The 288,358-nt window shown below is 35.3% G+C and overlaps 12 protein-coding genes, 1 long non-coding RNA gene and 1 pseudogene across 16 annotated transcripts; 8 read left to right on the top strand and 6 right to left on the bottom strand.

Moving 5' to 3' along the window:
• Positions 1-16,707: 16,707 nt before the first annotated feature.
• LOC144344984 (uncharacterized) lies at positions 16,708-17,724 on the bottom strand. The gene has a single exon (XM_078006723.2). The coding sequence runs from the start codon at positions 17,722-17,724 to the stop codon at positions 16,708-16,710; it is 1,017 nt and encodes a 338-aa protein (XP_077862849.2).
• A 15,847-nt stretch (positions 17,725-33,571) lies between these two features.
• On the top strand, positions 33,572-44,942 carry LOC100378047 (carbohydrate sulfotransferase 1-like). The gene is made up of 4 exons (XM_002741991.2): positions 33,572-33,710; positions 42,494-42,608; positions 42,747-42,875; positions 43,613-44,942. Exons 3-4 carry the CDS (start codon positions 42,752-42,754, stop codon positions 44,644-44,646), a joined length of 1,158 nt encoding a protein of 385 aa, XP_002742037.1. The 5' UTR covers positions 33,572-33,710; positions 42,494-42,608; positions 42,747-42,751; the 3' UTR covers positions 44,647-44,942.
• Positions 44,943-45,381: 439 nt separating this feature from the next.
• On the bottom strand, positions 45,382-55,996 carry LOC100376907 (1-acyl-sn-glycerol-3-phosphate acyltransferase alpha-like). 2 transcript variants are annotated; one of them, XM_002741982.3, is made up of 6 exons: positions 55,397-55,996; positions 50,479-50,618; positions 50,163-50,338; positions 48,595-48,696; positions 46,283-46,355; positions 45,382-45,896 (listed from the first exon to the last, which is right to left on the bottom strand). In XM_002741982.3, the coding sequence occupies exons 1-6, from the start codon at positions 55,606-55,608 to the stop codon at positions 45,751-45,753; spliced, it is 849 nt and encodes a 282-aa protein (XP_002742028.3). In that variant the 5' UTR covers positions 55,609-55,996; the 3' UTR covers positions 45,382-45,750. The 2 variants fall into 2 exon arrangements, with proteins under 2 accessions (XP_002742028.3, XP_077862293.1); XM_078006167.2 differs by lacking the exon at positions 55,397-55,996 and adding an exon at positions 51,851-52,246.
• A 4,732-nt stretch (positions 55,997-60,728) lies between these two features.
• On the bottom strand, positions 60,729-63,075 carry LOC100378196 (actin, cytoplasmic-like; annotated as a pseudogene).
• Positions 63,076-68,102: 5,027 nt separating this feature from the next.
• LOC100378347 (1-acyl-sn-glycerol-3-phosphate acyltransferase alpha-like) lies at positions 68,103-73,567 on the bottom strand. Its single transcript, XM_002741992.3, has 6 exons — positions 73,214-73,567; positions 70,932-71,071; positions 70,324-70,499; positions 69,805-69,906; positions 68,923-68,995; positions 68,103-68,607 (listed from the first exon to the last, which is right to left on the bottom strand). Exons 1-6 carry the CDS (start codon positions 73,510-73,512, stop codon positions 68,453-68,455), a joined length of 945 nt encoding a protein of 314 aa, XP_002742038.1. The 5' UTR covers positions 73,513-73,567; the 3' UTR covers positions 68,103-68,452.
• A 13,325-nt stretch (positions 73,568-86,892) lies between these two features.
• On the top strand, positions 86,893-89,431 carry LOC102803182 (actin, cytoplasmic-like). Its single transcript, XM_085502438.1, has 6 exons — positions 86,893-86,982; positions 87,098-87,273; positions 87,441-87,680; positions 87,785-88,031; positions 88,323-88,514; positions 88,711-89,431. The coding sequence occupies exons 2-6, from the start codon at positions 87,142-87,144 to the stop codon at positions 89,034-89,036; spliced, it is 1,137 nt and encodes a 378-aa protein (XP_085358564.1). The 5' UTR covers positions 86,893-86,982; positions 87,098-87,141; the 3' UTR covers positions 89,037-89,431.
• Positions 89,432-90,244: 813 nt separating this feature from the next.
• LOC146739501 (uncharacterized) lies at positions 90,245-91,170 on the top strand. The gene is made up of 2 exons (XR_014930206.1): positions 90,245-90,522; positions 90,997-91,170. It is a non-coding gene; the product is annotated as an uncharacterized LOC146739501 (long non-coding RNA).
• A 2,609-nt stretch (positions 91,171-93,779) lies between these two features.
• On the top strand, positions 93,780-98,146 carry LOC100377057 (actin, cytoplasmic-like). The gene is made up of 5 exons (XM_002741987.2): positions 93,780-93,908; positions 94,445-94,684; positions 95,364-95,610; positions 97,029-97,220; positions 97,821-98,146. Exons 1-5 carry the CDS (start codon positions 93,780-93,782, stop codon positions 98,144-98,146), a joined length of 1,134 nt encoding a protein of 377 aa, XP_002742033.2.
• A 3,423-nt stretch (positions 98,147-101,569) lies between these two features.
• On the top strand, positions 101,570-105,045 carry LOC102803405 (actin, cytoplasmic). The gene is made up of 6 exons (XM_085502979.1): positions 101,570-101,701; positions 101,834-102,008; positions 102,297-102,578; positions 102,791-103,037; positions 103,193-103,384; positions 104,610-105,045. The coding sequence occupies exons 2-6, from the start codon at positions 101,883-101,885 to the stop codon at positions 104,933-104,935; spliced, it is 1,173 nt and encodes a 390-aa protein (XP_085359105.1). The 5' UTR covers positions 101,570-101,701; positions 101,834-101,882; the 3' UTR covers positions 104,936-105,045.
• A 24,656-nt stretch (positions 105,046-129,701) lies between these two features.
• Positions 129,702-135,334, top strand: LOC100378496 (uncharacterized). Its single transcript, XM_002741993.4, has 4 exons — positions 129,702-129,787; positions 130,042-130,134; positions 133,825-133,885; positions 134,938-135,334. Exons 1-4 carry the CDS (start codon positions 129,768-129,770, stop codon positions 135,205-135,207), a joined length of 444 nt encoding a protein of 147 aa, XP_002742039.1. The 5' UTR covers positions 129,702-129,767; the 3' UTR covers positions 135,208-135,334.
• Positions 135,335-139,925: 4,591 nt separating this feature from the next.
• Positions 139,926-143,043, top strand: LOC100376145 (ATP synthase F(0) complex subunit f, mitochondrial-like). Its single transcript, XM_002741977.3, has 4 exons — positions 139,926-140,083; positions 140,524-140,622; positions 141,869-141,985; positions 142,841-143,043. The coding sequence occupies exons 1-4, from the start codon at positions 140,014-140,016 to the stop codon at positions 142,870-142,872; spliced, it is 318 nt and encodes a 105-aa protein (XP_002742023.2). The 5' UTR covers positions 139,926-140,013; the 3' UTR covers positions 142,873-143,043.
• A 1,417-nt stretch (positions 143,044-144,460) lies between these two features.
• Positions 144,461-160,537, bottom strand: LOC102803755 (AP-4 complex accessory subunit tepsin-like). Its single transcript, XM_006825527.3, has 14 exons — positions 160,470-160,537; positions 159,256-159,328; positions 158,648-158,739; positions 157,908-158,001; positions 157,607-157,674; positions 156,870-156,936; positions 156,404-156,478; positions 155,897-156,154; positions 150,014-150,128; positions 148,627-148,746; positions 148,454-148,532; positions 147,775-147,909; positions 145,973-146,707; positions 144,461-145,450 (listed from the first exon to the last, which is right to left on the bottom strand). The coding sequence occupies exons 1-14, from the start codon at positions 160,527-160,529 to the stop codon at positions 145,280-145,282; spliced, it is 2,142 nt and encodes a 713-aa protein (XP_006825590.1). The 5' UTR covers positions 160,530-160,537; the 3' UTR covers positions 144,461-145,279.
• Positions 160,538-163,143: 2,606 nt separating this feature from the next.
• On the top strand, positions 163,144-200,379 carry LOC100376300 (septin-9-like). Of its 3 annotated transcripts, XM_002741978.4 has the most exons (11): positions 163,144-163,322; positions 163,516-163,546; positions 182,356-182,511; positions 191,111-191,284; positions 193,320-193,454; positions 194,770-194,851; positions 196,758-196,895; positions 197,543-197,660; positions 198,311-198,406; positions 199,297-199,393; positions 199,498-200,379. In XM_002741978.4, exons 1-11 carry the CDS (start codon positions 163,311-163,313, stop codon positions 199,665-199,667), a joined length of 1,209 nt encoding a protein of 402 aa, XP_002742024.1. In that variant the 5' UTR covers positions 163,144-163,310; the 3' UTR covers positions 199,668-200,379. The 3 variants fall into 3 exon arrangements, with proteins under 3 accessions (XP_002742024.1, XP_085358562.1, XP_085358563.1); XM_085502436.1 differs by lacking the exons at positions 163,144-163,322; positions 163,516-163,546 and adding an exon at positions 178,130-178,281; XM_085502437.1 differs by lacking the exons at positions 163,144-163,322; positions 163,516-163,546; positions 182,356-182,511 and adding an exon at positions 190,877-190,948.
• Positions 200,380-205,696: 5,317 nt separating this feature from the next.
• Positions 205,697-269,997, bottom strand: LOC100328988 (fork-head box K transcription factor). The gene is made up of 7 exons (XM_002741988.4): positions 269,560-269,997; positions 233,924-234,115; positions 218,513-218,807; positions 217,929-218,125; positions 215,998-216,250; positions 214,950-215,154; positions 205,697-210,282 (listed from the first exon to the last, which is right to left on the bottom strand). Exons 1-7 carry the CDS (start codon positions 269,919-269,921, stop codon positions 209,978-209,980), a joined length of 1,809 nt encoding a protein of 602 aa, XP_002742034.1. The 5' UTR covers positions 269,922-269,997; the 3' UTR covers positions 205,697-209,977.
• Positions 269,998-288,358: the final 18,361 nt, after the last annotated feature.

The raw sequence follows: 288,358 nt of genomic DNA, 5'->3' as shown, positions 1-288,358 counted from the left end.
AGCAGCCAATGAGCATTAGAGACGTCGAATTGGTGTAATAATTATAATATTCTATTGTTCCCATGTATTATGGCCAAATGTACATCATAATTATTAATTCTTTTTGTGTATTCAATAAGAGCGTGTCATATCTCATTTGCATAAAGGAGTGTCAATACTTGACCGCAGTTCGACGTTTTGTTCTTCTGTTATTGGTTTGTCAATTGTTGTTAACCATTTGCTTTGTGTTCTTGGACTTACAGATCTATGGTTAAGGATGTCCACATTTCAAATACATTTGATCAGCCAGATACCAACAAATTTTACCGATTGTTCTGAAATTGTATTTATGTGTGTATTGTCAAACAATTTAACATGTTATAATGATGAGAAAAAATAATTTAAAACAATGTTATCAACAAGTAAATAATACCATGACACAGCTTCGTGAGTTATCAACTTTAAAGAATCAATCCATAGACAACTTATCCAATGAGTGACCCAACTTATAAACCAGTGTAGTATTATATATCACAGATATATTACAAACTTATAAACACGCGACACGGGATTCAAAATTACAACCACGAGTAATGCAGAAAACTGTAAGTAGACGCCCCCCCCCTCACTTGTTACATAGGTTATATAGGTTCCAAACTTTATTATGATGTCACGGGTTATGAATGTTGATGTGAATATATCATGCGTTTTGCAGCTATTTTTGTCAACGTAACGTTACCGTAAAAGTGTATTAGAACTTATTATATGGGGTGGGAATACGTTTCTCCTGGACTGTTTGTCATAGCAAATTTATAACATAAAATAACGCTGCAAAATATAAATTAACCGTATATTCGACAATTGATAAACAGCTATCATGTCCGTTACATGTAAATCTAAGTACTTCGTATCATATACAGCTATCATGTCCCTTACATGTAAATCTTAATACTTCGTGTCATATACAGCTATCATGTTCCTTACATGTAAATCTAAGTACTTCGTCTCATATACAGCTATCATGTTCCTTACATGTAAATCTTAATACTTCGTGTCATATACAGCTATCATGTCCCTTACATGTAAATCTTGGTACATCGTGTCATTTACAGCTATCATGTCCGTTACATGTAAATCTTAATACTTCGTGTCATATACAGCTATCATGTCCCTTACATGTAAATCTTGGTGCATCGTGTCATATACAGCTATCATGTCCGTTACATGTAAATCTTAATACTTCGTGTCATGTACAGCTATCATGTCCCTTACATGTAAATCTTGGTACATCGTGTCATATACAGCTATAATGTCCCTTACTTGTAAATCCAAGTACTTCGTGTCATATACAGCTATCATGTCCCATACATGTAAATCTTAGTACTTCGTGTCATATACAGCTATCATGTCCGTTACATGTAATTTTTAATACTTCGTGTCATATACAGCTATCATGTCCCTTACATGTAAATCTTAATACTTCGTGTCATATACAGCTATCATGTCCCTTACATGTAAATCTTAATACTTCGTGTCATATACAGCTATCGTGTCCCTTACATGTAAATCTTATTACTTCGTGTCATATACAGCTATCATGTCCCTTACATGTAAATCTTAATACTTCGTGTCATATACAGCTATCATGTCCCTTACATGTAAATCTTAATACTTCGTGTCATATACAGCTATCATGTCCCTTACATGTAAATCTTATTACTTCGTGTCATATACAGCTATCATGTCCCTTACATGTAAATCTTAATACTTCGTCTCATATACAGCTACTAGTATTATGTCCCTTACATATAAATCTTGGTACATCGTGTCATATACAGCTATCATGTCCGTTATATGTAAATCTTAATAATTCGTGTCATGTACAGCTATCATGTCCCCTACATGTAAATCTTGGTACATCGTGTCATATACAGCTATCATGTCCGTTACATGTAAATCTTAATACTTCATGTCATGTACAGCTATCATGTCCCTTACATGTAAATCTTAGTACTTCGTGTCATATACAGCTATTATCTCCCTTACATGTAAATACAAGTACTTCGTGTCATATACAGCTATCATGTCCCGTACATGTAAATCTTAACACTTCGTGTCATATACAGCTATCATGTCTCTTACATGAAAATCTTAATACTTCGTGTCATATACAGCTATCAAGTCCGTTACATGTAATTTTTAATACTTCGTGTCATATACAGCTATCATGTCCCTTACATGTAAATCTTAATACTTCGTGTCATATACAGCTATCATGTCCCTTACATGTAAATCTAAATACTTCGTGTCATATACAGCTATCATGTCCCTTACATGTAAATCTTATTACTTCGTGTCATATACAGCTATCATGTCCCTTACATGTAAATCTTAATACTTCGTGTCATGTACAGCTATCATGTCCCTTACATGTAAATCTTAATATTTCGTGTCATATACAGCTATCATGTCCCTTACATGTAAATCTTGGTACATCGTGTCATATACAGCTATCATGTCCCTTACATGTAAATCTTATTACTTCGTGTCATATACAGCTATCATGTCCCTTACATGTAAATCTTAATACTTCGTGTCATATACAGCTATCATGTCCCTTACATGTAAATCTTGGTACATCGTGTCATATACAGCTATCATGTCCCTTACATGTAAATCTTATTACTTCGTGTCATATACAGCTATCATGTCCCTTACATGTAAATCTTAATACTTCGTGTCATATACAGCTACTAGTATTATGTCCCTTACATATAAATCTTGGTACATCGTGTCATATACAGCTATCATATCCGTTACATGTAAATCTTAATAATTCGTGTCATGTACAGCTATCATGTCCCTTACATGTAAATCTCGGTACATCGTGTCATATACAGCTATCATGTCCGTTACATGTAAATCTTAATACTTCGTGTCATGTACAGCTATCATGTCCGTTACATGTAAATCTTAATACTTCGTATCATATACAACTATCATGTCCGTTACATGTACATCTAAGTACTTCGTGTCATATACAGCTATCATGTCCCTTACATGTAAATCTTAATACTTCGTGTCATATACAGCTATCATGTCCGTTACATGTAAATCTTAATACTTCGTGTCATGTACAGCTATCATGTCTGTTACATGTAAATCTTAATACTTCGTATCATATACAACTATCATGTCCGTTACATGTACATCTAAGTACTTCGTGTCATATACAGCTATCATATCCCTTACATGTAAATCTTAATACTTCGTGTCATATACAGCTATTATGTCTCTTACATGTAGATCTTGGTACATCGTGTCATATACAGCTATCATCTCCCTTACATGTAAATCTTAGTACTTCGTGTCATATACAGCTATCATGTCCCTTACATGTAAATCTTAGTACTTCGTGTCATATACAGCTATCATGTCCCTTACATGTAAATCTATTTGTAAGTACTTCGTGTCATATACAGCTATCATGTCCCTCACATGTAAATCGTAATACTTCGTGTCATATACAGCTATCATGTCCCTTACATGTAAATCGTAATACTTCGTGTCATATACAGCTATCATGTCTCTTACATGTAAATCTTAATACTTCGTGTCATATACAGCTATCATGTCCCTTACATGTAAATCTTAATACTTCGTGTCGTATACAGCTATTATCTCCCTTACATGTAAATACAAGTACTTCGTGTCATATACAGCTATCATGTCCCGTACATGTAAATCTTAACACTTCGTGTCATATACAGCTATCATGTCTCTTACATGTAAATCTTAATACTTCGTGTCATATACAGCTATCATGTCCCTTACATGTAAATCTTAATACTTCGTGTCGTATACAGCTATCATGTCCCTTACATGTAAATCTTAATACTTCGTGTCATATACAGCTATTATCTCCCTTATATGTAAATACAAGTACTTCGTGTCATATACAGCTATCATGTCCCGTACATGTAAATCTTAACACTTCGTGTCATATACAGCTATCATGTCTCTTACATGTAAATCTTAATACTTCGTGTCATATACAGCTATCATGTCCCTTACATGTAAATCTTAATACTTCGTGTCATATACAGCTATCATGTCTCTTACATGTAAATCTTAATACTTCGTGTCATATACAGATATTATGTCCGTTACATGTAAATCTTAGTACTTCGTGTCATATACAGCTATTATGTCCCTTACAAGTAAATCTAAGTACTTCGTGTCATGTACAGCTATCATGTCCCTTACATGTAAATCTTAATACTTTGTGTCATATACAGCTATCATGTCCGTTACATGTAATTTTTAATACTTCGTGTCATATACAGCTATCATGTCCCTTACATGTAAATCTTATTACTTCGTGTCATATACAGCTATCATGTCCCTTACATGTAAATCTTAATACTTCGTGTCATATACAGCTATCATGTCCCTTACATGTAAATCTTAATACTTCGTGTCATATACAGCTATCATGTCCCTTACATGTAAATCTTATTACTTCGTGTCATATACAGCTATCATGTCCCTTACATGTAAATCTTAATACTTCGTCTCATATACAGCTACTAGTATTATGTCCCTTACATATAAATCTTGGTACATCGTGTCATATACAGCTATCATGTCCGTTATATGTAAATCTTAATAATTCGTGTCATGTACAGCTATCATGTCCCCTACATGTAAATCTTGGTACATCGTGTCATATACAGCTATCATGTCCGTTACATGTAAATCTTAATACTTCATGTCATGTACAGCTATCATGTCCCTTACATGTAAATCTTAGTACTTCGTGTCATATACAGCTATTATCTCCCTTACATGTAAATACAAGTACTTCGTGTCATATACAGCTATCATGTCCCGTACATGTAAATCTTAACACTTCGTGTCATATACAGCTATCATGTCTCTTACATGAAAATCTTAATACTTCGTGTCATATACAGCTATCAAGTCCGTTACATGTAATTTTTAATACTTCGTGTCATATACAGCTATCATGTCCCTTACATGTAAATCTTAATACTTCGTGTCATATACAGCTATCATGTCCCTTACATGTAAATCTAAATACTTCGTGTCATATACAGCTATCATGTCCCTTACATGTAAATCTTATTACTTCGTGTCATATACAGCTATCATGTCCCTTACATGTAAATCTTAATACTTCGTGTCATGTACAGCTATCATGTCCCTTACATGTAAATCTTAATATTTCGTGTCATATACAGCTATCATGTCCCTTACATGTAAATCTTGGTACATCGTGTCATATACAGCTATCATGTCCCTTACATGTAAATCTTATTACTTCGTGTCATATACAGCTATCATGTCCCTTACATGTAAATCTTAATACTTCGTGTCATATACAGCTATCATGTCCCTTACATGTAAATCTTGGTACATCGTGTCATATACAGCTATCATGTCCCTTACATGTAAATCTTATTACTTCGTGTCATATACAGCTATCATGTCCCTTACATGTAAATCTTAATACTTCGTGTCATATACAGCTACTAGTATTATGTCCCTTACATATAAATCTTGGTACATCGTGTCATATACAGCTATCATATCCGTTACATGTAAATCTTAATAATTCGTGTCATGTACAGCTATCATGTCCCTTACATGTAAATCTCGGTACATCGTGTCATATACAGCTATCATGTCCGTTACATGTAAATCTTAATACTTCGTGTCATGTACAGCTATCATGTCCGTTACATGTAAATCTTAATACTTCGTATCATATACAACTATCATGTCCGTTACATGTACATCTAAGTACTTCGTGTCATATACAGCTATCATGTCCCTTACATGTAAATCTTAATACTTCGTGTCATATACAGCTATCATGTCCGTTACATGTAAATCTTAATACTTCGTGTCATGTACAGCTATCATGTCTGTTACATGTAAATCTTAATACTTCGTATCATATACAACTATCATGTCCGTTACATGTACATCTAAGTACTTCGTGTCATATACAGCTATCATATCCCTTACATGTAAATCTTAATACTTCGTGTCATATACAGCTATTATGTCTCTTACATGTAGATCTTGGTACATCGTGTCATATACAGCTATCATGTCCCTTACATGTAAATCTTAATACTTCGTGTCATATACAGCTACTAGTATTATGTCCCTTACATATAAATCTTGGTACATCGTGTCATATACAGCTATCATATCCGTTACATGTAAATCTTAATAATTCGTGTCATGTACAGCTATCATGTCCCTTACATGTAAATCTCGGTACATCGTGTCATATACAGCTATCATGTCCGTTACATGTAAATCTTAATACTTCGTGTCATGTACAGCTATCATGTCCGTTACATGTAAATCTTAATACTTCGTATCATATACAACTATCATGTCCGTTACATGTACATCTAAGTACTTCGTGTCATATACAGCTATCATGTCCCTTACATGTAAATCTTAATACTTCGTGTCATATACAGCTATCATGTCCGTTACATGTAAATCATAATACTTCGTGTCATGTACAGCTATCATGTCTGTTACATGTAAATCTTAATACTTCGTATCATATACAACTATCATGTCCGTTACATGTACATCTAAGTACTTCGTGTCATATAAAGCTATCATATCCCTTACATGTAAATCTTAATACTTCGTGTCATATACAGCTATTATGTCTCTTACATGTAGATCTTGGTACATCGTGTCATATACAGCTATCATCTCCCTTACATGTAAATCTTAGTACTTCGTGTCATATACAGCTATCATGTCCCTTACATGTAAATCTTAGTACTTCGTGTCATATACAGCTATCATGTCCCTTACATGTAAATCTATTTGTAAGTACTTCGTGTCATATACAGCTATCATGTCCCTCACATGTAAATCGTAATACTTCGTGTCATATACAGCTATCATGTCCCTTACATGTAAATCGTAATACTTCGTGTCATATACAGCTATCATGTCTCTTACATGTAAATCTTAATACTTCGTGTCATATACAGCTATCATGTCCCTTACATGTAAATCTTAATACTTCGTGTCGTATACAGCTATTATCTCCCTTACATGTAAATACAAGTACTTCGTGTCATATACAGCTATCATGTCCCGTACATGTAAATCTTAACACTTCGTGTCATATACAGCTATCATGTCTCTTACATGTAAATCTTAATACTTCGTGTCATATACAGCTATCATGTCCCTTACATGTAAATCTTAATACTTCGTGTCGTATACAGCTATCATGTCCCTTACATGTAAATCTTAATACTTCGTGTCATATACAGCTATTATCTCCCTTATATGTAAATACAAGTACTTCGTGTCATATACAGCTATCATGTCCCGTACATGTAAATCTTAACACTTCGTGTCATATACAGCTATCATGTCTCTTACATGTAAATCTTAATACTTCGTGTCATATACAGCTATCATGTCCCTTACATGTAAATCTTAATACTTCGTGTCATATACAGCTATCATGTCTCTTACATGTAAATCTTAATACTTCGTGTCATATACAGATATTATGTCCGTTACATGTAAATCTTAGTACTTCGTGTCATATACAGCTATTATGTCCCTTACAAGTAAATCTAAGTACTTCGTGTCATGTACAGCTATCATGTCCCTTACATGTAAATCTTAATACTTTGTGTCATATACAGCTATCATGTCCGTTACATGTAATTTTTAATACTTCGTGTCATATACAGCTATCATGTCCCTTACATGTAAATCTTAATACTTCGTGTCATATACAGCTATCATGTCCCTTACATGTAAATCTAAATACTTCGTGTCATATACAGCTATCATGTCCCTTACATGTAAATCTTATTACTTCGTGTCATATACAGCTATCATGTCCCTTACATGTAAATCTTAATACTTCGTGTCATGTACAGCTATCATGTCCCTTACATGTAAATCTTAATATTTCGTGTCATATACAGCTATCATGTCCCTTACATGTAAATCTTGGTACATCGTGTCATATACAGCTATCATGTCCCTTACATGTAAATCTTATTACTTCGTGTCATATACAGCTATCATGTCCCTTACATGTAAATCTTAATACTTCGTGTCATATACAGCTATCATGTCCCTTACATGTAAATCTTGGTACATCGTGTCATATACAGCTATCATGTCCCTTACATGTAAATCTTATTACTTCGTGTCATATACAGCTATCATGTCCCTTACATGTAAATCTTAATACTTCGTGTCATATACAGCTACTAGTATTATGTCCCTTACATATAAATCTTGGTACATCGTGTCATATACAGCTATCATATCCGTTACATGTAAATCTTAATAATTCGTGTCATGTACAGCTATCATGTCCCTTACATGTAAATCTCGGTACATCGTGTCATATACAGCTATCATGTCCGTTACATGTAAATCTTAATACTTCGTGTCATGTACAGCTATCATGTCCGTTACATGTAAATCTTAATACTTCGTATCATATACAACTATCATGTCCGTTACATGTACATCTAAGTACTTCGTGTCATATACAGCTATCATGTCCCTTACATGTAAATCTTAATACTTCGTGTCATATACAGCTATCATGTCCGTTACATGTAAATCTTAATACTTCGTGTCATGTACAGCTATCATGTCCGTTACATGTAAATCTTAATACTTCGTATCATATACAACTATCATGTCCGTTACATGTACATCTAAGTACTTCGTGTCATATACAGCTATAATGTCCCTTACTTGTAAATCCAAGTACTTCGTGTCATATACAGCTATCATGTCCGTTACATGTAAATCTTAATACTGTGTATCATATACAGCTATCATGTCCGTTACATGTACATCTAAGTACTTCGTGTCATATACAGCTATCATGTCCCTTACATGTTAATCTTAATATATCGTGTCATATACAGCTATCATGTCCCTTACATGTAAATCTTAGTAATTCGTGTCATATACAGCTATCATGTCCCTTACATGTAAATCTTAATACTTCGTGTCATATACAGCTATCATGTCCCATACATGTAAATCTTAATACTTCGTGTCATATACAGCTATCATGTTCCTTACATGTAAATCTTATTACTTCGTGTCATATACAGCTATCATGTCCCTTACATGTAAATCTTAATACTTCGTGTCATATACAGCTATCATGTTCCTTACATGTAAATCTTATTACTTCGTGTCATATGCAGCTATCATGTCCCTTACATGTAAATCTTAATACTTCGTGTCATATACAGCTATCATGTCCCTTACATGTAAATCTTAATACATCGTGTCATATACAGCTATCATGTCCCTTACATGTAAATCTTATTACTTCGTGTCATATACAGCTATCATGTTCCTTACATGTAAATCTTATTACTTCGTGTCATATACAGCTATCATGTCCCTTACATGTAAATTTTAATACTTCGTGTCATATACAGCTATCATGTCCCTTACATGTAAATCTTAATAATTCGTGTCATATACAGCTATCATGTTCCTTACATGTAAATCTTATTACTTCGTGTTATATACAGCTATCATGTCCCTTACATGTAAATCTAAGTACTTCGTGTCATATACAGCTATCATGTCCCTTACATGTAAATCTTAACACGTCGTGTCATAAACAGCTATTATGTCCCTTACATGTAAATCTTAGTAATTCGTGTCATATACAGCTATCATGTACCTTACATGTAAATCTAAGTACTTCGTGTCATATACAGCTACCATGTCCCTTACAAGTCATGTAAATCTTAGTACATCGTGTCATATACAGCTATCATGTCCCTTACATGTAAATCTTAATACTTCGTGTCATATACAGCTATCATGTTCCTTACATGTAAATCTTAGTACTTCGTACTAAGTACTAAGTACTTAGTACTTCCCTTACATGTAAATCTTAAGGTAGAGATGCAGTTCATTTGGCTTGCTTTTTAATTGAGTAATTAGACAATGAAAATAGTATTACATATCCAACGTGTTATATATTTTCTGAAAGCTTATTATACAAACTTTGTAAAACTTGTCTTTATTTTAAATATCTAGAATGCTTTTTTGATTTTGGGTCAATAATATGATTTTTTTGGGCAAAAGTGGTTTAAACAAATTAGCTTGAAAACTTCAAGTCCGTTTGTGGGTAAAATTACTTCACTGGATATCTTGGTATACTTCTAATTCAAATGCGTCCACTCATCTCTCTAACGGCTTTCAAAGTCGCACAGCATGACCTCAAAGTTCACTCTTTTCTATTTTTGCATAATTTATATATCCATGTCAATTGCGGACTTGTTATTTTTGTTCCACTCGCCGTAATAAACTGTCCGGACGCATTTTGATGGGGAAACACCTTGTCAATAATGTGTGAAAATTTCGAGGCAAATGGCCAAAGCGTCTATCAGCTATTTTAATTTAAAACCCAAGAATTCACCAAAAATAGAAGACGAGAAAAAGGCTAATTTGCCTATTGGCACGTTAAACCGGTATTTACTGCTTTGTCATACTTTGTCATACTTTCTAGACTATTGAAATTGAAAGTTAACGTATAGACATAGACTTTTGATGTAAAATCGTTGGTCCAGAACAACTGTTCTTGAATATATAAATCAGAAACACGTCATTCATACCAGTGTTTTGATGGGGTCGGTAAAAACACGTGGCAATGCCCAGTAAATATGACGTCATTTCATGAATTATTAAACAGGAGCGGTCCTAGGAAGGTGACCTTTTTACACGATCAAAACATCGTGGCTTCTCTTCAGTGTATTTTCAATAAAAAATCTACGAGTATTTCAGAGCCTGTGGTTTACCGTGATGAGTACAAAGAGGGATATTAAATTATTTATCCTCGATGATTACCAAACGCTTCAGCGTGGTATTAAGAATTTGTTTTCAGGGTTGGGTGATACCAAGGTGGAAAATGGTTGCACATATGGGGGTAATTCCTGGAATTGCAATAGAGAGGGTTCAGGCCAAAATAGAATATATAGTGTTTCCATGTTTCGTCTGATATTTCTGTGGTATTCTGCTGCTGTAACTAATGCAAGATTTGTTCTGAAATTCAGTGTATTGTGTGCACTCAAGGGTTATTCGTTTTTTGCTGAAAAGACCCCTATATTTTTAATGGCAGATTCGAACTAGGTTCACTCCCACTGGGAAATATGCTTTGTCGCTTGAATGAGAGCTAATTAAACACTTTTTCCAGACCGGCGAAAGAGTATGTAACAGCCAATTGTAACAGCCTATCACGAATCTCAACATTGAAAGAGGCTATTCCAATTTACGCAGGAATAATTGGGGGTAGAATATGTGAAGGATTGTATAAACAGAGATGTGTAGACTGAAAAGTAATATATATCCTTCTTTTGCATCGCTGAGCATTTCTTTTTTAGTATACTTGTTTAAAAATGCTATATTTGCATGATTTGCGATGTTTTTTTTATTAAAACGCCCCTAATGGTTGAATCCCGGGTTTGAAGGAGAATGTAACAGCACACCACGTGGTTCGTTTGAATACAATGGTGAAGGGTTGGCACGATAGGGCACCGTCCGATCTCGATAGAATGTTTCGAATCAGTCATACGTAGTTTAAATTAAGTTAAAAGTTCCTCCACAGAATTGTGCATTGGCAAATATGCCGTCACAACTGCGGTACTCTACTGACGAAATGACTTTCGTCGACAGCGGTCGTTGATGAGCTGCACGCTACAACTTCGCTTGTGATGTTGCTTGTTAGCCGTGGATTGAATGAATCTTGATTTCCGGTAAAAATGTCGCTCATTTGGCGTTGGTATCTTTATTTGGAACTGCGTAACGCCGCAACTTCGCCAGCAAAAACCTCCTGGTACTTTGATTTTGATGGTCTATGATAAAGCTCATTCAACATACATCAAGTTCTCCCAATCGTAGTATTCCATGTGGTGTACAGCTAATATTGGGGATTTCAGTCACTTGGTTAATGACATCGGAAGAAGTGGGTGTGGGCAGCTACCCTTTCAAAAACTACAAAATACGTGAGCAAAACTAAAAGCAAAAAAAAAATTACCATGAATTCTAGCTCTATATCTTATGGAAATTTTCTGAAAATTGCAACCCATTGCGAGTAGCCGTTTTGACAACACGGGAGAATAAAAATTGAAACATTTGAACATCCTGGCAAGCGCCGTGAACGTGAGCGTGACCTCCAAATTTAACCCGGTGTTCTAAATCCAGAGAAGTTTGCTGCGTTTTCCCCGCGTTGGAATGGACCGTACGAAACGGCAATAAAAACAAAGGTTAAACGGCAATTTTCGTATCGACTTTCTGGCATATCTATCACTCATAATTTGAAAAAAAAATATATTTTAATAGACACAAATCTAGATTTTGTGAGTTTGACATCAATTTAAAGAGTGCGACAAGCCCATTTTAAAAGTGGTACCTCCAACCCGGTACTTTGTTTACATGGATTCCATTTTCATGTACGAAGAGAATGTTTCACTTTTATATACGGCAAAATACGTTTATTTTGTTTTTAACATGTCGAAAATGCAGCGTGAATGCAAATTAAAACGAATTGTACATGTTAGAGCACTCACAGCTGTAGAATTGAGATGATTCATTGGTTATTTTGGCACAAAAATGGATCGATCAGGCACAGAGATTTTTAAAATTTTCCGGGCAGCTCCCAGTTATGTTTTCCATGCATACTTCTTTTCTAAGTTGCCAAAACATAAGCTGTATATTATGCTATAATGTTATATCTTAGATTTGTTTATTCGTGTCAATGCTTTTTGTTTCATAAGTATTATTATAGCGTAAAAATAAGCAAAGCTTGGTAGAACGCATAGCCGGTCGATGAGGGCGTTTTCAATGCATTTGTATAAGAATACAAACGAAGGCAACATAAACGAAAGTAAAACTTGTTTATCTTTATTGACTCTGACAGATGATTTAAAATGAAATTTGAATATGCCTGTTTCCATGGTAACAGATGGTCTATATATTGCCCTCTAATGACATTAGATAAACATTGATATAAAGTTCATTTGGTGAAAATTCAATAAACAAGAGGAAAGATATGGCAGTTTAAATTCAGCTCCAATTAAATAATTAGTGCTTATTTATCCAAAATGGTGCCGTTGTCTTTACTATTCAGTAGTGCTTTGTTGACATCCTTTGTCCAAAATTAGGAGATGCTGATTGAAGCTACAAATTACCTTATCTCGAGAACGGTTACCCTGATTTTCATCAAATAAGGTGCATTGTATTGCTCTAGTAGAGATCTGTCCAATGCCACTATGATATGCCACCACTATGATATGTGTATAATTTCCCCCTGAAATTCCTATTGATACAGTGTAACAATGTCGGCGCCGGTGATATCTTACAAGTGCGCAACGTAGCCAAAATAAAAGGCATGATTATTGTGGTGTCGGGCCCAATAAACACGCAGACAACAGGTTCGGAATACAAGCAAGGTTTACTTGTGTGTAATAAGTAACAGAACTCACAAAGATGGCAGCCCTGTCCCAGAATCCCATCTGTTGCTAAGCAACCCAACTGATGGCGGGAATATGGCCATGCAAAGTACGGTATATGTTTATACTATTAATGCTCAGACACAACATAATTCCCCCTCACGGAAAGGATGCATAATCCTAAGTATAAACATACAATGAATGAAAGAACGATATTAAAGTTCGATAAGAGTTCAAAATCTCAAACATGCAACAGTTTAAATCCTTTTAACTGCATTAACAAACTAATGTTCTATAGATACAGTTCTAATGCTTATGAAAGTACATAGTCTCTCAAATATGCTGGCATACGTGTTATTCGTACTGGACGACTTTCGCGTGTAGGTACGATATTAGCATTTGTAACTACTGGATGATGTTCTTGGTTTATCATTAAGTGTTCGTTAGGGAGTTCAGGTGGGAGTTCAGGTGGGAGTACAGATGAATCATGTCTATGCGAACATACACATCTTCAGGCACTCCATGCTGTACCGTCGTCAAGTCTAAACGAAGACTTACCAAGCTTCTTAACAATGTGATGCGACTCAGAAAATGTAGGGGAGATCATATGGCTGCGATTTGGACGTTTAACTCTCACCCAGTCTCCTACATTCAGATTGGTGGATCTAGCGTGCTGTCGTAGATCTGTGTATGACTTGATTCTGGCTTGACGTTGTTCTATTTCTGACTTCATAGCTGGAATGTATATTTGTGCATTACCGACGCTGGTAGTAGGTGGTTTTAGTTTATCAAGTGGTAGACGCATTTGACGATTGAGCATAAGTTGTGAAGGTGACTTTTGAGTAAGAGCATGTGGTGTAGTTCTATAGTTCTGTAGTATTGTACGAAATGAATCTGCGAATGTCTTTCCCTCAGACAAATTCGTTTTCAAACCCTCTTTCAGGCATTTATTGAATCGTTCCACCCCACCGTTGCTTTGGGGGTTATATAATGATGTTAGATTATGTTTGATACCATGTGATTGTAGATAATTTTCAAACTCGTCTGAGGTAAACTGAGGTCCGTTGTCAGTAGTGATGACTTCTGGAAATCCCCATCGAGTGAAAAGTTCTTCAAGAATCTTAATAACTGCTGTAGATGTGACCGTTCCTGTTGTTGCCACTTCAGGCCATTTGGAGTGTAGGTCGTGTACTACAACTAAGAAACGTTGACCATGTGGTGCTATGGCTATCTCACCAAATATGTCCATTTGTATAGAGTTCCATGGTTCTGTCGGCCATGGCGTTGGTTGAAGTGGTGGTTGTTTTGGTCTAGCTGACTTGCCACTGATAGCGCAAGGCTTACAATTGCGGACGTAATCTTCGATCTGAGAGTCCATACCTGGCCACCATACTGTTTCACGACATCGCTGTTTCATACGAACTGTACCTGGATGTCCGTCATGGGCTATTCGTAGGACTCGTTCCTGCAGGGCTTCAGGAATAACTGTACGTGAACTACGGGCAATAGAGTATTCATTCCATACTGTAAGCTCATCGCGGAGGTTGGCGAATACTTTGAGATTTGGTGGCACACTTTTGGCCAACCATTTTGAACATATGTAGCAACTCGTTGAAGCAGCGGATCATCACGAGACTGTGTTTGGAGTTCGCTAGCTGTGACTAACCCATCTAAGTTAATTTCAAGAATGTCATTTTCAGTTTCTGTGTTATCCTTAGTGCGTACAAGACGACTTAGCATATCTGCGACAAAGTTCTTACTACCTTGCATGTGCTCGACATCAAAGTTGTAATGCAAAAGACGATCAGTCCATCTATAGATACGTAGTGGTTTATGACCGGAGCCTACTGTTGACAGAATTGATTTGAGCGCTTCATGGTCAGTGCGTAGTGTGTATTTCCTACCATAGAGTACAATATGCCAATGTTCTGAAGCATACACACACGCTAAAGCTTCACGTTCGCTTGTTGAGTATTTACGCTTGGTTGGAGACAATGTTCGAGAAGTGAATGCAACTGGCTTCTCTTCATCATTAACTATTTGCGACAAAACTGCTCCGATTGCATATCCCGAGGCATCTGTAGTAACATATGTTTTAGCATCAGGGTTGAAGTGTGCGAGAACCGGTGGTGACGAAATCTGGTTCTTGAGTTTGTCGAATGCACACTGCTGATCCTTAGTCCATTCCCATGGCTCATCTTTGCGTAACAGTTTACGTAGGGGTTCAGCTATGTCTGTGTAATATGGTACAAACTTTAAATAGAAGTTTGTCGTACCAAGAAATGATTGCAATTTCTTGACATTGGCAGGCTCGGGGAGATCCATAATTGCTTTCGTATTGGACTGTAATGGTAACACATCAGATGCGGATACTCTGTAGCCAACAAAATCAATCTCATCTTTCGAAGACTAACACTTATCTCTATTGAGTGTTAAATTATACTTTCTCAGTTTGTTTAGCACTGTGTTAAGACGCTGGTCATGTTCTGCTTGGTTTGCACCATGGATTGCAACATCGTCAATCAGGTGTACAGCTCCCTCACAGTCGCTAAGAACAGAAGCAAGTATCTTTTGGAAGGCGCTTGGTGCTGATGAAAGTCCATATGGCATGCGCTTATACTGGAAGACACCCTCATGTGTTATGAATGCTGTGAGATTCCGACTGTCTTCCGCAAGTGGTACTTGTAGGTAGCTGCGACGCTAATCCAATTTCGTGAATACTCTGGATCCATGAAATTCGGAGGTGAGTTCACCAAGGTCAGGTAGGGAATACTTATCAGGTATAATGGCTTTGTTTACATCTCGCAAGTCTACACAAAGTCTAATATCGCCGGTCTTTCTGCGTGCAACAACTAAATTTGAAATCCACGGAGAATTATCAATGCGTTCAATAATGTCCAAATTCTCAAGACGACTCAATTCCTTTGAAACTTCCTCGCGTACTGTTAGCGGCAATCGTCGAAGTTTCTGTGACACTGGGGAAATGCTTGGATCAACCCGTGGTCGGTGCGCAAAAGTAGTAATTTTCTTAAATCCAGAAAATAATTCAGGAAAGTTGTCAACAGCATCCACTGAGTTGACAATTGTACCATGTCTACTTATCTGAAATCCAAGTTGGTTGAATAAATCAATTCCCATGAGATTACTACCATTTTTTGTGACATAAAACTTAAAGTTCTGCACAGTCTGTTCATCATACTGCACTGGAAGACGTACTACCCCCAATAACCAGAATGTTACCTCCATTGTAGCTGGTTAACATTTGTCTAGTTGGTAGCAGTGGTATAGCTTTGAAATGTTGTTTGTACAATTCCTCATTCAAGATGGAAACCTTAGCACCAAGGTCTAGTACTAGGTTGAGTCTAATCCCATTTATTGTCACAGCACAACTTTTGAAACTATTGTCAATTGAGTTAACTTCGGAAACAGTATATATTAACACTTGTTCAATGTCTGAGTCCTTATTGGGTGTATTCACTTGTTTGACCTTTGTAGTTGCAGAGCTTCTACACATTCGTGCAAAGTGACCAATTTTATGACAGTTTCTGCACTCTTGTCTGTTGGCTGGGCAGTCTGAGTGACGTGTATCATGGTTATTGGAACCACAGTTGCGACAACCTGAAAGTTTATTTTGTGTGGCCCGATTTCTATTACGGTAGTTGTTTTGAGTACGATTTCTGTTGTACTGTCTCTTGTTGATACCTTGTATTTTGGGTTTTACTTCCAGTTTTACTTTTACTGGGTTTGGTTCGAGTGACATCGTGTCAGACGCAATCACATGTGAATCAGATAAAGCATTTTCAATTTGTTCAGCTAAAGTTGTGGCTTTATGCAAAGTTAACGTGTCTGGCTCCATTTGTAATCTTTCTCTAATACGTGGAGTATGCGTTTTCTCAATCAGCTGATCACTGATCATTTCATCTGTGAGTGTACCAAAATTACATTTGGCAGCATGTTTGTTCAAAGTAGCAAAATAACTCGATATTGACTCACCAGGACGCTGTCCGCGCTGACGAAATCGATGCCTTTCCAGGATAACAGATTTTCGAGGACCAAAGTGCGACTCGAGTTTATCCACAACATCCTTATACGTAGGGCAATCGCCAAGAGACTGGAAGATTCGTTGTCCCTCGATCCCTAAACAATGTAGTAGTACTGCACGTTTTCTGCCGACAGCAACGTCATCACTGTCTAGATTGGTGGCAGTCATATAAGTTTTAAACCCGGAATACCACCTCAGCCATGAAATCGCTGGCTCACCTGGACTAGCTAAGAAAGGTGTTGGTGGTGGTGGTGGGAGATGAAATTCATCCCATCCTCGTCGCCAAAATGTGGTGTCGGGCCCAATAAACACGCAGACAACAGGTTCGGAATACAAGCAAGGTTTACTTGTGTGTAATAACTAACAGAACTCACAAAGATGGCAGCCCTGTCCCAGAATCCCATCTGTTGCTAAGCAACCCAACTGATGGCGGGAATATGGCCATGCAAAGTACGGTATATGTTTATACTATTAATGCTCATACACAACAATTATTTGAACACTGCTATTACAAGACTGGTAGGAAGTACTAAATTTGGGACGAAAGTATTAAAAAAACAGATTTTGGCTGTTGCCATGGTAGTGATGGGTCAGGATTGTTTTTCCAATTAGTGATGGTACTACCTACCTGTCAAATATGAACAAAATCAGCCAAGCCAAGAAAAACATCACAGAAGAGTTAGTTAAAAAGCCATACCTGGTAAACAGTTACTCTAAATTTGGGGTCAACTTTCTCATTGATGAAAAAAGATATCAAAAATTCAAATAGTATCATTGTGCCCACTCAAGCCGAGTACAATGAGCTATGTCTGAGGTGTTGTATCCTAAATTTGTAGGAGATACATTTAGCTCGAAGCTATCCAAAAATCATTTTTTTACTGTTGCTTTGGCAACGATGGACCAACATGCAGATTTTTCCTAATAACTAGAGTGGAGGTGTGACCCACCTGCCATGTTTGAGCGAAATCGGCCAAGCCAAAAAAATCACAGAAGAACTAATACGTGAAAACACTGAAAATCACACACACAAATGATTTGAGGGGCAATCCTAGTGGAGCGGATCGCCAATACCATGTGCATTAGCATATTGACCTTGCAAATACCGAAAACATTATTGCATGGGTGATATGCAAATCAGTTTTAGTCAAAATAAGTGACTGCCATTACTATTGTTCAAATTTCATTTCACTCGGCAAGTATATTCATGTACCCCAAGGGTAAAATATCGCACTTCTAAATATTGTTTATTTCTGCTATGTTTCGAAAACGCTACTCTTGAAAGGACTACTTTATTTGCATATGGGGTGTGGAAATGCCGATTTCATAGACGAATCAAAATAAACTGCAGTACATATGTAATAATGTGGTATACTTCATTTTTACTGAAAACGTTTTCTCCCTGAAATAAATTCCAGTGAAAATGCCATTTACCTCATACTCTATTGAGACACGGCACAGGGAAAATCGGATTCACATGTAATGCTTGAAAACGTTTCAGCGAAAATAAATTAAGTGAAATTCTATGTGACTTCATAAGAGTTGGAAATGAACAAATTACACCCGACCCTACCACTATATACACAATGTAAACTACACCCCAAAACATCCTTTCACCCACGGTTACTACCGTGTTTCACCAGTGTATTCTATTTGACTTCAGAAGAAATTGAAATAAACAAATTATATGACAACGCACTTAATTATAATTTCAGCCTCTAGTTCAGCACTGATTAAATAAGCTACCTCGTCTCCATGCCAACTTGAAGTTACCATTCATTGCCTACATCAGTGACTTCAAAATACATGTTTCAATCCCAGGAATTTCACTTGCTATTAATTGCATGGGACTGCCAGTCTTTCGTGATTTTCTATTGTAATATCAATTTTGCGATTACTCGGAACATGAAGCTGTAACCACAGACCGTCTTGGTGCTGTAACTAAATCCTGGTATAAGCACCGGTTAGGCAGTCTTGAACTATGCATGTGAAGCCAGCCGAGAGGTATATCCAATCCTATAGATTTCTCATTGTTTGGTAACTATTTGCTGCAAATGCAACAAAAATCAATATAAAAATATTACCCACAGAGCATTCTACAGGTTACTTGTTTTTATGTAGTATTGAGAACCAACTCCAGGAAGCGAACGCACAATAATGAAAAATCGCGTAATCCTAGAATCGAAACGCGAGGCACAGAAGTTTTGTTCAGCGTTTCCAATCCCATTTTCCCACTGCAACATATTTGTTAAAAGAAATATTTGAATTCTGTTCGTTTTTTAAGGAGGCATTTTTTTATTTTTTCCGATTTTGGTAACGCCTTATTCAGGGATTTTCTAAGACAGTCGCAGACAATCAGCGCACGGTACGTACGTAAGTAAGTAAGTACAAAACATGCTGTTGTACTACCGTCGATGGTCGCCTGCACGAAGAGAGCTCCAGCTCCTAACGTAAAAGTTTTAAAATTTCAACCGTTTTTTAAATAATTAGTGTTGGAAATCTGACATGTTTTAAAAGTGCAAAATTAAGGTGAATATTCGAGCGGTCGAATTTTTCTGAATAGAAATCAGCAAATGTCGGATTGAAAAAAATAGGAGTGCTAAACAGTGTGCTTCGTTAGTTTAAAAAAAACGTCAAATTGGCGTAAACTTCCCCATTTTTCACGGAAAAAGAAAAGGTCGTGGCCGAGTTGCAGGCTAAAAAACTCAAAAATCAAAAAAAAATCATCAATCAGTAAGTATTATGACAAAGAAAACAAAACATCAGACGCGGAGAAGCGGTCAGCGCGTCAAAAGAGTTGTTAATGTATCAAGTTACCTCTCTCTGTGATTTATTTTTCATTGAAATTATTTGGTTGTTTTCAATTAATTTTAGCGTACCTCTGCAATTTATTTTAGCATTGTCAGTTGTTTGCTTCATTGAATTAAACGGAGTTCGCCCGGTTGCATACAAAGCTGTCTCGCACCACCTAGCAACACTTGCGAATGATTGAAGTACAGGTACCCATTGGACAAAAGATACACGAAAGTTTGTATCTCCCCGACCCAGTGCAATATATCCGGTTAGAATCAAAGCTCACGTGTCCCTTATTTGAGGGACCAGATTCTGCCGTAAATTCGGATGGGATTTAGAAAAAAATAAAATGGGACTTTTAAGGTGTATTTTGGCGTCATTTTCGGACATTTCAATCATTCCTGATGCCTAAAATTTTCTAAGTTTTACCGTAGTCATTGACGCCTATTCAAGAGTATGATGTTTATTGTAACTAGCGTAAATGGGTAAGCTTCGTTTTGACAATGAGCTGTTATCACTGTAAACAATGTTAAATTATTCTTCACATGCTCAGTTTATTTTTTGAGAACAATTATTTAAAAATAATATCTCTCAGTCAATCAGAAACTCGGATTCACGCCTTCAGGGAAAGTCACGTTTGGACGCTCACATCGATTTTGTTTTTCGTTCAGCGGGCTGATGCCTTCAGTGTAGCTTTTGCCTCTTCCGACATAAAAATCATCTGAATCTTCTTTCTACCTCTCTTTCTTTTCACACCACGCATAATGTAATGATAAACATTAGGAAAAAACGCTGAGGAAATATAATGTTTGGTTTGCTAGCGAGCGAGAACTGATTTGGGAATAATTGCACATGCGCGTGAATTGACCCGTACAATCTCGATTTGCATATTGTCAATCAATTATTTGATTGCTCATGCAAAGTAGGCAATTGGACATAAACATTGCCACGCGTGAGTTTTTTTTTATTTTTAACCAGAAAATAAACAGCAATTTTAACGGTGTTCCAATAAGAATACATTGGTCACATTTTAGCAGAATGTTCTTTAGATAAAAATCTATATAAAAAACGAAAAAAAACTATTTTTGATTGAAATTCACAAATAAACTGCATCTCTACCTTAATACTTCGTGTCATATACAGCTATCATGTCCCTTACATGTAAATCTTAATACTTCGTGTCATATACAGCTATCATGTTCCTTACATGTAAATCTTAATACTTCGTGTCATATACAGCTATTATGTCCCTTATATGTAAATCTTAATACTTCGTGTCATATACAGCTATCATGTCCCTTACATGTAAATCTTAATACTTCGTGTCATATACAGCTATCATGTCCCTTACATGTAAATCTTAATACTTCGTGTCATATACAGCTATCATATCCCATACATGTAATTTTTAATACTTCGTATCATATACAGCTATCATGTCCCTTACATGTAAATCTTAATACTTCGTGTCATGTACAGCTATCATGTCCCTTACATGTAAATCTTAATACTTCGTGTCATAAACAGCTATCATGTCCCTTACATTTAAATCTAAGTACTTCGTGTCATATACAGCTATCATGTCCCTTACATGTAAATCTTAATACTTCGTGTCATGTACAGCTATCATGTCCCTTACATGTAAATCTTAATACTTCGTGTCATAAACAGCTATCATGTCCCTTACATTTAAATCTAAGTACTTCGTGTCATATACAGCTATCATGTCCCTTACATGTAAATCTTAGTACATCGTGTCATATACAGCTATCATGTCCCTTACATGTAAATCTTAGTACATCGTGTCATATACAGCTATCATGTCCCTTACATGTAAATCTTAATACCTCGTGTCATATACAGCTATCATGTCCCTTACATGTAAATCTTGGTACATCGTGTCATATACAGCTATCATGTCCCTTACATGTAAATCTTAATACTTCGTGTCATATACAGATATTATGTCCCTTACATGTAAATCTTAATACTTCGTGTCATATACAGCTATCATGTCCCTTACATGTAAATCTTAATACCTCGTGTCATATACAGCTATCATGTCCCTTACATGTAAATCTTAATACTTCGTGTCATGTACAGCTATCATGTCCCTTACATGTAAATCTTAATACTTCGTATCATATACAGCTATCATGTCCCTTACATGTAAATCTTAATACTTCGTGTCATATACAGCTATTATGTCCCTTACATGTAAATCTTAATACTTCGTGGAATATACAGCTATCATGTCCCTTATATGTAAATCGTAATACTTCGTGTCATGTACAGCTATCATGTCCCTTACATGTAAATCTAAGTACTTCGTGTCATATACAGCTATCATGTCCCTTATATGTAAATCTTAATACTTCGTGTCATATACAGCTATCATGTCCCTTACATGTAAATCTTAATACTTCGTGTCATATACAGATATTATGTCCCTTATATGTAAATCTTAATACTTCGTGTCATATACAGCTATCATGTCCCTTACATGTAAATCTTGGTACATCGTGTCATATACAGCTATCATGTCCCTTACATGTAAATCTTAATACTTCGTGTCATATACAGCTATCATGTCCCTTACATGTAAATCTTAATACGTCGTGTCATATACAGCTATCATGTCCCTTACATGAAAATCTTGGTACATCGTGTCATATACAGCTATCATGTCCCTTACATGTAAATCTTAATACTTCGTGTCATATACAGCTATCATGTCCCTTATATGTAAATCTTAATACTTCGTGTCATATACAGCTATCATGTCCCTTACATGTAAATCTTAATACTTCGTGTCATATACAGCTATCATGTCCCTTACATGTAAATCTTGGTACATCGTGTCATATACAGCTATCACGTCCCTTATATGTAAATCTTAACACGTCGTGTCATATACAGCTATCATGTCCCTTACATATAAATCTTAATACTTCGTGTCATATACAGCTATCATGTCCCTTACATGTAAATCTTAATACTTCGTGTCATATACAGCTATCATGTCCCTTACATGTAAATCTTAATACTTCGTGTCATATACAGCTATCATGTTCCTTACATGTAAATCTTAATACTTCGTGTCATATACAGCTATCATGTCCCTTACATGTAAATCTTAATACTTCGTGTCATATACAGCTATCATGTTCCTTATATGTAAATCTTAATACTTCGTGTCATATACAGCTATCATGTCCCTTACATGTAAATCTTAATACTTCGTGTCATATACAGCTATCATGTCTCTTACATGTAAATCTTAACACGTCGTGTCATATACAGCTATCATGTCCCTTACATGTAAATCTTAATACTTCGTGTCATATACAGCTATCATGTCTCTTACATGTAAATCTTAATACTTCGTATCATATACAGCTATCATGTCCCTTACATGTAAATCTTAATACTTCGTGTCATATACAGCTATCATGTTCCTTACATGTAAATCTTAATACTTCGTGTCAAATACAGCTATCATGTCTCTTACATGTAAATCTTAATACTTCGTGTCATATACAGCTATCATGTCCCTTACATGTAAATCTTAATATTTCGTGTCATATACAGCTATCATGTCTCTTACATGTAAATCTTAACACGTCGTATCATATACAGCTATCATGTCCCTTACATGTAAATCTTAATACTTCGTGTCATATACAGCTATCATGTCTCTTACATGTAAATCTTAATACTTCGTATCATATACAGCTATCATGTCCCTTACATGTAAATCTTAATACTTCGTATCATATACAGCTATCATGTCCCTTACATGTAAATCTTAATACTTCGTGTCAAATACAGCTATCATGTCTCTTACATGTAAATCTTAATACTTCGTGTCATATACAGCTATCATGTCCCTTACATGTAAATCTTAATACTTCGTGTCATGTACAGTTATCATGTCCCTTACATGTAAATCTTAATACTTCGTATCATATACAGCTATCATGTCCCTTACATGTAAATCTTAATACTTCGTATCATATACAGCTATCATGTCCCTTACATGTAAATCTTAATACTTCGTATCATATACAGCTATCATGTTCCTTACATGTAAATCTTAGTACTTCGTGTCATGTACAGCTATCATGTCCCTTACATGTAAATCTTAATACTTCGTGTCATGTACAGCTATCATGTCCCTTACATGTAAATCTTAATACTTCGTGTCATATACAGCTATCATGTCCTCTTATATGTAAATCTTAATACTTCGTGTCATATACAGCTATCATGTCCCTTATATGTAAATCTTAATACTTCGTGTCAAATACAGCTATCATGTCCCTTACATGTAAATCTTAATACTTCGTGTCATATACAGCTATTATGTCCCTTACATGTAAATCTTAATACTTCGTGTCATATACAGCTATCATGTCCCTTACATGTAAATCTTAGTACTTCGTGTCATGTACAGCTATCATGTCCCTTATATGTAAATCTTAATACTTCGTGTCATATACAGCTATCATGTCCCTTACATGTAAATCTTGGTACATCGTGTCATGTACAGCTATCATGTCCCTTACATGTAAATCTTAATACTTCGTGTCATATACAGCTATAATGTTCCTAACATGTAAATCTTAATACTTCGTGTCATATACAGCTATCATGTCCCTTATATGTAAATCTTAATACTTCGTGTCATATACAGCTATCATGTCCCTTACATGTAAATCTTAATACTTCGTGTCATGTACAGCTATCATGTTCCTTACATGTAAATCTTAATACTTCGTGTCATATATAGCTATCATGTCCCTTACATGTAAATCTTAGTACTTCGTGTCATGTACAGCTATCATGTCTCTTACATGTAAATCTTAATACTTCGTGTCATATATAGCTATCATGTCCCTTACATGTAAATCTTAGTACTTCGTGTCATGTACAGCTATCATGTCTCTTACATGTAAATCTTAATACTTCGTGTCATGTACAGCTATCATGTTCCTTACATGTAAATCTTAATACTTCGTGTCATGTACAGCTATCATGTTCCTTACAAGTAAATCTTAATACTTCGTGTCATATACAGCTATCATGTCCCTTACATGTAAATCTAAGTACTTCGTGTCATATACAGCTATCATGTCCCTTACATGTAAATCTAAGTACTTCGTGTCATATACAGCTATAATGTCCCTTACATGTAAATCTTAATACGTCGTGTCATATACAGCTATCATGTCCCTTACATGTAAATCTTGGTACATCGTTTCATATACAGCTATCATGTCCCTTATATGTAAATCTTAATACTTCGTGTCATATACAGCTATCATGTCCCTTACATGTAAATCTTAATACTTCGTGTCATATACAGCTATCATGTCCCTTACATGTAAATCTTAATACTTCGTGTCATATACAGCTATCATGTCCCTTACATGTAAATCTTAGTACTTCGTGTCATGTACAGCTATCATGTCCCTTACATGTAAATCTAAGTACTTCGTGTCATATACAGCTATCATGTCCCTTACATGTAAATCTAAGTACTTCGTGTCATATACAGCTATCATGTCCCTTACATGTAAATCTTAATACTTCGTGTCATATACAGCTATCATGTCTCTTACATGTAAATCTTAGTACTTCGTGTCATATACAGCTATCATGTCTCTTACATGTAAATCTTAGTACTTCGTGTCATATACAGCTATCATGTCTCTTACATGTAAATCTTAGTACTTCGTGTCATATACAGCTATCATGTGCCTTACATGTAAATCTTAATACTTCGTGTCATATACAGCTATCATGTCCCTTACATGTAAATCTTAATACTTCGTGTCATATACAGCTATCATGTCTCTTACATGTAAATCTTAGTACTTCGTGTCATATACAGCTATCATGTCCCTTACATGTAAATCTTAATACTTCGTGTCATATACAGCTATCATGTCTCTTACATGTAAATCTTAGTACTTCGTGTCATATACAGCTATTATGTCCCTTACATGTAAATCTTAATACTTCGTGTCATATACAGCTATCATGTCCCTTACATGTAAATCTTAATATTTCGTGTCATGTTTTGATATTTTTTATAATATGGCAATCAGCACGTATAACATCAAAGTAGTGACTCTGCACAATAAGAATTTTTTTTTTATTAATATGTATAGCTACTGAATTTGTAACGTACATTTCAAAGATAAAGTTCAATAATACCTTTCGATTTTGTAAAACACTGTACCATAGGCATGTCCATCATACTAACACTTAAATACACATTTGATTCTGAATTCTGCTATTAAACAAATTTAATTGCATAGTTTTATATGCGTGTTTTAATCTGTTTATTTCTTTCAACTGGCTTTACACACCTAAAGAAGGGGTGTAGTATTTTCGTCTTTTTTTGCTTTGTTAGAACTCATATATTAAAATGTCAGCTCAATATCAAAGTGACATATCCATGCACAGAAAATGGTCTAGAGCAGAATAAATGTAACTAAAAAGCACATGTACGAGTCAGTCAAAAATTCACACAATACATATATTATATATTATATTATATTGAGTTGAACTATGCGTAATCAAAAACTTGTCGAATCGATTCATAGTTGAGTGTAAAACATGGCCATTCTGAGACGTTCATTCGAGAATAGTCACTATCAATTATTTTGAAAGCAATATTACGTTGATTAAATATGTCTTGAGTAGTGTACATTTCTGCAAAATCAAGTGCATCTTCAAAAGACCTGTAAAACATATAAAAGTTGTATACCAAATTATTAGAACGTGCGCTTATCGCTTTCTTACAAACAAGACATTTCCATCAGCAAGTACAAGAACACAGCAGTTAAACGTAACGACATATTACACATATTACAACTCAAACCTAACTAATATCATTAAGTTTTTTTTTTAATAAAATGGCTTCATGGTTGCATTCGTTAAATTTCAGACGACAGAACAAATTTAATTCCCAGTTCACGATAACGTACATTTTAGTAACGTACATCGTTTTCGACCACATATATTGCAACATTGGCATAGTTATAATTATAAAAAACGTATTCTATCAGTGTATCGTTTAAGTGTACGGTAACTCACAGTTAACTTGACCCGGGACGGTGGCATTTCTTATTATTAAAAAAATATTGTGCAATATCGTAGTAAATTGTCTTCATAGATTAGAAGTTAATGTAATCGTGATTGTATAAAAATGACATATTTAGCTTTCTCTGAAATTTGAAATTCTTTTTTAGAACAAAATTTGTTTAACTTATTTCAGCATTGGGACAGTATTGTACATTTCATTTTTAGGATATTACGTAACACATGGCTAACTTAATGGAATATAAGATTGATGAAACTTTTGTTTTTTGTACTTTTAATGTAGGATTCGTATATGGGATCACGCGATCACCATAAAATAAAAAGAAAATTCAATATTAAAATTACAGAAAAGGCTTGCAGGTTCCTACCGGAAATAACATTTCCTTGACAGAGAGTTAGTTCGTCTAATCTGACGACTCCTGGGTTTGATTCGGTCACTCAGAAAAAGTGATTTACTGTACGATAGTCTATCGTACAATGACGTTCTCGGAAATCATGCGGCCCTCATTTTTCACTTGCAAGGGATTTAATGTCAACGTCAGTATACTGTTGTATAGCGTATATGCGAAGCTTTCAGTGTCCACATTTCGGCGGCAGGAAATGTTTTATTGAAAATAAAAAGAAAGAAAAATTATGTGAATATATTGAATAGAGAAAACACGGAGTGGGTTACTGACGTACTCGTGGTGTCTGTCAGAGGTATACTGTGGAATACTTTATTTTCGCTGGAATTAATATTCGCTGAAAAGGCATTTTTAGATTTTTGTATGAAATTTATTTTCACTAATTTTTGATGAATTTAATGTGAAATATAGGGAAAAGGTATATTCGCTGGATTTTATTCTCACAGAATCATCCTTCAGCTGAAATAGCAAAAATAAATTCCAAGCGAAAATAAAGTATTCTACAGTATTTATAGTACTTTCTTCATTCTGCATCTTCCACAGAGGTCTGTCTCTTGAATAAATTGATGTTAACCCAATGGAAACAGGCTCCCAAACATACTTTCTTCTCTCGTATCAATTGAAATAAAATATATATTGCATCATTTAAATAATGCAGTACAACCAACATGATTTTCATAATGATTATGGGCTTCGAATAAAATTGTCTTCTGAACAGCTGTAATACAACGTATGTGCGCGTGGTTGAAAAGGTTACCATTATATCCTTTGAGTATACAGGCTATATGGTTTACACACATGTTTGACTCACTCAATAGCGCGGCTTTACAGATATGAACACAGAGTTTTTAGATAATTTACAAGACACTTACCAAACCTACCTACGAGTGTTTCAGTATTATATTACCAAAAAAGCAGTTGGAATGTTGGATGTACAGCGCTGGGCTGAGTTTGATTTACATTAAGAAAACGTCTATTGTACTCTTTGTGGTTTGCTGGTGGATAATGCAATACATACAACGTGCACGTGACATCACAGATAAATAATGTCGTTTTCCTCTCATTTGTCTACCAGAATAAGCCCGGCAGTAGCGTGGTTTTGCCAGCTTAAACACCGGCTGCTTCAATTTAATTAATACACGTCAACACGAATTCCTCATCGTCAAAACATCTGACCACTAAGTCAGTACCACGCGCTCCCTGTGACTTCATTGTATAAAAAAACACCATCTTCCAAATAAAAGCATTGAAATCGTATACTTTTAATGGATGTTTTTTTTATTACGAACATCTTATTGCATATTACAAAATACGTGAAAGCCACGAATCGAACGTTTAAAGCGGGGGAGTCGTCACCAGATGGCCATAGCGTGCCATTGTTTACAATCAAGCGTCTACCCATGACCTTTTGCGTTATAGCGTGTGTTGCTTGGGGTCACGGTTACTAAAAAAGATTAGTAACCGTGTTGGGGTCCTCGCGCGTGCGAAGGTGACGACCCTCCCGCTTTAATATCGGATGCTTTTGTTTTGAGCTTGAATTTATTTTTTGTGGTTTAATGTCGAAATGGAATTGTGGCGTTGAGAAACCCCTTTCTCATCACGATTGAGCAACATGAAATGTGTATACTCAGTTATTATGCGTGAAAATGCGTTTGTCGAATTCCTCGCGATGTTTTGACGCGACTGTGACGCTTTGTTTGTTTGTTTTCAAAACGCGGAATCTCGCATTGAAACCACCGTTGTGTAGTAAATTGTGCACCAACATCGTTATTAGCTACCAAAAAAGTGAATGCAATATCTGTTTTAAAAAATACTCAACCTTTTAACCGCCGGACTTTCTCACCCACATTCTGTATTTTTACTTATATCTTCAAAATTTTTCTGGAATTGAACTCTAATTTTGAAGCCAATAGACAAAATCTGTATCAATTTTCAGTTTTTACTCAAAGAATGACTATTTTTGTCCCAATTTTCTGAAGGAAAGTGCAGACTATATTTTGTGAACTTGTGATGAAAAGAGGGAACTTGTGGTGAAAAGGTTAAATTTGAAAAAACGTATTTCCGAAATTAGATGAGTAATTTGAATAATGAAACGTATTTAATCTCGCTCAGTGTGTTACCACAGTTGTAGATATAGTGCGTGATACAAGTATAGAGCCCGCTATGCGAAATATTTTATTTTGTTTATGATCTCATTGAAAAACCTAAATTGCCACATGATTGGTCGATTAACAGCAATACCTCCCTCTTTTGACATTGCACCTTTCCTGTGTATGGGATATACATGCTGCAGACTGAGTAACTAAATACATGAAACACTGTATTTCCGAAATTAAAAAAAAAAAACAATGTAATGTAGATATTACCTGTCTAAACACGTTTATTCCCTGTCATAAAAATAACAGCACAAAAACAACCTTTTGTATTTTTACAAATAGGTTTAAATATAGATTTTTTTATTTGAAATTGTAATTTGTTTTCAATTTTTTACCATATCAATTAACTCATTCATCTGCACAAGTAATGTCATATTATTCCAAAAATATGGTTCGTGACCTCATTTGTTTTTCACATATGCCTTGTATAGTAATAAACGAAATATTCGTAAAATATCAAAAACGAACATTCATGAAACTGTACAAAGGCGGCGGCCGCGGCACGAAATGTTGCATGGGCGCGAGATCTGCTCACCAAACTTGCGCCGAAGTCTCATCCTTACTAGTATGCCCGGGAGCATGTTCCCCCTTAAAAACTTGAAATATAGCCCCTCTGCCACCACTGCTGTATTGATCACCACTAAGACCATGTTACACGGAACGATTCACGAGGTAACACGCCGAGTAACGCATAAAGCAACGCATAGCGTGCAGACAACTAGGCAACCGGAGGCGCGAATCGTCGCCGAATCATTAGTTTTCCTCGTGGACAGAATACTATCGTATTGCCCGTTCTTTGCCGGCCGATTTCAATCGTTGAAACCCCGACCGGATATTATATGTGAATGGTGGTTGCTTGTACTATAATAACAGTAATTTTGATAAGTCAATCTGATTAGCGTTCCTACCTATTTTTAATTGAACACTAAATTACAAACTCTAATTGCGATTGGAGTACTGGTGCTCATAATTAATTTATTATCCACGCATTCGAAAATGACGATAATGTTTTCAGTTCAATTTAATAGAGAACTAGATTAGCTGTTTAAGGTATAGATGCTGGTTCGTGGGCGCTCGAGATTTTTTTTTTTTTTTTTTGCCACGCAAACTACAAAAACAGACAAGGCATCGACGCTTCAAGCATGTCGACAACTTCTAGCCTGGTAGCTTTCATTAGTGCATCTTGGGCGAAACTAACAAGGCATTTTAACACTGAAGTAAACAATCTTCGTTTCGCTGTAACGATCCCCATGCTGATAGCATTGTGATGCAATGAATACACACCACTGTTATTGCTATCATCGATAACTTTTCAAAATACACAAATGTAAAATAAAATACCCTGGGAATTGCAGATGAGGTGGCGTGGTACCTAAACAGGTGCAGCTTATCCTTGGATTAAGATGATAAAAATACATAGTTACATTCAATCAATCGAGATATAATATAATACATAGTGACGTACCAGGTACAATGAATTTTTATAAATCATAAGCAAAAATGGTTACTTTTAAAATTACTCAATTATTTAATTTAGTTCTTGAAAAAGCATTTAGACTGCAAAAGTAATATTTGTAGTGTAGCATAATATTAAATTTTCATATAAATTGATTTAAAATAATTGGCTTCATACCCCTGTTCTGGTAACTTTTAATACAAATATATTTAAATAAGTTTTTGATTTGATTTTAAGAGAGGTAGAAAATATAATAGCAACAGAAAAATATGTCAACCTTCAAAAATATGCACACCTAATTACTAATAACAATTTACTCGCCTCAAAATTGGCAATTATTTACGATTGTCTCGAAATAAAGTGACCCATCAACCTTAAATCACACTTCGGTGAATTACATGGCTAAACATATAATGAGATGTTGAAAAAAAATGTGCGGCGAGTGTCAATTCTGTACAAATCAAATTGATGCCTGAAAAACCAATATGAACATTTTTCGGGCGATGTAGCTTGACCAATCCTGACGACGCATTTACATCATAACTCAATAACTGCACCGTGTAATACGGACTTTATATACACAAATGACGAATATGAATATTTTTTTTCAAGCTGGAAAGCACTACATATTTTTAATTGAGTAAAAATTTAATAATTTATAGATGCATTTAGTGTAGATGCCAACCAACAAAATAAAATAGGTTGTATTTGCTACATATTATATGTAATCCGCGGTTATTAAATCATACTATATGCAAAACAAGACGGGATTGTCATTATGATAAAATAATATTTAAGAAGTGTACTTTCTTCATTATTTTAACTTGTATTTCATGAGAGTGAGAAACAAGTTACATTTTTGACATCAGCTGTCGTATATATAACAGTCGTCGTTTTATTAACAGTTTGAAATTAGCACATTGCCAAAAAATGACCGTCGTTTATTTTTTGGTGGGCTAATCCAAAATAAAATTCAACATATTGACCCGCCGACTTCCTCAATTAGAAATCAGACTGTTTTTTATAGCTTCTGTTCATTTGATATCATATTATGATGTACACGATTCTACCCCTCTATCAGGGGTTCAGTATTGTGACCTATATGGAGATGTCTCGTGTGAATGTATGGGAAAATATTCATAGAGTTAAGTAGACTAAATTCAATATTTGTTTTGCAGTCCTGCCTTTCCCGTCATAATTACTCGGTCCGATTTAGCTTTATCTTTTCTATAGTGTTTAGTCGATGTTCTTTGTTTTCACTATAAATACAACTGTATTCAGACAAGCTCACTGCACTACATGTCGATACGTGTTGAAAAAAAAAATTCCAATTTTATTTTAGCAGTCGTTGTGTGTATTACAAATGTATATGACGGTAAGGTCATCGTGGTAGCTTTCATAAATTTTCGCCCATTCTAAATATGCGCAAAAAACATTAAATATAAGCGTTAACTGTTAGCACCACCTGCGTGCAATGAGCACCGTGACGATGATAATAACATCCACATCGATACCACATTGACCTCAATTATACAAGTACGAGGAAATGTACTGTTAATAGAATAATTATTTTTATGGGCGGTGTTACTGTTGCTTGAAATTATTACTAGATTTGAGTTACATTCAGTGGTAAAATAAATATAACATGACCAAAGCGAAGAAATATATTAATATTTGGAATTTAATTTGTATGTATATGTATATACAGATTAGTCCCTGTAACTAGCATTGAGTAATTGGAGATAATCTAAATGGCGACATAAACTCTAGCCATTCTGCATTTGTCGTCATATTGGTTTTTGGATTTTCTATTTTGCGGCTAAATGAATAGTGATCGGCTTATTTTTCTGAGACATCTGGCATCGCACAGATCCATACAAACTCTCACTAGTGAGCCGAAACTAGAAACTGCATTGGAATTTGGCCCGGTAAACAAAACATAGGACACGGGATTGTTTTTTGGTATTGAACGTAGTTAATGTTGTTGAAACATGCGCTGAGCATGGCATAATACTGCTACGTACGCATTCCATAAGGGAGCAACCTAACGCCCACGATGTAAGTAGTATCTGATTAACATGCAAATGTGGTTGTATGTTTATGATATGCAAATGATAATAACCAAATTATTTTTTTAGGATTGGAAGCGAATGGCATGTATTCCCAGTAAGACAAGGATTGTTGACTGATCATTTTGACATTATTTTGGTATACTCGTCATCAGGCGTATATAAGGTAAATATTACATCCTGGTAATCACTATGTTCATTTGCTTTCAATATTACACGATGTTGATTGTTGATGAATAAAAAAACTGCCGGTTAAATATGTTCGCATGTATGTTTTTGTACCTAACGAGTACACAATCTCCGGGCGATGTGAAACAACATATGTCATACTACGCGGCAAAATAAATATGTTTACAATGTTGTTTAGTACAGTGTTACATCGAAATTGCAGTCGATAGTTATTCTAAAAGGTAAATTAATTTTCGCAGATGTTTCATGTTCAACGAATCGAATAGGTAAGTAAGTACATTACATTACATTACAAGGACCCAGTCACGTCAATCCGTGACCGGTCTGCCACAGGAGGGAGAATGGTGAACATTAAATATTGCGTAGCAATGTCAAAGGCTAAAGGGTGTATTCTACGATTTTTATCGAGAGCATTTTAAATATATATTTTGGTTTTTAATTTGACGCTCGAGGTAACATACGAATTATATTAAAATTTGAGCCAGTTTATTCACCAAAAAACGTTGCTACCCTGAGTGCTTTAAAGCGCTAGAAGTTTCGACCCAATATAACTTGATTTTGCATATCAATTTGTATGTAAAAGTTATGAAAATATATAAATACAAAACACGTGATTCGAACGCCAGCTTCGCTACACCACACTACCTGTTTCAAAAGGGCGACTCAAAATAGCTTATAATGGCGGCTGACCTACATTGACTCGATAATAATGTGCTAGTTGAGTCCCAGAAACAAAATAAAGAATATATTTTCTGCGCACATGTAATTGTTTTATTTCATTATGACCCTAGTAGTTGATCTGGTGACGTGTATAGTAGTCAAGTAATGACGCGTAAACACAAGCAAATTTACCAGACATGCTATAATACAAAACGTGTCAGTGAAAAATACATGTGGGAATTGCGAAAAAGTATTTGTTTTCCCATTTATATTTTTACTCACGTTGAAGAAGAATCAACATTTCTGATTACGATTTTGAACAATTCATTGACTTAGTGAAAACTGCCTCATCTATCAAGCCACTATTTTAGTAGTTGGTACTATTTTGGTACCTTGCCAATAACGAGTGGCCTAAGAGATACTAGGATTTTGAGCATAAAATATAGTCGACAATTATGGCTGCCAATATTATATTATATCAACCTAATTACTTGCAACATTCTTGGACTAGGATGGATATATAATTGTAAAGTTTTAGTATAATTATTGAATGAAATTCAACAGTTACAAATAACATGTTAATTACATAATATTTATACATTACAGTTATGAAGAAAATATTAATTGATTAGTTCGAATGAACTGTTAATAATCAATATAAAATGTTGAAAAAATAGTAGAATGTATTACATATTTGTCGGGGGTAGTTAATATTTGGTTAAGGTATGGTACCAAAATAATAGCATGCATGCAGGAAATGTGTGATCTGCCGGGGTTTTCAATAACAAAAATTGATGATGTAAATCCAGCAACCACTCTTAGAATAATATTGATAATTTTACCTTGAAGGTCTGAGTCAAAGGAAAATCACTCACTGGTAATGACTGGCCTCGTTTAACAAAAAACTAGAAACTGGGTTCTATCACATGACTAATAGTACCAATAAGCAGGGGAAACACAAAATTATGCCTCTCTGAATAATAAGCTTCATATCAAAAATGCTAGTTTTGCATATTCATGTGCTATGTCTACCTCTCCAAACTGTCTACCTATCACTAGCCATTATCCATTGAGTCCAGTCGGCTTAAACTTCAACTGATAAATAATTGACAATCAAGATGTTTGGTATTTGCCAAAATCACAGGTGGGGGTCAAGAAAAATTATTTGTGGGTGTTACCTTGTATGCTTGGGTATCTGTTTTCTTTACCCAAAATGTTCGTGGAGGATATATATGGCAGTGTGTTGCTTTCCCACTACATAGCAGACAATCTGCTTATATCACCCCTAATCTCACATGTTTAAAAATAAAACCTGCGTAGGCCTCTGACTGAAAAAATAAACAGTAATTTGAACTAATATTTGGAGAATGGCTTATTGGTACTACTATAATTATTATCACTACCCCAGTGGTTTATAAGAAGGCTTATGTAGACTTATGTTCAAATTCACGGGCTCTTTAGATTGGCTGCTGTTTTGAATAGAATTGTACAATGATACGATGTTGGATTGGTTCCCAAGTCTAACACTGGAGATGCGCGAACTACTGGCTTTAAACTAGCCTTATATACTCTAAACACTAAAACTTCAACATTCGCCCTCAAGTGTTGCATATATGTAATCGACCAGGTGAAATGACACGTGCCACTTGAAGACCAGTGCACCTTCTTGGGGCTAACATATCCATGTTCATGTGCAGGGTCCACCCTCGATCTACACCCTCGATCTTATTTTGGACAAGTCTGTCCAACAATCGAGGAAGTTACACTTTGTAAGGTCCATGCAGAGTGTGTTCCCAGCAGCGACTCACAATTGGGCTTACATTGGGATGAGACCCCACATGGAAGAATTCATTCCCACAAGATTCATGAGAACTCTTAACTGCATGATTGATCTTGGTGCACCGCTCCGACAACCGTCCAAATCTATCCCTGCAAGGTTTTTAGGTTGGAAATGGTAACAACGTCTCTGCATTATTATAAAAAAATTGCAGAATCCTAATTGTCTGGAGGAAAGTTTATTACTTACTTCTATGGTAAGATCAAATGTATACACTTTCCAAGTTGTTTAAATCTAAAAAAATGTCCCGCCAGTTTTTATTTCTGATCGATTGATTGACCTTGTTTGCTAATTCACCTGCCCCATCAGCCATGGAATTGTGGCTGATTTGAAAGTGAGTTTTGACAATGATTGTCAATGATGTTCGTTTCATATACAAACAATTATATTATACGTAAGCCAGGATGGGGAAATTATAGAAAATAATTATATTGGTTTTTATTTCACGAGTACAAAAATAGTAGTAAATACTAAATCAGTGAATTAAGCTGGTATCTGCTACTATTTTGGTATCCGAAATAATAAAACTAAATATAAAACGTGGCTAAATACAGGAGATTATAAAAATTTGTGATTACTCATTCGCAATAACAAAGTGGAATTCTAATAATATAACATATTTGGTGGCAAGCCTGTAATAAAATTGAGAGTCGATTAATGAGCTCCATTTTTTGCAGAAAAAATATCCACCCTGGAAAAAACATAGCAAAATATTCTAGGGCCGAATTATTTGTCCACTTAGTCTTTGCTGCTCCAATAAAATAATATTTGGTATAGTACGTATGAAGTTTAACGGCATTGATGTATATCTCACTCTGTCACGGGTGTCAACTTTTCAAGGAAAGTCGTAGAATATTCCCGTTCGACCCCTATACAATTTTACTTCCGCCTACTTATTTTCAATATTCATATGAACTTTGCACTGACCTCGATAGCCATTCACATTCAACTGCAAACGTAACTCACGACATACAACTGAATAAATGATATACTATATTTTGGAATATAGCGGGTAAATTCAATATTGTTGATTTGGTACGATTTGGGGGAAGCATTGTGTTAGCGGGGGGTAGTTATCAATATGTTGTTACATTCACGTTTGCCTGCCTGCCTGCCCGACGTCTAAATTTTAAAAGAAAATTCGATATCATTCTCGGATGACATTTGCGAGACTTTCCACATGTACTCGGCAAAATTACTGATTAATGTTTGGGGCGACGTTTGCGTTAAATTTAGACTAACTCATAATCTGCGATTTCGACTAAAAAAATCGATAAATTGTTGCAAAACAGAATGTCAAGTTGGGCGAGAAATTGCACCGGTGCTTTTCTCAATGATGGCGACACCGTGAAACATTGTGTCATGGTGCAGTCGTGCTTCAGTATACCGAAGAAGTACAGACATGCGGTTGCTGATGATTATTCCCAAAGCTTTTGCTTTTTGGGAAATACATAATTTTCGGAATTATATAGTAATTGTTCTGAAAACCGCCCCTTGATGACAGACACCATCTGCTAGTTACGGGGATGTTATTTCATGCAACCAACAGCATGCAGCATGGATGACCAGATTTCATTGCAATTGTGTAATCAGACTGTCATATTTCATTGTGTATGTATATCTAAGGATGCACTTTTCGTAAAAGTATCTACAACGACTACAGATCGCTGGGAGACATGCCCTAGCTGCACCCCTCATCAGCATAATGTTGAATCCAGTGACTAAAAAGCATTTCACGCACGCTCAGACGTCATTGACACGTGATTTTTCCGAATTGTTTTTGTTTTGTACCCGGCACCCACAGTTCTTGGTCAAGTCGAGTCCGGAACTCGGTCGCCGCTTGGTGTAAACACCACGTGTCAAAAACACGGCCGAATATTCGTCCTGCTGCTGAGACAATGCTCAATCATCACGTGCCTTAAGCCTGATAGAAGTGATGATATCGCACGCAGTGCCATTATGACTTGACTGGTTTCGCTAAACGTGTTCATCTGTTTATTTGGTAAACCATATTTTCAGAACTTTGTTCATTTTCACGGTGAGTATTTGTTTCATGAATAGATTTTCTCTCACATTCCAAATACGACTAGTTTGGGGATAACATTTTGCAGGGTTTTTAATGACCTAATTATCTAATGACGTCTAATATCCAATGAATGGCGGAGCTGTGGATCGGAATTGCTTTGAATTAAGAAAAGTGTTTGTGGTTCATTAAAACAAATAACAATAAGTTTCATGAAAAGATAACGGGTGGGCCATTACAAAATCTGTAAATAACATCGAATAAACGGCATGGTAAATATTATGTCAAAGCGAAGTAACCGTGCACTGCGTGTGTGATTCGAACCGACGCTAGCATACTGCATCTAATTGTTTTTCCTTGTAGTACATTTTTTGATAAACTTGATGAAAGTTTTTATTTACACGGTGGGAACTATTTTTTCCTAAGATTTAGTCCTGCAGATTTTTTTGACTGGTTGATATAATTGTCTAATTTTGAAAAATCTGGAATGTGCAAAGAATCCCTATTTTTCGTATACTCTGGTAGTAAATCTTTTCATCCTATCATTTTGATGATTCTAGTAAAACCTTTTCTGACATTACGCTCACAATATCTGTGGTGCTTTGATATCGCATAATATATTTGTCAATGCTCAACGAGAATTTAAAATACAGAACATACACATGTTTTATTTCAGTAATGATTGTCTAGAATAAGTGTGCTTGGTTTGATATACAATGCAAATTCAAAGATGATAATGTACGGTGATTTTGCCAAACTATGATGATATGGCATTCAACTGGGATAACGATTTTCGGGATTAACGATTATGGAGCGAATTACAAACACATATTTGATGCTTCCAGTTGTGTTTGTTGTATTACAATGTTGTTTACTATTTTACTTTTTTTCAGAACATCATCTGCATTTGTGAACAGTTTTGGATTGAAATAAGAAAGGTAAAGAATGTCTAATAAATTTCATCTCCATTTGACAATATTCTGTTGTATATCAGCGAATAGTCATGCATTGACCAAACCATGTTGTTGCAGCTTGTGCTCCATATCAAGTAATTGTCACATGTAATGTTCAAAAGGGGTTAATGTCAAACTTTTATTTATGGAATATGAATAAGCGTATTCTGCAGATTTAGTTTTTAAAGATAATTGTGTGATGTTGCAGTCACAACAATTGAAACTTATTCTGACACCATGTAAATTTATTCTTTGACAGTTTCTTGCAAATGCGAAACACTCACTCCATGATGTCACTGAAAGGGCAAGAATTGACAAAATGATCCTAATATAATGGAAGAGCTCCCAAAGACATGAACCCAAGCAATATTCTGAAGTACGACAGCTGTAAAACTAAAAAGCTGAAATCAAATCATGTAAAATTGAATAAATTATGAATCTTGAACAGAAACTTACGCACTGTAACTTAGATGACTCATGTAGTAGCAGGACAATTGTTTATTTGTTTAGTGCAATAAAATATAGTGTTAAGTGAAATACTTGTACAGCATCTTCACTTCTTTAGCAGTACATATAATAAAACAATTCCCAACTAAGTGGCTTTTAAAGATCTATGGAGGTGGAGAGTGTCAGCAAAGTTCTGTAAATGGAGTTGGGGTGGCGAGGGCTAGCAAGGTACTATATATGTTAATGGAGAGTGCTAGCAAGGAACCGTATATGGAAGTCTTTGTGTTTGACGCAAAAGAAAGTGATGGTGATGATGAACCAGGCATATAAATAATGGAAACCCTCTTTATTAACGGCAAGAAATATAAGCATCCTTGAATAACATTTTAATGTTGGGATAAAATCCACCAGCAAGATAATATTTTGGGGGGATTTTGGGGCCGCCTCTTAAATCATTTTTTGATAATGACTTGACCTGCCCACTCGCTGAACTCCGTGATCTTTCTATGCAATCCTTCTGAACAATTTTATATCATCAGGACTATAATTACTATATATAATATATATAGTAAACCAAATTACAGGTCAAGCCTTGTATCTAATTTTACTGTAGAAGAATTATTTCAAACTTTGACTTGAAGCATGTAATCAAATACAATACTCAATACAGGAAACATTGAACATGGAAGACATAATCTGTTTATTGTATTATTGCATACCGTAATTCTCGTGACAATCTGTATGGTTATTTATATTTATTGGCGACCATGATTGTTGACTTTATTCAATATCAGCTTGCTCATTACCAGTATCATATAGCCTATCTAGGCACCCCTAGGTCGCTTGTTATTGGCACGGCACATAAATAGTAACAAACGCCAATTTTGTAGTTTAACAGGCATAATGAGATATCTGCGATTCAGGCGAATGGCATAAACTGTGCGGGTGATTCTACACAACAGCTATATTGAATGCAATTGCTTTCAATTGAATGAAAGTATCATTTATACACATATCTGTCATTAAGATAAATAGCAACGTAAAAGTTCATCCTAACGCAGTTAGAATAGACAGAATATACACTGGTGAATTACTGATAATTATAATATTATAACATTCCCACGCTTTCTTCCATATGGTTTATTTTAACAATATATACACCTAATATACCAATGTGCTCCGTGACAACCTATTTGTTCATCAAGCGAGGATATCAGTGTTTTCAAATGCTATATCAGTTGAACAAATATTCAATTTTCACATATGGTGTGATATATTTTATCCTATTTATATCTGTTGATTATCTGCTTCATTATATATGTTATCATTGGTGATAAATTAATACACTTTATAAACGCGTAAATGTATCTACATATTGTTCATATTGTCCGAGATTCGACTTTGGCATTTCCAACTAGTCACTTTTAAGGGCAGTGCTCACTACACACTATTTTTAAGGCAGTCAGTGGGTTCGGTGTTATAGCGTGACTGCCTGTAGCGGCGAGGCGCTTGCCACGATCGTAATCTCCCATCCCGTATAGCATGTCCAATGTTAATTTTTGTCCATAGAAAAATTAAATCAAAGAAAGCTTAGAAAGAACTCCCATGTGCTGAGAGTATTGGAGACACATTAAATATAATTCAAAATTACTTGTACTTGATTGAGATAGTAATGGAAAAACTGAAAACTTATAATGCAAATCAGAAAATTAATATGAACAGATTTGAGTGTAAAACTAATGAGGCCTGCGCAATGTAACATCTATGTACCAAGTTTTATTGAAATGTGATTGGAACCAACAACATTTATGAATTATTATGCAAATTAGGGAATTAATATAAACAGATTTTAACCTCGAACTAATCAGGTTTGTACATTGTCATGGAGCATCTTTGTACTAAGTTTCATTGAAATGGAATAATTAGTACTTTAGATATCAGTGTGATGGCTTAAAAATGGTTAATTATGCAAATTAGTAATTAATATGTACAGATTTTAACCCACAATTATCCAGGTCTGTCTATTGTCCTATAGCATCCATGTACAAAGTTTCATTGAAATGTGATGATTAGTACTTGAGAAATCAGTGTGAAAGCTGCAAATTAATTTAATTATGCAATTTATGTAATTAATATGCACAATTATTTATCCTAAAACTAATCAGGTCTCTGGGTAGTCCTAAAGGATCTATGTACCAAGTTTCATTGAAATGTGATGATTAGTACTTGAGATATCTGTGGAATAGCTGAAAATGTATCAATTATGCAAATTAGGTGATTAATATGCACAAATATTTATCCAAAAACAATACATCTCTGCACATGGAAGTAAAAAAAAAATGTGCTTGTTGTAGATACTAAACTGTTCTTTTATTCCATTGTTACAATGAAATTAAATATTGGTGAAACGTAATATTTATGAAATAAAAAATAGATCGGTACACAATAGCGAAATTAACCATCACGTAATTTCTTAGACAAACGCTGGTAAGACATACGCACTATCGTAGTCATCTATATCTTCAGCTTAAATACGTGACCAATTCTATAACCACGCCCTCCAGTGACGGAAGCTTCGGAGACGTCAACATGACGGAAATGGATGAAGTGTGTTTTGGAGCGTGTTTGTTTTTTTCATCAACAATTTGAATGTTCAATAACATGAAAGACCACAGATTAAACCGATATCGACGCTTTAACATAACCACTAGAGGGCGTGATTTGGGGGCATGGGGATTGGTTATAGTAGGAATGTGCTACCCAATTGACGCTTGTTCGCGTAATGTTCAGTAATGCAACTGTTTCAAATAACACTCAGATTTTATTATTGTTCTCAACAGATTAGATGGTTCACCCTGAAACAAACTGTGATACGTGCTATTTTACATTTGTGAACGTAGTGGAATCGCCTCGCCCGCTGGCCTCGGAACATCTTACCTAGAACGATCAGTTTTGGTAATTATACTTTACTTAATTTATTTTCGCTTTCGAAACATTTTCTCAGAATAAGTAGATATTACGAATATTCTAGAAACCCATTATCATCATTTTATATAATACTATTTCATATATATTAACTTCGTCTCATGCTAGCCACGATGACGGGCAGTTGTAAAGAATCACTGTGGAAGACGTCACTGCCCAGGTCTTCTGTTTTATACGCATGCGTGTTTATAAATACTGTTTTCATAGCAGTCATGATTCTGCGTCACGACGTAAGAGGTACGTAATAAAAATGCATGCTCATAACCATTGATGTTTTTGTATCACAACGTAGCGGGCGAATGGAAACATGAATATTGTCCGAGAATGAAGGATCCACGTTCATGTACAATAATACGTTACAAGTTTTTATAGGCGCATATCGATTTAAATGATCCTAGTGTTAAAATACAAACACACGGAAAAGGATAGATAGTGTTTATAAGTTCCTACAAATGTATTTTGATCTGACATGAAGCACTGAGTAGATTCTAAAAAAATAAATCAAAGTTACAAGTTTCTGTATTGTTATAACAATTATTTGTTTGTAACGATTGTTTATTTATACATGTGGGTCTACAACGCCTCTTGGGTCGGTCTGTAGTCTTTGTGATGATATTTTAGTAATTTCTCGAATATTTGAATCCTTCGAATCAGTTTTGAAACGGTTTATTGTGAGTGTTAAATGAACATATTATCGATTTGTGATATTTTCGTTAGTTTATGTGCGATACCATCTAGCGTCGAGCATTTGTGTTACGCAAGTCTGTGGAAGAAATCATAGCTTTTCTGTGTCGACAAAATACTGATATCCGAAAATAAGAACACCGAATTATCAGAAATGACTGAAATAGAATCACAACGACTTAAGACAGACACAAGATGAGATATAATGGTGGTGAGCTGATGCACTTTCTTGTTATTTTTTGTTTTACTTCATTATCTTAATTTTCATTTTTCTGCATAATATTTTTCAGACATATTGACTGTTGGTATAAAACAGCAGAGGGTCGATTACACTCGGATACCGGGAAATACTGAAATGCATTCTACTAGTAAGAAGGTGAAAAGTGAAAAACATATCATCATATTGGCGGGCAAACGAACAGGGTCTTCGTTCCTTGGAGAAATTTTAAACCAAAATACCAAGGTCATGTACATGTTTGAGCCTCTGTTCCACTTTACGGAAAAGGTGCTTAAGGGTGACATGAATCCCGATATATTTGATGCAGAATCTGTCGAATTGGTTGACAGTATATTTAAATGCGATTTTAATAATAGTCGTTTTATGACACGCCTGCACCCATTGTTTTGTTCCACTAGTAATGCGCTCTCTAAGTCGGCGTTGTGTGGGAAACATAAGGTGCCAACAGACGATATTGTAGTTGAAAACTTTACAAATGTCTGTCGCACGTATTTGTACAAGGCTCTAAAAACGATACGTATATATGATATCGAACTCCTGCGGTCGCTGGCAGTAGATCCAGCATTGAACTTGAAAATTATACATTTAGTGCGCGATCCAAGGGGAATAATGAACTCACGAGAAAATTTAAATAGTAAAAACTTGGATTTTGAAAGAAAAGACGTCGAGTGGGACGAAGTTACGGATTTATGCAAGGATATAAAGAAGAATTTAAATATCGTTTCTACGTCTGCGTCTTGGCTAAAAGGTCGTTATATGCGAATTAGATACGAGGACGTAGCGAAACACCCTCACTCCAAGGCTGAAGACATTTATGATTTTATTGGTTTAGAAATGCCAACAGAAGTCAAGCAGTGGATTTCAGAAAACACAAATCAAACAAAAGGAAACCAGTTTAGTAGATCTCGCAACTCTTCTGTTGTAGCAACAAAATGGCGAAACGAGATGCCGTTTTCGGATATTCTCAGCATACAGAAGAAATGCTCTATCAGTATGGCGTTGCTAGGATACAAAGAGGTTAAATCTCCGACAGATTTAAATGAAGAGACGAACGTGCTGGGACCATTACCCGATTATTTGAGTTAAACATCGCCTTACGTTGGGTATTATCGATTTGAACAAGAACATTCGTAACATAAAGGTGAATAATTGTTTCATATGCCAAACGTTATCACAACATTTTTCCCCGAGACCTCTAGCCAATCTGTAATTCCATATATTTTTCCACAATTAACACAGAACGGATAAAAAAAATACATACAAATTAAAAATGTGGCGCTGAATGGTTAGAATAACCCGGAGCCGACGCCATATTATTATGTGGAAGAAAGTAGTTTCTGTTTCATGCTTATCACAAAGCGAAAATAAAGCATGTAAATACATTCTTCACGTATGATTGTATCTAGTTATACTAAATTGGAAATCGTTAAAAAACGGGATACAATTCCACTATTACGTGTTTTACGGTTGTCATCATGGATAACCACACTGTAGTCAAGAATGGGTGGGTGAGTCATGCTCATATTCCTCACGGATCTCTCGAACGGTTTCATTTATTGAATGGCTTCAGCATGGTAATATCGTGGTTATAAGCCGGTAGTTACGTAACACTGTCACAAAGTACTGCGTAATGCTCGTAAAAGGTAACGTGAAAGACGTTGTATTATTTGATTCACCCATAATTGGCCTCTAGAGGGCGAATGCTACAAGGATAGAAATGTGACTAGTCATACTGTGACATTCCATGATGAATAGTGCATAAATGCAAAGTATGCTTTTGTTTTATTTAAGTAAGAGCTCTGATTAAGCATGAGCAAACTATAAAGTACAGATAAGTTTTTAATTGTAAACTTGCAAAAAAAAAACATTGATAAAATAGAATAGATTCAATTTGAATGTAGTGTTCGGGAATAGGGTAAAAAATAAAGTTGTTTACTTGGACTTGAGTCACAATGTATTTGACTAAACATGCAACACGCTACACAAACGGTAGAATGACGCGATGTCGGTAAACGGTACCGAATTATAATTTTACAACTTTCCAGGTGCTATCTCAAGCACTGGTGCCGTATATACGGTATTCGGTTCTGTACTTTTGGGGGCGCTATACCTACAGGATTGGTTGTTCTAGGAAGCTGACAAACGACCATTAGATGTTATTCCATGCAGTTACGTGACGGTGTAAATTTCTCAGTCTTTCTTCGTGGCCTTTTTTGGTGACGTTTCTCTATATGTTTTTAACATGACTTCCCTCACTTCGTCTGAGAGTTCCTGGACATCAGAAAGTTTTCTGCCTTTGGTACTTATTGGAGGTAGAATAGTCATTGTAAATTCAACTGAAAAAAATATATGATGACAATGCGTGCATTACATTTGTGATGAGTTGTGTTTTTCGAGTTCACATGAAAAACTAGTTTTCACTTCAATCACCAGGACTTGAGCTGTGGTGTCATTAGGCTCAGTCATACAACAACATTAACGATAAGCAGCGAGGATCTGTGGAAAGTGTTGAATATTCATGAGGGTCAGAAAAATCCCAGCATGCAGAGCGTTATGCAGATTTGCGTTTTGGTGTAACCAACGAACTAGGACTAACAAGATCTCGAGCCAATTTGCGACTATCATTCAGTTCGTGATTCAAACAAATATTTTCAACCAGAAATGGTAATCATAGTTTCACACTGATGACCAATCACGTTACTATGACCACGTGATATCTTACCTGGTTGAAATAGATATTCCTTGGGATTGTAACTGTCTTTGTAGTTGGAAAACACCACAGGTACAATAGGAATCTGAGTAGCAAAGTAAATACACAATGATGCGTTATATATCGATTGTGTTATTTCGAAATACCATGGTATCATTACAATTCTTACTGTGACAATATTTAGATCCCAAGGCGATAATTCAAAACTATCGTCTAGGAGAATGATTGTCAGTTACCTCTAGCTCAGTTATTCACGAGTACTGGTAACCAATCACATTGTTGCGGGATCGTAAACCTTCGCACATTATCCTAGAGTGGTCAACTTACTGTTCTGGGCGAAATCAAAGAACATACTAGCCACAGTCAAATTACCGACCTGAATGACATGTATATTTTATCACGAACATCAGAACTTTCAAATGAGAATAATTTAAAGGACGGTAGTCGTCGCGCCACGCATTCGCGAGATATATGGGTCTCATATAAACGAGTACAAACTGAGACGTTACCAAGCTTCAATTAGGTATTCTTTTAGGTGATTGGAAGGTGTGAAGGAGCCTCCGGCGGTAATTAGTGCAGTCGCGCCCTGGTCAAACCTCATACTTGTGATTCCATTAAAAGAGCGCGTTGGATTGTGGGAAAATCAATGTTTATCAACACAAATGTCGCACATGCGCAGCGCGACGACTGTCACCCTAAAAGCTGATTTTGTCCATTTCACCGGGGTACAGGATAATACGAGAACTAGGCTTGATTAGTCACGGTGTGTTTTCACCTTTTTACAATGTGTTTAACAGTCTTGCGATTCCAATACAGAGACGTAGTTTCTCTGATTATCATGTCAGTATACACGGTATATATTCTGCTTCTACTGGCACGCGGTAGTCGACATAAACTCACTCCGTGGTAGAAACGAATTCAAGCGGTGGTCGAAATAATTCACTCGGTTGTAGAAACGAACTCAATCGGTAGTAGACACGAACTTACTCGGAATATAGAAACGAATTCAATCAGTAGTAGAAAATAATTCACTCGGTCGTAGAAACGAACTCAAATTTGCAGTAGACACAAAATTAATCGGTAGTAGGCACGAACTCACTCGGTTGTAGACACGATCTTACTCGGGATTAGGATAAGCACTCACTCGGTAGTAGACACAAACTCACTCGGAACGAAGACACGAATTCACTCGGTAGTAGAAAAGAATTCACTCGGTTGTAGAAACGAACTCAATCGGCAGTACTCGGGATTAGAACACAGGCTCACTCGGTAGGCATGCACTCACTCGGTAATAGATATAAATTCACTCTGTAGTAGAAACGAACTCACTGGTAATAGACACGAAATTACTCGGGATTAGACACGAGCTAACTCGGTAGGCACGTACTCACTCGGTAGTAGACACGAAATTACTCGGGATTAGACACGAGCTAACTCGGTAGGCACGTACTCACTCGGTAGTAGACACGAAATTACTCGGGATTAGACACGAGCTAACTCGGTAGGCACGTACTCACTCGGTAATAGACACGACATTTACTCGGTATTAGACACGAGCTAACTCGGTAGGCACGTACTCACTCGGTAATAGACACGAAATTTACTGGAGATTAGACACGAGCTAACTCGGTAGGCACGTACTCACTCGGTAGTAGACACGACATTTACTCGGTATTAGACACGAGCTAACTTGGTAGGCACGTACTCACTCGGTAGTAGACACGACATTTACTCGGTATTAGACACGAGCTAACTTGGTAGGCACGTACTCACTCGGTAATAGACACGAAATTTACTGGAGATTAGACACGAGCTAACTCGGTAGGCACGTACTCACTCGGTAGTAGACACGACATTTACTCGGTATTAGACACGAGCTAACTTGGTAGGCACGTACTCACTCGGTAGTAGACACGACATTTACTCGGTATTAGACACGAGCTAACTTGGTAGGCACGTACTCACTCGGTAGTAGACACGAAATTTACTCGGTATTAGACACGAGCTAACTCGGTAGGCACGTACTCACTCGGTAGTAGACACGACATTTACTCGGTATTAGACACGAGCTAACTTGGTAGGCACGTACTCACTCGGTAGTAGACACGACATTTACTCGGTATTAGACACGAGCTAACTCGGTAGGCACGTACTCACTCGGTAATAGACACGAAATTTACTCGGGATTAAACACGAGCTAACTCGGTAGGCACGTACTCACTCGGTAGTAGACACGAAATTACTTGGTACTTAGTAATAGGTGGAATGATATAGTATGGCGTTAAAATTAAACTTTGATCATGAAAAATAGAACAGACACGTACCTGGGCTTGTATTGCAACATAGAACGCTCCTTTCTTGAATGGCAGCATATCCAGGTCTGTACTAGTACTACGTGTGCCTTCAGGGTACATCCATACACTGGTCTGAATACAATAACAATGAAAATGCGACGACTAGTGAAATCTGGATCAGTTTGACGGATGTGTCGTTCATTTGCATATATTATACGTCATTTTGTATGTAATGCCATAAAACTGACAAGAAAAAAGTCGGATGGACCGTCGCTTTAATGAAGATAACGTTTGCAAATTAATAAATATACGAAATGTAATAAAGCCATTATCAATAGTGTTTGATATGAGATTGGGTGTTATATTGTTTATATTTATATTATTAGTTACTCTGGTCCTTTTTTAAAGTGGGGTAATTTTAGTCAAGAAAAACTTCTTGTCACGTGTCATTGAACAGTTGATTATGTGTTCCTGGGAACAGGAAAGTTGAGTGGGTGACTAATATTATTTAGGTGGTCATATTCAGCAGACTTAATAACATTAAATGATCTTATCGCATTTATATATATATATATATATTGTGCCAGGCGACAGTTCCGGACATTGAGTGTCACTGTTGTCTCTCCTGACTTTTTTTCTGTAAATGCAAATTGCAAGTGCTAGTGACGACACATAGATTTTATCGCATTTACGATATCGTTATCACAACCAGATTTAAAAAATGAAGTGGGGTAGTTTCCCACGAGATACTGTGTGAAGTCTGAAGATTTGCGCCGTGGGGCGGGTCGCGGTCATGTCTTCGATACAGAAAATGTGATACCAATTTTACCTTTGCTTACATATCAGATCACTCGGTCCCGATATCAAAAGTTATACTATTATGGCAATGTGAAGGACTTAGTTACACGGAGATTTTTTTAATTTCGGCTTATCCGTACTATTCTCACTAGCAAAATGTCCGAATATTGGGCAGTCGGGTGGGACTTCCTAGTACTAGTAATTGCCGTTGTCTCTCGCGAAGGGTGATAACATACCCCATAGTGCTCACTAGTAAAATCATACATCATTGGGTTACCTCTGTTGCGTGAATAAAAACTACAACATTATTCTTGATATTGCTACAGCCAGTAGTTGATGTAATTTAGTCCATGACATCATTGCACTTAAAAAAAACGGTTATTTTACTTAATCTTTCCTTTAATATAGCTTATGACATATACAATACATACGAGCCCGCGTACAAATGTATTACAGATTTCACGTAATTTTATGTCAACATTTGGGGACCTAATAATTACTGTCATAATTGCTGTAGTTTGTAATGAGAGCGAGGCTGGGATTTCAGAAGTACACGCAGACTAAGTGAAGCGCTACAGCCGTTGTGTCCGAAATAGGTCCCATGTGATGATGCTTAAAGGAAATTCAAACGCCGCGCTGTGACGAAGCTTAAAAAATGCTTTCAGTTTTGTCGCTGAGGGCAGTCTAATTCGGCATGAAATAGAGCTACATCACGGTAAGTAAGTACATGTACAATCATAGACCCTACTGGAGGGTCTATGGTACAATGTATGTATAATAAATAAATTCTGTAACGTTACCTTTTTCTTTTTAATAATGTTCACAATGTTGTCTGTAGTTTCTTTGGCGTTGGTGGCGTTGCGCCGGTCAACGAAAATGGTTCCACATAACCACGCCGCAATACCAAAAGTACCTGCGTATAATAACGACTTTTTCGCCACCATTGCGCACCGCTGTGGCCATATCTCCATAGCTCCTGTGAAAGAAAGCGTGGTCATGACAACCTGGTTCCCTTGAGATGCAAAAGGCGAATAAAAACAAATAACATAGAATTCTATACTTATGGTGACAATTATTGATCAGATCAGAATAGTTATATTTGGGAGAGACACTCACCAATTTGGTCCATAGTACTTTGATGATTTCCCACCAGTAGACGTGGTTCGTCTGCGTCCAAATAGTGTAGATTTTTTACGTTGGTTTTTACATCAAATATTTCCTTTGTACACAATGTCCTGATCCAAAAAGTAAACCATCTGGAAATAAAGTAAAAAGTAAAGACCGTCGGATCCTGAAATTTGGTAATCGGGGAGCCGAGGAAATGTTTTTGTCAGCCGAACGGGCCGGCGCGCGTCTGTCACGCCTCTCCCTAAATCCGCGCATGGTAATGATAAGTCCCTTCCTTAATTTATTTCCTTCGTTCCACCTCCAGTCCCGCCATCCTTCCCTCCCTCTTCTTCAAAAATAATTTGCCGTTCTTTCGCAACTTGACCTGTTGTTTTGTCTATACTCGTTCCTTCTGTTTTAAGCAAATAGTTGCCAACTTAATAAAACAAATGTATTATCATGATATACACATTGCCCCCATGCCCTTCATACATACGGGTAGTTGTCGGCGTAAACAGACCTCCATCGGTGTGCCCATGGTGAATGCTATCTTTTTGTGTAAACGTCCTATCGAACAGGGTTCCAAGGTACAAGTGTCACATGACTTGTCAATAAAAGATATTACAGACCAGGGTTTGTTAACAATAAGTTCAGTAAAAATATCTGTTGACCTATATTTTAATAATAGGATGAGGTAAACAGTATCGCCCACAATGTCACGTGTTTTATATTTCGCTATTTGATGGAAATAACAGTCAATGAGTGTCATTGGTTAATTTCTTCTCGTAAAGACGTCAGTATCGGGTCGTCAGTCTCCATCGTTGATTGCCAATATACAGTAATTGGTTATCTTCATCTCTGCTCGTCGCACTCATCGTGTATGCAAATTTTACTTAATTTCAGAGTAGCGTACAGGTGCAAAAATCTAACCAATCATAAGACGACTTTATAGAATTCAGGTGAGAAGGTCTTATTAAATTGGACTTTGTCGCACAAGAGATTATAACGCCCTTTTGCTGCCAATTGACAACGTTGGGATTTCGCCATTTCATGCGCGCCTGTGGGAGGGACGAATTGCAAATGATTTTCGTGCTTGCACTTCCGTTTCTACCATTGAAATGCGCTACATTACATGTATGGATTACTAGTATTGTGAGTGTACAATGAACATGACGGTTAGTAGGGTCACTAACCAATCACCGAACATTCTCGACGTGGGACGAGCGCTAGTCGGTAATCGTTCTCGTCTTGTTCGTCTTTAATGTTCGCTGTAATGTCCGGGTTCAATGCAGTTTAGTGTGACTGCTAAAGAGACACGTTGGTCGTATACTCAGGCCATGATAGGTTAAGTGTGTACACGGAGTGAGCGTTATATACTCACCTTGTATTAGCTGGATGGAATGGTTTCCACACGGCGCAAGGTATAACAAAAACACCCAATACTGCATACCATAAATTTATCAAGACGTTTTTGACGTGGTAATGTATTACCCGGCTCAATTGGCAAAGTATATACAATAAGAACACACTGCCAGCAATTAGACCGGCAATCCATTGTAGACAATTCATGTGTACCGCCAGTGGTTATACGTAGCGTTACCAACAACGTCCCCTATACGTGTGATCGCAAAACAACTGAGTAACGTCGAAAGGTTCACAGTCCACGGATGTATGGTTTAAGGTATTACGTTTGACCCATATTAACCGACAGACTCGTATAATATATCTCGTATGATGTGACGTCACACACGTATTTCCTGCGGCCATAAATGCGTGTAAGTTAAGGTGACCACATGCAGGAAGTGTGTAACTCGGGCCCCCTTGCAAACCGTCGCTTGTAACGTAGGCACGCTCCAGTTGAGTCGAAGCATATATACAAGGCAGAATTTGATTCGTCGAAAAAAAACCTGCCAGCAAACAAGCTGTTCTCTGACTGGTCTGACTGCTATGTGTTAAGGTTCAGTAGCCAATCAGGAACAATCTTCTGTGAAGATTTGCATTGCAGTAAGTATCTCTGGCGTAATAGAACCTGCCATTAAACATATGTAAATTGCTAGAAATCACCAGCGGCTCACTATAGTGGTAGTCACGGTTGTCGGCGGGGGCCATAGCGTGTCATTGTCTACAAACATGCTTCCATGAGCCTTTGCGTTTTTAGCGTGTGTTGCTATCGTCGCTTGGGACTCACTGACCGAGGCGCTCAGATCCAAATTTTAAAAAATGAGCCAAAGCGCGTATTATAGAATGTACTGTAAAATACTTTATTTTAGCTGGAATTAATTTTCGCTGAAAAAAAAAAAACTATTTTCAATCTGTGGTACATCGTGGCCATTCCAGGATGTAAACTCGTTCTTACAAATAAATAAATACAACATCAGTATATTAGACCCATTTTATATGATATTTCAATCGTGTGCATGCGACGCAAAACTTAATATATCGCCAAATATTTTGATTTTAATTATTTCCATGAGATAGCAAATTTAGTATTTTTTGGCAAATTTTTAATTCATTATCAGGTTCAGTGTGTTTACATTTCCGCGAATTATCATTATGGCATTTTACGTCTGTCAAATAACGGCCAAATAAATACGTGGAATCATTAATTACTAAGGACCTGGCGTAGAATTGGAAATTACTCCAAATAAACAAATGTCAAATTCGGGAATAGGATAATAGTATATTTGGTTATTGATGAAATAGTAGGTTCATCGTGACCAATAATAAAATGATTGGTTGTCCAACTGTGGGCGAATCTTTTATTTCTGTGCTAAATGTGCAACACCAAAGTCCCGCTATTTATTATCATGGTTGTTCAACCATAGTCGTCTGCACTAGTATCGCGAGTACTAAGTTTGGTTTACTCAGTGTTTACTATGTTGGTAAAACCGCGCAAATTCATTTTACCGCCACTTTACAGCGGTTTTCACACAGACACCAGTCAATTCCGTTTCCCAATGACTGAAGCAATTTCACATCGACCAGACACGCCCCAAAACAGATGACGAGATTTGACAGGATCGGCCTATGCGCGTGCGTATAAAACAGCTGGTACTAATATCCTAATTTCCTAATAACTTCTTTTGCACTCGTACAATGCAAAATACATATTTAATTAGGTTGGTTGGCCATCAAGTATCATCCTATGGCACCCAATTCATATATCACCAATACCATAGTACAGAGTTATGTTAACAACGAGTCAAAAATAAGACTAATATACTAAATTTTTATTTAATTAATTGTAAGGATGAGATTACATTGTGAAATGGCCACGATGTGCCACGGATCATTTTCACTGAATCATTTCTTCAGCAAAAATAGCGAAAATTAATTCCAAGTGAAAATAAAGCATTTATAGTAAGTTGTTAATTTCAACCAGCGTTATTCAAACCGGTAAGGATGCAACATTAATTACATGTGTTACCCCTGCAATGGTTAGCGTGTCCACCCACCGTCCGGGAGATTGTGGGTTACAGTAAAGGGATTTCAAATTGATTAATCACCCGCGAGTAGCAACGAGTGAGACCTAATATTGGTACACGTGTCATTGATAGTGTAACGCCAGTGGACCCAGATGGTACGCCTGAATGGGTGTCCACTCAGAGTATGCATTCTCTATGGCAGCGTGCATTATTGTGTTTACTAGTATTATGAAGATACGATGTGAGCGATTTAGGGATATTTTCGTGGATATCATATTACTGTAATGGGAAGATAAAATAGCCATCGAAGCGTTATAAAACATGTGTATAGTAGTTTACGGACAGTCTGGCTATTTTAACTTCATTAGTCACGGTAGCAGTTACAACTGAGAAATGTGTATTAATTTAATATTCTAATACAAGGTATAATAAATAGCTATATATAAAACACCTAGACAATAATGTGTAGATAATTAAACTACCGACTTCTTGTGTGAAGCATTGAAATGATACGTTCCCTAAACACTTTGTACCATCATAGATTCTTAAAGTATGCTGGGGGTCTATGGTACTGTCAACTAAAGACACGAAACACTGCGTTTACTATACTGCATTACAACAATGGTATTTTGAAAACAGATTGACCTTAGATAATTGATTGGCCAATCTTGAATGTAGGTTAGACACCACGTGACTTTGTGAACTACCATGCTATATAAAGATAGCCTGGTAGTCATCACCGATCGTGAGGGGTCGTCATACTCTCTCGTACTGGCAATGGTTCTATGCGTAGCAATAAGGCTATGACCTATCAACCTACCAGTCACTTCAACTAATTGTATTATGATCTACTGTCTGAAGTTATCCACAATAAATAGTATGTAATATAACAACTATACCGCTGAGATCGTACTTTCCGAACACTTTTTATTGGTAATACAGTGCCGTGGCAAAAAAAAACCTCTCTAACGTCGAGCGTGGAATTTGTTATTTATTTATTTAATTATTTATTTATTTATTCTTGCAATGTACCTATAATTAAAAGCAATAAATCAAATATATTTATATTTGCCTCCATCTATGTTATGCATACAGGTCGTCAATGTCGTGGTCCCATCAATTTTTCTAGGGTGCAAGTTTGTTGATACCTCAACATGTCAAACTATTATCAAAATGGGTTCCAAGGTACAAGATTACATGCATTTAACGGATCGATAAGTTTAACAACATTTTAACAGATCAGGCTTTGTTACATTATTGACATTATGAATAGAAAAACAAATGTTTAAGAACTGTTGACCTATATTTAAGTAGACCTTATGCTGACGTAAACAAAATCGCCCACAATGAATGACACGTGCGTGGTGTGTGTTCATTTCTTGCATGGCGGTCAACAGTCACCGTAACATAATGGCACCTCGCCGCAGTTTATTTAAACCTGTGGGTCCTGAAACGCGATGACTGTATATAGACTACCGCCTCACAGCGTGGAGCATACTCACCTTGTATTAGCAGGATCGAACGGGTTCCAAACGGTGAACGGTATAACAAAAACGCCCAATAGTGCATACCATAAGTTTGAAGAGACGTTTTTGACGTGATAATGTACTACCCGGTTAAATTGGCAAAGTATATACAATAAGAATACACCGCCAGCAATTAGACCGGCAATCCACTGTAGACAATTCATGTACATCGCCATTGGTCGTATCATCCGTTCTCATCCGGGTCTCCCACGGATACACTGAATCATTGAAAGATATCGACGTACAAGTACTAGCCGGGGATGTCTGTGGTACAGTTCGTAAACAGCAAGAACCAAAACAACAGTGTAACGTATACGAGTTCACACTTCACGCAAGCTATCGTATTACGATTGGCCCCACATTAACCGCCAGTCTCGTATATTATATGACGTTACTTATGTTAATATATACGTACTTACACGTCGCATCAGAAATAGTCATGTAAAATAGATTCTCGATCGAGGCCGAGCCAGACAGCGACACAACTTTGGCATAACTCGGTGGTTAGACCAGATTTGCAGAAAAATTTCTTTCTTTTTCTGACAGTGACGAGGGAGAAAATATAATGTATGTCTCGACGATATGAATAAACTAGTATAATATTAATTATTTATCAGTACTTTATCTCGTTATTATTTGACCATCTGCTGCACGCTAACAGCCTCGCATGTAGATGTAAATTGCTTTAATTTGTCGGAGCTGGTATAATCGGCGAACAAATTTGCAATTGTCTGGATATAATGAACGTTTATCACGGTGACGTAACAAACACTCTCACCCTCAGTGTACACTTCCTCCCATAATGCATTGCATGGTACCAATATCTTTCACTTCGTCAGTATCTGGCTGCATCAAATTTGGAGGATCATCGCGTGATTGGTATGGTTTTTACAAATGTATTTTTTTACACAATGGTTCCTGCAAGTGCAATGTGACTGTCAAGTTCACTGGCAGATATGATAAGCACCACCAATTTATCTGATATGTTAAAATTGGAATTATTTGATTTTATTACGGCTTGCCCATTTGAGGTGTTGCTGCTGGTGGCATATTTTTATGTTTTATTCCTTCATATGTTTTATTTGTTTTCACATGTTCCCCATTAGGCAGTCGTTGTGCAATTATTTGTTTTCTTCTCACCCACAACAATATTTGTTCATAAAAACTTAAAGAACTTTCCCCCATTTTTTTTCAAATAGGGAACCCTTAAAAGGTTTGAGATTCGGTTTTCATTATTTTTCATTTCATTTATTACTGTGTCGAAATAACTCTCTGCTGTACCAAATAAACACACGAATTTTGATTTGCATCTTCTAACATAAATGTAATTCATGTTTCATGAAATATCACCATGTGTTATTTGGCACCCAAAGTAATTTTGGATCAGTGTTAGACAGGTTAATAAATAAAATAAAAATGACAAGAAAATACAGCTCACTCCCTCCAAGGTGTATCTGTAATAAATTCATAATACAACTGCTTCTGGAGAGAAAAAAAACGATACTCTCGATGTCCTGAACTCAGTCACTTTACTTTTCAAATTCAGATTTAAAATGCAAGCCAAATTAAAAGAATTTCGAATTATACAGAAACAAATCTGTTCATAATAGTTTGATAAGACTGTTTGGTTCATTAATTTATTGCACATCCGCCCTATGCTATTTGCGATAGCTAATTCAATAACGTTCATCGCAACTTTTGACACGGAAGTAACAAGAAATAACTTGAACCGAATCATGTTTAGCCACCCTATTATAATTTTGCGAACACAATATTTCTTAGAATGTGCTATACGAGTTAGAAATCTGTTGTTTCAAACCAACTCACTGACAAATATTATATTTCAATAGTTGTGGAAGAACTCATCATTGTCAACTCCAACCGTCGCGCGTTGAATAAAGCTGCACAGTCTTAGCCATTGTAATAGCCGAAGTACAAGGTCTGATTTATAATAGCGGTTCACAAGATACGTATAGTAATGTAGCTAATAAAATACATGCTGGTCTAAAACTTATCCGTGGTTGGGAGAATGTCGGTTTACACTCTATGAATAATGAAAGGGACTGTGAATAAACGAATAATGTTGCTGGATTACAACTATCATAATAGGTTTATAGAAATGAACGCAGTGGTTGAACAATGCCTCACCATCACGTGACCAATAGAGGCACTAATTCTTGTTGAAGGGGGCACTTCCAGTTAAGCCTAATCTCACAACAAACTTACTTTCTGGATTAAAATTACAATGGATAACAAAAGATAGTTTAATCATGGAACTATGGGTTTATAGTTTATAGTTCCATGGTTTAAACCATTTACTAATGTTTAATGTACTTCCACTTTCAATACTGCTTTATGAAGCTGTACACATTGTCGTTAAAGTGTAACTGAATTGGGACAATTGACTTTCTTTGTGTGCAAAATTTATTTATAAACAACATTATGAAAAAAAAACAAGTGAAAAATGTACATAAATTAAATAAACGATCAATAATAATGTTCTGGATAAGGAAACGCCCACGTCCAATTTCTTGGCCGACTCAGAACGAGGCTTCAGCTAGAGAACCTAATTAGCATGCAAGGGTGATTTGTGACGTCACGGGGGGAACTTGTCATCGTTTCACAATGGCCGCTATACGCATGCAGTGCTCGGAAAGCGACACGGAATCTATCTTATCATCGTCTGACGAAAGTTAGGAGATCGAGGAATATGATGACAACGAGAGATGTCACGATTTTGTTTGACAGTGCCAGGGACAAAGTGGCCCATACAGGTTTGAACCTGCGAGAAAATACGCGATGTGGGTGATCGTGTACCTCCCCAAAATGACCATGACGATTCAGGCACCCGGTTAAGGCACAGGCACAGAGTTTGAACATCGTGACCGAAAATCTTAACGTTGTTATTTTTATTAAACTCCACCTGAACAATGTATCAATAATGTTAGAAAATCTGCACTCTAAAATGTAAATTTGTGTGTGTCCGGTAGGACGCGAATACCTACAACTGCAAGATCGAAACAAATGAAATTGTACTGATAAATGGATTCGGGCGTAAATGATACGTACTGATAAATGATTCGGGCACTGCAGATAACGTTATGAGGAGAAGGTCCATTCCAATATTTCCTGGTGTTCTTGACGGCTTTGGTCCACTGATGCCGTAAATTCGAATTATTGTTGTTTCCCCCCCCCCCCAAGGAGAAGACAAGCCGAAGGACCATAAAAGCATAATATTACACGTCTTTGTGTATTTGTCAATTTTGCATATATTTGGTATATATATGTTCGTATATATCTAGAAAAATCTCGTCTTTCGTTAATAATTTCATTTGTTTGAAAGGTCCACCGACCGTGTCCCAATAATTTGTTTGGAATATCGATCCCCGTTGGTTTCTCCAAACGGTCCCGACGTCCGCCATTCAAAACAATCAGCATTTATTTATAGCAATTCACCTGGATCATGTTCCGTAATTTGCTGTAAAACCATCCAATCTCCGGCGTCGATTCACTAAGTTTTTTTGCGCTGTGACAGCTTCACAATTATTCACTGAAAAAACATCGGCATATTTTGACCATGGAGCTCCATGTTTTGACAAACGGATGGGATTTGACCTCAGTTCAAAAAAAGAAAAAAAACAGGGCTGAGATACAAATCAGTTTTGTGAGTTGGGAAATAAGATAAACCAGACTAGGCTGGGGTCGACGATTTTCAGTATCGAAGGACTTCCGTGTGAATCATAATTTTCAAATTGTTCATCGGCTGGTCACCAAATACGTCCATGCTGATCGTGACTTAATTTTGAAAATTGGATGTCAAATTTTATCAAAGACCGACGCCATCACAACCATCCAATCATAGGTGGGAATGTACGCACTTGTTTTGGAACTTTGTATCAAGATGACTGGCGACAACGCCGACGCACCAGGCAGCGTACGTGGGTTTTGCATGTATTAATAGTCCGGGCATGGGATCGGTTCTCTTACCAGCAAATAAAATGAGTGAAAAAAGGTAATTTTATAACAAGAACAGTTTCATTTCGTATATAGCAAATTTTGTTGTATCCGAACGACGATTGCATCGTGTGATTTAAATTTATCACAATTTTCCTTGCAGCCAATACGACACTCGTCACCTTGCCGATTGTAATTTACTTCACAAAGTTGTTGGTGCCCAATACTCGCAACACTAAAATAATTCAACAAGATATCTTTTTAGTAAAATGTCATTTTACTCTTGATTATTTTATTTTATTATTTTATTCCCTTTACCGCCTTGAATTTCAAATCGATTATATATCGAACTTCTTTACATGTGTTTTCCTTTACTGTGTGCAAATAATGAGGTCATACTCATGTCACAATACTTTGAAGCTGATGCCATGTTGATGCCATGAGACTGCGAACCTGAGGCCACGATGATGCCACAAAATAAGAGAGGCGAACACAGCTTCAATTTTCAATGACGCGAAGCTGATGCCACAATGATGCGATGCTGGGGCGACAATGAAGCCATGCGTAGGCGACAATGATGCCACAAAGGCCAAAGCTTTCGCAAGAACTGTACTGTATGCTGGTTTACTAAACGCTTGCGTATGGAAAATGGTTAACAATCTTGTCTGCTAGCAATCTCCTGCTTTATGGTCCCGTTGGTGGCGCCATTTCGGCAACACTCGTAATGCCGAAAAAACTCGAAGGTGACGGGAGAGGGGGGCGTGGCCCGGTTTTGGAATATCATTGACTGTTTACCCAATTTATATACCATTTTCACTTGATTTTTTTTCATAATGTTGTTTATAAATATTTTTTGCACACAAAAAAGTCAATTGGCCCAATTCAGTTACACTTTAATGTTACTGGTCCATAACGGCTACGTCACATCAGCGCAGTGCCGCTAGAAAATCATATCTACAACAATATGTCTAGTTTACTTATATCAGTTTAATAATTATATACCCGGACAGAATTACAATAATCTGTATTGCACAAACCGTTTTTATGTACACCTAAAATTAAAAAAAAACGCTAATGCGAATAATGACAAATACAATAATTTTATTTTCTGACCTGCGGAATTCAGGTCAACTGAACGTTTAAATAAATAAAAAATGCTGGTAAAAAACTTTTATATTATGCAAATGCTCACTTTCTAATATCTCAATGTATGTCTGGGCATGTGTTTGGTGACGATCATTGTCTAGTCAAACTACAAACACGCGATGTACGTATACACTGTATATGTAAATATTGAATTAGGTAATAGTTGACATTGAAACCAATACTACACAGTCTGCTTGTGTCGATGCATTTACAAACATTTTCGGTGGACGATACTTGGACCGGACTCGTCGTACTCCTGTTTGCTGACCCAGCTCTGTTGAAAGGTTGAGAGAGAAGCCAAGATGGAGCCACCGATCCACCCTGAGTATTTCCTCTCTGGAGGGGCAATGACTTTGATCTTCATAGTATTTGGCGCCAAATTTGTAAATTCTTTCTGCAGTCTGTCGGCGATACCGGGAAACATGCTGGAACCACCAGAGAGCACCGTGTTGCCATAGAGATGTCGACGTATGTCAATGTAACATTTCTGGATACTATTGTAAAGAGTCTCGTGAACTCCGACATTTTCCATTCCTGGAATGATAATAAATAAATCGACATTAGTCTCAATAAATATATATTATATATAATGATTTCAGGTTATACGTGTTTTTAATTTTTCACTTGTATCGATATGTATTTATCGATATTGTCAATATTATGTATCATAGAGAGTTACGGGTACATGACAACTGCCCTTACCTAATAATGCTGGTTGGAACAAACACTCTGAAGCTCGGAATCTCTCGTTGCCAATGGTAATGACTGTACCGTCTGGTAGTTCGTAACTTTTTTCCAACGCAGAACTTTTGGCAGCACATTGCATTTCCTGCTCGAAGTCTAAAGCGACGTAGCAAAGTTTTTCTTTGATGTCACGAACGATTTCTCTTTCGGCTGTAAATGAGTAAAATATGAATTTTTCAGGAGAAAAACAAAATGAAACTATTTGAGGTCAATTTGGATCGTTAATTTGCATGGAAATTAAAATAACTGACCAGCCTTCGAAAAAAATTTGACGTGTCTATCGTATGTACATTCCTTCACATCGTGTATAAGAGCACTACTATGAAATTTCGGGCTATATCGATACACTTCGGTCTTTATCGTGATACTTCGCGCTTTATCGTGACACTTCGCGTATTACTGCGACACTTCGGACTTTATCGTGACACTCACCTGTAGTTGTGAAGGAGTATCCCCTTTCAGACAGTATTCTGACTAAACAATCCGTGAGATCACGTCCTGCCAAGTCCACCCTCTCTATGGCGTGTGGCAACACATAGCCTTCGTAAATAGGCACTACTAGTATATGTGATACTCCGTCGCCGCTGTCAAGTACAACACCAGTTGTACGACCAGATGCATACAGCGACAACACCGCCTGGATACTCACATACATGGCTGTATGTCTCAAACATAATCTGAAAGTCCAAAATACATTTAAAGGTTTTTGTAACAAGTCAACTTTCACGCCTATACTAATGCAATTTTGGCGGAATGAAACAGACGGTTTCGTGATTTGAATATACATGTAGTAAATTTCACATACCTGTGTAATTTTCTCTCTGTTCTGTTTCGGATTCAGTGGCGCTTCTATTAAAATAACTGGATGATCTTCTGGGGCCACTCACATCTCATTGCAGAAAGTATGGTGCCAAATCTTTTCCATATCGTCCCAGTTTGTCACCACTCCGTGTTTAATAGGATATCGGATGTTTAAAATACGTCTTTTGCTTTGTGCTTCGTCTCCAATAAAACTGTCTTTCTTACCCATTCCTTGCATTGCGACCTGGGACAGAATTGAGACACGTTATGAACAAGATACGTACCGTGATGCCAATTCGAAATACATATCATATGTATACCATTGTCATGATAACAACCGAAGTCCACACATGTAAACCCCAAACATTGCTTTGTGCTTCGTCTCCAATAAAACTGTCCTTTTTGCCCATTCCTTGCATTATGTGGGAAACTGTTTTTGTTTATTTTTCCCGTCGGGCGGACAGCGTCACTCTGTATGTTTATTTTTATGTTCATAGTTACTTTATACTCTATTTATGTTTGATCTTAATTATTGTAATCCTGTTAATTGATTTAATTAATCCCTGACACCTGGTCAGCGCAATGTATTGTTTTGGCGGCACCTCTCATGTGCGCTATATAATGCGTGACCATTTCCAGAATAAATCAGAGTTTTTTCAACCATCAATCGAACGTCTCTCCGTGATATCGTCTTTCCCGACCGAAGGGAAGGAAAAACGCCATGAAGAAACCTACTCGTATCTTTATAAGAGTCAAGATGCCATTATAAAAGACATAACACTTATATAATATTGTCATAATAAAATCCGAAGTCCATACATTTACACCTATAAACATATTGTTTGTAGTAAATGTTAGCGGTGGCACAACGTTTCTGCTTACCTGATACCGTGGTCTTCCAACGACGGAGGGGAAGACGGCACGTGGTGCGTCATCGCCAGCAAATCCAGCTTTCAGTTACACATGCCGGAACCATTGTCCACTACCAAGGCGGCAACTTCATCGTCCATGGCGAATATTTTGCGTAATCACAAGTCACTAATAGGGTAAACAGAACGAAGAATTTCATACGCGAGATTATACAATATCCAGCAACGTGTCCGATAAACAAATTGGATTTATTAAAGATAACATTCCATTTTACCTGACTTAATCTGGTAAGGTTATCCCGTCTTCGCAAGTGAATACTTCTTTGCTCGGCTGTTATCGGAGTATGTCTGCCGAAGCCTCAGTAGCGATTCTTTATAGCCGTTGAGGGCCTTGTTGTTACACCGTGATGTTAGTCTGAAGGTATGCACATTGATGACTCATCGTTGGTCTCTCCGCTGGCGATGACTGTTATGAGCCCCAAACTGCAAACTCTGACCATATGCGTGTCGTAACGTTATTTTTCTATCGATTCAGCAATTATTTAAAAAATAAAGAGCTGTATGCCGATTTTCATATTTTCTCAACAGAAAAAACTTCGAGATAATCTAAAAACATATAATTACGCCAAGTATCCAACACACATGTTTATTATTTCTGTGTATTAATTTTAATCCCAGTTTATTACTACTTTCATAGATAACATAATTCGTTATTTATTTTTTTACGAACTGAAATATAAAGTAATAGTTTGTGGCATTATGCCCAAATATGGAGAATCATGTATTTCATAACGAGATATTCCTATCTCCCAGCGATAATGCAATAGTGAGCGGGTCTGTAATCTAATAAATTTCACGGTTGTTAGTTGTTGTTGTTTTTGACCAATTAAGGAAAACACGTGCACAAATCCCCGGTTTTGTTGTTTACAGGTTTCAGCAACAGGTGGTCATATGCTATATGGTCATAAGCCGATCATAATGTACACTCAGTTTGATGAGTCATTTGATGTCTGCTTGAAACGAGGCCAAAGGTCAAACAACTGCGCTGTGCTGAGCAACACAATACAATACATACATGTGGTCTCGATCGGGACTTATTTACTCAGATTATAACAAACCTTGATTAAGAATGGGATTCCGCCATATTCCATTTTGCTTGGCATCCCTATATGCTCGCGTACGGACTCAATACAACAGTGAATGCAATATATTATTATTATTATTATTATTATTATTATTATTATTATTATTATTATTATTATTATTATTATTATTATTATTATTATTATTATTATTATTATTTTATTTCCATTTCTCTAAAGAAATATACCCCACTAACCTAGAGGAACAGGTTACAATGCATATAAAAAAAAGGTTAAAGCGCGACTTTAATCGCCTCAATAAAATAAAATATTATAACTCATCTATTGAAGAACTCACACTAACAAATTATATCTAATCTGAAAAGCTGTGTATACAAATCTTGCAAGAATTTGGATGATTTCATTGTTATCCTGAGAAAAAATATATATAAGTTTACTGATAGGCGAAAGGAGCTCAAATTGCGGTTCAATGCAGTTAATTCGATCAAAAAGTGGTTTTCGAATATGGTTATATGTTGGACAAACTACCAGAAAATGAGTCTCATCTTCATCAGCGTCTGTACATATTTGACAGGTTCTATTTTCCACTGGAGTTCCATAATATCTACCGGTCTCAATGTGTAACTTATGATTAGTGCACCGGAGTTTAGTTAAAGCTTGTCTGTACAGGGGAACACGAACGATATCCAAATAATTCTCATAAAAAATATTTGTTTGAAATTTGCGAAACGTTCGTAACTTATTTCTACTGTTTGGGGATCTACGAACATCGTCAAATAAAGCATCTTTCCAAATTTTCAATAATAATCTCTTTCTTTCCAATTAACAACGTTGTTTCATCAGTAATTTGGGAGATACATCTATTCTCCCAAATAGTATGCATATTGTGTTTAATTAATAATTTCTTAATAGCTAAAGCAAAAGATATACATGTGCGCATGCGCATAATTTTATATTTAAATATGTAATAATGACGAGAATGTTTTTTTTGTAACACTCCTGAGAAATCTTCTAATGGGCATGTGCACTGGTTGTTTCGATACGTAGAATCCGATTTGAGCTACATTATGGAAAATCAAACAACAAATATTAAACAATATATTTGTTCGTCCATGTCACAACTTGAAACCGACAGTTAGTATTCTATTCACGAGTTTATTACGTGGAGAACAATGTGTATATGTGGGTCTTTGGGAATAAGGGAAGGAATTGTATTTGCACATAGTTCAAACACTCTATGGTTACATCGTGCGTCTGGTGTGAGGTAATGGTGTCACCGTACTGAACAAATTGACTTGCTGTCACGTTAGTAACAACTACTTATCACAACAAATTATTTGGTCTGCTCATAATCAACGGAGAGCACACACCGCTGGTGGCGTACGAACGTTCCCAGTGACGTTATACATTTCAAAACCCAGCCAAGCAGACTTTACGATTAGATTAAGTAATTCAGAATATACATTTATACAAACATAAATTAACTCTGCATTTTAATGTCAAAACAAACATTACGATTAAGACTTTCCGTTTTCGACATTGTGAAATTATTTTGTTTTTAAGCAGGAAAATACGGAGCAAAATTAATTAAAGTTATTGCTCATACACGAGTTGTTGGACACATTGCATCATAGCTTGTAATTTGTATTCAGCTTTTTAATGAGTTATAATTTAAAACATATGAAATGCAAAAATAATGCAAATTATATTTTTCCGTAATATCCTTTTGTAAAGTATGAAATTATCATTAGTGTGCATATAAAATACATTTCCTTATGAATTATTTTCAATATTTTTTTAATTATCTTGTTATAATCATTATCGCTGTGTTATACAGTTCGTCTTTAGCCTGTTAACGTTTAGATAATGCCCCCGAAATGGGTAATACTGTAAATTCAAGACCGTGACAACAAAAGGACCGAGGTGAGCCATATAAATATTACCGATTTAAGAATCACATTTTAACACGAAACACATTGTTTCAAAATATCTGGATGCATTAATTGGGAATATATTTATTCTGTGTCATTTACATAATTAGTAAGAAAAATTAACACTAAAACAATCTTTCGTGCACGGACAAGGCGAAGTAGAGATAATTGAAGTACATGCGGATCGTATGTCTGATTACGTTATATATCACATTCACGTATTAATTCATGTATTAATGAATGACGTCACTAGTATACTACTGGTATATTTGCAAATAATACAACTATAAATTGCGTCCCCTATCGTCGAAATGTTTCTGTCCAAATGACGCAAACATCTCAAAATGTTTCTGGTTTGACACTATGCTTATTTTAAAGATAGTTAGAAAATATATAAATTCGAATAACGCGAGAGTTATTAAGCCGCATATACAAAAGGTACTATGACAAATTCATGCAACCTCACCTTGCCGGTATGCAAATGTTTGTTTCACTCAAGTTCAGTGTACATTTCTTAAGAATTGTTTAAAGGTCACTGATTGCTTCGACTCGAAAATTATGAAAAGTAATGTTGTTAGCAATGCTCCCTGAAACGTAAATATATCGATGACTTTGGTGTAAACGTGCCCCTTGCTTTAGTTTTTGGCACTGCTAATTTATGTAATTGAGACAAAAACACCATGGTATCTTCAACAGATTGTTATTAAATTATCTTTCCGTTAATTCCGTCTCTCATGGCAATTGAGTCCAGGTATATACAAAGCAGAATTAGTAGATACGTCGAAAAAACCAACCAACAAACAAACTGCTGACTGTTCTTCAGTTACGCAGTGGCAGATTTCACGTTAGATGTGGACCATTAGAAACTCGGGACGATAGCAGAATTGAAAACAAAAACTGCTGGGATTAATAACAGAAAAACAAATTCTCCAAGTCTAAATCTGCATGGGGGGGTCACACATTAGGAAAAACAAAATACAGCGAATTCATCATAGAAAAAATTTAGCATAAAGACACACATGACTGCCCTGAACATGCTAACCCAGGAACACCAGTGTACAACGTTAGTACCAATATTCATTAGGGAAGAAGCCTACTCATGAATTCAAATACCCAGAATTTATCTATTTTTTTTAATAAATTGTACTTCTGGGCAATATAAGAATATTGACTTAAAAGAAGTTGGGGGTCACCAGCTTAATTTTCGAGAAAATGATGGTTTTATTTTAGTGGATAGTGGCTATTTTGACAGTATTGTAGTACTTTTACCATAGGTTCCTATGGCAGAGATATTATGCCATATTTCAAATTGTAGGTTGGTGACATGATGGGTTACTTTTTGTTTTTCTGAATTATTTCAAAAATCTGGGTTTAAAGAAGTGTCAAAAAATGCAATTTTTGTTCAACATTGTGCTCAATGGAATTGTTCTAAAAATGGCGATTTTAGAAAAATATAAGAACAAGTTTCTCAAAATTCGTCACCGTAACACACAATAGAATGTTATTTCATGGTGTCATTGGACAATAGCTTCATGATTTTTCATAGTAAACTAATGAACATTGTCATGCGAATTATGACCAATTTTTTCAAAAATGATGGGTAGACTTCTACCTTAAACTGGTACCTCCGGAAGACCCATTGTCGCTGTCACAAATTATAGAAAATCATCTCTCTTCAGTCTGTCCTTTGTTGAGTCTCTGCTATCACACATAAGAGATACTACGGATTACCTTGCCTATCTAGCAGCAATCTAACACATTCTACCACCAGATACTAGCAACCCTGATTGAGGGGTTGAAGGCATACATACAGTATTGCCTAAATTGCTGATACACAAATGTACCATGCATTAAAAAATACATAAAATAGCAGGCATCATACTAAACTGTCTTTCAACAACATGTATTACATTCAGACACGTAGAGTCACGATGGGCACCACCCCGTCCAATATGCTAACATATTAGATCAGATGAAACGCTACTCAACACCTAGGCACCAAACCACTTTGTTGAAAAACGTTTCATCCATCGACGACATCTTCGCCATCTGGGGTCACGGGGAAGGCCAGCTTATTATATTCTTGAGTTTATTTAACTAACAAAATTTTTATGAAATATAAGAGAGACGTAAATAGAATGTAAGAAATACGTAGGCTTTATTTCGAAGTTAAACACGTTATCAGAGTATTCAAAGCTTATTTATAAAAACATCAATTCGTATGTATGTTGATCGTTGAAATTAACAACTGGTGTACTCAACCTATATTTTATCCCTGGTTTGATCAACGCCAGACATGAAGCATTGTAGTCCACCAATACCACCTCAGAATCACACGGAACTTGAAGCAGAAAGTTTTCAGGAAGAGGCGTTACGTGTTCTACGTGAATATTCAGACGTGCATTGGCTATTATATTGGTGGTCATGGGACATGAACCAAACAAACGAATAGTAGTGGATTATTTTCTCTCAGCATTTAAATTATCACTCCTTTTTAAGATCAGTTTTCATTGTTTTGCTCGGCGATTTCCTGTATGCCTCCAGCATGCATTCTCTCACTTCGTCTGACAGCGCTTGCACGTCATTCACGGTTCTACCCTTGGTGCTGATTGGTGGCAGAATTGTTATCGTAATTTCAACTGAAATGGGAATAACAACAATTATATATTAACTATATTGATGACTATATAACGATAATCTATGTCAATTTATATACTGGGTCATCATTAAACATTGTTCATTTAACACATCCACAAGATAAACAAAGTAAGAAGAAATATTTTGTGAAAGATCGTGACAAAAGTTGACCTTGTTCAAAAAAGATTAATAAGAAATAGTTGTTTTTTTAATAATTTGTCAGCATAATTCTGCCTATGTAGGAGAGATTTATTTGAATCGTACTAGAATGTGGACCACAGTTATCAGGACTCATTCTTAGCCTTGTTTCCCCTCACCTGGATCAAACCGGTGCTCTATTGCATTAACATGGTCCCTGTAATTGGAGAAAACAACTGGAACAATTGGTGCCTGGAATAAAAATAAATGACGTCATCATTAGCAAAACGGTACTTCTTCACAAAACGTGTCCATGAATAAATTGTGCCCATGAAATTGTATGCTGTTTGTTGGTGGGTCTAAGTGTGTATGGCCAGAAAAGAAACAAAAATGTGCTTTGGCCTAATATATTTGTTTATAGAACGGTCAAGACAAGCGACAAATATACTATTCTATAATTGATTTGTCAAGTACAATATGTAAACTCTTCACTAACTACCCTCCCAAGGAACACTGATCGATGATCCGACACAAATATCTAAATACGTCCCCGCCCACCATTTTAGATTGTCAAATGACCACATGCCGGGAAGAGGGTAAATAATGAGACTCGTGTGCTGGAACCAGGAAATTACAAACTACAGGGGATTTAGAAAATCTCCGCATAGTTCTACAAATTAGATATTTTTTTCTCGATTCTCGTATTTTAAAGCATCAACATATTTTTAAAAAACCGTGACATTGGGTGATAAAATTATTTTTTTTTTAATGGATATTGAATAATCATGATATGTACCCCAATTATCTTGTAATTAAAGCGGGAGAGATTGCCATAGCGTGTTTACAAACAAACGTCTACCCATGAGCCTTTGCGTTTTAGCGTGCGCAAATGACGACCCCTCCGCTTTAAAAGAACGACGATGATAAGACGAAATGACTGTACCACAATATTCAGTTAGAATAATATACAAATGCGGTTTAATGTGGAAATCCAGTTTCGTACGGTCAAATTATCTCCCAGAAAACTGGACTACATATTAGAAAAAATAGATTAGATAAACCTGAGCTTCGATGGCTGCGTAGAAAGCACCTTTCTTGAATGGTAGCATGTCAACAGACTTGTCGTAATTACGTGTACCTTCAGCGAACATCCAAACGCTTGTCTAGTAAAAAAAATTACATTGATACAAAATGTGTATAAAGAACTAACGCCAATATAACTATTATTTTTTTTTGTGTCTTCTGCGTAAAATCTTTGGCAGAAACCTCTTTGGTGTTGTAATTGTAATATCACATGATCTCGCCAAAAAATCAATTACTGGTATTTAATTGTGTGGTAATAAAATGTGACCCTATCACAATATTGTTCGTTTCAGTTGTTGTGATCTCGTTAAACTAGAAAATTTGTTCTCGTCTATGTTACATTTTGAACACTTATTCATTCCCATTGTAGTCATTGCAACGCGCCGTGTTGCATCATTGGTGGGTCCCATGTGACGTGTACACCACGTGTAAAATAAAAAAAAACTCTCTCCACTCCCCTTTTCGCCACGTTTCCTAAGATTAATTAAATGACTAACCCTCTTCCTTTTCATGACGTTCGCGATTTTTCTTGTCGTCTCTTTGGCTTTAGCGGCATTGAACCTGTCCACAAAAATAGTTCCACACAACCACGATGCGAAACCAAATGTACCCGCAAATAAAACAGATTTTTTCGCCACCATCACGCATCGCTGTGGCCAAATTTCCATAGCTCCTGTGGAGATAAACGAAACTTACAGTTATGTGATTTTCTTGTCATGATAACTTAAAGGGTGGCAGTCGTCGTGCCGCGTCCTGTTCGATATGGGATTCATAGCGACGTATACAACGCGTGTAAAATATATTGAAGATAATATTTGGTAATCGTAGTCCTAAATAACTATTAAAAATAGCTACAAAAAAAAATTGCGTGTAAAATACATTGTTTATGAAATTCGAACACGCGCTGCGCGACGACCACCGCGCTTTAACACTAGTGTCCTCGTGTATTGTGTCTATCATGCATTTCTTCCATGGCGAAAATCGCGAACCAGACTGGTCTCACGCTTCTTGATACTTTCACATCATATACTGAAGTGCGTACACACACATATAATTCCATCCACAGTAACATTCAAGCCTCATCGTGTAAATTGAAAACTCTTACCTAAGTTATCTATTATGCTTTGGTGATTGGCTACAAGTACTTGCGGTTCTTCTGTATCAAAATAGTGCAGATTCTTGGGTATTATTTTCGCTTGAAACAGTGGCATGGTGAAGAACAGTCTCTCCCAAAAAGTGTACCACCTATTAACGGAGAGCAGGCAAATGCCAAGAGGATATCTAATGATGCAGAACAGTATAGATAGGGAGGCACGTCCAGCTTCACAGTCTAGGTGGCCCGGGATGCTTAATTACTCATTGACAATGGCGCGGTTCGGCTATAAGTATATATGTGTTGTGGTTAAAGCGCGGTAGTCGTCGCGCTGCGCATGTGCGAGATATATGGGTCTCATATAAACAAAGATGGCGACTTTGACTGTTGCGCAGAACAACGAGTACGAACTTAGACGTTTCCAAGCTTTAATTAAGTAATTTTCATGTTATTGGAAGGCATCGAAGAAGTCACCGGCGGTAATCAGTGCAAGTCGTGCCCAGGTCAAACCTCATACTTGTGATTTCCATTTGAAAAGCGCATTGGATTGTAGGAAAATCAATGTTTATCAACGCAAATGTGGCACATGCGCAGCGCGACAACTACCGCGCTTTAAGTATAAGTTGTACCAAACCGAACGGTCGTCGCGCCGCATCACATGCAACGTATATAACGCGTGCGATCTTTTCATCAATATTTCAATTCATTATAGCTTTCATACAATGGTCAGGATACAAGAAAAAAAACGAAACACATCCATCCAAACCCAACAGCCCGCCACCCGTTAACATGGCGAATAATCCGGGTAAATAAGTGGCACTGTCTGGGCTGAATTTGGGCTATGTTGTTTGGCTTTGAGAGTACCTACTAGGAATCGCATAGGTGATATTTGAACTGCTCAATAATATTTACATTACGCAAGTCACTGCGTGTCGTTTTCGTCATTTCTAATATTACACACACCCAGGGTTGCACGTTCCGAGGCCTAATTGTACATCAACGCAATGTTGAGGCATGCCGATCCGATCTGTCGTTCACTCAACCTTCGACCCAACTCTGCCGTTGTCAATCTCGTGGTCCCCACTCTGACCGCCTACTCTAACTGTCCCACTGAAATACCTCGTAAAGTTGCGTTGTGGGATGTAACGTGTTACCGTAAGATCAGTACGTGGTCGTGCGAAATGGAATGCGCCCGCAGCGACCGAGTAAAATACAATCCGGAGAGCAATCAACTATGTGATTGCTCGTCACATCTGGAGGGATTGTGTATAGCCATAGACCCTCTAAAAGATGGTATAGCCAAAAGGGACACTTTCATATACTTCTAGGCGTATCTCAGACTGGTGACAGCTAGGTCATTCGTGTTCATAGTCGAGCTAACGTGTTTGAACCAGTTGATTCATGAAATATATTACGATTACGATATATGATTACGCAGTAGAACAAAATAGACGAAACAGGACCAGGTTCCGGATCCATATACTACATTTTACAAGTGAATAGCTCCAGAACACACGCCAAAATCACGGTAGAACGAAGTCCCAAAAAGACAATATCAAGGTGCTAACAGTCACCTAGACTGTCGGCTGTCCTCAGCCCTAATTTGTTCGTATGCTAATTTAAATCAAAAGGCATTTCAACGAAGACCAGAGGCATTTCTTGCCTGAGGGTTGTCGACAATCTAACAGTCATCGTACCAACATTTTATAGTTGTTGTTTTTTTTACCGACACTATGAAAACAATATTAATGTTGTAGAATATGTAGAAATGGAGACTTTCTATTCGTAGTTGGACCACATAATGTCTGTAGATATATTTTTTAAGATTTATAAAGTCCAAATATTAATATCTACACGGTAGATGTGCGTATTCTAATGTTACATATTTCATCACAGTGTGCTGTTTACAGTCCCGTTTTAAATTTAAAAATATGAAATATCAAAACACGCATATTAATACCAGGATTTTTTCCGCCCGGATTTTCTTATCTTGAATTTTGTCAGCCAAGATTGAATCATAATACCACACCACCACAACTACTACCCTCCGACTATGTATTTGCAGGGTTAATAAATTGGTAGGATGGTGGACTTACTCTTCGATTACCAAAATCTAGGGTGTATGCCGAAACCATTGCATACAAATCCCTGTCAACGATAGCTTTTGTGGATTAAATACAAATGCTCGTTATACTACGTAGAATTATAGACAGAACTGATAGACAGTTGTTTGAATAAATATCAGTGTGGGTGTGGCAGCGTCTACACATACCAAACAATCATGGTGACCGTACCTTGTATTAGTGGGGTCCATAGGACGTAACAGCGCACACGGTATTACAAAGGCCGCCAGAAATCCACTCCATATAAATGCCGCGATATGTTTGACATGGTAGTGCACGAACCGACTCCACTGACACAGCACGTACAACGTGAACACAACGCCAGCCAGCACACCGACCGATTGAAGGAGGTTTGATTGTAGCACCATGTTTCCGATTACATACGATGTCAGTGGGTGAAGACCAATGCTGAGAGGCGTTAATGGCCCGACCTTGACTAGCGATATACAGCGCGAGACCTCTGCTATCATGGGCCTACAGTATGCTGCACTGAAGTCGTTCTAGATTGGGGTCACTCCCAATTTGCGTGGCGTGTGGTCACGTGACATGCTATTCCTCGACAAAACCTAGCTATATTTCAGTAATTGTTTACAGGTGAATACTGACTGCATACACAGATAATAACGGAGGTTAATGCACTGCGTTCTAATGAACTACTTTTTTTCAAGTCAGTCTATTTTTAACTGAGATTTTTATTTATTAGTTTGACGATAACAACAAGTTGTAAATCAGTGAAAATTGAACTCGAACCTTTCGTCTATGGAGGGCGACATCACAGGACGCGTGTGTGAAATGTATTAAAATCGCTATAGACTAAACATGCCCGGAGAACTGTATTTTTCGATGAATATAAATAACAGAAAAAAATAAATCAATATCAGCCCTGAGTAATACAACAATACGTGTCAACACGTGATCACGTACTAATTTGCATAGGGGACAGACGTTTATGTACATGTAACGTTAGTACCTTCCATGATTTAAATGACCCCTACATTCCGTCACAAATAATCAAACAAACAAACAACTGAATTAGTTAATTAATTACTTTCTCTCTCTCTCCCAACTCTAAACCTGTCTTTGGAGATTGTTATATGACCCCAATCACAGAGAAAGACGGCGACCTCAATTGGCGCATGCTCCACGGCGCCTACCCAACTGGCGGGTTTCTTTTAAAAACCAAAGCCCAGACCACTGATACTTGTCCCTTCTGTGACGAAAGGGACGACCTTACCCACATTTTATTGAATGCTCAAGACTCGCTCCACTTTTCAGCTTGCTGAAATTAATTGCCAATAAACTTATAAATATTGACACTATACCACTTTCTTGGTACATACTCGCCCACCAAGCAAATGAACCGCTACACATCGTTTGCTCTGTCACATAATTACAACCATGAAAGTGGCAACTCACGTAACACGATATAAAGAGTTAAACGATCGGGTACAAACAAATGTGTTACAGTGTTTTAAATCCAAAATTAGGTATCGGGTAACTAACGAATACAACTATCACCTGCTCACAAAGTCTCTAGATGTATTTGAAACACAGTGGTGCATTAATGACGCCATTGCAATCCTGGATGACAACTCACTGATAATCCCCGATATCTTAGACAATGGCTGAATAATATCCTTTTTAATTGTACAAACCCGCCTTTTCAGTTGCTTTTTATTAGATTTATTGTACTTTTAAGTATTTTTCGAATTGTAATTATTTGAGTGTTGTGGCTGTCTATCGCACACATTCGATCAGGTCCAAAAAAACTGTGAGCACTGTGATTGTGTAATGGTAACACAAAAAACTATGGTAGACTGTAATACGTCGTTTATTTCGGAAGACAAGTCTGGCATCAAAGTACAATTAGAACAATCCACACTAAACATGCACTAAAACACCTTTTATATAGGGTTAATAGGATTACATCGCGGATTTTAAAATTGGAGGAAAAACGCTATGATTGGTGTGCCATGTGAGAAGGTCACTATAGAATAAACATTTCGGCTTAATCCGCTACAAAGTTGCGACTTCTCTCGAATGTGTGACAAAGGCATGTTTGTGGACATTACGTAAATGGCTTACAATAAATTGATTTGTGCTTCTTTGTCATAGGAATACATGTATTGTGAGGTGAAATGAAGCATGAAACGGCTTCTAACAGACATAACTCAGAGAATAATGCTTGGAATCGAATGAAACCAAAACGAACAAATACAGAAAATGGTTGTCTATCGATACAAAGTAAATACGAATGAAAAATAATAACTATAATTAAACAACAACAAATATAATTGAATCGAGAAACACACACGTGGATAAGCATCCACGATAAGTGTAGAACCATTTGTTATTTTTATCGTTCAATGTCGTACATGTCTCTAACTCACCTCTCGTCACTTGTTCATTGTTTATCTGTTTGTAACCTCCGCTAATCACTTGTAATCGTTAAATCGTTTTATTTTGAACCGAGAAATGTGTCAAACGGATGACTGTTATCCCGATGGCACCGGGCAGGGGGGTTCGATTCCCCCATTGTCCGTGCCACTTGGTGTTGGCCTGCCCGCAGGATTTCTCGGTTTTATTTCTCACTGTCCAGTCGTTATTGATATATTATTTACCCGTAGAATAAAAAAGGAACTAATTAATCAGTTAATTAATTAGTTAATTAATTAATTAATTACCTAATTAACTAATTAATTAATTAATTAATTAATTAATTCTCGTACTTACCCGACAAGAGATGATATGTGTGTGTGTGATCACGTAGAACTACAGTAAATGTTCGTTTGTCGATGATTGCACTGAGATTGGTTCGTTCGATTTCGGCTCGACTGAGTTGCAGTTTGCTAAATAAAACAGACTGAGTAATTGTCAATATATTCAGTCGGTTTTAGTTCAAAGTTAAATTCATTGTTTTTTTTAAATTTGTACGTGGGCTTCCAGAGAAGATAATGTTCGAGCTAACGGAATGTGCGGAAATTCCAGTCTAGGTCAAGGATTACGGTAAAAAGGTGATTTATAACTCATTGCAATACTTCCGTGACTTATCTGTTCTCTGTGGTCTAGAGCGTATTAAAATCTACAAAGAAATAAATTTCCTTTAAGGAATACTAGTATTTGAAGTGAAATATTCTAACAGGGTAAAAGACAGAAAAATAAATAAATTTACAAACACCCACACCCACACACAAACACATGGGATAATGAACGCAGATTACAGCATTAGCCTGACACGTAGACGTGAGTGGCGCTCGACCTTAAGCTCAAAGTAGGGAGCCAGTCTTGCTACTGTGCAGTTTTCAATTGGTTGTTTTGTAAGTGTATTAATGTTTGTTGTATAATACAGGGCGATATCCGCCACCTTCCCCTAGGCATGTTTGACAGTGCAACGGGTACAGGTTTCCAGGGATTTTTTGTCCCCAAGGTTTTTTTTTTTTATTATTCCTGGTTTTTCCTGGGCAGTCGGTGTGCCAGTAACGGGGGTTGTTATTTTTGTCGATGTTTTTTGTCAGTTATTTTAAATGTTTCTTTGACAGAGTAAAGTTAGTGGCATTTGCCGAGCATCAATATATATTTTTTTTCGCATTTTATATAGTTGTTTTCAATCTGTACACTTCACCTGCAATGTAATGGCAGCCGTTTTTAGTCAGCTTTATTACTGTGTTTTGTTAAATAAATGATTCGCCGGACCGACTGCACATACGTGGTCGCACTTGGCAAGTGCAAGTGTGTGTTGTACATTGTCGGATGTGAGGAGTCTAGTAAAGACATAATAGGAATTCCATCAGAGTCGTAATCGATGCGTTCTAAGTCGGTTTTTACCAAACGCTTCAGCGTGGTATTAAGAGTTTGTTTTCAGGGGTGGGTGATACCAAGGTAGGAAATGGATGCACATAAGGGGTTAATTCCTTGAATTGCAATATAGAGGGTTCAGGCCGAAATACAATATATAGTGTTTTCATGTTTCGTCTGATATTTCTGTGGTATTCTGCTGCTGTAAGTAATGCACGATTTGTTCCGAAATTCAGTATTTTGTGTGCATTCCAGGGTTATTCGTTTTTTGCTGAAAACACCCCTATTTTTAATGGCAGAGTCGAATAGTTTCACTCCCACTGGGGAATCTGCATTGTTGCTTGAATGAGAGCTAATTAAACACATTTCCCAGACCGGCGAAAGAGTATGCAACAGCCAATTTTAACAGCCTGTCACATGATTTTAGTCTGAATGTCAACATGAAAAGAGGCTAGTCCATTATACGCAGGAGTAATTGGGAGTAGAATATGTGAGGGATAGTATTAACAGAGATGTGTATACTGGAAAGTAATAACTATCATACTTTTGCACTCTGAGCATTCCTGTTTTAGTATATTGGTTTGAAAATGTTGAACTTGCATGATTTGCAATGTGTTTTTGTGGTACTCCACTGACGGGATGACTTACTAGTACTGCATGCTACAACTTCGCTTCTGATGTTGCTTGCTAGCCGTGGATTGAATGAATCTTGATTACCGGTTAAAATGTTGCTCATTTGGCGTTGGTAATCTTTATTTGGAACTGGGTAACGCCGCAACGTCGCCAGCAGAAACCTCCTGGTACTTCGTACTATGATAAAACTCAGTAAAAAATGTTGCTAAACTGGATAAAAATAGCAGACGAACATTTATTTACAAAATAACAAGACATGAAATGTCACAGTCCCCGTTATTTGATTATAAAGTTGTACAAGGAACATCTGCAAACAGGTGAATAAATATGTACTCTTTGTGGTTACAACTCATCATAAAGTGATTTCCGATGATCTAGTTTTGTATTGACAACTAAAAACTTCCACTGACCCATGTTCAGAATCTCAGAGTACACAAGTGCAACAAAACTATTTGTCATACATGTATACTTGCTCAAGAAACTGCATTCATAAATCTGAGTGAACCTTGATGTACCGGTACATGACTTCTTTGTTAATCAGATCTTAGTATATTACCAAGACCTGGGTTTGTTTCAACATCACCACTGGTCATCAGAATCATTCTCATGTTGTCAAATACAATTTGTTATTAACACAGTAAGGTTTATTATTTAAAATGTATTCATTGTACATAGAACAACATCTGTTAATTTAAACAATTGTAAAAGCTATGTTTTCAGAGCAAGTACATGTAATAATTAAGAAAGCCAGTTGCGATAAAGGTTGGTCTGCTCATTCCCTTCAATGGAGAAGAAACAAATAATTGTTTGAAGTCTTTTTAGTGCAGTGATATTATTGCATTTCAATCATTATTAATGGGTATAAAATAATGTAAACCATTTAATTTTCACTTCTAGATATATTCATGATTTTGTGAAATTTGTGTACAACATTTCAATAAAGTCCCTGACACTCCATGTTGTAGGAACCCAGAAAAAATTGCCTTGCGAAATTGAAGCAGTTCACAGCACCACTGTAAAAAAAAAAAAAAAAAAAAAAATAGGTTAAAATAAGTATAGTCAAAGACATACACATGTGGGTTCATAAGACATATGTCCCAATCTGAGCGGTTCTAGAGATTAGTATCACAAGATTTTACTCTCCGTGATTCAATATCAGCCCTATGTATAACGCTGTGTTGATCAATGGCCCTACAGGTATCGCTATGAAATCACAGTAGTTTTGTATTCTTCTAGCATTTCGACTATGGAAAAATATTTGTTTTTGAAAGTGGACGAATTATTAGAAGAAAAACAGAAACTATTTTTTTAGTATGAATTCTAGTAACTGAAATGCGGGATTGAAAAAGAACAAGACAATACGCAGGATTGATAAACCTTCCACGAGCACTCCTGAAATTTCAGATCATTGGTACCATGTTTTTGGATACATTCAATGACCTAATACATAAAATCATATTTGTTATTGCTCAATCACTTGACCCTGTATGGCACAAGATTGCAAGCTTCTATCATAAAATTGGGTTATTTATTTGATGCAACGAAACATGCATTCACAGCAGACGGAAATTCGTTTGAGATATTACTGGATTTTTGTATTCAGTTTTTCATTTCAACCACAATCATCACTTAGTGAGCTGTGATCGCGCATTGGGATACTGACTGTGCATAAATGCGCAGTGTAGTGTCATCAGAAGACTGATTGTTTGAGAATATTTTGCACCATTACGCCATTTCAAATATTATATTAATTCACAGACAACAAAATAAAGATTTTCAATAACATAAGTTTTCCCACAGTTGATGATTGTATGGCAATTACAATTACAATTACTGTAACATCCATTATTTTTTTTATAATCTTGTTGATAACGAAAAGTAAAGTATGTTCTAAAAGAAGTTTCGAATAAATACAAACACGAATACATTGCTTAGTGGTTAGTACCGGTAGCGAATGATCACGGTAGCACAATCTGGTCATTCTGTGTTTCGCAAGTGAATAACTTACTTATTTTCGAAGTATTGCAATTGTTGATTATTATTCAGTAATGATTATAATAACGCACAAAAATTTAATTCGTTGAATTTTTATAAATTGGAAGTAATATTCAACTTAGTTTCATCGTAAACGAATGATTTCGGTCGAATGTAAATGCGCGAAGCGATAGATATCCGCCTTGTTCTCATTTACACGTGGCTCATATAAATATGTTAATGACGGTTCAGTGACCTCGTGGTGAACGCAACGCGGTAGTAGATTTACCGATGTTCTGGCAAGATCTTTATGCTTTGATTTTGACAGGGAAAACGGCATGATTTTTTTTTAATCAAAAAATTAGTTGTTTTCAAAATATAAACTGAGCATTCAAAGAATAATTTAACATTGTTCGCAGAAATAACAGCTCATTGTCGAAACGAAGCTTACCCATTCGGGCTATTCACAATAGGTGTCAATGACTACGGTAAAATATAAATTAGACTCTTTTAGGCGCCAGGAGTGAATGAAATATCTAAAATATTTTTAAAAAAAACTATAAAAAAAATGCCGAAAAAACGCCGGGCGATTTCATGGTCCGTTGCAGACTACTCAGACCGAACGTCCATACACGTGTTGTCACTGCACATCGGCCATGTTGAATGTACGAGATCGAGATCGGCAAAATCTTCATAATATTTACAACTAACAGTTTAATGCTCACAACATAAAAATACGAATATAATCATATGCAACCTACTATTATATAATGAATAAATTGATCGACACAGGGACATTCTCCCCCCCCCCCCCCGAGTTGTGGATATTTCAGAAATCGCGTCACAAGCAAAAGACCAGATAACGATTTACTAACTTGAAACTATGTCCCCATGAATTAATCGTCCGTGTACAATAATTTGACAGGGTATACAATTTACAAACTAGTTTCGTAGATTGGAGACAATTGTTTGCTTTTTTGGCTTTTCACAAGAATATAAAGCTGGCAATCATCATAATATTCACGTCTGTACGTCACGGAATGTACACCAATCGTACCCCAAAATACATTCAATTTTGTAGAAACTGGAGAACTTACCTTTGCAAACACGTCTCTTATGCCGCCTTCTTGAAGTTCTTGAAATCAAATAAGGTTACTAGTTCTTCTAGTAACTAGTGAATGAGACCACTGAGCCGAACAGAATACATGTATAAACAGTACTATAATAAATTGCACGCAATGGAGAAATCACGTGCTGTAGAGTTACTCACAGATCTAATCTACTGTAAAATATTTTATTTCAGCTGGAATTATCATTCGCTGAAAAGACTTTCTGGCTTTTTTTGTATTGGATTTATTTTCATTGATTTTTGACAAGTTTGACTGTAAAATATAGGAAAAAGGGAATATTCGCTGGATTTTATTTTAACTGAAACATTCCTTCAGCGAAAATAGCAAAAAAAATGTTGCAAGCAAAAATAAAGTATTTTACAGTAATTAATTTATTCGGAGCATGCGCAGACGTTCTGTCAATGTTGCCGGGAGAGGTAATTTTTGATAAAAATCGTGAAAAAGACCCATTTGGGATTTTCAGATCAGGAAAAAAATTACGTGCATACTCGGAAGATACTTGTTCATCAACCTGCCAAGTTTCACTGATACCTGCTGTAGAATTTCTGAGAAAATGTTGGAGACGGAAAAAGGACAAAACCTGAATTATAAGTCCCCTTTTCAGGCTGCGCCTGAACGGGGACTAAAAATACTTCGGTTGCCAATGAAAACAAGCCGGTAAAAAACAAGCAATATGTTTTCGGGTGTTACCATGGTTACCGTAGGACATGAACGTGAAGCTAACGTTGGTTTATAACTAAAACCAGGCACCTTATACGAGGTTCGCAAAATAACATTCAGTCTTTAGAAGTCGCTTTATTTTATTGCTAGGACGTATTCAGCCGTTAAATGTATTATTTCCAACCGTTTTGCGATAGTATTTTCTAGATTGGAGGCAGCATTTAGATTTTATTCAAAGTTCAATTGGGATTACGTTGACAGTGTAACAATGTCGGCGCCAGTGATCTCTTACCAGTGCGCAACGTAGCCAGAATAAAAGGCATGATCATTTGGCCACTGCTATTACAAGACTGGTAGGAGGTAATAAATTTGGGGCGAAAGTATTCAAAAAACAGATTTTGGCTGTTGCCATGGTAGCGGTGGGTCAGGATTGTTTTTCCAATTAGTGATGGTACGATCTGCCTATCAAGTTTGAACAAAATCAGCCAAGCCAAAAAAATCACAGAAGAGTTAAAAAGCCATTCCTGGTGAACAGTTACTCTAACTTTGGGGTCAAATTTCTCATTAATGAAAAAAGATATAAAAAATTCAAATAGTAACTTTGTACCCACACTCAAACCGAGTACAATGAGCTATGTCTGAGGTGTTGTATCACAGGGAATTGGACAAACTTATGTATTTTAATAAATTATTGAATAATAAAATGTTATATAACTTTTCTTTTACCCCCCTCCCCTTCCTGGTATCTATTTCAAGTAATCACTATTTTATTTTGTAAACACATTTCCGTCTGCTATTTTTGTCAGGTTCAAATCGTTCACCAATCGTTCATTTTTGGCTGTTAGATGTACATCACATAGAATACTAGGATTGGGAGAACTTAATGTATGTTGACCACCTGGAAACTGAGTTTTATCAATCTTGAAGGGCTCTCTGAACATCCACCCGCAGCCTGGACCCGAAGTAAAATCAGCCTTTTCACTTTGGCGCGTAGATGTTTTGACTTGACAAGTTGTTTGACAGCTAGCAAAAAGATTGTGCGACGCGCATCGTCGGCGGCGTCTTTTTTATGACGTTTTGAACACTTAGTCAATTTGAGCAGTATTTATTCGGACAATGACTCGAGTTTAGACGTCTGATTATTTTATTTTCACACGTACAGTGACACGCGTTCTACACTGACACGCGTTGCTAGGTCGCAGCACTGTCTTGGAGCATATTAATGGGCAATTGGGTTCCCCGACCTAAATTTCTATCCCGATTTGTTGCACGTTCTGAAATAATAAAATATGGGACATATGTAATAATAACAGAACCCCACACCCTCCCAGTGGCTTCGCTCGTGAAAGTACGGCAGCAGGATACACCGCATCACTCGTGAAAATAACTTCCATACGCAATGAAAGCCACGGGGAGGGTACGGGGTTCTGTCATAATACTTCATTATCACTGAAAACATTTTCCCCCTGAAATAAATTCCAGTGAAAATGCCATTTCCCTCACACTCTATTGAGACACAGCATAGTGAAAATTGGATTCACATGTAATGCTTGAAAACATGTCAGCAAAAATAAATTAAGTGAAATTCCACGTGACTTCATAAGAGTTGGAAATGAACAAATTACACCCGACCCTGCCACTCCATACACAATGTAAACTACACCCCAAAACATCCTTTCGCCCATGGGTACTATCGTGTTTCACCAGTGTATTCTATTTGACTTCAGGAGAAATTGAAATAAACAAATTAATTATAATTTCAGCCTCTAGTTGAGCACTGATTAAATCATAAACTACCTCGTCTTTATGTCAACTTTAAGTTATTCATTGCCTACATCAGTGACTTCAAAATATATGTTTCAATCCCAAGAATTTAACTCGCTGTTAATTGCATGGGTGTGCCAGTCTTTCATGAATTTCTATTGTCATGTCAATTTCTTGTGATTACTGGGAACATGAAGCTGTAACTAAATCCTGGTATAAGCACCGGTTAGGCAGGCTTGAACTATGCATGTGAAGCCACCTGAGAGGTATATTCAATCCAATAGATTTCTCATTGTTTGGTAACTATTTGCTGCAAATGCAGCAAAAATCAATATAAAAATATTACCCACACAGCATTCTACAGGTTACTTGTATAATATATGTCTGCGTGTTGGGGGTCACAGTTCAACAATTGTCTATTCGTTATAAAAATAGATTCGTCATTTTCATTGTGTATTGATATCACGCTTCGTGGAATCTGCGGATTTCCAAAATTCCGAGTGAATACTAGAACTCCGCTGTGTTGCGACTGCCATTAGGCAATATAATTGACAGTAACCAACGAGAGAGCGCTGCCGCCGAAGGTAGCACCCCATACACGTGATCGAACTTGATGATGGGTTCGTCATGCTGCTACAGCTACTAGTACTAGAAAACGTGGTAATTCGCAGTTGAGTCAAACTCAAAGCATATATATATACAAGGCATAATGTGTATGTATGTAAGGTGGTTACTAAACAATTGTATTGGAGCCTGGATTCGCAGTTGGAATAAACCAAATACTATATAAGGCATAATTTGCCACGTCGAAAAAAAAAACCTGTCAACAAAGTTGTTCACTGATTGGTCTGGCCGTTGTGTGTTAGGAAGCCGACCAAGCATATTGTGAAAACCAATCAATATTTCATTTACATACATTATGTTAATTTATCTTGAGATAATAACTTTGAATCTTTCAAAAGAATGTCTGCTATTGGTGGGGTGCAGCCGGCTTAATATGTTTTGATATTGTGTTGACACTTTAAACGAACACGCGATATCAGTTTAGACTACTTTCTCTGGTACTTCTTAAGCGGTAATGTGGAATGCGATACCTGCCTATCAAACGTGTTTGAAGTTGCTTCCTATTATTGTCAAACCATTTAATTTCACTATTTTGAGAATATACACTGGGATTCACGTTGAAGAATTTGGCAGGGGAACAAAAATTCATTCCATATATTCACGTGGATTTAATTTAGATAATTTGACTTATCAATGAAAAAAGTGAAACTAAAATCCTGTGAATAATTAATGCTTTTAAAGTATTGTTTTAGTTATTATCTTCTTCTACGGTTTAGGATGTGATACCATTACGTAAGTAGAGTGTATTCGGCCACAGTTCCTCCTGTGATTCGGCATACGTTGGTATGTCGTTCGTAACGATAAATAATCCAATTATCCACCGGCCAAATGATTGACGGCGCAAGTAGCCAATCAGCGACTGCTGGTGATCTCTTTCATTCATGAGTGGCGGTTTTACTGGCCATAATTCCCGGCTGTAAAGTTAAAAGCAGCTGGCCTGAATCTTCCAATGAGTTTTTGTAAGTGTATTTTAGGCAGTAAAGTCGACAACAGGTGTGGTTCTGGCTTCTGCATGGTCAGTGTGGAAATAGGAGAAAGAATTGTTGATAAGGAAATTATTTTTACCTTGCCTGGTACTTCAAATTAAATTAAAGCAGCCAGTGTGTCAGTAGCTAACACAGCGAAGGAGACATCGGGGAGATGTTTCGGGCTATGCTCCCACAATGCCCCTCTGTTCCATGGTGTTTCCAATACATCTGAGCAGACAATCCAAGCCATTCACTGCTAAGCCAGTTAGTTGAAATAATTCCCAAAACAACTAACTGAACCAACCAACACCGCTTTGTATACATGCAGTAGTATTCTTCGACATTTAAAATCAATCAATCAATATTCATATTTCTAGTTAACTGTTGCAAACTCCAAAATGATGAGTGACTTATATTCACTTTATAACATTCTCTTCCATTCACTCTTCAACATAAACTTTCACAATTTACACACATAAGTCACGTATAAAAGGTTATACTTTGAGTGTATTGTATACTCGATTTCCAGTTTCTGTCGCGCGAATACAGTATAGTTTGCTATGCCGCCCTCAGCGGTATTTGTTTTCATACTAAGGAAAGCAAGCTAGCGCCTTGCAAGTCACCATAACGAAGAGGGACGAAGTCGGACCGAGTACTTATATGTTATATTTGTATTTTGAGACTGATTGAAAGTTCAATGAATGACTTGTTTGTGTGTTCAGAGTATTAGCAGCATGCTGAATACTACATTGTTGTTAATAATGGCGTATGTTTAATCTACGCAAGACGAAAATACACAGTGTCTCCCGTGTGTTTCGGTAAAATGGGCTTGAACTCAAAACAGCGCAATATCCACATTCCTTCAGATAGTGTGTTAATGGAAATAATTTGTATAAATTCGTATATTCTTAGTAGTATAGAACATTTGAGCTGTCTCACATTTAAAAATGAAGTCTGTCAGGCTGTTATTAATATTCATACACGTGTTTTAACTCGAGGAACGTGCATGCACAGTGCTTATGCTTGCGCTCACCAGCGGCGTACTCCGTCAAACCATCCTTTTTTTTTACCTCCATGGTCAAACCAACTGATTTGTCATATTATGTATTAGTTGTTACTAACGTGGTAACGTGTTTGATCAGTACTATTACTGATATTACCCTGACCTCGCAGCGACACCAAGTTAACTTCCACGGAACTGACCAGTGTACGATGTATATGAAACCTCATGGTGCTGCACGTAAACGACTTGCCAGTAGCAAATAACTTGAAGACTGCACTTTCCAACTTGCCGTGCTAATTCTCACCAAATCGACTGAAATTAGCCACTATCTTCCCGCACAACGCGTTCGTTTTCTCTCAACAGGGACTGTCGGTGCATTGACGCACATACCCCCTTTTCTATTGTTTAATGAACAATGAGAATGAGTATTGTGTGCCTCGGTTGTTTGACCTTTGACCTAGTTACAAGTACATACTACCGATGACTCAGTGTATGATATGATCGTGTTAACCAAATATAGCGTATGACCACCTGTTAATAAAACGTGTGTAATCAACAAAATCGGTGAATTCTTTAGCGTGCATGTTTTTTTTTCCTTAATTGGTTAAAATAATGTAATGGCCGGAATATTTATCATCTGTCTACGTAGTATTATTGCTGGGAGAAAGAACTTGAAGTCTTCCTCATGAAATATGTTATTCTCCATATTTGGACATATTGCCGCCAACTCTTACCTTATTTGGCAACGTGTGTAACAGTAATAAATTGATAAACACAAATATTAAATTATACGCGACAAATTCATGCTCAATAAATGTATTACTGTTTCAGATATTTCCAAAATGCAATACTTCACACCATACGATAATTGTTTTGAAAATACCAGAACTGATAACACTGATAACTCTGATTTTTAAAATTTATTAGTCCTGTCGATTACTGGTCAACAGACAAAAATAAATCTTATTATATTCTTCAAGTAATTATTTGGATACTGTTCAGTTAAAGTTCAGATAATATAATATATGCCATAAACATAAACTATTTAATTATTTTTCAATTATGGTTAATTGTGGAAATCAATTTCAGAATAATGTAACCTACAGCGTTCTCTGTTTTGTAAATAATTGCTGAATCGATGAAAATATAACGTTACGACACGCACATGGTCATCGTTTGTGGTTCATAAGAGTCATCGCCAGTGGAGAGACCAGCGATGAATCATCAATGTGCATACCTTCACACTAACATCATGATATAACAACAAAGCCCTTGACGGCTATATAATGAATCGCTACTGAGGATTCGGCAGACATACTCCGACCACAGCCGAGCAAAGAAGTATTCATCTTACGAAGACGCCGGAATAACCTTACCAGATTAAGTCAGGTAAAATCGTTTTTTTTTTTTTATTTACACCCAAGTAAGTTCATTTATTTATCGGTTGCGCACGTTGTCTACTCCGCGTGGATTCAATAACAATTTCTTCGTTCTTATTTTTCAGAAATCATTCAGCTTCTTAGTGACTTGAGATATAATTAAAACAAGATGTTCGCCATGGACGATGAAGTTGCCGCCTTGGTAGTGGACAATGGTTCCGGCATGTGTAAAGCTGGATTTGCTGGCGATGACGCACCACGTGCCGTCTTCCCCTCCGTCGTTGGAAGACCACGGTATCAGGTAAGCAGAAATGTCATGCCACCGCTAACATTTCATTACATATTATGTTTGGGGTTTACATGTGTGGACTTCGGTTGTTATCATGACAATGGTATACATATGATATGTATTTCGAATTGGCATCACGGTACGCATGTTGTTCATGACGTGTCTCAATTCTGTCCCAGGTCGCAATGCAAGGAATGGGTAAGAAAGACAGTTTTATTGGAGACGAAGCACAAAGCAAAAGAGGTATTTTAAACATCCGATATCCTATTGAACACGGAGTGGTAACAAACTGGGACGATATGGAAAAGATTTGGCACCATACTTTCTACAATGAGATGCGAGTCGCCCCAGAAGAACATCCAGTACTTTTAACGGAAGCGCCACTGAATCCGAAACAGAACAGAGAAAAAATGACACAGGTAAGTTAAATTAAATATCTTTGTATAAAGTCGTCATCTTGTTGAATCCCGCCAAAATTACGGAAAACACATGATGTCATTATAAATCGATTTTGTACTTTCAGATTATGTTTGAGACATTCAACGTACCAGCCATGTATGTGAGTATCCAGGCGGTGTTGTCGTTGTATGCATCTGGTCGTACAACTGGTGTTGTACTTGACAGCGGCGATGGAGTATCACACATAGTGCCTATTTACGAAGGTTACTCATTGCCACACGCCATAGAGAGGGTTGACTTGGCAGGACGTGATCTCACGGATTGTTTAGTCAGAATACTTTCAGAAAGGGGATACTCCTTCACAACCACAGGTGAGAGTCTCGACAAAACACGAAGTGTCTCGGTAATGCACGAAGCGTCTCGGGAAAGCACACAATTTTTCGATAAAACCCGACGTTTCACGCAATGTTCGTATCAGGTATCGTGTGTTGAATGCACATACGATAGACACGCCTTATTTTTTCGAAAGCTAGTTTCCAATTCCGGGAAAACTAATGGCCCAAATTGACCTGTTGAATTGAAGTGTTATTCCAAACCGGTCAATGGTGATTATTATGACACACTCAGATATTTCCTGACTGGAATATTTTACTCATTTACAGCCGAAAGAGAAATCGTTCGTGACATCAAAGAAAAGCTTTGCTACGTCGCTTTGGACTTCGAACAGGAAATGCAATGTGCTGCCAAAAGTTCTTCATTGGAGAAAAGTTACGAACTACCAGACGGTGCAGTCATCACCATTGGCAACGAGAGGTTCCGAGCTTCAGAGTGTTTGTTCCAACCAGCATTATTAGGTAAGGCACACTTGTCATGTACCCGTCACTCTCTATGACACATAATATTGAACATACCGATGAATACATGAACGATATAACTGAAAAGACATACGTCATTCTGAAATACGTGACATACGTCCCTCTAAAATAATAATGAAAGATATAATAATATTTATTAATTAAGACTAATATCGATTTAATATTATTTTTTCAGGAATGGAAAATGCTGGAGTTCACGAGACTCTTTACAATAGTATCCAGAAATGTGACATTGACATACGTCGAGATCTCTATGGCAACACGGTGCTCTCTGGTGGTTCCAGCATGTTCCCCGGTATTACCGACAGACTGCAGAAAGAAATTACGAATTTGGCGCCAAGTACGATGAAGATCAAAATCATTGCTCCTCCAGAGAGGAAATACTCAGTCTGGATCGGTGGCTCCATATTGGCTTCTCTCTCAACCTTCCAACAGAGTTGGGTCAGCAAACAGGAGTACGACGAGTCCGGTCCAAGTATAATTCACCGAAAATGCTTCTAAATGCGAATTGTCGGGACATCGGCACAAGCAGACTGTGTAGTGTTGGTTTCACCGCCAACATGATTATTTGTTTACTCCAGTCTGCACATATTACAGTATATACGTAAATCATGTGTTTGTAGTTTGACCAATCAATCGTCACCACCACCGTGACCCCACCATGGCCGTGCCCCGGAAGTACATTGCGATATGGTTTATTTAATAACCAGCATTTATTTATATTTATTGACAAATATTTGACATTTTAACTGTAGTCAGTTGACCTGAATTCCGCAGGTCGGATTTTTCAATTATTGTATTTTTTCATTATTCGAAATTTGTATTTAAATAATTCAAGGTGTAAATATAATTAGTTTGTCAGGTGAAATAAAGGTTATAGTTTTTTATCCCTGGAACTACTGTAGTTATTATTATTATCAAAAACGTGCACAAACAACGCATCTTTCCAACAAATATCGTCGTATAGGAACACTGCAATACCGTGGCGTTGATGTGAAATCAATGTAATACACCTGTGTAGTTTATCAAACGCTTATCAGGTGCTAGGTGGCCATATAATAAATCAATGTCGATGTTGCCAACTTGAATGCAACCGTTTAAAGATGCATTATGAACGAAAACATTTTTAAAAATTGTTGTACGACATTACATATTATATCTCAAATCGGATTTTGATTCATCATTAACGAAAAGTTTGCGTTTGCAGAACACGCAACAGTGTTTGTTAGATGAAAATGGGGAGTACTAATACGCGTGCGCAGTGATTGTTATTATACGTATCGAAAAAAACAGTGCACATGCGTAATAAAGCAGTTCATTTTTTCATGGAACGAATGCTCAGATGTGCTACAAGAACAGAGTTTTCAGTTCATAATAAATGACAGTCCATTGTAGCTGTCAATATACAAAATCAAACAACAATACTAAAAATTACATGTTCTCGCCATATTCCATTTCCACTCGTCTACGAGTAACGTGCAACTAGAGGGCACAATTTATTAAAAAGGTGTTTTCGGAAGTGAGTGTCTGGCGTGTCGAGTGTACATACTCTGAGACAATATAACCAGCAAGCCACATATGCAGACATGCGGCTAATAGACCATCGCTTTTCATTTTAACATTCAGTATAAGTCAATCTGATTAAAATCTGATGTAGTGTACGGGCTTTAATTATTTTGGCTATAAACTTATTTTAATTTAATTTTTTATTACTTTTGTTATTAATGCCCTTTTATTTTATTTTATTTTATTATTTTACTTTGATTTTGATTTTGTGATTTTTTTAATTCCGCCCTACCTACATCTGAGCCGATGCCTATGTAACGAGATTTCAACGAGACCCACTATCGACGATTTTAGTCAACGAATCACAGACCTCCTTCTATAGCGCACATGATGACGTCACCGGGCGGAGTCGGGTGGCAAACACTCAAATAAAATGGCGGATTATACCGACGTTAGCGACCGAGAATAACACAGCTTTACGGTAAGTTTATCATTGTCAAATGCAACGAAAGTCATTTTTATGTTAATATTGTGGCTCGAATGGTTCGACTTTAGATCGTTATTTTGCATAGTTATTCTGGGAGTGACGATTTTGTTTCCACCGTTTCGACCGAACACCAGTGTCTTTTTCCAGTCGCCTGCCCTGGAGACGGGCCAACATCGTCTACGGTATTGAAGCCGTAGCTGTAAATATTCATCAAATTGTATCAACATTTTGTACATTATACAATAACTCTTTATTAAAGTAATTGAGCTGATTTGGACTGGAATAAAATATTTTTTATTTGGAACACATCGCAATTGATCAGGAAATATTTGTTTGCTCCAATTTTCTGCGTCGATGCCGTGGGCCGGTGACCGTTATACAATTTAAAATCAGTTTGCATTGTTTACTATAGCTGTTTACAGTGTTCTAATCATTACGATTTACTTATCTTTTTTGCTTCCATTCTAGATAATTATGCTCAGTGATGTAAAATTGAAGCGATGACTGAATGAACGAACCTTGGCTGGCGAAGATGTATCTGGAAGTGTACACATTTGTTGGAAGTGAAAAAAATGTTCAATGTAATGACAAAAATTGTAAAATGCTGAGGAATTTCTTTTGCAAATAAAAATATACTAGGAATTTTCTATTAATGGTTTATTCAAGTGGGCAAAATATAATGTACAGAAAGATTGCCCGTAGAGTATCGCTACACTGAAAAGTAAGCAACCGACAGCCTGTATAAAAGGGGGGCTATAATTGGCTGTTACTTACGCGAGATTTGAACGGGACTTACATAGACGTCGGATCAGATGTAGGTAGGGCAGAATTAAAAAAAATCACAAAATCAAAATCAAAGTAAAATAATAAAATAAAAGGGCATTAATAACAAAAGTAATAAAAAATGAAATTAAAAAAAGTTTATAGCCAAAATAATTAAAGCCCGTACACTACATCAGATTTTAATCAGATTGAGTATAAGTAAAAGTATCTTGATATGTTTTCGCTAAATTGTGTATAACTAGCCATCCGTTCTCGATTGTTCTCAATTTTGAGTGTCTGGTACTATACAATAAGTGTGCAATGAGACGTGCTCAGGTAGTGTGCTTCCTTTCTATCTTCATTATATACCCATCGAAAACCCCCGGATGTAAAGATATTGACAGTTCCAAATATAGAAACTAGTAATCACCTGCCCGATAAAAAACATCCACATGGCCAACAACGGGAAAAGTTTGGTACCTAATATGGTATTGCTTCCACAGTCTTAATTCCTAATTTGGCAACGATTAATCAGACGGGTGATCAGAAGCCGACAAAGTGGCTTAAAATTAATCGAACAATTTAATTCAGCATCGAATTTACCGGATTTCCCGCTAATTGATCGTACACAATAGTTATTAACATGAGCGTACATCTGCTGCTCGGCAATGCTAATTAATGAGAACAGAAAGGACAGCGCTGTAACGCCTTCAAATAGGCTATATAGGTCATTTTCGTGATGCATCTCGAAACTCATAACATGTGGCCCGAGAAAGATCTTTCCCACGATGCTGCTACCGGGTGTAACTCGGTTGTTTTCCGCGTTTACCTATTCAAATGTGATGATGTCATCAAACTAGATGATATCATTTTGCGGAAAAGTAATTTTAGTAAAATAACATTAAAATAAAATTTTGCTCAGATGTTTTGATTCGCCAAATAATTACCTTATATATGTCATACAATTTTCATATATTCGTCTCGGGAATAATTTATCCCTCTCTGTGACATAACTGCCCGAGCTCCATAAATACTGTTGTCATCAGTGACATATGAATGGCTTCTGTGGATACTCAGCTCCTCCCAGCAGTCATCGACGATCGTTTCCCGACATACATGACGTTGACACGTAATAATTCATTTCTCATTTGATTATTCGTATGTTAATGTATTCTACTTTAATATCTTTCATTGTTAACGGTATAACAAGCAGCGTTAAGAGCTGTACAGTGGCCGCGGTAAGACACTTTCAATTATTCATTTTCTTTCGTTAATCATTTTGTTCAAGCTGCTTAATACGACGTTCATTCTGCCTGTCTAAATATATATCTATATATCTATATATTTACTTTTCAAAGCCACGGTCAACAAGAAAAACACCCATAATATATTTGCAAGCTCCGCTGCATTCAAAGTGCAAGTGAGTACTTATTATATAACTAACACCGTATTGAAACATGTCAAATTGAATGTTTGTTACCATCGTTTCGTCATCAATGAACGATCGTAAATAATTTGGGCACATCAAATACCGAGGTGTGATGTGTTGTGATCAAATACCGAGGTGTGATGTGTTGTGATCAAATAAGAAAGTCAACACGAGCAGATTGACAACGTGCTACCATACAGTGTAATCTTTATTTGGTTATTTATCTATTTATTTATTCAATAATAAGGATGCAATATTAGGGATGGCTTTGAGTATTTCAAAACAAATATGTCTTAAGGTGCATATGATATTACAGTATTATGATTCATCGTAAAATAATAACATTTTTAACAATAAATGTACAGAAGCAGTATTAATTTGATGAAATTATGAAAAACGCGAATAGGCGGGTATCCGGAATTACCTATAGACCGTCGCACTGTGACGTCATATGTTTACTTTTTCCCAGCCAAAATGCGAATGTCTCAAGCTGATAACAAAATTCGCTTACTGATCACCGCACAGTCAGCTGGCGTACAAGTAATATTAAAATGAATGCGATTAGTTTACCGATACTTACTCTATGGGGGGGGCATCATCTTGAAAACGACATGGAATTAAATAAAGAGAAACGCGTGTTTCAGATTCTTACAAGTCAGGGAAGAAATACCAATCTTTCACAGCCGAATGATTTGTTTGGCCAACATTAGGCAAACCGCTAACACAATTCGGCCGAATCCGTCGTTTTTGTGTGGAAAAAGTCTCTTGCATACGTGCACGCGCAAAACGTTTATAAGTGCGACGGCCTACACGCACATGAATACGTAGTGATTTTGAGCGCATGCGCATTTGTGTGTTCGTTTCGTTTTTTTTAATTTTACAATAATCATATCCTAATAAATTATCAAAATGTAATATAAAACAAATTATTTAAACATGATGAAAAATACATAAACTTATTCACACTGTCTCTCCGCTAATGCAAACATTTCCTATTTTGTCATATTTAGAACATTTTCTTCATTGAATCGGTGTTCTCCGTACACGCACGCTGGTCAGAATGTTGATGGACGAAGACGTAGCCCCCTTGGTCGTTGACAATGGTTCCGGTATGTGTAAAGCTGGTTTTGCCGGCGAAGACGAACCACGTGCCGTGTTTCCGTCCATCGTCGGCAAACCTCGTCATCAGGTACCGTTTATTTCAGCGTTTAAGTTGTCGCACTTCGCTATGTTCGATATGGGTCCCATACGACGTATACAACGTGTGGGAAATACACTGTTTACAGTAAATTAGAACGCCTGTCTCTAGGCTGTCTGTCTGTCTGTTTAATCATGCGTCTGCCGGTGACACATCCGAAGAAGATGTGTACGAGGATGGTGTCACGGAGTCTTGTCGGCGAAGTAAATTTCTAAAGATCGCAAGGTTTTTCGAATGTTGAGACTACATTTCGACATTTTGTATTTATGTTGTTGGAACATAATCGACCGGGACGAACTACTCATCCCTGCCGAATGCCTCATTTTGACATATTTAAAGGGCGGTTGTCGTCGCGCCGCGTCCTGTTCGATATGGGACTCATAGCGACGTACACAACGCATGTAAAATACATTGTTTGTTTACTTGAAACACGCGCTGCGCGACGACCACCGCCCTTTAATATATGCCGTACGTACAAACTACTGTTTAGAACACGTACTTCTATATTTTTTGTGTTTCCAATAAAGATTATTATGACTGGAATGGGAAGCAAAGACAGCTACGTTGGAGACGAGGCTCAGAATAAACGTGGTATCCTGACACTAAAATATCCAATCGAACACGGCATCGTTACAAACTGGGACGACATGGAAAAGATTTGGCACCATACATTCTATAATGAATTAAACGTCGACCCCACAGAGCATCCAGTACTTCTCACGGAAGCGCCAAGAAACCCGAAACAGAACAGAGAAAAAATGACACAGGTATGAAATTTGGCACTTTCGTCATATGCGTTCCGTCATTTTGAATGGCTGTCGTTTCATGAACATCTTTAGCAAGTGCTGATTCTTTGTAATTAGATTTCGGATTGCTTAGTGATATACAATAATGTTTACATTGGTTATCGGACCTGTTTGTAAAGATACGACGTTTTCGGTAGTTTGCCCTGTGATAGTACATAGGGCTAGAACGACGCGTTTTCCCGTGAAAAGTACTGCGTTTTAAAATCCTATGTTTTGGGTAATTTTTATTTATTTAATTTTTATTTTGTTCGTTCGACCAAATAATGAATTGTATGCACGTTAAATTAATAGTTTGCATTTTCGGGGAGCGAATTAAGAGATATTCAGCGTTTATTGTTTAAAGCCATGGCTGGAAACTTGAACAAGCCCGTGGTTTTTGAAGGCAAATGGCCTAAGTGTGTCCGGCTTGCAATTCGTTTGTTTGTTTGTTTGTTTGTTTTAATAATTCTTTTAAAAAAAAGAAAGATGAAAATCAGTTGACATAGTGAGCGGAAGCGGGATTTTGGAATTGAAATCACTCATGAAAACTTGGTGCAATCTCCGGGATAAACATGCACTACCGAACACAAAAATTAAAACACATATATTATAAAATCTAAAATTCGTATGTCATTTTTTTCTCGACGCCTGTATTTTTCAGATTATGTTTGAGACATTCAACGTACCGGCAATGTACGCAAACATACAGGCCGTATTGTCATTGTATGCCTCTGGTCGTACCACTGGGGCAGTGTTGGACACCGGTGATGGCGTGAGTCATGTCGTTCCCATCTACGAAGGCTACTCTCTGCCGCATGCTATCGAGAGACTTGACTTGGCTGGCCGTGATATCACTGACTATTTAATCAGAATTTTCTCAGAAAGAGGATATTCATTTACAACTACTGGTAGGTATAGTAGTTTCTGTGAACGATTAATTCGAGTGTTCTTAAACATTCACGTCAGAGGTATCAAGTTCGGGGAATTCTCCACCTTTCTATCGAACAAAGACACACAGAGAATCGAATCGTGTCACATTTGGTCTCAGCTGCGTTGTTACTCTCCCACGGCCGTATCAAGACTGCCTCGTCGAGAGCTTGCCACAACTAACTGAGATCGGCTTTATTCACACTACAACTGTTAACCAATTACAAGCGAGTTTAAGAGCTCGAGACGTGGCCTCCACACATATAGCCAATCACGCAAAGTAATCAACACGCCATAATGTCTAATTAATTGCCCTGATGTCGGGACATAACTCTCTTACTTATCGGTGCCTCGTTGACTTCCATAGTCGACCATTATATCAGCCAGTTGTTCCAATCACTAATTCCCTAACATACGAATGAACCTGATCATGACAAGTTACGAGGAGGTGTGGATCATCCAGGGGTCACCAGTGAATGTCGCTATAACTGCGAAAAGCGGCCTCACCAAAATACATGAAAATATAAATCATGACATTTCCACCAAAATGTGTAACAGTTTCTGCTGTGTGATCCTTTGATTTATAGACGTCAGATGATTCATTGTCTCATTCAGTCTTCGCGGAGATTTTTTATCAAAATAGGTTCAAGCGCAACAGTCCACGCGGTGCATTTCACACACGCTGTATACCTTGCATGGAACTCATATTGTACATAGTGCGGCGCAGGGGAGTTGCATGGAACGTTGGGTTGAAAAACTCGTCTTTTTAGTAAAATTGTGCCAAAATGCTTCCCGGTAGCACACATGATGGTTCTAAATTGACTGATTCTATCGCTACGAGCTGAAAAAAATAATCGAAAAACTGATGACTTCAGAAAACTGTTGAAAGTAACCACAGATTTTTCCTTTACCATGATCATACGAAATTCACGGAGAATGCAAAGGCACGTTGATATTTCACTCTAGTACTATTGCTAAAAAAAATTAAAAATGTTTTCAGTAACTTTTATCAGTGACAAGTTACCTAATTAGTATGCATTTCGAGAAACCACTGTGTGTGTGCATGTGCAGTTTGAAATGGAACATTTTTTAACGCAATAAAATCACGCGTAGAACTCAGGCTCCAGCAACTTCGCCTTCGCCTTCGAGTTTCATCACGTGATCTACTGGGCCAATCAGTACCATTGTTTTGATTCAGGATTGGTGGAGTTTTGTTTTGTTTTTTGGAGAATCGCTATCCAATAAACTAAGTACGCTCCACGACCCATATTTCCTTTTATCCAGCGTACTGTCCGATGTGGGACCCATGCTACATGTACAACGCACGTATAATAGCGTTGGTTTTCACATTACAAAAAGGATAATAATAATAATAATATTCTTCATATATCTCACTCAGCTGAAAGAGAGACTGTTCGTGACATCAAAGAACAATTATGTTACGTGGCTAAGGATTTCGAAGAGGAATTACAACTTGCAGCAAGTTCGTCTTCATTGGACAAAAGTTACGTCCTACCAGACGGTGTCACTATAACTATGGGCGACGAGCGATTCAGAGCTCCTGAGTGTCTATTTCAACCAGCGTTTCTAGGTGAGATCATAATACTATGAGGATACTACGAGGATATCGAAAAGTATGCACGAAGACAGTACAGCGGGAGTATCGACCGACGCGCAGCGGAGGTCGATGCGACGGCGCACTGTCTGAGTGCATACTTTTCGGTATCCTCGTAATAACCTTATTATTATATATCTTTTCCTCCCAATGATACATCATGGGAATGACGAAATCCAAAAAGTTTCGAACAGAATCAGCGAACTTCTTTGTGTGGAGCTCCACGTCAGGTGTGTTCACGCCGAATCGGCAATGTGGTATTCAATAGAAGATAACTAACTGTTATATAATATATAACGTGAAAATTGTCGTACTTTTTAAGTTCGATAGCACCAGTGCGGGAAATCATTTCGTGTGGTAATTGATTTTTTATGTTGGTTTAGCTTTCCCCATTTGTACACAGTGAGTATACTTATGCTGATCATGCCTCTCCCTAATGTGGTCGTTGACCACCATGTCAACACTCTGTTCTGTATTTAGATGAGATATTCTGCAAATCATTATTAAAATTGAATTTCAGTGGTGTCTTTAAAAACGAAAGAATCACAGTTCCGCCTTCTGTTGCGTGTTCTGTAGGTATGGACATTGGCGGCATTCATCAAATGCTTTATCGAAGCATTATGAAATGTGACATCGACATACGCAAAGACCTCTACGCCAACACGGTGTTGTCCGGTGGTACCAGCATGTACCCGGGCACCGCTGACAGACTGCACAGAGAAATGACTGCCCTGGCGCCTAGCACTATGAAGATTAAAATCGTCGCACCACCGGGGAGGAAATATTCCGTATGGACCGGTGGCTCCATTCTAGCATCGCTTACTACCTTTCAACAGATGTGGGTCAGTCGACAGGAATACGACGAGTCGGGTCCTAGTGTCGTGCACCGGAAGTGTTTCTAGCAAATGTGTCCATGCTTTTAATTCTGAAAGGTGTCTAGTTGCTTCTTTCGAAAAGGAATCATTTGGAATTGTTACATTTCTCTTACATTTGAAATAGTAATTTCGTAATAATTTTACTTGAGATTCTCTTACAAGGCGCCCTCAGCGACACGGCTAAACTAACATTTATTAATGTATAGCCATATAATGACAAGATCTTCATCGCGAATATCTGTACGTTACCGTGGTAACGTTGGCATAATGTGTGTATCATTCACCCATAATCAGCTGGCGCACGCGTGACTGTGCATTCACCCTACTTAGTGAATACCATATAAATAATAATATATAATGAATATTTATATTATTAAATATATAATGAATATTATATAAATATCATATGAATAATAATAGTTACGTGTTAAATTATTTGATGGCCAATAATTGTATACTAAAATGGTATCAGTGAAGCAACATTATGCGAGGTTTCCTAGTATTTTTTTAATCATTAATCATATATATTGTTAGTTGCACTGCCACATTCGACTGTATATTATTCATTTCTATATTGGGCAGAAGACTTGACTAGCACAACTTGTGTTAATTTCTATTTTCCTGTCATTTTACATTTACATTTTACACTTACATTTTCTGCCACTTGAATTGTATAAAGTGTATTTATTTTCGTTGTATTTTTGATTTTGTTTTTGTATTTATAAATTAATAATGTACTTTGGAAAATAAAGAAAGAATATTAAAATCAATCTCGTGACTGTTCAGACTGGTGTGCGGATTATATAATGTAACATTTAAATAAAAATTCTTAAAAAGATTTAACTTTGTCTTTGTTTATTAAATCGTGTATTTATTTTTAAGCAAAATAAATTATTTCGCAATAGCCAACATCGTAGTGTATACTAATTATTGCAATATATGGAATACTCACTGTATAATAGATGTGTTGAATTCAACGTGCTTGGAAATGTCTGAGATAGGTCGAAGATTAAAGTATTTACCAGTTTTCGAAGATTATAAGTACAAATCGCATAACACGTCACAACATCAAGTAGAATATATATGTATCCTGACAGATAGTTTGTAGGTTTATCAGAATTTAGTTACACCATTACACATGAAAGTAACTATTTGTCGCGTTAATCCAAGTAGCATCGGTAAATAGATGGATACTATATTTAGCAATAAAAACAAAGGCATTGTTATGTATCACAAAGAGGGCAATATATACGTAAACAAATGAATTCAGTTCGGCGCAAAAAATACAAATTGAAAATATGCCCTGTCGACTATCATCTATATTTTGCATACATTAGTTGTAATGAATAACCACATTAACAATTAACGGGGGAAATGTCAATTTTGTAATGCTTTTCTTCTGATTCTCATAAAAAAATTAACTTTTCTGTAGCTCTGTAAATATAACTGCCACGTGTGATTGCGTCAGGTTTTTTTGGGGGGGGGCACACTGTAGGTATGCAATTGTGGTATAGTATATAAAGAAAGGCACACCATAAAATACCAAACTTTACATTATATCACAGAACAATTATTTATTATTTATGTATTGACATTTAACATATATTGTGAATGTGAAAAAAAAACAATTCCAAAAGATCCATTTCTCCTCATAGCAAGACATGGTGCGTGAAGGCTAGGGGGGTAGATATAACCGATATTGACCGAGCGAGAGTCGGTTGGGTGTAGTATATAGACCGCTGCGCAGTTTGTGACACAACCAAGCTAGAAACTCTACTGAATTACCCACTTACTATCATTGAGGTACTAAATCCCGTAAAATTGCCGTTGTCCGACTCTCTGCGTAATGTTAAAGAAACATTAACTGTCGACCCCCACTACAGGTTGCTCCTCGAATTCACGCTGACGGGCGGTTTTATGAAATTCTTAAACCATAAACTTGAATAAGAACATTTTCTCACAACTGTAACATCCACATTCTCCGCCGAAACATTTACATACTAAATGTATTACTTATGCGCTCAATTTCATAACACTATCAATGTCCGACTTTGTACAACATGTTAAAGCACTACAAATTGTAAACTGTCGATCCTGGTATACACTGTTTACATTAGCCACGAATACACAAAACACTGTAAAATTTCCCACACCTGTAACTACCACGTTCTTCAATGGAATGTTTTCATCAGCGAGTCGTACATTTGCTATTCGGATAAATAACTACAGCAACCTCGTCAGTTTTAACACCTTTATATCGATAATTGCAGTGCACGCAGTTGGAGTACTAGTACCTGGATTGACCTCTGACTCTTTATTATATGATGACTCGTCAAGGTCAGTAGTACGCCATTCTAAAAATAGAATATAGTCACCTGATATATATCAAAACAAACTGCATTTTGTGTTTCCATATAAGGCAATTATACCGACTCATGCCATATTTGGACAAATTTACAAATCTGACAACCAAACAATAACACCGTAGCGACCCACTTTAGTCTTGCAACATGCAAGCACCAAGCGAAAACGTTCAATCCAAAAATGGCATGTTTTCCCCGTAGTAATTCCTTATTTGGCAATGATTGGCCAGATCCACAAAATAAGGCTCAGTAATTGTCAGTCTATATTATCGAAAATCACGTGTTCAGTCATCCACCCAAAAACCAATACTAACATTCAAAACCATCGTCATAGGAAAAACGATCTAGCCTTGTATGGTCAGATAACAGTAGCGAGGGAATACCCAACACACACAATAAACTCCAAAATAATATATTGGTAAACCACGTACTTAGCTAATATTTATTTTTATAAGGGTACACAATTATTTCAAAGAGGGGGGGTCGTCAGAAAACTAAATATCGCATGAATAAAGATACTTTTATAGGTTATGTACACAAACCAATATAACGAGCATATAATAACACAATTGTAAGCGAAAACAATAATCTGCCGGACAAACACAACCCACGGAAGCATTAATGGCTACCAGTTAAGGTATAGATGCAGGTTCGTGGGCACTTGTGATTTTTTTTCCTTGTTCTTACCAAAACAGTCTTGGCTATAGACTGTTAAAATTTCGGAGCTCTGCGTCAATGGTTGAACATACTAAAAAACGATTTAAAAATATAGGGAACCGAGGCTATTAACACGAAGTCATGATTATTAACAACACTGAAAACGTAGTTAGATTGCCTCCTACCCCCACATCCCCAGTCACCTTCCGTCAACAAGTTACAGGTGTCCTCGATTTTGTTAAGAGCGCCCTCAATATACTAATATTCAGTTTGGAAGGTGGACACCATATACGGCAATATATGCCGATGTTCGAATATCCCAATTTACAACAATTTCCTTATATGGAGAAAATATTGATTATCAGAGAGCTAAGTATATGTCAACATCTATTGTTTACTTCGTAAAATTCACCCTTTACGATACTCCATGCAGGTAAACGCCTTGTCAACAATCCCAGTGTCTGCGTTCTGGTATATAAATGATAGAACCATAAACTAATCGCATACATCCATCTACATGTATCTACAGTAAAACAGCAACAGTGAGAGACCGCATATCTTGGTAAGTTTCTCGTCAGCTTCCAACAAATATGCGTTCACCAATCTATGCGCATGTGGTTAACAATTTCAATGGAGACATTATGGGCAATACGTATACATTATTATTTATTTTTTGTAATTTTTATACTTTCAGAGTTATACTATTTGCGTATATATTTATATTTATACTACAAATACTAAATATGGTGGAAGACGAACCCGCTGCCTTGGTAGTGGACAATGGCTCCGGCATGTGTAAGGCTGGTTTCGGTGGTGACGACGCTCCTCGAGCAGTCTTCCCGTCCATCGTTGGAAGGCCACGTCATCAGGTAGAGTTTCAATACATCGAATGGAGTCTCACTTTGTTTACTCAATTGGCCTAGAGGTATTATTTCTGTTATCCCGTGACGGGGATACGTTAGAATATTGCAGCTCAGTTCTCACTTACTAGCTGAAGTGTTATGTTGTTATCAGGATGTGTTCATGAAGATTAGTTTGATTTTAATGTGATGTCGCCCCCTACTGAATAATATTAACGTTCCCCTAACACAATGGATTACATTATACATGGGTAACCATATACAGTTTCAATAAAATAATGATATTTTCCATCAAAGATCGTTATGTCCGGAATGGGTCACAAAGACAGCTACGTCGGAGACGAAGCTCAGAGTAAACGTGGAATTCTGACACTAAAATATCCAATCGAGCACGGTATCGTAACAAACTGGGACGATATGGAAAAGATTTGGCACCATACTTTCTACAATGAGATGCGAGTCGCCCCAGAAGAACATCCGGTACTTTTAACGGAAGCGCCACTGAATCCGAAACAGAACAGAGAAAAAATGACACAGGTATGTGAAATAGGAACTTATTTTACTATAAAAGTTAATCAGGTAATTTAATGGTATGACATCACTTGAATTTGGTAGCAGCCTCCGAGGCCGATGTGCTCGTATCATTACAGAATGACAATGCTCTCAATTCAGTCACTATTACGGGACAGCCTGGTACACTGAATATAAATCCCTGTTTAGAACGACGTCTGTCAGAAACATATCGTATTTATGCAGCAACTAATTCAGACTAAAATTATCCATTTTTTCAGATTATGTTTGAGACATTCAACGTGCCAGCCATGTATGTGAGTATTCAGGCGGTGTTGTCGTTGTATGCGTCTGGTCGAACAACTGGTGTTGTATTTGACAGCGGTGATGGCGTGAGTCATATCGTTCCCATCTACGAAGGCTATTCTCTGCCACATGCTATCGAGAGACTTGACTTGGCTGGTCGTGATATCACCGACTATTTAGTCAGAATATTGTTAGAAAGAGGATATTCCTTCAATACCACAGGTCCGTGTTTGTGTTGTTCTGAGTGATTCGATTATTCGGCTGAAACGAATTTGACCACTACACTGTTTTTGTCACAACCATGACAACTGCCTAAGTATCGGGCAATTGTATGATTACACGAGATCACATTTTATCATTTCATTCTTTCATTTTAGCTGAGAAAGAAATCGTTCGTGACATCAAAGAAAAACTTTGCTACGTCGCTATGGACTTCGAGCAGGAAATGCAAAGTGCTGCCAGAAGTTCTGCGTTGGAGAAAAGTTACGAACTACCAGACGGTGCAGTCATCACCATTGGCAACGAGAGATTCCGAGCTCCTGAAAGTCTGTTTCAGCCAGCATTTCTAGGTAAGGGAAAACATTTTATTATTAGGAATTGCATAAAGTCGAGTGAATTGCAAAAAAAATCCACGTCCCTACTCTGCTAGTAAAGAGTTAATGTAAAGGGGGTAATTATTCACTGTGTTTTAATTTTGCTTATTTCGCTGACTGAAAAATGCGCTGAATTAAAACCCAGTGAATATGTAAAATTTAGCATAGAACAAATGATCTAAATCATGAAACCGTGAATTTAAAACCCACTGAATATGCCTGAAATGGTAAATCAGTGAAATTTAAACCCAGTGAAAATTAGTCATTTTACAGTATAGTCGGATATTGTTTAGTTTTGTACCATTTGACATATAAAGTAGTATATACCAAATGCAACAATGACAGTATTTGAAGATATATGAGTCAGAAATTGTTACCAAATTTGTGAAGATTCGGCTGTGATCGAATTTTCAACAGCTTAGGGCATCAACAAGTCCATCGAATCGCAAGCGAAACTGACGTCTCTTCAATGCGGCCTATTTAATTAAAGAAAACTCGCAAGTCGGAGGATTTGTTTGATGGACGCCAACTTTTCTTTCTAAATTTATACATTTTATATGATATTTCATAGCATTCGTTGCCACCTAGATTCAAACAAAATTAAATTTGCATGTCGAGATTGTATGTATTACAGCCAGGTTCTGACACGTTTGACTCGCGAACGTCTTAACATGTATCAGGGGAGTGCCTCTCTCTACTGCGTCTATCGTGGAGTATTCGCCAAGACCAACTCAAACTCTCTTTATTCATTTTCACAACTCTAACCAATTACAAAGCAGTAAAAAGACTCTAGGGCGTAACCTTCAATCATAAAGCCAATCACACTAAGTACTGAACACGTCATATCTTTTGATTAATCGTTCACTACATTAATAACTACGGATGTCAGAATAGCGACGGTATCTTGTAATTAGTTCCAAATCACTGAGCCAAGTTCCGTCCAAAACTTCAAATAGGCCTAAACGATGACAGACATAACACAGCAATTCGCTAATAATCAGCTAATTAAGTCGATTAACAGATACGCAAAAACAAATTCATGACACATGTCATATGTAATGCAGCTTTAAGTTGACTATTATTATTTTACTTTAAATACTCTTCATTATTTTATTATTATTTTATTGTATTCACATCGGCAAATGTATGCGATAATCAAATTATTGTTTTAATCGATTTGTTTTCACTGTATATTCTCTAGGTATGGAAAGTGCGGGAATTCACGAAACACTTTACAACAGTATCTTGAAATGTGACATAGATATACGTCGAGATCTCTATGGCAACACGGTGTTGTCAGGCGGTAGCAGCATGTATCCAGGAATCGCTGACAGAATGCAGAAGGAAGTGACGTCCTTAGCACCCAGCACCATGAAAATTAAAATTATCGCTCCGCCTGAGAGAAAGTATTCCGTGTGGATCGGTGGTTCCATCTTGTCTTCTCTCTCAACCTTCCAACAGATGTGGGTCAGTAAACAGGAGTACGACGAGTCCGGTCCTGGTATCATTCACCGAAAATGTTTTTAGTTTAACAAACCATTTGGGTAAATTAATTGTTTTAAAGCCACGATCAACTGCGTGACTTTACGTACTAGTATATGATATTTATTGTCATCATATGCATATGTGAGTAAACTGACGGGATTAAATAAGTCAAAAGTCGACTTGCGTGTGCGGGGAATCATTGGCAACTATTGGCAATGTGTGTACACTCGGAATTTGATGCGACATAAATAATACCAATGTTTTGTGTTTTGTTTTTGTTTTTTATGAAATTTCGTATAAATTATGAAACGAAAACAAATTTATGTTTTATCATTGTATTCAGACAAATTACGCTACACGTTTGCTGACGTAATTGTCAGTAGAACCAAACACACGTTGTTTTCTACACACGTGTTCTTAATATTTACATATTAGAAAGCATTGGGCTGAACATATTTAATTCATGCATTAATTTTCCATTCTCGAGTCTTAAATATTTTATCATCATTTTATCAATATTATTTTTCCAATGTTAAGCGACAATGTAGTACTTTACTTGCAATACAGTATAATATATGTATAAAAATAATTCAACTTTAACATGTGTTTGTCTTTATTCGAAATGTCCAATGTATATACGCATCGCACTCTTCGAAATAAATGTGAGACATGAGTTTGGAGAGCACATGATATCTCGTTATATCGATGCAATCTCATTCTTCAAAACTAACTACCTGCTGAAATGTAATACTCAGTGGCGGTGGTACAGGGGGCGCAAAGGGGGCGGTCGCCCCATGGAAAAAATTTTCGGCCCCTCCAAAATCAAGCTGAACTCCTTTGTGTCAGCAAAATTTGCCCCTCAAAATACAGGAAATAGCGATTCAGAGGGTCTAGATTTCAATTTTTTAAGAGGAGCATGCACCGGACTCCCCTAGTAAGGTTGGTGAGCAGATTTCGCCCCATGCAAAATGTCGTGCCGCCGCCTCTGACCATTAAACATCGATCTAATTTACTTTACAATTTTCTTCAGCCACAGCTTTAAGTTTCATTTCACCAGCACATCAGCGCAAATAAAAAGATTTTGGAAACTCATCTGATTAAAAACCAAGAGGTCTAACTAAGTCTAACATCATCATACAACCCAAACTACAAAGTGGTCGTGATACTTATTCTGACGTTTGAGTCGTGAGTGTAACGTGGATCAGACGATGACGACGCGACGTCGGTTCAGACTAATTGTTTAATATAATTAATATAAATTATAACTTGAACTAATTTATCACCATGAATCAGTAAAGGTCTGCAAATTTGAAATGCATAGATTTGAATAAATTCTGATTTGTGGGGCGTAGATAGTCAGTTTATTCTTCGCAGGCGTCTATTGTGTAGTAGTTACGTAACATAATGGGAATATTTAGTAAATTGACCTCAAAACAATTTTGTTTCCAAGTTGATAACAGAATGTCATTTGCATACGAGTTATGTCTACAACAACAACAACAACAACAACAGCATGTGATGTAACGAATGAGAACATCGTTCTCTATGGGTAAATGTTTATCTGTAATACATCTTGTCTCTGTACACCATTGACTCGAATCCAAATTCGTTAAGGATAGCTTCAAGAATTTCGACCCTGAACAAGCGTGAATTGCCAAAAATCACTGGCTTTCCCTTTGACCATAAACAACGTCTTACAAAAGCAGATTTTGTTTTTTTTAAATCTACGTCAATGTTTGTAATGGTCAAACCGAGTGACCAGTTACGTCTTTCAAATAGATAGAATATGTTAAGAATTGACTACTATTTATAATGTATGTCAATTGGTATTGCATAGTACTAGTATTTACTTCTGCCATTTCATATTCTACATTTATGCGCAGTGGTACATTGTCGTCGGAACAATCATATCATCTATTGACAAAAAATGGCAATATTCCTACCATGAATTACTCGACTTAAGCCCTAGATATACCGATTTAAATGTGTAGTTCCAATTGATATTTCCATCATTCCACAAAAAAGTTGTATGTTGTAGAGGTAAAGCATGTTAATTTGACAATGAATTGTATTCAAGAAATTATCAAGATGTACTATCGAACACAATTATATACAAACGCTTATGAAATATTCAAAGAGGTGGATATCCTGAAAGAGGACCCAGACTACACACTGCTACCCAGTAAGCAATGTCTAGCCGAACAACTGAACAATATTTGGTAATGTAACACTCGGAAAAATTGCAGATACATGCGTGAAACCAATGCTATAATAAGCTATTTGACGACATGCCACGGAGAAGCAGTACATCAAGTGAAAAAAACAACAAATACTTGGTATAACCTTCAACGCCAATGGCACGATTCAACTATCATTAAATAGTCAATGAAAGACGAGCAGAAAAAACACAATCATCAATCTTCAGGGTCTGTGTACAAATAATGGAATGCAACTTGTATTGAAAAATCTCATCTCACATTTTTAGACACATCTTGAATACCTGCAAGGGTGCAAATTTGTAATACAATTCATTTACATATTACAGGTTTTTAATAACATCGAAGGAAAACAATATAACATACAATGATTGAAACGCAATGATCAATGGCTTTCAAAACAAAAATAATTAAAAATGAATACAGTAGATACAGAATAGTACAGCAGATTCAAAACTTATTACATATCAGCTTTTAAAAAAAGAGTAGAGCAGTTGAATTATAAACAGGCGATTAATTTTCTAAATACTTTCAGATTGAGTAGCCACAAATCAAACACTGAAACTGGTGGAAATACATAACACTACAACAAATGCTAAAAACTGAAAAGCATCAAATGCCATGACGAGCACAGATACATTTATATGCATTACAAATGCCTACAGTCTATACAATAATAGAGCTGATGATGACATAATAGTTTTGTGTTTTGTGAAAAAGCTTTTTTTATTCTATGTATGTGAAAACTATTTTTTTAAATGTGTTTAAAGGTGTAAAAATCATATTCTATTCTATTCTATTCTATTCTATTCTATTCTATTCTATTCTATTCTATTCTATTCTATTCTATTCTATTCTATTCTATTCTATTCCATTCCATTCCATTCCATTCCATTCCATTCCATTCTATTCTATTCTATTCTATTCTATTCTATTCTATTCTATTCTATTCTATTCTATTCTATTCTATAAAGATTATAAAATGGGACGATCAGTACATGTGCAAATATCTAGTATTAAGCGCATTTAAGTAAGCAGCAGTAACTCATTTGCAATTCTAATCATGTCGACTGTTGTTGGTCTCATATAATCACAGTTGAGTAAGCAGCTCCAGGAGCAGATCATCTAAACAATATATATAAATGCTAACCCGGAGGTAGCTGTATTGTCATCATTATATTAACATTACAGTGTTACTATATTCTACCTCAGGTGAGTACAAATGAATAAACGTACGTGATAATATGGCACTATCGTAATATTAAATTATGTTCATATTGTGGACCGATTAAGTGAAGTTGGTTTCGGTTTCTCCTTGCTCATCAATTTCGGATTGTCAATTCAACTTACGATTGTTTTTCCATGATCATTATTTCAAGGGTTAGCATAATTACATATTCGGAAGGAAGGTTTTTGTGAGGTCATCATCAAAACAGTTTCGTTATCAAACTAGCTTGTTTATATTAAAATATTATAAATGATATTTTCATTGTTTTTGATTTTGACTAAATTGAGATTTCGATGATTAATTTCACTTTAAATTATTTTCAAAACATCCCTTATTTTTATTTAGGGTACAATGAAAACAAAATGCTTCAGTAGATAAGTTCGCACAACTGTGGTTCGGATTATGAATCGAATGAATAGTACTTATGCAAATATTTGTTATTAACTCATTTGTAATTCTAATAATGTTGACTAATTTGACCTCATATTGATATGATCTCGGTTGGACAAGCAGCTCCAGAAGCAGATCATCCAAACAATATATTATATAACTGCTGACTCGGAGGTAGCTGTATTGTCATCATTACATTAACATTACAGTGTTACTATATTCTACCTCAGGTGAGTACAAATAAGTACTGCAAAGGGGTTAATTATTCACTGGGTTTTAATTTTGTTTATTTCGCTGACTGGAAAATGCGCTAAATTAAAACCCAGTGAATATGTAAAAATGAGCATAGAACACATTATCTAAATGATAAAACCGTGAATTTAAAACCCACTGAATATGCCTGAAATGGTAAATCAGCGAAATTTAAACCCAGTGAAAATTCACAGTAATTATATAGTATACATTATAATATGGCGCTATCGTAATATTAAACTATGTGCATGTTAGTATAGTTACATAGCAGTTTCGTTATCCATATCCATAATATCCGTTATATATCCAATATTAATCTACCTAACGGAAATACTGTGAGCGATAATTCTATGAAAACAAAATGTTTCCGTAGATAGTTTCGTACAACTGTGGTTCGGATTATGAATCGAGTGAATACCGTAGTACTTATGCAAATATCGGTTATTAACTCATTTGTTATTCTAATAATGTTGACTAATTTGACCTCATATTGATATGATCGTGGCTGGGCAAGCAGCTCCAGAAGCAGATCATGCAAACGATGTATGTATTTAGAGTGTTAGTGCCATGTAGTGGTGATTTTGTAAACTTTGTTGAGGTAAAAAGTCAGACGACATCATTAGATCTGCATCAAAATAGGTAAGTTTTGCTTATCAAAAATTAACCATTTGCCACTAAATGCGGTCCCCTAATACATTGCGGTATCCTGACGTCATAAGTAAGAAGCTCCCTGATTGGTTCCCCCTTTTCAAGAAGGAAAGGCACTCTGATTAGCCAGTCATTACCATCAAAAATCCGCATGACTCTACCAAGTCCACCACGGTTTTTAGAGGATGGGACAGTTAGGAGTCGCTGCAAGAGGGCGGAGTAAACAATGATGGATCATGTGATGGTTATCAGGTTGTTCATTCCAATGTAAACGTAGCAAAGAACAGTTCGAATGTGACGTCAATATTCTTGAATGCGTCAATGTTGAATTTATTTGAATAAATGCTTGAAACGTGTTGGGATGAATGCTAATACGGTAAATTACGCGTAATAACAATACGCATTTGGTAAAATACGCACAAATGCCCGTCATCACAAAAAAATCATCTTGAGTGATTTGTTTATATATTAACATGTAATATGTTGTTATTGTCATTAATCATCAGACTTGATTGAATATCATTGTGAGTGGTAAACGACAAATGACAAACACAGTATTATATATACCAATGAAGACAATGTACATGCGATGGTTCTTGGTCATATTTTGCTTTGGGGTTACTGGATGCATCATAGTAAGTAAATACGCTACAGGACTACACTACACTACACTACACTACACTACACTACACTACACTACACTACACTACACTACACTACACTACACTACACTACACTACACTACACTACACTACACTACACTACACTACACTACACTTCACTTCACTTCACTACACTACACTACATTACACTACACTGCACTGCAGTGCACTGCACTGCACTGCACTGCACTGCACCGCACTGCACTGAACTATTGTGACATTACACTATACTACACTGCACTGCTCTACACTGCACTATACTACACTGCTCTACACTGCACTGCACTGCACCGCACTGCACTGAACTATTGTGACATTACACTATACTACACTGCACTGCTCTACACTGCACTGCACTGCACCGCACTGCACTGAACTATTGTGACATTACACTATACTACACTGCACTGCTCTACACTACACTATACTACACTGCTCTACACTGCACTGCACTGCACCGCACTGCACCGAACTACTGTGACACTACACTACACTACACTACACTACACTACACTACCCTGCACTGCTCTACAGTACACTGCTCTACACTACAATACAATACCACATCTATTGCCATTTAACTTCGTCTGCATTATATATTCTAATTACTGTTCATCATTTGTTTCAGATTGGAATGAACCCGTTTAGGAGTATGATCGGTTACCAAGTAAAAGACGCGTTCGCATTGCTTCGTCCCAGTGCGTGGATTTCTAAGCGGCGTAACGTTAGCAGCAGTGTTGATACGACAGATACCCAACATTCTGCGATTGTCATGATTTCTGAGCTATCAGATATCAATACCGGAGATATCATTCACTTGAACATTTATGCCAAAGACATGAACGGTGGTGAGCATTGGGAGGCGTTGTTAGTGCACAGAAACGGTGCTGAGAAAACACTGGGCCATGTCGTAGACTATAACAATGGTTCTTATAAAATTCAATTCAATGCAAAATGGTCTGGTGATGCGTACATTGAATTGACGCTCCTTCATACATGTGATAATGCAACCTATTTGAAACAAGAATACCACGGAATGAATGTGTTTAAATGGATACCAGTATATCCAAAAGATAACTTCAACAACATAGCCATATGTTTTATAAAGCGGGACGGAAGTTGGCAGAACTTTTGCGAGGTAGGGAGACACTCGGGAAGAAGAACCCTTGTAGTGTTGAATGTACCTGGCAAGTTTTCGTATAGTAATCTACGGTATATTCACTCAGGGAGCATTATCTACGACGGTTCTATTTTCAACCAAAATGACACGGAAGTACAAGATGTGTAAGTACGCGTAATATGACATCATCACGTATAAGTGTATTCGTTTCAATTATTTCATTCAAATTTTGCGTTCTTTTGACGATAATGATATACAGTGACAATATAACTGTGGTATATATAAACTGTCATGTATTGCATTGCGTCTCTTTCCAGATCGTACCCACGAGCCAGTAAATCAAAGTTTACAATTAAAGGTGAGAGTGTTGCCCAACCAAATTACTGAGTGACTCGTGTTACAAAAAAACTGCATTAAACTCAGTGTTAACTATTGCCTTTAGTGGTGTCAAGCAATATGCACTAACATAGTTTTTGGGATAGAACTATTTAGTGTGGAGATGGTGAAACAAAAATAAACTACAGCTCGTTGTTAGCAGCTTGGACTAACTATAGTTTGACTGGTATGAGCAGCTTGAATGTATTATTAATGTTACTGTGTGGTTAGCTTTTGTGGAACAATTACAAATGATGTAGGACATTGCTTGTCTTATAAATGTGCCGATCAAGGCATAACAATCACTGTCAACATTATATCCACCATTGTGTTATAATAATTGTCCTTACTTTACAGAAAATATTGTATGTTTCATGTCTTACCTTGGATTATATTTGTACATATTAATGATAATAATTAATTCCGATACTGTGATAATTCAATATGCCTTATATAGCGGGACAATCGCCCTTTTCCATGATGTACTGTAAAATTACCAAAATATTCTTAAAAAGTAGAAAATATAATCAAATTCTGAAACAAACAATGTAACTCAATGTGATGCTCCGAGTTTGACTGAAATCTGTCATTGTACTTTCATGAAATCAACAATGCATCTGACAATATATATCTGACTTAATGACATTTATAAGAAGTTGAATTGTAAAGAAAAGGATGTATCACATTACCCTGTGCTATGTGCAATCAACGTTCTTCATAAGTTAGATTAAAGCGTCCATTTCATAACTACAAAATGATATATTGTTTGCTCCATAAAGATCTACTATACCTGTAATCGCAAAATCAAGGTTTTGTAAGGCTAATGCTGACATTAGAACAATGAGCAAAAATGTTGTAGGTTCTGCACAGTTCCATTTTTAAATCAATTAATCGGCTTCTTATTTTAACACAGTTTGGAAACAAAATCAGTCATCAATTGCTGGAAGAGAGTCTGTGAAAACAGTAAGTACCGCTTTTATGTGATGTATACGTATTTATAGTGTATTAAAGCGGGAGGGTCGTCACCTGCGCACGCGCGGGAATTGAGTCCCAAAGCGACGATAACAACACACGCCAAAAACGCAAAGGTTCATGGGTAGACGCTTGTTTGTAAATAATGACACGCTACGGCCATCTGACGCATGCACAGGTGACGACTCCCCCGCTTTAAGTGCACATAATCAGTGTGTTTGTTTGCGCATGTCTATCTGGTCATTATAAGAGCGTATTCGCTGCACGATATTTCATACTGTCTTTTTTGGGGTATCAGTGCGACGAGGCATAACGGGGAGAGCGTCTGCAAACAGTGAGGAGGCGCGTTTGCCGAGATGCGAGTCCGAATCTCGTTGTTTTTTAAGTCAGTTACTAAACCCAATGGCACAATATCATACCATGTATTGTCATTAGGATTTGTAATCAGTCAACATTACCGTGCAGTTTAGGATAATGGACTAACATATATAGACTGTCCGGTTCCGTCTTTGAGTTACGGCAACAACGACACACATGTCTCTGAAATTGAAATGAATTGATGTATGGTTCAGGCATATATAGCGGTAGTTAGCAGTTGTGAATGAGATGAACGTTTAGTAATTAATTCTAAATCTTGAAATATTTACAATTATCAATTTACTTTTCATACGTTGCAAGCTTTCAGTTTTGTTTGTTATTAAACAATATGGTCTTTATGTGTTTTTTTTTATAACAATAAAGGACAACACATATCGACATATTCAATATTTTGCCTAGTTAGAGATTAATTATTAGATTATCATGCGATATTATGTCCACATGCCATATTTTAATAATTACCTAATTAAGTATATCGTTCATTACAGAACACCAGGAAAGAGCACACCGTCGAAACGTATAACCCACTACGATCGAACAATGAACGCATACAGCGAGCAAAAATTGCGTGCGTTAATAGCAATATTACATCTGGGCGAGGAAGGCGAACTCTTGTGTCAACAAAATATAAGTTTATGTTCCAATGCATACCTAAAGTGGGGTCTAGATTCTGGACACATCTTTTCAAAAAGATTACTAAAACGTCCAAGAGCATAAACAAGTTCAATGATACACAGAACCAATATAAACGCGTAGTTTTTGTCCGCCATCCATTGGAGAGAATGGTTTCTTGTTATTATGATAAATTTCACATCTCGTCGCATTCATCTTTATTATTTGAAAACATATTTAGAGATGCTATTACAACAATCAGAAACAATGGTTCAGAAAAAAAACATTCACAGATTGAACCTGGAAGACTTAATGTTACTTTCATAGAGTTTGCACAGTTAGTTATCTCTTATAGTTCAAACTCAATTGGAAAAAATGAACACTGGTTGCCACAGTATTTGATTACTAATATATGTACAGAGAATGTCAACTTTATTGGACACATGGAACACTTGGATCAGGATGGACCATTTGCTCTTCAGTTACTTGGTGTTGACAACTTTCTAAAATGTCCAGCTGTGCATCAGCGAAAGGGTAATGACAGATTGGATGACATGATTAAAGCATTGCCTAAATATTTGTTGGAACAAATAGTCGAATACTACCGCATAGATTACGATATACTTGGATATAATAAACCCTAAATGCAATGGTTTACTAATAACGGTTTACCTTAATGACAGCTATTACTTGTATTTCTTCTTAGAATTAATCTCAGTATATATTATGTACAATTATGAGTCTCATCCGTTTAGACTTGCTCAGTCGAAAATGATAAATGATTGAACATGAATATTATATATTTATCTGTATATTAAGCATAAAAGAAATAGAACGGTGCAAACAAATGCGACTGCTACAAACGTGTACAACGATTGATACAATTTACTACACAAGTTAATATATTATTATTATTATTATTTGCGATTTGCGATAACGTGAAGTTTTGATCGGATATAATGAGTTGCATTGACTTATTATTTGAACTCGTTTATTAGTTTATGATGTGGATTATGCATATTAAAACTTGAAAGTATATTTGACATGGTAAAGTTTTCTATTATTTCAGTATCTATGTTTTTCTTATTATAGAATTATTTCGGCCTTTGTCCTGAATCGTTGATTTTCGTAGTTTGGTATTATAACAACATTATTAATCCTCGGCCGATAGTATATTTCGATCAAAAGAACCCTCTGCTACTAATTAGGTCACAGTCAACAAACATCATCGATATGTTTTGCTTGATGTAGGTGATCCGAAAATAAAGCCATCTCTTAGATTATCTGTTGACGAGCCTTGTTTTAACAGCCTCCGCTAGGTGACCAGAGGTGGTAATCTAAAAACCCGATTCGTTACACTAATAAAAGCAGTAAAGATTCAAACTAGTAGTAATAAATTATTCCAACGACACTAAAGGTTACAATACCAGCTTGCTTATGGCTTATTGAACTGGAAACCTGTATAGATGTTAGGCTTAGTTTTTTCCACGATACGAAACGAAACGTAAACCAAAATTGTGAACTAATTTAAACATCACCACGCACAGATATAAATTTGTCGAGAATATTTAGTTTCCCCCTCGTCCTCTTTTCCGCCTACTTTGCAGCTCGATTCACATGGTGAGTGTGTAAATATTTCTCTAAAAAAATAAGCAGCGAGGAAGACAAGGAAGAAGTATGTTGAAGAATGTGAAGAGAGTGAGTGATCTTACAGAAGTGCATAAAAAATCACTTTTATGCAATATTCAAGAATTAAGTATGATGAGGTGAAGAGTTATATAGGGGTAACAAACAAATGTTGATAATTAAAGCGGGAGGGTCGTCACCTGCGCACGCGCGGAAATTGAGTCGCAAGCGACGATAACAACACACACTAAAAACGCAAAGGCTCATGGGTGGACGCTTGTTTGTGAACAATAACACGCTATGGCTATTTGACGTATGCTCAGGTGACGACTCCCCTCTTTAATCTATATCGTGCAAATTGATACCCCCATAACAAGAAAAAGTTCTTTTCTCCATTAACAAATCTCAACAATTATAATACTTTGTAGTTCCGAGCCTCTTTTAAATACACTACAATCGGCACCCTCTACTCAATACACGCAACCCGGAACTAGAAATCGGTGAAGAAAGTTTACCGAAATATACATAGATTGTTTAATACCTATTGAGGATCGTTTTTGAGGGTCGGGGGGAATTGTAGCTTGGTGTTGATGATGGCGACAGTACAATATAATGTAAAACTGTCAGTGGAATGAAGCAATGGATTTCAATTACTTGAAACTTGAAAGTGTACAATATATTTCTTATGGAAAGAACTTCGGGATCGAAGGTCAACCAATGACCATTTATTGCCGACGGTTTAGCTATGTTTGGTACACCGGACATAAGCGCAAGTTTTAGGCATGGCGTTCAATTCTACATTGTGGCACAGTCACACTACTAGTAGAGTGGATGTGATTGTGGTAATCAGAAGACTGTACGCGCTTTCTATCATACAAAACTAGTCACTAGTTCGTTTGCTTTTCATACTAGTAGAATATCAGTGTCAGCTTACAAAGACTTTGACATGCTATACGCCACCATTGGTGGCTGTTCCCGGCTCTATGCGCCCTCGTTTTTTAGGCGAAGTTACACTCATGACTCATCCTGTAAATTGCAGAATAATCAATATCACGGCCACTTTCTCACCGAGTCTGATCTATGACGTTATCATCGCCACATAAAAGTCGTACACGTCCGTTATATTTAATAAGGTCCGGAGGAGTTGGGTTATCACAAAGCTCTTGTTTCCATTCCCATTCCAGCATTTGAACTTTTGTTTTCGTCTACTCTGTGTTTAGATATGATTGCATTTGTATGCAAACAGTTTTAATTGAATTATCATGATTTATATTTCAGTCAGTTTGACAGTGGTTGCCATGACATATACTGATAAAGGTTAATGACAAGACCAGATGGCGAGCTGGTCGAAATCAACCAAAAACATCTTATGACTCTGCAGTTTTTAAGATACAATACAGTAGCTGTAATTCTAAACCAATGTTGTTTGCGATTTTAACTAAGGTGGTATCTTTGTGGAATGTTAGTGCGAGACTATTACCCCATCAATATTAGTTAGCGTTGACAATATATAGAAATGTTTTCTCTAGACAGCTTGAAGAGTAATTAATTGATTATGATGTGTAAAACTTTCATGTGATTGGTTGTTTGTTGGAAGGCAAGGCCTTGGAGTCTCTTATACTGATTGTAATTGGTTAAAGAGTGACAAGAAATAAAAAGTGATTTAATGCTGTCTCGGGTGAAAACCAGGGACTTGGCAGAGATAATCGTTTGGGGAACATGAACGAAGCTTGTGTGTGTTTTTGTCAGCCTGGCGTGGAAACGACCGAATCCCGGTTACCTAAGTGAAAGGTTTTTAACCATCCAAAATACCTATCACAGAATTGTAAAAATAATTTTAGCTCAATTTAAGGGTGTAGGTAATTACTGTAGTCGAAAATCTCATGGAATTTAGATAGCCTTTTTAGAAAAGATTCAAATTGTTTATTTTTTTAAAATAAATACTCGATTCATGCAAATTAGCAATATTGGTCGTATTACAACTACAATAACATAAGGACAAGTCTCGTTCAATGTATTAACTGTACTGAATCGTTGTTGAGGTAAATGCTATTGTTTTACGTTTTACTTTTAGTCTAAATCAAATATTTTCAAAATAAACATGTTACCATGGATATACACGATGATTCCGAACTGAAACTAAACAAATATAAGCAAATATACTGCATGATTATTGGTGGCATATTATTGTTATTACCCAAAATTATGCATTTTTAAATTTTACTGTAGATCCACACTAACTTTGTTTTTTTCCTTTACGTCAACAGAATGTGTAATATTTACAAAAAAATAATATGTACATTTTTCTTTTCTTTTAAATTCAATTGGTGAACTCACAATGTATGTACACAATGTATGTATGTTAAGTGTTTAGGAAAATCTGAAGCTGGGTAATCGTCGCCTGGTGTATTACTCATTATTACGATTTTCACTCATCCTGCAAATTTCTAAATAAGCAAAATCCAGTTCTGTATTCTAATTATGGCCACCTACGTGTCAACATTCAACAAGGTCCGGAGAGTTCGGTTATCATGGTTTCCATTCCCATTGCAGTATTTGACCTTTTTATTTTTTTTTCGTTGAGCGTCTTAATTTATTTTTTGAACTGGGGGTTTATTGAAATTATTGCACAGACACTAAACAAGACGTCGTTTGTTTCTGTGGCTAACTGACAGTTGTGATAAGACTGGTTGACATTAATATTGTTAATTAGGATTGACTTCATTTTAACTTTCATTTATTTTCAAACTCTTATATCTTGTTAAAATGAATTACTGCAGAAAGAAGAACTATTAAATTTATTGTATTTATTTAAAAAAACGTTTGTCTAATTGTGTGTACAATTAGGAGGTTGCCGACAACAAATAAGTGTGTTCAATTTCATTCAATGCTTGATTTTACTATGAGTAACAATTAATCCACACATTTTGAATGTATTGTACATTCATACTTGATCTTGATATCCAACAATGATAGCTCCTTTATTTGTGTTCAAGTACAATAGTAATTCCTTTATTGATATACGTGAAGCAATGTTTGAGACTAAATAATCCACAAGTAGACAGCAGCAACAGACTGTTGACAAATAATCTACAAGATCATAGACAGGATATGCTTATAATCAAGCTGTATTGTGCATATTGATACATCATAATAATAGTTCAGTTCTTTTCACCATATGAAATCTCAACAATAACGATACCTTGTATTGTTAACACCCCTCCTCTATTTACTTCAATCAGTGACCTCTTAACAATGCACGTAACTCATGACATCATAGGGAACAAATTATATGCGCGTTGGGCTTATAGGTACAGTCAGAACAAATAAAAAAAAAATCATCGAAATAACGATTAAATGCAACCAAAATTACATTTTTATTTTTAAATCATAACATAATGTTATAGTACTTATTTGAGTGTGGTGTGGGTCATATTGTTTGAACTGATCGTAAAACATGTCCAGCTCCTTACATTTTATGTATCGTTAATTTGGCTTCACTTACAGCGAATTTAAACTGAAGGTAATTAAAATAATATCACAAACAGCATCGTCTAAGAAAATAAATTGTACAATTGTGGCATTCATTCCATACGTTTCGATTGTTGCAGAATTTTAATTGTAATGGTTAGTATATTATATTATAGTATACAACGGAAAACAATTGACAAAAGCTTACACACTTCACCTGATAAGAAACACGACAATAGTGTTTAGATCAAAATAATATTGTTGATGTTTGTACCTCATACTGCAATATTTCACCTCAGTATAAGGGATAAATAATACAAAACTAATAGTATGTACTGTTTCTTTTCTATTCTTTTCAATCGTTGAAATCTACATAATGCATGCAGCTGAACCGTTCGGAACTCTGTGCACCGCGCCCTCATTGTCTCATTGACATTACACTCATGACTTATCCCACAAACTGCTAAATATGCAAAACTCAACCACTTTCTCACCGCGTCCAGTTCTGTGTTGTTATTATGACACATATAAGATTTACGTATTCGTTGTATTTAGTAAGGTCCGGAGGAGTTGGGTTATCACAAAGTACATGTCTTCATGTCCATCGACGTTTTGAGTTTCCTAGGTGAATGTCTCAAGTTACTTTTTTGGAACTGGTGGTTTATTCAAAAACGAATTATTGTGAAAGCACAACACATTGTGAAAGCACTACCCAGTACAAAATATTTCCGTTACATGAACAATTTAATGAAACCCACATTTATATGTACAATACACAACTGTATGTCTGTATACGACGTCAACCAATACTGGAATTCTGTGCGAAATTCAAGTAATCAACGCTAGCTACTTACACGCTGCGGCTACTACGGTCCGACCGACGGGTAAAATCATATTGTCCGATGAATATCTCCCGGTTACAAGTATTTGCATCGAACATAAGTCGGCCCAAGTAATGCAAGATAAAAAAAATGCAAGATACCTTGGTGAGCCGAAAATATCACAATCGTTCGACCGCTCATAAATTACAGATTATACGACGAGAAAACGTAACATTGAAACAGAATTTTGTAGATTTACCTTAACGTAAGCGCAAGCGCAGTAGCCTAATATGACTGTTGAGTGTCAATATGCAAATATATCGACCGCAAAATGATTGAATCTGATTTGTTGATGGGGCTATGAGGTATAATAATATATTGTATTTTATAACACACTCTCTCATACTATTTCCTGGTTGGTCGAAACCGTGTCTCGCAGAACACAACTCACAAGCACGCGACAAGACATGTTCATAAAGTGTATTGTGGATATCGATACCTCATAATAATAAATCCGTTCTTTCTACCTTAGGAAATCTCAACAAAGACACAACTTTGTATTGCCAAGCTTCCTTTCTTTTCACTTCAATCAGTGTCTTCCGTGTAATGCACTCAACTCAGCGATGTGAACTTCGTACAATCGTAAACAACTAGTTTGAAGCCACGCCCTCATCGTCTGGTTAACGCTACACTTATGACTCATCCAGTAAATTGCTGAATAAGCAAAATCACGACGACTTTCTCACCGAGTCTAGTCCTGTGTCGTTATTATGGGCACATAAAAATCGTGTGTGTCGGGTACGTTTGACAAGGTCCGGAGGAGTTGGGTTATCTCATTGTGAACGAAGGTTTACCTCTTCGATCACAGTGGTTTCCATTCCCACTCCAGCATTTGACCTATTGTTTTTTTTTGTCCAGTTGTACATCAGTTTATTGGAGGGAGTGCTATCGTCCGATGGCTCTATGCAAAATGTAAATGATTTACCTGCTACCAAGCAAGAAAAGTACAACATCTGAAAGGTTGTTTCATTGCTGGCGCATAAAATATGCAATACAAGAAAGAATTTTGTTGTGAATGCTGACTGACTTCTCGTATTTTGCTTTTCTAGTATATTTGACTTCATTTGAATGAGTCAAATAATACGTACACGGATACGTGAAAGGTAGAAACCTCTTTGAGTTAAACTAATATATTTTCAAGTTGTGCATTTTTCAAAGGTAAACCAATAAACCACAGAAATCGAAAGAAACGAATTTCTGAAACCGACATGAGCTAGATCGTCTGATCTAAACATTTAGTTGAACGTGGTGATCTGGGTGGTTGGCGATATTGTCTAAACTAACACTTAGACAATTGATTGGAATACAAATTCCACTGAAACTTTTATTAATATGATTTTTATTATTGCCAAATAAATACAAGAGAACAAGTGAATACCACGATACAGTGTTGATTTGTGGTTTTCACTGAAGTATTTGTATGCTTCATATCGAAATGCATGCATTTGTAACAGCTTTCATAATAATACCACAAATTTCCAGTTATATAAGCCAAGCCAACCCACATTTTTAGACATGTTTTAAAATCAAGGTGGGATAAAGTCATGAAATATGCCCAATTTTACTCTAAGTTTAATTGTATGAGTAACTAATTAATCCACGTATTTTATTATATTGTAGATTCATTCACAAGCTGAAAGCAACAACAGACTGCTGGTAAACAGTCTATAAGATTACAGAAAACAACTGACGAGCATATTAATCAAGTTGTACTCTGCCTATTAGTGCCACATAATAATAAACCCGTTCGTTCCACCTTAGAAAATCTCAACAAAGACAATACTTTGTATTGCCAAGCTCCCTTTTTGTTTACTTCAATCGATGACCTCATACAATGCACACAACCAAGCGATGTAAACTTCGTACAATCGTAAATAAATAATCCGAAGCCATGCTCTCATCGTCTGGTCCACGTTACTCTTATGACTCATCCTGAAAATTGCAGAATATAAAAAATCACGGAGACTTTCTCGTCGAGTCCCATACTGTGTCGCTATAACGACCACTTGAAACTTGTACGTACCATTATATTTAACAAGGTGCGAAAGAGATGGGTTGTCTCGCGTCATTGATAACAGTGGTATCCATTCCCACTCCACAATTGACATTTTTTCTTCGAGTTCCTTGCAATGACACCATACAAAATGCAATTATTTCTATGGCTAAATATGTCACGTGGTGTCAAGCTATATGTAAGTCTATGGACAGTGCACAATCTGAAATGTTGTAGTATTAAAATATGTGAATCTTGTTAAAAAAATAAGTCACAATGTAGAGAATGAATTGTGTTGTTTTTTATTGACTGACTTCTCTGTTATTTGCGATTGCTTTTTCTTGAATATGTTTTATGCCAAATAATACATATACAAATAGTAATTGGAATAATTATTTTAAAACAACAGATCACTGACAAACAGTCTACACAATAATGGTGTTCACATAAAAACTATATTGTTGATGCCTATAGTCCTACAGTTAAAGTGGTAAAATATGCAAAGCTAATAGTATGTAAGGCCAGGCTTCCTTTCACTCAATTCATTTCAATCGATGCCCTTTAAAGAGTGAATGCAACTAAACTCGGAACTTGCGAGACATGCACCAGTAAACAGAATATGCCCCAGTAAACACTTAGTCTGAATTCGCGCCCTCATCGTCAAGTTGACTATACAATCATGACTCATCATAAAAATCGCTGAATAAGCAAAATCACCACCACTTTCTCACCGTGTCCAGTTCTGTGTCGTTATGATGTCCACATAAAAGACGTACGTGTCTTATATAGTTATAAGGTCCGGAGGATTTGGGTTACCACAGAATACTTGTCTCCATTCCCATTCCAGCATTTGACCTTTTTCTAGTTGAGTGTCTTCTGTTATTTTTAAAGCTAATGAATTATTGAATGAGAAATGAAATGCAAACAACCAAACTAGTTTCCATAGTGAATTTGTTGTTGTAGTGAAGGTGAAATTGTGGTATGATGGTTGGGTATAGACGGACGTCTTTCTGTTAGTTTTGACTGACTTTATTCGCCTTTCAATTATTCAGTATGAATCTACAACAACATTTAAAAATGCAAATGACTGAATATTAATTAATCTGTTAATCGAGAAAAATAATAATATAAGGTCAATCTAAATGCAAAATTCGATTTCAAACACTTACCTATTTATTGTAATATCGTGTATCTAATAGTCATGCAGTAATTCCTCTGATATTCGTTTAGTTTCAGTTCAAGACACACCAGGCTAACGTATTGAAACGTATTATTAGGAATGAAACACTATGTTGTTGTCCATGTGTATTTCATTTAAGCACGGAATGTGTAATAATATATTAGACTGTTGATAATATAGAAGATACGTGGATATGCCCTCTGACGTCAAAACAGAACGTCACCTATTGTATAATTATAACTCCTTTCTTTGTAAAAACATAATATTTAAAAGTACAATATCCAATTAAGATATTTAGTTTTCATTACTTTATGTCTCCAATAATCATGCAAGATACTCTCTCATGTTCATTTAGTTTACGTTCAAATTTCGTGTGTGTATCCATGGTAATGTTGAATAGTAAAATTTATTTCAAAAATGTTCTCTTTTGACGGAAAGTAAATGTGAAACAATCGTTTTTACAATGATTTTAGACACCGTGCGATAATCGGTTGTAATTCCATCGATATTGAAAATTGTGTGATAATTTTTTAAATATTTGTCTAAAAAATAAATAATCTGAAACTTTTCAGAATTTACTAATTATAAAGACCTAAGTGTTTCAAATAATCTAAAACTTGTTTACAATTTAAAAGTGAAATGTTTGTATTCAACTGCGCACACAAAATAACCATACACAGTTCAAATACAGGAATGGAATAACAAATACGTTTCGATAACCCAACTCATCCGGGTCATGTTATTTACGACGTACACGGATGAGTTCTATGTGGTCGTAATACCGACATGGAACTGGGCTCGATGCGAAAGGGTTCGCGATTATGCTTATTCAGTAACTGGATGAGTCATGAGTGTAACTCCGACTAGTGTTTAGGACTCAAACAGTCTGAAGTTGCACAATCGTCGTATGGTCAACGTTACAATTATGACTCATCCCGCGAAATGCTGAATAAACAAAATTGCGACGACTTTCTCGCCGAATCCAGTTCTGTGTCGTTAATATAACCACATGCATATAAGATTCATACGAACCTATTGTAGTAAACTGTGTCCGGAGGAGTTGGGTTATCTCACTGTGTTCTCATTATCATGGTTTCCATTCCCACTCCAGTATTTGAACTTTTACTTATTCGAGTTGAGGGTTTGAATTTATTTATTTATGGAAGGTCTGGAGATTGATTGAACAAAAATTATCGTAGAAGTACGGACTACGCACAGTCTAAATCGTTCCAACGGCAAACTGATAGTTGTGATAAGAATGATAAGGTGTTGCTTTGTATTGTCAAGCTCCATTTTATTTCACTACAATTTGCACCAAACTCAGCGATACGAACGCTGTAGAATTTAAGCAAATAGTCCAAAGTTTCGCCTTCATCGTATGACTCATGGCTCATCCCGTATAATGTAGAATAAACAAAATTGTGACCACTTTGTCGCATAAAATATGTGAGAATATAATATTTATTGTTAATACTGACTGACGTCTTCTCGTATTTTACTTTTCATTATTGACTATTTGTTAAACGAGTCAAATAATACGTATACGAATACGAGACTTTGCAAATATAGACACTTTTGAACTAAACTAATATATATTCGAGGTGTCTAGTTTTCAAATCAAATTATGCCAATGAACCATTTGAATCGAAATAAACCCAATCGGCGACTCATTCACTCTGGTCAGAATCAAATATTTAAATTATTTTATGGAAAACTTTGGAAGGATCCCAAAGAATGGGATCATGTTTCATGTTAAAGACGTAACGGTCAATCCTATTATTGAACAACCATTTTCATGGACACTTATAACATCCCACAAAACGTTTCCATGGAAGTTCACATTTCCATAACTTCATCCCACCTTGATTTTAAAAGATGTCTGACATTTGTGTTGGCTGGACTTATTTAACTCGAAAAATGTTGACTAAGTATGAAAGTTGTAAAATCATTTCTTCATTCATTCATTCATTCATTCATTCACTTCAACTGACGACCTTTACACAATACACGTCACTCAACAAGCTGACCTCTGTACGAAAGTAAACACATACAGGCGCCCTCATCGCCTGGTCGAAGTCACACTCATGACTCATCGCGTAAATTGCAGAATAAGCAAAATTGTGACCACTTTCTCACCGAATCCAGTTTTGGTCGTCATTATAATAACATAAAAGTCGTACCTGCCCAATATAGATATAAGGTCCGGAGGAGTTGGATTATCACAAAGTACTTGTTTCCATTCCCATTCCAGCATTTGACCTTTTTGTTGTCCGTCTATTCATTTCCATTCCAGCATTTGACCTTTTTGTTGTCCGTCTATTCTATGTTAGATTATCTCATGTTGTATACAATGACTTTCAATTGAATTGTAAAATACGTCTAGCTCAATTTAAAGGCGTAGGTCGTCACTTAAGTCGCATTTTAATTATATTGTAGATCTATAGTAAACATGTTCTTGAATTGATTGGTAAAAACGGTCCCACACGTATTTATAGAGCGAAAAAATATGATTGATATCTTACATGTTTGTAATTTTAATTGGCTTTTCCAGAAAAAGTCTTAAATTATTTAAATTTACAATTACAACCAGTAAACAACAGGATAAGTCTGGTACAACATCTGGCTAGTAGACTGTTCCATTGTTGAAATCTGTCTATTGTTTTGCGTTTAATAATAGTACAAGGCAAATATTTTTCTTACATAAATCTCATTTTTCTTCAATACCTTACCATGGATATCGACGATAATTTTTAACTGATACCAAACAAATATATAAGAGAGGATACAGCATGGTTATTGGAGGCAAACAAATACAAAAACTATTATTGTGTATGGTTCGACTTTATATTCTATAATGACGGAGTATTGATTTGACAAATATAAACGATTTTATAATTTATTGTAGATCTATATTAGCTGATTTGTGTTGTGTCGTTATTATAACCACATAAAAGACTACGTGACCGTTATCGTTAACAGGGTCTATAGTTGGGTTGTCACAAAATATCCATTCCCATTCCAGCACTTGACCTTTTGTGACCTCTGTGCTTGGTTATCTTTATTTTTTCATTTGTAAAAACACTTTTTCATTTGAATTTAAAACAATTTCAGCTTAATTTAAGTATGTAGGTCATTACGGTGTTGAAAAAAAAAACGTTATTGATATCTCCCAGTGTGTTCAAATAGTCCTAGGCTTTCAGAAAAGTTTCAAACTAGTTATTTTTTAAAATAAAAACCTAATTTACACATAATAACTAGGTTCGGGGGAGTTGACGTTTTGTTACCGGACCACTCTGTCATCATTATGGTAGAAAGGGTGATTGATATCTTGCATGTAATTATAATTAGCCATTTCCGAGAGTGTGAAATTATTTATTATTAATATAAACACCCGATTCATCATCCTAACGATAATCAATATCGATAGAATTACAACCAGTCACGCAAGGACAATTCTAGTAAAATCTCTGACATTCTAATGAACCATTGTTGAAATAGGTGATTGTTTCACGTTTTACATCATTTCGCCAATAATTAAATCTAATTATTTTAAACGAATATCAAGTAAGATACTGCATGAATAATGGATGTACATTATTATAAAATGTTTACATTGAATATTGCATAAGGTTTGACTATATATTTTTATTTATTTTTTCGATGCATTTTTAAATGATATTGTAGATCCATACTGATTTTTAACGTCAACAGCCCGAGAGATGGTAAACTTTACAAAACGAATAATATATACATTCATGTTTCTTTTCTTTTAAATTCAATTGCTGAACTCTACACTATGTACGTTATGTGTTTATAATTCGAACATTCTGACGCTATACAATCGTCGATGTTACAATTATGACTAATCCCGGGAATTGCTGAATAAGCAAGAAATGACGACTTTCTCACCATGTCCAGTTATGTGTCGCTATTATGAACATATAAGACTCATACACGCCCGTTATAGTTAACAAGGTCCGGAGGAGTTAGGTTATGTCATTGTGATTTCATTATCATGGTTTCCATTCCCACTCCAGTATTTGACTTTTTATTTTTTCTACTTGAGGGTCTTAATTTATTTGAGGATCTGGTGGTTTATTGAAAAAAAAGTTATGGGCTATACACACTCCAACACGTTCCTATGAATGATAATATAATAGTTGTTATTGTCAAGCTCCCTTTTATTTGATGACCTCTTAAGAATTCGAAAGCTGTATAATCTAAGCAAATAGTACGAAGTGGCGCCCTCATCGTCTGACCTATGTTAAACTCATGACAAGCAAAATCACGACGACTTTCAGACCCAGTCCAGTGTTGTGTCGTTATTATGACCACATAAATCGTGTACGTATCCTGTGTACTTTATAAGGTCCGGAGGAGTTTGGTTATCTCATTATGAACGAATATTTACCTGTTTGATCACTGTGGTTTCCATTCCCACTCCAGCATTTCAAGTTGACCTTTTCCCTTTTTGTCTAGTCGAGTTTCTCAATTTATTTGAGATGGAAGGGTGTTTACTATGCGATATCCAACTCGTTCCCTGGCAAAAAAGCTATATGTAAGTTCATGGACTGTACAAATTCTGAAAGGATGTTGAACTAAAATGAGTCATTGTTATTATGTATTATCGATCAAAACATTTAACTTTTACTAAATGGGTACCCCGGTTTATCCTTACTTGTAAATAAAGCAAACAAACTTTCACGCAGATTGAAATCTATATAAATAATTTTTCCGGACATTTTAAAGTTACGTAACTTTGTGTCAGCAAATGTCTTACGAGGCGTTAGTGCCATGTGGAATTGGTACATAGTTTGATTGGCGTGAATTGAAACGTGTTTTTGTTGTGGTCTTTGGAAATATGAAAATAAAAACGTACATGCTGAAAGTTAATAGACAGATAACATAATCAACAAATATAATAAATTAATAAATACTCTTAGGACTGATAAATATGATACATTGTAGGCAGTATTTGACAATCGTCACCTAAGAAACGATTCAAACTTGGTAGACGTTTCGCCCCTCATAGCATATGAGGGCCGGATGCGAGTCATCTTGTACACTATAGAAAATTAATCACGGTGGTTTATATCTAAGTACAATAGGTTTATGTATTATTACAAAAAGCAAAACGAGCAAATACGCTTTCATTTAATTATATTAAGCTTAAGGTGTAACAGTGAAATACATTCACTCTCTGTTTTCATGCCAAAATATACAAAACTAGGTAACTGGTTTAAATTGTTATCATTTTTGGAATTCATGAGTGGGATAAATTTGTTGTAAGCGGGGTTAGTATCATTTATGCAGAAATGTTCTAATAAATCCGTTCTTAATATAAAATTGATTGCGTTCAACACAGTATTCACACAATCTGTGATGGGGTTGGTAGCATTTTCATATCCTTCCTTTCAATACGCATGAGAAAAACAACGTAACCTCGATAACTCAGCTCTGAATTTGAAAACATGATAAATATTTTTCTTGACCAATTGACGACTTAAAATTCTTATAGGATTGGAGTTTGGAAAGATGCAGTGTCGTCGTACCACACTTGTTGCGCACAATCTTTAATTTTCTGTGTGAACTGCGATACTTGGCTAAATTCAACGCAAAAAAGCATAATGTTCACATTGTACACCCAATTTGCCGATGTTACCGACACGTTGGTCGGATAATTGTTTAATATTAAATAACATTTATGAGGATATAAATGAGTATATGTTTGTAGTATATTCAGCCAGTAGCTAATGCATTTATATTTACTCTGTGCTGAATTGTTTAACAAAGTCTGAACGAAAATATTACACCAAGATACTTGTACTTCGGGCCAACCTTGATTTCATGATCGCGATAATAAAATCATTTTTCGCTTTGCTTTAGATAACCACCCACACGAAAAAACACACAATTATCTGCGTTTTGTTTGGGCTTAGTGTAAGGCAGCAGTGAAAACAAAATTGCTGCAATTTATTAATTTGTCGTTGAGTGTGTACTGACTTTTTCAGAACCCATGGCCAAGTCTTCCGCGGAGCCTTGTTATTCGGCTTAATTTCCAATATACTAGTAGATTAAATTTAAATCATGAGATATATTGCCAACACATTGGTCACAATGCTCGTTGTGTAGTTTCAGGTTCCCAATTACAGCTTTTAAAAAAGAAAATGCATTGGCACGTGAGACGGGCTTGTTCAACAACATATCAAGTAGTATGATTCTATGCATGAATGAATGAATAAATTAAATTGTCGAAATTAAAATCGATGAACAATTTTAAACAGGAGCGGGGAACCCGGTTGGAACCCGGGGCTGGGAACTAACTAATAATTCTAAGAAGCTAATATAATTTTATAGATCCATATTGTATAGTTATGAAAGCCAATAAACAAAGTATTGTTTTGTTTTACCCCAAAACATGTTCATATTGTTTTGTTGTTACGTCGCCTTCATAGAACTCCGAGTTCGCTGGCATTCTTTATAAAACGTTCTAATGGAATGTTATATAGAAGATAATATTTGGTAATCGTAGTCCTAAATAACTATTAAAAATAGCTAGACGTTTCGAGCAATGGCTCTTTATCGATAGCATAGAAGAAAGTGTTATAACGTACAGCTATTACTGATTTACAAAATGTCTTATTTTAAATTATACAACGACGACACGACGACACTGCATCTTTCCAAATCATTTTGTACTGATATTTATATATCATATTTATCAGTCCGAGCAACGTTTATTTATTTATAAACTACTAATGGAATGTTGTCGTTGGGGGCGCTATATCATTTCCTCCATTTCACGCAGCCGCAGACACCCGGCAGACGTAAACAGAACTCACCATAATCGGCAGCTGGTATGGAGAGAAGATGACACAGACAAAAGGAAGGTAAATGGCAAAAAAATAGCTTAAACGTCAACATTTTGGATAGGTACTGTCAATCTACTGTCTAGCAATATGTCGTCCATAGCAATTTAGTAAAGTTTGCGTAGACAGTGGTATTTACTCGAGGAATGCAGGAAAATAGCAAACAGTGCCATGTCATGTAGACCCCACCAACCGACCGACCCATCTAGTTAACGACACGGCGTTATATTTGAAATTGAAATGTTCATTTAATTATTTTATCATTTTTCGTATAGTCGAAAACGCTCAAGAAGCCTAGAAGATGACGTGGAACTGTTTCCAGTCCCGAAAAGAGTGCACGACGGCCTGGCAGATCGTTCCATTCCCAGGTACTGTATTCAGCTGACCCAGCAAGTACGGCTTATGCAAAACAGTGGAAAAGAGAGAGAGAGAGAGGCGTGGTTCTAGTCGCATATATTCCACTTCTGTGTTTTTCCATTTTTTTGACGACTGATCCCACATCACACATTGTGCAAAATTGAGAGTTGACCTTCCGCGTGAACGTTATTTAAGTCTTGGTGGCCTGTCTCAGTCATGTCAGTACCCTGGTAGAGGTATTTAAACGTTACATAACACACCCCTCCAGAGAGGGATGTTTTACATATATTATCTATGATAAATTTTAACACCTGCTAAATGAATCAAGTGTAAGGTCAAATACATTAATAGTATTATTCTTTTAACTAAATATTATTGTCCATAATGCACTGGTAAAAACTTGAGATCATTTGCATCTTCTGTATTCAATAATAAATATGTCGCAGCCAGGTCTTTAAATCATAGCTTTAGCTCAAACTTCAGAAATGCTAACTGCACGCAAAGATGCATTTCCTCGGGGGTGACGAGAGATGGCTCAGATAACCACATTTAACAGGAAGGTGCCACATTTAAGGCTTGTATTTTATGTGCACAGGCAGCATGACTGTCTAAATTCAATGGTCTTCAAGTAATCGAACATTTTGAATGTAACTGGTGGCAAGATGAACCTTAGTAAGAGCAATATTTGTTTCAGTAAAAACATTTTACCCAATACCCAGGCGAGTTAATTATAGCAATAAGGAGTGAGAATGACCTACATGCTTCTGTATTGTTGAAAGAAAAAAATCCTGAGTGAATCATAATACTGTACAGAGGTTAATTATTCACTGGGTTTTAATTTTTCTTATTTCGCTGACTGGAAAATGCGCTAAATTAAAACCTAGAGAATATGTAAAATTTAGCATAGAACACATTAAAACCTACTGAATATGCCTGAAATGGTAAATCGGCGAAATTTAAACCCAGTGAAAATTAGTCATTTTTATTTTTGCAGTAGCTCTCAAAGTCAACAGAACCGTTGCATTATGCTATGACCAGATTAGTTGCTAGATGTACCTGTTGTTGACCAAAGATGGTTGGACACTCAAATTTCAATCGAACAGTAGTAATTAGACACTCTCAAAATTCAGTGCATAAGTGGTAGTTTAGTTAGCCAATTCATTTTCACAGAGTGCATGTTGCACCCCCTCCCCCATTGTGCAAGCGAGTTAGAGGGGAATGCATCGAATCAAAGTGCTCTGTGTAATCACTCTTTTTAACAGTCAGAATGGTATTTTGTACACAAACATGAATATATGTAGAATATAACTTTGATGTTAGTTTACAAGTTGGACAAGATTTCAGTTTATTATACCTCATGACCATGACAGCCAATCAGATTACCGTATTAGAGGTTGACATTTTTGTAAGTCTACCTCTTGCCATAATTGTATGTCGACCTCCATCTGGATGGGTACCTTCCTCCTCAATTTACCTGATTTACGTCAATAACTTGTCAGGGGAACAAGATACACGGCAATATTCGTGAACTGATTGGTTTGCCACGTTTACGTTCACTATTTGACTATCTTATTGCAGAGAAAAACTAGGATTTTGTAGAGATTTTGTGTGATTTTTAGTCAAGCTTGTCGTGCGTTCACCAGCACACTCAGTTACATGCTTTGGGACATTCGATGTGCGATTGCGTAGTTCGTCAACCTAAATAGTCAGAGTCGTGGGCTTTGGCGTGTGATGGCATCGTTACGTATTTTGTCTGTTTTGACAGTATATTGAGATATTATGTACAGTGTATTTGTTGAAAGAGAATGGTGTTGACATAAACCTATACTCAAGCAGTGTGCAGCTCGTTTCAGTTTTCTACACGTAATGCAAACTGGAACACAATGTAGTATATAGCTGTGCACAGGATGGCGCTGGATGTTGTTGGAAAATCAATTCTTCATCAGTCTGAAGCTGTTGAAATTAAGTTTATCAAAACAACCATGAAAGTAAAAAGGCGCCGGTGCAATTCCATAGATACCTTTGACCTTAACTTTTTCAACACCAGACTTTCTTGCCTTTTCTTGCAACAGACAAAATTTTAGTCAGTTTTCAGTGTTTATTCAAAAAATTTGGCTATTTTGACTAATTTGTGATGAAAAGCAAGGACTGGTGGTGAAAAGGTTGAATGACATGTGATGGGTCCCATCACAACAAAGATGACATAATTTCTCATAATGTTTTGCTTTATCAAACTTTTCATTGTCTATTTCATTGGCCACAATTAATTTGCTTCTTAAAGTTGGAGTGCTGCTTCAATTTCCTTGTAAATATCAAAGCTGTCTTGATGCTGCTACTCTCCTAGCTGCCATTTTGTTTTCGAAGAATAACAGCAATGCCATGTGGATGAAATTATTGTTGATAAACAAAAAAATCTGTGGTGCTTTAAGATACATTGTTACTTCCTCCTCTTCTCTATTAAAACTGTCATATTATACTGTTAGACCATAGAATTTATTTGATGTTTTAGCAATTTCACTGAGATTTAATCAGGTTTACACTATACATACACAGTATATGTGCATGTACTGTCACTTACTTGATGATAGGTATCACTGCATCAACAACATTATTTTCTAATTCAGTGAAAACTAGATGGATTTTTTTCGATATTTAGCACAAAGATTTATCTTGTATTTGGAGCTAAAGTGCCAGACTTATTTGCAAGTATGGCATGGTTTTTAAAGAAATTTATAGACAAAAACTGCACTTGACACAGGAACACAGTATAGTGAGATGTATGCATAGGCACACTTGAACATCCTAAATTTGTGAAGTATGTCCAATTCAGTATATAAACATATGGACTGCTGTTATGTCAATAGAGCAATGTGTGACTAGCGGTGCGGTTTTGCACGTCTTATTCTAGTAAAAATTGTGTTTTTCATTGAAGAACCATTAGAAATGTGAAAACAAGTTTTTTGAAATGAAATGAAAAATTGAAAAAGAGTGAAAAATTACAAAATTGTTATTTTCCTGAAGTATTTTTGTGTCAATGTATTTTGCTAGTCCAAATGATGGAATAAATCATTTACTTACAAGGCTGTATAGGAGGCCAATTTTAGAAAAAGGATGACATAAAATTCAATATTAATATGAAAGAGATGAATAATTTTCTAATCAAATTAATGTTTTCTATTTTTGTAACTCCCTGTGAGAATTATCTTAATTAAGAACTAGAAAATGTTTCTAAATCATGTTGCTAATCAATCTAGTGGGCATTGGACAAAAACCTACACTTGGTCAACTGTGAAATTTTCAATTTTAGGTGGGATTAGGCATTTTATTTAATATAACTTTGAATATTTTGAGCTTTCCGGTGAAACAACAAGTTCTTATGTTCGCATGGATTTAATTTAGCGGATTGCACTTATCAGCGAATATATTGAAATTAAAATCAATGAATAATTAATTAGTTCACAGTATTCAAAATAAAGTGTTGATATATTTTTATCTGCATGTGATGTAACATTTATACGAGTAAAGTACAAAGTTGGAGTTGCAAGTCACCTCAATGCCTTAGGATTCGATGTTATTAATTATGTACCGTATTGTCAATAGCATTCAGCTAGTTTAATTACAGAGCAGACATCAGAAAAAAAACAATTTGCCACACATTTTCACTGAATTGTAATTATTCTCATTTTGGTTTCTTTTCGCAGTCCACTTTTGAATGGACATGCTGCAGAATTCAATGGAAATAGTCAAAACCATGGATGTATGGTATGTATTTCCTATTAACAGTTTTTTTACTTGATGTTATGATGACTGCTGTCATATTCTGTTTTGATTGACATTGTAGTCTGTCTATGTATATATGAGTGCTCTGTTTATAATCCTCAGCATCTCATTGTGTTAACCTTGCCACAACAATTAACCTTGGGTGAAAATTGGCATTTCAAACATGTGTTACATGCATTCACAATTTATTTTTATGTTGACATACATATTACAATTACATGTTATTTTTGTATTCATTAAAACTCATTTCATAACAACCACATAGCAATATATTACCTACGGTATATTATTTTACCTTGGAAATTTGTTGTGTATACAACATGTATAACTTAAAGTGTTACTCTCAGCATACTGTAACACTGTTGTGGAATATTTGAATGCGCATATTTAACTCTTTGCTGTACATTTTGCAATAAAACCATGCATGTGCATAAATAAATACTGCCCTTCTATACTATAACCGTGCAGTAATTGTTGATGTGTTACTGTAATTTCTCATAAATATGCCACATCATGTTGTAACGAAAGTTTAATAATATATTATTTTTGATCTTTCATTTGGAGAATAATAATAGTGCTAATATGGATATTTTTCAACATGTTTAAATTATTTTGTTTGCTATTTCTTTTTGATTAGAATTAGCAAAATATGTTTTTCTTTTTCTTTTTGGCAGCAAACACTGCAGTATTTGTTAAAATAAACATATTTTTAATATTACATATTAAATGTATTTGTTTTCATAATTATAGTTTTTTTCACAATAAATTATATTATTGTTGTTACAATCGAGATATATTATCAAATGAAATTATTTATAAGTTGTCAATTTTTTCTCTTCAAATAAAAATAATCATGTAGCTAAAATAAAATGTGTTGAAACATCTCCCACAAGTAATATATTATTAAAACGTATTGTCATTGTTTTAACGACAATCTGTCAGTCAGTCAGTCAACAAATATGTTTAGGTTAATTTTAGTTTAGTTCGTAGATTTTTTGGTTTTAGTTCTAATAATGCATTCCTTTGTTCTCCAGGATGGTAGCAGTTTTCAAAATGGAATAGGATCTAGTTCATCGGTGCAGAGTTCACCTGGTCTTCCACAGAGTAATTGTCTCCATGGTAACCAATGCAATCACGTAACGCCTGGTACATCTGGGATGAATGCAGGACTATCGAGTCACCATGATGCTGTGCATTCTAATGCAAACAATAGTCACTATGATCAAATTAATCAAATTCTACGAGAAGCACATTTTCAAAGGAAGGCGAGAAAACATTCTCATATCTCGGAAGATATATCATAGCAGTTTAATTATTAATTATGTTTACAAGATATTTATGTGTGAAATATCTTTCATTTACTGTTGATATTCTGTTATATTTTGTGGTGTTGAAATCTTAGGAAATAACTCCACCTCCAAAGAGACTGGATTCCAGGTTGCATTTTTTCTTACATCACTGTCTCGTTTTAAGCACGCACTTCAGCAATGCAAAAAAAATTTGTATTTCAGAAGCGTCCTAAAAAAGTCTAGATTAATATTTCTGGTTTTCAGATACTTGTTGTCTCAAGGATTCATTCTGTCACTTTCTCAAATAGAAGAACTTTAAACATGTAGATACCTCACTAGTTTGTACCTTCAATTTCCTTATTTTTAAATAATTGAGAATAATCAGATAATCACCTGTCTCTGGTGTACCCCACCCTCCCTCTTTTTCAACCCCTCGCACATTTTGAAAATCTAACCTGGAATCCTTGGCCTATGATCAGTACATGTGCAATGTCTTTTCATTGATGCCATGTCCTGTGGCAAGTTTTGGCATGCATCAAGTCTTACCGATATTACAATGATATGTACCCTTTTTACAACAATAATAGTTGATTACCGGTAGTTACCCTTGTTGAACAGTTGAAATTTGCCTTTATCAAAACGCTGGTAGGCAATTCTGAAACTTCAGATGTGCATATTTTTTTTTTTCATACCGCACTACTTATTTATAGTGCTGGTTCATACCCAAATCAAATTCTCAAAAAATCTTGTTAAGGCAATATGGTGAACAGAAAACAAAACTTGATGACATACTTTGACAAAAATACCCCCAAAATGGTATAAAACTGACACGTATACAGAATTATTTAATTTCATGATGAAAGCTGAAAGTGTATTTTATTTAAAACTGTTATTCAGTTAGTTGTTGCTTTCAGAATATCCAGATTATAAATGTACACAAGTTGCATGTGAAATAATATTTGGGCTTTGCAAAAAAAAAAAAAATTCATTAAATTTGTAAATCTGATGTCTTAAATTCAGTGGTAGTTAGAACCCTTAGTAGCGGTAAAATTAGAAATGATTAGTCTGTTTATTATTTGATAATATATAAATTATTTATCGCTTGTAAAATAGGAATATTCTGTAAATAATTAGCATTTGGTTTGGTTGTAGGATTATTTCAGCTATTTATAAATGATTTACATTCAATTTTGATTTACTTGGTGAATGTTAAAATTAGATGGCATTTTTCAAAATACTTGTGTGTTAATTATTTATAGTGCCTGTTCCTCCACTTGTTCATTGTATTGCTGTGCTTTACACTCGCGTAGTGTATCTGGGTTCTTTACAGACTGGATGATGCAGATTTGCTGCAACACATAAAGGAATGATATCATTCACAGCAGTTTATTAAATTCAATTTAATCCTATTGCAATGGTTGTCGATTGACGCATTTCAAATTAGTAATATCATCGGCTAGTTGAGTGGAAAAAAGAAATTGTCATGGAAATGCATGATTTGACTCTGATAGAACTTCTCAGAACGACTACCTATGTTTTACTTTTTGAAGTACATAGCATTTGTTTTTCATAGCTTTTGTAATAATACCAACTTGGTGAATAAAACTGTGATAATACTAATATTGGCTTGACAAATTAGGAACATGGAGCACCTTCTATATTATTGGCTACATGATAACTATTTTAAGCTGTGGAAGTTGCTGTGCACCTGAATAGTTGGGCTTATACACAGGAACAGAACATGGCGTGGCAAACACCGCCCTTTAACCTTTGCAGTATTGTAGCTCAGAATACCAAATCTATATATACACACTCCATATTTTCCATCTCTAGTGACACTCCTATTCAGTCAGCTGTCCACCCACAGTGCACTGTAAATCGCTTTACTCTTGCAAGACAAAATTTTGTTTGAAAATTACAAATTTTGTAGCAGTGCAAATTCGACTAAAAAAAACAATTTTCTTGTGTGCCATGAAAATCTTTAAATCTTGCAGTGAAAGTTGAACGGTTTACTGTATTTCAACCAATTGGACCTGCCACAATACATAATTGAACAATTGTCTGAATACTAAATTACATAATTGGTCACTAACTCTTTTAAACAAAAAAATTATATTAAAATGTTGTGCCAAAATGTTGGGGAGATTAATATGATGTTCAATAATTTTTTAGTCATTTACTCTAATTGCATTAATTATTTTTGGGGGGTTAATTAGGGTAAAATCTGCCAAATTAAATCTACATGAACAAGTAAAATAAGATTTTTGTATCGCTCGACTTGAAACCCTGAAAATATTAAAATTAGATGCCAATGAACATAAATGATTTTACAGTAATATACTTTTAATAATTGATAGTTCTCTCAAAGGAAGAACAGTTTGCCTATTATACACATCACATTTGGTTTGCCATTTAGACTCGCAGGGTAGTTACTCCCAAAATAATGCAGTTAAATTTGAAGAAGGTAAAAAAGTATTGCAAATTCTCTTTTAAAGTTTAAATACCCAACAATGCTGGACTTTTAGATGCTTTGCTACAGACCTGCATAGACCACTTTGCGATATGTATATATAGTTCTGTATGTACTAGTACCTCGTATCTGTAATGATCATTAGAAATGAAATGTATCATCTTGAATATTACACAGCATACATTTATCTACAACTTTGTATTTCAATACTGCTTTGTATCCCATCATTGCTGACATTTTAAGTCTGTATGTTTTTTTTAACTATGGACAGAGAATGTACATGGTTATGTAACTAAGGGCATATTATTTTACAAGATAATGAATCTTTCTTTTGATCTTTGGGTCGTAATTGCCCATAGCCGGATATTATTTCTGAACAAAACATCAATATTGCAAACGAAAATACCAAAAGTGACACCTGATAGGCCTGGGAACAAACCACCAGAAGAACTCTTCATGCAATCTATTGAGACATGTAATTTGGACACATTTCCTTAATGCTGTATACAGTAAACACAATAATTATTTGCTGGTTTTTAATTTTGCCATTTTCACTTATAAGTAAAATCTGCTGAATTAAATTCACACGATATGTAAAATAACAATAGAACTTGTTGTTTCCCAGCCAAGTTTGTGAACTTATAATCCAGTGAAATTGCTCAAAGCAATTAAAAGGGTGAAATTAAATGCCAGCAAAAATAAATTGTTTTCCAGTATATTGTTGGCATAGAGAATTATGATACTTCCCCACCTCCTCCCTTTACATGTCACTTATGTTATGTGTTAAATTTGTCATATAAAAGTGTAATTAAAGTTTGCACAGGTTATTTAATAAATTTCCTTTTTTTTAAATTGAAAATGTTTTTACAGTGTTTTTTACTCCTGTGTGCGTGTGTGTGTGTCTCTATCTGTCTGTTCCACTGATATCTGAAGAACCACTTAATTGATTTTGATGAAATGTGGTACATAGATCCTCTGGGACAATATGCAGACCTGATTAGCTTTGGATACAAATCCATGCATATTAATTACCTAATTTGCATAATTTACACTGATATCTCAAGTACTAATCATTACATTTCAATGAAATTTGGTAATTCTTCATTTTTAATGAAATTAGAATCGAATGCAGCTAAAATTAAATACATTGTAGTTACATTTCTATGTTCGAGGAGAACAAATTTATGAAGCAAAAATAGATATCACAAGAACAATCCTTTGCCATCCCTTGAACAGAGAACAAAATTAGCATATGTGTGTGTGAGTACAAGGCTTATTCTGCTAGGGGACCATTTTAAACACTGAAGAAGTTTTGGAAAATATAGTGGAGGGGTAAATTTTATGTTTTTGCTTTGTATGATGCAATTGTTTAAAAAAAATCAGTTTAGACCCCCACCCCCTATCAATCTTGCATCCCAGAATTTTAAGTGATCCATATCTTTTACCACAAGAGCTAATCACCTGACTCTTTGTATGATGCAATTGTTTTAAAAAATCAGTTTAGACCCCCACCCCTCTATCAATCTTGCATCCCAGGATTTTAAGTGATCCATCCTTTACCACAAGAGCTAATCACCTGACTTGTTACCTAAGAATCATACACAGGGAAACCGTTTCATCCTCCGGTATGTTTTTGGTTAAGTTCTATTAAATATTCAGCATATTAATTAGAAATTTGCATATATATATTTTGGGGGCGGTTTATTTGTTAGATGAAATTAAAATTTACAGTAAATGTAAGATTGTCATATCACATCAGATTTTTGACAACTGCAAATAAAGCACTGTTTTCATTTTCAAGTCCTGTCATAAGTGTCCGTGATTAAAAATAAACAAAACTTCCAAATGTTTCGGTTCGAAGTTAAAGATCATGAAGGTGTCCTTTGGGAGAGTTTACCATCAAACAACTCGATATTGATTTTGGTGAAAGATATATTCTTTCAGTTCAGTTATGCTGTTTTTTCGAGAAACTGGTTCTTAAAGGGCGGTGGTCGCTACGCCGAGTCCTGTTGGATAGTTACGTATACATGAAATTAGAACACAAGCTGCGCAACAACTACCGCTCTAATTATAGTCTAGTAAATATTCCGTGAATATCAAAGTTTGAGAAATTATGTATTTCGCCCTCTTGTGGCCATCTGAAACGTACGTGCAAAAAAAAAATCGTGCAAACCGATGAACTGCGTTATCCTTCCGAGGATGTAAACATTTCATTTTCACTAGCAACTCGTTATATGTCAGATTTTGTTGTTTATCTGACATTCCGAGACAACTATACTGTCAGCATAGGTGTTTAAACATTGTACTAGTGTACACGTATTGAATGTACTTCACATTTACTGTAGAGCTATATGTTCTGTACGGTGTTCTGTATCCATCCGCGGGGTTACGTGAAGCCGGTATCCAACATGGCGGACAAGCGTAAGTTGTGAACTCTTCTTTCTCTCGTCAACTAAATTTCATGGTGTTTAGTGCATGAATCATGGCTACGATAAACTCAGGCCAATTAATAATGTAACTTGCAATAATTTGGTAGTAAATGTAGTAGGGATTTTTTGTAATGGAGGAAATGTAACGTGTTTGATATATTTGTCGGCGAGGCCAGATGCGAGTCAGCGTATTTGTGAGCTCTCAGGATTTGAACTTGAGAATAATGTTTGTGGTTCACATCCTTAATGAGGTACTAGTACTAATTTTTTTTAACCACAGTTGCCAGTAAAAAGTTGGGGCATGGTGGCTGAAAATTTATATTTTTAGTGTGTCAACTTGTTCATGTTCCCTGGTAAGTAAAATAGGGGTTATTTCAATTTGTCGAGTATCAATCGACCTCACTGTATACCTTTATTTTTTCTTCAACCTAGTACCTGCCCGATTAAGCGAAGTCAGACTAGGTCAGCTTCCAAAATGGATAACTAGTTGTTCATTGGCACCCAAGAATGTTGGTGCTGCCTTCGGGAGAGGTAAGAGGAAAACAATACACATGTTTCATCACGTGACCATGGTGCATTTTACTCACAGCATTAACGTTTAGTGCGAGATATAACTGATATCAGAGGTACATTACTTGGGGTTTGCAACTCGCATAGTACTGTATGGTAACATCATGTCAAGATCTCATTCAAGTCTCTTCTCGTAGATAGCGAGACTGAGGCTACGACCTTCTGACATAACATATATCAATGATCAAGGTTTGTAATGAAAAAATAAAACTTTTCTTGAAAAATGTACTACATCGAAAATGTACAGAAAATATAGTTCTCGTAATCCGTCATATCGTTGGCAGCTATTTTGATCCACCTGGACATCCCAGTATCCTAGTTATCACGGGCATGCGCATTCGCATTTGTCTGAGTTGAAACGCTTATGCGAGAGCGAGATTGTGACGGGATCTTGGTATCATGTCACCGTAGTTGCAAACCCCAAGTAATGTACCTCTGCTGATATTTAACACTTAATATGGCGATGCGTACTCTAACAATAAGCTGAAAAAATCTAAATCATACAACGGAACCGTTTCTGTTTCTTAATGACTAGAACACGAGAAATCCAGACTGGATTATAACAACAATTACTTGCATGTTGAAATGACAATAACTCGTATTAATGATGACACAAAGTTCATTTTGAAAAAAAATATCACTATAACACTTTAGATTTTTGCTGATTCCGAAAACCATATTACTTGTGTCAACCCGCTGTACTAACAAGTGATATCAGCTGATATCATCATACATGCTTTCAATATATTGTAGTCAGGAATCTTTGTCGATTGGGATAAATATTCAAAATGAAATTATAAATTGCATCAGAATCAGTTAATCAAATTTTGGCCATTTTAGATCACTTTGGTTCTCTGAAGCAAAAATGGTTGCATTGTAATCCCTCGGATTCCACTATTGATCCTATGCAGTTACCCATCCGTGTTTTGTTGCATCTTGGGATGTTGCAAGTCAATGGTGCATTACTGTAGAATACTTTATTTTCGCTTGGAATTTATTTTCGCTGTTTTTGCAGAAGGGATGATTCCGTGAAAATAAAATTCAGCGAATATGCTTTTTTTCTTATATTTCACATTAAACAACTCAAAAATCAGTGAAAATAAATTCCATACGAAAAACCTTTTCAGTGAAAATTAATTCCAGTGAAAATAAAGTATTCCACAGTATTGATGTGTAGACCTAAAGCTCTGTTTTCTTTCCTTTTTAGCACATTCAAAGTTTGTGTTGAAATATGTAAATGTAAAGAGAGGATCAATTGCACCAGTAGGAATGTTTATTGCTGTCTACATTGGCGTTAGTTATTTCTGGAGATACGGCGAAACAAGTAAGTTATAAATGCAACGTTCTGCTGACAAGACTGGTGTATTGATACAAAATTTTATGAGCTATCATAGGTGTTCAGGTCCACATAGTATTATTGTACAGTACGTGGTGCAATCTGCTTGTCTGGTTGGTATTCTGTCGTGCAGTAATCCCTAAAATCATACCCAATATATCTGTCACATCACTGGTTTTATTTAGTTTGCGTATGCAATGAGACTGTGATCATGCAAATCATGATTTAACTTTGAACAAACTTTCTGATCTTTATGGTATTAATTGTTCCTAGACAGTTATTTGCATGTCCATGTCTACAACACGGTGTATATTTGCTCTATTAGTAGCGCATCTCCAATAGAAACATAAACTCAGAATTACATTTAATCTTTTCTGGAACAAAAAAAATAAAAAAATATTTTGATCTGTCATTTACTTTTAACAATGTGTGCACTTTAATAGAGCAAATCTGGTAACCTGCATTTTACCAAGTTTAGAGTGTGCACTATTTTTGAACCATAGTTGAACTTTATGACAGTAGCAACTTTGGCCAAGCAGTAGTGCTACATTAACGCCTAGTATACTTATTGTACATATTTCCTTTTATTGGGTCATATGGCAGTGTATTTGGCAACAGTTCCTCTTCCTCTAAACTAAAGCTTCTTGTTCCTAATTCAATAATATGTTGAGTATTTGGGGCTTTTTTATGGTTATAGGTACTTATTCTTGAAATGAAAAAAAGGATACAACAAAAATATGCAAACCATCCCAAGTTTGCTGCTGAATTATACAGTTGCATTTAACTGTGTTTAGGTTTTGACTTCCCTCATATTAACATGCATAATTTACTCATTATTTACAGAGCATGAACGTAACAGAGTATACCATTGGTAGTGATTGGTGTGATATCTCTTCAGAAACATCTAGATACAATCTGGTGCTCTACTGCAGCCATGTTTTTTCCTGATTTTAAGTTTTTCTTATTTGCTCACTTTACCATTCGTGTGAGTAGACTCAGTGTGTTGTAATTATGACGAGTCTGTATTAAATGTTTGCGAGTTGTAAGCAGTGCCTCTTTATTTCTTGTACATATAAACCATGGCGAGTAAATACTCCATGGTTTGGGACAAATTGAAAAAATTTGTTGGTTCCTGTAAAATGTTTTTCAAAAATAAAATAGGTAAGTAAGGATTTTTTTTTAAATAAATTACACATCTTTTCTTTATTGCTGTTTTTGTAGATCAGAGTAGATCATGTTTAAAGTTTACATTACCCAATTTTGCAAAGTTTTAAACTTCTGTAAAATTTCATTCAAAGCATGGCCCAATTTTGTGACATTTTCTCAATTATGTCAAAAAGGTTTAGGATCAGCAGTGAAAATAGATGTAGGATCTTCTTTTTTTTCCTTTGTCTTGAAGTATCCACAGTGGAGCTCTAAGGGGAGACTCCTATACAAATAATTATACAAGTGTATTGGTATTCACACTTGTAACCATGGTGTTTTCAGTGTACCCCATAGCTACAAGTTGAAATGAACTACTTGGAATGGAATAAATGCAGCTACTTCATCAGTGCATACAGAATTTGCATGAATACAAAATGACTTTCGTTATCAATACATAGAATTGATGCATTGATCATAGCAATGGCTGATCATTCCTATCATCAAGTGTGTTTTTGAACCTAGTTTGACAATCAGTTGAAAACTTGGTAGCGCAGTTTTGATTCATAAATTTCTGACTGATCTGTATATAAATGAGTGTTCAGTGTTGCAAGTATTGTGCAACCATATAAACCTGCTCTGCCTTGTGAATTTGAGAATGACCACAATTGTGGCATTTACTTTTACAGGATGGCCCGTTTTTTTTGTTTTGTTTTTTTTTTTTTGGGGGGGGGGGTAGAGGTTCTAGTAAACTAATTTTCTTGAACCAAGACATAAACACGTAACGAGTTGTGATTTACCAACTTGAAAAGGCCTTTAAATGAGCCTGCATCTGAATCTGCATTAGCCAGGTTGTTGGTTTAAACCCTTGCCAACTTTTCTATTGATCTTGGTCAACTCCAGACGAAAGCAGTACAGGCTGAACCAAGGTGTGGTTTACACTGGGACAGTTGTAAGACAGACATGTGAAATTAACAAACGTACAACCAAGACGGGGACAGGGGCTTGCTATAAATAGGAAAACTGGAGGTCAATTAATCAGAATCAAGAAATGCTTGCAGAGTGAAATAGTTGATTGGCCAAGAAATGAGGTATGTGATCAAGAGGTTGTTCCACATTGACAAACTGTAGGGACAATCTAGGGTATGCTGTACTAAATGTTAGCAATTAAAATTTGATTGTACTCCAACCAATTGTACTGGTAAAACAGAAGATGGGTTTGTGGGACACTAAATTCCAGAATTTTAACTGCTTTTAGCATTTTAACATACAATTCTTCAACAACATTGCTCGCACATTTATTCATAATAAAACCATAAATACAGTAAAATATTAAAATTTAATGAAAAGTAAATATTTTAAAACATCAAGGTATTTTTACATTATTTTATTTACACGCAAGTAAGTAATTTGCCCATAGAGCTTGAAGAACTAATTACTGTAGACTATTAAAACACTTGATTAATGCAGTATTTTTGTATCAAAATTTTCATAAAATTAGATGAGCAGTATGCAAATTAAGCTATTAATATGCACAAACTTGCACCCAAAATCAATCAGCTATTGCAATTATCCCATAGTATCAAAATTTATTGAGCAGTTTATGAGATGTTGAATTATTTAAGGGCAGACAAACACAAACAGCTTTGACATAAGCTCCTGTTTTGTGTTGTATACAAAAAGAGCTAAAACTTGAAGTCTGGCATCAGAAATATCAAACATTGTAGAGAGATACATGACATAACACAGCCCAGAGAAGTGACGCAGGTTTTTAGTTACTATACACCAAGTGTGCAAATGGATTTAGTAATATTACAAATCTAGTCAACTTCTCTCTCGGTTACATTTGGTTATGTTGTGTGTGCAGTCACTGGTTAGCACCTGAAGATAAAATACCAGTGCTGTTATCTGCTGCTGTCATAATAAATATGCATACATGTATATGTTCCAATTTATAGGAAATGTTTTCACGGCAGAACACGAGTGTGATAGCTTATAGACAACTAAAATAAGATGAACCATATATTTGTCTGGATAAGGCACTACATGAAATGGCATCCACATTTCAATACACAAGTTAGAATGTTCTTTAGGCAGTAGCTCACTAGTACAACAAGTCAGCATAAATGTAATGAACAATCATTTCTTTGTTGCCTTCATTGCATCCTGTACAAAATCAAAAGAGTCTGGCTTGTTACATTTGTCATCGTTGCTCGCTATAAATCCAAATGTGTTGCTCTGTTTTTGTCCAAATTTCAGAGGTATTGTTGACTTTCCGCTGAGATGAGCAGATGACAACTGAGGAAATGCCTGCAGCAAAGATACAAGAAATATTAAAACAGGTCATGACAGAAACATGTAATGAGTTACAAGCATTTGCAAATAGACAACACCCACTTTGATATAAACCACACTTATAATTGATATCGAAGTTGAAATTATTATATTCATCTGTCATGATATCAAGACTTCCTTTATGTAGCCAGTAAGTAGAGGTGCCAAACCTTTTAATATACTGCTATGGCCACCAACTTACTGTACTCGCTTCCTATTACCTAGTAAGCAAATCATTTTTCAAGAGGCTCTCCTCTGACAGAATTTGTCAGCCAATTAGAGTGTGCCTTACTAAAGCAGACTTGAATGCAATTTGAATACATTAAGTAATTATAGGTATGTACATTCACAGTGTTCTTAAAAAAATATCAGAGGCTCTGTGAACATCATAATTGTAATTACAACCATCATGCTATAATATACAAGTGTCAACTACCGGTACTTTGTGGAGAACCTCAGCATGATTTCTTTTATAGATTGTATTGATTCAATACTTACAGCTATTGTGTGTTGAGGAGTTTGACCGGTTATTGACCCAGTGTTGATATTATGTGTAGTGACTAGTGAAGGCTGGGATTTCACATCGACTTTCTCTGCTGATGACATTCCCAGAGAAGACAATAAGTCATTCATATTAGCAGTCCTAGACATCAGTGGATCATGCATCTTATTGGCTACTGGTTGTTCATTTGTAATACACACAGAAGAAGAATCATTGAAAGCAGACATCATAGGGGCTGTTGGCTGGTCACCTGTACTGCACGTAGAAAAGTCATTTATGTCTGAGCTCTGTTGGTTCAGAATGTTACCTGTTTGTAAATCAGTTGTACTCAAACTTGTAAATATATCAGATTCTTGTATTTTATTTTGATTTATTTGGGAGTTAGTGTCAAGTGAATCAAGAAGCAACACTTCACTGTTTTCAGGTTCAGTTACTTTTTGTACTTCAGTTTGTTTTCGTGCAACTTCAGTTTGTACTTTCCTGGCACTTGGTAGATTCATGCCACTGAATAACGATGAGGATGTCTGTGCTTGAGTCTTATCAACACTGGTGGCAGTATCCAGCGACACACAGTGGTTTTCTGGGCTCACCAAAAGATCACCAGAAAAGGTCCTACTTTCAACATTTTCATATTGTGAGTTTGAAAGGTCTGTCAAAAGAATTTCATTGTTTTGTTGTTGATGGTCTATTGTGGGGGAAGTTTTCTGCATGCTTTCCAGCTGTAGTAGAATCTGTAGGTCAAAAAGAAAGTTTATTTTATTTTTCCCAATGCTATACTGTTATTTCAAGAAAATAATTACGGTTTAACTACACTATAGAAGTGAAAAACAACATGATAGATTTATTTTATACAAACTAAGCTATTTATTCACTACAGAGAATAAAGTAAATGATATACTGAATTACCGGTAAAACATTCACAGAATGGCCGCAGCTAATTTGCATAAAAACAAACAATTTGTTATTTTCCCCCAAAATATGGGTTGATAGGGTTTAATACTGGATAGGATTTATTTGGCCGAAGTGGAATGAGGAAAAATAGTGATTACAATTATTATTATATTCATGCCACTGACACTGTTTTTCCCCTTTTCATTTTGGCTACTTGAAGAGGATTTCAGCAGGTGATGGTGTTAAAATGTGGACATAAATTCTTGTAATAGGATAATTTTATTCCCCCCTTAGTCTGATTAAAATCTGTATAGGTATACCGTAAAGACTCTGATTGCATTTAATATACATTTTCTGTTTTATGGTGACCATAGACATCATAAGTGACTGGAGTCTCTACCACTGAGTCCATCAGATAATAATCATTGGATTTTCTCCAGCAAGATTGTGATATATACTGACAGAGTTGGTGTTGTAATGTGACAGACAGCAGAACGACTTATTCAAATAGGAAACAGAAACTGTAGGGACATCAGACGGGAATTCCATGAAATCATTGAACCACTCTTATGACAGTTCATTTAAATAAAGCTAAGTAAACTATACAAAGATAGCATGCAGTGTTATAAAGTGACACTAATGTATGCTTCAGGCAATGACTGAGTCCACAATCACCACATCCTGTCTATAAATCACAGTGCCTTGAGGGACTGTGTGTAAATATTGAACTCTTAACCCACATGACAATCATTACTACCAGTAATGGCCATTTTATTACAAAGCACACAGTCATTGCACTGTGTTAGTTCCATGCAACATGTACAACAAACATAAAAATTGTCCCTTTCAAAACAATTACGTTCTGTAATGTATGATTGTAAGTGTTTTAAATAATGCATATCCTTACCTTTTTAGATTTGGTTTGTGTTGAGCCTTGCGATGCTTGACATAGGTGTTCAAGGTTCTCCTTGACGACGATTAACATATACTCTGAGCTGACTAGATCTGATTTTAACATGGCTTCCAAAAAAAAGAGAGATTTCTATCAAAAGAGAAAGTGACATATTATTGTATTTGCATGTAGTATTTGTCTAGGTTTTTTTACATGTAAAACTGACCCAGAATGATCTGTGTTGTATCAAATGAATATACAGAGAGTAAAATGTTATGTTGTTCATCTATGGACATAAACATCACCTAGACATCTGGCTGTACACATGTAAACAACACCTAGACAACTGGCTATGTACAACAGCACTGAGACATCTGGCTATATACATGTAAACAGAAGTCAGACAGCTAGCTGTACACATGTAAAGAACACCTAGACTGCTGGCTGTATACACATAAACAGCACCTAGGCAGCTAGCTGTACACATGTCAATGGCACCTGGACTGCTGACTATGTACATGTAAACAGTGCCTAAACAGCTGGCTGTACATGAGGGTAAACAGCACCTAGACAGCTGGCTGTATACATATAAATAACATCTAGACTGCTGGCTGTATACATATAAACAGCACCTAGGCAGCTAGCTGTACACATGTAAACAACACCTAGACTGATATTAATATACGGTACTTACCAATTGAACTTGACTTGATTCAGAAGCTAATTTGTTGTTTAAAAATTCTACAATTTGATCACAGTTCAAAGTTGCACATCTGAAAATAAAGAATACCTCTGTTGTAAGATACACAACAAATCTATCTGGCAATCTATGTATACTTCATATGAGCTGGTGAGAATGACTAATACCTTTTTGTGAACTGTGTCATAGTCTCCCTTGATGGAATAGGTTTGACACCCCCTGGTGCTGTAATGTCTTCAACCAATCTCATCTCTTGTGACGAATCAGTAACAGACACCGACTCCAATCTGTGAAATTGGAAAACATACGCTATTATCTGATATACTATTATTCATCTAAGTATGTAAGTCAATAAAAAGATGTGCAGAATATATATCATCAGAAGCATGGCTTAGCTCAGCAGTTAGCTAGATAACTTTTGTGTGATGCCCCCTTCAGCAAAACAGCTGCATGAGTAAAGCAAAGAACCTGGCACAAAAAAGTGGAGCTAGTAACATAACCTTGTGTAAGGCCTCTTTCAGCAGAACAGCATGAGTGAAGCAAAAAAACTATAAAAAGTTCAATGTAGGCATTGATTTTTAAAACAAATTGACACATATATGTTGGATTCACTGAAAACTGACTTTATTTTACAAGTTTTCATGAATTATACATAGGGTGCAAAATCACAAAGTTTCGAAAATATAGATGGCAGTGAAAATACAGATGGATTAGTTATGATATGGTTTATTAGGTGATTAAGGAACAGACAATCAATATGCAATACCACATGACGATGAGTAGTAGAATGATAAAGACAAAATGAGAAAGTGAGAATAAGAGTTTCCACATTCAATACATAGCAGGGTAAACACAGCATCATTGTTCAGCATCAAGATAATTTATACAATGAAATTGGGGTCAATTCTTGAACAAAGCATGATGCATGCAAGGACCCTATACATGTACAGGGTTCCTGCAACGATGAATGAAGCCCATATAACACTTTTCAATATTTTATCAAGAACAATTCAATCAATATAAAACAAAATATTTTAATGATCTTTAACACTTTGATTGGCAAACAATATCAAATTTTCAATAAATTTCATCATCATTTTGGACCATGTTGCTTTAAATTTTTGATCAACTGTTTGTCAATTGATATCAATATTTCATGTGGACAGGAGCAGACTGTAGAAAATAAATATTTGAGTGTCAAAAGTTGATCACAAATTTTGTGATTTTGCACACGAAGCGTTCAAAGGGTTAATCACATAAGAATAATGTTCTATAGACGGTTTAATTTTCACTGCTTTAAATTTTCACGATTGGAGACTTTCGTGACATTTATGAAGTCAACGTTTCACGAAAGTCACTGAAAATTTTGCTATTTTCACAGACTCATGAAAATTTGTTGGTTGAAAAATCTAAAGCATTTTACAGTAACATATCATGGAGTCTACGATATACACCACCAATTATAATGGCTGGTACAGTCAATGTAGCGTAATTTATAATTATATGCTTCCATGGCAACATTAAAACAATGAAACACCATATATCATAACTCACTTCTCTGTCAGGTCTGTACTGTCTTTACTTTTTGGATCGCTGCCATTTGACACCGCTGAGTTGTTCATATCTCTGCCATTATCCCATCCACCCCCAGGTTTACCCGGGTTGTAATCTGCAACCAAAATACAGGGATTGAGTTCCTACAGTTGACCTTTGACCCTTTCAACTTTTCCTACATTTAATAAAACAAATTCGTTATAACTTTTTTCATTTTTCTTTCAACAATTTTGATCAAGACCTGTAAGTCAATAGAAAAATATATGCATCTGGTCCAAAGTAAATATCAAATAGTTTGCAAAATGTTAGGGTTTAAACAGCAAAATTACATATCAGTATGATATATTATATATCTGACATCAAAAACTATAGTATTTATCTGTTCACAAATGCAGCATCATAAATGGAAATCATATTGTTTTTTAAGTCAAAAATATGATAATTTTTTGACATAATGTGTGGCTGATTATTTTTCCTGCAATCACAATGTGAAAAACAGTTTTGTTTGGAGTTTTGAATTGACCTATGAGTGTTCTAAAATCCTTGTGATTATATTTCATCATAACCTGTCATGGTATGGTATATGAGAACAACCATGTGCCGACAATAGGACAGGAATATGCGATAAATTGACCATGAATTAGGCAGAGGGTTCTCCAAACCCGCCTATTCACATAGTTCATACCCACCATAGACTCCGGTCAGTCAAAATGACTATTTTGAACTGTAGGCATTAATCAGCGATTCTGCTGGTGACGGAGAGATATAATCTAGTTCAGGAGAAGCCCCATGACCCCAAGATTCTTTTTCCCTTACGTCACAAACCACGTGGCTGAGCCCATATGGCGGCGCCATAGACGTCTGTACAATCACTCTGGTTCCTTTCTCTCCGCATCAAGGACTTAGACCAACGCTACGGAAAGAGTGGAGTGGTTGGGGGAGACCCGGAGTCTATAGTGGGTATGAACTATGTGAATAGGCGAGTGCAGAGAACCCTCTGCCTAAATTCACTACGTTCAATTACTGTAAAATGACTAATTTTCATTGGGTTTAAATTTCACTGATTTACCATTTCAGGTTATTCAGTGGGTTTTAAATTCACGGTTTTATCATTTAGATAATGTGTTCTATGCTAAATTTTACATATTCACAGGGTTTTAATTTAGCGCATTTTCCAGTCAGCGAAATAAGCTAAATTAAAACCCAGTGAATAATTAACCCTTTTACAGTACCCACCATAGACTCCGGTCAGTCAAAATGACTATTTTGAACTGTAGGCAGAGTCAGACGCCGATAGGTGACGGGTTTTCCGAGCAAACAGAAAATGATGAAAGTCAACAACAAGTCACTCAACACCCTGGTTAAGGCCCAAAAAAGGGTGGTGTCTTACCTTGCCTGTGCTGTCCCCGGAGCAAGAAGCCAAAATGCTGCTACGGTGACTGGGTTTGGTGTGCCCGAGAAAGCTAGACCCCAACCCAATTCTGGGGGTAGCAAGCTTTCGAAGTAAAGGCCGAAACAGTTCTGCATGAGGGCATAGGCCGCAAAGCGAGACCTGGGAGCTTCTAGGGGAGTGTTGACGGTTCTGCGTTCTCCAGAAGCCTGCCCTTCGTGTATGCTCGAGGGGGCACCTGACACTAGCACTAGTGACAATCGCACAGATCTCATCCGCTCGTACTTGGTGTCTCTGCAAGCTCTGTGTCGAGGAAGTTAAAGTATTATAGACCTCTAATACAGTCGCAGTAAACCACCTGGTTATGGAAGTGGGGAGGCCGGCCTATCCTGCCTGCCTGGGCCGTAACACAAAGACATGTGCCTGGCACCCCATCCTGAATCCTTAGTACGGTTTGGTAGCAACTCCATGCTCGAACCGGACAGAGAAGAAATTCCTCCTGACCCCCCGGGCAGACAAAATTTGACAGCCGGGGGATGATGATCGGGTGAGGAAGGTGGTGTGCGGTTAGCTCCACATTGTATTCCAGGCACCAAAGGAGGATTTGCTCCGCTAGGACTGACAACGATGAGAAACACGTCCCCCCCCCCTCCTTCTTGAAGGAGACCACCACTGCGTTGCCTGTGCGGAGCAGGACTCTGTGGTCTCGAACTACGGGTAGAAAGCGTGGTAGTGCTAAGTATACTGCTTTCAGTTCGAGCCGGATGATATGGTAGTCCAGAAACTAATGCGGGGGCCATATCCTTGGACTTGTTCGTCCAGTAGATGTGCTCCCCAACCTTGGGAGGAGGCATCAGTTACGAGAGTCATACCTGCGGCGAGCGGGTCCAAGGGGGCCCCCTGTCCGAGGTTGGCCAGTGACGGCCACTAGGGCAGGGCTTCCTTCACTTGGTCCCAGATCAAAACCCGCCTATCTAGTTCCCATAGGAGAGCTTGGCATTATAACAAGCATTATACCGGGTGGCTGCGTAGTGCAGCCTGGGGAACGACCCTTCGAACCGAGGTCATCATTCCGATGATCCGCATTAGTTCCCGGAGGGACACTGAGGAAACGCTGACCAGGCATTTGGCTAGGCTGCTTAGCGCTAAGCAACACGCTTGCAATAGCTAAACCAAGCTTACCTCTGTGTCAAAACTCCATGCCCAGGGACACCAACTGCGCGTTGGGTCGAGGTGGAACTTGTCGAGCCCAACTGGTGAAGTAAATCCTGTATTAGCCTGACATGTTTGGCTATTAACCCCTTGTCCGGGTTGTGTAGTAACCAGTAGTCTGGGTACAAATTGAGGTGTACCGACATTTGGTGAAGCAGCAGCACTACCTTTTTCGTCACTCTGGTGAACATGTAGGGCGCTGTGCATAACCCGAAGGGGGGGGGGGGCACCAGAAATTCAAATACTTGGCCCAGCTGGGTAATTCGAAGGGCAACTCGCTGGGTGCATCGGTATGCGCAGGTAGGCCCCACTTAAGTCTAGTGGGGCTAGCCAGTCGAAACGGTGGATGGAGAGAAGAACCCTGAATGGTGTCTCCATGTGGAACCGATCGAGGAGCACGTACTGATTCAGTCTGCCTAGGTCCAGAACTGGACACCCGCCACTTGTAGATCTGGTACTATGATTTAGTTCCAGCTGATGTACCCTGTATATGGCGCCTTTTCCCAGCAAACTTCCACTTCCTGTCTGATTGCTTCCGCCTTGCGGGAGTCCCCTGGCAGTGCCCAACAGGCGAGACACTGACGGAGGTGATGGAGATTTTAGCGGTATTCCGTAACCGAATGTCACCACCTGGAAAGGTTCAGGGATCGGTCACCCGCTGTCTCCAAACCGGACTACACTGGCGCAATCTGTGTACGACAGGGATATGTGGCAGGGCCAACTGGCTAGCGGATTTGATCTGAACCCTCTGGTTCATTGTACTCCGAAGCTCCAAGACTGTACCCACCATTCCCTGAACAAAGAAGGTGGAAGATGTCCAGTCTGCGTCACTGAGGTGGGGACGTACCCCCTGACTCAGCTTGTCGGCGAAAACATGTGCGTCTAAGGCGCGTCTCGTAGCACAGTAGTGGCACAGTAGTAAATACATAGATCAAGCATAAAATGAAGACGACATGCATGGGGGAAGCGAATTACAGTAGGAAAGGAGATGTAACGAAACCAACAAGTGATTAAGCTACGTCGCCCGGGTTTTATTTCTTTGTTGTGAAAAATACTACACAACAAAGGGGATCAAAGAAAGCTTAGAAAGAACTCCCGTGTGCTGAGAGTATTGAAGAAACATTAAAATTAATTCAAAATTACTTGTACATGAGATATTGATGGAAAAGCTGAAAACTAATTATGTAAATCAGGTAACTAATATGAACAGAACGGAACAAAAAAATTATGAATTATTATGCTAATTAGAGAATTAATATTAATCAAAATTAATCAGGCCTGTCTATTGTCCTAGAGCATTTATGTACCAAATTTTATTCAAATGTGATGATCAGTAATTGAGATATCAGTGTTAATTAATTATGTTAATTAGATGATTAATAAGCATAAATATTTACCAAAAACTAATTAGGTTTCTGCATAGTTCTCTATAAAAGTTTCATTAAAATCCAATTTGTGGTTCTTTATATATCAGTGGAACATTATGCAAATTAGGTAATTAATATCCAATTAAAACTAATCAGGTGTCTGCATAATCCTAAAAGATCTATGTAGCAAGTCTCATTGAAATATGATTACTACTTGATATATCAAAAGCTGAAAATTAATTAATTATGCAAATTAGGTAATTAATATGTACTCATATTACCCTAAAAACTATCAGGTCTGTGCAGTGTCCTATGACATCTATGTACCAAGTGTCATTGAAATGTGATGATTACTACTTGAAATATCAAAAGCTGAAAATTTATTAATTATGCAAATTAGCTAATTAATATATACTGATATTACCCTAAAAACTATCAGGTCTGTGCAGTGTCCTATGACATCTATGTACCAAATTTCATTGAAATGTGATGATTACTACTTGAAATATCAAAAGCTGAAAATTAATTAATTATGCAAATTAGCTAATTAATATATACTGATATTACCCTAAAAACTATCAGGTTTGTGCAGTGTCCTATGACATCTATGTACCAAGTTTTATTGAAATGTGGTGATTAGTACTTGATATATCAGTGGAAAAGCCGAAAATTGATTAGTCATTATGCAAATTAGGTAATTAATATTGCACAGATTTTTACCCAAAACTAATCAAATCTGCGCATTAGTTTGGAGCATCTGTGTGCCAAGTTTCATCAAAATCCAATGAGTGGTTCTTTAGATATCAGTGGAACAGCCATGGAACAGCTAAAAATCAGCTAATTATCATGCAAATTAGGTAATTAATATGCATGGATTTTTACCAAAACCTAATCAAATCTGCGCATTGGCCCAGAGCATCTATGCACCAAGTTTCATCAAAAACTGATGTATGGTTCTTGAGATATCAGTGAAACAGACGGACACACATACACACACACACACGCATACGGACACACTAACTGCAAAGACTCCCTTTTTGTGCTTCGCACACGGGAGTCAAAAACGACACAAGGGTAAAAATGACAAGGAAAACTTATCCTACCAGCTACAATGTCGGATGCCAGGCAGCGGCAACAACCCAAGCTAGAAACCCAGACAGGAAAAATAGCAGGCGATCCAGGCAGATCTAGACTTGATCTCCACTCGATGCAGAGAAGAAGCAGAGTGCTTGTACAGCCGTCTATGGCGCCGCCATATGGGCTCGGTCACGTGGTTCGTGACGTAAGGGAAAGAGAATCTTGGGGTCATGGGGCTTCCCCTGACCTAGATTCTATCTCTCCGTCACTGGCAGAATCGCTGATTAATGCCTACAGTTCAAAATAGTCATTTTGACTGACCAGAGTCTATGGTGGGTAATTGAACGTAGTGAATTTAAGCTACTGTAAAACCATTTATTTTCACTGACATTTAATTTTGATGTTTTGAGCATATCCACTGTGTTTTAATTTCACAAATTTGTCAAGGAAACAACGAGTTTTTATTGTTATTTTACATGTTCAAGTAGATTTAATTGAGCAGATTTTACTCATCAGAGAAAATAGCGAAATTAAAACCTAGGGAATAATTAACGCATTTACAGTATGCATATTCACTTTGATGATTTGATTGGCTAGAACTTCTCCAATTGGAGACAGCCATGTTCACGTGATAGTAACATAAACATAGCATCTCACACTGATGATGCATATCAATCATATGATCACGATTTACATTTTCGATGAGTTCTTGTTTACGAATTGAGACACTAGTATACAGTATCACAGTTTTCCTGGTCAACTATGAAGTGTTCCACAAACTTCTGAACAAGAGTGTGCATTTCTGTGTGCTGTTATACTTTCAGTGCAAACACTTACTCGATTTACTGACTCCAAGTTGAACTCTTGACACATCTGGGTTGCCTGGCACTGAGCTAACTGTTGCATCAATAGCCTTGTATTCGTCCGTCCTTCTACTAGCGTATCTTGGTGCTGCAGATGTAGCACTACTTCCATCATCCACCAGTGGCCTGTACTCTTTAGGGTTACGTTCCCTTTCTTGGGGTGAGGATTTCATCAGTGCATAGGGGTCCATTATATTCTCAGCAAAGTCTCTGAGGTTTTCCAGAATGGATTCTGGTGAAATTACAAGAAATGTCACATCATCTGGTGGATCTAGAAAACTATATATGACATATGGCTCATGCAATTCAATCCCATCATGCAACTGATCAGCTGTTGGTTCTATATTTGTATCTATGCAAATGGCATCCAGTAAAACCAACGTACATATCAGATTAGAATTGATTTTGATGTGTATTAATTACATTCACCACTCATTTTCAGTTCTGACCAAATACTCTCTATGAACCAAATCATACTCACTTTGTGGAACATTTACAGTGTTTCCAAAACCTTCCATTTTGCCGCTTGATGAAACAGAGCCAATGCCAGTATCAACTGTTATGATAAATGAAAGCAAGCAATTTAAATGTTAGAGTTTGTTTTCTGTCGATATTCTGGTACTATATTTGTCCCAATTTACGGTAGATGAAAATTCTGATTAATTAAAGATGTAGTAGACTTTCATGGTGATTTATTTTTTCATTTTTTTTTTCTTTTATTAAATGGTGACTTATATTTATAGGCAACCATACGGCCTTGTTTTATATTAAATCACCTTTTGAAAGTGCTAATACAATTGGCAAAGTAGACAAGGAATTACTGCATTACATAGAGTTCATATAATGCAGTACAGTTGATCATCTGTTATTAAATCTCAATGTCAAAAATATTTACTGACCACAGTTCGCACTTATCAGAGATTGACCCAAAAGGAGCGATACGCTACCTTTCACAGATGAAACACTTTGTTTAGCAAATTTACTCTCAGTATCAAAAAGAATTTCTGATAGCTCCTGAAATAAAAGAAAGATCAATGAATACACCTTCTTCATTTGGAAAGATGGCAGACACTCCATGACAGTGTCACTCATATGTGGCTATGATCTCAAATATTTTCCACAGATACATAGTTTGTTCCAGTAATTTTAAATTTTTAAACAGTAACCTTTATTATTTCTCATCTGTTTTTAGTTGAATATCAATTGTTGTAGTATGTTTTTTTTTTTTGTGCTATGTAATCCTTATAATTCCTTCATGGAATTTATGTAGTTGAATAAAGTTTATGGTAACTTAACATTGCAACAATTGTTGGTGAAAAGGTGAGTCTTCAAATATTATTTTATCATCTGAAAATCTGTAAACAACCATTTTTATGGATTCTAATGAGAGAAGCAGCAGAGTTGAGATTCATATTCATATTCAGGGACATGCAGTTGTTGAGGCCAGCTGTACATGTTCCAGAACAATATTTCACAAATGTACTATTTTTTTGTTTATTTCCCAGTATATTCCTTGACAGATTCTATGATAAACTAAATATCACCCAAATTCCAAAATATTTAAAATACTTGTCAAAATCATGATTTCTTCTACTTTTAATGATATAGTCAGAGCATATCTCCCTAATGAGACTGTAAGTATGAAATATGTTTGTAGCATAATAATGCAATGAACACCACTCACCACAGCAGCTTTTCTAACTGCAAGATATGGTGCCTGTCCATGTAATGGATCTGATTGTCCTGAAAAACCTAGAAAAACAAATATGTAAATCACAATTTTTAATTACCTTCAACACAGATCTGCTTATAAGTGTACAAAAAATCTTCACAAATCAGCACGTTTATAAACTAAACAATTTCCTCAATCTGTTTTGATGTTTAGAACAAGTTTCAAAGTACTAATTAACTACCATTGCCAACTCTCATATCATGTGAAAATTTTAACAAACGATAAACCAAAATTTCAAGTTATGTCAACTTACTCATAGCTTCTTTAATGCCTTTTGAAGATCTCCGTAAACCCTGGCTGAATTCAACATTTCCATTGACAACCAAGTATTTCATAATTCGTAACACCTGGAGGGAAAAAATAGGAGGGAATTTTTTCGCAAATAAATAAGTGCAACACTGATTTGTGGCATTTAAAATTTAAAACTCTAAGTCGTAAACAGTGTATACAATGCATGTAAAACTAGAATTTCATCACACAATAAATAAATAAATAAATAAATAAATAAATAAATAAATAAATAAATAAATAAATAAATAAATAAATAAATAAATAAATAAATAAATAAATAAATAAATAAATAAATAAATAAATAAATAAATAAATAAATAAATAAATAAATAAATAAATAAATAAATAAATAAATAAATAAATAAATAAATAAATAAATAAATAAATAAATAAATAAATAAATAAATAAATAAATAAATAAATAAATAAATAAATAAATAAATAAATAAACTGTTGGCTTCTGTGCTTATTTATCTATTAGAGATGAGCTTCTATTACAGTATATATGGTACTAACAACCCAGTGCGTAAAATGAAAAAACAAGCATGAAACAAACATCATTATAATATTATGTGATGCAGTAAAATACAGCATACTCGAATGGATCAATGGAAACCATGTTCTATCACAACTAGACCTTATCGCCCTTTGCGTCTTCACTTGAAAGGGTATTACATTTGAAATAATTTGTATGACACTCACCTTGAATTTGACATGGTATGATCTCTTTTGTAACCTGTCAACTAGAAAGTCTAATAAACACTGACAATAACCAGAAGATTCAAATGAAATATCTGTGAGAGACTTTGTTGAGGAATTAACATACTAGTATTATCAGGTACACAACATAAAAGAACTAACATACGCAATATGACGTAGATTGTAGATCTTGTCCCATTGTTCTTAATAAGGATCCTTCAAATGCGAGGAACTGTGGGACAAGGCACTATGAAGGATATTGATAGTTAATAAATGGATTCTTTAAATTTGATGTTCGTTACTCAGAAGGAAAATAAATCGATTAAAATTTGTACCAGTAGATACATATACATCATATTTTGAACAAATGCAAGACATAATGTCACAACGTGTTGTTCACCTTAAATCTGGTGCGAGTTACAAATAAAGACATTAATTTGTTTTTATATATAATACATCCATACCTATAGAAACTTTACAATGAACGAAGAATGTCACCATCCAACTTTTGTTGGAATAATGTTACAAGGCTGCCCAATTATTATTCAAGTATAAGTCACACAGTTCAGTCATCATACAAATCAGAAATTTCTGTCCCAATTAAAGGATACTGTTGATTTCCTGGTACATGTATCCTGGTGTTGGTGTTTCATCATCTGATGTAGCTTTGTGTAAACTCGGCAGCTGAGAGGAGAAAAAACCATCAAATTAAAATTATTAAAACTTGTTTACGGTGTTACAATGTTGGTGTCTGAAGTAAAATTGTAACTGCTATCACATTTTCGTCATTTTCATTGTGGTTGTTCAAAGCTCCCTTGGTCTTGAACTTGATAGCAGCTAATATGCTGCGAGTGAATCACTGGTTCAAAGATAAGACTTCATTTCCAGTCTTTGTACTGTGCGCTTAGAAGTTGCTGTTCATGTTTGTTATGCTGCCCTCACTTTCATTTACTATTATACTGTGAGACACAGACTGTAGAAAGTTGGCAATGGTGGTGGGTTGGACCTGTCCATTTTTTGGACCAGTAGTTAAACAGTCAATTATAATTTTAGTTATCTCTCATCAAACACGCAATGTATGCTTGTCAAGTAAGAAGTTTTATGTCAATAATTGCTAAACCGAACAGCTGTGTTGATGAATGCTCTTGTCCACTTTAATGTCCTATGGTTCATCTTTTCAGAGCCCACTCAAATTTATGGCAATTATACGTTGAATCTTGTATAGATGAAACCATAACTTTTCAGTTCCAAAGCAATTTGTGCCTTGGTGTCACTAGAAATGTTATCGACTACATAACACTGCATGTTGTATATCGTTGCAGCCGGGACAATGATTGATGCTGCTTGGTAAAAACGTATAGCACTTTTTATGTTTATATTTATCAAATACAGTCGAGCTCGGCCAGGTCGCAACAGTCAAATTCGACCGGATGTAATCACCATGATTATCATCTCCTTTCATACATTTACCGTTATCTTTTTCGTGTGTGTCAATCAAATAAACTAGGCACAGTTGTGTCACTGAAATCAACAACACTCGCCGTCCGTCTATCGCACAGTAGTATTAATAGTATTAAGTGATTATTTTCGTTGATAATTAATGTCTCAACCCAAGCTCTATCCGTGTTGAGAGCCCGTGACGACGGACGATGACTCAAGACATAATGCCGGTTACAATTTACAAATGACAACTTCATCGTCAATGGTAAATAGTACTCAGTTATCATATCATCAGTGGATCTGAGTCGCGTTTAAATAGATTCTGTACACGAATGAAAATTTCAGACATCCGACACAAGGTTAAAATTGATGAAATAGTACGTACCTTGTTCATAAATGCAACTTTATCGACTAGACCCGAAAAAGCTGCACTGGTCGTCGCCATTTTGGGGGCGAGAAGAAAACAAGGAAGTAGAGTAGCGCCCTCGTCGGCAAGAAAGGTAATTTCCTTTGTATGCTGAAAACAACATTTCTGAAAGCACAGCTACAACAACATATATACTAGTTTGTAACTTTGACATATTTGATTTGTTTCTTTCTTTCAAAGTATTCTACATGTTTTTAATCTGATATATTATAATATTTAAAATATTTGTTACTACTTGTCTATTATAATACTGATAAATACTATATATTGACCCATAACATTCCCAATAGAGACAAAAAAATGTTACAAAATAAAATTCTTGAAGCAATAGAAAAATGCAAATAATATAACTACAGTCACTGTACAGTCTGAGTGATATTAATATATACAGAAAAATAGTTCGTTATCTAAGTTGTATACTAACTAGTGATGATATGAACTGTGTAAAACGTCTTTTCACTTAATTTATTAATATGTGTGCACAAGCAGAAAACCGTTGTCAAATAGATGCCTCTTCTCACCATAAGGACACAACGCGAAAAAAAAAGATTTTTATATAGAAACAAAAGAAAATGTAGGAATACATTTTTACATTTTGCAACACTACCCGTAACCATACCAACTATTAATGACTATGATATATAAAGTCGTACTGTAATCCCCGGTTCGGGGATTGGCAACTATTTATGTTGGGAGAAGGTGGGGGTAAAGATGAAGATGCTAAAGCTGCTAGCTGTTTTTTATGCAGTTTGTTTCTAAACTACCCGTAACCATAGTAACTATTAATGACTATGATAGAAAAACCGTACTGTAATGGATGGTCCAGGGATGGGCAAAGGTGTGGTAATGATGAAGATGCTAAAGCTGCTAACCTTTTTTATGCAGCTTCCAAACGTTTCTGAACGTTAAACTATAGTGCCATCCTTTTAGTAGAAATTGTGTACACTATAATAATTCGAAAATCGAATTAGATAGAAGAAGTAAGCCACTTATTAAAGAAAAGAATGAACTTTGTTTACAAAATGCAATGGAAAAGTAGTCGATAATAAAATTCACTTCACCCTAGATTGTGAAAGGAAATTCTTATTCAAAGAATGTAATCAAAACAAACCCAGTAACAGGAAAGACTAAACAATTTTAAAACAATATGCGATTGTAGTGTTGTATTGGCCAAATATTTGAAAATTGAATAAAACAGGGAGGTAGATATTTTCTTTATTAATAGTTTCTCATTATGCATTATTTGTTTCTGTCTATGCAATGTATTTATGTTTTGCCCTTACTGTTGCTAAGCAACACAGTCGTAGGTCTTGATCGGCACATCGAAGCACATGACTTCGGGTATTCGTAACATCTTTATTGTTTGTAACGTATTCCAATATTTATCATTTTTACTTAATAGTTACTCATGGATGAAAGGCTGGGTGAACATACTCTTAGCGCAGCAAAGGTATTTCCCTCCATCTTTATGAATATAGTAAATTCCAATGGCAATAGAAACCTCTCGTTTCAGTTCGAATTTAGAAATATTTATAAAAATGTTTCATAAATTTCAAAGAATGGTTGTAAAACAAGTTGACCAATCACAGAGCCTTAGTTGATACATTTCGCCCATGTACACTATATTTCTTGCACATGGCAGTGAATCGACCAATGACAGAAGGAACTAGAAAAACGTTCACGCCTTCATGATATGGAGTGGCTGTTTCTTACATGACGAAAATATTGCATTGTCCCTAATTCTTTTATATTACATTACGCAGTCATCGTTTACTCATAACATTTCTTTTTCACACAAAATCGTCTAGCCACCCAGTTTTTAATCAGGTATTACTAGAGGCTGTTCCGTGTCTGTCCCTTTACACAATGGTATTGTGGAGATGAAGCAACCCGCGGAAGATAGTTACTATGGTACCCAGTTTTCAACTTGAGAAACCCCTTGAAATGTGAGGAGTCTGAACAAACCAACCCTTATATAAAATATTTCTAGATGTATTGAAGGAATACATCTTGTCCTAGTAGAGTGACTGTGATCTTGTGTACAGCAGCGTAGAACACGTGAAGGGATAAAGGGGTTGACCCTTGGAAACTCCAAGTGTCAGTATATTGGACAATACAGTGTACACAGAGAATTTTCAAGAAAGTGATTCTACAGGTAAAATTACAGAAAAAAAACAACAAAATATTTATATTAAAAAAATTCCACATACATTCGATATATAAAATCTTGTGGAAAAATGTAGTTCAAAAATAAGCGAAGGTAAAATAACTCCTTAGTGAAAAACAAAACAAAATTGCCAGCTTTTCAACTCGAACTACATACGTATCAGAAAATATGAATTTGCCGAAGAAGCGATGCATTTTTGCTTCAAAAACATGTTTTGGTCAAATTTACCACAAATTCCGGCAAGTTGCATAATCATTACTAACGTTATTTTTTTTTCAAAACAAAGTTGTCCATGAAAGTAATGTGGTTAAATTACTTTTCATATTTTGTATTAAAATGTGAAAAATGAAACCAATAATGAGAAGCATTTTAAATTTTTAGCGCGCAATGATGACGAAAGGGTGGGCGACAGCCCTGGAAACTGAATGCATATCACGCACAGTTGCGTACTTCCGGTAAAATGTCAGTGAGTTCTCTGCATACCTTGAGCGTGTTCTCGTATACCTGCTCCCTTCGCGACTTGTGATTTCGGTGATTGTTGTTTGAACAGAATTTACAACTGTTCGTTCACCAAAACCGGCGGAGTGGTGGATATTAGCCAGAATATTGTACCGTTCCTATGGGGCCCTGGTATGGCGTTCGAAGTAAGTAGTTATACCCGGGCAGATGCCCGGTTAGACAGATAGCCGAATCATGTAACAAAGTTCATCCAAGTTCATCTTTGACTTGCCGTCGTCTGGTTTCCGGCTTATTTATTTTCTCGATGATGTCATCGTTACTGGTGTATTTCTCGTCCTATTCAGTCGCCTAATACTGTGATGTTTGCTCAATTTGCAGGGAATACGTTTATCGAAATCCCAAAGTGAAGGTAAGTAGTCGTCAAATGTAAGTATAGTATCAGAATCCTGGAAACACAGAACATGGAGGTAAATGCACAGAACGACATGCAAAAACCCGGAACAGTCATAATTTAACCAGCATTGGTCGCACTTACAAAATGAGGAAAACTTGGCCCTGTGCTTCATTCACGTCTATGACATCATAGACTGTGTCTCCCCAAGCATGTAGCTCCATGATTCAAGCAAGTAAAACATGTACGGCCTCACCCGAACACAGAATGGCGCCCTGACATGACCTGGCTAAAAATACAAGTATGTTCAAACACTCATTGTCTCAAGACTAAAAGTCAGGTGCGAGTAAAATAGATGTTTTTCTTGAACAATATGTCGTCTGTCACCAGGCGTTCACACTTGATTGGGCATAGAGAAGCCGGTAACTGCATCACAATGAACTAAGATACCTTGTCGTCGTCACATATTGTTCACTCACTTAGGAGAGTTCTTGAAGTATAGGTATACAGGTAACCGAAAACTAAAAAAAAAACACTTCTTTTTTTCTCCAGTAATAGTTTTCACTTCTGCTGATGTGTGTGTGTGGGATATAAATGCAAAATGTAACAATTTTCTCATTTGGTACTTAATAAATATTTGTAAATTCAATTCAAAACTGAAATATTGTGATGTTTTCAAATGATGTCATTGTGCACTGTATCCATTGATTGGCGCGTTGGATTCAGCTGCCATTGAAACTCACAAATATTTTTAAAGTTAATGAGAATGCATTTGTTGCACTAAGAGTAGGAAATTATGTACCAATACAAACTGTGTGAAAATGGATCCAAACTATTACATAACTATGAAAATGACTAAAAATATGATCGATCAAACAATTCACTCCTATTCATCCTGGGGGAGGGGGTAAAAGTTATACAGCAGTATTATGGTAACTATTAACAACACTGGAATACTGAATACTTGAATTTCTTTATTTCGTAGCTCACATCGAAAGACTGATCTTTGACAGGGGAACATTGCATTTGATTACCCTTACTTCATTGAAATCGACCATCAAATGTTGTACATCGCATAATTAAGTGTGGAAACATCCCCCAAAATACGTTTTTCGAATCCCGAGCGATGTTTGACGCGACTACAACGCTATGATCTTTGTTTGTCCTGTTTTTACGATCGATTTCACACATAATACGAAATCTCGCAGTGAACGGGAAATGGTCTTTTCATAATGTACATGCAGCTGTATTTTATCCATAGTAAAACTGCGGCTTACATCAGAGTTATTAACAGCAAACATCCAACCACAGGAAAGTGATATCCCTTTCTGTAGCTCTGTGTCAATACCATCAAAGTCAAACAAAATCGATATTCACACCATTAACAGCACTCGAAAGGCATTGCATTTTAAGTTGACTTTGCTCTAAAAGAAAATCCTAAACATCATCACATGAAACTAAAAACTACCACAGCTGCTTTGTGTTTGCTGAATAGACACTCCAGTATCAGCCGTAATGTTGACACAATAACCGATATTGATACAGTAACAGACTGCGGTATTGACTTTGAATGTAATATTGTATATTTGGTGCGTGTCAAACTACTGAGCATATGCATTGCGTAAATACATCAGTGTTCCTTGGTTAATGGGTGTGATATAAAAGTCAATTTAGTGTTAATGCAACTAGATAATGTATTTTTAATTTATAATAGAAGTCTTTCTGTGTGGCTATCAACTGTTGAGTCATCAAGTTTAATACATCTTGCAGTAATTTCTATATGATTGAGTAAATTGTGCCCCTGTCAGTTAGTGGTTTATCATGTGAAAATTTGAAGTGCATTTTGGAAGCAAAAACAAGGGAATGTTAATGACACTTGTAGCATAGTATTATTATATGCAGCCCAATTTGCAGTTAAAGTATTTACTCGAGACTATTGCACTACTTTTCTAATTTTATTTCAGTTTATGCAGCATTACTGTTTTCTATAATTATACTGACTTGTAATTAGAAAAATTAATTGTAATTAGTTATTTGTTACCAAAACTTGCAAGCAGGTAATGCCTTGTTAATCTATTCAGGGAGAAAACTTAATTCTGGAAGACCAGTTAGTTGTCGGGTGAAGATTTCTAGCAACAATAACTTATCATCATCATTGTGATTCTCATCAAAACAGTTTATTTCACACGTTTGTATTGGGTATTTAAATTATTCAAATCTTAAATGAATATATATTTTAGGCTAAGTTGTGTTTGTCATACATGTACAGTGTAATACAAAGCTGTATGGGGAAATGAAATGTTACATGTAATTACATGTATAATATAATAAAATTTAACTGTTGTATTATGGTAGACACTGAAATACACGTTTCAGGCAGGGGTCTACATTGGTATTCCATGCTGAAATTGATGTCGTGGAATAAATTAAATAGATATTCATTTGCTTTCCTCTTTCTGTTCCTGTTTTAACTTGAGTTTCAGTTTTAGAGCTACATGTACATGTTCCTTTCTATCATATTGTGCTAAATTAATTAAGCTTTTAAAGCTGTTCCCCTGAATACAAATGCTTGCCACTCAAATAATACTTTAATATCATGCAGCTCATGTCCACAGTCAGCTGGAGTTCACAACAAATTCAATCTCGTAAATAAAATATATTCAGACCCAGAAAATTTTATTTAAATGTGTATTGAAATTAGTTCTGTTTTTGAGAAGATTTGGATTTTACTGAGCAATGAAACAGGAAGTGGGCTCAGAATCCTCAGTTTCGTATTCACAAAATTTAGTTTTTATTCTCTTAAATTGTTCTGCTAGTGTAGTGCATGTGCTAACTATTTATTTGGCAAGAGTACAGTGTATTTGTGTGATCAGATTTTAATGATCCAGTCAATAAATGCAATTTTATGGGTTTTCTGTGCTTCTATTAGTGATGCTCTTGTAACAAATACAGTGGTAATCTTGTTTTTTAACTTAGTCAATTTGAGTTAATTGAAATACTGATGTATTAATTTTTTTTTTCATTATCTTAGTTTTCAATCATTCGAGTATTGCAAAGTCACTCGGTCTTTCTTGTCTCATCATGACTTCCTAGCCTCTCCTGGGCAATGAGTCATATGCATGATATCATTAATGTCTAATTACTAAATTTGCATATGATTATGTGGTCTAGTACATTCCTCAGAAGATTTTAGCAGAATTGAAAATAAACTTTTATTTCTCTCAGTCATACTTCTAATAACGCCTTTAAGATCTGAAAAATCATAAAAATAGAGTTATCAGGAAAATACATTTTTATTTTGTCTTTGTAAAATTGATAAAATCTTTAAATCGACCCAGACTCCTTAAAACGTCACTGTCAAGTTTTGTCACCTTTCACAGAATAAACCTGTCTAATTTTTTTCATATTTTTGAAATAATTTTTAATTTTGATCAAGGAATGATTCAATAGGAATCAGCTGAAAGAAATAATTTAAAAATTCATAAAAATATTGGATTAAATTTTTGGCAGTAATTATCATGGAATAAGTAGATTTGTCAATGCTGACAAATCCCTATTTTGAAGGTAAATGTACTGTTTTTATTTAACATGTTATATATAAACTCAGTGGCTGATATAGTATCTTTGCCACATGGGGCACAAGTTGACAAACTGAATTGCATTTTGTTCAGTGTGGCATGCAAAAAACTTTTTTGGAGATATTTGATTCCCATATGCATGATGTATCATTATTGGAAAAAGGTTCCGTTCTATGTTGGTTTTAAAATTATACAAATTCACTGTAATTTGAGATAGTCAGAAGACATTTTGAAAAGCAAAGTGGTGATTTTGCTGTTTCAAAGTTGTTGTGCAATTTTTGAATTGTGAATTCAATACATTTATGTAGAGTAATAACATCAAATAATTTTACTAATAGATTGCAATTGGCTAATTAAAATGACCATGTGACTGATTTAGGCACATCAGAGACAAATTTAAGTTGTCAGGGCGATGTGATTCAATAGTAGAAACCCATTTGGTAGACCATTCTATAGAATTTTGTTTGTTTGATTTTCCTTCATACAGAATTTTGTGTCAAATAAAATAATATACATGTATATATATATCTAACATAGAATGCAAAATTTAGCATTTTCATGAATTAATTTTCTGATTATACTTTGCCCATATGTTTTCACCTTAATCACATTTTTTGGGGGAAATATGAAACCCCTAATTCTCTCATATCTCTGTCATGAATGATTATGGATTATGAATTATTCAAGTAAACACAAATTAACATCATCTGTTTGCATTATTGATATTCAGAAACAGCTCTCCATTTCATTGTGTCTGCCTAATGTAGCATGATTTTGATTTGCACTTGATGAGACATTACGGATGTAGCCCTGTATCTATAACATCTTTTATGATATTTTATCTTTTTGAAAACTAATTCCGCTTACCAGATCCTGTTGTATCAAATGCCCCACTTTACCAAAATACCCTACTATGTGATGAATCCCTAGAAACGCTGGGAGGGGAGATGGTGCAGTACAAATTATTTGTTCCTTCACTTGATTTTGAGCTAGATAATTAACTTTTTTTTTTCATCCACAAATATGTTTGCTTTTTTTCTTGATGGAATGCATTTGTTCTGCTGTTTTTTTCCCTGCCACCCTCAAAAAATTGTTCGACTCAATGGAAAGAGTGCAACTGTTCTTGTTATTGTACTATAATTACTCAATAGTGTGAATTTTTTATTTACATAGTAACGCTAGAGTGAATCGTATGCATGCTATACTGTCAATACAGATTTCTTACACTATCAGACACTTTAATATTTTATTTTTTAAGTTATCGGTTATGTCAGTTTGATTAATGGCTTTCTCTACCTGATATGAGAGACCTTCTAAATGTGATATTTTAAATACATGTAGACTAGTTACTGTGAGGCTTTTGGGGGGGGGGATTAAAGGTCATGCGAGGTCTAGAGGTCAGCAGACAGGTTGAACGAATGCTTTGATAAAATTTGCATGTGACTTGCATGAAATGTACAAGTTGTATTAACCTGTATGTATACAATGATTGTTTTCACAATGGTGTGGAAACTGAAATCACAAATCTTGATATTCAAACAGTTAATATAGAAAAATCTACCCAGACAAAATTAGTTTTTTGTCAATCAAGTTTCCATATTTGTTGCCAGAAAGTTTTTTTTTTTTTTTTATAACAATTGTGCTCTTCTGTTATTTTAATTTTATTTTTTTGTATTTAATTTTTGATATAAAACTTTCTTCAGTTTCTTAGCCTGAAATGGATGCTTTTATTATTGTCATCCTAAAATAGTTAATTAACGCAAATCTCAGTTAATTGTGTTTGGGTACAATCTTGTTTCTTCATCATTTGCCAACAAGTGTTAAATATTATAAGCTGATCAGTCCAACATTTCAGTTTGGGTCCCATGTGACGCCCAAATACTGGTATGTAAAATACACTGTTTGAAAATTAAACAAGTGATGCATGATGAATGACACATGACATACACAATAATAAAAAACACAATTCAAAACAAAACTACAATGAAAAACTACTTTTAATCCAATGCATGTCGAATGCTGCCAGTAACATATGGATCAGTAAAATTCTTTTCAAACACTGGAGTAAAAGTAGATATTAATACAGAAGGAACATTAGTCTATTCAAAAGCCTCTAAAATATTTCACACTTTATATATAATTGAATTATTATTTTTAGCAATTAAATGTTGTACTTTACTTAATTTGCAGTACCATATTTGCTCTATTAGAAGCACATCCCCCCCAAAATCGCATACAAACCGCAAATTACATTTACTAAAAATACTACCTTTTGTTACTATAAAAACACTGTAATTTACATTAGCACATACATTATTAATAGGGCAAATAAGGTATACTAAATCATTAAAATAGAAAATTGTGCTACTAGAAGATCATGTATGTTGGCATTAAAACACAATTTTCTTAATTTAGAAACATGACTGGCATAAACAAATATTTTAAAATGCTCTCCAGAAATAATGAATTTACGATTTCCAATATGATATAGGCTATAAAATGTACTGCAGATGTACTGCACTCTCAAATCTTGTATTTAATTTTTTGCATATAAAACCCCTGTGTTGGTACAGTGTTATTGCTTGGTACCATTTGTGCCAGTACTCTATTTTAATCAATGCTCAAACAAGGCTGTGAGGGCGCCCCACTTAATCTTATGAAGCAGATGAATACTCAGGTAAAAAAAAAAAGATGTTTGATTTGTTGAACTCTTGTAACTAGAACAAAAGCATTAATTAGCCAGTGTTTAGATGTAACCAATAAAACTATTTACTATTTTGATATTAAATAAGTATTTTGAAATTAAAACCTGTCCACTTGTCCCAGACTGGTATATTTTAGCTGGGACAGGTGAATGAACAAATTGCCTGTCCCTGTGGATACATGTAGGTGAATAAAGATACAAGTTTTTACTAACTGACCAAATTGGGTACTCCCAAAAAGAACTCTGTCAAACACAGTATTTTGACACTAAATTCCGGAGGACTTATATAATATATCTCTCAAGGCTTGCCTTGAATATACTATCAATTGTGTCTAAATTTAGGACACAAATCAACACTACTTAAGTTTTGGATGATAATATGTAAACTAGGTTAGCGATGACAACACCACAACTTTAATTGCCTTGGAGATTCTGGTGCATACACATTTGCATATACCTTTAATAACAAAACAGTTAATTACATTGTCCCCAGTGATTCACCTGTGCATGGTGAATGGATATTTGTTTGAATTTTGAGAGGACACTCAGTAGCCATAAGTTAATTGTGTTAAAGGTTGCTGCAAAATGAGGTCATAGAAAATATTTTACTAAAACCATACTTTTCTATTTATTTATTTAAAAAAGTTTTCGGCTACACTTTAGGAAACAAGTTTATTTTTATAACGGTGAATGTTGAAATCACTTTTAGATTATTTACTCAAAGGCCCTCTTAGGGATACTATAGAGATTTGTTTTTTTGCTACAAATCTCTACAAATGTGAATCGCAACAACTAGACAAGATATCTATCTTGTGAACTAGGTCACCTCAATATATAGTTTTTGGCTGAAAGCCATATTTGACTAAATTAATTAATTACCCTTGTAAAACTTTTTAAAATTTGAAGTGTCTTTAGAACTGCAGAAACAAATGTATGCTGAAGACTTTAATATCAAGAAACCAAACTGACTTTTAAATTATTTATTACTTAATATTAATACATTTTCTGCCACACGTACACAAAAATGTGTATAAATATGGTATTTTTTCTGACCAATATTGTAATCTAATTATTTAAACATACTTTTGTCGAAACAAAGTGATGATAATTTTTTAAAAATTATCTCTTTTGAGATATTCACATATACATGTAATCTTCGTTTCACCTATGAGAATTTGATTACAAATGGTACATTGATATGTATGAACAAATTCTCAGGGGGGGGGGTCTGGAGCTTGATCCATCTGTTTAAAGACTTCATAGAGAATACAATGCAACAACAGATAACATGTTGATATATAAATGTTATTATATAAATTATGATACCCCTACACATACTTTACTACCCTATTATTACTAGCACATAAATTACAAATGTGTATGTGCATAGTATATTTGTTCACACAAAAATCGAACACATGCTGGTGTTGACTGTAGCGCTTATTTCGTTGATGCACTATTAAAATAAATGCATTTTTTATTTATGTGCATTACCACTGGGTATTAGCAATGCACTTAATAGGGAAATATGATAATTGTACAGTTGCATCGTATTAGTCAAGTTCAATTTCATTTTAATTATCATACAATTGAACAAATTCGAATCTGTTTTCTGTCAAAAAGCCTGTGAAAATTATATGGATCCTTTTCAAAAGATTTTAGATTCTATTCCAATTTTAACCACTTTCCATTGCTGCCCTAGATATTCTTACTGTTATTATACCCAGCCTATTAAATTCACTCAAATCAAGTGAGGGTACCATATCTTACGACAGATGACTTTGTTTGGAAAGCGGGAATGGTTGTCTGTGAACAAAGGCAGGTACTTAGAGACAGGCATACTGCCATGAAATGGCACTCAGCAAAGCTTTATAATTGTGCAGTACAATGTGGTAATCGATTAAGGAGTTGATGTATCTACTTGCATGCTTAAAAACATACAAAAGAATCAGGTATAAGTACAGTGCTAAAATAAAATATTCAATGTGTTTAATTTTAGTGGATTTGATGTTACAGGGATTTTTACTAGGTTTTAAATTCACTTGTTTGATATGTAGGAAACGATGCAGTCTATAGTATATTTAGATGGATTTTTTAATTTAGTACATTTAGTTATTTGTCATATAAGTAAATAATTGAGCCATCTACTTAATTCAAAAAACGACCTTTGAGCAGCATAATTTCTCTGAACAAAAACAAATATTTTGCCATACAGTAATTCTTAATTACTCTCTGTGGTTTAATTTTGATGATAGTTAAATGCACTAAATTAAAACCTAATGAATATGAAGAGTTGACTGCGCAACCAAGTAAATTTCAATCTACTAAGATTAAATACAGTGAATATTTCTGAATCCAAAAACAAGAACATTCTGGATTGTATGATTTGAATGAAGATTAAGTTTATTAATTAATGCTACATAGGCCTTTCAATATCAATTAATATAAATGCAAAACTAAATAATATTGAGTGGTAATGCTTTGTATTTATGTTTTGAAATGCACCATAATTTCCCATACTTAAACAACAAGTCCTGTATCTCATGTGGATGGTCTCTTGGGGGCGCTGTTCAAGCCTCATCTTTACACTGTATTGTTATCTCTTTGATGAATAGCAAATAAGATGTCAAGGCTACAGGCATTCCAACCAAATTGTGAGGTTTGTACATGCTCCAAGTATTAAACTTTTAAGTACTTGTGATGTTTTCATAATTAATTAGTACAGCAGGTTTCTTTTACGTGCGCAGGTGAGTATTGCACAGGTGTGTAGTCCATATACAATGTCACTTTTGTAGATGTGGTTGATTAATTTTACCTATTAGGGTGTGAAGTATTTAGTGTGTTCGACGTCTTTATGCGTTTTCAAACGGGGTGACTGAAAAACAAATTCTATGTTTATTAACACCATTACATACTGTGACAGTGGAAGATGCATGAAAATTAACTATGACTAAGTATAGTACTAGACACTATTATTGTACAGGTGTGCAGTTCACTTTTTAAAAATATCACTTTTTAATTTTTGTTGCTGTGGTCACTTTTGTCCATTAGGGTCTGAAGTGTGTTCCGGATATTAGACAGCTCATTCGTAGACATTACCATTTGAAATCCACCCACCCCACCCCTAGTTTTCTGAGGTGACTGCAAAACATTTACACCATTAAATACTGTGGAAGATGCATTAACATGTATAACTATGGCTAAGTATAGTGATAAGCACTATTAATACACATCTGTTACACCATGCTGTATGTATAATGTTATTATTCATTACCTGTGTCATACCTTATTTGGAAATATAATTTTCACACCTTGGCATGTATCCAACATTAGAAAACATGGCAGCCTCTGGGGCAGCCTACTGAACATATTTATTTACTTTTCACCACCCAAGTCCAAGACTTGATACAGTTTAGAAGGAACAAATTATGTGAATGTTGATTTACATGAATAATTAGCATTAAGTTTGGAAGCATTCAGATTTTTTTCTAAAATCACACATGACCAAATCACAGATCCTTTTAAAATTATATTTTATCCAAATAACAAGTTTCCATGATCATACCAGGCTCCCTAGAGCACCATAGTGTATTTAAAAGTCAGTTTGCCATGAACTGACCGGTAACAAAATGGTGAATTCGGTGAAACTATTGTGTAAAAATCATTTTTTTTCAACATCTCACATCAGTGCACATGTAATCGACTGAGCTTATCTGAAAGTGTCTGGTACAAAACCCAACTTAGACCTTTCAAATACTTCATGGGACACCCTGACGTGTATTTGTTTTCAACTAAAACAATTTTACTAAAGAAATGGAGCAGTCCATCATCTGCTGGCCCTCGAAAATAATTTTGTTTCCAGTAATGACCTTGTTAATGACCTATGTCATCATGTGGACTGTTCTGATCATGTACACTGCTGCCTATTTTTTCATACAAGTTGCAGTCAAGACTGTTTGCAACTGGTGTGATATGTTGTGAAAATCCAATCTCAAGTCGCAACAATTCGTTGATGACAACAACAATTCAAGACATGAGCGAGTCTGTGAAAAGAGATGCTGTTTTGAGTTTATATACAGACATCGAAAAGCATCAATAAATCTATGTTGCCCCCATAACTCAATGTTTTGTTAATTGTTAATTGAAGATTGAGTTACTAAATGTGGATGTTCAACAAAAACCAAAATGTATGTTGTTCGTAACCCAAAGTTCTGTCCACTGTTACTGGTAATTGAACATAGAGTTACAGTTTGAACAAGGTCTCGCAAAAGTGGGCATGGCTACTATAATATGGACGTGCTCATAACTCGATGCCTGTAACTCGAACAATTCAGCATCTCCTGTGAAAAAAGGATAAGTGTTCATCTCGGGATTTGTGTTCTATTGTCTATGATGTGTATTACATATTTTATGTTTTTGAATAGAATAATCTTGCTCATTTCGATTGCACAATCAAACCTTTTCAAGCCTCATAGCTGCCTTTGACTTGTGTATGAAACTTACACAGATGGGATCTTAGGAGCATATCACCATTTATTGATATTCAAGTTCTTAAATTACTTGATATTATATTATACAATTATGTGCTTATTTATTTGTCAATTTTAAAACTTGTTTATTTTTGATTCTTTTGGTAAAAACATTCCTGTATATCTCAAGTTTGTACATGGAGAAAAAGTGAAAATAATTATATTGACTGACAGGGTACTTTTTTTCTTCTTTTTAATTAATGTGTTTTAGATATATGATAATATTTGTGCTTGTTTTTATATGACATCACTAATCATTATGTCGTGTGATTAATAATTATTCATGAGGATGTTTTATTTGAATAAACAAATGAGTAAACAAAAACTAAAATAACAGCAGGTGCAATTAATTTCCTTTGAAAAATCACAGCAAAGTAATATAGTCGCGGTTAAAAATGTCTTTATCTTGTAATCATGAAAAATGCTTTTTAAAGATTATATACTTACACAAATATTAGCATAAATAGAATTAAATTGTTCCATGGAAACTGTTCTCAACAAAACCATATTTGTCCATTTGTCAAAATATTTTTTTCTTACCGCTCAACAGAATGTTGTGTACTGTTGACTAATACACAATGTACCACACGAACAATAAAAACAATTTAAACTTGAAATACCGCAAAGCTATTTTTTTTTTATTGAGATTTTGATCTTTGAACTAGATGGCAGTCTAGCACTTGGAACACTTAAATTGTCTGTTCTCAAAGAATTTAAACAGTCCTTTTCATCACATATCGACTTGGTTACCATGAAAACTGTTGACTGTAGTGTTAGTTTGTCACACCCTTGATATAGTTATTGGCATAACTTCAGTTCAGCCATGCACTTCATAGTGAGATAGGTCAAGCGATAAGCCCACTTAAGGGATACTTCATGTAAACTTACCAGTTCAAAATAACCCTTTATCACAGCTTTTCTGTTCCAAGTCAGTGACGTTTACGAGCCCCTAGAGGAGCAGCTTTACTCTTGACCTGCAGTGAAAACTTTATCAGACTTTTCAATAAAAAAAATGCTAGAAAACAACAGTTACTGATTGGTATTCCATCATTACCATTATTCTGTATGTCACTTGTGTCCATATTGTATGTTGCCCTCAGTGTAAATATTACTTCCTGCATAATTTAAATTGTTCTTTACCATCTGTGAAAGTGTTTTTATAATTGGCTGAATGTATATAGAAGTTATTTGTATTTTGTTTAACTTTCTCAAATTTGGTTTTTTAAATCTTGGACGGCGGAGGTAGTTGTGCAGTGATCTGTTCAATATGGTTTCCATAGCAACATGTGACAAATACACTGTTTCTTTACCATCTGTGAAAGTGTTTTTATAATTGGCTGAATGTATATAGAAGTCATTTTTATTTTGTTCAACTTTCTCAAATTTGGTTGTTTAAATCTTAGGGGGCGGAGGTAGTTGTGCAGTGATCTGTTCAATATGGTTTCCATAGCAACATGTGACAAATACACCGTTTCTTTACCATCTGTGAAAGTGTTTTTATAATTGGCTGAATGTATATAGAAGTTATTTGTATTTTGTTCAACTTTTTCAAATTTGTTTTTTTGAATCTTGGAGGGCGGCGGTAGTTGCACAGTGATCTGTTCAATATGGTTTCCATAGCAACATGTGACAAATACACCGTTTCTTTACCATCTGTGAAAGTGTTTTTATAATTGGCTGAATGTATATAGAAGTCATTTTTATTTTGTTCAACTTTCTCAAATTTGGTTGTTTAAATCTTAGGGGGCGGAGGTAGTTGTGCAGTGATCTGTTCAATATGGTTTCCATAGCAACATGTGACAAATACACCGTTTCTTTACCATCTGTGAAAGTGTTTTTATAATTGGCTGAATGTATATAGAAGTTATTTGTATTTTGTTCAACTTTTTCAAATTTGTTTTTTTGAATCTTGGAGGGCGGCGGTAGTTGCACAGTGATCTGTTCAATATGGTTTCCATAGCAACATGTGACAAATACACTGTTTCTTTACCATCTGTGAAAGTGTTTTTATAATTGCCCGAATGTATATAGAAGTTATTTGTATTTTGTTCAACTTTTTCAAATTTGTTTTTTTGAATCTTGGACGGCGGAGGTAGTTGCGCAATGATCTGTTCAATATGGTTTCCATAGCAATATGTGACAAATACACTTTCTTTACCATCTGTGTAAGTGTTTTTATAATTGGCTGAATGTATATAGAAGTTATTTGTATTTTGTTCAACTTTCTCAAATTTCGCTTGTTTAAATCTTGGACGGCGGAGGTAGTTGCGCAGTGATCTGTTCAATATGGTTTCCATAGCAATATGTGACAAATACATTGTTTATTTTCACAAAATTTGTACATATACTTCACTGCTAGTTTGTTACATGTACAGCAAAGTGTATTTACTGATATTTCCTAATTATAGTGTATTTTAACAAAACACCTGCTGAAAACCTCCGCATGGGAGTTAGCGTATGATGTGTTAAATATGATATGTAAAAACAAAACCATACAAGCTCATATTTTGGCTTGCTTGATTTTTTGTCCATTTATGTAATTTTTAAGGTAATACTGTAATTTTGCGAATACAATTTCGCAAATCAGTGTCTTTCGTGAAATGTTATCTTCACAAATGCCATAGAATCTTCAAATCGTACAAATTTCTTGCAGTGAAAAATAAACAATTTACAGTATTGTACACTGTTGTCATATAACTAAGCTACTAGTGTAAAATCTGTATTAGAAGCTGCGGCTTCTATTAAAATGGTACAATGCAACAGAGGGGATGCGGCTTCTCTTAGAGCATGTACACATATGAGAAATGGTGAATGTTTGCTTCTCAATTGTTCAAAAAGAATAGGTGTGACTTCTATTATTACGATACTAGTAATACAACATGTGTGTCCAAAATTAGAATTATCAATTCTGTAGCAGTTATTTTGCTATTCTATTTCATGGTAACAATGGGTCATATATTAATCTAGCATACAATAATTTTTTGTTCATGTATTCTTGTAATGCTTCTCATGGCACAAATACGTTTTTTACTTTTGTAAATTTTTAGTAACGCACTAAATGTAACAGTAAACCCTGTCTTCAACAGTGTGTAAAAACTAAATTGAATTGCTTCATACACTCAATGTGAACCATACATAATGACAATGTTATTGTATTCAACAGTTGTAATGCTATAGTTGTTGTAAATAGTTTGTGTCTATAGAATGCCATAGACTGGAAGTGTCCCAATAACTGAACCATGATAGTACATGTAAAAATTCCTACACAGTACTGCTTGTGATGACAGATTGCAGTACCTCTGTGAAACCTGTATTTTAAGCTGAACAAAAAGCATATGTGTCCTGTTATGTCACTTTTATATTATCTCTAATAATTACCCAAACAGATCAAATGATTAATGGTGTTGAGTAAGCTAAAACAATGCACTGCACTCTGCCAGTGGGTTTAGGCATAGAGGGTCTATGGTTTAGGTGAATCCTGATATGCGTTTGGACGCTTCCATTGTTATAGCAGCAGGGTCAGGGACATTCAAGAGGGGAGCACTATTTGCACTCCAAGCTCTGTTGTTGTGCATGTGTAATTTAAAGAGCTGCAAAACAGGAAAGTTTTCTATAAGCAACAAAGAACCCATTATATATGTTGTACTCGTCAATGGAGGTAGCTGAAGGGGAGTCGGGGAGTCGGTTAATGCCCCCTTCTATTTCTGTGATTGACCCCTGCAAAAAGTAAAAAGTGACAGTGTGAATGAATAGATGCACACGTGGGGTGAATCGCAAATGCTTGCTGAATCATTACTGTAGTCTGAGTGAGCGCACTGCCTGTCATTCCTCAGTCATTATCAGGAGGGTTACGTGCAGACATAGGAAAATATAACTAAAAAACACTTTGTGTGCAAGATCAGCTGTTTATTAACGAGACTGCATGCATTATCCACTGTAAAGGTAGGTGTAAATGTACTCCTCTACCTAGACATCATACATGTGTAATGTTAATCATGCTTTATCTCTTGTTGTCATGCAAGTATATCCCTCGGGAGTGAAAAAAAGGCGTAACCATAGTATGTTTCTATATTCTTGATAACAATACTACAAAGTATACAGCTCTGATTGTGTGAAGCGCAATACATGCAATTGCCATTGGATATTCTGTGTCAAATTAAACAGAATTCCAATCTTGTTTAGTTCATTCATTCATTGGCTCTTGATATCCCTTACATTCCTTTCTTATTGGGACTACTAGACAGCAATATATTTATAGATATGTGATATTAATTTCTTTATGACTTGCACAGATATTTAATCTATGATACAGACAGGTTCTTTTGATTATATTTATAAATTATTATGTCAGATAACAATTTCCTTTTTCTTAATCACAGTTTCAAGAGCATTGCTGCGGCAAATTTATTGATACATTTTTTTGTTAACTTAATTGCCAGTCATTCTGTTTATTCTTATTAAATGGCCTTCACTGATACACATTTATCATGTCAGTGATTGACCTTCAGAAAGTTAGGAAGTCTACACAGGAGTACTTTTGAGGGGGGGTGCTGACAGAAAATTCTTAAAAACAAATCTACAATGAAAAATTACATTATATGTTTATGAGAAAAAAAATCAGTGAAGTGAAGGAAAAAAATAATTTGCTGAATTTTGATGTTACTTTCTTCCAAGACTTTCTGTTGGTCAAGCCCTAGGTGGCATGTTGAGATTCAAATAACAAAAAAAAAACGTGCAACAATTAAATTGAAGATGAACTCTGACTAACATATAAATGTAAGAGTGTCTAGACAACTGTTCCAATTTATGAGAGTACATGTTAGTGTGAAACAGTGTAAATAAATGACTGAATAAGTTTCTATTATAGGGTACTGCCCAAAATGGTTTCTCATTTATTTCATTTCATCTTTTGGAAAAATTTGATTTCTAATCTGGCATATGTCCATGATATTAAGTGTCTGATAGGCACATTCAATATCACTTTGTGTTTGAAATCTGGGGATCTAAAAAAATGTCAGCTTTCATCACCCAGGGTGAGTGACCATTGAGAACACTGTTTGCCCTTCACTTAGATTTGAGTTAATTTTTTTTTTTCATAGTGAGGATGATGTTGCTTTAAATTTCTTTGTTTCTTTCTGCTATCAACTGTGCTATATGTATTTTTCTGTAAAGTTTGTACAGAATCATTTTTTGTTACAAAATTTTTCCCTGTGCAGACCCCACCCCCCTGAGTTACTAATGGTCAAAATGGCTATTAAAAAAATAGACATGTATACTTTTGTGAGTATTTTACCCAAAATGTTGATAAAGCCCTATAGAAAATGAAAAACTATGTCTATGTGGTTTAAAATTAACAGAAAAAGATTTCAGAGAAATAAATGAAAATATTTCGGTGGGAACAAATACTGTGTTCAAAAAAAGTTGAAAACACATGTGTGGTATAAACACTACTACTTTGGAATGTTACTTTGTTGTGTATATGAACTTGGTCTACATGTGTTTGGTGATTGAGAGGTGAATGATTTGTCTCTGTCAAGTCCATGTTATATGGTGTTTGGTATTACCGAGTCCACTCAGGATAAGAATGTACATGTATCGTGAATAGTTGGAATAGCAGGGGCAGACCAATTAAAATAGAAGTATCATTGCATACTCCATGTTAGTCCTGAAATCTGATGTTGCTTATTAGATATCCGGGGTCACCACGCTCTGGGGCTCATTTCTCAAGATAGGGTAGGCCTGCTATTAAAACATTGCCTGCTGAAAGTTTCTATGGGATAGCCAAAATTAATGGGAAAAAACGGCGTTGACAGGCGATATGTTAAGAGGTTTGGGAGAACAGTGACTGTGTGTAAAACATACTGGTGGGATGATAGTGAAATAATTTTTTTTTTTTTTTTTTTTCCCCACATGATTTACTCTCTGAATTTCCTTCTTATTTAACATTCAAAAATTGTAAAAGAATTACCTGTTATTACAAGTTTTATAAAACAGTTTATTATGCAATTAAAAACACGTCTAGTGTATCCATAACCTTATTTGTTCAGTTCTAGTAGAGACTTGTGACTTGGGGGTCTCGATTGCACCACTATACACATACTTGTCAACAGACCCACAGTTACTCTAAACAGTAGCAGTTATAACATACAAACACTGAGATAAACAACAATTTCCAAAAGTCTTGTTTGGTACATCTAGTGACAGTTGTAGTTAGGGTGCCTTATTATGTGTTTTAGCAAAGCTACAAGTACAAGTATAATGCTCCCTATTTAATATTCACATAAAATGCAGTTACAAAGTTACATTAAAGCAATTGTACAACATGTGAAGCTATCAATAAAATTATATCAATGTGTGATTCAACGAGTTTCACTGTATTGTTATAAGCATACCTGACCAGGAATATGTACTATATAATATGTATGTCAACTTGTGGTTGTAAAACTGTGCTCCTCTATGTTCTTGACAAATTACTGACTACATACAGATTATGTCCTTTTAAATGTAACTGGATTGAACATTAAAATCACATAATTTTTAGTAAACCAATAAATAGAAATTTTCGAAAGAAATTATTCCAATGTTTATTTCTATCCAGCATGCTTCTGTCAATATTTAAATGACCTCTCTTGACCTGACCTGAGTTGACCTAGAATAATGGAATGTGACCCAAAGTCAGTAACAGGCAAATAATACATACTAATTAGGCAATTAACTGCTAACTTTTGAATAGCTAAAATCAGTTCATGAATTATAAGTTAATCACCATAATTATCATGTGTACCCCTGCAGGATTAAACTAATCTATAGCCCAGTGTAGCTTTAGTAAATGTTAAAAAGACTATGTAACAATAAGTTTAGTCTGGTAAGCAAGCATTATAATTGTGTGAGTTAATAAAATCATTAACTTTCAGGACAAGAAGTGCTTGAACAAAATTCATCTAAAACCTTAACTGTATTAACTTGATACGGCTTTAATTAAATTAAAACAAAATCGATTAGACTACTTTTTTAAATTGAAGAGAACTTTTTAATCAATTGTTTTATTTTTGTTAATTACCCTATGTAATATATAACATTCTGAAAGCATGGACAACATAGAAGGGAATGTTTCTAATTACTAATATTGTTTGCTCCAGAGATAGTTGCGTGAACAAAAAAAAAACTACCGTAAAATCTGTATTAAAAGCTGCATCCCTAATAGAAGCCACACCCATTCTTTTTGAACAATTGAGAACCAAAAATGCACTATTTCTCATACGTGTAGATGCTCTAATAGAAGCCACAGCTTCTAATACAGATTTTACAGTACTCTTTTGTTCCAGCAGAATGTGTACTCACTCTAGATCATTTGAATTATTTTTCAGACTAACTGTTACATAATATTACAATATATATGTGTACCGTATTTGTTTTTGTTTTAGAAATGAATTTCACTAAAAGTTCACCTAAACCAAAAATTGTATTTATTGAATTAGTAGTTGATTGACATATGACATGATTATTTTGACTACAAACATACCTATGTCATTTGTGTAAGCTATGATAATTCATTTTTACTTGTTATTTATTTTATCAGTGAAAATTGATGACATCTGTGATTTGTAAAATGTAGGTACTATGCCAAAACACCATGGCCTCATTTGAGGGGAATGAAGTTATTATTGCAAGTTATGCAATATATCCTGTAGCCATACATCTCAAGTGATTTGATTGAAAATACAGCATGGATACATGCATCACAAATGAAAAAATAACTTTTCATACACCTTATTGTATGGAGGCGGTATCGTTCGTATGAATGCACACATGGGCATACTTGGTTAATTAAACTAGCATTTCATTCCATATGGAAATTTAGGAAGACTAGTGCTTGTTTCAGTGTTGGCTACAGTGTTAGTGGTAAAACTGGTAGATGCAGAAAACATGCGACACGACACCGAATCACAGATTCTGTTATCTTTAGTAACTGCTTATAAACCATGTTACAACTGTCATTTTGTGTTTGTATTTCAGCTGTAAGTGCAGTATTCTTTGAAGCTGACACTCAGAACTCTGGTTGTATCGACGTCAAGCTTGTACCAGCATTAGTACGCAAATTATTGGGAAGACAACCACATGGGTTGGACCCTCACATTGTCAGAATTAAAGCAGAAGCTAGTTCAACAAAAGGTAATGTCCAATTTAGGGGAGGGAGGGTTTCTTCTGCAGTATGGCCTGGTGGTAGGTAGAGTTGATATGTACATGTATTGGGAGGGGGGTATTTCTAGTCCAGTGAGGGATTACCATGGTCGGACAAAATAGTTGAAGTAAGTATGTTTTGTTGAAATATATTCACTCACCATATCAGGTAAGGAAACAGTGAACGTAATATATTAATGAAACAGAAAAGAGCCCACACATTGAATCTGATAGAGTGGGTAGAAGATTGGCTGCTTTACAATGTAAAACAGTATGATGTTCTTTAAAATTTGCTTTTTTTAAAAATACATGTATCAGAATATTTAAAAAAAACACTGTGTAAATCAAAACTTCTTGATATATGTGTATGTGACAAAATTCAAACTGCCATCCCCTGTTTCAATTGGTCAACCCTTTATCAGTTCCAAAAGACAATTTAGCTCACCATTTATGACATGGATTCTATTAGCATAACATGACAACAAGAAATTGCTCACCAACATTATGCTCACCATTTATCCGATAAATTAAATAAGTTATAATCAAAGTCATTCAGAAAGTTTTATTAATTTGAAATGAACACATTTTGGTGATTCAAAAAAAATAACGAAATTGTCTGATAGGAATCATCGTCCTCCTTGGCATTTAGTTCTGTAAAATGCTATCGAACATTCAACTAGTCCTGTTGAGTGTTTGATATTGGCATAAGACAAGACCCCCCCCCCCCCCTCCTCTGAAACCCTGTGAATAGTCATGGTAACCTTTCACCACATTACAGTGTTTTTATTTGGGATTACCATCATGTGGAAGCAGTGAATGCATTAAATTCTCTTTTAGAGAAATCTGTGTTGATAAAAGTTATCTGAGGTCAGTATGTTGTTTGTATATAAATGTACCTACTAATCAATAACTGTCAGGGAATAGTGTTTTGATAGTTGATGAGATGTAGTACTTGACTACATCACATGTGGTATTTCATACACCACTGATAAAGTACACCATGCTTAAAGTGTGTAATTTACAATAGCATGACAATAGCACAGTCGTGTTCAGCAAGCAGGAAACCTAGCTGTCTAAGTCGCATTCTCAATAGACTTGAAAATATTTTTAATAACAACTTATTTGTTGTTCAGTTTAAACAGGTATCACTGAATCAATTCATTTGGTGTTCAGTTTAGACAGGTTTTACTGAATCAATTTATTTGGTGTTCAGTTTAGACAGGTTTTACTGAATCAATTTATTTGGTGTTCAGTTTAGACAGGGTTTATTAAATCAATTCATTTGGTGTTCAGTTTAGACAGGTATCACTGAATCAATTCATTTGGTGTTCAGTTTAGACAGGTTTTACTGAATCAATTTATTTGGTGTTCAGTTTTAACAGGTATCACTGAATCAATTTATTTGGTGTTCAGTTTAGACAGGTATCACTGAATCAATTTATTTGGTGTTCAGTTTTAACAGGTATCACTGAATCAATTTATTTGGTGTTCAGTTTTAACAGGTATCACTGAATCAATTTATTTAGTGTTCAGTTTTAACAGGTATCACTGAATCAATTTATTTGGTGTTCAGTTTAGACAGGTATCACTGAATCAATTTATTTGGTGTTCAGTTTTAACAGGTATCACTGAATCAATTTATTTGGTGTTCAGTTTTAACAGGTATCACTGAATCAATTTATTTGGTGTTCAGTTTTAACAGGTATCACTGAATCAATTTATTTGGTGTTCAGTTTTAACAGGTATCACTGAATCAATTTATTTGGTGTTCAGTTTAAAACAGGGTTTACTGAATCAATTTATTTGGTGTTCAGTTTAAAACAGGGTTTACTGAATCAATTTATTTGGTGTTCAGTTTTAACAGGTATCACTGAATCAATTTATTTGGTGTTCAGTTTTAACAGGTATCACTGAATCAATTTATTTGGTGTTCAGTTTAAAACAGGGTTTACTGAATCAATTTATTTGGTGTTCAGTTTAAAACAGGTTTTACTAAATCAATTTATTTGGTGTTCAGTTTTAACAGGTATCACTGAATCAATTTATTTGGTGTTCAGTTTAAAACAGGGTTTACTGAATCAATTTATTTGGTGTTCAGTTTTAACAGGTATCACTGAATCAATTTATTTGGTGTTCAGTTTTAACAGGTATCACTGAATCAATTTATTTGGTGTTCAGTTTTAACAGGTATCACTGAATCAATTTATTTGGTGTTCAGTTTTAACAGGTATCACTGAATCAATTTATTTGGTGTTCAGTTTTAACAGGTATCACTGAATCAATTTATTTGGTGTTCAGTTTAAAATAGGGTTTACTGAATCAATTTATTTGGTGTTCAGTTTAAAACAGGGTTTACTGAATCAATTTATTTGGTGTTCAGTTTTAACAGGGTTTACTGAATCAATTTATTTGGTGTTCAGTTTAAAACAGGGTTTACTGAATCAATTTATTTGGTGTTCAGTTTTAACAGGTATCACTGAATCAATTTATTTGGTGTTCAGTTTTAACAGGTATCACTGAATCAATTTATTTGGTGTTCAGTTTTAACAGGTATCACTGAATCAATTTATTTGGTGTTCAGTTTAGACAGGTATCACTGAATCAATTTATTTGGTGTTCAGTTTTAACAGGTATCACTGAATCAATTTATTTGGTGTTCAGTTTTAACAGGTATCACTGAATCAATTTATTTGGTGTTCAGTTTTAACAGGTATCACTGAATCAATTTATTTGGTGTTCAGTTTAAAACAGGGTTTACTGAATCAATTTATTTGGTGTTCAGTTTAAAACAGGGTTTACTGAATCAATTTATTTGGTGTTCAGTTTTAACAGGTATCACTGAATCAATTTATTTGGTGTTCAGTTTTAACAGGTATCACTGAATCAATTTATTTGGTGTTCAGTTTAAAACAGGGTTTACTGAATCAATTTATTTGGTGTTCAGTTTAAAACAGGTTTTACTAAATCAATTTATTTGGTGTTCAGTTTTAACAGGTATCACTGAATCAATTTATTTGGTGTTCAGTTTTAACAGGTATCACTGAATCAATTTATTTGGTGTTCAGTTTTAACAGGTATCACTGAATCAATTTATTTGGTGTTCAGTTTTAACAGGTATCACTGAATCAATTTATTTGGTGTTCAGTTTTAACAGGTATCACTGAATCAATTTATTTGGCGTTCAGTTTAAAACAGGGTTTACTGAATCAATTTATTTGGTGTTCAGTTTAAAACAGGGTTTACTGAATCAATTTATTTGGTGTTCAGTTTTAACAGGGTTTACTGAATCAATTTATTTGGTGTTCAGTTTAAAACAGGGTTTACTGAATCAATTTATTTGGTGTTCAGTTTAAAACAGGGTTTACTGAATCAATTTATTTGGTGTTCAGTTTAAAACAGGGTTTACTGAATCAATTTATTTGGTGTTCAGTTTTAACAGGTATCACTGAATCAATTTATTTGGTGTTCAGTTTTAACAGGTATCACTGAATCAATTTATTTGGTGTTCAGTTTTAACAGGTATCACTGAATCAATTTATTTGGTGTTCAGTTTTAACAGGTATCACTGAATCAATTTATTTGGTGTTCAGTTTTAACAGGTATCACTGAATCAATTTATTTGGTGTTCAGTTTAAAACAGGGTTTACTGAATCAATTTATTTGGTGTTCAGTTTAAAACAGGGTTTACTGAATCAATTTATTTGGTGTTCAGTTTTAACAGGGTTTACTGAATCAATTTATTTGGTGTTCAGTTTAAAACAGGGTTTACTGAATCAATTTATTTGGTGTTCAGTTTAAAACAGGGTTTACTGAATCAATTTATTTGGTGTTCAGTTTTAACAGGTATCACTGAATCAATTTATTTGGTGTTCAGTTTTAACAGGTATCACTGAATCAATTTATTTGGTGTTCAGTTTTAACAGGTATCACTGAATCAATTTATTTGGTGTTCAGTTTTAACAGGTATCACTGAATCAATTTATTTGGTGTTCAGTTTAAAACAGGGTTTACTGAATCAATTTATTTGGTGTTCAGTTTAAAACAGGGTTTACTGAATCAATTTATTTGGTGTTCAGTTTTAACAGGGTTTACTGAATCAATTTATTTGGTGTTCAGTTTAAAACAGGGTTTACTGAATCAATTTATTTGGTGTTCAGTTTAAAACAGGGTTTACTGAATCAATTTATTTGGTGTTCAGTTTAAAACAGGGTTTACTGAATCAATTTATTTGGTGTTCAGTTTTAACAGGTATCACTGAATCAATTTATTTGGTGTTCAGTTTTAACAGGTATCACTGAATCAATTTATTTGGTGTTCAGTTTTAACAGGTATCACTGAATCAATTTATTTGGTGTTCAGTTTAGACAGGTATCACTGAATCAATTTATTTGGTGTTCAGTTTTAACAGGTATCACTGAATCAATTTATTTGGTGTTCAGTTTTAACAGGTATCACTGAATCAATTTATTTGGTGTTCAGTTTTAACAGGTATCACTGAATCAATTTATTTGGTGTTCAGTTTAAAACAGGGTTTACTGAATCAATTTATTTGGTGTTCAGTTTAAAACAGGGTTTACTGAATCAATTTATTTGGTGTTCAGTTTTAACAGGTATCACTGAATCAATTTATTTGGTGTTCAGTTTTAACAGGTATCACTGAATCAATTTATTTGGTGTTCAGTTTAAAACAGGGTTTACTGAATCAATTTATTTGGTGTTCAGTTTAAAACAGGTTTTACTAAATCAATTTATTTGGTGTTCAGTTTTAACAGGTATCACTGAATCAATTTATTTGGTGTTCAGTTTTAACAGGTATCACTGAATCAATTTATTTGGTGTTCAGTTTTAACAGGTATCACTGAATCAATTTATTTGGTGTTCAGTTTTAACAGGTATCACTGAATCAATTTATTTGGTGTTCAGTTTTAACAGGTATCACTGAATCAATTTATTTGGCGTTCAGTTTAAAACAGGGTTTACTGAATCAATTTATTTGGTGTTCAGTTTAAAACAGGGTTTACTGAATCAATTTATTTGGTGTTCAGTTTAAAACAGGGTTTACTGAATCAATTTATTTGGTGTTCAGTTTTAACAGGTATCACTGAATCAATTTATTTGGTGTTCAGTTTTAACAGGTATCACTGAATCAATTTATTTGGTGTTCAGTTTTAACAGGTATCACTGAATCAATTTATTTGGTGTTCAGTTTTAACAGGTATCACTGAATCAATTTATTTGGTGTTCAGTTTTAACAGGTATCACTGAATCAATTTATTTGGTGTTCAGTTTAAAACAGGGTTTACTGAATCAATTTATTTGGTGTTCAGTTTAAAACAGGGTTTACTGAATCAATTTATTTGGTGTTCAGTTTTAACAGGGTTTACTGAATCAATTTATTTGGTGTTCAGTTTAAAACAGGGTTTACTGAATCAATTTATTTGGTGTTCAGTTTAAAACAGGGTTTACTGAATCAATTTATTTGGTGTTCAGTTTTAACAGGTATCACTGAATCAATTTATTTGGTGTTCAGTTTTAACAGGTATCACTGAATCAATTTATTTGGTGTTCAGTTTTAACAGGTATCACTGAATCAATTTATTTGGTGTTCAGTTTTAACAGGTATCACTGAATCAATTTATTTGGTGTTCAGTTTAAAACAGGGTTTACTGAATCAATTTATTTGGTGTTCAGTTTAAAACAGGGTTTACTGAATCAATTTATTTGGTGTTCAGTTTTAACAGGGTTTACTGAATCAATTTATTTGGTGTTCAGTTTAAAACAGGGTTTACTGAATCAATTTATTTGGTGTTCAGTTTAAAACAGGGTTTACTGAATCAATTTATTTGGTGTTCAGTTTAAAACAGGGTTTACTGAATCAATTTATTTGGTGTTCAGTTTAAAACAGGGTTTACTGAATCAATTTATTTGGTGTTCAGTTTTAACAGGTATCACTGAATCAATTTATTTGGTGTTCAGTTTTAACAGGTATCACTGAATCAATTTATTTGGTGTTCAGTTTTAACAGGTATCACTGAATCAATTTATTTGGTGTTCAGTTTTAACAGGTATCACTGAATCAATTTATTTGGTGTTCAGTTTTAACAGGTATCACTGAATCAATTTATTTGGTGTTCAGTTTAAAACAGGGTTTACTGAATCAGTTCTTTTATGTTTGTGAAATAATAAATCAGTAAAAATAAAATTCATTCTAATTTTCTCCCCAATCTGTGTTCACAGCTGAAAAACAACAGATAAATATTTGAAAACACTGGATTGTTGAAACATAGTATTTTCCCTGAGGTGGCAACATTCAGTCTACTGTCATTCTACTGGCTAGTCAGTCTGCGTAACCTTATCCACTTATACTTTAATTGATTTTCTATCTCCAACAGCCAGTCAGGATAAATATTAATCTAGGACTTAAAGTATTACCTGCTGAGACAGTTTGAGACTAATATATATTATGCCTTATGGTACCATGGTAACAAACATTACAAGGGTCTGATACAGTTCAAGATGTCAGTCAGACATTGATGCGGGGAATGATATGAGTGAATCATACCTGGGATATCATTCTGCGATGCATGTAAACTATGTTGTTTTCACCAGAAACAAATTCTCTATAGTGAAGCACAGTTCTTGTTCAGTGTGGGTCCCATGCAACATACACAACACATGTAACATGCATTGTTTGCACACAATTTGAACACACAAAATCACATAGCAGTAGGAAAATGTCACTCTCTTGAGCAAACATGAACATGTCTGGCGATAATAATTTCATGTACCGGAACGTATTATGTTTCTCATACTTATTGTATCCCAATAATCCTGTAAATAAAATGTAAAAAATTGCCATAGCAACCACATTCACTTAATTGACCCTCAAGTTGTTTTTTACCAGTGATACCATCATTTGTATTACCCGGTAGTTGTTAATTTTGGAGGGGAGGGGAGTTTAAACAAAAAACTAAAAACTAGTTGAATCTTACAGTTGGCGTCAAAATAAACAGATCATGAAAACAGCTATCTTCCTATCATTGTTCTTAGGAACATTGCAATATTCCTAGCAAAGTTACCAGCAGTCTTTGCCGTTGACTTTTGAAACAATCATGTTTTCTGAGATCAGTATGTATATATATAAGGGGGGTATGTGCCTGCTAACCAATTACTGTCAGTGAGGGATAATGCAATGTTCCAAGGAAGATTGGTAGTAAGATAGAGGTTTTCAAAATAAATTTATTCTGGTGCCCGCTTGTAAGAATAAAACTGATGTCATATTCAGTCGACAGTCAGTTGTATGTACTGTAGGGGGTGAAATATATTCGCTGGGTTTTATTTGAGGTTAAGGATACAATACATGCTATTGTTGAATTTGAATGTTAACTGGGTTTTATTTTAACACATTTAGCTGTTAGCGAAATAAGCGAAAATAAAACCCTGGGTATAATCAAGCCCTATGTAGTAGCTGCCATGTGTTACGCATTAAAATTAATGGCGCCTAGCAAGGAATGCTGTCTTTTAGACTTGGTGATGAATTAGAGAGTCCCAGATGACCTATTTTTAAGTTCCAGCTGTAGTACAGACTAGGGTGTTAGGGTTTTGGGAATACTACATACTCGGCACGTTCAGTGTAAAACATTACAGTGTATTGGCAACTCTTTCCTACATTATTTATGTTTACTTTGAGTTGTCATATGGCATACAACTGTTATTTGATCCTGTTACAAAGTGTATTTCCACTTTGCTGGTAGGAAGCTGATCTTGTTTTTTTATCTGTGGAGAGATATACTGAAATGTAAATGGAATGTTTTCACTGGGAAACATTAATTCTTATAAATGAATTTAATAACTCATGGCTCAATTGTTTTATTTTTATTATTTTTCAGTATATATGAAGCACAATCTAAAAAAAAAAATATTAAAATTGTTTTTAATGAAGTGAACTCTTTCAGAGATGTTTATTTCATGAGTTTAATTTATTATCCAATGACCCTGTAGCATTAGTGTAGTAATCCATGTCTCTGTGTGTTTGCACAGGTCTTGACCCTTGACCCTCATGCTATGTTGGGCTTCCCGTGTTGAGTGTGTTCGTTGACTATCCTCTTCCTGTTCGCTGGTTGTTTCGTGTAATCGGTATTCTAACAAAGCCTGCAAACATTACTGACAGGATGGTGTAGATCGAAAATATTCTTGTGATTGGTTATTAACTTTGTTAGTACTTCCTTTTGTCTCGCGTCGCATACTAGATGGGAGTGGCAGGAAACAAAAACTTGCCATATTTGTAACATTTTGCATCCGGCTATCCACACAGCCGCATACAATAATTAGATGTCTGCTGTTTTGTCTGGTTGCTAATTCAGGGATCATCTAACTGCGATTATTTTGAAATATTGTTTCATGGTCAGGCATTTATTGTACAAATAAGGTAGCTGCATGTTTATTCTTTATTCACCACAACAACTAGTATATTCATTCTGAAATACTGACAAGTTAATTATTTATTGTATTCTTAGTCAATGTGTAAATTTGTTTACTTCACCTTTACTGATATGCAGTTGACTTTAATTCTACTTTTCCACTTATCTAGGTTTAATCCAGTTCACTGATTTTGTTGGAGTCATGGCAGATGCTATGGCACAGACTACCAACTGGGGAGCACTGAAGACGCATGTTGGGGGCTATGTTGGCATTGATACTATACAAGAACAGATCAGAAGAAAAGCCCTCAAGAAAGGATTTGAATTTAACATCATGGTTGTAGGTATGTCAATTAAATTTCTTTTTTATTTTTACCTCATGTTAATTAAAACAGTAAAGGTTACTGTAATTGTTGACAGGTGGTTTTAATGAGCATAAATTGTTATATAATCTCTCTCTGCACAATATGATATTTATATGTATTCATTGCAAATTTTACTTTGAATAATAAACAAAGCAACATTGTTATTGTTTAATATTAATTATTTTTTGTATTATTGCACTCAAATTATTAAAATTTTATGTTGAGCTTGTATATTAGTAAGTATACTCAAGTTAACTAATTTCTTGCCAACAATTTTTTTAATTTTTGTTTCTTACTTTTAGAACTTCTATATTTTCACTATTATGATTTTGTTATAATTATATACATGGCGACTAATACATATATAACATTTGCTCTGTTAGAAGTGCGTATGCACTCATATAAATCAAGTTAGCGTGTTGATTCAGTGTGACTTAAGTATGCTTAAAATGTTCTAGTACAACCACATTATTTTTGGCTTACATGTGCTACTATGCTTCTATGTGACATATATATCCAAATGAAGCAAATATACCTGGAATCCCCCCCCCCCCCATTCTGCCAAGCCTATTTAAAATACTTGTAGAAATATCATAAAATGTTATAAAAATTACTATATAAGCATATTATTCTTTTCTGGTAACAAGATTATTGATTTTATAATATTTGCATTCATGAATAAATTAAATTGAGTGATTATTATGATAAATATGAAATAACAAACAGTTACATATCTCTGATAATGTAATCTTATGGGACTACACCCTCTGTGTAATGTATGTATGTTATAATGTTTTTACTGCGAAACAGTCTCAGATTTCTTACATGTAATCAAATTTGAAAACTAGTGCATTAGATTACAATAGTTAAACATGACACTTCTTTACTAATCATAGTGTTAAACATTTTTAATGAAATTGAAGAAAGTAGTTCAACCATTGGAATGTCATGTGGGGCAGTGTTTTGCACATTTTTTTGCGTTTTCTTTCATTTTTGTTGGTTTTAAACCAAATGGAGATAATTCCCTGGTTTTAGTAAAAACTTTTGAATATGAAAGAAATTATGAAGATTTATTTTGTGAAAGTTGACTTTAGTGTTTATAAGAGTGAATAGTTGCATAGTTTAGACTAATAGAAACTTGTATCCATTTCACTTCACACATATCTCCACCCCTTAGAGATTTCAGTTCACCTTGATTAAACTTTATAGGAATCAATGAGATAAATTAAGCGAGAACTTTCGTTGGTGTTATTGCTTTCATATTTGTGGTCATATCAATCTTGCGTATTTGTCTTTCATCTCAATAAAAGTATCCCCTCTATAGCAACGTAATATAAGTATGCCCTCCATAACATCTCAATAAAAGTATGCCCTCTATGGCAACAGATTGGTTTTAGAAGGTACCGGTAATATATTAAGGTGACTGATATAAGAACTGCAATTTCCCATTGAAAAAGATAACCACACATTGCCTACTGAAAGGCGTCCATGGATATCAAAACGAATGATGGAAAAAGTCGTCAACAGGCCATTTTTTAATAAGTGGTTTGACCACTTCACTAATATTGATGTCATAATTTCTACATAATTTTATTAAGCCTGTTCAGACAGTCCGGAAACGGAGATTTTATTGCGTCTTGACCTGTGTGTGCCCTGCATGCCTCTATCTCCACCTGTGATTCTATTTCAAAGACTAGACATAATTGTGTGTACAGGGACTATGTCATTAAAAATGACTGGATCAATAAAAAATTAAAATGGCTAATTATGTTTATTAATTTAACTTTATTACTCAGAGCCCAAAAAGATTGTAATTTTTTTATGGTGATAATAAAGTGTCATGTATTGTATTGTATAGTTTTAATGAGTGCAGTTCTGGAGTCGTATCTTTGACGTGCTCTGACCATTGATATTTAAACTTAACAGATATTTCTTAAACTTAACTCACAGGGTCTTGTATAAAACAATTACTTGATATATTTATATCATATTTGTTTATGTTTTCTGATTGTAGGAGCAAGTGGTTTAGGAAAATCCACTCTAGTCAATACTTTATTTAAAGCTAAGGTCAGCCGAAGGTCATGTGCCACTGAAGAAGATAAAACCCCAATCATTCCAAAAACAGTGCAAATAAAGTCAGTTGGACATGGTGAGTTGTAATTCCTGTACACTACATGTATTCTTGTGGAACTTACTGTAAAATACTTTATTTTAGCTGGAATTAATTTTGGCTGAATAAACTTTTTGGATGTTTGTGTTGATTTTATTTTCACTGATTTTTGACAATTTGAATGTAATATATAGGGTATAAAAAAGTATATTCACTGGATTTTATTTTTACTGAATCATTCCTTCAGCAAAAATAGCGAAAATTACTTCCAAGCAAAAATAAAGTGTTGTACAGTACTGTAAATACTTTATTTTCGCTATTTTGACTGAAGGAATAGAATAATTCAATGATAATAAAATCCAGCGAATATTTATATTTTTCCTATAGTTTACATTTAACTCATTAAAGCCGATGAAAATAAACTTCATACAAAACACCCAAAAAGTCTTTTTCAGCGAAAATTAATTCCAGCTAAAATAAAGTATTTTACAATAACCATTTGAATGCCCATATTTTGAACTTTTTTATGTGTTTTCTATATGTTTAGTTTGTTAATTTTAAATAAAATGCACATAATTTCTCTTCAATCATTTTTGTTGTTGAAATAAATATACATGAAGATGTGTTTTGTGAAAGGTGTCAAATGTTGACATTGCTCTTCATTTCCGTTCTGTGCAAAGAGTTAAATTTGTTTTGTGTCAAGGATTTATAAGATAAGGGTATGCAACTTTCTCCAGGTACAGTGATATGTGATTAAGATTTGTGAACTTTGTGATTTACAAGCATTTCTAACCAATAGCATCACAGAACCCAGGGGTGATTGGAAATGTTTGGTTGTTCATTTGCAAACATAAAGGAGCAAGATTTATTGCTTTTTTCAAAAAACGTAATATACAAATAATATAAACCCTGCGAATAAGCAAGAAGTACACTACTAAAAATGATCTGAGATGAACACTCACAAACTCACTAGTTTGCATTAGAAGTTTTAGAAATGTAGGTTTCTGTTTCAATTTTGGGATCACATGGTAATTCAACTAACTTAAGCAATTCTTGTGTGATCATTATCACATATCACTAATAAGCAAAAGCAGTCCAAGATGAAAACAAATCATTTCTTTCAGACTCACTAATTTGCTTCAGGAGTTCTTGAAATGTAGTCTCTTTTTTGATTATGTGATCATATCGCAATTTGTGTGACCACTTGAATTCACATCCTTACCATAACCTCATCTATTAAATCACAAAACAAGAATTCAATCCTTGGGATGCATACAAAGAGTGAAAATATCCCCAGCTAACATAAAGTAATATTAAGTAGATTAACTCTTCTCTTGTTTTAATAATTGAACAGTTATTGAAGAAAAAAGTGTTCGTTTGAAGCTAACAGTGACAGACACGCCAGGATTTGGTGATCATATTAATAATGAAAATTGGTGAGTATCAACATTAGGTAGGGGTGAAACATTTGAATTCATTTGGGGTGTTTGGAAGAGTGTGACAAATTCATTTTCCACATTGTCTTATCTGTATATTATTAATTTTTTCAAAAGTGCCAATATTTTCCCCCTGCATCACTGCATGCATTTTTTTTGCTCTCTGTGCTACAACCCCCATTATTTCAAATGGTCAACCCTTTAGAACTGTTGACATGATGAAAACTAATCAGTTCACTTCCCTTTGGTTTGGTGTTGTATCCTGAAACTAGATCAGATTACTATGTGTGGTTATTGTCAACGCCATGATGCAAGTGGCAAACAATATCCTTCTTTCACTAGAAATGTCATATTGTAAATAAGGTCTGGTTATGGGATGCGAGTAATGAATTCTTTAGTTGAGACAACACACACCCCCTTGTAAAGCCTATCTGGGATCTAGAAACACCAAATTTGCTGAAGTAGAAGAAGAAGGGGTGGGGCTAGGTAGATACATACATTTTTTAACTGAATATTATCTGAGGGGGGAGGGGCATAAATACTAGGACAATCAAGGTGTGACTTCCGTTGTAAGTGAAATTGGTAATTACGAACACATTGCCTGCTGACTCCTGTGTGGTAAACACACAATGGGAGTCTTTGTGGTCAGTGTGTATGTAAGTCTGTGTGCGTGTGTCTGCTTCACTGATATCTCAAGAACCAATTATTGGATTGTAATGAAACTTGGTACATATATATGCTTTGGGATAATGCGCAGATCAGTTTTTTGTTGTACTCTGTGCATTTTAATTAACCAATTTCAAAGCCCGGTGATCGTCGCGCTGCGCATGTGCGACATTTGTGTTGCTAAACATTGATTTTCTCACAATCTAATGCACTCTTTAAATGGAAACCACATGTATGAGGTTTGACCTGGGCGCATTTGCACTGATTACCGCCAGTGACTCCTTTGATATCTTCCAATCACCTAAAAATTACCTAATTAAAGCTTGGAAATGTCTCAGTTTGTACTTGTTGATCTGTGCAACAGTCAAAGTCGCCATATTTGTTTATACGAGACCCATGCATCTCGTGCACCATCCTTTAAGATTTTTCACTTGTTTTCGCAGGTATGTACCATTAAACAGATTTCAATGAAGCTTGGTACATATTTGTGCAGATCTTTTGATTTTAAAAGGCTATTTTAAAATTATGAAACAATTTTAAATGTACTTTATTTCTGATTCATGTATCCCCACACAGGAGTTCTTTCTATGTTTCTTTGAATTCTCACCTTGTTTTTGTTATGTCTGTGGAGGGTAGGGCATTTCCGCTGACTCCTTTTGCCCATTGATTTTGGTACTGTAAATGCATTACGGTAATTGTTTGCTGGATTTGCTATTTTTGACATGTGAAATACAATAAAACTTGTTGTTTTACTGCTAAATTTGTGAGCTTTAAAACACAGTGAATATGCTCATTATATCTAAACAGTGGAATTTAATGCCAGGGAAAATAAATGATTTTACAGTATGTCTGTGGAGGCTTTCAACAGGCAATGTGATAAAAATATAGACAAGTCATGTATGTACTATGTACTTTAATGATTATTATATACCGGTACATAAAAAACACTTAAAAGGGCTTATTATCTTTTATTGGAATTTTTATTGATGGTACAATAAATTAAGTTAGTGAGCCTTAGCAATCAGTCAGCTAGATACAAATTGCAATGAGAAACATTTAAAAAAGGTCAATAACGAAAAACAGTGACATTCGATGCCTGGTGCGAAAATATGTTTAGAACAAAAAAATGTAGACAAATAGTCATATTGACAAAACAAACAACAGATTTGCAAAAAGCCACAATATATAGACTTCAAATGTGAACTAATTGTTTTGACTGCTTTTCATAATTATTTTACAGTTGGTTACCAATAATTGAATACATAAATGAGCAATATGAAAAATATTTAGGTGAGGAAATCAGTGTGAACCGTAAAAGACATATACCAGATACCAGAGTTCATTGCTGTCTATATTTCATTGCACCAACCGGTCACAGGTAAGACAAATTTTTAAGTTAACTGCACCACCAAAATAAGATTTGCTTCTCAAGTATATAATAAAAATTGTTGTTTTAGACTTATGTCAACATTCTTCGAATTTGTATCCACTGTGTGCATTTCCTCTTTCTGATGTGCCTCACTGCAAGTGGTACACAAAATTGAGGATAATAATGAAGTTCCTTGGGTGGTCACTATACACAGGTTTGAGTGTACCTTGGGCTGTCACAGCTTTGAGTGTACCATAGATGGCCACTTATACACAGGTTTGAGTGTGCCTTGGGTGGTCACTAAACACAGGTTTGAGTGTACCTTAGGTGGTCACTATACACAGGTTTAACTGTGCCTTGGGTGGTCACTATACACAGGTTTAACTGCCTTGGGTGGTCACTATACACAGGTTTAACTGTGCCTTGGGTGGTCACTATACACAGGTTTGAGTGTACCTTGGGTGGTCACTATACACAGGTTTGACTGTCTTGAGTGGTCACTATACACAGGGTTGAGTGTACCTTAAGTGATCACTATACACAGGTTTGACTTTATATATTTAAAATATACTCACTTTATACTTATTAATGACATCCAGTACAACTCACATATTCATGTGTGAGGTTACTACACTTGTATTTCTTTCTTTTTTCAGTTTAAAACCTTTAGATTTAGAATTTATGAGTCGTCTTGATAAATGTGTTAATATAGTACCAATTATATCTAAAGCTGATACACTAACAGTAGAGGAAAGGCAAACATTCAAAAAAAAGGTAAGAATTACAATGGCCATTGGCTGTAATGCTAACATTTGTTTCTATACTTGGTACATTTTAGTACTATATTCATGGGAATAGAAAAGTCCTTCCCCTCAAAACTTTGCTGAATTTGGGGTGCTTTTTACATGAATATATATGTTTTATCGAGTTAAAGGAAATATCATATGTGATCTGTTTGTAGCAGATGTAATTGCGTTAAGTAATGCAGGTGTGGGCTACGGTGAAATTAAGTCATAATGTAGTGATCTCATATACAATAAATGCAACTTTTGTTTCATGTGTGCTTCAAATAGAGCAAATACGTACACATTTTAGTTGTGTGAATTTTGACCAAATCAAAATAGTTGCCTGGTAGTTACTGTAAAATCTGTATTAGAAGCTGCGTTTCTAATAGGACCCACATTCATTCGTTTTGAACAATTGAGAACTAAAATTTCTCATATGTGTAGGGGCTCTAATAGAACCAGCATCTCCACTGTTTCATTGTACCATTTTAATAGAAGCCTTGGTTTCTAATACGGATTTTACAGTATATTCTATACCACTGTGATAACCACATGAAAACAAGCTCTGGTATCCTCTACGATCAATTGCATTTTAGCATGTGCTTGATGTAGAATCTGATTGTTTATTTCAATTTTCAGATCCGAGATGAGCTAGATAGCCATGGTATAAGTACATATCCCATGAAACATTTAGATGAAGATGATGAAGATATGGTAGTTAATACAAACCTCAGGGTAAGTAAACATATGATGATAGGTCCTCATGTTTGTAGAATGCTGTCATTTAAACAAAACATAATTGTGAAAATGTCTGTTGTGTAGTTCAAACAAAGTAGGACAAACTACAGTTAGTAATTTCATAATTAGTCACCAATTATTCACAGATTTAGTTCAACATAACTCTATCTTAGTATGAATAAAAACCTAATCAATTATAAATTCTGAGAGTGCATAGCGCCCTCAAGGATCCATTAGAGAATGCTGTGTTTCCTCGGGGAGTGGAGCTACATCACAGAACATTCTATGTTGCTAAGACGTGCAACACTGTACCATGTATTTCTATTGTCTTTGCGTGAGCTACTGTGGAACGCCAGTCGAGGAGCCGCTGAAAATAGCAAAATTCAAGAAAACAACACAAACTCAACTTTGGAGTGATCCTGAACAACCAAATTATATATGTTGTACACATAGGGATAATTTTGTTACACTGTTCAGGGGAATCTCAACAACCATCCCAAAGTACTGTTTTTCTGAGAGTCTTCGGTCTTTGTTTTCACCGTGATGGTTGCTAGGCGATGAAAATACCCGGATGTCTGCCCCCAAGGATAGAGGGGTCCATAAGCTGTTCCCCAAAATGTGCAATATCACACAGACTACTGCCCGGAGTTGGGGGGGTATAAACAAATTGGATTAAGTATTAAATGCTTATTGCTGAACATTAAAACTATTTTTTAAGTTAAAATGTTCAAAGTATCGTCTGCATGTACCAAATTTGATTGGTAATGCTTTCTGCAGAATCATTTTAAGAATAACAATAATTATAAAACTGAATTATTTTGTATGCGCATCTGAGGTAATTTATTTTCAACATTAAAATCAATGCTATATATTTCTGCAAATGACAGGATAAAATGCCATTTGCTGTTGTCGGCAGTGATAAAGTATACCAAGTCAGTGGCAAACCCATTCTAGGAAGGAGAACAAACTGGGGACTTATAGAAGGTATGTTCAGAGTCAATATATTTCATAGACTTCTATACTATTATAGAATATATTTTCACAATCAGTCCTAACATTTTGACATTGACTTGTTGTCTTCGTTTCAGTTGAAAACCGTGCCCACTGCGAGTTTGCTAACTTGCGAGATATGTTAATTAGGTCCCACATGCAAGATTTGAAAGATGTCACAGAAAGCATACATTACGAAAAGTTCCGACGAGAGACGCTTAAAGGACGTGAGAAAGCTGTGAATGGCTTAGAAGAAAGTAGATGCTGATTGGATAAAATATTTCTAGATGTTGATCTCTGATTGGATGAAACTAAACCTTTGATGCTGGTGTGAAAGTTTTGATTGGCTGAATGTATCACTACTTTTAATCACATATCACCTAATTTGATAACACCTGTCTGAGTTGGTAAATCTTATTCTATGACTGTAACCAGGATTTTGACAGACACACTTGCTTTGATTTGATTCAAACTAGAGTATTTATATGCAAGTGTTATAAAATAAACGTTGTTTGACATTATTTTTTATGTGAGACTTGTTCCGTTTGAAACTATAGAAACATGACTGGGCACGACTGTACTTTTTATAAGTAGGTAACATATAGAGGGCAGTATTATTGTAATATTAAATTTAATAATGTATGCTCCATACAGAGGATTCTGACATAAGACGCGAGAGCCTGTTTGAAAGTTAATCAACATCTTAGCCAATCAACAAAGGTGTTACAAATATAAAAACTAAATGAAATAAACTATTACTACATCATTTAAAACAATGACACTAAAATTGAATACTATTTGTAATTTGATGTTACTTCAATTAATTTGTTTTTCATTAAGCTGCCTTGTGTAATACCGTCAAATCTGTGATGACTTGTGTTGTTTGAACCGCTGAAATAAAATTGTATTTTCATGATTTTGAATATTTGTATAGTACCTGTAGTAAATTAAAATCAGTGTTGTGGATGAAGAAAAAAAAATGCATCAATATGACATTCTACATGTGGATATCATATGTACTCAATAGTTAATGTTTGTGCTTACTATATACTGTAAAAGGATTAATTATTCACTGGGTTTTAATTTTGCTTATTTCGATGACTGGAAAATGCGCTAAATTGAAACCCAGTGAATATGTAAAATTTAGCAAAGAACACATTATCTAAATGATAAAACCGTGAATTTAAAACCCACTGAATATGCCTGAAATGGTAAATCAGCAAAATTTAAACCCAGTGAAAATTAGTCATTTTACAGTAGATCACAGGAATGTGTGAGATAATATACCATTGAATATAAAACCTTTGTAATTATTCATTATTTATTGAGTTAAACATGCATTCTGTTCATACATTACATGTACTCTGGTTTACATTTAACTCGGCATTCACACCTTTTCATGCCTTATTTACCTACCCTACAGTTAGAAGGTTCAAGACCAGCATTCTGATGACTCCATGCTTAACTAACCAAGGTTGAGAATGGGTAATAATCTGTACGTACAAGGGTTTCCCAACAGTGGGTTAACTTATTTTGGGGTCAAACTCCACTTTTTGCTACACGTGTAAACTTAAACACAAGTAAATCTGAAATGTCTTACCAGGTAGATTATTTTCTAGTGTCCTTTCATACAGGAGGTGTATTCCTACATGAATAGAATCACTAGTCTATTAACCTTGCTTATTTCTCACAATCAAACCTTTGAAACAAAGTTTCAAGGGCATTCTATGTTCAAAGTATGGGAATTCAAATCATCTGATTTCAATTGAATCTATTATTCACTTTTGTCAACACACACAGTTTCTATATACCGGTACATATTCACCTCACAGACTGTGTTTCTCTAAGCAACCGAGAAACCGAGAAATGTTTATTTGAATACAAATTGCATGAAATTGAAGATGTTTCTCAGATTAGTAAATCACACTGAGAAACTTTTTACTGGAGAAAATATCATAAAAATATGATTTGGAAGGAACACTGCTCGCACTGGTCACATCAACAATACTAGAAGGAATGAGAAGTAAACCAAAGAAAATCTGCAACTATTATTGAGAAAAAGGAATTTTTGCATTCCTATAACATGAATGTAGAGAACTGTCATATTTGTAATTCTGCTTGTGTGCATTATTTGCTTCAAGTCAATGATGTATGTGTAACATGATGGTGCCCTCTATAAGGTGCAGCTAATTTATCAGCGCATTTGTTTTTTTTTTTAGAGGCCACATGCAATTCTATAATGCAGAACTGATGACTGAACTGAATTTCCGATACCATATTTTTCTCTATTAATGTAAATGACAGATTATCTTTGGTTATTCATATTTCACTGATTCAGCATGCAATAAATGCAATTTTTGGCTTATGTGCACTTTTATTTTAGTTTTGCTTCTGATACAGTACATCCAAAACAAATATTGTCTTGCATATTAAATCTATGTGCACTTATAAATGATAAAACTTTTCATACAACTTTAAAAATAATACACATTTAATCATGTTATTATATATCTGTCACCGTAATGCCATAAGTTACAGCGTGCCATAATTTTGCGATATTTTACGGGTATTTACATCCTACCATATTAGGAAATGTGAATTCCAAATATGGAATGATTACGTGTGTGAAAGCGTCGTCTAATAATAAAAACAAACATGGCTGCAATCAAGGTTTGACCGGACTCCAAACAAAGAAGTTCGCTGATTCTGTTCTAACCATTTTGGATTTCGGCATTCCCATGATGTGTCCTTGGAAGGAAAAGATGTATAATAATAAGGTTATTTACGAGGATACCTCAAAGTTTGTACTCAGACAGTACACCTTCGCTGCACATCTGTTGATACTCTCGCTGTACTGTCTTTGTGCATTCTTTGAGGTATCCTCTCAATAACTTCACATTATTGTCACATTACTGTACTGTACACATTTCACCTGACCTGTCGTGCATTTATCACATTAGTGTTGCCAAACTATCCCGTCATCAATTTATTGCCTACCAATTGTGCTTGCATCAAATATTTTACCATACCAATCTAGGAATCAAATAGCTGTGTGGCACCACCATAGTACTATCAACACAACAAACCCATTCCCTTCATTTTTCTAAATTTTGCAATTCAAACTGAAACGAGCAGCTATTGGGCAATTTTTCAAATGATGTTCGCACTATGCTTTGTGATTGGTTGCTTGGATTTGCTATTGAAATTTATGAATACTGTAGAATACTTTATTTTCGCTTGGAATTTATTTTTGCTATTTTCGCTGAAGGGATGATTCTGTGAAAATAAAATCCAGCGAATATACTTTTTTTCCTATATTTCACATTAAACTCATCAAAAATCGGTGAAAATAAATTCCATGCAAAACTCCCCAAAAGCCTTTTCAGCGAAAATTAATTCCAGCGAAAATAAAGTACCAGTATTCCACAGTATTTAATTTCATGACAATTTTGTTGAAACTGACAGTTTTAAGTTCAGGAAGATCTGGAAGTACTTGCTTGTGAAGCACTATTTTAAAAAATTTGACTCAATGCATGAATGAACAGAATCTTATTTTACCTAAAAAACAATCTTTATTGTGAGAATATACTTTGAATATATTTTGAATTAGCGAAATTACAAATTAGCTAAAAATGTAATGTGAGCGAAAAAGACGGGTCTTACTGTATACATTGTCTTTCAAGAAGCTACCGTCTCTTTTCATATGCACATGTTTATGAACTGACTTACCTTAGAATAGTGGTGTAATTCTTCATGCATCAGTTTCATATGCTATATGTTAATGATATGCAAATTAAGCATCAAGTATTAATATTTTTCTTCCCAGATGCCAAATACGGATTCAATTTTTTTTGTTTTTTCAATGTGTTGTGAGCTGCTTTTTTATTTCAATAGTTCCCCCCCCCCCCCCCGAATATAATAATACAAACAGATTTGGGACTATACAGATTGTAACATTTGTCATGCCAATATTTGTTGTACAAGTTCACAGTATATATAATTGAGTGCACCAGTTATGTGAATATATTGTAGAAAAGCACAATGTGTTTTGATATTGTCTGGGCTGTGTAGGTAATTGTACAATCTGATGCTGAGGCATTGATTGGTTCTTGTCACTAGATGCACGTCTCCTGTACCTATAATAGGCCATTATACACCCAAGTAAAGTCTCAAGGGATCAGTAGCCAATCACAGCCGATCACAACTTGTGATGACAAATCCTGAGAGCTGCCCGAGTGGAAGCATGTATACTTGGCAGAATTTGATACTGTCAACAAACCAGCTGTACTCTGATTGGTGTGAGTGTTAGGGTTGGGTAGCCAATCAGCAACAATCTTGTGAAGAGCTTGAAAGCTATTACTCTATACATGCCTGCATTCTATTATCTCACACCTGTGTATGAAATACTACAGTCTCTCCTGCAATTTCATGTCAAAACATTTGGTCAATAATTTTTTTTTTTGTAATTTATTATTTTTGTGTACGCTAATGTATTCTGTTACATTTGTACTTAATGTGTGAATTCATTTCCCTTTTTTCTGCAAAAACGTGTATGTATTGTTGACACAAATAATACAAGTAATACAAATTTTGTTTTGTCGGAAAATCCGTTGGTGTAATTTATGTATATACATACAAGTAGCAGTATCAGTAAGCGTGTTATATTAATACATTTTAATTGGCCTATTCTGTTTATGCAAATTATTTTCTAGGTTTCTTTCAACAATAACAAATTAGCCATATTTTTTTTCCCGAAAAAAAGCTCATGTGAAATACCCACTGAACTACCAGCTAGACTACTGTAATTCTATCAATTCGACCATGAAAAAATGATTATTGTTGGTGGCCGAATCCTTGTCGCTCAATGTCTAGAGAACCGTGAATCCCAGCATGCATTGCAGTTTTGAATTCTGCTTTGGATGGCTCATCGAGACACCACTTCAGGAAGTATACAAGTAGTATATTAGAATAGAGCAGTGTTGAGAAGGTGAGAAGCCAGCAGACTGTACAGACGAGTTTAGTTCACACGAATGACTTAAAATATTTATAATTCTGTAGAATTTGTAGGAGATTCAATGTTGCAAGTATCAACTGTTTCTAATGTGCAGAAAAGCAGACATGTAAAATCATGACAGAAATTCTAACACTGCACCTTGTTTTTATATTGCTTGGCAGTCAAATGCAATTGTCTGTTTTAGGGATCCTTACACAGATGTCTCTGGGTTGTAGCAAACAATCCACAATAGAGGCTGAATGTATTATACATCTATTGATTAGTCTACTTGCTTCCTCTGACATGAAAGTTGTCAAGTTACCAAGAAACTAAGTGTCACTGAAGATTTGTGTTGCCACTGAAAACTACTCCGAGCTCTACAGTCATCACATTTTATCTCAAATACACTCTAAATTTTCTATGAATCATACTCTCTAGTGACAAGGTGCTACTGTGAAGAAAAGGCAATGCCGTTTAAATCTACAACTGTCAATAGTTATCTGAAATACATGTATAATAAAATCTTGCAAAAAAACATGATTTTCAAAGATAGACTACTACAGATCAAAATGATATTGAAACTTTGATTAGTGTTCACCTCACCCATTGTCATGAGAGGAAGTGAATCATAGGAAAGGTGTATGGTTGGATGGTTTGTGAATTCAGGATCTATTTATCCACTAACTCTCAAAGATCCTACACATCTCTTCGAAGTACAATAATATGATTCATTACAAATCGCATTTAATTGAAAATTTATCTTTTTCAGCAGTCATTGATGACTGAGGAATTGCCCTGTTACATTAAACTTCTGCTATAAACTACTTTTTTTAAAACCCATTGCTTTGATACTACATATCTTGTACCTTGAATGGACCTCTTTATTTTTAACGAATACAAGTTCTTAGTTGACCTGAAGACCTTTGTAAGAATCTTGCTTTTGTCTGATTATCCTTATGAAGGATTGGGCTAATCACACTATGGTTCATGGATTAGTGTTCATCAGCAAACCACACTAAGATGCAACAACAGAAACAAGCAAAGAGGGAATACAGTGTACACCCCCCGAAATGCAAGGCTACAACAGCCTGATCAAGTTAATGCAAACAACTTTAAGTGCAAAGAAATGTTCAGACGAGCTTTTTGTTTCCTCCACCTCAATACCATAAGCCAGCTTCACATTGCACACATCAAAACCAACTTTATTCATTTGTATGAGTACCACAGGACCCATATCAAATATGATACGATGCAATGTTGACAGTACAAATATATTAGCGACAAAAGACAAGACTAGCTTAAAATAAGATGTCACGACTGGTTTACTGATTCATCAATAATGTACAAAGACTGGCCTACAACATCAGCAGAGGGACACTTGTAAACATATGCAGTATTAATTCGATATAGGCATGGTGAAAATTAAAATACACTAAAATTACAACATACAATTTGTCATTTACAACAACTAGAGTGAAATACAATCATTGAATTATCAGTCCCATGCTCTCAGAAAAACATAAAATATAGACTTGTAAAATATAGCCAGCACCTATAAGCACATCTTGGACGTTATGTCAACACTAAAGTTGGACATCAACAGATCTACCTTTTTGCTAATAGTTTCTCTGCATTTGCAAATGACAGACTTCTGTCGAATTCAGGAAGAGAGTGTGAAACAATATTATGATGTTCAATGTATATATATATTTATATGTGCTGTAACAAAAGTACTCATAAAAAGTGAGGGGTGGTAAATATCTTGAGCTGCAGTAGTGAACGTAGACTACAGCAACTCTGCGAGATTGTTATTTTCTTTATGTACAGCTGCATCATTGGAATCCATTCATTTTGCATGCATCTCAGGGGCAGTCTAGTCCAAGCATATATACAAGGAAAAAATTGATACGTTGAAAAGACCTGTCAAACAAGCTGTTCTCTGATTGGTCCAACTGTTAGGTATTGGGGTTGAATAGCCAATCAGTCACAATGTAGCTTTGAGTAATCACATTTGTACCAAAGATTTAGAACCAACAAAATATGCGTCGTAGCTGAATACAGAAATAGCAATGATGAACAAGGAATAGAAATAGTAGGTACTGCTGCTCAATGCAGTACTCGTGGAACATTGGTTTTTTAAAAGCCGAGAAATCATATCTGTTGAGAGTCAAGTTCATGTGTATATTCAGCTGAGATAGTTTACACAATCCAAAGAATTTCTTAAAAATTCAAATTTTATTACGTCATAATTAGCACACCCACGACACGATGTACATTCAAATTGATAGCAAATGGGACGGGCACAATGCAACACATCTCAAGAAAAACAACGAACTTTGTCAGCTGAAATATCTGAGATGCGGTGAAGCCAAAGCCCAAACAAATTCTAAGTAAAATGAACGGTTTAATACATAGCATACTTTGCACAACACAAAGTGCCCGACCCCCTCCTACCTCATTCCTTGAACAAACTACGAATACGCTTATTGCATTGACAAAATGCATTTGTTTTTTCTATCAATTCAATAATTATCAAGTTACAATAGATTAATACAATATTATTTTGCACACACACTTTTGAGACAGCTGTATGTGGTCACTTTCTTCAAACCATCAAACTTTTACATTGACTTGACCAGATAAGGGTAGAAAAAAAAACTGTAATCCTGCATGTTACATGCATTGTATACAGTTGCATGGGACCCACATAAAACAACACTACAACTGTGGTACAATTTCTGTTGTTGAGTTAAATTATGTTTTAAAGTGCATAATGGACATCTAATGCCACACTGATGCATTTGAGTCCAAGCATATATACAAGGCAGAATTTGATACTTCAACAAAATAATCTGGTCTTTGATTGGTCTAACTCTTGGGTGTTGGGTAGCCAATGAGGCACACTCTTGCAAGCAGCTTTACTGTATTAAATCTGGAGTTGAATAGTATGGTTTTCTGTCAACTCGTTGAAAGCCATATTTCACAGCCAATTTTAATGCATTTTTCTTTAAGTTAAATTAGGATCAAATTTTCCTATTCGCTACAGGTCTTCTACAATTTTGAAAAAAATGTGCCTAATATTATGCAGGTTGACATTGGCTTTTAAAGTTAAGCAAGTGGAATTTGGCAATATACCTACAATAACCAACAGATTTTGCAGCAAATAATTTGACCAGAAAAAAAAATTAATATAAAAATCACCACAAAATTGGTGTTTTAAACAAGTACATTGACTTTATGTACTTTTAAATTCAAATCTGAATAATTGTTCTGAGGCTAAATCATAACTCCCTACAAGCCTCGATAACGGTACAACTCGCTTTCTGTCATCTTGGAGACAACCGAGTGAAACCATTATACAGGAGGGCATAGGTAGGAGAGGTTGAAACATTGAATAAAATAAATCCACACATATTTCAAAATGTCATAAAGATTCCACAATACGTACAAGATCACACATAAAAATAAATTTCAAAGTCTAATTGTACACCGGTAAAATACTGTATAATATCTAGCTATTACCAGGAACGTAATCAATAGTTTAGTAATTTTAAAAATGCAATTCTCAGGATTGTCAACGGAAAGCAGGATTAAAAAAAAATATATATGAACACTGATGGCATGGGCCTATGTGGGTGACAACCACAGATCTTAAACTCTGCGTAATAAAGAATTACATAAACCCTATATATTTGTAATGAAAGACAATCTGTGCAATTTATATTGGCTATTTCCTTATCAGTTATCGCAGGCATTTGTAAGTCAGATTTTGTTACACACAGTAAATATATAAGACAGACTAACACCATGAATTACATGTGAGCTTGTACAGAATAATAATCAAGTCTCAGACAAAGGCAAATATACAAAACCTTTTTTTTTTATAAAAAAAAAAAAAGCAAGAGCTTTCAGAATAATAAATCCACCGACTACACTATGAAAATGATCATGTAACTAAAATGTACTGATTACTATGGCAACCAAAGCCAGCTATTATTAGTAGATTTAATTATCGTAACATTTTGTTGAAATATATACTCTGCCTGTTACATTTTTTTTTATTATTCTGTTGACAATGGATGAACCACAGCAGTAACTTTGGGGACACATTTGTTATAATTGAATACCCAGAAAATATATAAAAAGACAATTCTAGTATTTTTTTTTTATTTTACTTTCATTTTTTTGCAGATACATCATGAATTATTTTTAAACGAGAATTGAAATACACATAGTACTCTTTCTGGTGAGGGTTACACCATTTCAGGTTGGCGTGTGTATATATATATATATGGATTGCTTTCACTGAACTGAAAACTACTGATCAATGTCTAGATAGGTCAAAATCTCTGTGAATTTATCACTATTAACGAATGCATCATACTACTAAAATAGTTCATTTCCACAACTAGTGATGGCTTCCAAAAATGCGAGCAATGCCCTTCTCTTAAGTTACATCTTAAAACCAAATTTTGCTCTCAAGTTTTCTTTATTTTAAAGTGTAATTACTTTAACTTTTTTTTCAAGGTATAATAAAGTCGAGAACACGGTACAAACTTGTTAAGCACTTTTAAAATGTCAGGGTTGTGAGAAAAGTACTTTTTACAACACTGTGTCCCATTGGCTGTCGCACCGTGAAATCACACAAACAGCTGTTCAGCAGCCAATCAAAAAAATGATTGTATAATTAGCTGCATTAGCTTTTATAAAGCTACAAAGTGTGGAAAGTAAACAAAATTATCTTCAATCAAATGGATCAATCCGTCTAACTACTTATTAACAGATACATATAGGAACATGTATTGCTTTTTCATTACCATGCTTGAGCTTCGGCAATTGAATTAATATCATGAGTGAGAGCAAGATATCTATGATCTTACAATCTGACAACGCAAACACATGCTTAAAAGCTAAGATGCCATAAAAAAATAGTCCACCCAATTGAAGGCAGCAGCTTTCGCACCTTCCTGGTTGTGCAATCAATCACATCATGGTATCATCGGCAAATTCTTGCTAGAATTGAGTAACGAATCATTTAAGGTGCTCACCTTTAATATCAATATGCCAAAGCTAAGTCCAGTTTATTAAATGTCATGGTTAAATCATCGTCCTTTATATATTATTCAAATATGATGTTCTAGTATTAGTTATTAAAATGTAATCATCAACCAACACACAGCAAATAGATGGTCCCATTAGAAATTCATAATTAATTCATTCATTCTACGAAAACACGCCACAGATTGGCAAAATATCGGACCGCTGATGCTAAAACGGAGTCCCGCAAAGCACAGTGCACCAACTGAAACTCGCCTCATACCAGATTCATTGAAATTATCCATGGTTGACCAAACAGGATGCTGTCACCAATTTTAGAAGTTGTTCTGTTCACTCAACTACCACGCGACTGAATAACTTATACATAATTTGCAACCTGACTGGTACACTTTTGTTTATCAATAAGCGAAAAAGGTAATACAAGCCTATTGACAATTCAAACCTGGACTGCTAGATTAATCAAATGATGGAGAAAAACAAAAAAAAATGATGGCAGCATAACCCTGAGTTTAAAGCGTAATATAAGTTCATTTTCCCTCTGCAGCACTGTTCCAGTTGTCTGGGTTTTCAAACTTTGGTCGTTTCACGTCCTCTCGTTCATCCGAAACATGGCTACCATTTAACGGCCGTTTTGCGGGTATTAATGGCGAACTCGCTGCAGAGGTTGCTAAAACGTTGAGACCAGCTGTACTGCTCATTACAGGTTGTTGAGTCTGAGTTGTGTACGTCACGGCTAAAGACTGAGGATTCACTTTGCTTTCAACTGACATCAGGTGTGGGTGGCTGAATGATTGGATTGGTTTTATCACTGGTGGCTGCATCACATATTTTTCTAAAATTTGAAAAAAAAAGTTAATATACATCTGTCACTGTATTGCCATGATATTTTCCCATGGATCAAAATTGATTGATATTCATTCTGTGAATGAACATCATTCTGAGATTACTGCTACAGATATTCTTCTTTACCTAAAACATTTCTTAGCTCAGGAGTCCAGACAAGTCAGAAAAACGACGTGAAATAACCACACTTGATGGATAAAATTGATTTCACTAAAAAAGGAAACAACATTAAATATATACCGTACTCGACCGAGTTAGCGCCCAGGGTCCTCAACTCAGAAAAATCACGATTTTTTTACGGGTGGGCGCTTACCAGAGCAATCCCTTCGGAAATGAAAATTTTAATTTATTATGTGACAGTTTGAGGAAATATTATGTCTTTGAAGCAAAATAAAATTACGAAATTAGTTCGGCCGTCATATTACAATATTAATTATGTACCACTCGACTTTTTGAGATTAAAAAATTAATAAGAGTCTGTTAGAACACTGTCAAAGTCAAAATCTTCATCATTATCACCACTGACGAATGTGTTGGATCGTATGCTTGATGAAAAGCACTTTTCGCCATGATGTATTTGCATGATTTAACCAGCAACAACAACCTTTGACCTAATGGGTCAAGTCTTTTATTAACCAATCAGAATGCTATGTTGTATTGATGCAATTCTTCGGAAATTCCCTAAGATTTTCTGGTAACGCAATGCGGAAATGAATTATCGATGTTGAAATACAATCTGTTGAAATTGATTTTGGCGAAAAAAATGGTAACTAGCGATCCTTGATAGGTGAACTGAATATGGCATGAAATATTTACTGCATTTTACTTTTATTAACAGGTCATTGTCAAAGCGAAGTTTACGCAGGGTTACCGTGGTCTATGCATTCACAACAAATTCATGGTAGCCGATATCCACTAAGGGAACTGATCATTACCACCCAGCCGGTTTCCGGTGAGTTTGACTCGGTTTACCGTACCGGTCGTTGCTTTACCGTACCGGTCGTTGCTTTACCGTACCGACCGTTGCTTTACCGTACCGACCGTTGCTTTACCGTACCGACCGTTGCTTTACCGTACCGACCGTTGCGTTACCGTACCGGCCGGACAATTACCGTACTGATAGGACCAATACCGACTATTTATCACCTTCGATTAATGAATGCATGGTAAACAAAGCCCCGGTAACTGATCGGCGCCCTGCCGGTAACCGTGAGTCATGCATGAATTAATTGGGCATTTTGCAAACAATAAGAATTTTTTTTTCACCCACCCATTGAAAGTGAATAATTTGAAAAGGACATGACTTGTACAACAGAGTGTTACGTCCCAGTCGACTAGAGGACTCGATGGGTTAATTATTTGTTTATATTTGTCAGTAGCTCACACAGTGGAAAGAAAGTCGGACAACCGTCGAAATACAAATAAATAAATTAAATAAAAAAGTCTTTCTGAAATTTCATGTTTTTTTTCAATATATGTGTGTTATTCACATATTCATGATCGCCTGTAACGCTATAAAACGACAGTCCTACATCGTAGCTTACCCACGACGTTGAATAAAACGTCTCAACCTGTCGCATGAATTCGATGATACTTGCATAATGTGTCAGCGTGACTCGCTTGGCCGAGCTCACATGTATTTAAATTCGGGCTTGGGCGTTCGAAAATCTGTTTTGATACTTTGTTGACAATAACACGCGCAACGCGTGCACGTAGTCCAGATAAAATTCAAGTGCGTAAAACGGAATTTGACCTTGCTCTAGGTCAACATTTTTCTATTGCTTTTCGACCTCATTTTGTGAGTTTGCTTATGGAATTGTCCAAACATATTTACCCGATATTTACACACCTCCTCCAACAATCCCCAATGTAACTTTATTATAACAAAACAGAGTGTGCAAGTGTGCCGGTATATCTCTTTTTGGAACATGTGATTGGCCCTGAAAAGGGCTGTTTGGTTTGGGGCAGAATACGATTTAGACTGGAAAGGTCGGGACTTTTTGTTTTACAAAAAAAATATAATTACAGCCAATACAAAGTCAGCTTGGACATTCAGTTGCGAGACATAACAAAATAAACGGTGCCAGCGATGGATTTTGCGAATGAAAGAACAAACTAAACGCAATCAAAGGCGCCGACCACTCGCGTTGGAAATAAACTAATAAAACGCGTTGCGACGAGAAATTTCGTCTGCATCTATCATTCACGCAAACGCACACACACATGCTATTTTCGTATGTTGAATACGTTGGCAACGTCGTCAAATATTTAGCCCAATCACTGAATAAAAAAACATCCAACACACGTGCACTGGCGCCAGATAAAGTGAAAAAATGAAAACAAAATTACGTCTGCACTGTGCATTTTTAACAATAACCAAAACCATTAGGTTACATGCCAAAACTACCGACTCAGGATTCATCATACACAAATATAGCCACTTTCATGGAACTGTTATTTTTGTAACCCACTTTGTCGGCTCAGTTGATTTGGGAGCACTGATCCCAATTTAAAAAAAATAAAAATATCGTATAAAATAAAGACGCAGTTCCGTCTGTAGTCGTATCCAACAGTTCACATGGACGTACTGGGAGCTCCATGGTCTCAAAAAAATCATGTGTAGCATTATCACGCGCAACTTGAATGTAAATATTATGCAATAATAATGGTAAAGTTTAATCTCTGACAAATAAAAAGACGCAACAAATTGACCTGGTGGTGTATTTGACCTCGAAAGCTACTGCATAGCAAACATGAACAAAATGATTTATAAACAGACTATAACTACAAACTAAACAAATTCTACTCAAATTAATTCTACAGTTTTGCTTTCTCAGGCGATCCTGTGCATAAAACTGAAATTTAAACAGGTCGGCATTTTACCGGTAAACCGGAAAATCAATGCATAAATTAACTTGTCAGAAGTGTGAATTGCCTCCTGCCAGTACGGTAACGGCCTTGCCGGTACGGCTAATGACCTTCGGGTACGGTAAAGCAGCGGCCGGTACGGTAAAGCAGCGGCCGGTACGGTAAAGCAGCGGCCGGTACGGTAAAGCAACGGCCGGTACGGTAAAGAAACGCATGCCGCAGGAGACTCACAGGAAACCGGCTTGGTGGTAATGATCAGTTCCCTAAGTATCATATAAAAAAAGATTACCAATATTTGTTAAGCAAACTTAAATTAGTGGCATTTTGAAGGGGTGGGCGCTTTGCCAAATGTGACCCAAAATATAAAAATTGTGCAAAATTGGGGTGTGGGCGCTTGACCGGGCATGGGTGCTAATGCGGTCGAGTATGGTAAATGGTGTATATGTCGCATACGACTTATTTACCACTTTCGTGTCACTGAGAATGTTCTAGAACCGTACTGTGTCTTGGGTGGAATATTCTAGATTTTTTTTAGAAACTGGTTGAATAGGCAATAGAAGGTAATGGAACATTCTAGAAATGTGTAGTAAGTTCCAGACTCATTATGTATGCTGATGTAATGGTCTATTTATAGACAGTGTGGGTATATACAGGGGAGTTGTTCAGCACTGAGATCAGATCGGAGATCTCGTCGAATTTTATTGGAGTTTAAGTATCTAGTCATTGGAGTAGTGGAGTTTTACCGCGTTATTGTACTTGATGTTTGCAGAGTATAATAATACCAGTACCAGTTGAAACCTCATCTGTTGGGTCCGTGTTCGTATGTTATCATCGCCGCCAGGGAAGTCTTTATGTTACTGTTGCCATTTTGGTATTTGAACCATCACACCTGTACTATACCAATTACGGTAATATTACGTTGCGTGTGACAGTAAATAAAAAATAGAAATAACAAATGCTACTTATAATGCATCAGGCAATGAATTGCATTGTTTTGTTGCTGAGTATTTTAGACTGTGTTGGTTGGGTGTAAGATTCAGTTTTAGAGTATAATAATTCAAGCTACGGGCTAAGCGGTTTGGATAACTTTGAGACAATTGGTCTAAATAGTTATTTACATTATATATAAAATAGTTATAACTAAGATAAAAGACAAATAAACAGGTTTGAAATTTGCCGAGTGAAAAAATGTCTAGTATTCTTAGTTTTTGGAACAGAGGAGCAGCATGGAAATACGAGTCACAGAGAAAGTGATGGGGCGTACTATTTTTTTCTGTGAGAGATATACGAGTTGAAGTACCAGTAGAGTTGCTTTCCATGTTATATTCTGGTTAACAAAGAAACAAAGGTAATTAGAGGCACATACGCCCTCTTCGATGACTCGTTATTATATTATCCAGGCTGCTCCCGGTAGTGACTGATCAGTGGTTTTAATTATCATGTAATTTTTTTTTTTTTTTCAAAAGTACCGGTAATTATAAGTCCCTGAGAGAGTTTATTGTTTTGAATGAATTTAAAAAGGTTAACATCATCTGCCGAGAACGGAAAGTGAGAAGAATTGGTAGAGTTACTATACATCATTAATATAAATCAAAAATGAGATTTGCCATAGAATCCACCCTTGAAGAATCTTGTGCTATATAACGGTGGTGTCAGAAATGACAGGAAAAGATCATTTGTCATGTGATTCAGAATGTTCTAAACTTGCTCTACATTGGATCTCGTCTGAAGGCAGGATATCCCCTACTGCCTTCAAATTATAATGAACAATAAACATTTATTAAATACCTTCATTAATGTCTTCTCTTTTAATTCCATTAGAAGAATCTAATCCGATCACACCATTACTGGCCGGCATGGCCATTGCTTTACTGACCATATAATTTTTTGGCTGACTAATAACTGTTGGTAGTTGATGTGTTGCCATGGTGACAGTGATTGGAACACCTGCATTACTAACTGGCGGAGGCGGTGACATAGGTGTGAATTTCACCTGTAACATAAAACATTGAGAAATGATGGTAAGAGGGCATACATGGCTAACAGTGAGCCTTAACACCAACAGGATTGAGCAACAGTTGTGTATAAAGTGATGGGGTAAATCTGATTAAAATCATATCTCATTGAAATTTCGTGTACAAGTGAAGTGCACCACATACGTTAGAATATGGAAATGTTTGTTTTCTGGTTTCAGGGGATGTTTTGCCAACCAAAATCAACAATTAATCAAAGATGGCAGAAAACACAGGGACAGACAATGACAGTAACATAGGGACACAGGGAAATTTTGCGTACAAGTGAAGTGCGCCACATACGATAGAATATGGAAATGTTTGTTTTCTAGTTTCAGGAGATGTTTTGCCAATCCACAGGGACAGACAATGATGTAACGTCACTTAAAAGTAAAATTATACTTAGTTTCATCATAAGAGAATGCTCAATGCGATACAATATCTGCCATGTTACTCCCATACACAAGTTGACCTGAAACTTGTGTTCTTTGACCTGATAAGGTCAAGTCAATTATTAACCAATCAAAATGTTGGCGGTGTAAACAATTCATCAATTTTTCCTGGGGCAAGAAACAATATTTTTTCGAGGGGGGGAGCCTAATGTGCAAATTGACTAGATATTGCTTCACTAAGCCACAGGCAATTAGAATTTACAGAGTTGAAATGATATCTGGAGTTGAACACAAAAGAGAAGTAGCACATACTCTGTTGGCTGTTATCACAGGGGCTCAGTTGACATCAAAATAGTGACTATATAGAAAGTACTTTAAGTGGCAAAATGAATTGCATGGATGTTGCCTCATTGCAATGGAAAACATTCTTACTTCTTGTAATTGGTTTAGTATTCTAGGAGCTTGCACCATCTGTGTTGACTGCATAACAGCAACATTTTGTTGTGGTTGCTGCTGCTGTTGCTGTTGCTGCTGCTGCTGCTGTTGTTGTAACTGAAGTTGCTCAGCTTGATGCTCTGCATCACTACCAGATGGTACTGGTGAGCCTTCTCGTGATAAGTTATCTGGAGTAAATGTCCCCATGTGGTGATACTGACTACTGTGTGTGGGTGAAGCTGGTGCTGACCTGAAAGAATAAATCAATTTAGTAATGTTAGAAATATTAAAAATAACCATCAGTACTTGACATACATGGTCTTTTCTTGACAAACAGTCTGAGAATACATACAATACATTCACAAATATCATGAATGTTATTTTAGGAAGTAAGTCGTATTTGCCTCCCCAATCTTGTTACCTTACTTCCTGATTCACAGAAGATATTATATACCACAGCCTGTAGGCTTTTGCTAAGTGTAAACAAGCAGCCTCTCGGCTGAGATAGCTCCGCTGTTAGCAAGGCACATTACAATTAAAGAACTGAAGATATCATTAGAAAATGAACAATATGTATAGTATGTATAGCAAAAATGGTAAATATTCATTAAAATTAGATAATTGAAGATATCATCACGAAATGAACAAATCTGAGAGAGTTCCACATGTATATCGAAGCAATCGGATAAATATCACTTTTTGCCAAAAATGACAAAAAATATTCACCAAAATTAGAGAATTGAAGATATCATCAATTGGACTTGCGGTTTTTAACAAGAAGTCGAAAATATCAACTTTTTACCAAAAATGACAAAAATATTCACCAAAATTAGGGAATTTACGATATCATCACAAAATGAACAAATCTTAGAAAGGTCCACATGTAGTACCTATATAAGTAATATCAAAGCAATTAGACTTTTAGTTTTTAACAAGAAGTCGAAAATATCACTTTTTGCCAAAAATATTCACCAAAATTAGAGAATTGAAGATATCATCACGAAATGAACAAATCTGAGAAACGTCCACATGTAGCATCTATATATGTAATATCAAAGCAACGGGTCTTGCGGTTTTTAACAAGAAGTCAAAAATATCACTTTTTACCAAAAATTCCAAAAATATTCACCAAAATTAGAGAATTGAAGATATCATCACAAAATGAACAAATCTAAGAGAGGTCTACCCCAGGTACATACACACCAAGTATCAAAGCATTGAGGCTTGTAGTTTTCAAGAAGAAGTCGAAAAAGTAAAACACTGACACGGACGACGGCCGACGGACAATCACTCATATGATAAGCTCCGCTCGACAAAGTCGACAACGGAGCTAAAAAAGTCACTTAACATAACAAAGGAAGATCAGAATATTTTTCAAATTCAAATAAATAAAAATATCCTACTCCGTGTTCTCACCAGACATTAGACATTTTCCTCCAGGTTTTTTACTCTCATGAGACAAATTGTCTCATAAAAATGTAAGAAGTTATACCGGTAACAAAATTCAAACATAAAATAAACTATACAAGGAAAACACAACATTGATTTATGTCTCTAGTTTCATGTAGATAAAAACTGATAGAACAATTACACCTGGTGAGAACAGTGCCACTCATCATTTCTTATGTTTAGCTGAAATGATTCTTTTAAATGGCGATAATTTTCTCAGATTACTCTGAGATTTGATATCTGTCAGTGATGACTAAAGTGAGATACTTTGTTGTAATTTAATCTACCAATCAGTTCCCCATTGGTAATTGGCGAAAGGAAGCAAAGGGGTTAGCAAAGTTCAGTGCATTTATTATGTTATCTTTATTTCATTTTACTGACATTTCAAACTGGTTTTACTGACATCTGAAAACTTTAGAAAACACTAGCACTGAACAACTATGCAGCTAAATACAGTTGGAAAATAAGATCACACCTACCTTGATGAAATGCCCCCAAATGGTGTTCTACTAAAACATGGTACTCCTCGCTGTCTCCGCCTTCTAAATGCTTGCTCTGTTAACTTGGCTTCGGATGCTGGATCTAACCGCCAAAATGACCCTTTACCAGGTTCTTCTTGTGAACGAGGCACTTTGATAAAGTAACGATTAAGTGACAAGTTGTGGCGAATTGAATTCTATAGAAGAAACAATATTTAGACATGCATTAGTGGACTGGATTAAGTATTTCATAATCATTGTGGCATCAAAACTAGAAATCAAAAACTACCGGTAGTTTATTTTAACACATGCCAAATGCACCAGGACTTTGGTGTCGCAACATTTTAATAACACCTTCTACTTGAAATGCCCAAATGTTTTGCACATGATAATTTCTCTTCTTGGAAAGGACAATTCCAAAAATTTGCTATTGCATACATGTAAGTGTCCTATATGCGCAATTGTCAGGAAAGCCCAATTTAGAAATACAAATGTTTCAGTTGGAAATTTTGTAGTTTTTTTTCACAAAATATTATTCAAGTCAGTATACCTTTATTAAAAGCAAATCATGAACAGAGACTTACCTGCCAGCCTTTGTCAGCTGACCTATAATAGGGATAATTTTTCATAATATGACAATAAATTCCACTAAGTGTTAATTGTTTATCTTGCGCCGATATAATTGCCTGGACTATGAGCTGAGCATATGAATAAGGTGGTTTGGAATCATCTTTAGGACTCTCGTTACTTGATGAGTGGCTTTCTTTATCTTCAGCAGCCACTGCTGCAGCTGCATACGCTGCTGCTTGGAGTTCAGAAGCGACATTGCGGCGGTGACCGGTGCCACCACGTGGACTAGACGGACATGAATTGGCAGCACTGTAATTAAATAACAAGAAAAGCATAGTTTAGAAAAGATAAATAATATAATATTTATTATCACCGTAAAGAATACAGTCTAAACACTGTGTGCTGCTATTGATGTTTTTCAAATAAAAATATCATGTGACCAGGAATTAATAAAGTACATATTCATAATTTAAACTGGTCACATTGATCGTCGCTGTATATCATCAACTGGGTTGACATTTATTTTTACATACTTGTCATAAAAATCAATTTAGATTAAGTAATTTTACTGAATTTCATTTTCACAAATTTATATCAGCTTTCAAGGAAAAAAAAAATATATATTATTTTGATTATATGATACCTACTGATGCTGTGAAAATATTAGCACCGTCTTTTTCATGTTAGAAAATATACGTCATCTATAATAGAAGTCTTATTCATCAGAGCATAAAAGGGTAATTAAAATAGATGGACAGGTAGAATTCAGAAGTTAGATTAATGTATACAATAGAGATTTAACTGATTACCCTGATTTCGCCATTAGAAGTGCATAGAAGTACATGTGAACCATGATTACATTTACATGTATATCGAAATATTACTTATTTTACACCGTATATTAACACCCCTCTGTATGATAGGGGAATATGAATCCATTGAATATGCATAAACGCGAGATTCAGTGATTTAATAACATAGTCTGACGCACACTACCACAAAGACATGATACAACATATACAACTGATTTAGTAATGAATGATGCAGCATGTGTTATTAAATACCATTATTTATTCAGAAAAAAAAAAGACAAACCAAATAGAGCATGATTGAGAGACTAATGTGTACTGTAGAAACAGTGACGCCCAAGTCTATGCTTACTTGTTCTGGGTATTGCAGATTATGGAACTGAGTGAGGTTTCAAAATGTGGCAATATAAGCAGATAAAATACATTTTTATATTTCAGTTTGAAAATCGCTTACTGTATTTTGTTTGTAGTATTAGTTCATGAAACATAACTGAGAAACCAATATATAAATAAATATTACCCTGGTATATTAAGTACAAATGTTACAGTTGTACCGATTTATTTTTGTTTCACAACTCTCATTGTCATACTAGTACCAACAATACTGAAAGCAATAATTCAAATTGAATATACACATATACATGCTAAATTTGATCTCAGAAGAATCTTCTCTAATAGAAGTGCAAATATACTAAAAATTTCTTTTTCTGTAACCTGGCCTATGAGGAGTTTGAACACTTTCATCATTTACAGTACAGTAACTAAGTTGTAGGGAAATCCTGTGAAAGTGTTGTCAAAATGCATTAAAATTTTAGCGAATTTCACATGTTACTGACTCAGCCACACTCAGAAATTTTAGAATAGGAGGGTTTTAGTGCAAAAAAAAATCATGTCAACTTCTTTTTTTGTAGTTATTGAAAAATGCTCCAAACTAAAGCCCACAAACTTAGGGAAATATACATTTTTGTACAATTTTAATAACAATAGTGATAGGCACACAATCCTGACCCCATGCCTTGTCAGTGAAGAATTAAAAGGGTTCATGAAACGTCTTTCAACAATCACTGGTCCATTTCTCTACTTACATGTATTTTGAAGTCAAATATACATAATTTATTGTACTGTCAGTGTGATACAACAAATAGGGTCAATATTTTTAGGGTCAATATTTCACTCTTTGACACAACTGTCAGACGAACTATTCTAATTTGAGTATGATTGCTGTAACATCGCTTCCTGATATATCTAACTTAGGTCATAGTAACATTGCGCAACACCATGCTTGTAATGTTGTTCTGACACAGCATTTATATTGTTATAGCCATGTCAATACAGAAAACCTGCATAGATTGCTCTGGATCGATCCAGGAATTACCATATCTAACTTATATTACAAACCATGTATGAAACATGGACTATACATCTCTAACTGCTAAGCAATGGTGTGGGTTGTCTCACACTTCTACCGGGATTGCCAGGGGTAAAATTTGTTTTGATCAATTATGGTTTGTTTGTTTTCATCATAAACAGCATCAGTATTGTGAAGTTCAATCAAAGCTAGCTTATTTACATATTTTATCTACCTGATTTTATAATGATTGTAAATTAATGGCCATAATCTTATTACACCACCTTAGTCAATGTTCATTTGGAACAGTGGGTGATGAAGCAACAATGTACATTTGGCTCTTTGCTGAGCCTCCTATTTGTTCTTTTTCTCTTTCTCTAAACATTTTATGACAAAAAAGGAGATAGTCTTGCTGTACCCAACGACTTCTCGGCTAAAAATTCAATAAAAATAATTAAACAAGATATTTCAACAAGCAGCCTCTCGGCTGAGATAGCTGTGCTGTTAGCAATGCACATTTCAATTAAAGAACAGAAGATATCATTAGAAAATGAACAATATTCAAAATACAAAAATATCATTTTTCACCATAAATGATTGTGGTTATTAACAAGAAGAAAATATCACTTTTTACCAAAAATGACAAAAATATTCATCAAAATTAGAGAATTGAAGATATCATGAAATGAACAAATTTGAGAGTGGTTCACATGTAGTAGCTATATATGTAATATCAAAGTAATTGGACTTGTCGTTTTTAACAAGAAGTCAAAAATATCACTTTTTACCAAAAATGACAAAAATATTCACCAAAAGTAAAGAATTGAAGATATCATCATGAAATGAAAAAATCTGAGAGAGGTCCACATGTAGTATCTATATATGCAATATCAAAGCAATTGGACTTGCTGTTTTTAACAAGAAGTCGAAAATATCACTTTTTACCACAAATGACAACATTATTCATCAAAATTAGAGAATTGAAGATATCATCATGAAATTAACAAATCTAAGATAGGTCTACCCCAGGTACATACACACCAAGTATCAAAGCATTCAGGCTTGTAGTTTTCAAGAAGAAGTCGAAAAAGTAAAACACTGACACGGACGACGGACAATCACTCATATGATAAGCTCCGTTCGACAAAGTTGACAGCGGAGCTAAAAAGTGAAAGCGAAGTTCAATGATGTTTTACATATCACAGAATTTAATGGGGGGGGGGGTGTGCATACACATAAATTTACATTATTTCAAGATGGCTGTGAATAGCTGCTTGTTTTCCAAGATGGCTGTTTTTAATAAATATGGAGACAAATTTGTTTTCATGAAAACTAAGCTCTCATTTTGACCTTGATGCTGATTGGTGGAATAATATTGAGCTCATCAATAATTACATAATGTACTGAACCACAGACAAATGACAATTGTGTCGCACCCAGAGAATTGTGAGTAACTATCAGTTTGAAATAAAATGAAGGAATCACAATGTTGAAAATATTGCTTGGCAGATTGTAGATTTCACACTGTTGTCAGATCAAATGAAAATTATTACTCGTTTCATAAATATATTGTAGGATTCAGGGTTCCACAACTTGTTGTCTTTGTTTATTTTGCATATGAAATGATTTTACATCTGAAATTTATAGCTTTAGCCAAAAAGTTTTTTTGGACAAATTTAGATGTACAAATGTACCTGTACATGTACAAATTTAGATGGGTTTTAAAGATGAGCGTAATTTTGAGATTAGTAGTCACATAAAAGAATCTAGTGGTCCAAGAACAGAATCTATTAACCACTGCTTGCTGGCTGTATTAAAACAACCAGCACATAAACGTGAGGGAGATATTTTGCGCATGAACAAGCGAGATCAGACAAATCGTTTTATTGATATTACGTGTTGTCTGAGTAAACAAGGTATGACCTAATTCAGTGAAAAAAAAACACATAATCCCTTCAAAATACTGTTCAGTTTATCGTGTATAGGTGACCAACCTTGCCCTGCACCAGCTGATAATTCTAGTGTTATCACTGAATGAGCAAAATCCTAGTTAACAGGTTAGTTGAGTGACAGCACTCAACATCCAGGGACATAGAATATATTTCTAGAAACCCCTAAATATGTTACAAACGCTCTTAATTGTTATCCATTACATAGACTAAAATATATAATTTACCAGCAGGATTACTACAAAGCTCAAAATTCACTAATGATCGTCTTATTTTATTTTTCATATCAGCAATATTATTGTTTTCAGCCTGGGATATTTCTCCCTCAGATAAATTTTCAAATAAATCTATTTCCTGGGATAAAATAATGACATAGGATAAATCTAAAATGACAAGAAAGATAAAAAGCTTTTAATCTTCAGGATTGTAATTATGCGACATTAAAGCTTTGATTTTAAATAATGATTCATCAGTCACTGTGCAGCAGTTATGATAGTCCCGGTAAACCTGTTGACAGAATAGGGTTACTGTATTTGCTCTATTGGTAGTGTACGTGTTAACATAAATGCCAGAAGAATGTCTATGGTCACAACAAGTCATATTTTAATACGAGTATTTATACGTGTATGTACTTAAGATGCGTTTCTAATAGAACAAATATGGTATACGTTTATCAACACAATTAGGGGCATCCTTAAAATAATAATATTTGCCTTCAAAAAATATATCATTGAATTTATGAGCAATATTTTAGATAATTAATAGCAGGAATTGACACATATTTCAGTTTCAGAGCACATATTTTGTATACATATTTTGTATTTGTATATATTTTCCTGTCTGAAGGGAATAATCCCTCTATACAGGTTTATGGTTTAATGTACCAGCTTCAATGCTGAAAAAAACAGCATTCAGAAAAAAATTTGACAATCTGTGATAAAACAAGTCATTGAAAATGACACAGTCCCTGTTAAGTTCTCTTGGTGCTCGTCCTATTAAAGCGCAGGGGTTGTAGCGAGCGTGTCCTTGAAACTGTGAAAGTGGCGTATACAACAGATTGTTTATTGACATCAAAACAAGTGTTTCGTGTCATAGTAATATGGCCAAAATAAAAACAGCCGCTATTCAGCCATTTTTGATCTGATTATGAAACACACTGATATGTATGATGTATGTGCCAAATACGAATGAAAATGGTACATAAATTGTGGCTGTCAATCGGCCATCCTTAACCAGATTTTGAAACAAATTGTCATGGACATGCATCCTAACATGTATAAAGTACATGTATGTGCCAAATTTGAATGAAAACTGACAGAGCTGTCCATGATACTGCATAAAAAAACAAAAACAAGATGCTTGCCAGTCGACCATCTTTGATCCAATTGCGAAATAAATCGTCATGGACATGTATCCTAACATGTATAATCTATGTACCAAGTTTGAATGACAACTGACAAAGCATGTCCAAAATACAACATTTTCAAAAAACAAGATGGCTGCCAGTCGGCCATTTTGAATTGAATCGCTAAACCACTGCATGTTCATATGTCCCACATAAAGTACTAGGCACATGCAAAGAATGGAATCAGTCCACAGGATTCTGAAATATGACGTTGGATAGACTGACACACGGTCAGACGGTCAAACGGACAGACTCAGGAACTCACGGACGGTCGGGGACATGTATCCTAACATGTATGATCTATGTACTAACTTTGAATGAAAACTGACAAAGCATGTCCAAAATACGACATTTTCAAAAAACAAGATGGCTGCCAGTCGGCCATCTTTGATCTAATTGTGAAATAAATCATCATGGACATGTATCCTAACTTGTATAATCTATGTACCAAGTTTGAATGAAAACTAACAAAGCATGTCCAAAATACAGCATTTTCAAAAAACAAGATGGCTGCCAGTCTGCCATTTTGAATCGAATCACTAAACCACTGCATGTGCATATGTCCCACATAAATTACTAGGCACATGCAAAGAATGAACGGAATCGGTCCAAGGGATTCTGAGATATGACTCCGGACGGACGGACAGACGGACGGACGAACGCATGAACGGACGGAGACCGAATTATAAGTCCCCGTTTTCGGACTTCGTCCGAACGGGGACTAACCAGGTGAATATCCTGAAAAATCGGAATGGTGAAATTAATCTGGAGGAAATTAATTTGATTTCAGTACCTCTCGTTTTTTGTGAACTTTAACAAATTATTATGAACATTATGAAGTACTTTTGAAGAAGCTAAACCTAATTTGGATTTTTGGTTTTGGATTAGACAACACAAGGAAACAGAGAACATCTGGCATTCCTACGAAAACTATTAGCATAGCATAGCGAAAAAATGATTTCAATCTACACATGAAAATATAATCTCAATCTCATTTGAACAATTAGCCGCAAAAATACGTGGCAGCTCAGAAAAGTAGTTCAAACAATGAGAACATTTTGCAAATGCAGATGTCAGACATCTGGCTCATGCTGTGCATACGCTGGCTGTAAACAAAATTATTATTAAATTCTTTATCAAAACAGATAAATCTTGTTTATAGACACCTGTTATGAATAAGGCATTGTAATTAGTTTAAGAAAAATAATATGTTATTTCCTTTCACTGGTGAGATATGTGCCATGACAATGGATATGTGTTTCTATGACAACGGACCATCAAAGCGAGATTTCTTATATAGTGAAACACTTGTACATTCATTCAATGTGCAGAAGACGCCAACCCTAATCCATAAATTGAACTGTGGAATTGTGGACATCATTAATGTTTATACACAATTAATTTGCCTAAAACGAATACCAAAGTCACAGAAAAAAGTGTTTTGTTATAGTGTTTTCACATGCCCATTGAGAAGGTGAGAAAGGAGTCACTTGTTTGCAATTATAAATTCAAATCAATAAATTACTGCAAGATTAGGTTTCAGCGATGATGATCCTTTTAAACTGGTGGTTTTCAACCTCCAGAATTCGACCATGGTTCACAGGCACCTGTTTGAAATAATGAATACACTTCTTGCATGTCTTTAATGTTGCAGTTTTATTTTTATGACAATTTTGTTTATATTCTCTAGCAGATACAGTGCACAACTATAAAAGGTATAGACGAAATAAACATTTTATAAATTTATAACCTTATAAATTCAAAAAGATTCCAATTGACAAATCCAGCAAGGGTGTTGTTAAGCATATTAAAATTAATGGACTTAGTTAGACACAACATCACATTCATACATGTACAGTTGAAGGCATGCAATCACAGTATGGTTGTGGACAATATTGAGCTTGTCAGCCAATCACAAGTACATACCATATTTGCTCTATCAGTAGAACATGTGCTTTCATAAAATACAAAATTGTTTCTCTGGTGAAAACAAGTTCTACTTTAATGATTTTGTGTGCACACCGAATGCAATTTGGGGTTTATATAAACGTCTAGTTGGAAATGCACTAATAGAGCAAATACTGTAGAATACTTTATTTTCGCTTGGAATTTATTTTCGCTGAAGGAATGATTTCGTGAAAATAAAATCCAGCGAATATACTTTTTTTCCAATATTTCACATTAAACTCATCAAAAATCAGTGAAAATAAATTCCATACAAAACGCCCAAAAATCCTTTTCAGCGAAAATTAATTCCAGCGAAAATAAAGTATTCTACAGTACCATATCTGAATTTAAATGAAAGCTGAGTCGATATTTCCGAATATTTTACACCACATCGATATTTCTGTCTGCATTTATCTATCCATCGCACCATGTTCTGTTCTATATGGAACACATGTAAAATACATCGTTTGTTTACACAAAACTCGAACATGCGCTGCATGCCGACTGCAGCACTTTAATGTAGATCCATTACTTAAGCAAAACAGGGATAAAAACTGTGGCTTATACACTACACTGAATAAAATTCTGGATGAACTGGGTGGACATAGGTCAGAATGCCAACCAACAACACACATGGTTTCCTTCCAACTATTTTTTTTTAACAGTGCTCTCCCTAAGCCATTTAAAGCATGGTGTTTTTACCATGCTTGGCGTCTGTAATACCAATTCATGAAGCAATAGAATCCATTGATATGTTTTCATTGTCCCACAAAGTATTATTAAGCAAATCAGGCACCATACCAATTACCAACGGAGAACAGTAAATTCCAAGATCTTATTTAAGCAGCACAGAATTAGACACAATTGAAATTAATCTAATCCTCACTCCAGTTGCAATTCTTGAAATTTTTTTCATGATGAAATAAATATACAAGAAACTTAAGGATGGGCAATCAAGAGACATAACTGTTTTAATCTGTGATCCTAAACGTCACAGAGAGACAAAAATCCTCTTCCTGGCCTTTCAGGGGTCATTTTGACTCCAGAAGAGTGATACCAATAATGCTCTGCAGTTAAAATTCACAAAGAACAGGAAACCATTATACAATTGTTCCTAGCCAAATGTCAGAAATTTGAGAACTGTTATGATAAAGAATGGATTATCCTTGTGAGGATCACATTCAGTCCGCAGAAGACAAACATGAAGACAAATATGAAATTTACCAGAAAAAAATGAAACTGTTCTACTCTTATGAACATTATGTGAAGCACCTTTTTTCTTTAAAAAGGTCACCTTACTGCCTAATAACAGCACTCAGTCAGTCAGTCAGTCAGTCAGTCAGTCAGTCAGTAAGTTGGCGAGCATCAGACCCATTTCATTGCATGTAACACTCAAACATACAGTATTGATCTATTATTTGAACAAACACACCCTTGAATCCTGGTCAGGTTTATTTAAAATGGATTTCTCAAACCACAAACTGGATAATTAAACCACCACATAGCAAACATCCCATGGTTTAATTGATAACCTAATGCTAGGTTACTAATAACAAAATGTAATTTTCTTTCCATCTCAGAACATTGTTCGACATTTAAATTACAGAAGAAATGTCAATATAATGGATTAAACAGACTCCCACACACACACATAGACACACCAAGCGATCAATCTGCAATCTTTTAATCGGAACATTTTACAATTTTCGAACATAACACTGGAATAAATTATTTATAACAGTTGGTACCTGCTGTTTACAAGGCACTTCATTTAATATGTGTAACATTTATAGATTGGTGCAGGCCCCCTTAACTTTATAATAATTTGACTATTTATAGAACTCTTAAGTACGTGCTAATTTATCCCACATTTATATATTTTATTTGTTTATACATGCAACTGTAAATTTAAGTTGTTTCTGCAAATCAGATCCGCAACAGAGCAACTGAAAATACAATCATGAGCAAAACACTGTTCTATCATGCATTTCTTATTTATTTATTAATACAAAAACAGAAATAATTTACTAGACAGATAGGTTTAATAACAATACTATTGAGTGATTTAGATCGGTAATATTGACAAAGTATTGAATTTTAACCTAAATGTTCAAGCACTGTGAGGTACAATGATGTTTTCATCCAAAATGCAAATATTGACTAAATAATATGAATGTTGCTCAAATTGTATGTTTTCCCGTGCTGTTTTTATTTTTAGTTCAAGAATTTATTTTGGTTTTACAAATAATGTTGTTTGTTTCAATATTTTGATAAAAATGTTACCTCCTTGAGCTTTTGATCGTCATCCTCAGACACTTCTTAATCATTTGTAATGTGACAACACTAAATTTCCAGACATTGTCTTTATTTTTGTTTGAATCGCACACGCTCAATATTTTACACCTAACACCATAAAATTGATCAGAACATAAATAGGCAGTGTTAGCAGATAAATGGAGATCACAATACTACAACCTATATTCCCCTCATGAATATATATAACATCACAGTTGTCACACATCGCGTGTTGCAATTTTGTGTAAACATTCATTTTACATGTGTTTTGTGGTGTGACGACTATGATGTTTTCAGAGCACAACATCTGTGCCAGGCTTTAATGGAACAACACCAGTGCCTTGGACCACAATTGTCTAACAACGTTCTCGTCTGCAGGATGGGCTTCTACAAGTTTAAATTCAACAAAGATGCAAGATTATAAACAATTATAATTATGAAAAGAAAACTGAAATTTGAATCATCCAGAGTGACAGCTAAGCTGAGCTAAGCTAAGCTGAGGTGACATTTAGTGAAAGTTTTAATTATTTAGCACTAACACAGATTTTGGCTGTTTTTTTTCCTAGAATAGAATATGTTTTACTTCCCAATTTCAACATTGCTGTAAGTTCATATTAACAAGAATTGAGAGAATCATGGTCTGAATTACTTGATGCTATTCTACAAGCATTTGAAAACATTACCTAAAATACTCATTATATAGGACAGTTGTGAGTTTAATGTCCACTTCAGACAAAGTTTACAAGTTTTGTTTCTCTTCGTCCACATCCTGTACATTTTTTTTAATTCTTTATTTCTTATTTCACTCACCCACCTCTATAATCGTGATATTAAAGTGGTTTATTTCCTTGCAAAAGCAGAAACAAGACTGATATATATCCGGAAGATAGTGAGCAAAACTTGATCAACTTTGATTAGGAGACATGAACATTATATTAGACCAGAATTTCAATTGCCTGAATACATCACTCTGATTGGTTGAGTTTTTAATTATGCAAGCTGTGGTAAATACATCGTATACCAAGTTTTTTCATATATATTAACAGGCACTGAATGTGAATAACACATTAGAGAGGTAAATCCTGCTGTCAACATAAAACAATGAAGATATATTGCGTCCCTTGAAAATTTAAAGTTCAAAAGAGAAGCATAAAATGATTATTATCTTTTCACAATTATGCAAGCGATGCCAAAAAAATCATTGCCTTCTGCACTGAATTGCTTGTGAACCCAAAAGTATACCGGTAGTTGATCCTCAAAACACAATTGGACGTACAACACTAATTTGGGACTATATTTTTTGTTTTTAATTATATCGATTGAGATGATTTCACATCTATCAATATTGCTGCTAACAAGAACTACTCGAATAAATCTTGCGACGTCAAAATACTGGATCAAATTTGCTCCATCACTCAATGTTTCTAGAATCGCTGTATGCTTGTTACAGGGTCTATTTTTATTTTACCACTCACGCTTGTGTGTGTATGTTGTGCAAAATCTCTTGGTATACCTGCCTTTGGTGGTAGTTTTTTGCCTCAGTACGTAAAATAAGCAGTATTTCACTGGTTCTAATTTTACAACTTTTCCCCTTGAAAACAATAAAATGTGTCATAATGTCACATGTTCACACCAATTTCATTATCAGCAAAGATAACAAAATTAAAACCCAGTAAAATATTATTGTATTTTAAGTAGCTTCTTATTTCATAGTCATTTGGAGGGAAATCAAAACATTTTATATTAATCTAAGTCATGTTATTATATTCAACTGGGAGCTGATAAATAAATTATTAACAGAAATGTAGTAGCAGGTTGAATCATGTATTCATGAATGGACATGGTAATTGACTACGTTCTTGTTATAGAATATTGTCCCAAGGTACACAATATGTACATTAAAAAGAAAATATCATATCCAGACCATGTTATGCCAATAAATTATCATGCCAATAAACAAAATGAAGATCATGCTGGTGTTATTAAAAACCAAATCACATGTAGAAAATTAAAGATGAATGCTGTAATCCATGTCATATTATTTTGCACAATGATTCAGCTGCTCTGAAATTTCACTATTCTACGGTGTAGCTAACAGTTTAAGTCGTGGAGACAAAATTATGCACAGGTCACAGACACCAAGTCCAGAGATAAGGAGGCCAGTACCAGTAGGTTTGAAAACAAGCAGGCCCACAGCTGAGATAACTCCCCTGTTAGCAATGCATATTTCAATTAGAGATGTATCACAAAACGAACAAATCTGAGATCAGCCAACCTGAGATACCTACCGGGTATATGCATAATATCAAAGCAAGCAGACTTGTAGTTTTCAAGAAGTTTAAAAAGTAAAAAGTTACTGCAGACGCAGAAACAAGATGGACAATTACTAATATGATAAGCTCTGCTCGACTGATTCAACAGAGGAGCTAACAATATATCGTAATTGTTGTTTTCAAATCAAGACCTTAGACAAAAATGGCAGAAGTTATCTTGTTCAAATAAAGCGAGGCACAAGACTGGGTTTTTATTCTATCAAATAGTGTTCCATCCACCTCGTCATCCCATCCACTATTTCCCTGACCTATGTAACCATGATATTCAAATAGTGGAAGCTACGAGTATGGAACACTACTTTAGAAGAAAATACAAGTCTTTTGATTCTCTCACTCAACAAGAACTTCATGCGTTGAGCCAATTAATTAAAACGATGTGCAGGCTTTCTGGTGTATGATCCCTAATGGTCACACACCCTGGTATTTATCAGGATTTTATTGGTTTTACAACTTCAGTGACTCCTTAATAATTGAGAGAATCTCATAGGTAGTTATTTCATCTGTTACAAAAAGTACCAGGATGTGTGACCTCTAAGGCGTCATGTTAAAGGTTAATTCATCATTTGTATATCATAGACATGACTCCAAAAATGTTATTCAATAAATCAAAATATACTAAACGGACTGAACATAGCAACTCTGTCCCAAATATACAAAATCATTTACAAAAGGCAGACACAGATGCAATACCTACTCTAAGAATAAACACAGACTGATGCATGGTTCATTTACTAATGCGGTTGTAAATACGGACAAATTACAATATCGCAAGAGAGGTTTTTCAAATCATGGGACCATCTTCTATATTATTCACAGCAAACCTTTGGTTGAAGCATGCAAGCACCATTGTGATGGAATATCAATAAGAGATTCAGACATTCCGGACAACCCAAATTTGTTATCACGGAAGCTCATCTCCAAAAGTGCACATAAACCAAAAATGGCATTTATTGTACGCTAACGTGTTAGTTTGACTCACCGTTGTCATTTACATAAGTACACACACTCTAAGAAAGCAAATATGGTATTGTTTTCTGAATCAACTTTATATTAGTATAGGAACCTTCATGTTTTATTAGGGAAAGAAAAAGTCTCTCTTTGGTGATAAATACAAAATTAGTTTTTAAAGTGTTTGGAATTATTTCACTGCACATGCAGTACCGTTAAAATCCTATTATAAACCGCATACCTAATAGTAACCGCACCCCTGATTTCAGCTTCAGTGTTAAAGAGTTCTCAACAAAAATTGAAAACATGAAAAGTACCTATTACTAACCGCACCCCCAATTCAACAAGATCGTGACCGACTTTGTTTCAACCAGCTGGTACATTGTTCCTAAACTTATTCATTTGTTTCGACAATGTGCCTAAAAATATTCACACCTTTTTATTGTTCAGTAGTGTTAGGATGTCAAACACGCAGTGAAACTGCTTTTGTCTTGTGACAACTTTTGTCAATACTCCTTATGAATACGTTCGTGTGTCGCAAGTTTTCGACAATGAGCTGTTCTCACCGAAAAACTGTTAAATTCTTTTTCAATGCTCAGTTTATCTTTCGAAAACAACTAATTTCTTGATTTAAAAAAAAGTCATGTCGTTTTCCCATGGCAATCAAAGCCAAAAGATTGCACTACATTATCAGTAAATCGCCGTGCAGTCGGTGACCTGTCATTAACATATTTAAATGAACTAAGATAATTTGAACACGTGGGCACCATTAAGGATTTTGATTGGTTAATTAGTGACTTGACCTACCCGGTCAAGTAATGTCTCGTGTGCATTCAAACTACATAGCGGAAGTCGTGTCGCATCGATCGTTTACACGTGTCCGAAATAATTTGCTTACGATGAAACTAAGTTGAATTTTACTTGCATTTGATAACAATTCAACAAATTTATTTTTCGTGCGTTATTTTATAATAACTACTGAGTAATAATCAACAATTTCAACAGTTCGAAAACAAGTAAGTTATTCACTTGTGAGCCGAAGCATGGCCGGATTGAGTTGCCGTACCCACGCGGTACCGTACTTTTTTAGTGCCGTACCATAATCATTTTCTACTAAGCAATGCATTAATGTTTGTTTTTATTTGAAACTCCTGTCAGAATATACTTTCCATTACGAAGAAAATTAAAAAAATAAATGCATATTACAATAAATATACGAATCCAACAGGTTTTTGAGGCTTACTTTCAATAGATCGCAGCGAAGCGGTTGCTCTGCTATTTTTTTTTTCATGTGAACAGTTTTTTGTGACGTGACGCTTATCACTCTTCCCTGACATCTAAATTGGAGTTAGCTTATATTCAAAAGATTGTCTGGTGTATTGTTTGTTTTGTGCAAGTGATGTGGGGAAAAAATGACCACGCCCATTTAGTGATTGCAATATGTACCTAATATAAACCGCACCCCGAACTTGAGCTGTTGATCCCAATTTTTTATTTGATACATTGTAATATAAACCGCGGTTTATAATAGGATTTTAACGGTAATCAATTATTGCGCAGTCGTCCATTATTGTTGATTATAAACATGTGATTCAGAATTTTTGTCTTCACTCATATACAGACGAAGAAATCTTGAATCATGGAAGTGTCTATTTTTCTATTTACCATTTCCAAGAATTTGTACCGAAATTCTCTATGTGCTTTGATACCAGAAACTGGTTTTAATAATGAAGTCATGGCTGCTATATTTTCAGTGTGTAGTTACATGTATGCAATATTTTTTTTTTATTCCAGAGTTCTAATCATCCACAATTGCCACTTGTCCAGATAATGACAGTGAGAATCCAAACATATGCTGTTCACTGAGTATAGGTGAAGTGCAATCCTACTTAACGGTTACAAAAAACAAGCTCAGTTTGGACAATATTTTTTTTTCTCCAAATGCACGCGCGGGAATCGAGTCCCAAGCAACGATAACAACACACACTAAAAACGCAAAGGCTCATGTGTAGACACTTGTTTGTAAACAATGACACGCTGTGGCCATCTGACTGACTAATTGATTTGATGCAAAAGGGTCACAAGTATTTTTGCATAACATTTTTCATAAATTTCTTTCAAACATTTCTTCATTGACCGTTTAGACAAAACATTTCATGGGATCATACACCATGACAGAAAAAAAAAGAAATATTTTTATGTCATGGAACAGTTACTGACATTAAATATCACCGTTGTCTCTATTGATTTTTGTTGTGCGTGAGAGAATTGCAAATTCAAGTGCTGACATATAGTGCATTTAGCCAGAGAATGAATGAATCTCGGCATGTGAATTTGTCCTTCCCATTGATTCAGTCACGACACTACCAGAGACTGGTAGAGTACACTCACCTGATTGTCCCAGTTGGTGAAGGAAACGAATTACCAAAATCTGCATTAGAATCTGGAATGTTTATTCTCAACTCAGTCATCTGTTTCTTCTTTGGCGGGCTGGGTATCCCAGAATTTTGGGGCGCATTATGTTCATCTATTAGGGCCTGAAACATTATCTTTATATTGGTACTAGGAAATCGGAGAACACACCTGTGAAAGAGAACACAAATAAAAAATGAAATTAGCAAGCATATTATACAGGTTTATGTATAGAGTTTGACGAAAATGTATAATACTGTTTCAACTTCAGACAGACTTCTTTGCATGAAGAAAAGTATAACTCAAATTTCACTTGAAATCTTATATTAGGCATGGAAGAATAAGTGACATTTGGTCACAAACACCATAAAATCCCAAAGATGCACAAGTTTCACAACTGCAATTCTCCATGATTTCTTAGTTAAGTTTGAATCAAATGTACAAACAATGTAATTACCTACAGACAAGCAAAACGCTGGTGATACCTAAATGGAGTATTGATCAGTTTTTGTTTTTTTTAATATGGAGAAAATAATGCACATAGGGTCTCTCTCCCCAGGGCATTATAGAGCAGCCCCCTCCCCAATTTCAATAATGTAAGATAAACAGGAGAGCTTATTTATGACAACATTGAAAACAAAAGAAACAATATTAGCCAATATGTTCTGCTATATTCCATGGAACACTGGCACAACTATCATGCCAAAAATGACAAAATTCAAGTAAAGGGGCAATAATGAATCTATAATGTAAAGATACATGTATACATTAACGTTAAGTCTAAAGTCAGCTTCCAGGACAAACAAAATTTGTGAGAACCCTAATTTAGAAAGTGGACTGGGTCCTAATTAAAGATAGAGATACATGCAAGAATCAATGTGGGGTTTTTTTTAACTATAATTTTTGTTTTTAATTCACCATTATGCTAGAGGATACATAACTATTATATCAAAACGAAATTCACATTAAATCATGAGGAAATCTACATTAAATTTACGTATATAACTATATAAGATGATCAGTAATGGTTGGGCAGCAGAAAACAGCTTGAAGTGAAGCTAGTTTAGTTTGCTCCTGAATACTGATCGAGCTAAATAATCATTTTGGCTGGTGTTTTGTCAAGAAATAAAATTACATACAATCTAATAGAAATAACAATAAATATAATTGCAATAAACTCGGTTGACAATAAAGTTCCAGATGATAGTTGTTTTTCACCACAGGTATGTAAATAGAAAACTAACTACTAAATGTGCTTTTAATGTCTGCTTGAAAGTATTGCGATTGTAAATATTTCTAATATGGTTAGGTTTCTAATATGGTTTTAGTTAGGTTTCTAATATTGTTCATCTCCGAGACTGAAACTTGCTTTTCAGTGCCAGCACAAACACTGGTGACATGTATACAGGTCAAAAACTGCCCTTTTGAATGATGAAAGGTTAATCATCGGATAAACTGCAACTTCCTACAGACACAGAACAATACATATATGGAGATATACTTTCCTTACATAACATGAAGATAGCAAAGTAAGGGCCACCCGGGGTATTCATTCATTCATTCATGTCCCTGAACAGCATCTCATATGGCTTTCATTTAATGTAAATATGTTAGAAATGACGTGAATGACCATACAAAGAGTAAATAATACAAATATGCACAAGTTATTTATACAATCACAGAGGGACATGATGTCGTAGGTTAGAGTGCATGGCTATCGTTCTCCAATACTTATTTATAGAAAGAATAATATTCCAATTTACAAAGGGCAGCATAAATAATCTCAAGGCAAATTTTAGATTAACCCCCCCCCCCCAACTTTTTACATAACAGACATCAGGAAATCAGATGATATGGTTGGCCTATGGGAATAATAGTCAAAGGTCCCGGTTTCCTGTAACACACTATTTTTGTAATCACCTAGCCTTCCGCAGAAAAATATATCACATAGATGTCACTGAGCTTTCTCCTGACTTTTTACATCCACATCATACGAGCCATAAACCAATATTCTATTCCTGGGACAACAGGGTTGAATGAACTATTTAGCTATCAGCTGATATGCAAACCAAATGTATGGTAGAAGTTTTATGTAGTTTATTCAAAAAAACAAATAATTTGGCCTGGCCTCTGAAATGCTAAATATGATACAGGCTAATGTTAAACTCTACTGGCAAGTAAATTTGTTTAATTCTGACAGTGGTGATTTATAACAAACAATTATCTAGCCTTCTCATCCATTAGGTGCGCAATAATGAGTAAGATGCAGCAAGCCCATTTCTCAAGAACTATGATAACCGGAATGCATCTGGTACCTATCAACCAATGAGAATGCTTAGTTTTAATTTACAGTGTACAAAATTATAATATTGAAATGACAATATGGTACATTAATCATAATGGGTATATGTAGTATACCAACATTGTTCTTTACAATTATGGAAATATCTGGAAGTAGTTGGAGTGTTCAAATTAGTTCTGCTTTCAATGGTGGCATTGTGTAACTTTACAACAAACGCGCCATTGACATGCTGTGATGCTAATGTGACGTAACATTTCATAGAATGCTTCATTGAACAGTTCTCTAAAAGAAATAAACTAGCCACTAAAACAACATCACTTGCAGACAGATCCAAACACTTGGTTCATATCAGTTGCTTCTGTGTTCGATCATAGACCTTAGAAAGAGATCTATGGTTCAACATATAAAAACTATTGTGTACATTATCTGTTTATACAAACTACATTGACAGGCAAAATGGAAACCAATCATATCGTTCAATGTACTAGCACTGTTTACTGATTGGTATAAAATCAAATCATCCTATTCCTCAGAAACAGGGGTCATCTCTACAGGCAATACTAGCTTGACATTCAGAATGTCTAGTAATTGATTAACATACATGGTACAAATAAATAGAACATGCAAACAACAAACAAGGGCAGTTATGACCTCTACTAAATTAGGTCACTAAAGGTCACATTAACAACAATCATGCAAAAAAAAAAACTCAACTGCATTTGAATTATGCAACATTACCAGTATGACTGATAATGTGATATGCAAGTGTAATACATAATCTACTATCTACATATATGTATTTTAATAATCATAGTAATTAACTACTGGAAAATTACATTAATTAAATTTATTCATTATGATCACAATCTTCAAGATAATATCATGAAAACAGCTCCATGGCAACGAGAATGTAAACTGTATTGTACATGATACATATGACACTATAATGGTATTAATATGTTATTTATCATATTTTTATTTCCCAGAGGCGTGGCATTTAGAAAAATAGGACCAGACCAGACCAGACCAGACAGAACCTTCACTGCGTGTAAACAAATACTGTAAAACATGTCTTATTAGCTAAATAAGCTACGTTGTAATTCTGCTAATTAGAAAAGTAGCTAATTTAAAATAAAATATATTCTCACAATGTGATTGTTGATACTTTAGATAAATTATGATTCTATTCTCTACAATTGCTACATGTCTTTCTCTACATACAACCAGAGTATCTCTATGATGCAACAAAAAACAAAAATATTTCTGCCAAACTTTGACCTTGTGACCATGACCTTGTCATCATAAACAAACTTCTAAATCATGTTTACACCGATTATGCATCAGTAACACAAAGCAAGGTTCATATGCACTCGCTTTGAGCCCTTAGTCATGAGATAATCTGTTACAGCAAAGGATACAATTTTTTTATTCCAAAATATCTGAATTTGAAGTTATTTGTTTTCCGTTAAATTTAGAAAATACATATTCTATTAATTGACGTTGCTGCAGTGAACAGGATTCTATAATTGGCAGGTAGCAATTGAGCCTGATATCAACCCTCACCTTTAAGACTAAAAATATATAGGTCACAACCATTTTTAAGAGCGTGGCAGAACAATAAAAAGCTATACTGTTCAGGTTTTTCTGTGCAGTGTTTAAAATCCGAGGAATGTGATAATCCTCAATTTAATCTGGATTAGACGAGTAAAATATGGAATTATACCTGGTGTAAAATATAGTATGATGTAATTTAGTTCGTTTTTTTTTGGTAATAAATGTAGTAGGTCACATTCTGGGTCAAACTGGGCAGGCAATGGAATTTAGGCCCCGATTCAAAAATGTCTGAAAAATTAAAAATTGTTAATTTCGGATAAAATGCGAGTTCCAGTTTCAATACTTTCAAGAATCTATGAGGATATCGATAAGATACCAACATATATAACATTTGTCAGTAGATTTGGGAGACATCAAAGAACCAGACAATAACAATCACAGGAATCATCACTCTTACAGAACGCTTTACAAAAGATATCCAGATATAGAAAAGGCCACCATCAACTCGTAATGTAGGTGGGGTCAACAGGTTAATACAGAAAGCAGAAACCAAGGGGTAAAGTGTAGGTACGCATGCAAAACAAATTAATGTATATGAAGTGATGCATTCTGGGTAAAACAAGTGAATACATAAAACTGTCACCTGTCCACATATATTAAAGACAAATATAAAGGTTTTAACACACCACATATATGTATATAAATAGATCAATACAACTAAAAGACATAATTTTAACCTATTTTTTAAATTTATTTATAGTCAGCAAAACGAGTGTTATTTTGCACCTGTTTCTATGTCAACATGTACCATACTTCAGTAAAATAGCAAGGTTATTTATAAAATATACTGTTTTAGAGCCAAGATGCATTAATTTGCATATCATCAGCATGCATTAGCATATGGATCTTTGGATTCTCCCTAGAGCATTATAGAAAAGGAACCCTTTTGACAAAACAATAGCATAATTATCATAACAATAGACACAACTACTACAATATTAACATATTACATTTTTGTGTTAGCTATGATGAAAAGCTTTAATAGTATTAGCTTATGTAACCTATACCACGCAATGTATTAAACAACCATATCAACAGAATAATACTTTCTGGTTAATGAAAAAATGAACAAGTATTAATTTTGCCTGTAGTGCTTGTGAAAAGCTTTTGCGATCCACAGTGGGCAGCAATTTATCCCCGTTGTCTGTGTACGTACACACTTCGGGTTTGTCTTTTGTTTCCATTGAAATTCTAAAACTAATATGGAAAATTGAAATGGGTCTTTATTATACCTTATATAAAGAACAATGTTGGTATACGATGATTTTTTACATCTGTACATGTACCCAATCCAACAAGGAAGAAAAGCTGTCAATGCATAACATTATAGAGTCATGATAATAAATTCTAGACCATATTTATATAATTTTTTTTTTTTAAATGTTTTTGTGCCAGGCGACAGTTCCGGACATTGAATGTCGCTGTTGTCTCTCCTGACTGTTTTTCTTTTTTTTCTTTCTTTTTGTAAGTTAAAATTGAAAGTGCTAGTGCTGACATATTTTGCCACAGAAGTCATTTCCTGTTTGGGACTACATGACAGGGCTCAGGGCTGTGTGGCCATCTCCCTATCAAATGGCAATTTAATGCGCTACCCTGGTGTCAACCAGGCTCGGTCGAACACAAGCACCTGCGAACCTTAACCAAGGTTTCTCCAAAGCCGCATTCGTTAGTGAATGAATCTCGGCCAGTGAAATTGGCCTTCCCATTGAGTCTGTGGCACACTCACCCAGGGTAAGAGTCGACCCTTTTGATGTTCAGCCTAAGGAAGGATTTCAACTTGGGTCTACCGATCACGAGCCTGATGCGACAACCACTATGCTACCAGTGACTGGTTTATATATATATTTATATAATATTAATTATTATATCATGCGGCTTTCAGACAGATCTAATTTTTAACGATAGTTTTGCACTCTATGAACCAGTCAGTGTTAGAGCTTGAATTTTGAAATGCTTCTGACAGGCTGCACAGAAAATATATATTTACACACATACAGTTCACTACTTAGGGGATACCAAACTACATGATACCATTTACGCATGTAAAATGCTTTGTTCTAGAAAATGAGAGAAGCATGATAAATCATCTCTAGATAGATTATGCTGCATTACTACTTTACTACCATTTTATTACCATTGTTAGCATTAGTATAAACAAATAACATCCATTCCAGCAGTGTTGATCACTTTATTTTATCAAGAATCTACTTGTCACTGAATATCATAAATTGGATTTGACACGCGTAATTTATTTTCACCGACTCGTCAATGACTTGTTTAAAGTCAATTTAAACCAAGGAAGAAAAACGTGATTTTCACTGAATTTTATTTACACTTCTTTTATCTTGCACCAAAATTCTATTCCAAATGAAAATATCTACAGAATTTATGCCCATCCTTCTTCTCTGACTGCCTGTTTATAAATGTGCCAACACTAAAGAAAGTTGACAGACAAACAAATTAACTCATTTCAATTATCAATCAGAACACAAATGAGGCATGTCCAAAACAACGCAAAAAAGCTGTTTGATTATTCAGTTACTGTAGTAAATTTGCATTGTTTGCATTAGGGGATTATATTCTATACACACACCAATCTGCCATATACTAACAGAATGACAAAAAAAAATACATAAAACATTACATGAACACTAAGTTCTTCCCAGAATAATAAGGGTGTAGAACAGCATTTGTATTCAGGTATTTTGAATCTTATCTGAAAATACCATTATGGTCCTGTTTAACAGTGTTATATATACATGTTGACAATAGCTGTCAATGGCAGAAATGCTCGATTTTGATGAATTTTACCCATTATTTTAATGACCATCATTCGACCATCCTGAATTTGATCATCAAACATAATACATGTGCATATGTGCGACATGATGCATCTATAAATTTTGAACATGATTGGTCAAGGCATATCAGAGATATGGCTGCCAGTTGGCTATTTGGAATCCCATCTGAAAAACAAAATGACATGCATCAATCAGATCTCCCGTCAAGTTTGAACGGAATTCATCCATACATGACGTGGAATCTGTGTCCAGAATGACAGAAATGCTTGATTTTGATAAATTTTAAACATAATCAATGAAAGCTTAGAAAGAAGACACATTAGAAATTAATCCAAAATTACTTGTACTTGAGATACTGATGGAATAGCTGAAAACTAATTATGTAAATCAGGTAACTGATATGAACAGATTTGAGTGTAAAACTAATAAGGCCTGCGTAATGTTACATCTATGTACCAAGTTTCATTGAAATGTGATTAGAACAAGAAAATTAAAGCCGCAAGCGGCGTCACCGGGGCCCAAGCTGACAAGATTCTGTCACATAATTAATGTGGTCACATGTTAGACAATCAGGTAGCTTGAATTATCAGTAACATGAGGTCGAAATGAAGTTGGTACCATTTATTTACATGGTTTGGTTATCAAAATATGGTTTTCAGGATATATAATGAGCCATGTTCTTATGCACAATAATGAGATTACATAATCATATATAGCCATTTCTAATGTCAGTTACATCTTTCATTCAATGTGTTCATAATGACACTAGTTACATGTCCTGCTCTGCGACAGTGTTTTAGATATGACTGCTTTGCATATTAATGAGTTCACATGACCATATATGGTCATCTGTTATTTTAGTCAAATCTCAAGTTCACTGTTGTCATAACACAGGAATCATCTTCGTAACTACAACAGTGTTTGAGATATAATGGTTATGCATATTAATGAGTTCACATGACCATATATGGTCATCTGTTATTTTAATAAAATCTCTTGTTCACTGTTGTCATAATAACACAGGATTCATCTTCCTAACTGCGACAGTGTTTTAGATATGACTGCTATGCATATTAATGAGTTCACATGACCATATATGGTTATCTGTTATTTTAATCAAATCTCTTGTTCACTGTTGTCATAATGACACAGGATTCATCTTCCTAACTGCAACAGTGTTTGAGATATAACGATTACGCATATTAATGAGCTTACATGACTATATATGGTTATCTGTTATTTTAATCAAATCTCTTGTTCAATGTTGTCATAATAACACAGGATTCCACTTCCTAACTGCAACAGTGCTTGAGTTATAACAGTTATGCATATTAATGAGCTCATATGACCATATATGGTCATTTGTTATTTTAATCGAATCTCTTGTTCAACGTTGTCATAATAACACAGGATTCATCATCCTAACTACAACAGTGCTTGAGTTATAACAGTTATGCATATTAATGAGGTTAGAAGCCGCCACCCCATGGGTGCCCAGCCACGAGGCCTAACAGTGTGCTATTGGGGCAAAATTATGCATGTGATGACACAAATGCACATACAAAATTTGAAAGAAATCAGACTAATACAAAACATGTAGTTGCATATTTTCTATTTTCACAAAATCCAAGATGGCGGCCAAACCATGTGACTGATCAAAATAATATTATTTTTCTCATATGGAGCTAAGGCCAGGCATGGTAAATATAAAAACATCTAGTAGATTGGTTGAATCGTCTCTGAGAAACAAATACCCAAACTTTTGGTCAATTTTACTTAAAATCCAAAATGGCGGCCAAACCATGCGACTGATCTGAAATTTTTTTTAAGTTTCTGAAAGGGTTTGATACACAGATGCCATGAAGCAAAATTGGAAATAATCCCTCAAGTGTTGCCTGAGTAAAAAACTACTTCCTGTTTAGAAGAAATCCAAAATGGTGGCCAAACCACGTGACCAATCGTAATAACTTTATCAAACATAAATGGGATTCATATATAGAAGCTAAATACTACATATGAGAGCATTCTACTTGGTGGTTCTGAAGAAGAAGATTTTTAAGTGTTTTTGTCGTTTTTAGGAAAAACAAAATGGCGGGAAAAGAAACATGACCGCTAAAGTTTTTATTGCTGATATTTATTACACATGAGTTGTACTATATACCATAAAAAAATCTAGACGCCTAGACCCTCATAAAGTGGTCAAACAGCCACTTCCGGTTTTATTTCAATCCAATATGGCTGCCAAACTAATTGACCAATCAAAATTCTGAAAGCATGTTGCACCAGTTCACATTAGGGACTATCAGTATAGAACATTAACAGACCATTCCGTTCAGCGGTTTTCTCAAACATCTTGACGAAAAAAGTTACGGAAGAAAGAAAGAAAGAAGAAAGAAGATTAAAGCCGCAAGCGGCGTCACCGGGGCCCAAGCTGATCTATCATGACAAGATTTTGTTTCATAATAAATGAGGTCACATGTTAGACAATCAGGTAGCTTGTATTATCAGTAACATGAGGTCGAAATAAAGTTGGTACCATGTATTTACCTGGTTTGGTTATCGAAATATGGTTTACAGGATATATAATGAGCCATGTTCTTATGCACAATAATGAGATTACATAATCATATACAGCCATTTCTAATGTCAGTTACATCTTTCATTCAATGTCTTCATAATAACACTAGTTACATGTCCTGTTCTGTGACAGTGTTTTAGATATGACTGCTATGCATATTAATGAGTTCACATGACCGTATATGGTCATCTGTTATGTTAATCAAATCTCTTGTTTACTGTTATCATAATAACACAGGATTCATCTTCCTAAATGCAACAGTGTTTAGGATATAATGGTTATGCATATTAGTGAGTTCACATGACCATATATGGTCATCTGTTATTTTAATCAAATCTCTTGTTCACTGTTGTCATAATAACACAGGATTCATCTTCCTAAATGCAACAGTGTTTAGGATATAATGGTTATGCATATTAATGAGTTCACATGACCATATATGGTCATCTGTTATTTTAATCAAATATCTTGTTCACTGTTGTCATGATAACACAGGAATCATCTTCCTAACTACAACAGTGTTTGAGATATAATGGTTATGCATATTAATGAGTTCACATGACCATATATGGTAATCTGTTATTTTAATGAAATCAATTGTTTAATGTTGTCATAATAACACAGGTTTCATCTTCCTAACTCCAACAGTGCTTGAGATATATCAGTTATGCATATTAATGAGGTTAGAAGCCCCCACCCCTTAGGTGCTTGGCGACAAAACCCAGCCAAATGCCATTCGGTTGAAAGAATGCATCTCATGAGTAGAATGCGCATGTACAATTTTAGCCAAATCGAACCAATACAACACATGTAAATGCACAAGGTTTGTTTTCATAAAATCCAAGATGGCGGCCAAACCATGTGACTGATCAAAATAATATTATTTTTCTCATATGGAGATCAGGCCAGGCATGGTAAATATAAAAACATCTTGTAGATTGGGTGAATCATCTCTGAGAAACAAATGCCCAAACTTTTGATCAATTTTGCTTAAAATCCAAGATGGCGGCCAAACCATGTGACTGATCTGAAATCTTTTTTAGTTTACTGAAAGGGATTGATATACAGATGCCATGAAGCAAAATTGAGAATAATCCCTCAAGTTTTGCCAGAGTAAAAAACTACTTCCTGTTTAGAAGAAACCCAAAATGGCGGCCAAACCATGTGACCAATCATAACAATTTTTTCAAACGTAAATGGGATTCATATATAGAAGCCAAATACTACATATGAGAGCATTCTGCATAGTGGTTCTGAAGAAGAAGATTTTCAAGTGTTTTTTGCCGTTTTTAGGAAAAACAAAATGGCGGGAAAAGTCACATGACCGCTAAAGTTTTTATTGCTGATATTTATTACACATGAGTTGTACTATATACAATAAAAAAATCTAGACGCCTAGACCCTCAGAAAGTGGTCAAACAGCCACTTCCGGTTTTATTTCAATCCAATATGGCTGCCAAACTAATTGACCAATCGAAATTCTGAAAGCATGTTGCACCAGTTCACTATAGGGACTATCAGTATAGAGCATTATCAGACCATTCTGTTCAGCGGTTTTCTCAAACGGCTTGACGAAATAAGTTACGGAAGAAAGAAGAAAGAAAGAAGAAAGAAGAAATTAAAGCCGCAAGCGGCGTCACCGGGGCCCAAGCTGATCTATCATGACAAGATTCTGTTTCATAATAAATGAGGTCACATGTTAGACAATCAGGTAGCTTGTATTATCAGTAACATGAGGTCGAAATGAAGTTGGTACCATGTATTTACCTGGTTTGGTTATCGAAATATGGTTTTCAGGATATATAATGAGCCATGTTCTTATGCACAATAATGAGATTACATAATCATATATAGCCATTTCTAATGTCAGTTACATCTTTCATTCAATGTCTTCATAATGACACTAGTTACATGTCCTGCTCTGCGACAGTGTTTTAGATATGACTGCTTTGCATATTAATGAGTTCAAATGACCATATATGGTCATCTGTTATTTTAATCAAATCTCATGTTCACTGTTGTCATAATAACACAGGATTCATCTTCCTAACTGCAACAGTGTTTAAGATATAATGGTTATCCATATTAATGAGTTCACATGACCATATATGGTCATCTGTTATTTTAATCAAATCTTTTGTTCACTGTTGTCATAATAACACAGGATTCATCTTCCTAACTGCAACAGTGTTTAAGATAAAATGGTTATGCATATTAATGAGTTCACATGACCATATATGGTCATCTGTTATTTTAATCAAATCTCTTGTTCAACGTTGTCATAATAACACAGGATTCATCACCCAAACTGCGACAGTGTTTGAGTTATAACAGTTATGCATATTAATCAGGTTAGAAGCCCCCACCCCATGGGTGCCCAGCCACGTGGCCTAGCAGTGTGCTGTTGGGGCAAAATGATGCATCTGATAACACAAATGCACATACAAAATTTGAAAGAAATCAGACTAATACAAAACATGTAGTTGCATAATGTCTATTTTCACAAAATCCAAGATGGCGGCCAAACCATGTGACTGACCAAAATAATATTATTTTTCTCATATGAAGCTAAGGGCAGGCATGGTAAATATAAAAACATCTAGTAGATTGGTTGAATCGCCTCTGAGAAACAAATACCCAAACTTTTGGTCAATTTTGCTTAAAATCCAAAATGGCGGCCAAACCATGTGACTGATCTGAATTATTTTTTAGATTTTTGAAAGGGTTTGATACACTGATGCCATGAAGCAAAATTGAAAATAATCCCTCAAGTGTTGCCAGAGTAAAAAACTACTTCCTGTTTAGAAGAAATCCAAAATGGTGGCCAAACCACGTGACCAATCGTAAAAAAATGTTCAAACATAAATGGGATTCATATATAGAAGCTAAATACTACATATGAGAGCATTCTACTTGGTGGTTCTGAAGAAGAAGATTTTTAAGTGTTTTTTGCCGTTTTTAGGAAAAACAAAATGGCGGGAAAAGTCACATGACCGCTAAAGTTTTTATTGCTGATATTTATTACACATGAGTTGTACTATATACCATAAAAAAATCTAGACGCCTAGACCCTCAGAAAGTGGTCAAACAGCCACTTCCGGTTTTATTTCAATCCACTATGGCTGCCAAACTAATTGACCAATCGAAATTCTGAAAGCATGTTGCACCAGTTCACATTAGGGACTATCAGTATAGAGCATTATCAGACCATTCCGTTCAGCGGTTTTCTCAAACGGCTTGACGAAAAAAGTTACGGAAGAAAGAAAGAAAGAAGAAAGAAGAAAAAACCGGACAATAAGAATAGGGGCCTCGCCCTTCGGGCTTGGGCCCCTAATTAAAGCCGCAAGCGGCGTCACCGGGGCCCAAGCTGACAAGATTCTGTTTCATAATTAATGTGGTCACATGTAAGACAATCAGGTAGCTTGAATTATCAGTAACATGAGGTCAAAATGAAGTTGGTACCATGTATTTACCTGGTTTGGTTATCAAAATATGGTTTTCAGGATATATAATGAGCCATGTTCTTAATAATGAGATTACATAATCATATATAGCCATTTCTAATGTCAGTTACATCTTTCATTCAATGTCTTCATAATGACACTTGTTACATGTCCTGCTCTGCGACAGTGTTTTAGATATGACTGCTTTGCATATTAATGAGTTCACATGACCATATATGGTCATCTGTTATTTTTAATCAAATCTCTTGTTCACTGTTGTCATAATAACACAGGATTCATCTTCCTAACTGCAACAGTGTTTAAGATATAATGGTTATGCATATTAATGAGTTCACATGACCATATATGGTCATCTGTTATTTTAATCAAATCTCTTGTTCACTGTTGTCATAATAACACAGGATTCATCTTCCTAACTGTGACAGTGTTTTAGATATGACTGCTATGCATATTAATGAGTTCACATGACCATATATGGTTATCTGTTATTTTAATCAAATCTCTTGTTCACTGTTGTCATAATGACACAGGATTTATCTTCCTAACTGCGACAGTGTTTAAGATATAATGGTTGTGCATATTAATGAGTTCACATGACCATATATGGTTATCTGTTATTTTAATCAAATCTCTTGTTCACTGTTGTCATAATGACACAGGATTCATCTTCCTAACTGCAACAGTGTTTGAGATATAACGATTACGCATATTAATGAGCTCACGTGACTATATATGGTCATCTGTTATTTTAATCAAATCTTTTGTTCAATGTTGTAATAATAACACAGGTTTCCACTTCCTAACTGCAACAGTGTTTGAGATATGACAGTTATGCATATTAATGAGCTCACATGACCATATATGGTCATTTGTTATTTTAATCGAATCTCTTGTTCAAGGTTGTCATAATAACACAGGATTCATCATCCTAACTACAACAGTGCTTGAGTTATAACAGTTATGCATATTAATGAGGTTAGAAGCCCCCACCCCATGGGTGCCTAGCCACGTGGCCTAGCAGTGTGCTATTGGGGCAAAATGATGCATCTGATGACACAAATGCACATACAAAATTTGAAAGAAATCAGACTAATACAAAACATGTAGTTGCATAATTTCTATTTTCACAAAATCCAAGATGGCGGCCAAACCACGTGACTGATCAAAATAATATTATTTTTCTCGTATGCAGCTAAGGGCAGGCATGGTAAATATAAAAACATCTAGTAGATTGGTTGAATCGTCTCTGAGAAACAAATACCCAAACTTTTTATCAATTTTGCGTAAAATCCAAAATGGCGGCCAAACCATGTGACTGATCTGAATTTTTTTTTAGATTTCTGAAAGGGTTTGATACACTGATGCCATGAAGCAAAATTGAAAATAATCCCTCAAGTGTTGCCAGAGTAAAAAACTACTTCCTGTTTAGAAGAAATCCAAAATGGTGGCCAAACCACGTGACCAATCGTAAAAAAATGTTCAAACATAAATGGGATTCATATATAGAAGCTAAATACTACATATGAGAGCATTCTACTTGGTGGTTCTGAAGAAGAAGATTTTTAAGTGTTTTTTGCCGTTTTTAGGAAAAACAAAATGGCGGGAAAAGTCACATGACCGCTAAAGTTTTTATTGCTGATATTTATTACACATGAGTTGTACTATATACCATAAAAAAAATCTAGACGCCTAGACCCTCAGAAAGTGGTCAAACAGCCACTTCCGGTTTTATTTCAATCCAATATGGCTGCCAAACTAATTGGCCAATCAAAATTCTGAAAGCATGTTGCACCAGTTCACATTAGGGACTATCAGTATAGAGCATTATCAGACCATTCCGTTCAGCGGTTTTCTCAAACGGCTTGACGAAAAAAGTTACGGAAGAAAGAAAGAAAGAAGAAAGAAGAAAAAACCGGACAATAAGAATAGGGGCCTCGCCCTTCGGGCTTGGGCCCCTAATTAAAGCCGCAAGCGGCGTCACCGGGGCCCAAGCTGACAAGATTCTGTTTCATAATTAATGTGGTCACATGTTAGACAATCAGGTAGCTTGAATTATCAGTAACATGAGGTCAAAATGAAGTTGGTACCATGTATTTACCTGGTTTGGTTATCGAAATATGGTTTTCAGGATATATAATGAGCCATGTTCTTATGCACAAGAATGAGATTACATAATCATATATAGCCATTTCTAATGTCAGTTACATCTTTCATTCAATGTCTTCATAATGACACTAGTTACATGTCCTGCTCTGCGACAGTGTTTTAGATATGACTGCTATGCATATTAATGAGTTCACATGACCATATATGGTCATCTGTTATTTTAATCAAATCTCTTGTTCACTGTCGTCATAATAACACAGGATTCATCTTCCTAACTGCGACAGTGTTTAAGATATAATGGTTATGCATATTAATGAGTTCACATGACCATATATGGTTATCTGTTATTTTAATCAAATCTCTTGTTCAACGTTGTCATAATGACACAGGATTCATCTTCCTAACTGCAACAGTGTTTGAGATATAACGATTACGCATATTAATGAGCTCACATGACTATATATGGTCATCTGTTATTTTAATCAAATCTTTTTTTCAATGTTGTCATAATAACACAGGATTCCACTTCCTAACTGCAACAGTGTTTGAGATATGACAGTTATGCATATTAATGAGTTCACATGACCATATATGGTCATTTGTTATTTTAATCGAATCTCTTGTTCAACGTTGTCATAATAACACAGGATTCATCATCCTAACTGCAAAAGTGTTTAAGAAATAATGGTTATGCATATTAATGAGTTCACATGACCATATATGGTCATCTGTTATTTTAATCAAATCTCTTGTTCAACGTTGTCACAATAACACAGGATTCATCACCCTAACTGCGACAGTGTTTGAGTTATAACAGTTTTGCATATTAATGAGGTTAGAAGCCCCCACCCCATGGGTGCCCAGCCACGTGGTCTAGCAGTGTGCTATTGGGGCAAGATGATGCATCTGATGACACAAATGCACATACAAAATTTGAAAGAAATCAGACTAATACAAAACATGTAGTTGCATAATGTCTATTTTCACAAAATCCAAGATGGCGGCCAAACCATGTGACTGATCAAAATAATATTATTTTTCTCATATGGAGCTAAGGGCAGGCATGGTAAATATAAAAACATCTAGTAGATTGGTTGAATCGTCTCTGAATAACAAATACCCAAACTTTTTGTCAATTTTGCTTAAAATCCAAAATGGCGGCCAAACCATGTGACTGATCTGAATTTTTTTTTAGATTTCTGAAAGGGTTTGATACACTGATACCATGAAGCAAAATTGAAAATAATCCCTCAAGTGTTGCCAGAGTAAAAAACTACTTCCTGTTTAGAAGAAATCCAAAATGGTGGCCAAACCACGTGACCAATCGTAAAAAAATGTTCAAACATAAATGGGATTCATATATAGAAGCTAAATACTACATATGAGAGCATTCTACTTGGTGGTTCTGAAGAAGAAGATTTTTAAGTGTTTTTTGCCGTTTTTACGAAAAACAAAATGGCGGGAAAAGTCACATGACCGCTAAAGTTTTTATTGCTGATATTTATTACACATGAGTTGTACTATATACCATAAAAAAATCTAGACGCCTAGACCCTCAGAAAGTGGTCAAACAGCCACTTCCGATTTTATTTCAATCCAATATGGCTGCCAAACTAATTGACCAATCAAAATTCTGAAAGCATGTTGCACCAGTTCACATTAGGGACTATCAGTATAGAACATTATCAGACCATTCCGTTCAGCGGATTTCTCAAACGGCTTGACGAAAAAAGTTACGGAAGAAAGAAAGAAAGAAGAAAGAAGAAAAAACCGGACGATAAGAATAGGGGCCTCGCCCTTCAGGCTTGGGCCCCTAATTAAAGCCGCAAGCGGCGTCACCGGGGCCCAAGCTGATAAGATTCTGTTTCATAATTAATGAGGTCACATGTTAGACAATCAGGTAGCTTGAATTATCAGTAACATGAGGTCGAAATGAAGTTGGTACCATGTATTTACCTGCTTTGGTTATCGAAATATGGTTTTCAGGATATATAATGAGCCATGTTCTTATGCACAATAATGAGATTACATAATCATATATAGCCATTTCTAATGTCAGTTACAACTTTCATTCAATGTCTTCATAATGACACTAGTTACGTGTCCTGCTCTGCGACAGTGTTTCAGATATGACTGCTATGCATATTAATGAGTTCACATGACCATATATGGTCATCTGTTATGTTAATCAAATCTCTTGTTCACTGTTGTCATAATAACACAGGATTCATCTTCCTAAATGCAACAGTGTTTAGGATATAATGGTTATGCATATTAATGAGTTCACATGACCATATATGGTCATCTGTTATTTTAATCAAATCTCTTGTTCACTGTTGTCATAATATCACAGGATTCATCTTCCTAAATGCAACAGTGTTTAGGATACAATGGTTATGCATTTTAATGAGTTCACATGACCATATATGGTCATCTGTTATTTTAATCAAATATCTTGTTCACTGTTGTCATAATAACACAGGATTCATCATCCTAACTACAACAGTGCTTAAGTTATAACAGTTATGCATATTGATGAGGTTAGAAACCCCCACCCCATGGGTGCCCAGGCACGTGGCCAAGCAGTGTGCTATTGTGGCAAAATGATGCATCTAATGACTCAAATGCACATACAAAATTTGAAAGAAATCAGACTAATACAAAACATGTAGTTGCATAATGTCTATTTTCACAAAATCCAAGATGGCGGCCAAACCATGTGACTGATCAAAATAATAATATTTTTTTCATATGGAGCTAAGGGCAGGCATGGTAAATATAAAAACATCTAGTAGATTGGTTGAATCGTCTCTGAGAAACAAATACCCAAACTTTTTGTAAATTTTGCTTAAAATCCAAAATGGCGGCCAAACCATGTGACTGATCTGAATTTTTTTTTAGATTTCTGAAAGGGTTTGATACACAGATGCCATGAAGCAAAATTGAATATAATCCCTCAAGTGTTGCCAGAGTAAAAAACTACTTCCTGTTTAGAAGAAATCCAAAATGGTGGCCAAACCACGTGACCAATCGTAAACATTTTTTCAAACATAAATGGGATTCATATATAGAAGCTAAATACTACATATGAGAGCATTCTGCTTGGTGGTTCTGAAGAAGAAGATTTTCAAGTGTTTTTTGCCGTTTTTAGGAAAAACAAAATGGCGGGAAAAGTCACATGACCGCTAAAGTTTTTATTGCTGATATTTATTACACATGAGTTGTACTATATACCATAAAAAAATCTAGACGCCTAGACCCTCAGAAAGTGGTCAAACAGTCACTTCCGGTTTTATTTCAATCCAATATGGCTGCCAAACTAATTGTCCAATCGAAATTCTGAAAGCATGTTGCACCAGTTCACATTAGGGACTATCAGTATAGAGCATTATCAGACCATTCCGTTCAGAGGTTTTCTCAAACGGCTTGACGAAAAAAGTTACGGCGGAAAGAAGAAAGAAAGAAAAAACCGGACAATAAGAATAGGGGCCTCGCCCTTCAGGCTTGGGCCCCTAAAAACCGGACAATAAGAATAGGGGCCTCGCCCTTCAGGCTTGGGCCCCTAATTAAAGCCGCAAGCGGCGTCACCGGGGCCCAAGCTGATAAGATTCTGTTTCATAATTAATGTGGTCACATGTTAGACAGTCAGGTAGCTTGAATTATCAGTAACATGAGGTCAAAGTGAAGTTGGTACCATGTATTTACCTGGTTTGGTTATCGAAATATGGTTTTCAGGATATATAATGAGCCATGTTCTTATGCACAATAATGAGATTACATAATCATATATAGCCATTTCTAATGTCAGTTACATCTTTCATTCAATGTCTTCATAATGACACTAGTTACATGTCCTGCTCTGCGACAGTGTTTCAGATATGACTGCTATGCATATTAATGAGTTCACATGACCATGTATGGTCATCTGTTATTTTAATCAATTCTCTTGTTCAATGTTGTCATAATAACACAGGATTCATCATCCTAACTGCAACAGTGTTTAAGATATAATGGTTATGCATATTAATGAACTCACATGACCATATATGGTCATCTGTTATTTTAATCAAATCTCTTGTTCAATGTTGTCATAACAACACAGGATTCATCTTCCTAACTGCAAAAATGTTTGAGATATGGCAGTTATGCATATTAATGAGCTCACATGACCATGTATGGTCATCTGTTATTTTAATCAATTCTCTTGTTCAATGTTGTCATAATAACACAGGATTCATCTTCCTAACTACAACAGTGATTGAGTTATAACAGTTATGCATATTAATGAGGTTAGAAGCCCCACCCCTTAGGCGCCTAGCGACAAAACCCAGCTACGTGCCATTTGGTTGAAAGAATGCATCTCAAGAGTAGAATGCACATATACAATTTTAGCCAAATCGGACCAATACAACACATGTAAATGCACAAGGTTTGTTTTCATAAAATCCAAGATGGCGGCCAAACCATGTGACTGATCAAAATAATATTATTTTTCTCATATGGAGCTAAGGCTAGGCATGGTAAATATAAAAACATCTAGTAGATTGGTTGAATCAACTCTGAAAAACAAATGCCCAAACTTTTGGTCAATTTTGCTTAAAATCCAAGATGGCGGCGAAACCATGTGACTCATCTGAAATCTTTTTTAGGTTTCTGAAAGTGTTTGATATAGAGAGATGCCATGACGCAATAGCGAACGTAATTCCTCAAGTGTGGCATGAGTAAAAAACTACTTCCTGTTTAGAAGAAACCCAAAATGGTGGCCAAACCATGTGACTAATCATAACAATTTTTTCAAACGTAAATGAGCTTCATATATAGAAGCTAAATACTACATATGAGAGCATTCTGCTTGGTGGTTCTGAAGAAGAAGATTTTTAAGTGTTTTTTGCCGTTTTTAGGAAAAACAAAATGGCGGGAAAAGTCACATGACCGCTAAAGTTTTTATTGCTGATATTTATTACACATGAGTTGTACTATATACCATAAAAAAATCTAGACGCCTAGACCCTCAGAAAGTGGTCAAACAGCCACTTCCGGTTTTATTTCAATCCAATATGGCTGCCAAACTAATTGACCAATCGAAATTCTGAAAGCATGTTGCACCAGTTCACATTAGGGACTATCAGTATAGAGCATTATCAGACCATTCCGTTCAGCGGTTTTCTTAAACGGCTTGACGAAAAAAGTTACGGAAGAAAGAAAGAAGAAGAAGAAGAAGAAACCGGACGATAACAATAGGGGCCTCGCCCTTCGGGCTTGGGCCCCTAAAAAAACCGAACAATAAGAATAGGGGCCACGCCCTACAGGCTTGGGCCCCTAAATATAGCCATTTCTAATGTCAGTTACATCTTTCATTCAATGTCTTCATAATGACACTTGTTACATGTCCTGCTCTGCGACAGTGTTTTAGATATGACTGCTTTGCATATTAATGAGTTCACATGACCATATATGGTCATCTGTTATTTTTAATCAAATCTCTTGTTCACTGTTGTCATAATAACACAGGATTCATCTTCCTAACTGCAACAGTGTTTAAGATATAATGGTTATGCATATTAATGAGTTCACATGACCATATATGGTTATCTGTTATTTTAATCAAATCTCTTGTTCACTGTTGTCATAATAACACAGGATTCATCTTCCTAACTGCAACAGTGTTTAAGATATAATGGTTATGCATATTAATGAGTTCACATGACCATATATGGTTATCTGTTATTTTAATCAAATCTCTTGTTCACTGTTGTCATAGTGACACAGGATTTATCTTCCTAACTGCGACAGTGTTTAAGATATAATGGTTATGCATATTAATGAGTTCACATGACCATATATGATCATTTGTTATTTTAATCGAATCTCTTGTTCAAGGTTGTCATAATAACACAGGATTCATCATCCTAACTACGACAGTGCTTGAGTTATAACAGTTATGCATATTAATGAGGTTAGAAGCCCCCACCCCATGGGTGCCCAGCCACGTGGCCTAACAGTGTGCTATTGGGGCAAAATGATGCATCTGATGACACAAATGCACATACAAAATTTGAAAGAAATCAGACTAATACAAAACATGTAGTTGCATAATTTCTATTTTCACAAAATCCAAGATGGCGGCCAAACCACGTGACTGGTCAAAATAATATTATTTTTCTCGTATGCAGCTAAGGCCAGGCATGGTAAATATAAAAACATCTAGTAGATTGGTTGAATCGTCTCTGAGAAACAAATACCCAAACTTTTGGTCAATTTTGCTTAAAATCCAAAATGGCGGCCAAACCATGTGACTGATCTGAAAATTTTTTTAGGTTTCTGAAAGGGCTTGATACACAGATGCCATGAAGCAAAATTGAAAATATTCCCTCAAGTGTTGCCAGAGTAAAAAACTACTTCCTGTTTAGAAGAAATCCAAAATGGTGGCCAAACCACGTTACCAATCGTAAACATTTTTTCAAACATAAATGGGATTCATATATAGAAGCTAAATACTACATATGAGAGCATTCTGCTTGGTGGTTCTGAAGAAGAAGATTTTCAAGTGTTTTTTGCCGTTTTTAGGAAAAACAAAATGGCGGGAAAAGTCACATGACCGCTAAAGGTTTTATTGCTGATATTTATTACACATGAGTTGTACTATATACCATAACAAAATCTAGACGCCTAGACCCTCAGAAAGAGGTCAAACAGCCACTTCCGGTTTTATTTCAATCCAATATGGCTGCCAAACTAATTGTCCAATCGAAATTCTGAAAGCATGTTGCACCAGTTCACATTCTGGACTATCAGTATAGAGCATTATCAGACCATTCTGTTCAGCGGTTTTCTCAAACGGCTTGACGAAAAAAGTTACGGCGGAAAGAAGAAAGAAAGAAGAAAAAACCGGACAATAAGAATAGGGGCCTCGCCCTTCGGGCTTGGGCCCCTAATTAAAGCCGCAAGCGGCGTCACCGGGGCCCAAGCTATCGGACGAATTTCGTCATTAAAGTGGTCACCGAATTGCCATTAAGGTACTTTGAACGATTTGTACCTTGAGGTTGATGTGCCTTCTATTTACCTGGTTTGGTGATGAGATATGCTTGTTAGAATATATAAGGAGCCATGTGCTTATGCATATTATTGAGGTTACAATGTCATATATGGTATTCTTTTATATTAGTCTTTTGTTTGATTACTTCATTATGGCACTGGTTGCATGTCCCGTTTTGCAACAGTGTTTCAGATATGACAGTTATGTATATTAATGAGTTCACGTGACCATATATGGTCATTTTTTATTTTAGTGAGAGCTCATGTTTACCATCATCTTAATAATGTAGACCAGGAAGTTTGAATGAACAGTTACATTAGGTACACATGCAGTTAGTTGCATGTATTTACCTGGTCTGGTTATTGAGATATGGTTTTCAAAATATATAATTAGCCATGTGTTTATGGATAATAATGAGGTTTGTTTGATGCCTTCATTATGGTACAAGTTACATATCCCGTTCTGTAACAGTGTTACAGATATGACAGTTATGCATATTAATGAGCTCACAGGACCATATATGGTCATCTGTTATTTTAATCACATTTCTTGTTCAATATCATCATAATAACACAAGTTTCATCTTCCTAAGTGCAACAGTGTTTGAGATATAATGGTTATGCATATTAATGAGTTCACATGACCATATATGGTCTTCTGTTATTTTAGTCAAATCTCTTGATTAACGTCATCATAATAGCGCAGGTTAAATCTTCCTAACTACAACAGTGCTTGAGATATAGCAGTTATGCATACTAATGAGGTTAGAAGCCCCCCACCCCATGGGTGCGTAGCCACATGACCTAGCCATATGCCATTCAGGGGAAAGAATGTATCTAAACAGGTGAATACACGTACAAAATTTTATTCCAATCGGACCAATACAACACATGTAATTGAACAATTTCTGTTTGCACAATATCCAAGATGGCGGCTAAATCATGTGACTGATCAAAATTATATTATTTTTCTCATATGGAGCTATGGCCAGACATATTATTAATGAAAACATCTAGTAGATCGGTTGAAGCAGCTTAAAGAAACAAATGGCCAAACTTTTGGTCATTTTCATCTAAAATCCAAGATGGCGGCCAAACCACGTGACTGATCGAAAATATATTATTTTTTTCAAATGGACCTATGGCCATACATCTGATATACAACGTATCTAGTTGATCGGTTGAAGCACCTCTGAGAAACAAATGTCCAAAATTTTAGTCAATTTTGCCTAAAATCCAAGATGGCGGCCAAACCATGTGACTTATCTGAATTTTTTCTTTGATATCTGAAAGAGGTCATTATAAAGCTGAAATTTAGCTGATTAGAAAATGATCACATAATTGTGGCTTGATAAAAAAAAACTACTTCCTGTCTAGAAGAAATCCAAAATGGCGGCCAAACCATGTGACCAATCATAACAATTATTTCAAACTTAAATGTGCTTTGTATATTGAAGCTAAATACTATATATGGGAGCATTTCGCTTGGTGGTTCTGAAGAAGTAGATTTTCAAGGGTTTTTTCCCGTTTTTGGGAGAAAAAACATGGCGGAAAAAGTTGAGGTTTACGTTTGGAATTTTTTTTCATATATCTGTTACACATGAGTTGTACTATATGCCATAAAAAACCCTGATCTCCTAGACCCTCAGAAAGTGGTCAAAAACCCACTTCCTGTTTAACTTCAATCCAATATGGCTGACAAACTAATTGACCAATCAAAATTCTAAAAGCATGTTGCACCAGTTCACATTAGGGACTATCAGTATACAGCATTATCAGACCATTCTCTTCAGCGGTTTTCTCAAACGGCTTGACGAAAAAAGTTACGGAAGAAAGAAAGAAAGAAGAAAAAACTGAACAATAACAATAGGGGCCTAGCCCTTCGGGCTTGGGCCCCTAATTAAAGCTGCAAGCAGCATCACAGGGGCCCAAGTATACATGCCATAAATAATGTCAAATGATACACATGATACACAATTAGTTTGAATGATTAGTACCATGAGGTCGAAATGCAGTTGGTTCCATATATTTATTTGAGATATAAAGGTTATTAATATATGGTCATCTGTTATTTTAATCAAATCTCTTGTTCAACGTTGTCATAATAACACAGGATTCATCATTCTAACTACAACAGTGCTTGAGTTATAACAGTTATGATTATTAATGAGCTTAGAAGCCCCCACCCCATGCAGTTGGTTCCATATATTTATTTGAGATATTAATGTTATGAATATTAATGAGTTCACATGACCATAAATGATCATCTGTTATTTTAATCAAATCTCTTGTTCATTGTAGAAATAATAACACAGGATTCATCTTCCTAACTGCAAAAGTGTTTGAGATACAACGATTATGCATATTAATGAGCTCACATGACCATATATGGTCATCTGTTATTTTATTCAAATCTCTTGTTTAATATCATCATAATAACACAGGTTTCATCTTCCTACCTGCAACAGTGTTTGAGATATAACAGTTATGCATATTAATGAGTTCACATGACCATATATGGTCATATTTATTTCAATCAAATCTCAGATTTACTGTTGTCATGATAACACAGGAATCATCTTCCTACCTGCAACAGTGCTTGAGATATAACAGTTATGCATATTAATGAGTTCACATGACCATATATGGTAATCTGTTATTTTGATGAAATTGCTTGTTCACTGTTGTCATGATAACACGGGAATCATCTTCCTAACTGCAACAGTGCTTGAGATATAGCAGCTATGCATATTAATGAGGTTAGAAGCCCCCACCCCATGGGCGCGTAGCCACATGACCTAGCTATATGCCATTCAGAGGAAAGAATGTATCTAAAGAGTAGAATACACGTACAAAATTGTATTCCAATCGGACTAATACAAAACATGTAGTTGCATAATTTCTATTTTCACAAAATCCAAGATGGCGGCCAAACCACGTGACTGATCAAAATAATATTATTTTTCTCGTATGGAGCTAAGGCCAGGCATGGTAAATATAAAAACATCTCGTAGATTCGTTGACTCACCTCTGAGAAACAAATGCCCAAACTTTTAATCAATTTTGCTTAATATCCAAGATGGCGGCCAAACCATGTGACTGATCTGAATTTTTTTTTTAGGTTTCTGAAAGGGTTAGTTAGAGACATGCCATGACGCAATATTTGAGATAATTCCTCAAGTGCGGCATGAGTTAAAAACTACTTCCTGTTGAGAACAAACCCAAAATGGCGGCCAAACCACGTGACCAATCATAATGAATTTCTCAAATCTAATCTATATGTAGAAGCTAAATACTGTATATGAGAACATTTTACTTGGCGGTTCTGAAGAAGAAGATTTTTAAGTGTTTTTTGCCGTTTTTAGGAAAAACAAAATGGCGGAAAAAGTCACGTGACCGCTAAAGTTTTTATTTCTGATATTTATTATACATGAGTTGTACTATATACCATAAAAAAATCTAGACGCCTAGACCCTCAGAAAGTGGTCAAACAACCACTTCCGGTTTTATTTCAATCCAATATGGCTGCCAAACTAATTGGCCAATCAAAATTCTGAAAGCATGTTGCACCAGCTCATATTAGAGACTATCAGTATAGAGCATTTTCAAACTATTTGGTTCAGCAGTTTTCTCAAACGGCTCGACGAAAAAAGTTACGGAAGAAAGAAGAAGAAGAAGTTTAAAGAAGAAAAAACCGAACAATAAGAATAGGGGCCACGCCCTACAGGCTTGGGCCCCTAAAAAAACCGGACAATAAGAATAGTGGCCTCGCCCTTCGGGCTTGGGCCCCTAAAAAAAACGGACAATAAGAAGAGGGGCCTCACCCTTCGGGCTTGGGCCCCTAACTATGAATATGAACAAATTTCAACAAAAATTAATTGGGCCTGTCTATTGTTCTAGAGCATTTATGTACCAAGTTTTATTCAAATGTGATGATCAGTAATTGAGATATCAGTGTTAATTATTTTAACTAGGTGATTAATAAACATAAATATCTAGGTTAATTGAAAAGTGATGATGAATACTGGTGATGCAACCTGGTCTGATGTTGTGGGATGCTTCCTGACTTCGTGTTATTTGGTGCTTATTACACTGAGCTTGGTGAAGGTAATTATATACCCTATATATAAAATATGTTTTTGAAATGCAGTCCCTCACCCCCTTGGCTATTTTCGCAGATTTTTCGTCGCCGGAGCGATTCACGTCCCAAATTTTGGTTCTCTGGGCGTCTCTAATAAATACTCTATCTAACCGCTGGACTGAATTAGATGAATTATGAACAATTCAAAGAAGATTGGGCGAAAATCGGTCGTTTTTGACCTCAACGTTTTTTTGCTCGGAAATGCAAGGGCGATAAGACTCGATTCTCAAGAACGCAGGTCGCTCGGATCGGACGGTTTCTATTGTTTCGAGTCTGTTGTGTGTCTAGAAACATAATAACTTTGTTTTTTGGTAATATAGAACATGCTCTGTTCCAATAAAGGATTTTGATATGCAAATCAAATAATTTTATTAGTTCCTTATTGTAACGTCTCCCGTATAAATAGTCCTGTACTCCCCAGAATTTGACAATGGTACTAGCCCAGAATTGACTTTCTGTTCAGCGGGTCTTTGATTGTAGCAATGTTTACGTCACTGTACGAAAATACGCACACTCACGAATTTGACAACATTCACTTGAGCGTTTTAGGATAGTGGGAATAGAAGCAAATAGATGGAAATGCCAGTTACGTCACTCATGAAGATTGATGATTCGATTGCTGGCCGGGATAGATGTATTACGTGTTCATTTCTATGCATATTGTCTACACCAGCGATTCTCAATTTCGATGTGTAAAACCATATCGCTGCTGTGGACGGCGACGGCTGACAGATTGTTTTGGTTCTGCGGCTCTCTTGGCATGGGCAACTGATTTTTAGGTTTTTGTTTTTTTGATATTCTGACGTTCACTTGGTCGTATTTTGTATATATCACTCAGACACTGACAACAAGTAAGTAAACGGGCCGGAACATAGTGAAACATGCCAGTGGGACTCTGAAGGCCCCAGAGAAAGCGCCATCTTACAACATCTAATGATCAAAATTTACATTACAATTTCATGCTTCCGAACAATCTGATATTTAAGCTGGATAACAAAGTATACAAGTACTGTCTACATTATACTGCATAATGGAAATAACATACCTATCTAACCGCTGTTGATTTTTGTACAAAATTCCAAGAACACAAAACAAACAACTGACAACAATCAACAAAACAAAAACACTACACAGTCACTGTAGCCACACCAGTGAAAAAAAGATACTGTGGAACTCATTGCAAATGTAAATACAAAATAAATGTCAGTGAATACAATATTTAATAATTTGCAGCCTCCATGGACAAGTTCACAGCCTCTAATATTGCAAAACCGTTAAATCTCATCAGGATATCCACATGAAGTTACACAGATAGAAAAAAAAATGCAATATTAAGACAAGAAAAGTATGCTTTTTTTGTCAAGGCTATATACTAAATTCCCTTATTTTGGGTGTATTTTTGTGAGTGTACATGTATCCATAAAATTATCAAAACTTAAAATGTAATCATAGTACAAATGTAAAGTAAACAAAATTATCGAGTGATTTTGGATTTGTTGGAAAAGTACTTGAAATGCTGTGACGTGGTCTACTATTGGTGGTGGAATTACCAAGCCAGTTTATAAAACAAGCCGGTAGGCTGGTTGGCATCCGCTCCGCTCAAAAACAAGTATCATGTTTTCGGCTGTTGCCATGGCAGGACATGAACGTGCAGCTAACGTCGGTTTGTAACTAAAACCGGGCCTCGTATACAAGGTTCGCAAAAAAACGTTCAGTCCTTAGAAGTCACTTTATTTTATTGCTAGGACGTATTCTGCTGTTAAATTTATTATTTCCAACCGTTTTGCGATAGTGTTTTCTAGATTGAAACATGGAGGAAAAAAGCTCCATGATTGAAGGCAGCATTTACAGTTCATTCATAGTTCAAAGTTGCGTTGGGATTACGTTGATAGAGTGTAACAATGTTGGCGCCGGTGATCTCTTACCAGTGCGCAACGTAGTCAAAATAAAAACAAAAACATGATCATATAAACACTGCTATTTATAATAATATAAAGACTGGTAGGAGGTAATAAATTTGGGGCGAAAGTATTCAAAAATCAGTTTTTGGCTGTTGCTATGACAGTGGTGAGCAAGAATTTGTTTTCAGATTTTACAACCTAACTAGAGTGAAGGTGTGACTTGCCCGCCAAGTTTGAACCAAACGGCCCAGCCAAAAAAAATCACAGAAGAGTCAAATTTGTCGGTAATGAAAACATATCAAAAATTCAAATAGTAACTTAGTGCCCACACTCAAGCTGAGTAGAATGAGCTATGTCTGAAGAGTTTTATCCTAAATTTGTAGGAGGAGATTCATTTAGCACGAAGCTATCCAGTTTTTTGGCTGTTACTATGGCAACGATAGGCCAATTTTTTTCTTCAGATTTTACCTAATATTTAGGGTGATGGTGTGAGCTGCCTGTCAAGTTTGAGGGAAATAGGCCAAGCCAAAACAATCACAGAAGAATTAATACGTGAAAACACCGGAAACCACACACTCAGAAACACAAAATTGATTTTAAGGGCAATCCTAGCAGAACGAATCGCCAATAGTGAACAAAAAAGTTTGTAAATATTACTGACCGCAAAAGACGCTCATCGCGAAGTGTCTTGTTGTCAAAACAAATATATACACTGCGCATGACAGTGAAAAATTCTATTTCAATACCAGTTATGATGATTGAAAAATAATTGTAGAGTGATCATTACAGCATGGAAATATTTTGGAAGCACATAGACTGCACCACAATATATACATGGCATTAGGTATATAGTGTAACATAAACACAGACACTAAGGAATTCTTTACATGAACCAAATAGCAACTAACTCGCATAGCATTGTGCACTCACTGGTATTGAGTCAGAAAATAGATACTTAAGAAATTTAGAGAAATCATTCAACTGTACTGAGTAAATTAGGCACAAGGTTTGTCTGCATACTTTTTGGTAAAATCCATGATTATGGTTGGACAGACCTCACTCATGCCCCACAAACACAGTAACACTTTTATGCTCTCTGTCAGTAGCAAACGTAGTGAACTGATTTTTTCTTCTTCAAAATTGACTAAACATCTCAAGGTGAATTGTTAAAAATTGCATTATGATGTAAATGGATAATGGTTGCTATTGATTGTTTTGTGTTTTCAATTATCATCTAATACAGTGTTCTCCCCAGGATGTAAACAGCGTGGCGGTACCGCCACAGTGCTTCGATTTGCCGCCACACCGGTCTGACACCGTCACGGTGATTAGCAAGACCGCCACAGTGCTTTTTTTCATTTGGGGATTTCGTCACGCTGGTCGGCCTGACCGGCACTCAAAATTAGCGACCACCACGGAAACGCTTCCGACTATTGTCATATTGTTATTCTACTTACGTACCGATCGACACGCATCCTGCCAGTCGTGGATAATAATTTGTAAACAATAGACACAGTCGCGTGATGTGGTAGCGGCTTTGAACAATACAAGTCAATTTTGTAAAATTAGCATCTCTTTGTTTGTAAGTAAATACTTTCTGACGATAGACGCAGTCTTTAGTTTGAAAGCTAAAATTCTTTCAAAATCAATTCCACCCGATATAACATGGGCAAATCGGAGTTCACGATCAGTTTACGCTACTCAAGAAAAAAAACGTGTTTATTGCGTTATTGGGTAAAATACATTTGAACTGTTATCATCGTGAATTATGTAAAAACACTTCTTTCAATACTTTTTTTACCTTTTAAAAATTTCTAATCACCTCTTTCGAAAGCCATCATGCAGTTTTTATCTGAAATTCATACCAAAACATCGTGCTACGACATCGCTTTACTTCCGCAATGTAATTTTTATGATCACGATCATTCGGAAAACTTCGGGTTCTACCGGCATTACCATGCGACATTCTGATTGGTAAATGGCGTTTTTGACCCACCGGGTCAAAGGACACTTGCCGGTCAACTAATGCGTCATAACTATCATGGCGGGTCTGTGTTTTCCACCGAAGTGATCGAGTGATCAAAAATAATTTCTCCCGATAAAACTAGCTCAAATTTTACGTTTTTTTTCATATAAAAAAAGAAGTATTTAATTTGTGCATGGCATCATGACCGAGTAAGAGGAATTATTGGTATAACCGGTGTACATGTATAACATCGCGAAGTAAGTTATGTCACGTCGTAACTTTGATCGTTTGGAAGTGTTATTTGTTCGTTCATTTACTGTAAATGTAAACGTTAGAAGCTGATGGTCGGAATAATAACCAACAATCCGCCAAATAACTACATAGTCGATTTTTTGAAGGAGAATTTTGCAGTAAATAAGATCATGAAAGAGGTGAACATAATCCTGGCTCAAACGTTTCAAATGAGTTTCATTTAACCTTTTACAATTTATTTGTTTCTTTTTAGTCTGTAGCATTTGCATTTCAAGAATGTTTCATTTTTAAATTCAAACTCTTCTAAATTGTGAAACGTAATATTTTGACTCAAAAAAAAAAAAATTTTCCCTGTGACGGAGCTCATTAATATTACAAAAGTGCCCAAAATAAAAGTGTTTATAACACTGTGTGAAGCAAATAAATATCTGCCACTTTGTTTTTAAAAATATATGTTGTTTATTGTGTGGGTGTAAATGTGCTTTGGTCAATTTCTATTATTATGTAAATTATATGCAAATTATATGCAAATTAGGCCGCCACAGTGGTTTAAATTCCTGGGGAGAACACTGTAATACTAACACTCAAAAAAACCCTAGAGTGCATGTACCCAACACTTTACACAAAACACCACCACCTGGCTCTCCAAATGTTTTTTTTAACAGAAAAGCAAGAAATATCAACAATGCACTCTATATAAAATAATGCAATTCACGCAATATCATTTTTAAGGCTCTTCTTATTTCCCAGATTAAAATATGGAACAATTATTGAAAAAAATAATTTTCAATGAAAAACGAAGTAGAAATCTAAAGCGTATGCAAAACAGACATGGGGGATTACCCCTGTCCTTGATGTCTGTAAATCCCTTTAAGATTAAGGTAAATCATGGAAAATAAATCAACATTTACGACTGACACTGAGATAAAAGAATCACATTATAAAACCAATTATTTCACACCGACTAAGGTGAGAAAAAGATCATATTAATGAATCATTTATCAGTGTCTCAGACAAAGGTTCCAGACATGTAACGCGATGATCATGAATGACACATACACACACCATTCATACATAATGATCCCAGCTACACAGGGACTGAATATGCTAATTCGTGCTTACACACCCAAAATCAGGGTCTTTATCATTCCTGTATAACATTTATTACAATATTTATTTTAACAGAATAGGCATGTGCGCATTTGTTATCAAAAAGGCATAATCTATTTTTAAAAAAAAAGCAGACAAAAAATAGACCAAATTTTCCAATTGTCTGTAATTTAGACTTTGTATTCTATAATAAAGCACTGAAAACAACACATTTGTATTTGTTTAGAAGCCACATCGCCAATTACTTTCATGTTGGTGACAGGTACCTAGACAGAATTGATCTGTTACACTGAGCTGATAAATAAACACCAGTGACCTCGCATCGAACTCATGCCCCTTCACCCAATGTTCAATTGGGATGGAACAGGGTAAACAATTCTAGTTAAAGGTTGTTGTTACTATATTTTGAATGCCCAACAATATACAATAGTCACTTTAGTTCAATCATTATGAATATATTACAACTGACTGTCAATATATCACGTAAACATTTTTGAAAGATATTAATGGGGATTTTAATATTTTTATAAAAATCAAAACAAAAGCATACACGAAAATGCTTCATTTTATCAGTCTTTTCTGCAAGGTACTGTTTTTCGTCAACATGTAACAAAAAGTTTCGCATTGAATCGAGCACCCTTGAAAAAACAAGCAAAACAGGCTTGATTGACAGTTATCCAAGGTTGAAAAAGGCCATGCCAAAGAATCTTGCAACCAACTCATGTCTCAGTGATCGCAAGAGGACAAGTCTGTACTGAATATTTAGATTTTGATAGTCTTTCATTGTCTAAGTGACAATCAACTAGTTTAAATTAATCACGAGTCAACACATACTAAGAACTGCCAAGGAGGTAGTTCATATTTCAAGCATACACTGGGTAAACAAGTGATCAACAATCATAATTTTAGACATTTCTAACCAACATTGTTGTAATTTTCTACCACTCAAAGAGAATAAAAGGTTCTTGAGTTTTTTAACACAAAACAAAACACATTATCATTATTCTCTACGATTTTGTTCAATTCAATATCGCAATACAAATTTGATTTAAAAATGGAAATTACATTGGAGAATTTTGTGGAAAGTGGCAAAAGTGCGAAATTATTAGTTATAGAAATTAGTTCAAATATACTTCACTACAATCAGAATAGAAACAAGAGGGCTGGTGATATAATAATTATAAAGATATCATCATAACCTACGACATCTTATTACTTAATGAATTTGTTTGGCTTACTTGTATTATTGAATCGATTTCATGATGTTTTCATGTTAAATTTGTAGTAGTCACATTCAACAAAATTCATTATAATTTGTCCTGCCAGGCCAATGTACTTTTCCATTGACTTGGGAGTTAATTTATTCTCTGCATCAGTGTGTGATGTACAAAGTTAAAGAAATGATAACATGGCATGCACAGTATTCATACAACTTTCAAGTCTCAAAAATCAACGGGAGACCAATGCCTTTTCAACATGACACAATACCATTCCCTACCTCAGACTTTTTGGCCACGCATTTTGCAGAAAGCAACCTTTCTGGCCATGCACAAGTTTTGTATAACATACCGATATTAATTCAGAATATTTATTTTCTTGTACTATTAACTTGTGCATGACAGGTATTTTTTTTACTCATACCTTGTGCATTACAACCCCAGCATATTTTACTATATTTATTTACTTATGAATCTAAGTGTCCAAGAAATTGGCACCAATTACATGTAGTTTCCCATTTTTGGAGTGAATTACTGTGAATTAGTACCACAGGGAGCCCAGGAACTATAATTAACTGTAATACGCAGTCCTCTATGAGCGGGGGGGGGGGGGGGGGGGGGGGGGGGGGGTATCGGCTGGTATCTAGTGTAAGAAATAGACAAGGGATGAAGGCTCCAGCCAGCTCACATTTTTTAAACTCGAAAAAACAGACGAAAAGAATGAAAAATAAAATATAAAAAAAATACCAGGTTGAAGAATATTAGTTGCTCCTTCGAATTTCGCCAAAGCCCTACCTACATTTCACCGATATCTGCAGAATAAATCAAGAAAACTACACAAATTTACTCCATTTAGGATTTCCTAACGGTTTGCCCGAACGCATGGCACAGTTGGAGGCGTGGCCTGTTCAGCATTTGTCAACAACCAATCACAAGATGGTTACGAACCACATCGAGGTCACGACTCGGTTAGCCTTGCTCAACTGGTTCGTAACCAGTCTTGTGATTGGTTGTTGACAAATGCTGAACAGGTCACGCCTCCATCGGTGTCGTGCGGTCGGACTAACCGTTAGGAATTCCTAAATGGAGCCAATTTGTGTAGTTTTCTTGATTTTTTCTGCAGATATGGGTAAAATGTAGGTAAGGCTTTGGCGAAATTCGAAGGAGCAACTAATATTCTTCAACCTGGTATTTTTTTTAGATTTTATTTTTCATTTTTTTCGTCTATTTTTTCGAGTTTAAAAAATGTGAGCTGACTGGAGCCTTCATCTCTTGTCTATTTCTTACACTAGATACTAGCCGATACCCCCCCCCCCCATAGGGAGTGCGTACAGTTGATCATAGTTCCTGGGCTCCCTGTGTTAGTACCGGAAAAAATAAATAAAAAAACCTGCTTGTAATACTGTAGAATACTTTATTTTCGCTTGGAATTTATTTTCGCTATTTTCACTGAAGGGATGATTCTGTGAAAATAAAATCCAGCGAATATACTTTTTTTCCTATATTTAACATTAAACTCATAAAAAATCAGTGAAAATAAATTCCATATAAAACGCCCAAAAAGCCTTTTCAGCGAAAATTAATTCCAGCGAAAATAAAGTATTCCACAGTACACAAGTTTCTTAGCAAAATAAAAATACATACTTTTAATGCAGGAGTTAGGAGAGATAAACATGTAACAAGTTATTAGTAAATAAAATTTAATGCGATGTACTAATATTTGCTGTACAGATTCAATCAGTATATGATAAAACATGCACATGGCCTTCTGCAAAACCTTTGGCCAAAAATCCAGGGTCAAAAATGATAGCCAAAACTTTTGTTTTCCATAAAACACATGTTATGGTTTCATAACAGTGTCACTTGCCAGAGAACCCCGGAGAAGACAAAGCCCTGAAGTAACAGAGGTCATAGTTAGATGCCATGATCCCCCCCAAAAAAACAGGTCCCTAAAGTTCAAAACAATTTCAGTCAGAAATGCAAATAACACGCCTTTATATATAGCATAAATAGAAAACAGGAATACAAATATTATTAAAGAGTACACACATTTCCACATTACACACAGTATCCCTTCATTACTGGGAATAATAAACTACTAAATAGAAAAACATATTGTATAGTCGATGTTTCGAAACGAAAGAGTTGTCTGGCGATAAACTGAATTACAAACAGTTGTTAAGCACACACTTGTGTTTGCTTTGTTTACATATAAACAGCTGACAACATCATGAGTCTGTTGTTTATTTACATATGGGGTCACAGTGGCTAACATCCTGTGAACAGAACAGGGGGAAATTATGACATATTTTGACAGTTGCATATTTATTTATTTATTACAACACGAAAACTACCAAACACTAAATTAATTCTAATTCCAGTAAGCGACTTGTTTGTGAATGCCAAGTCGTACTTTGTACCCTTACAAGGAGAAGGCAGTATAAAGCTATTGTTTTGGATCGGCAAGATACACATCTTCAGTCTTACTGGCCAATGGCTTCCACGTGGCAAACGTGTTTATTTTTACTATGCAGTCAAAAATACTATATTACACACAAAAAAACAATGACAATATTTAATGTTCGCTCAACGTGTACAGAATTTCTGAAGGCCGAGTCACGATGGTGATGCCAGGGCGCATGGGCCGAGTAAAAACGGTGTCAGATTTGTTCACAAAATTAACTCGAAACAACGTCACGATGACAGCATCATAAAAGACATGTCCGTCCGTGTTTTTGTAAATTATTAACCAAAACATATAAAATATCATTATGTGACTGAAATTTGTATTTGAAATGACCAAATTTATGTTTGTTTACATTGCCGAATCATACATTTGCGTATGTATTGTTGAATATAATGTAACCAAAGCACGTCAGAGCACTGCAACATTTCATTGTTTTGCATAAATTGGTATCAAAACAACAAATCCTGTTACATTATAAACAAACGGTATAACATATTATATCATATACATAGTCAAAATAGATAACGCCCTGATGAAACAACAAATTCTCGTCATAACATCCAACAAATTAGGAGGCTTTTCTGGCCACGAGGCAACCATCACGGCAAGGCAAGGAATTGTGATCCATCGGTTTTTGCAATACAATATCATCAATACTTACGCTCGTGGAAGCTGGAGTGGGTTGGCTCCTCTTCGTTGGAAAATCCCGTCAACAAAGATACCATTCTTACCCGAGCAGTGCAGAAAGAAGTTGGGACTTTCGAAGGATATTTCTAGATGTTTTCGTGAGATAAAACTTGAGTGGCCCATGTTTACATCGACTTCGCCCTGACTGCTGTTGCGACCAATCGAGATGCGGTTTTGCCGCATTAAATACTCGAATTCACGGCCTTCCAGTCGCGCTATGGCCAAACCTCGGTCTGTAACATCTGCCCATGGTATCCTACTTGGGCTGGAAGGGGCAGATTTAAGCGCTAACAGCGCCAAAGCGTCGTTGTCTGTCGGTTGCTTCAACACAGACATTCCGATACTTCTTCGACAAAACCAGCAAAATGGCCGTCCACGTTAATAACAATTTACCACTTTTCCATTGCCAGCATGGCGCACATATTCCCACAATGCACCATATTACGACTTTCTTGAATGAGGTAAATCGGCGCTCCCTAACAATACATATTGTTGTACATTCAAATTACCAACAATATAAACAGTGACGCTGATACCAAATCGCAATGAAAACATAACACAATTGACGATGGGTTGCTTTTGTTATTCTTATATATTTTACCTCATAATCTAAACACACTGAAATTTTATATTATCATATTCTCAAAAAATATTAATCATATTGCATCTAACATAATCATGTGCTTTTATTAAATTTCATGTTGACGTTCACAAAAAAATAAATCAGAAAACACTTCTTTCACATACAACAAAACAATACTACAGAAAACAAATCAGTTTACATATCTGGGCATCACCGTCAACTCCAATGGCACCTTGACAAAAACAACACAAATACTGGCAGATAAAGCACACACAAAAAGCAGAACGTAACCTATCAATAATCTACCCAAAAAACAAGAACAGCATCAGATTGAAGACCAAACTATTTGATATTATACAACAACGTAATACTATTATATGGCTCAGAAATGTGGGAAATACATATAAACATACAACAATGGGACAACACAGACACTGAAAAATGTCACCTAAGACTCTGTGGCCAGATATTATCCCTAAACAACAAAAGCAGTAACATCGGATGTCGAATGGAATTAGGAAGACTGACACCCTTATCCTTAGTACAACAAAGAGCCATAAAATATTACCAGCACACTGAAACAACAGTGTTATCATAACTCTTGGTTGCAAAACAACATACAACATTGACATCGATAACATTAATAAAGACAGTTTATACCAGATATCTAAAGACTACTACAATAAACTATGGAATCAACACAATAGCAGAGAGAACTCAAAACTGCGGACATACAGACAAATAAACAATGAAATTATAGAAGCACCATATTTAAAGCGCTGTGGTCGTCGCGCAGCGCGTGTTCAAATTCCATGCAAATAAACAATGTATTTTACACGTGTTGTATACGTCGATATGAGTCCCATATCGATCAGGAAGCGGCACGACGACTGCCGCCCTTTAAGTAAAAATTAAATAAACTCCATGAGGTTGAAACACTAGCAAGATTACGGCTTAGTTGCCTCAAATTACAGATTGAAGTAGGAAGACATACTCGTCCAAAAACACCACTCAGCAAGAGACTATGCAAAACATGCAATGTATTAGAGGATGAAATCCACTTCATTACGTCTTGTAAAGCTTATTCTTCTGAAAGAAAAACTCTTTACGATGACTTTAACACAATATTTACCAATTTACATGAGATGGACAAAACAGAAAAATTCAAGACAATCATCAATGTATCAGATAAACATTCACTGAAAACACTAATCCAATACATTGATAATGCAAACTTGAAAAGAACCATTTAGTAACTTTCTTTGTTTTTTTAATACTTTTATTATAATTAATTTGTGTTCATTTTCATTAATTTAACTTTATTACTCAGAGCCCAAAACGATTGTAATTTCTTTACAGTGATAATAAAGTGTTCTTGTATTGTATTGTTGTAAAACATAAGCACATATTCATACCTTGTAATATGTTGTCTTTAATCAATGAACTAAACAGTATATTTTTGATTACTTCTCCGGGTTGAACATTTCTACCCTGACATACTAGTACTTGGAAGCTGTCTATCCGTCGGATTAAACCATAGAACACCCATTGTGTAGACCACATTTGTAATAGTAAGTAAATTTGTTGTGAGACTAATTGTTGCAAATTGCCTCTTTCAAAGCATTCGTAATAATAGTAAACTTTCCAAATCCATACAACAGCTACTGTCAAAACGTTTCTGTGTGGGGTACATGGGGCAGACAATTTTGTAATTGATTCAGACTCCCACAAACTGATAAATATTAGTACTGACGCAAGTGATGCATAATCTCTTATTTTTTTTTAAATAACTCAAACATTAAAATAAACAAGCATCACTACATAGTAGACACATGATCGGATTTATGTTAATTCCATAATTATCAATTGAGCATTTGATCTTATCATGGTAGGCCATTGTCCATTTGTTTGACAAAGACGGATGTAGGCATATTATAATATGCATTCCGGACTATAAAAAAACAAATGAATAATTTGACTTTTTTACCCAAAACATGGTTATAACATAGTTTGTACATTTTTCAAGAATGGGATCATCAGATTGCCAAAAGGCATAGCTAAAATTAGATATGTGATGCTGCTTGTTTATTTTCATGTTTTCGTTAGCGCGAAAGTTATTTCAATCCTGGCGCTGACCGCGATCAATCAGACCAATCAGAGAGAGACATGACTCAGTGCTGTGCTGGAAGTAATTCAGAATATAACAATATCAAGTGTATTACTGTAACCATTATGGAAGACATGACTCAGTGCTATGTTGGAAGTAATTCAGAATATAACACTATCAAGTGTATTACTGTAACCATTATGGAAGACATGACTCAGTGCTGTGTTGGAAGTAATTCAGAATACAACACTATCAAGTGTATTACTGTAACCATTATGGAAGACATGACTCAGTGCTATGTTGGAAGTAATTCAGAATATAACACTATCAAGTGTATTACTGTAACCATTATGGAAGACACGACTCAGTGCTATGTTGGAAGTAATTCAGAATATAACAATATCAAGTGTATTACTGTAACCATTATGGAAGACATGACTCAGCACTGTGTTGGAAGTAATTCAGAATATAACACTATCAAGTGTATTACTGTAACCATTATGGAAGACATGACTCAGTGCTATGTTGGAAGTAATTCAGAATATAACAATATCAAGTGTATTACTGTAACCATTATGGAAGAAACGACTCAGTGCTATGTTGGAAGTAATTCAGAATATAACACTATCAAGTGTATTACTGTAACCATTATGGAAGACATGACTCAGTGCTGTGCTGGAAGTAATTCAGAATATAACACTATCAAGTGTATTACTGTAACCATTATGGAAGACATGACTCAGCACTGTGTTGGAAGTAATTCAGAATATAACACTATCAAGTGTATTACTGTAACCATTATGGAAGACATGACTCAGTGCTGTGTTGGAAGTAATTCAGAATATAACACTATCAAGTGTATTACTGTAACCATTATGGAAGACATGACTCAGTGCTGTGTTGGAAGTAATTCAGAATATAACACTATCAAATGTATTACTGTAACCATTATGGAAGACATGACTCAGTGCTATGTTGGAAGTAATTCAGAATATAACAATATCAAATGTATTACTGTAACCATTATGGAAGACATGACTCAGTGCTGTGTTGGAAGTATTTCAGAATATAACACTATCAAGTGTATTACTGTAACCATTATGGAAGACATGACTCAGTGCTATGTTGGAAGTATTTCAGAATATAACACTATCAAGTGTATTACTGTAACCATTATGGAAGACATGACTCAGTGCTATGTTGGAAGTATTTCAGAATATAACACTATGAAGTGTATTACTGTAACCATTATGGAAGACATGAATCAGTGCTATGTTGGAAGTAATTCAGAATATAACAATATCAAATGTATTACTGTAACCATTATGGAAGACATGACTCAGTGCTATGTTGGAAGTAATTCAGAATATAACAATATCAAATGTATTACTGTAACCATTGTGGAAGACATGACTCAGTGCTATGTTGGAAGTAATTCAGAATATAACAAGATCAAGTGTATTACTGTAACCATTATGGAAGACACGACTCAGTGCTATGTTGGAAGTAATTCAGAATACAACACTATTAAGTGTATTACTGTAACCATTATGGAAGACATGACTCAGTGCTATGTTGGAAGTAATTCAGAATACAACACTATCAAGTGTATTACTGTAACCATTATGGAAGACATGACTCAGCACTGTGTTGGAAGTAATTCAGAATATAACACTATCAAGTGTATTACTGTAACCATTATGGAAGACATGACTCAGTGCTGTGTTGGAAGTAATTCAGAATATAACACTATCAAGTGTATTACTGTAACCATTATGGAAGACATGACTCAGTGCTGTGTTGGAAGTAATTCAGAATATAACACTATCAAATGTATTACTGTAACCATTATGGAAGACATGACTCAGTGCTATGTTGGAAGTAATTCAGAATATAACAATATCAAATGTATTACTGTAACCATTATGGAAGACATGACTCAGTGCTGTGTTGGAAGTATTTCAGAATATAACACTATCAAGTGTATTACTGTAACCATTATGGAAGACATGACTCAGTGCTATGTTGGAAGTATTTCAGAATATAACACTATCAAGTGTATTACTGTAACCATTATGGAAGACATGACTCAGTGCTGTGTTGGAAGTAATTCAGAATAAAACAATATCAAGTGTATTACTGTAACCATTATGGAAGACATGACTCAGTGCTGTGCTGGAAGTAATTCAGAATATAACAATATCAACTGTATTACTGTAACCATTATGGAAGACATGACTCAGTGCTATGTTGGAAGTAATTCAGAATATAACACTATCAAGTGTATTACTGTAACCATTATGGAAGACATGACTCAGTGCTGTGTTGGAAGTAATTCAGAATAAAACAATATCAAGTGTATTACTGTAACCATTATGAAAGACATGACTCAGTGCTGTGCTGGAAGTAATTCAGAATATAACACTATCAAGTGTATTACTGTAACCATTATGGAAGACATGACTCAGTGCTGTGCTGGAAGTAATTCAGAATATAACACTATCAAGTGTATAACTGTAACCATTATGGAAGACATGACTCAGTGCTGTGCTGGAAGTAATTCAGAATATAACACTATCAAGTGTATTACTGTAACCATTATGGAAGACATGACTCAGCACTGTGTTGGAAGTAATTCAGAATATAACACTATCAAGTGTATTACTGTAACCATTATGGAAGACATGACTCAGTGCTGTGCTGGAAGTAATTCAGAATATAACACTATCAAGTGTATTACTGTAACCATTATGGAAGACATGACTCAGCACTGTGTTGGAAGTAATTCAGAATACAACACTATCAAGTGTATTACTGTAACCATTATGGAAGACATGACTCAGTGCTGTGCTGGAAGTAATTCAGAATATAACACTATCAAGTGTATTACTGTAACCATTATGGAAGACATGACTCAGTGCTATGTTGGAAGTAATTCAGAATATAACACTATCAAGTGTATTACTGTAACCATTATGGAAGACACGACTCAGTGCTATGTTGGAAGTAATTCAGAATATAACAATATCAAGTGTATTACTGTAACCATTATGGAAGACATGACTCAGCACTGTGTTGGAAGTAATTCAGAATATAACACTATCAAGTGTATTACTGTAACCATTATGGAAGACATGACTCAGTGCTATGTTGGAAGTAATTCAGAATATAACAATATCAAGTGTATTACTGTAACCATTATGGAAGACACGACTCAGTGCTATGTTGGAAGTAATTCAGAATATAACACTATCAAGTGTATTACTGTAACCATTATGGAAGACATGACTCAGTGCTGTGCTGGAAGTAATTCAGAATATAACACTATCAAGTGTATTACTGTAACCATTATGGAAGACATGACTCAGCACTGTGTTGGAAGTAATTCAGAATATAACACTATCAAGTGTATTACTGTAACCATTATGGAAGACATGACTCAGTGCTGTGTTGGAAGTAATTCAGAATATAACACTATCAAGTGTATTACTGTAACCATTATGGAAGACATGACTCAGTGCTGTGTTGGAAGTAATTCAGAATATAACACTATCAAATGTATTACTGTAACCATTATGGAAGACATGACTCAGTGCTATGTTGGAAGTAATTCAGAATATAACAATATCAAATGTATTACTGTAACCATTATGGAAGACATGACTCAGTGCTGTGTTGGAAGTATTTCAGAATATAACACTATCAAGTGTATTACTGTAACCATTATGGAAGACATGACTCAGTGCTATGTTGGAAGTATTTCAGAATATAACACTATCAAGTGTATTACTGTAACCATTATGGAAGACATGACTCAGTGCTATGTTGGAAGTATTTCAGAATATAACACTATGAAGTGTATTACTGTAACCATTATGGAAGACATGAATCAGTGCTATGTTGGAAGTAATTCAGAATATAACAATATCAAATGTATTACTGTAACCATTATGGAAGACATGACTCAGTGCTATGTTGGAAGTAATTCAGAATATAACAATATCAAATGTATTACTGTAACCATTATGGAAGACATGACTCAGTGCTATGTTGGAAGTAATTCAGAATATAACAAGATCAAGTGTATTACAGTAACCATTATGGAAGACACGACTCAGTGCTATGTTGGAAGTAATTCAGAATACAACACTATTAAGTGTATTACTGTAACCATTATGGAAGACATGACTCAGTGCTATGTTGGAAGTAATTCAGAATACAACACTATCAAGTGTATTACTGTAACCATTATGGAAGACATGACTCAGCACTGTGTTGGAAGTAATTCAGAATATAACACTATCAAGTGTATTACTGTAACCATTATGGAAGACATGACTCAGTGCTGTGTTGGAAGTAATTCAGAATATAACACTATCAAATGTATTACTGTAACCATTATGGAAGACATGACTCAGTGCTGTGTTGGAAGTAATTCAGAATATAACAATATCAAATGTATTACTGTAACCATTATGGAAGACATGACTCAGTGCTGTGTTGGAAGTATTTCAGAATATAACACTATCAAGTGTATTACTGTAACCATTATGGAAGACATGACTCAGTGCTATGTTGGAAGTATTTCAGAATATAACACTATCAAGTGTATTACTGTAACCATTATGGAAGACATGACTCAGTGCTATGTTGGAAGTATTTCAGAATATAACACTATCAAGTGTATTACTGTAACCATTATGGAAGACATGAATCAGTGCTATGTTGGAAGTAATTCAGAATATAACACTATCAAATGTATTACTGTAACCATTATGGAAGACATGACTCAGTGCTATGTTGGAAGTAATTCAGAATATAACAATATCAAATGTATTACTGTAACCATTATGGAAGACATGACTCAGTGCTGTGTTGGAAGTATTTCAGAATATAACACTATCAAGTGTATTACTGTAACCATTATGGAAGACATGACTCAGTGCTATGTTGGAAGTATTTCAGAATATAACACTACCAAGTGTATTACTGTAACCATTATGGAAGACATGACTCAGTGCTATGTTGGAAGTATTTCAGAATATAACACTATGAAGTGTATTACTGTAACCATTATGGAAGACATGAATCAGTGCTATGTTGGAAGTAATTCAGAATATAACAATATCAAATGTATTACTGTAACCATTATGGAAGACATGACTCAGTGCTATGTTGGAAGTAATTCAGAATATAACAATATCAAATGTATTACTGTAACCATTATGGAAGACATGACTCAGTGCTATGTTGGAAGTAATTCAGAATATAACAAGATCAAGTGTATTACAGTAACCATTATGGAAGACACGACTCAGTGCTATGTTGGAAGTAATTCAGAATACAACACTATTAAGTGTATTACTGTAACCATTATGGAAGACATGACTCAGTGCTATGTTGGAAGTAATTCAGAATACAACACTATCAAGTGTATTACTGTAACCATTATGGAAGACATGACTCAGCACTGTGTTGGAAGTAATTCAGAATATAACACTATCAAGTGTATTACTGTAACCATTATGGAAGACATGACTCAGTGCTGTGTTGGAAGTAATTCAGAATATAACACTATCAAGTGTATTACTGTAACCATTATGGAAGACATGACTCAGTGCTGTGTTGGAAGTAATTCAGAATATAACACTATCAAATGTATTACTGTAACCATTATGGAAGACATGACTCAGTGCTGTGTTGGAAGTAATTCAGAATATAACAATATCAAATGTATTACTGTAACCATTATGGAAGACATGACTCAGTGCTGTGTTGGAAGTATTTCAGAATATAACACTATCAAGTGTATTACTGTAACCATTATGGAAGACATGACTCAGTGCTATGTTGGAAGTATTTCAGAATATAACACTATCAAGTGTATTACTGTAACCATTATGGAAGACATGACTCAGTGCTATGTTGGAAGTATTTCAGAATATAACACTATCAAGTGTATTACTGTAACCATTATGGAAGACATGAATCAGTGCTATGTTGGAAGTAATTCAGAATATAACAATATCAAATGTATTACTGTAACCATTATGGAAGACATGACTCAGTGCTATGTTGGAAGTAATTCAGAATATAACAATATCAAATGTATTACTGTAACCATTATGGAAGACATGACTCAGTGCTATGTTGGAAGTAATTCAGAATATAACAAGATCAAGTGTATTACTGTAACCATTATGGAAGACATGACTCAGTGCTATGTTGGAAGTAATTCAGAATATAACAATATCAAATGTATTACTGTAACCATTATGGAAGACATGACTCAGTGCTATGTTGGAAGTAATTCAGAATATAACACTATCAAATGTATTACTGTAACCATTATGGAAGACATGACTCAGTGCTATGTTGGAAGTAATTCAGAATATAACAAGATCAAATGTATTACTGTAACCATTATGGAAGACATGACTCAGTGCTGTGTTGGAAGTAATTCAGAATATAACACTATCAAGTGTATTACTGTAACCATTATGGAAGACATGACTCAGTGCTATGTTGGAAGTATTTCAGAATATAACACTATCAAGTGTATTACTGTAACCATTATGGAAGACATGACTCAGTGCTATGTTGGAAGTAATTCAGAATATAACACTATCAAATGTATTACTGTAACCATTATGGAAGACATGACTCAGTGCTATGTTGGAAGTAATTCAGAATATAACAAGATCAAATGTATTACTGTAACCATTATGGAAGACATGACTCAGTGCTGTGTTGGAAGTAATTCAGAATATAACACTATCAAGTGTATTACTGTAACCATTATGGAAGACATGACTCAGTGCTATGTTGGAAGTATTTCAGAATATAACACTATCAAGTGTATTACTGTAACCATTATGGAAGACATGACTCAGTGCTATGTTGGAAGTAATTCAGAATATAACAAGATCAAATGTATTACTGTAACCATTATGGAAGACATGACTCAGTGCTGTGTTGGAAGTAATTCAGAATATAACACTATCAAGTGTATTACTGTAACCATTATGGAAGACATGACTCAGTGCTGTGTTGGAAGTAATTCAGAATATAACACTATCAAGTGTATTACTGTAACCATTATGGAAGACATGACTCAGTGCTATGTTGGAAGTATTTCAGAATATAACAATATCAAGTGTATTACTGTAACCATTATGGAAGACATGACTCAGTGCTATGTTGGAAGTATTTCAGAATATAACACTATCAAGTGTATTACTGTAACCATTATGGAAGACACGACTCAGTGCTATGTTGGAAGTAATTCAGAATACAACACTATTAAGTGTATTACTGTAACCATTATGGAAGACATGACTCAGTGCTATGTTGGAAGTAATTCAGAATACAACACTATCAAGTGTATTACTGTAACCATTATGGAAGACATGACTCAGCACTGTGTTGGAAGTAATTCAGAATATAACACTATCAAGTGTATTACTGTAACCATTATGGAAGACATGACTCAGTGCTATGTTGGAAGTAATTCAGATTACAACACTATCAAGTGTATTACTGTAACCATTATGGAAGACATGACTCAGTGCTGTGTTGGAAGTAATTCAGAATATAACACTATCAAGTGTATTACTGTAACCATTATGGAAGACATGACTCAGTGCTATGTTGGAAGTATTTCAGAATATAACAATATCAAGTGTATTACTGTAACCATTATGGAAGACATGACTCAGTGCTATGTTGGAAGTATTTCAGAATATAACACTATCAAGTGTATTACTGTAACCATTATGGAAGACACGACTCAGTGCTATGTTGGAAGTAATTCAGAATACAACACTATTAAGTGTATTACTGTAACCATTATGGAAGACATGACTCAGTGCTATGTTGGAAGTAATTCAGAATACAACACTATCAAGTGTATTACTGTAACCATTATGGAAGACATGACTCAGCACTGTGTTGGAAGTAATTCAGAATATAACACTATCAAGTGTATTACTGTAACCATTATGGAAGACATGACTCAGTGCTGTGTTGGAAGTAATTCAGAATATAACACTATCAAGTGTATTACTGTAACCATTATGGAAGACATGACTCAGTGCTGTGTTGGAAGTAATTCAGAATATAACACTATCAAATGTATTACTGTAACCATTATGGAAGACATGACTCAGTGCTATGTTGAAGTAATTCAGAATATAACAATATCAAATGTATTACTGTAACCATTATGGAAGACATGACTCAGTGCTGTGTTGGAAGTAATTAAGAATACAACACTATCAAGTGTATTACTGTAACCATTATGGAAGACATGACTCAGTGCTATGTTGGAAGTAATTCAGAATATAACACTATCAAGTGTATTACTATAACCATTATGGAAGACATGACTCAGTGCTATGTTGGAAGTAATTAAGAATACAACACTATCAAGTGTATTACTGTAACCATTATGGAAGACATGACTCAGTGCTATGTTGGAAGTATTTCAGAATATAACACTATCAAGTGTATTACTGTAACCATTATGGAAGACACGACTCAGTGCTATGTTGGAAGTAATTCAGAATACAACACTATTAAGTGTATTACTGTAACCATTATGGAAGACATGACTCAGTGCTATGTTGGAAGTAATTCAGAATACAACACTATCAAGTGTATTACTGTAACCATTATGGAAGACATGACTCAGCACTGTGTTGGAAGTAATTCAGAATATAACACTATCAAGTGTATTACTGTAACCATTATGGAAGACATGACTCAGTGCTGTGTTGGAAGTAATTCAGAATATAACACTATCAAGTGTATTACTGTAACCATTATGGAAGACATGACTCAGTGCTGTGTTGGAAGTAATTCAGAATATAACACTACCAAATGTATTACTGTAACCATTATGGAAGACATGACTCAGTGCTATGTTGGAAGTAATTCAGAATATAACAATATCAAATGTATTACTGTAACCATTATGGAAGACATGACTCAGTGCTGTGTTGGAAGTATTTCAGAATATAACACTATCAAGTGTATTACTGTAACCATTATGGAAGACATGACTCAGTGCTATGTTGGAAGTATTTCAGAATATAACACTATCAAGTGTATTACTGTAACCATTATGGAAGACATGACTCAGTGCTATGTTGGAAGTATTTCAGAATATAACACTATCAAGTGTATTACTGTAACCATTATGGAAGACATGAATCAGTGCTATGTTGGAAGTAATTCAGAATATAACAATATCAAATGTATTACTGTAACCATTATGGAAGACATGACTCAGTGCTATGTTGGAAGTAATTCAGAATATAACAATATCAAATGTATTACTGTAACCATTATGGAAGACATGACTCAGTGCTATGTTGGAAGTAATTCAGAATATAACAAGATCAAGTGTATTACTGTAACCATTATGGAAGACATGACTCAGTGCTATGTTGGAAGTAATTCAGAATATAACACTATCAAATGTATTACTGTAACCATTATGGAAGACATGACTCAGTGCTATGTTGGAAGTAATTCAGAATATAACAATATCAAATGTATTACTGTAACCATTATGGAAGACATGACTCAGTGCTGTGTTGGAAGTAATTCAGAATAAAACAATATCAAGTGTATTACTGTAACCATTATGAAAGACATGACTCAGTGCTGTGCTGGAAGTAATTCAGAATATAACACTATCAAGTGTATTACTGTAACCATTATGGAAGACATGACTCAGTGCTGTGCTGGAAGTAATTCAGAATATAACACTATCAAGTGTATTACTGTAACCATTATGGAAGACATGACTCAGTGCTGTGCTGGAAGTAATTCAGAATATAACACTATCAAGTGTATTACTGTAACCATTATGGAAGACATGACTCAGCACTGTGTTGGAAGTAATTCAGAATATAACACTATCAAGTGTATTACTGTAACCATTATGGAAGACATGACTCAGTGCTGTGCTGGAAGTAATTCAGAATATAACACTATCAAGTGTATTACTGTAACCATTATGGAAGACATGACTCAGCACTGTGTTGGAAGTAATTCAGAATACAACACTATCAAGTGTATTACTGTAACCATTATGGAAGACATGACTCAGTGCTGTGCTGGAAGTAATTCAGAATATAACACTATCAAGTGTATTACTGTAACCATTATGGAAGACATGACTCAGTGCTATGTTGGAAGTAATTCAGAATATAACACTATCAAGTGTATTACTGTAACCATTATGGAAGACATGACTCAGTGCTGTGTTGGAAGTAATTCAGAATAAAACAATATCAAGTGTATTACTGTAACCATTATGAAAGACATGACTCAGTGCTGTGCTGGAAGTAATTCAGAATATAACACTATCAAGTGTATTACTGTAACCATTATGGAAGACATGACTCAGTGCTGTGCTGGAAGTAATTCAGAATATAACACTATCAAGTGTATTACTGTAACCATTATGGAAGACATGACTCAGTGCTGTGCTGGAAGTAATTCAGAATATAACACTATCAAGTGTATTACTGTAACCATTATGGAAGACATGACTCAGCACTGTGTTGGAAGTAATTCAGAATATAACACTATCAAGTGTATTACTGTAACCATTATGGAAGACATGACTCAGTGCTGTGCTGGAAGTAATTCAGAATATAACACTATCAAGTGTATTACTGTAACCATTATGGAAGACATGACTCAGCACTGTGTTGGAAGTAATTCAGAATACAACACTATCAAGTGTATTACTGTAACCATTATGGAAGACATGACTCAGTGCTGTGCTGGAAGTAATTCAGAATATAACACTATCAAGTGTATTACTGTAACCATTATGGAAGACATGACTCAGTGCTATGTTGGAAGTAATTCAGAATATAACACTATCAAGTGTATTACTGTAACCATTATGGAAGACACGACTCAGTGCTATGTTGGAAGTAATTCAGAATATAACAATATCAAGTGTATTACTGTAACCATTATGGAAGACATGACTCAGCACTGTGTTGGAAGTAATTCAGAATATAACACTATCAAGTGTATTACTGTAACCATTATGGAAGACATGACTCAGTGCTATGTTGGAAGTAATTCAGAATATAACAATATCAAGTGTATTACTGTAACCATTATGGAAGACACGACTCAGTGCTATGTTGGAAGTAATTCAGAATATAACACTATCAAGTGTATTACTGTAACCATTATGGAAGACATGACTCAGTGCTGTGCTGGAAGTAATTCAGAATATAACACTATCAAGTGTATTACTGTAACCATTATGGAAGACATGACTCAGCACTGTGTTGGAAGTAATTCAGAATATAACACTATCAAGTGTATTACTGTAACCATTATGGAAGACATGACTCAGTGCTGTGTTGGAAGTAATTCAGAATATAACACTATCAAGTGTATTACTGTAACCATTATGGAAGACATGACTCAGTGCTGTGTTGGAAGTAATTCAGAATATAACACTATCAAATGTATTACTGTAACCATTATGGAAGACATGACTCAGTGCTATGTTGGAAGTAATTCAGAATATAACAATATCAAATGTATTACTGTAACCATTATGGAAGACATGACTCAGTGCTGTGTTGGAAGTATTTCAGAATATAACACTATCAAGTGTATTACTGTAACCATTATGGAAGACATGACTCAGTGCTATGTTGGAAGTATTTCAGAATATAACACTATCAAGTGTATTACTGTAACCATTATGGAAGACATGACTCAGTGCTATGTTGGAAGTATTTCAGAATATAACACTATGAAGTGTATTACTGTAACCATTATGGAAGACATGAATCAGTGCTATGTTGGAAGTAATTCAGAATATAACAATATCAAATGTATTACTGTAACCATTATGGAAGACATGACTCAGTGCTATGTTGGAAGTAATTCAGAATATAACAATATCAAATGTATTACTGTAACCATTATGGAAGACATGACTCAGTGCTATGTTGGAAGTAATTCAGAATATAACAAGATCAAGTGTATTACAGTAACCATTATGGAAGACACGACTCAGTGCTATGTTGGAAGTAATTCAGAATACAACACTATTAAGTGTATTACTGTAACCATTATGGAAGACATGACTCAGTGCTATGTTGGAAGTAATTCAGAATACAACACTATCAAGTGTATTACTGTAACCATTATGGAAGACATGACTCAGCACTGTGTTGGAAGTAATTCAGAATATAACACTATCAAGTGTATTACTGTAACCATTATGGAAGACATGACTCAGTGCTGTGTTGGAAGTAATTCAGAATATAACACTATCAAGTGTATTACTGTAACCATTATGGAAGACATGACTCAGTGCTGTGTTGGAAGTAATTCAGAATATAACACTATCAAATGTATTACTGTAACCATTATGGAAGACATGACTCAGTGCTATGTTGGAAGTAATTCAGAATATAACAATATCAAATGTATTACTGTAACCATTATGGAAGACATGACTCAGTGCTGTGTTGGAAGTATTTCAGAATATAACACTATCAAGTGTATTACTGTAACCATTATGGAAGACATGACTCAGTGCTATGTTGGAAGTATTTCAGAATATAACACTATCAAGTGTATTACTGTAACCATTATGGAAGACATGACTCAGTGCTATGTTGGAAGTATTTCAGAATATAACACTATCAAGTGTATTACTGTAACCATTATGGAAGACATGAATCAGTGCTATGTTGGAAGTAATTCAGAATATAACAATATCAAATGTATTACTGTAACCATTATGGAAGACATGACTCAGTGCTATGTTGGAAGTAATTCAGAATATAACAATATCAAATGTATTACTGTAACCATTATGGAAGACATGACTCAGTGCTATGTTGGAAGTAATTCAGAATATAACAAGATCAAGTGTATTACTGTAACCATTATGGAAGACATGACTCAGTGCTATGTTGGAAGTAATTCAGAATATAACAATATCAAATGTATTACTGTAACCATTATGGAAGACATGACTCAGTGCTATGTTGGAAGTAATTCAGAATATAACAATATCAAATGTATTACTGTAACCATTATGGAAGACATGACTCAGTGCTATGTTGGAAGTAATTCAGAATATAACACTATCAAGTGTATTACTGTAACCATTATGGAAGACATGACTCAGTGCTGTGTTGGAAGTAATTCAGAATATAACACTATCAAATGTATTACTGTAACCATTATGGAAGACATGACTCAGTGCTATGTTGGAAGTAATTCAGAATATAACAAGATCAAATGTATTACTGTAACCATTATGGAAGACATGACTCAGTGCTGTGTTGGAAGTAATTCAGAATATAACACTATCAAGTGTATTACTGTAACCATTATGGAAGACATGACTCAGTGCTATGTTGGAAGTATTTCAGAATATAACACTATCAAGTGTATTACTGTAACCATTATGGAAGACATGACTCAGTGCTATGTTGGAAGTAATTCAGAATATAACACTATCAAATGTATTACTGTAACCATTATGGAAGACATGACTCAGTGCTATGTTGGAAGTAATTCAGAATATAACAAGATCAAATGTATTACTGTAACCATTATGGAAGACATGACTCAGTGCTGTGTTGGAAGTAATTCAGAATATAACACTATCAAGTGTATTACTGTAACCATTATGGAAGACATGACTCAGTGCTATGTTGGAAGTATTTCAGAATATAACACTATCAAGTGTATTACTGTAACCATTATGGAAGACATGACTCAGTGCTATGTTGGAAGTAATTCAGAATATAACAAGATCAAATGTATTACTGTAACCATTATGGAAGACATGACTCAGTGCTGTGTTGGAAGTAATTCAGAATATAACACTATCAAGTGTATTACTGTAACCATTATGGAAGACATGACTCAGTGCTGTGTTGGAAGTAATTCAGAATATAACACTATCAAGTGTATTACTGTAACCATTATGGAAGACATGACTCAGTGCTATGTTGGAAGTATTTCAGAATATAACAATATCAAGTGTATTACTGTAACCATTATGGAAGACATGACTCAGTGCTATGTTGGAAGTATTTCAGAATATAACACTATCAAGTGTATTACTGTAACCATTATGGAAGACACGACTCAGTGCTATGTTGGAAGTAATTCAGAATACAACACTATTAAGTGTATTACTGTAACCATTATGGAAGACATGACTCAGTGCTATGTTGGAAGTAATTCAGAATACAACACTATCAAGTGTATTACTGTAACCATTATGGAAGACATGACTCAGCACTGTGTTGGAAGTAATTCAGAATATAACACTATCAAGTGTATTACTGTAACCATTATGGAAGACATGACTCAGTGCTATGTTGGAAGTAATTCAGATTACAACACTATCAAGTGTATTACTGTAACCATTATGGAAGACATGACTCAGTGCTGTGTTGGAAGTAATTCAGAATATAACACTATCAAGTGTATTACTGTAACCATTATGGAAGACATGACTCAGTGCTATGTTGGAAGTATTTCAGAATATAACAATATCAAGTGTATTACTGTAACCATTATGGAAGACATGACTCAGTGCTATGTTGGAAGTATTTCAGAATATAACACTATCAAGTGTATTACTGTAACCATTATGGAAGACACGACTCAGTGCTATGTTGGAAGTAATTCAGAATACAACACTATTAAGTGTATTACTGTAACCATTATGGAAGACATGACTCAGTGCTATGTTGGAAGTAATTCAGAATACAACACTATCAAGTGTATTACTGTAACCATTATGGAAGACATGACTCAGCACTGTGTTGGAAGTAATTCAGAATATAACACTATCAAGTGTATTACTGTAACCATTATGGAAGACATGACTCAGTGCTGTGTTGGAAGTAATTCAGAATATAACACTATCAAGTGTATTACTGTAACCATTATGGAAGACATGACTCAGTGCTGTGTTGGAAGTAATTCAGAATATAACACTATCAAATGTATTACTGTAACCATTATGGAAGACATGACTCAGTGCTATGTTGAAGTAATTCAGAATATAACAATATCAAATGTATTACTGTAACCATTATGGAAGACATGACTCAGTGCTGTGTTGGAAGTAATTAAGAATACAACACTATCAAGTGTATTACTGTAACCATTATGGAAGACATGACTCAGTGCTATGTTGGAAGTAATTCAGAATATAACACTATCAAGTGTATTACTATAACCATTATGGAAGACATGACTCAGTGCTATGTTGGAAGTAATTAAGAATACAACACTATCAAGTGTATTACTGTAACCATTATGGAAGACATGACTCAGTGCTATGTTGGAAGTATTTCAGAATATAACACTATCAAGTGTATTACTGTAACCATTATGGAAGACACGACTCAGTGCTATGTTGGAAGTAATTCAGAATACAACACTATTAAGTGTATTACTGTAACCATTATGGAAGACATGACTCAGTGCTATGTTGGAAGTAATTCAGAATACAACACTATCAAGTGTATTACTGTAACCATTATGGAAGACATGACTCAGCACTGTGTTGGAAGTAATTCAGAATATAACACTATCAAGTGTATTACTGTAACCATTATGGAAGACATGACTCAGTGCTGTGTTGGAAGTAATTCAGAATATAACACTATCAAGTGTATTACTGTAACCATTATGGAAGACATGACTCAGTGCTGTGTTGGAAGTAATTCAGAATATAACACTACCAAATGTATTACTGTAACCATTATGGAAGACATGACTCAGTGCTATGTTGGAAGTAATTCAGAATATAACAATATCAAATGTATTACTGTAACCATTATGGAAGACATGACTCAGTGCTGTGTTGGAAGTATTTCAGAATATAACACTATCAAGTGTATTACTGTAACCATTATGGAAGACATGACTCAGTGCTATGTTGGAAGTATTTCAGAATATAACACTATCAAGTGTATTACTGTAACCATTATGGAAGACATGACTCAGTGCTATGTTGGAAGTATTTCAGAATATAACACTATCAAGTGT

Source organism: Saccoglossus kowalevskii, chromosome 8 (genome assembly GCF_978046115.1).
Source record: "Saccoglossus kowalevskii chromosome 8, keSacKowa6.1, whole genome shotgun sequence".
Taxonomy (NCBI): domain Eukaryota; kingdom Metazoa; phylum Hemichordata; class Enteropneusta; family Harrimaniidae; genus Saccoglossus; species Saccoglossus kowalevskii.
Note: the sequence above shows the minus strand (reverse complement) of the source record. Positions and strands in the feature narration are given on the sequence as shown.

Coding starts and splice junctions, on each gene's coding strand:
- LOC144344984 (XM_078006723.2), bottom strand. CDS start 17,724: ATGACTGCCACCAATCTAGACAGTGATGACGTTGCTGTCGGCAGAAAA.
- LOC100378047 (XM_002741991.2), top strand. CDS start 42,752: ATGACGGGCAGTTGTAAAGAATCACTGTGGAAGACGTCACTGCCCAGG. Junction 42,876..43,612: donor TCTGCGTCACGACGTAAGAG/GTACGTAATAAA, acceptor AATATTTTTCAG/ACATATTGACTGTTGGTATA.
- LOC100376907 (XM_002741982.3), bottom strand. CDS start 55,608: ATGATACGACCAATGGCGATGTACATGAATTGTCTACAGTGGATTGCC. Junction 46,356..48,594: donor ATGTTGCAATACAAGCCCAG/GTACGTGTCTGT, acceptor TTTGCTACTCAG/ATTCCTATTGTACCTGTGGT. Junction 45,897..46,282: donor GGAATATCTATTTCAACCAG/GTAAGATATCAC, acceptor TATTTTTTTCAG/TTGAATTTACAATGACTATT.
- LOC100378347 (XM_002741992.3), bottom strand. CDS start 73,512: ATGATAGCAGAGGTCTCGCGCTGTATATCGCTAGTCAAGGTCGGGCCA. Junction 71,072..73,213: donor ATGGACCCCACTAATACAAG/GTACGGTCACCA, acceptor CTCCGTTAATAG/GTGGTACACTTTTTGGGAGA. Junction 68,996..69,804: donor ACGCAGCCATCGAAGCTCAG/GTTTATCTAATC, acceptor TTTTTATTCCAG/GCACCAATTGTTCCAGTTGT.
- LOC102803182 (XM_085502438.1), top strand. CDS start 87,142: ATGTTCGCCATGGACGATGAAGTTGCCGCCTTGGTAGTGGACAATGGT. Junction 87,681..87,784: donor ACAGAGAAAAAATGACACAG/GTAAGTTAAATT, acceptor TTGTACTTTCAG/ATTATGTTTGAGACATTCAA. Junction 88,515..88,710: donor GTTCCAACCAGCATTATTAG/GTAAGGCACACT, acceptor TTATTTTTTCAG/GAATGGAAAATGCTGGAGTT.
- LOC100377057 (XM_002741987.2), top strand. CDS start 93,780: ATGTTGATGGACGAAGACGTAGCCCCCTTGGTCGTTGACAATGGTTCC. Junction 95,611..97,028: donor ATATTCATTTACAACTACTG/GTAGGTATAGTA, acceptor TATCTCACTCAG/CTGAAAGAGAGACTGTTCGT. Junction 97,221..97,820: donor ATTTCAACCAGCGTTTCTAG/GTGAGATCATAA, acceptor CGTGTTCTGTAG/GTATGGACATTGGCGGCATT.
- LOC102803405 (XM_085502979.1), top strand. CDS start 101,883: ATGGTGGAAGACGAACCCGCTGCCTTGGTAGTGGACAATGGCTCCGGC. Junction 102,009..102,296: donor TTGGAAGGCCACGTCATCAG/GTAGAGTTTCAA, acceptor TTTCCATCAAAG/ATCGTTATGTCCGGAATGGG. Junction 103,385..104,609: donor GTTTCAGCCAGCATTTCTAG/GTAAGGGAAAAC, acceptor TATATTCTCTAG/GTATGGAAAGTGCGGGAATT.
- LOC100378496 (XM_002741993.4), top strand. CDS start 129,768: ATGACACAGACAAAAGGAAG. Junction 129,788..130,041: donor ATGACACAGACAAAAGGAAG/GTAAATGGCAAA, acceptor TTTTTCGTATAG/TCGAAAACGCTCAAGAAGCC. Junction 133,886..134,937: donor GTCAAAACCATGGATGTATG/GTATGTATTTCC, acceptor TTTGTTCTCCAG/GATGGTAGCAGTTTTCAAAA.
- LOC100376145 (XM_002741977.3), top strand. CDS start 140,014: ATGTTCTGTACGGTGTTCTGTATCCATCCGCGGGGTTACGTGAAGCCG. Junction 140,623..141,868: donor TGGTGCTGCCTTCGGGAGAG/GTAAGAGGAAAA, acceptor TTTCCTTTTTAG/CACATTCAAAGTTTGTGTTG. Junction 141,986..142,840: donor CTGGAGATACGGCGAAACAA/GTAAGTTATAAA, acceptor CATTATTTACAG/AGCATGAACGTAACAGAGTA.
- LOC102803755 (XM_006825527.3), bottom strand. CDS start 160,529: ATGGCGACGACCAGTGCAGCTTTTTCGGGTCTAGTCGATAAAGTTGCA. Junction 156,937..157,606: donor CAGTTAGAAAAGCTGCTGTG/GTGAGTGGTGTT, acceptor CTTTTATTTCAG/GAGCTATCAGAAATTCTTTT. Junction 145,451..145,972: donor CTCCTCAACACACAATAGCT/GTAAGTATTGAA, acceptor TCTTTGCTGCAG/GCATTTCCTCAGTTGTCATC.
- LOC100376300 (XM_002741978.4), top strand. Junction 196,896..197,542: donor ATTGCACCAACCGGTCACAG/GTAAGACAAATT, acceptor TTCTTTTTTCAG/TTTAAAACCTTTAGATTTAG. Junction 198,407..199,296: donor TAGTTAATACAAACCTCAGG/GTAAGTAAACAT, acceptor TGCAAATGACAG/GATAAAATGCCATTTGCTGT.
- LOC100328988 (XM_002741988.4), bottom strand. CDS start 269,921: ATGTCTGTGTTGAAGCAACCGACAGACAACGACGCTTTGGCGCTGTTA. Junction 218,126..218,512: donor CAGCTGACAAAGGCTGGCAG/GTAAGTCTCTGT, acceptor TTTCTTCTATAG/AATTCAATTCGCCACAACTT. Junction 216,251..217,928: donor TTTGGGGGCATTTCATCAAG/GTAGGTGTGATC, acceptor TTATTCTTTCAG/GTCAGCACCAGCTTCACCCA.